The sequence below is a fragment of the Megascapheus bottae genome, chromosome 15, assembly GCF_031878675.1.
Source record: "Megascapheus bottae isolate mThoBot1 chromosome 15, mThoBot2.hap1, whole genome shotgun sequence".
In the NCBI taxonomy this organism is placed as follows: Eukaryota; Metazoa; Chordata; class Mammalia; order Rodentia; family Geomyidae; genus Megascapheus; species Megascapheus bottae.
The window spans coordinates 15412432-15700789 of record NC_143523.1 but is presented as its reverse complement, the minus strand read 5'-3'; the positions used below and the strand labels follow the sequence as shown (position 1 = coordinate 15700789).

Sequence of the window (288358 nt, the reverse complement as noted above, 5' to 3'; positions counted from 1 at the left end):
AGATATTATTCATCAGTCCTGTCCTTCCTGGAATCTAAGACGAACACAAAGTGACTGAGGAGAGAATAGCTTAGAGCAAAACACATGCAAAATGGACGCAGAGATGCCAAGCTTTTCCTTAATTCACAGGCTCAAGTAAGGAGTCAATACAGAGGCCTTACAGAGGCCTTGGTGCAAGTTCCTAACCATGGGAGGGAGGAGGGGGGTCTTTGTTGAGAGGCTAATCTTTGTTGAATGTCTGTGTAACCATGAGCTAGCCACTGTGGCTCTAAGTGGGTGAAAGATACCTCATCAGTTACCCAGCAAGTACTGTGTTGACTGTTAGTGTGACACAGGCATGGTCACAGAGGAGGGAATAATGAACACAGAATCTGGTCTCTTAAGACTCACAGTATTCATTCAGATTCTACTCAGTCCACTCCAGAAAAAAAAGGTGGGAGAGAGGCAGGATCAATTATTATGCCATAAAACCCTCTGTCTCAGACACCCTTCTCATTCTCCTAGTTCATTGGCTGGAAGCCTCAGTCTTGAAGAATGTGCATTGCAGCTTTCCATCTTGCCACCTATCCAGTGTCTAAGACTCTGACTTATGCCGTTGCCAGTCTTCTCCCTGGCTACCTCCTCAAGAGCCAGCTGCTATGCGTCTTAGCAAGGGCTGAATTCCATTCCACTGACACTGAAGGGCTCCTTTCCTGAGAGAGTGACGGGAGATAAGGCCAGAGTGTGGCCTGGAGCCTGTAGGCTAATGGCAAGATAGATAACACTCTGACTTCTCAAAGTTGCAGGAGCAAACAAGTAAAGGATTCCTATAAAAAGAAGTGAGGCTGGGAAGAAAGGGAAGGAAGGAATAAGATTATAGGTGGGTGATAGCCAACTGGTTAAAATGAGAACCTTTACATTCCAGTAAGGAATTTGGATTATCAGGTTGTGTGTAGGTGGTACTTTGAACAGAGCAAGTAGGTCCCCTACTCAGATCTCGGTTTAAGATCTTGTCAAAGAGATGAGAGATCAAAAAGGCCTGGAGACTGGAAATGTCAGTGTCAGTGGTAGGGGTAGATAATACAGCTCTTAACTCCAGCCATGGATAAAATCAGCTATATAATTTATGAGACAAAAATGCAAGGATCCTTCTACAAAAATTAAGAATCACCAGTATCCTGGCTTGAGTGCTGTTAGCTTTTTTTCACACAATGCTGGCACTCTACCGCTTGAGCCACAGCTCCACTTCCAGCTTTTGCTGGTTAATTGGAGATAAGAGAGTTTCTACCCAGGCTGGCTTCAAATTACTTATTTGGATATCAGCTTCCTGAGTAGCTTGGATTACTGGCCTGACCTTAATTTATTCTTGGAAGTTTCCTCCGCCTACCATCTCTAGGAGACCTTCCTTAGCACCATCCCCGCTTTCCCATTCATCCCGGGTGCTCATCTATGTGATCACAGAGTCTTAAAGAGGCTCCAGGATGGACCAGACCTCCCCTCTGGATTGAAGGAGGGCGACTGACAGCAACACCTGCTCACACTGGTGTAGCCAGCACCCAGCAACTCAACACTGAACATAGTCCATGGCATGCTTCTCAGGGGTGTGTGGCTCCAGGGTGAAAACAGTGCAATCAGACAAACAGGCCCCCAAAAGGGCAGGTTGTAGGGAAGGCTGGGACATATAAGGTCAAAACATCAAGATCCCCCTGGCAGTGTGAGGACAGAGGCTTTTAGGGAGGAGGTGTGGAGAACTAGTAGGGGCTGAACTGGAACTCTCAGTCCTATAGATGGGGGGTTGGATGGCGTTTACAGGTCAGTTGTGACCACAAGCAATCTGGGCTATCCCGATTGATTACATTTGATTTCATCATTTGATTTCTGCTTTCTTCTAAAAGTTGTAATCGAGCCTGTCTAGAAGTGGCAGCAGCTCCAGCCCAAGATTTAAAATGGCTAGTTCTGGGCAGAGATGTTTCCACCTTACATATCCCACAGCCAGCTTGTTGAACTGGCCCTCCACCAACCTTCCCCAGTAATGGGGACGGGAAACCCGGAGCTCCCACAGGAAATGGCAATGAACAAGACAGCCTGGGATTACATTTGATCCACAGATAATCCCCCCACCACCACACAAATCCAGAAGCCACCTGGACAGCATTTCACTGGACTGAGCTGCTTGTTCACATTCGCATTGATGCGCCTGCTGAATTCATCCAATTTTTCTGGGAACCAGAAGACAGCTCCTCCATTTATTGTTTCTTTCAGTCCTTCTGAGGGAAGGATCCACCCACCTCGACTCTCCATTTTTTATATTTAGCAGCTTTTTAGTATGGGACATTTTCAAATATACACACACACATATATGCACATTTGAAATTATATATGGAGAAGATGTTGTCATGAAGCGGCGTAGATTATCCTGCATTTTCCCACCCCGGTGGCAATCTCAGATAACAACTCTCTACCACTCAGACAAGGGCAGGAGCCTGTTTGGGCCTCATCCGGGATCTCTGCCTGGCGCCCGGCGGCGCCCCGGCGCTGCCCCCCACCAGCTTCTCCGCCCACGTCCATTCCACTAGAAGCCTTCTCATCGGTTTCCTCCCGTTCCCGCACAGCGTGGGTCACCGCGGGTTCGGTGGCGTTCCTGACAACCCACAGGCGGTCCCGGGTGATGCTCGAGTGAGTCCCGGCGCGAAGCCTCGGAGAGAATCAGCAGGCGCCTTCCACTTCCTCCTCTCTCTCTCTCTCTCTCTGACTAACGCACCCGCCTCGCGCCTCCCGCTCCGGGGGGTGGAGGCGGGAGTTGCGGCGCCCCGCCCCCAAGAGGGCGTGGCCGTGCGCGAAGGGGGCGTGTCCATACCCATATTTGGCCTTATATGGGCAGCCACGTCACAGCACGCGTACTCATTCACATAAAACGCCGGGCGGCTGGCGGAATCCCCGGCTTGTGGAGACAGCGAGTGGTTGAGGCCGGCTGCCGGGAGCGTGCGGCGCGGGAAAGAGCAATAGAGCGGCTCTCACCGGCGCCCCGCGAGTGGCCCTCCCGTTCCTCGCCCGCCGGCACCCTGGCCGTGGGCACTTGCGGAGCGCTTGGCGCGGGGCCGCTGGGCAGCAGCAGCAGCGGCGGCGGCGGCGGCGGCGGCATGAAGGTCACGTCGCTTGACGGACGCCAGCTGCGCAAGATGCTCCGCAAGGAGGCGGCGGCGCGCTGCGTGGTGCTGGACTGCCGGCCCTACCTGGCGTTCGCCGCCTCGAGCGTGCGCGGCTCCCTCAACGTCAACCTCAACTCGGTGGTGCTGCGGCGGGCCCGGGGTGGCGCGGTGTCGGCGCGCTACGTGCTGCCCGACGAGGCGGCGCGCGCGCGGCTGCTGCAGGAGGGCGGCGGCGGCGTGGCGGCCGTGGTGGTGCTGGACCAGGGCAGCCGCCACTGGCAGAAGCTTCGCGAAGAGAGCGCCGCGCGCGTGGTGCTCACCTCGCTGCTGGCCTGCCTGCCGGCCGGCCCACGAGTCTACTTCCTCAAAGGTGAGCGCCGGGGCCCGCTCGGGGTCCCCTCCCTGCGCGGGGCGTCCGGCCGCCGCCACCCCGGGTGTGTGTGTGGGGGGGTCCTGGAGAGCCACCCCGAGGCTTGGACGTGCGCCCGGGCGGGCTCGGCCACACGCCGGCGTCCCGAGTCTTTTCCCCCCTCCTCGCCCGCGTTCCTCGAAAGCATCCCGCGGCTCCAGGTGGGACCCGGCCTGCGCTACCCGGTGGGTCGGGGGCCGTGGGGCGGCCGCGGCGTGGTCGCCCTGTGCGCACCCGGGGTTGGCCCGCTGTCTCTGGTGGCAGAGCCCGGAGCCTTCCGTGTAGACGGCAGTCGTGCAGGACTTGGCGTCCTGGTGGCCCCATTCCTTCCCGCCTAAATCATGACAGTGCTGACTCCCGAGTCTTCACCTGCTCCTCTTGACCCTGGCGGGGCCTCTCCTCTTTCCATTTTATTCGACCGCTTTTTTTTTTTTTTAATATTGTTCTCCCGGCCTCCACTTCTCCCACCCTCCTAGACTCCTTTCTCAAGCCCAATTTGGAGCTGACAGGCTGCCCACCCCTCCCCGATCAGGATTATCCCCTAAGAGTACGGGCCTGCCCCGGCGTTGGGGGAGCAGGGGAAGGGGCCATGGCCCAGCCGGCCTGGATCTGGGAGACTCGGGGACTGTGTGGTGTGGAGAAGATCCAGCGGCCTTTGATTTGAAGCCTCCAGTTCACCTGCTGGGGAAGATAACTTCGGTTTCCGGTGTAGGTGGGCGATAACTGAAACTGTAGAGCATTGATTTCTGGGTTGCTTCCTGTGTGTGACTGCCTTTGTAGCCTCCAATGGATGGGAGTCCCTGCCTGGGTGCAGAGGTGAGAGTTAAACCCAGGTTAGGGCCCCAAGGCCTTGACACCCCTGTTATATTGGGCTGTGATGCCGATGGGCTTCGAACCTCAGGGACAGTGAGCTGAGAGAGTTAGGAAATACACATACTGAAGGCCAGGAGAATTCCAGACGTTGGTAGGCAGCTCCCCACCCATTAGCAACTCTTGCTAATCCCATTGGGAAGATAACGGAGGTGGGTGGAGGTGGGGACTCTCGAGTCCCCAGGGGGATGGTCTTCTCCAAGCTGGTTGCCGAGCTGTTCTCTCTCCCTGGAGTGTTTGTCTGTTGTACTTAGCAATGCATACAGGAAAAGCTTCTGCCTTTCCAGCTTCCCGGAAACTCTCCTAATCCTGCCTATGATTCCCCCACCCCAGGGTTCTGAGCACACAGGAAGTAGGCAGCTTTGGAAGCTAAGAAAAATTATGTTTTAAATGGTTTCGATTTTTTTTTTTAAAGGGAGAATGGCGTGTGTGTGTGTGTGTGTGTGTGTGTTGGTACTGGGAATTGAATTCAGACTTGACCTGAAATTTATTTTTAGAGGATACAAATCCAAATGAAACTTTGAATAGCACAAAAACTGTTTAGGTGTTTGTTATGTTGTGTGTATGTGTGCAAGTTGATACTGAAGCTTGAAATCAGGGAGAGCCTGGGCGCTGTCCTAGGCTCCAAGGTTGCATTGTATTATGTAAGTCACACTTCCACTTCTGGCTTCTTTCTTCTTCTTCCTCCTTCCTTCCTTCTTCCTCCTCCTCCCTCCTCTTTCTTCTTCCTACTTCTTCCTCTTCCTCTTCTTTTTTTCTCCTCCTCCTTCTCTGAAAAATAAATATTCTATACACCCTACAACTTAACTCCACTTCCCAGAGACAGCCACTATTTTATGCTCATCTTTAGATAATTCCCTTCAGGTATCTTTAAATAATAAATTGGTTATATTTATTTCCTGTTTTGGTCTGCCTTACCAACAATGCACATTTGAATTCCCTTGTGAAAACTTGCTCCATCCTTTCTTGTTTGAACTACCATGCTAGAAGATAGACTTGTCTCCATGTTCTTGCATGTAGACTATCTTATCAGTAAAAATCATGAGGATTTCTAGGTCAAAAGAAATTCTGTGCATTTGGAATTTCAGTAGGAATTGCTGCATTTATAATAACACTATTGCTCTTCAGAGTGTTCTCAGGAAAATTCCTTTCTCTCCTGACCTGACTCAGTCCTTACTCCTAAATTCAGATTATAACTTGGTGGCATTCTGATCTTGAAACAATGCCTTTCATATTTCCTAGAGACCCTCTAAAATGAGGTGATGGAGACTCTAGTTGCATGGCCCTTGAGCTTATTTGTATAGTGTCTATCGTTCACCCCTGTTCCCCTGCCTGTCTGTGAGTTGAAGTGACTGTAAGAATCACCATGGCTTTCCATGAGTGAGGCATCAGAGAAGAATGTTCTGTCTCCACACCTCTGAGGTATGTGGGTGGAAGACAGAGCCCATCTAATCTCCTGACCCCAGTTTGAAGAGGCTGGGCCCTGTTTATCAGTCCCTCACCTACAAGGAGATTGTTTGTCTGCCTGCCTTATTTTGTCAACAGGCAAGCTGGAGTAGATCCCTACACAGTCACTTCCATCTGCCCTCCTGACAGCCAGCTCTTTAGTGGTCTATTTAAAGCCAAGAGATGAGGTGGCATAAAGGCTTCTTGCAAACTTAATCCCAGGTTTGCCACCCAAAATCACTCATTTTAGCTCCTTCTACCCAAAATATGGCCTATGCCCAGGACACCTCCAAGAATGTGTGGATCCATGTGAGTTTGGCATTTTTTGCCTCCTAGAAGAAAGGGAGCTGGGATCATGGGTATAGAGAAGCTAACCCATCAACATCTCCACCTCTACCACCCTCCCCCCTTCCATCGTCTTCCGGCCAGGCCCCTTGTCATTATGACAGGGAACATTGTCACTGTGAAGCTGTTTGTCAAAGTGACCACAGGGGAGATTGGGTGTACTAAATGGGGGTGGGGAGAATAAGCCAGGGGAAGCAGTCACGGCGGGATGACTCATTCTAGGAATTGGCTGCAACCTCTGGGAGGGAGTTGGAGACTGAAATTCATTAACCATTTGCCTGCTGCAGGGCTTTTGGGTTTAAAAAACACACACACACACACACACACACACACACACACACACACACACACTGTGCCCATCACTGAGGAGCATCAGTACAGAAAAGGGAGGCTTTTTGTGAAAGAACATGTTCTCAAAACACATACTTAATTGATGATTTGACACCAAATGAATTCTCTAGGCCAGTAAAAGACAGAGGTGGGTTTTGTGGAGGCTCTCAGAAGCAAAGTTGCATACCTTTGGTCTTCTCAGGACCAGGGTTTCACTTGGTTCTTCAGCATGTTGTGTAATGGTTCTAACAAGGCTTATCTATATATGGATGAATTTCTGTGACTGTCATTTTTAACCTTCAGTGATCTGTCTGGAGGAGCAAAAACATAATGGTCGGATTCTTCCCCACCAGTACTGACATGTCAGTGGGACACAGGAGGAGAGGGGTTGGGAGGGAAGGATAATAACTGAGTCAGAAAATGTTGAGGGTCACAAGGAGCGAGCAGAGGCAGTTTTATAGAGACTGAGAAGTTCAAGATCCTCATTCTTCCCATTTTGTGGAGAGGTTAATTAACTTTGTGACTCTGAATTAGACCTACAGGAGGGACCATCAGTAATGTTTTTTTTTAGTACCTTGGGGATGAGAAAGGACCAGGGATTTTAGTGAGTTGGAGACCCGTTCCTTTATCAATGGAGGGGTGCCATCTGTATATGGTTCTGCGTTGCGCACAGTCCAGGGAAGAGCCAATTTAGAAGTGTTGTAATGAATGGTTTTGCATAGCCATATCTTCATTTTAGATACACAAGATAGAAAATAGCTTTGTTTTCTGGCAGGTTTTGGTTAATATTTGCCACATGCCAAGTAATTGCTTTCACGGTTTGTTAACTTTGGTAGGCACATAAAGTTAATCATTGCCTCTGAACTAGAGGCTTCTAGAAGTGATGGAGTGATGTGTGGGTGTGCGTGTGCACATGTGTATAGAGCCCATTTCTGTCCTAAAACTGCTTGATGGTTTTGATTGGTTTTATATCACTGGATTAGGTTAACAGTTTCTTTTTTCTTTAAACGAATGCACATTGTAGTACTGACTAATGGTGGCTCTTTTCGACAACCTCAGCAACCAATGGCTTTATCCGTCTCACTTTTTTCTTTACTTGCTTGTTCATTTTTTTCAGGAGGATATGAGACCTTCTACTCAGAATACCCTGAGTGTTGCGTGGATGTAAAACCCATCTCACAAGAGAAAATTGAGAGTGAAAGGGCCCTCATCAACCAGTGTGGAAAGCCAGTTCTCAGCCTCAGCTACCGGCCAGCTTATGACCAGGTATGTGGTTTCTAGCTCTGCCTCCTCCAATGTTCTGCCACCTGTGCCTGCTTACATTCACTCTAGCTCAGAGGCTTGCCAACCTGAGTTTCCATCCAAAGAAATAAACAGGCATCCTTCCAGTTCACAGACCAGCAAGAGCCAGCAAGCTACAGGATGCTGGGCAGCTTCTAAAGAAGTGGGGAAGTGAGTTAAAATGTCAGTGGATGGCTTGGATGGTTCAGAGAATCAGGGAAACCCTGGTTTAGGTTTCCCTGAAGTCGTGTCAGAGCTGCCGCTCAAGCTTTTTTGTTTTTGTAATTGTAAATAAGCCACAGTTTCTACACACCCAACTGTAGGTGTGTGTTGGTATTTTTATCTGAAATGGATGGATAGAGAAAGGTGGGTAGGATTCTCTGAGGTTGGTTTTTGCTTTGTCTTTTTTTTTTTTTTTGCCAGTACTGGGCTTGAGCTCAGAGCCTAAGCACCTGAGCACTGTCCTTAAACTTTCTCAAGGCTAGAGCTCTACCACTTGAGCCTCAGCACCACTTCTGGCTTTTTTTTTTTTTTCCCTATGTATGTGATACCAAGGAATCGAACCCTGGTCTTCATGCATGCTAGGCAAGCACTCTACCATAACTAGGCCAAACTCCTAGCCCTTGTTTTTTTTTTTAAAAAAAAAAGGGTCTCACTATGTAGTTACTCAGGTAAGCCCTGAATTCATGATCTGCTTACCTCAGTCTCCTGAGTGTTGGGATTACAGACATTGTACCACTCTGCCTAGCTCTCCCAGAGGGTTTCTGATGCCTAAAATTCTATAAATATACCAGAGCAGATCAAAAGGCATTAGGGAGTTTTGTGGTTCTATTAATGTGTGGGTTTCTTTTTCCTTCTAAAAGCTGGGTCTTGTGACAACTCCTTAAAGGTTAGAGAATTACCTGGCAAGAGGTAGGAAAATAAGGAAAAGGCAAATGAGAATCTGGAACTGGCAGAAACTAGAGCTCAGACCCCTACCATACCACTTCACACATGATGGAGGAATCATCAGGTGTCATGGGAACAACCACCTACAGTGAGATGGGTTCTATGTGAAGGCTCCTACAGCTTAGTGGCCTTGCACTCAGAACCCCTTCTTTTTTTTTTACCTCCCTGTTCTGGTTCTTCTAAGGACCTCTTGTTCTCCAGGTGCTCCTTCTTTGGCACCTGAGTTGGGGGAGCTTTTCAGACTCCTCTCCCACCTCCCAAAACAAGCACACAGCCTAAGGCAAGCTTTCTAGATGCCGCTATAAACACCAGTCTTTACTTTGGGCACAGCTCCATCCCAGGACAGACTTCCAAGAAAAACCAGATGGCCTTGTCCTGAATAGGATCCTTGGTCAGGAAGCCTGGTTAGCCTGGCTGGGTACCAGGGTTGTGATTGTGTTTATTTCTTGAAGAACCTCATCTTGCTATTGACCTTTGAATTGGAAGATCAGGCTGAGCTGGAGGTTTGTGTTGTTTAGGTTGTGCTTTGCCCATTTCTCAGAAAGTGAAAGAGAAATAAGAATTTGTGGTGGTTGCGGAAGCACAGCAGACTTTGGCCACCTGAGGGTGGGTGGAGAGCCCTGTGCCTCTTCAAGACTCATCTGGGAAATCCCTGAGTGCTACTTCTTAGAAACTCTTCTGTACTCATAGAGGGCAGCCCAGGCCACTGCTGCCCTTTGTGGTTTCTGAGGGTCATTGGTGTCTTCCTCTTGAGTCTAGAGAAGATTTAGAAACAGAAATATGCCAAGTGCAGTGGCTCATGCCTATAACCTTAGGCAAAAAGTGGAGTTGGAAATGTAACTAAGGTGGTAGGGTGCCTGCCACTGAGTGTAAAGCGTGTTTGAGTTAGAGTCTCATCTTAGAAGAGAAAAGAAGAAAAACCAGAGACCCCCCATCTTAGACAAGTACAGTGGGGCACAACTATTGGTAACTACGTGATGGGGATGATGGGAGCATTGCTGTCTGTTGGAGGCCAGCCCTAGCCCCAAATACAAACCTAGCTGGAAAATTACTAGAACAAAAAAAAGGGTGGAGCTCTAGCTCGGGTGGTAGAGCACCAGCCTAGCAAACTGAAGGCCCTGAGTTCAAACTCTAGTATTGCCAAAATAAGAAAGGGAAAGAAATTTAATTTCAGGAATATGTTAGACCAAGCTCTAGGGAAAGTTGGATGGAGATCCTAGGCCTGATCAGTCAGCACTTTCCAGGCTGCCAGGAGAGAGAGAGGTCTTATCGCTGTGTTTCCTGCCTCCTCGAGGAGGGGCTGTTGATGCTAGTTGGTGGAGACCCAGAGTCAGTGGGTGAGTGAAATTGGGCATGGATCTCTGACCCCCCCTTGCTGAAGAACTATCTGGTGTTTTCCTCCCAGCTAACCAGAGGGAAGCTGTGCCAGGGAAAAGAACTGCTGGGATTTACTAGATCCTTATCTGCCCTGTGTCTTCCCCAGGGTGAGCAGCTATGTCCGGTGTATTTATCTAGTCTTCAACGGCAGATGAAAATGGCAGCTTCATAACATGCCAGGTTTTCTGTATCCATTATCCTATTTCTGTCTTACCATTTATCCTGAAGGGATAATAAGTGCTATACCATTTATCCTGAAGGGATAATAAGTGCTATTGCTTGTACTTTATAGATGAAGGTTCAGGGGTCAGAGAACTGCCCAAGGTCATGTCAAGGAAGCAGGCCGGGCGCTGCACACCATACTGGGAGTGCGGCGCTGCTCGATGTGGGTGCGAGAGGGCTTCAGAGTGTTACGCCCTTAGCCATTGCCACCGTAGGTGCTACTGAAAATATTAGTGGTTATTATTATTAACCATATGTAAAATCCTCTGTAACTTTGTGTATATGTGTCCGTGAGTGCGTGCACACACTCACACTGCTACCGAGGCTTGAGTGCTTGGCCCTTTTGCTCAAGGCTGGTACTCTACCACTTGAGTAAACAGAGAATCTGCCTACTGCCAGTCTCTGGTCCCTTTCTCTGCCATGCATCTGAGTTTCCATCCTACTTTTATTCCAGGACAGGAAATGGATGTCGTGGGAAAGGCTCCCAGGGACTCAGCCACTGCCCCACTCCTCCCCAGCACAGTGTTTCCCCCTAAATCTCAAGGTTCCACTGGCTTTTTCTTTATTTTTTTTTTAATTTTAATTTTTTGCCAGTTGTGGGGCTTGAACTCATAGCCTGAGCACTATCCTTGGACTTTTCTCAGGTCTAGAGCCCTACCCACTTCCAACTTTTTTTTTTTTCTATGTATGTGGTATTGAGGAATCAAACCCGGGTCTTCGTGCATGCTAGGCAAGCACTCTACCACTAGGCCAAACTCCCAGCCTCCACTGGCTTTTTCTTGTCACCGCTGAGTCCTGTGAGTCCAGATTGCTGGAGGCTAACTAGTGTTCTTTCCCATTTCACCTGGAGTAGACAGGTTCTGGTGCTCCCTCCCAAGTTGAAGCCTCGCCGACCCTCGTGCCCTATGTGAAGTAGGTCAAAGGCTGGGGAACCCCTCTGCTTGTGGTCTAACTGCTTTTTTAGGCTACAGATTCTTGGCAGGTAGTGGTTATCCACTTCTAAGAAGTATACTTTTTTTGAGAAGTGGGGATGATGACACATTTTATCACCTCTAAATCTAGATTATTTTAGTCTTAACGGTGTCTTGGGGTTGAGGAAATAATACTATATAAAATGTCAAGGTTGGGCCCAGTATAGTGGTGACTCAGTGCCTATAGGAAGGCAAAAACCAGGAGGATACAGTTTAATTAAGGCTAGCCTAGGCAAAAAGTAAGACAGAATCTCAACCCAAAAGCTGGGCACAGTGGAATACACCTGTCATCCCATTATGATAGAAGTTTAATTACAAAAATAGTGGTCCAGTCCACCCCAGGAAAGGATATGAGATCCTCTCCAAAAACAAGTAAATTTGGGCCAGGAGCATAGCCTAGTGGTAGAGTCCTTGCCTATCATACACAAAGCCCTAGGTTTGATTCCTCAGTAGCACATACATAAAAAAAAGCCAGAAGTGGTGCTTTGGTTCAAGTGGTAGAGCTCTAGCCTTGAGAAAACCCAAGCACAGTGCCCAAGCCCTGAATTCAAACCCCAGGACTGGCAAAACAAAAAAAGTGGTGGTACCCAGATGGTGGTATTAGGTGGTACTCAATGGTAGAACACCTGCCTAGTAAGTGCAAAGCCCTGAGTTAGAATCCCAGTGCTGCAAAGCAAAAAACAAAAACAAACAAACAAACCATAGGTTATAAAGAGGGGAGCTCACCTTGTCAAACCCTTCTCCATTTTATCTGGAGAAACTGAAGGTTTTCTCTGATGGCAGTTTGAACTTGAGTGCTGGCCTTTCTATCACATCATATCACACCACTTCTCATCCTGGTTAGCACAGGAAGGCTGAGGACCTGTCTCCTCAGTACATAACCCCTCCTCCAAAGAAAGAAATTCTGTGCCATGTGGGTTTTGCTGTCTCTGAATCACAAGGCAGTCACGTAGGCTAGAGAGTGTGCCAGGATGAAGGTGCCACCCACTCAGGGCTCAACTACCCTGCTCTGAACTGTTTCTACTTGTAAACCAGAAAGAGAACCTCCCACCTGAAGAGACAAATAGATCAGGCTTTGTTTTTTGTTTGTTTGGGGGGGGGTAATGGATAAGGGGAAGGATGGGATTGAATTCAGGGCCTTATACTTGCTAGGGACTCTTAACACTTGAGCAGCCATGCCTCCAGACACTTATGCCTTGGTTGACCCACTTGTGCTTCCCCATGTCACTGGCATGACAGCCCTGTGCTACTTCACTCAGCCATTGTGCTTCCTCTACAGCTGGGGTAATAGGTGTATGCCTAGCCATTGGTTGAGATGAAGTCTCAAGAATCTTGATGCTGGGGCCCGGGAGCGTGGCCTAGTGGTAGAGTGCTTGCCCCGCATGCATGAAGCCCTGGGTTCAATTTCTCAGTACCACATACACAGAAAAAGCTGGAAGTAGTGCTGTGGCTCATTTGGTAAAGTGCTAACCTTGAGGAAAGCTCAAGGACAGTACTCAGGCCCTGAGTTCAAGCCCCACGACTTAAGTGGTAGAGTGCTTGCCTTGAGAATGCACAAGGACAGTGTCCAAGGCTTAAGTTCAAGCCCCAGGACTGGCAAAAAAAAAAAAAAAGAAAGAAGAACCTTTATGCCTCACCTGATCTTGAACCATAGTCCATGGATTCTCATCTCATAAGTAGCTAGGATCACAGTCTTGAGCCACCTGGCTAAACTTGGTTGTTTCTTTTCTTTTTGCTTCTTAAAAATGAACCTAGGTCAGCCCAGTGCAGTGGCTCACTCCTGTAATCCTCGCTACTCAAGAGGGTGAGATCTAAGGATTGCGGTTCAAAACCAGCCCTGGCGCTAAAGAACACGAGACCCTTACCTCTAATTAACCACTAGAAAACAGGAAATGGGGCTGTGGCTCAGGGGATAGAATGGTAGTAGCCTTGAGCTGAAGAGCTCAGGGACAGCACCAAGGCCCAGAGTTCAAGCCCAATGATCGACAGGGAACAAAAAAGAACCAACTCATCCATTATTTCTTGGATGTTCTTTGTCTCTGCTTCTAGGGTGGCCCTGTTGAAATCCTTCCCTTCCTCTATCTTGGAAGTGCCTACCATGCATCCAAGTGCGAGTTCCTCGCCAACCTGCACATCACAGCCCTGCTGAATGTCTCCCGCCGGACCTCTGAGGCCTGCACAACCCACCTACACTACAAATGGATCCCTGTGGAAGACAGTCACACGGCTGACATTAGCTCTCATTTTCAAGAAGCAATAGACTTCATTGGTAGGTTCAACCATCCTCTCTCTGAAACCCTTGTAGTTTGCATTCTTCTCTGAGTATCCTGATGGGGCCTACAGCTCAGAAAGAAGTGTCTTGCCCATGCGACCGCTCAGCATTGAGGCCAAGAACACACACAGCTACCAGAAAGGCAGAGTGGAGGATTTGCTATTAATAGGAGCTTTAATTTGTAAGAGAAATGAATTAATATAATTTTATGGCAATACTCACTGGCACTCTTGTTGTTTCTAGCTGGGCAGTAGCAGAGTGTCAGTACGTAATGCTCCACATGAGGAACGCAGGGGAAGAACTCCTTAGCTGTGCTTCTACGTAGGTTGGGATATTTTTAAAAGCAAACAGAAGGATGGAGCACTACTTACTCACGGAGCCTCGAGGGCCCCAGCAGCTTTCCACAGTTCTGGCAAACGGCTTTGGAGGCAATTTGTTTTGCATTTTCAGCTAATTTTGGATTAAAGATAGCACTTGACTCAAACTCCTTGCTTTGTGCACTAAAGAATTGGCATCTTTTGTATCCTGGCTGCCCTCCTGTGAAGCGGTTTACCATTTACTCATATGCAAGCCTGAACACTGAGGCCTTGGCCTCTGCAGCCCTCTGCCTTCACAGGCATTGATGTTGGGGTTTCCAGACACAAAGGGCTGCCTGGATTGTGCCCCATCCTTCCTACATCCATCTCCCTGGGGGACTGGCCTGGTTTCATATCTTTTTTGTTTCAGTGGTAAATGCTATCCTTTTCCTTAGGCCTCCTTTCTCTTTTTTTTTTTTTTTTTTTTTTTCCGCTTTACCTTTTTGGATCAGTCATGGGGCTTGGGCACTGAGCTCTTTTTGCTCAAGGCTAGCACTCTACCACTTGGAGCCACAGCACACATCCAATTTTCTGGTGGTTAATTGGAAATAAAGAGTCTCATGGACTTTTCTTCCTTGGCTATCTTTGAACTGTGATCCTCAAATCTCAGCCTCCTAAGTAGCAAGGATTACAGGCATGAGCCACTATCACCCAGCCTGCTTTCTATTTAACTAGCCTAGTTGTTGGAAATAAGATGAGAGACTTTTCTGTGTCTTGTTCTAAGAGAAGTTGGAGGGAGAAGGCAGGAAGGCACAGTGATAATTACTGAGTGCAGGAAGCAATTACAAGATCCCCTTCACCACACATGATTTATGCTTCACAGGAAACCCTGACAAGATACTCACCAGAGGCAAAAGACTAAGCCTATCCTGATCTCCCAAACCTTTGTGTTGATCCCTCTGGCACCTGAGTGCAACCAAAATGATGGGTTCTGGGTGGGAACCTTGACTTGTTCTCTCTGTGCCTGGGAAGGCCCTGCCCTTCTTTCTCAACCTGTTATTTAATTACCTAGATAGCTACTGAATGAAGTCACGAAGCCTGCCCCCATCCAGCTCTCAGAATCAGCTCTCCCACCCTTAGTGTGTTTTGTGTTGGTGTGATATGTTCTTGTATACTGCCACACAAAAACTTACAGTATTTTGAAAGCATAGGAGACTTGTCTTCCCAAGTGTCCTATCCTGCTGATAGAAGGAGGGACTGGACTTCCCCAGTGGCCTTGTACTGAGCCCTCCCACCAGAAGGTCCTGTGGGAGGCAGCTCCTGAGGTGGAGGGAAGGTCCAGAAGCAGAGGATTCCAGATCTTTTTCATTCCTGTTAAGCCCTGGAAGCCAGCAGGGGAGCCAAGGAAAATAAGAGTCACAGTGAATTCTATGATCCTCGGGACTTGGGTCTCCTCCTTTGAACTACATCACAGGAGCTTTTGTTACAGGTTTATTTGTTTCTTTTGAATTGATAGACTCAGTACCTCTAGCCAGCTGTCCTTTGAGGGGATGGTATTGTTTAGCATCTCTTCCTGACCCATCAGAAATTTTATGTTTTAGATATTGCATATTCATTAGCAGACTTCTTGAACACAGGGCCGGTAGGAATGAGGGGATTGGCTTTTTCCCTCACCACTGCTCTTTGCTTTTGTATACTGTGGCATTACATAGTATTGGCTGTATCTAACTTCCTGTAAGTTACAGAGTTTCTTATTTTGATTTGATAATGCACCTTCTTTTATCTCATCCCATTTTTAGCAGTGTAGTTCTGTTTGGCTAGGCCTGTAGAACAGGAAAGGAGGGGCTTTCTTCTGTCACTGAGCTTGAAAGTGCTAACTGATGATAGTTTTATAGCATTGCCTCCCAATCTGGAGCAAGCTGGAGTTTGCAAAAGCCATTTATATACTCCATCTAGTAAGCGTCACTTAGTAGGGTTATAATTAGTGGCCGTGCACTATTTATTGAGAACCCTGGGAGCTTAGCATAGCCACAAGAGTTCCCAGGATGGTGACTAGGTCATTGTTATTATCCAACCTAGGCCAGGCACTGGTGGCTCATGCCACCAGCATGAGATGGCTCGTGCCATCTCAGTTTCTCAGGAAGCTGAGATCTGAGAATGCTGATTTGAAGCCAGCTGAACAGACTCTTCTCTCCAGTTAACCAGCAAAAGCTCAAAGTGGAACTCTGTGCCTCCAATAGTACAGTCCATCCTTGAGTGAAAAAGCTAAGGAACAACACCCAGACCCTGAGTTCAGCCCGCAGTACCAGCACAAGAAATCCAACCCAGAGAGGCAAGAATTGCTTCTCCACACTAGTCCTGAAGTCTGGATGCTCTAAAATAAAAACATGTATAACCACTAAAAACCTGCATGTGATTCCAAGGATTTTTCCAATGTCCTTTTTGAACCTGATCAGTAAGAACCCAAGTTAAAATGACATCCCAGGGAGGGGGGAAGGGGAGGGAAAGTGGGAAAAAAAACAAACAAACATGAGAAGAAGTATGAATGTTCAAGACGTAATGTACCCACTACCTGACGAATATAACTGTAACCCTTCTATATGTTACCTTGACAACAAAATATATATTAAAAAAAAAAAAAGACATCCCAGAATCTCCTTCAGGTCTAGCACCTCTGGTGGCAGAAGCTGCAAGTGACCTGAGGTGCATTGATAAGAATTAGAAAGCCCTACATGAGGTTAGACATGTGGGACTCCATAGCTGTATCCTCGCCAGTGAGGGTTAAAGACCAGCAGAAGTCTAGTGAACTTCCATGAGCCTGTGAAAACTAGGTCACATCAGTGTTGAATTTTCCATTCTAGTTCCAACTCATTTATCAGTCTTTCTCTCTCTTTTTTTATTTTCCCCTTCCAGACTACGTCAGGGAAAAGGGTGGTAAAGTCCTGGTCCACTGTGAGGCTGGAGTCTCGAGGTCCCCTACCATCTGCATGGCTTACCTCATGAAGACCAAGCAGTTCCGCCTGAAGGAAGCCTTCGACTACATGAAGCAGAGGAGAAGTGTGATCTCCCCCAACTTTGGCTTCATGGGCCAGCTCCTGCAGTACGAATCTGAGATCCTGCCTTCCACGCCCAAGCCCCAGCCTCCTTCCTGCCAGGGAGAGGCCACAGACTCCTCGTTTAGAGACCATTTGCAGACACTGGGCCCTGACTTGCAGGGTACCTACTGCACATTCCCTACCTCAGTGCTGACACCTATGCCCCCCCACTCGGCCGTCACCGAGCTCCACAGGAGCCCAGCGGCCACAGCCACATCCTGCTGAGACTAGGAAAGGATAGGTGCCAGCCCAGCCTCAAGAGCAACTGTGATTTTGTTTTCTAGCCCTCGTGGACATTTCATACCTGTGCAATACTGAAGACCTTCTGTCCCACCAGCCCATTGAGCTAGTGAGGGTCACCAGGCTTGCAAACAAACTTCACACCGACCTCGAGGATGGATCCTTGGGACGGAAGGAAGGCCAAGCCATTAGGAGAGCACAGTGTGTGCTGACTACTGTACTTCCAGACCCCTGCCCTCAGGATCACCCAGTCCTCTCACTTCAGAGTTGGCCTTTTCATTTCAAACATAAGGCAATAAGTCCCTGCAGCACTGAGGGAGCCAGAAGCTGCCCAAAGCTGCCGGGCCAGGAGAAAAGGCAGTTGGGAAGCCGATCCATTTTGAAGAAAGCACAATTTCCATCTTTGTTGTTGTTGTTGTTGTTTGGAACTTTGCCAGTCTCAGTGTCTGTTTCTGTCGCTTCAGGACATAAGCTGGTCACCACTTAGAAAGGTCACCCTGCTGGGTTTCCAGGCATGTGATGGGCTGGCCAAGCTGAGCCCTGAAATGGTTTTGGAGATTCCTTTGTGGCTCTGATGGAGCCAGTCGGTGGAAGGAGCTAACTATTGACTCTTCCAGGTTTCTCTTCTGCTGCAGGTTCTTCTCTGACCTTGGACTTTGGCATGACTTATTCATACTTGAACCTGTCTTGTCTCCCTCAAAGTAGCTCTGGTGTCATTCAGAAAGACTTTCAAACCATAGCCAAGAAAATGATCCTTTTGAGGTGGTGGCCATGAGTGCCCCAGGAAAAGGACTCCTGCTGTGTCCTAACATACTGCTCCTCAGCTTGCTGTCCTGTGTGCTTGTCTCTTGTCTCTTGTGATACCTGTTTCCCTCGAGGCCCCTGGGGTTGTCATCAGGCTACTGACTTGCAGGATTTACAGATTTTGCAAAGTGGTACTGATTTTTCACCTGTAGGTTATTTCTCCAGGGGAAAAGGCAATAATTTCCTAAAACCCATGTGAATGTGAAGGAAAACAGTATGTTACTGGTTGTTGTTGTTTTTATAATATAAAATAAAAATAACAAAAGATAAAAGCCTTCTCTGTGTTATTCATGAACTGTGAAGGGGAGGCACACCTTTGGACAGATACCTAGCCTGTTCTACTGGGTTTTATTTCCAGTTGAACTGTAGGGTGAGGAAGGTAGATGTGAAGCGTAGGTGTGAGGCTGTCTGTCACAACTCAGTAATCATTTTTTTCTCCTCTGGGGCTCATACTCTTGAGCTCAGGGCTGTATACTTGTTGGGAAGGCATTGTGTTTGAGAAATACCTCTAGTCATTTCCTGCTTGTATCTGATTAGTTGGAGATAGAGTTCCATGGACTTTTAGGTTGCCTTTGATCTGTGATTCTCAGATCTCAGCTTTCTGAGAGTTATGGGGAAGAGCTACCAAATGCCCAGCTTGCTCTGGTTATTTCCAAAATAGTGTCTCACAGCCCAGCCTTGCCTGGACTGTAAACCTGTTTACTTTGCCTGAATGGCTGGGATAATGGGCAAGCCCCATCACACTCCTGCTTTTGTGATACAAGGTCTTGTGAACTTTTTGCTCAGGTTGTCCTTGAGTTGTTACATTCCTGATCTCTGTCTCCTCAGCTATGTACACCAAGTTATCAGTCACAGTCACTGTTTTTGTTTTCTTCCAGAAAGTTCCCTTGGGTGTTACCAGTAAATCTTGATGAGTGGGCTTACAATCCAATGTAGGCTTCACTAGAGCAAGTTCTACTGCATTGATGAAGAGGCAGTGAGAAGAGGCGGGATAGACTTTACACCTGGATGGTGCTGCCCTCACCCTGGGGAAACTGCAGTGTGTGGGGATTCTAGCCAAGCCTTCAGCACTCCCAGGATGTTCCTTGTTGGCAAATTGGCAAATAGAGAGGTAGTGGCAGGGTCTAGATGATTTTGCTGTCTGGACATCTTACCTCAAAGACTGTGGTGCAGATTTAACTCCCTGCATCCCTTTCCTTTCCCCCGAATCATCCTCCACAATTTCCCTGCAAAGCCCACAGATGATAACCAATGGCTACAGTGAGAAGTCCCCAGCTGGCCTCCACCTGCCTCTCCAGTATTTTGGAGTCAATCTCCCAATTTTTATGGATCAGACTTAGAGCCCAGTCTAGAATGTAGATGGAGAACATCTGGCCAGAGGGCTATAGAAGATTTGCAAAATCATTTTTTGATACATAATAGACAAGTAAATGCATTCCTTCTCTTTTTTCTTTTCTTTTTTGTTTTTTGTTTTTTTTGGTGGGGAATGGTTATGGAGCTTGAACTCAGAGGCGGGGCACCGTCTTTGAGCTCTTGCTCAAGGCTAGCACTCTACCATTTTGAGCCACAGTGCTACTTTCATTTTTTTGGAGCTTAATTAGAAATAAGAGTCTCATGAACTTTCCTATTTGGGCTGGCTTTGAACTGTGATCCTCAGATCTCAGGCTCCTGAGTAGTTAGGATTACAGGCATGAGCCTTCAGCAACCAGCCACATTTTCCTCTTCCTCCTTCTCCTCTTCTTCATCCCTTTTCTGCCAGTATTGGGGCTTAAAACTCAGGACCTAGGTGCTGTTTCAACTTAGCTAGCATTCTATCCCTTGAGCTACAACTCCCAGCTTTTGGTGATCAATTGAAGAAGAGTCTCATGGACTTTCATGCCTGGCTGGCTTCAAACCTCAGTTCTTAAAGATCAGCCATGAGCCACTGGTGCCCTGCTTTATGCTTCTCATTGGCCATCTGCCTTTGCTGATTATTTTGCATGGCTTATGAATGATATAATATCCAAAAAACCATTGCAAGGAATAGGTTCCCCTATCCAGGCCTGGAGTATGATCAGGAGCTTTCTAGGTGCTGAGGGGCTTGTGGGGGGCCTGGAGCAGGGATCGGGGGCAGGCAGGGTGATGTGCTAAGCTGCGTCCCACTTGCTGACATCTGCTTTATTGCATTAAAGTCTTTCTCTGAAGGGTGAGTAAGTGCTCAGAATCAGGCGCATGAGCATTATTCATATACCGGTGAGTCACTGGGGGTCACCCAAGTGAAGCTTCACAGCTGGGAAAGGTTCTGCAGCTCTCACTCCACTTCATTGCACCTCCATTTTGGGGAGGGGGGTGGCCTTCCAGTGCTGAGTGGAGAATTCAAGCTGGTGGTATTCAGTTCCTGCACCCAGTTTAAAGAGATCCCTCTTCTGGTTCCCAGCATCCTGTCAGGTACAGAATAGAGGTGTTCGCTCTCCCCTGTACTATTTTTCTAGCTGTGTCTGTACATCAGCCCTCTCAGTTTGGGTCAGAAGACATATGAGCCCCTTCAACCCAATATTCAGCATGCTGGGACCCCTATGCACCTGTGGGGTCTCCTTTGCCTGAGAATCCTGGGAAAATTCCCCAGCTTTAAACACCTTGAATGACTATATCTGTTACTAGATATTTGACTTCTGAACACTGTAAGATTCATAACCATTTTTGTTACTTCTTTGCTCAGGCCACTAGGCAACTCAGAGCTAAAATTTTCATCCATCTCTGGCAGTTTTATGAGTTTATAGCATGTATTTTAATTGCTGTTTTCATTTTTTTGGATAGAGTTGACCATGCATATATGGCTGCTCTTGAACTCATAAGGCTTCCCAAGGAGGGCTGGGATTAAGAAGTATGTCACTATGCCTGGTATATGGTATATACTTTTAATAACTCTACCTTGGTTTCATGAATGTTTCCCATCATATCTTTTTAAAAGGTATCTATTAGCATGGATTAATTGTATAAGTGTAGGAGGGTGCCATTGTGATATTTCATTAACTTCACCCCCTCTAATAGTTTTTGCTATTCTCACTTCTTCTTCTTAAAATTATTTTAACAGATTTCATTGGTGTACTTTCTTTTCCCTTTTTTCTTTTTGTTTTGTTGCCAGTACTTTGCCTTGAACTCAGGATCTCAAGCTCTTTCCTGATTTGTTCTTTTTTTTTTAAAAAAATTGTTGTTATTATAAAGGTGATGTGCAGAGGGATTACATCACTTTTTCTCTTAAGGTTGGTGATCTACCACTTGAGCCATACCTTCAATTGTGACTTTTTTGCTGGTTAATTGGAGCTGAGTCTTGGAGATCTGTCCATCCTGCCTGGCTTCAAACTTTGTTCCTTGGATCTCAGCCCCTTGAGTAGGTAGGATCACAGAACAACACCAAGGCTCGGCTAATTGTTTTATTTTCTATTCTCTTTTCTTTCTTTCTTTCTTTCTTTTTTTTCTGCCAGTCCTAGGGCTTGAACTCACTTCCTTGGGCTTTTTTTTTTGCCAGTGCTGGGCTTGAGCTCAGGGCCTGAGCACTGTCCTTGGACTTTCTCAAGGCTAGAGCTCCACCACTTGAGCTTCAGCACCACTTCCAGCTTTTTTCTATGTATGGTACCAAAGGAAACGAACCTGGGTCTTCGTGCATGCTAGGCAAGCACACTACCTCTAGGCCAAACTCCCGGTCCTCCTTGGGCTTTCTTAAAGCTAGCATTCTACCACTTGAGCCACAGGACCACTTCTGGCTTTTTCTGTATATATGCTACTGAGGAATCAAACCCAAGCTTCATGCATGCTAGGCAAGCACTTTATGACTCGGCCACACTCCCGGCCCCTCATTGTTCTATTTTCATATCATTTTTTTTCTGACTATATTCATACTTGTTCATCTTCTCCATTTACCTTTGTTTTTCTTACAGATATCCTCTCATATAGCATATTTTACTTTCTTGTCATATTTTTAGTGTATATATTAGATTGCACTAAGGAATTTTATCTTGGTATTTTATATGTGTATATACTATATTTTAACCAGAGTAATCTCTTCTATTTCTCCCCTATTCTTCCCATCCACTACAGATTAACAGCCTCAATGCTGTCATCACGCACAGACATAGTAAATGACATTCTTTATCCTCCATCTTTTGCTTTCCTTTCCCCCCTCTCCTTTTTAATGATGATGATGTTTTTACTTCTGTTTCCTTAGGTAATTAAAGGAAAAGCAACAGCAAACTATTACTATTATTATTATTATTATTATTATCATTATCATTATTTGGTTGTGGGGCTTGAACTCTGGACCTGGGCGCTGTCCCTGAGCTCTTCAGCTCCAGGCTACTGCCCTATGCCTTGAGCCACTGCGCCACTTCCGTTTTCTGGGGGTTAATTGGAGATAAGAGTCTCACAGACTTTCATGCCCTATATAGCTCTGAACAGTGATCTTCAGATCTCAGCCTCCTGAGTAACTAGGATTCAAAACATGAGCCACCAGCACCTGGCTGAGCCTTATTTGAAGATAAAATATAGCAGGCTATGTCTATGGAATGGAGAAGTATAACTATTTAGAAACCTGTGTGTTTTTAGTTTCCATTTTGCTCAGGGATTTGCTGCAGGGCTGAGTTCCTTTCACATCATGCATGGGCCAAGTTCTATATTTCTTCTGTAGCAGATTCTGTCCAGAGCCCTGTTCCATGGCTGAGACCCTGACTCCTTCCTCAGAGCCTCCAGCACCACTCTCTACTTTCACCTTGTGCTCCATGGCTCCTGCCCTCCATGGGACACCCTGGCATGGATGGACAGATTGCCCAAAGTTGCAACACAGCCCCTTCTGACTTTTGTTGACTGCACATGATGGATGCAATTCCTGTGTGCAGGTAAGTACCATCTTCCCACCACTGGCCCCTGAGCAAGTGCTGGAACTTGGGATTCAGGGAGGAATGCATCCATGGTTCTACCCTTGCAGATTCCTGATGGGCTCTGTGGCTGCTCCTGTGTCTCCAGACCACCCCCTCCCAGCCTCAGCTCCATGGTCACTTCAGAGGCCAGCCTACAGGTATGACTGTGTCAGCTATGCCAACACACCAGCCTCTCCTTGGTCAGTTCTTGGTTTTTCTTCATGTTCCTGAATTTTTTTATGAATTTTGAATTAGTCTTGCCATCATTTTCAACCCTCTTTGCAGTCCACAAAGAAGGATATTCTTTTTTTTTTTTTTTTTTTGCCAGTCCTGGGCTTGAGCTCTGGGCCTGAGCACTGTCCTTGGACTTTCTCAAGGCTAGAGCTCTACCACTTGAGCCTCAGCACCACTTCCAGCTTTTTTCTACGTATGTGGTACCAAGGAATTGAACCCGGGTCTTCGTGCATGCAAGGCAAGCACTTTAACCACTAGGCCAAACTCCCGGTCCCAAAGAAGGATATTCTTGCTGGGCATGGTGGCTCATGCCCAGCTACTCCGGAGGCTGAGATCTGAGGATCAAGGTTCAAAGCCAGCCCCAGGACAAAAGGACCTGAGACTCTTATCTCTAATTAACCTCTAGAAAATGAGAAGTAGGGCTTGGCTTAAGGGTAGGGTGGTAGCCTTGAGCTAGAAGAGCTCAGGGACAGCACCCAGGCCGAGTTCAAGCTCCATGACCCACACACACACAAAAAAAAGTTCTTACTGAGCCCTAGCCTCTTTGATACTGGTATGTGACTACTATTGAATGTAGGTTTATCATTTATTATGAGCCACAAGCCAGTAAGGCTTTTCTAAACCTTATCACAGCCCCAGATAGATGCTTTATCACCCCCATTTGTAGATATGCAAACAATCTCAAAGACATTAAGTAACTGACCCAAGGTTACACAGGATGAAGAGCTAAGATAAAGATACTTGACATTGCCTTTTTTTTTTTTTTTGCCAGTCCTGGGCTTGAGCTCAGGGCCTGAGCACTGTCCTTGGACTTTCTCAAGGCTAGAACTCTACCACTTGAGCCTCAGCACCACTTCCAGCTTTTTTCTATGTATGTGGTACCGAGGAATCGAACCCGGGTCTTCGTGCATGCTAGACAAGCACTTTAACCACTAGGCCAAATTCCCAGCCCCTTGGCATTGCCTTTTATTCTCCTTCTTTCTTGCTTCTTTCTTTTTTCTTGGGGCTTGAACTCAGAGCCAGACACTGTCCCTGAGCTCTTCTTCTCAAGGCTAGCATTCTACCACTTGAGCCACAGCTCCATTTCCAGTTTGTTTGTTTCTTTTCTAGTTGTTAATTGGAGATATGAATCTCATGGACTTTCTTACCCAGGCTGGCTTTGAACCTCAATCCTCAAACTTCAGCCTCCTTCCTTCCTTTCTGACAGCATCTGGATTTGAACTCAGGGCCTCACTTACCTTGCTTGTTCAGTAGATACTGTCATTTGAACTATGCTTCAATTCCGGCGTTTTGCTGTCTACTTTGGAATTGGAGTCTCTTGAATTTTTCTGCTCAGGCTGGTTTTGAACCAGCCTGAATCTCAGTGTTCTGAGTAGCTAGGTGTACAGGTGTGAGTCACTGGAGCCCAGCTACTTCACTGATTTTATACCACTCTGGACAATTGGGTTATATAATAGGTGCTTTTATCATTAGATTTTCATTTGCAGTGAAGAAAGCCTCCTTCCAGGCAGATGCAGAGGCATTAGATGACCAATTATATTCCATTCAAACTTGACTGACTTTCTGACAGTACCTTATTTCCTAATAGCTCAGGACCTTTACACATGCTGGTCTCTTTGAAATACTTTGTCCCTCTAAATTAATTCACCAGTTTCTATGGCCTATCACTTCTCAGCTCAATCTTCAACACCTCAAAGAAGCCCTCTCAGATTCCCAGACTAGGTCAGCTATCTCTGTTGGATCTCTCATAATTCCTGGGTTTTCTCACCCACATTTTGTCAAAGTTAAAATGATTCATAGGCTGAGAATGTGGCTTAGTGGTAGAGTACTTGCCTATGTCTCAAGTGGTAGAGTGCTTGTATAGCATGCATGAAGCCCTGGGTTCAATTCCTCTGTACCACATAAACAGAAAGCCAGAAGTGGCACTATGGCTCAAGTGATAGAGCACTAGCCTTGAGCAAAAGAAGCTCGGGGGACTGGGAGTTTTGCCTAGTGGTAGAGGGCTTTCCTAACATGTACAAAGACCTGGGTTCGATTCCTCGGCATCATATATACATAGAAAAAGCTAGAAATTTTGCTGTGGTAGAGCTCTAGCCTTGAGAAAGCCCAAGAACAGTGCTCAGGCCCTGAGTTCAAGCCCCAGAACTGGCCCAAAACAACAACAACAACAACAAAAGAAGCTCAGGGACAGTGCCCAGGCCCTGAGTTCAAGCCCCAGGACTGGAGAAAAAAAAACATAGGCATATGAATCTTTTTTTTTCCCCCCAGTCCTAGGGCTTGAACTCAGGGCCTGGGCACTTTCCCTGAGCTTCTTTTGCTCAAGGCTAGTGCTCTACCATCAGAGCCACAGCACCATGTCCAGCTTTTATGTGGTACTGAGGAATTGAATCCAGGACTTCATGCAAGGTAGGCAAATGCACTACTACTAAGCCACATTCCTAGTCCTGAGTCCCCAGCTGTCCACAGCTCTGCTCTGCTCTGCTCTCCTGATGACTGCCTTTCTAGTAGACAGAACTACAACAGATGAGCCTCCTTCTCAGTCTTCTTCCCACACCTGCCTAAGCCTTCTGGGTATATCTTCTCTTAATTCTCACTGCTGCCTAATGAGGAGGACATAGCTACTCTGCCCTTTTTACAACTGAGAAAATGAAATCAGGAAAATTGACATGAATTGTCCAAAGTCACACAGCAAGACTGATAGGTAGATGGGCACCAGTGGCTCACACCCGTTATCCCAACCACTCGGGAGACTGAGATCCGAGTATCACTGTTCCAAGCCTACCCAGGCAGCAAAAGCTGTGAAGTAAAGCCCAAAGTGGATCTATGACCCAACTGGTAGAATGCTAGCAAAGGAAGCTCAGAGACAGTACCCAGGCCCTAAGTTCAAGCCCTAGGTCAGTTAGACAGGCAGACAGACACACACAGACACAGAAACACACACACACACACACACACACACACACACACACACACACAAATTGATAGGAAATCTGGTTCTTACTGGCTTGACATTAGAACCAACTATTCACAACCTTTGTCAGGGATATTTTGCTGTCCTTTAACCCTCTTTCTCTTCTTCTATCCCTCCCTCCATCCCTGTCTGTCTGTCTGTCTCTGATATACTTCTCTGGGGGACCCACTAGGATTGAGCCTTATCTAGCCTGTTTCCATTCTGCATGTCACTGTGCATGATTGAGATATATACACAGTTGTTTAGTATGGTTTTTGTATGAGAGCCTAGCTTTGTGCTTTTTTAGTCACCTCTCTTTAGCAGTGTTATTTAATTCCCCTGGGCTTAAATTGTAGTGTTGCAATAGGAAGGCAAAGGGATTGAATTAAATAACCTCAAAGACACAGCCTGGGAGTCTATGACCTTGCTGATAGAGGACTAATAATTACTTAACCTGGCAGGACAGCTAAGTTTTATTTACTTTAATAACATTTATCAAAACCACAGGACTTAGCTACTCACTTTATGCTCATATATCTTTGCTGGTTTCCTGTTTATCCCAAAGGTTATCTTTCCAAACTGCCCTTTGGGTTTATAAAGTCTCCTTTGTGCTCACCATATGTTATTAAATAAATAACAGGCAGGCTACAAAACTGTGGATTCCAGTTTATTAACAACAAATGTGCTTAGACATATAGATATATGCGTTTTTATTATATATATCAGCATACATTAAATATTTTGATGTCAAAAAAATTCTTAAATTAGCATTTGTGTTAGATCTGAATGTATAATCTGAAAAGCTTGACAGCAGATGTCAGAATGGCCTTTTCTAAATGGTGAATTCACTGATTTCATTTTGCTTATTTGTTGTTTTACTTCTTTTATTTTATTTATTTATTTATTTATTTATTTATTTATTTATTTATTATGGCCATGGGGCTTGGACTCTGAGCCTGGGTGCTATCCCTGAGCTCTTCAGCTCAAGGCTACCACCCTATCTCTTGAGCCATAGTGCCATTTCTGGTTTTTCTAGTGGTTAACTGGAGATAAGAATCTCACAGTCTTTAGTGCCCAGGCTGGCTTTGAACCTTGATCTTCAGATCTCAACCTCCTGAGTAACTAGGATTACAGGTGTGAGCTACCATGCCCGGCTCTTTTATTTATTTTCAAATATGTTGTCTTGTTCTTTGTAAGACAGATCTTACAGTATTGCTCGGACTGGCCTCAGATTCATAAGCCCAATTCAGCCTCATGAGTTGGCTGCGATATTTTTTTCCTCCTCACCCTTCTCTTCCCCTCCCCTTATTTTATTTGATCATTTCCTTTTTAATTTTTGCCCAGGAGAATTTGCTTGTAGTTTTAGAAATTAGAAATAGTAAGGTGGTTAATCAAGAAATAAATCTCCTTTGGATTAAAATCTTGATTCCATTTAACTTAATGCTTGGCATCTTTTCCGATGTCTTTCTGTCATAAATAACAAAACAATGGTATGGGAAGGAATGCAGCAGAGGGAAGCATGCCCCCTGAACAGGACACTCTAATCTCTGGGGGAGTCTGTCTTCAGTGGCCCCAGCTTTCAACTACTCCCCATTTCCTCCTCCCCTTCCCCATTCATTTGTTTTCCTATCATTTTCTTCCCTTTTGGGTCACTCTGGACCAACAGTTCCTTAATTATTGTTTCCACTTTGGATATCTCCATCTGTTGTTAACTTGAGCACTACCAGCATTCATTCATTCATTCAGCATGAATCATTCACTAATCATAAAAATAATGGACTAAACATGGTGTTAGAGTTGAGAAATGGGTTGTAAGTACTGAATCCGCTCTAAATGACCAGGATGAGGCAGGGAAACCATAAAGACTGGATTGGTGGGGATTGTTCAGATCTAGGGCCTGGAGCCCAACTAGGGAGGGTGGGCAGGGGGGCTACCCAAGGAGTATGGAGTGAAGAGGTTAAATGCAAAGGGGAGGGCAGAGTGGAAAGCACAGGTATGGCCCTAGACTACAAACGAACAGACTTCAGAGAAGGAAAGATGAATCAGGTGACTCCATAGAGCTTGGACCCTGGGGACAGAAATAGTGGTGGCAGCACTCCAGTTATCAGTCCTTCCATCCATTTGTTCCCCAGACTCCCACCAAGTATCTGACACTGGCACAGGTGCAGAGATGTAACTATGAACAAAACAAGATAAGGATACCTACTCACCCCATTTGTTTCCCTTCTATGGAAGAGAGAGAAAATGAAATAAACAAGTAACTAAACAATCATTTCTAATTCCAAGAGTGGAAAGTGGCATGGGAAGAAAATAAAACTGGCCAGTGTGTCAGAGGGAGGTGACAGAGGTGCTGACAAGCCACAAGCTGAAATAGAAGTGAGGGGCTGGTTTGAGGAGGAAGGTGATGAATTCTCTGCCAGTGCTGCTGATTCAGAGATGCTAAGATGTACCTTCTGGTGAAATAGTTTGCCTTCCTCTCAGGCTTGACATCCTATCCTTCTCTGGCGCAGTACCTTTCAGTGCATTTCATGATCTTTGCATGTGTGTGTGTATGGGGTGGGATCTGATTTTTTTCCTTCCTTCTTTTCTTTCTTCCTTCCTTCCTTCCTTCTTTTTCTTTCTTTCTTTCTTCTTCCTCCTCCTCCTCTCCTCCTCCTCCTCCTCCTCCTCCTCCTCCTCCTCCTCCTTCTTCTTCTTCTTTTTTTGGTGCTGGTCCCAGAGATTTTACTCAGGGCCTTGCACTCTCACTTCACTATTATGCTTGTAGCTGGTGCTTTACTACTTGAGCCATGCATCCAGTCTGGATTTTTTGCTGGTTGCTTAGGAGATGGAGTCTCATCAACTTTTCTGCCTATGATATACTAGATCTTAGTCTCCTGAGAAGCTGGAAATCCCAGTGTGTGTGTGTGTGTGTGTGTATGAGAGAGAGAGAGAGAGAGAGAGAGAGAGAGAGAGAGAGAGAGAGAGAGAGAGAGAGAGAGAGAGAGAGAGAGAGAGAGAGAGAGAAGAGAGAGAGAGAGAGAGTAGAGAGATTGTACTGGGGCTTAAGCAGGTCCTAGGTACCATCCCTTTAGCATCTTTACTCAAGCCTGATGCTCTACTACTTAAGCCACAACTATACTTCTGGCTTTTATTTGCAGATTAATTAGAGATAAGAATACTGTGGACTGGCTTTGAACCATGATCCTCATCTCTCAGCCCCCTGAGTGGCTAGGATTATGGCGTGAGCTACTATGCCCAGCCTCATTCTTTACCTTGGTCTTCACAGTCTTGACCAGCCTGCCTGCCCCATCCTTGTGTGACCCTTCCATTTTGACTGTAGTGAGTTCAGCACTCTCAACACTTCTGCTGAGTCCCTGTCCCTTTGTACCTTCACTGGCTCCTAGGAAAGTCTCTTGAGCTCTCTAGTCCACCAAGACCCACTTTCTGTAGTTTTTTTCTCTGCTTGCCTGCCTGCCTGCCTGTCCTCTTGGGCTGTTTCAATATCTTAGAAGCAAGGTCAATCTCCCCATGGAGTCTGGTCTCTCTTTGAAGATGTGACTGGTACTTTCTAGATCCTCTCTCCATTGGATTTGTTCTTCACATGCTTTAAAGATCAACTGTTGTCTTATGGGGAAGGCAGAAGGGAAGACAAAATGAGAAGAATCTAGAAAAAAAACAAGGATTCTTGTGAAGCTGTAGTCAAAAGTATTCAGAAGTAATCAACAAAGGGCCAGGAGCTTGGCCTAGTGGTAGAGTGCTTGCTTTGCACGCACAAAGCACTGGGTTCGATACCTCAGTACCACATACACAGAAAAAGCTAGAAGTGGTGCTGTAGCTCAAGTGGTAGAGTGCTAGCCTTGAGAAAGTCAAGGACAGTGCTGAGGCTCTGAGTTCAAGCCCCAGGACTAGCAAAAAAAAAGAAAGTAAAGGAAGAAAGAAAAAAGAATCCCTCCAGTTTGCTGAAGGAATGAAAAATGAGGCTAGATTCCATCTGCTTTGAGTATATAGACATATTGCTGTCTGGCCCTGGCTTGGCCTGACCAGAACATTCTAGAATCCCTCCTATTTTCTCATTCCTAAAGAGAAACAGAATTATAGGATCTGGAATGGTGGTACAGATTGGCTCAGATGAATCTACCACTCTCTGGTCATGTCTCCACTCTCTGGTCATGTCTCCAGTTTCTGCTTTTAAGTAGAAGGAGAATGGAGCACCTTGGAGAAGAGAGATGACCTATTCCATGCCCATCTCTTCCCTTTTCCCCCTTCAGTTTAGTTTCCATCTTGAGACTCAGCACCCAGGCCAGGATGTCCAGGGCAGTGGGAGGTGGAGGGTAGGGGAGTGGGCACCACACGTGGTTGTCATGGCGGGTGTTGGGGATAAAAGTCAACACTGTAAACACACATTCATCATGACTCCCCTCCTACTGGCCTTTAATCTGGGCAATCTCAAAGCCCTGGATAAACGGTAATTAAATTTTCACAACAGCTTCCACGGGAGGATGGTGGCAGCCAAAGGCCAGGGGGCGGGGTATGTGGGGGGGGGGTAATCTCCCAGTATTCCTCCCCAATGTGTCCTGCTTACTACCAGCCCCAAGGGCACAATGCCAGGCCAGGTGGAAGCCTGGCACTCAGAGTCCTTTCCAGAATCTCTGTGCTCAAAAGGCCCAGGGCCAGAGGGCAAATGTCTCCCAACACTAGAGCCTCCTGCCCCTTCCCTGCTGTCCTATAGGGTGACTAAGTATGACCCAGGCAGGAGTGGGAGTATTTCCTGCTTCTACTGGAAGGCTGGGACCAAATAAAGAGTTCATTGACTCAGCAGCATCCATGGCTCCCAAAGATGGCTGCCCTCCCTCCCCACTTCCCCACCTTGGATTACCCTTGGATTTAGCCACCCGCCCCTCCCCCACCTCTCACCCCAAGGAGAGGAGATTGCAATAACTTTTAAATATCATTTTATTGCTAGTCTTAAGGTGTTGTACAGTGAAGTTACCATTTCATAAGGAAAGTCATGAATATATTTCATTTCTTTTTGTTGGTTGTGGGGCTTGAACTCAGGGCTTGGCAGCTGTCCCTGAGCTCATTTGCTCAAGGTTAGCATTCTATCACATGGAGCCACAACTCCACTTCCAGTTTTCTGGTGGTTAATTGGAGATAAGAGCCTTATGGATTTTCCTGCCCGGGAAAATCCATCAGAACCTCAATCCTCAGATCCAGGCCTCCTAAATAGATAGAATTACAGGTGTGATCCACCAGTGTCCAGCTGGGTATATTTCTGTTTTTAGACAATGCCAATCATTCCCTTCACTTTCTCCCAGTTTCCACTCCTGTCCCTGACCATTTTCCACTGGGGCTTTAACTCAGGGCCTAGATACTGCTCCTTACCTGTTTCACTCAAGGCTGGCCTTCTACCACATGAGCCACATCTCTACTTACCACTTTTTGGTGATTAACTGGAGATAAGAATCTCATACATTTTCCTGCCCATGCTGCCTTTGAACCATGATCCTCCGATTTCAGCCTCTTGACTAGCTTGGATTAGAGGCATTGATCCACCAGCTGCCGACAGCGTGTCCAGTTCTCATAACTGAAGAACTATATTCTTCATAAGAAAGCATAAAAATCTTTTTTAAAAGAGGCATTTTAATCATTCCATAATGTCACCATTTCCAGAAATGAGCACTGCTGAAATCTTATACTTGTGTATGTGTGTATATAGCTTTTTAACTTTGCTTTTGAGACAGAGTCTCACTGTGTGGCCTCAGCCTCCTAACTCTTCTGTACCACTACACCCAGGTGTTGGTTTAGTGGTTTTCCCTTAAGTATGAATATATGCTCATGGCAAGGCACAAGCATCCACACAGAAACAGAACAGAAGGCTGCTAAGTGAAGAGTCAATACGCACTCCAACTTTCTGCCATCAACCAGAAGAAAACCATTGTTGAGTTTCTTGTCACTTCTCCCAAACATTTTCTACTGCATGCACAAGCATGTATAGCTGTAGCTGAGGTCATACAATGCAAATAATTTAGTCTTTCTTCCATTTCATATGAACTACAGGAATATTTCCTACCTTCAAAAAAATCACCAGTAATACCTGCACATCTAGGCTTATTGCATCAGTCACAATAGCCAGGTTATGGAATCAGCCTAGGTTCTTATCACCAGATGAATAAATGGAGAAAAATGTACTATATATACATCATGCTATGTTATTCAGACATAAAAAATCAAATTATGTCATTTGCAGTAAAATGAAAGGAACTGAAGATCATCCTATTAAATGAAATAATTCAGACTCAGAATGACAAATACCACATATTTTCCCTCATTTGCAGAATCTAGATCCACAAACACTAGCATCTAACCACCAAAGAGTCAATAACCTAAATGGAGGATGATTTAGGGAGGAGAGACAGTAGTAAAGAGGAGAAACACGAGAGGTTTATGAGTGGGTAAATAAAATTGAAGCTAGATACCAAAGGCTCCCTCCTATAATTCTAAATACTCAGGAAGCTGAGATCTGTAGATCACAGTTCAAAGTCAGCCCAGGAAGTTCATATAATTCTTATCTTCAATTAGCCACTAAAAAGCCACTAAGAAATGGAAGTGTGGCTCAGGGAATAAAGCAACAACCTTGAATAAAAAAACTAAGGGATAGTACCAAGGCCCTCTAATCAGGGCCCAGTATTAGTACAAAAATAAAGTCCATTAGGCCTGGGAGTTTGGCCTAGTGGTAGAGTGCTTGCCTAGCATGCATGAAGACCCAGGTTCGATTCCTCAGTACCACATACATAGAAAAAAAAGCTGGAAGTGGTGCTGAGGCTCAAGTGGTAGAGTGCTAAGACTTGAGAAAGTCCAAGGACAGTGCTCAGGCCCTGAGCCCAAGCCTAGGACTGGAAAAATAAATAAAAAATAAAGTCCATTAGACATGTGTGGAAAAGTCCTAATGAAACCCATTATTTGTATAATATATTTTTTAAATTGTTGGTTAAAGTGGGCTTGGCAGCCTTTGTAATTCCAGAACTCAGAGGATGAAGCAAGGGGACAGCAAATTTGTGGTCAGCCTGGTATACATCACAAAAGATATGATTTTGAGAAGCAAATACAAAAAATTACTAAGCCATATTTATCAATTGACTAACCTTTTTATCTTATTGCTGTGCTGTAGTTTACGTAACCTTTTCCCTGTTGTTGGACTTTTACTGTGGTAAGGGATAGAGAGAAGAAATTGAGTCAGGCAGAAGCGTTGGGACAAGGATGCAAGGTTGATCTGAGCACCTACTGGGAGCCAAGAACTTTCACAGTTTCTCAAACATTTGGTATGAAAGTTAGGCACTACCCCACCCTCCTGATGAGGAAACTGAGGAATATTCAGGTTAAGGAGAATCAGAGTCTAAAGCTCTTGACCCCCAGCTTCATGTCTGGTCTATTTTGCTAAGATATTTTAGAAAAATGCCAGGGTGTCTGGTGGTATACTTCCTAGCTGGTCACGGAATCATTCATTTGTTCATTCATTCATTTTCTCACTCACTCTAAGAATATGTACGTGCTAGGCATCAGAGACTCAAGGTAAAAAAAGACTCAGTTCTTGTCTTCTAAAAATTCACAGTCATAGAGGCCGGGAGTTTGGCCTAGTAGTAGAGTGCTTGCCTAGCATGCATGTAGACCAGGGTTTGATTCCTCAGTACCACAGACATAGAAAAGACAGAAGTGACTCAACTGGCAGAGCCCAAAGATAGTGCTCAGGCCATGAGTTCAAGCCCCAGGACTGTCAAAAAAAATATCATAGTCACAGCTGGGCATTGTGGCTCACGTCTGTAATCCTAACTACTCAGGAGGCTGAGATCTGAGACGAGCAGTTCAAAGCCAGCCTAGGCACTAAAGACTGTGAGACTCTTATCTCCAAGTAACCACTAGAGAACTGGAAGTGGCGCTGTGGCTCCAGGGTAGGGTGGTAGCTTTGAGCTGAAGAGCTCAAGGACAGTGCCCAGGCCCAGAGTTCAAGTCCCACAACTGATAAAAATAAATAAATAAATAAATAAATAAGAAAAAGGAAAGAAAGAAAGAAAGAAGGAAAGAAAGAAAGAAAGAAAGAAAGAAAGAAAGAAAGAAAGACAGAAAGACAGAAAGAAAGAAATTCACAGTCACATTAGGGTAGCAGCTCGGGGGTGGGGGAGGGTAGACATGTAAACAAGCAATCACCACCCACTGTGGGAAAAAAACATGAAAAATACAATAAGCATCTAGCCAGTGCTTTCTCTCCCAGACTGCAAAGGTCAGGGAGGGCTTCCTAGAGGAGGAGGCCTGCCCTGAGTCAGGCCTCTGGCACCAGACAGGAAGTGCCAGGAAGGCTGAGACACCTCCACATCCTCTCTTCCCTGTGCAGCCTGTGCCCTGCTCTGCTCACTGGAGGCCCTACTTGGCTCTGGCTGGCCTGGGATTGCCCCTCACTTCCTGCCCTTTACAGAATGACTCCAGGTTCCCACAGCAATAGCATGGGTGGTGGGCCACTAGTTTCTGAGAATATTTTCAAGAAAAGATTTCCAGTTTATTTTCTAGAAATTCAGGGAATGTCCCTCAGCCTTTGGGTGGAAGAGTGGGTGGCAGGTGGGTAGGGGAGCTGGGTAAATGCCTGTGCTCTAGTGGACAGATTCACATGGGAGTTTTTCTTCCACCTGCTCTAGGACATTTGATAGGGAGTCAGGGGTCAGGGTGTCAAGCCACAGAAATGAACCCTGACAGTCTTAAGTAAAAATAGGGTCTATTGAATACTAAGTAAAATTGGAAGAGCTGCTGAGACAGGAACCCTTTGAGAAATGGGCGAGTGGGGGTGGGGAGGAAGCAGGGGAGGTGATATAGGTAACCACAAAGGCCCAGAACAGCCCAGGCATAACACCAACATCTAACCTGAAGAATGGAGTCTAGACAACATACCAGAAAGCACTGCTCACAGGATTGTAGCTCAAGGGAGCGCAGGCATCCAAAAGCTAGGCATTGGTTACTGCATTGGCTTTGGTCACTGCATGAGCTTTGGTCTGAGCCCATACCCACTGCAAGAAGCTGGGAGGGAATCAATCTGCCTTTGCCCCTGGGTGGGAGGGAAGGGGGTTCCATTTTCCCGCTTCCCTACCCCGACACTGGATGGGATGCCTTGAATCCCAGAAAGTGGTTACTTCAATCCCCAGGGCATGCCCTAACACCTAAAGGCCTTTGTAAAACAGAGACAGTAATAATGTAAATCTTACAGGATTGCTATGAGGATTGTGTGTGTGTGTGTGTGTGTGTGTGTGTGTGTGTGTGTGTGTGTGTGTATGTACGTGTGCGCACATGCACGCACATGCTTGTGTGCATATCCAGTACTGGGGATTGAACTCAGGACCTTACATTCTCAGTTTGTTGTTGTTGTTCAAGGTTGAGCCATACCTCCACTTTCAGCTTTTTGCTGATTAATTGGAAGAGTCTCTTGGGTTTGTCCGACCAGTTTGGTGTCCAACCTCCATCCTCAGATCTCAGCCTCCTGAGTAGCTGGGATTATGGGAATGAGCCACCAGTGCTCAGCTGAGGATTTTCTGAAAAGTAAGTCAAGTGCTTAGCACAGTACCAGGTACTCAGTAAAAATAACTTAACTCTGGTGTGGTTGTTACTACTAGAATAAAATACATAGTTTTCACTCTATAAGTAATAATGCTATATATAGAAAAGTTGAAAGAAGAAAAAGAAATCACCACCCACAGAAACTATTACTCACATTTGGTGTATTCTACCAGTCTAGTTGTTTCTCGTTTCTATGTATTGTTTGGAGTTTTGGTTCCTTCTTTCTTCCTCTCCCTCCTTTTTAAAATTTTCTTTTGCAAGTACTAGGACTTTCCCTCAGGGATTGGGTACTGTCCCTTAACTTCTGCTCAAGGCTAGCATCCTACCCTTTGAGCCACAGCTCAACTTCTGGGTTTTTTGTTTGTTTGTTTGTTTGTTTTTGTTTCTCTGGTGGTTCATTGGAGAAAAGAGTGAGATAAGAATGTCACAGACTTGGCTGGGAGTTTGGCCTAGTGGTAGAGTGCTTGCTTAGCATGCATGAAGACCTGGGTTTGATTCCTCAGTACCACACACATAGAAAAGCCAGACATGGTGCTATGGCTCAAGTGGTAGAGCACTAGCCTTGAGGAAAAAGCCCAAGGACAGTGCTCAGGCCCCAGGACTGACAAAAAAAAAAAAAAAGAATGTCACAGCCTTTCCTGCCTGGGTGGACTTTGATCTCAGGCTCCTGAGTAGTTAGGGTAACAGTCGTGAGCCTGTCATCTGGTTTTATTCCTCTTTTGAACATCTGTGATGGCCATTGTGTATTCTACCTTCTTGCTTATACATTTGCAAGACACAAAACATAAGCATGCCTTCTTAAAAACTTCCTAAGTATTACTTACCAGCTGCAAGGGATGTTAGGAGAGATGATACGTATTTGTAATTATGAGCATTTTTTCCAAATTCACAGTTTCTCTGAAATACCAATTGATGCTTCCCTGGCATTGAAGTCACCTACTTTGTTCCTAAGGATGCTCAGGAGGCTGTTTGCCTCAGTCCCCACCTTTCTGACACAGGGAGGGTTGTGGGGGGATAGCTGTGTAGCCTACCTGCCTGCCGGAGCCTAATTTTATGTCACCCAGAGAGAGCCACAGTCTGCAGTCTGTCAGTCATTCTGACACTACTAGTCTGCCCACTGGTTTCTCACGTTCCCAATCTGCTCAAGCACTGATTAGGTTGGGGTGGTTTTTCCTGTCTCTGAAATTACCTGCCATTAATAAGGGACCAAAGTGTCCCCGCTCAGCCTCTTGCTAGCTTGGGACTTGGGGAAGTTTTCTTCCATTTCTCAAACCTGTTTTATTGAATGAAGACTCGTCATCTATCTCCTAGGATTAGAGGGAGCCTGCTGGATGTGCAAGGTGGCAAGTTTTTTGCCTTTGGTTTCTTCAGGGCACTCTGACACACCCCTCCATCCCCACCCCCACTCCCAGGGCCAGCCTGGCATGTCTGGTCTCGTAGGTCACAGGCTGGGTCCAGCTCTGCCAACCAGACGCCACCCCGCCGCTGCCACCACCACCACGAGGGCACCAGGTGGCCGACTCCCCACAGGAGTGACTAAAATGCCAGAGAGGCTGATTATTTGCACTTCCTGGGCAGGGCCAAACAACCATAATTAATATTTTGTCAGGTGTGATTCCTATCACCCCACCAAGGCTTGGGGGGGGGAGGGTGTCCCCACCCTGGATCTCACCCTGAGCAGGGAGCCCCGTGGGAACTGCCTGGCCTTCAGCCCTCTCCACCACCCTGCTCTCCCTCAGCCTCTGGAAGATGAGGAGCTCAGGGGTCATAGGCCCATGCCCCTCATTTTGTGGAGATGGAGAACAGAGGAAGGAAATAGTCAAGATTTAGTGAGAATCTCAGGTTGCAGATTTGAATGGATTGATTACCTTCCCCTCTCTACCCCAAAGTTCTCTCACCCCCAACTTGAAGGTTTGCTGCTACTGAAAAGTTCAGCCTCTCCTGGCACCGACCCCTCTCACTGATTAGGAGTTTGAGTGGAGTGAGGGAGGAAGGAAGGAATGCACCAGGCCCCATGTGTTGGAGCTGTCAAGGGTACCCCCCCACAAATTTCAATTTTTTAAAGTTCAGGTGACAATGGAGGGAGGATGTGTTGTCATTCCTACTCAGCAGAGCAAAAAACAAGGCTGAGAGGTGTGAAGTAACTTGCCCCAAAGGACACATAGCTAGTTATACACATGCCACTTAGGGTTGAAGTCATGACGCTAACACTTGTGCTTGAATTTTCTACGTAGGTGCTCTACCACTTGAACCACACATGCAGCCCAGTTACAACTAGTCTTTAAAAAGTTATGACAGTAGGCTGGACTGTGGCCTAGTGGCAGAGTGCTTGCCTAGCATGCAAGAAGACCTGGATTTGATTCCTCAGTACCACGTACACAGAAAAAGCTGGAAGTGGTGCTGTGGCTCAAGGTAGAGCTCTAGCCTTGAGAAAGTCCAAGGACAGAGCTCAGGTCCTAAGTTCATGCCAGGTGTGGCAAAACAAAAAAAAAGTATGACAGCAGCCAGGCACTGGTGGCTCATGACTGTAATCCTAGCTACTCAGGAGGCTGAGCTCTGAGAACTGAAGTTCAGGGCCAGGTTGGGCAGAAAAGCCTCTTAGTGACTCTCATTACCAATCAATCACACACATACACACACAAAAAAGCAAAATCCTAGAAGTGGAGCTGTGGTTCAAAGTGGCAGAGCACTAACCTTGAGCAAAAGAGCTCAGGGAGAGCTCCCAGGCCCTAAGTTCAAGTTCTACAACTGGCAAAAAAAAAAAAGTAATTCCACCTTTAAGTTTTAAAGTACCTGATCTGAAGGATCCTTTTACATGTTTGAAGAATATGATCCTCTTTCCCACATGTTGGTAAAGTTGTGGGTAAATACACAGGAGGTCATTAGGAGGACATGATGTTCTTGGGAACGTGGAGGGGGGAACCAGTGGGGGAAGGGGTTAAGCAGGAGGATGTCAGGTCTCCTAATGCTGCCCGAGCTGCCTGTGAGCTTGAGGATCCCCCTGCTTCAGCCTCCTGAGTAGCCGGAATTACCGTATGAGCTACTATGTCCAACTGGAGACAGTTCTAAAGAACACGGAGAAGAATTCTGAATGATGTGTTATGGGAAAGTTGGGACTTCCTTCCTGCCTCCCTCCCTCTTTCTCTCTCTCTTCTCTTTTGTTTTCTTTCTTTCTTTCTTTCTTTCTTTCTCTCTCTCTCTCTCTCTCTCTCTCTCTTGTCCTAGGGTTTGGACTCAGGGCCTAGGCACTGTCCTTGAGCATCTTTTGCTCAAGGCTAGCACTCTACCACTTGAGTGACATTTCCAGCTTTTTCTGTTTATGTGGTACTAAGAAATCTAATCCAGGACTACATGCTTGGTAGGCAAGTACTCTACCACTAAGCCACATTCCTCTCTACCTAATGAGAATGAGTTGCTATTATATGCTTACACATGGTTTGTCCATAGCAAGGACCCAGAAAATAGCTGATGATGGGCAAAGCAGTGGAGAAAAAGAAAAGTGTTGAGAAATGGAGACTCTGGTCCAATTTACAGCTGTTCATCTGGTTAGCTAATGTGAGACCTTAGAGGTATCATACCATTCTCAATATTCTAGCTTTCTTTTCCTGAAAATAGATGATTTAGGCTATGGTTTCTACCTCTAAAAATCTCTGACTATGCTAATATAAAATAATTGCTGTCATTTATATTGCCATTAACCTTATATCTTCTAAGTAATGAATGTATAACATCTTTAAAAATATTTTTTACAGCTGGGCATAGTGCCTCACACCTGTAATCCTAGCTACTCAGGAGGCTGAGATCAGAGCATCAAGGTTCAAAGCCAGCCTGGCACAAAAGGACCTGAGACTCTTATCTCCAATTAACCTCTAGAAAATGGGAAGTGGGGCTTGGCTCAAGGATGGGGTGGTAGCCTTGAGCTGAAGAGCTCAGGGACAGTGCCTGTCCAGGCTAAGTTTAAGCCCCATGACCCCCCCCCCCAAAAGGGACTTTTTTACAGCTTTATTAATGAACTCCATTGTACTGATAAGAAATAAAAACCTGTCCAGATGGTGCCTCTATAAGTAGAGTCTTTTTTGGAGAAAAATAATAATTGGTTGTTTGATTGTGGCTCTGGGACTTGAACCCAGGGCACTGAGCATACAAGAATTCTATCACTAATGTAAATCTCCAGCCCAACCCAACAACCCCCCCCCCCCCCACACACACACTTCAGTTTGTCTTTGCCACTAGGGCTTGAATACAGGGGCTCACACTTTTCACTTGGCTTTTCTCCCACTTCTGGTTACCATTCTACTGCTTGAGCCACATCTCCACTTCCAGCTTTTTGTTCTTTGATTAGATATGAGTCTCACGGACTTTTCTATTTGGGTTGGTTGCAAACCATGATGCCCAGATCTCAGCCTCTCGAGTAGCTAGGATTACAGGTGTGAGCCACTGATGCCTGGCTTACACATAGAGTCTTTGGTTCAGGAAGCTGAGAGAGGGGCTGCCTCCTGGGATCCATCTCTCCCCATGTAGAAGCAATTGTGTCTGTGGCTGAGGCTGGCCCCTGTGGAGTGCAGCAGGAGGCTGTACTCTTTCCTGGGTTCACTGCCCAGTTTTCCCCCACCCACCCACCCACACCCCTGCCTCAGCACAGTGACTTTCCCCAATGGCTATGTCACTCTTGACAAATGAAACCCAGGGAAAGCTCTGTGGTTGAATCACAGTGACCACTTCCTGTTCTTTTGGGGGTGCCCTGCTCTCCAGAGCCCTTATTCTGCAACTTAGTAATAAGTGCCACAATGATGGTGGGCCCTGTATGGCTCTGAAGGCTTAGTCAGCTCCTCCAACCTCTCATCCGTGGGCCAGGATGGAGGTGCTGACTCAGCTTTGATGTCCTCTCATACCCCTGTTCCACAGGGCCTGCTGGGATACCCCGGTGGTTCTAGGAGGGAAAAGATGCTGACTGTCCCATTTCTGTCTCTCTAGATGGACGATCTAGGGACAAGAGGGCCGTGGAGTAAAGGAGGTAGCCATTCACCTACTTACTTCCAGGATCTTATCTCCATATCATGGACCAAGGGCAAAGACAAATGACAAGAGATGTTTGTGGAAAACTCCAATTCTCATCCCTTTGGTCAGAAAGGGTTTCTGCCCTCAAGTGTGAATTCCAGCTCCTTGAGGCCCATCCTGGGAGGAGACACCCCGTGGGTAAATGAAGGCAAGCAGAACTTAGGACCTCAGGGTTGCACGGAGGCACTGGAAGTCTAGAAGTTCTAAAGACCCCGACACTTCTTGCCTCACAGCCACCCTCCTGGGGAATACAAAATAAAATTAAATCCTAAAGACAAACACCATCACATTCTCATTTTCCCCATCTTGACCACTTCAGGGCTTCAAGATGCTGTCAGTCGTGGGCATCTTCTTCTTCTTCTTCTTTTGTTTTTTGGGGTTTTTTTTGATGCCCCACTTGCTGATGTTACTGAGTTGTCTGCTGAGACATCTGCAATGAGTAGTGAGTGGTTGTCACTGGCTCACCATGTCATCCCTCTACTCATCTTGCCTTCCCTTTCCATTGGGACGGCAAAGTTAACCCTATATTGGAGGCTACACACACACAGCGTGGCCTCCAGTTCTGGTTCTGTGTTAAGTCACCAGCTTCCCCATCCCTAATCAGGTCATGTGGGAACAGTTTATTCTAATCATTCATCAAGATCATGACTGTAATCTTAGCTACTCAGGAGGCTGAGGTTTGAGAATAGTAGTTCAAAGCAAGTCAGGGAAGGAAAGTCTAGGAGACTCTTATCTCCAAATAACCACCAGAAAAGCTGAAGTAGTGATGTGGTTCAAAGTGGTAGAGCAGTAACCTTGAGCAAAAAAGCTCAGGGACAGTGCCCAGGCCCTGAATTCAAGCCCCATGACCAAAAAAAAAAAAGAAAGAAAAAAAAAGAAAAGAATAGAGAATAGAGTGTGTGTGTGTGTGTGTGTGTGTGTGTGTGTGTGTGTGTGCACGCGCGTGCGTGCTGGTACTGAGGCTTAAACTCAGAGTATTTCATTTTATATTTTTTGTTTAAAGCAGGTATTCTACCATTTGAGCCATACCTTCACTTCTAGTCTTTTGTGGCTAATTAGAGATAAGAGTGTCACAGATTTTCCTGCCTGATCTGGGTTTGAAACATGATCCTCAGATCTCAGGCTACTGAGGAGCTAAGATTACAGGTATGAGCCACTGATGCCTGACTAGGTTGAGTTTTAGCTGAGGCTTATTAAAGATTCTTAATCCAGATTTTCATCCCTGACTCTGTATAGCCTCTAGCAGTCTCCACCAGCTGTGGAAGGAGGATAGCTTGTGTTCCTTCAGAATCAGAGCAAGATCTGGGAGATATGGGTTGAGCTTCTCAGTGTATGGGCCCCTCTTTCTTTCGATGTAAATAACACACTTTAGTGAAGTTCTAGTAGAATCAAAAGATGACATTGAATGGACAGTTGGCCAAGGCTTAGAGTTAGAGTCTAGTGTTGGCACCACCATGGCTTGACCATTTTTTTCTGATCTTATTGTCAAAGCAACCCAAGATTTCTTGCGGTTCTGCAGCTGTTTGTCTTTCTTCTTTGTCTTTCAACTATTTTAAGAAAACACCATAAGCTCATGCCTGTAATCCTAGCTACTCAGGAGGCTGAGATATGAGGATTGAGTTCAAAGCCAGCCTGGGCAGGAAAGTGCATGAGACTCTTATCGCCAATAAACTACTCAGAGAAAGAAGTAGTGCTGTGGCTTAAGTGGTAGTGCTAGCCTTGAGCACAGAGAGGCTCAGAGACAGAGCCCAGGCCCTGAGTTCAAACTCCAGAACTGGCAGAGAGAGACACAGAAAGACAGAGAGAGAGAGAGAGAGAGAGAGAGAGAGAGACAGACAGACAGACAGACAGACAGACAGACAGACAGACAGACAGACAGAGACAGAGAATGAATACCAGAGACACCAATTTGTGAATAATACAGGAGGAGATGCTGACTTGAGGCGTTTGAGGTCTCAACTAGCAAGAGCTATGTTCTATAAATAGCTTAAGGGCAAAGATACCTATTCCTTCATTGCTGTACCTGAGCAACTTACAAATTACCTGGACCATATGAGGTGCTTAGTAAATGCTGAATGACAACATGGATGAATGAATTGGTAAGTAGTGGCATGGGATATCTTCCACCTCCCTCCTCTGCCTTTTCTTTTCCTTCCTTCCTTCCTTCCTTCCTTCCTTCCTTCCTTCCATCCTTCCTTCTTTTCTTTCACCAGTCCTGGCCTTGAGCTCAGGGCCTGAGCACTGTCCTTGGACTTTCTCAAGGCTAGAGCTCTACGACTTGAGCCTCAGCGCCACTTCCAGCTTTCTTTTCTATGTATGTGGCACCGAGGAATTGAACCCAGGTCTTCGTGAAAGCTAGGCAAGCACTCAACCACTAGGCCAAACTCCTGGCCTCTCCTGCTTTTTCTTCTCTTCTTCCCTCCCCTCTTCTTCTACTGTCTCTTACACACATACACATGTGTATATGTGTATAACATCAAAATGTGCCATCTCAGCCATTTTACATGTGCATTTCATTAGTTTAAATATTATAGTGTTATATTATTGTGCAACCCAGAACTAATAGGACAAAGCCATCTTTAATTTTGTATTCATCTCATTTTTCACCTACTATCTTGGAGTTTTATCAATAGTAATTTGGTTTGGAACTCTTTATTGAGTCCTAATGTGGCAGAAGATAGCATTAATGCTCTATAAATATTCTCTGGGTATTTGATCTTGTTTTATTTTTGTTTTTTCCTACTCTCCAGTTTGTGTTTCAGCAATTCAGCTTTTATAGTATATCTCACTATTATAAGTGTTTTTCGACTGCCCTCTAGTGGGAATGATGAAAAGCAAAACTCAGAACAAATTTGTAAGTGCCAGGAGTTTGGCCTAGTGATAGAGTGCTTGCCTAGCATGCACGAAGATCCAGGTTCGATTCCTTGGCACCACATACATAGAAAAAGGCTGGAAGTAGTGCTGTGACTCAAGGGTAGAGCTCTAGCCTTGAGAAAGCCTAAGGATAGTGCTCAGGCCCTGAGTTCAAGCCCCACAACTGGCAAAAAAAAAAAAAGTGTGAGCCTTGAATTTTCCATATAAGACTTTTAACATGTTAATATAAATACTACCTTCTCTTTATATATAACCGAATACTTATATATGCGCAGCAGTGGGGTTTGAATTTAGGATCTTGAGTTTGTCAAGGGTGTGTAACCACCACTTGAGCCATACTGCAGCCATGGATCTTCTTTGGATGGAAATCAAATGATTTCCATCACATCTGTAGAGCCATGACATTTCTCAGACCTGCAACCAAGCTCATCAACTATTTCAATATGATGGTTGTCAGGTTATGGGATATTTTATAACTTATTCTTCCACATCTTCTTGCTTTTCCTTTTGCTCTCCAGTCTTTGAAACCCACCCTTTATTTTCTCCTTCTGTAGCAATATGAGGTCATTAAAACATCCCCTAAATATCTAGGTGCCAATGGCTCACGCCTGTAATACCAGCTACTCAGCAATCTGAGGATCGTTGTTCATAAGCCAGCCTGGACAGATAAAGTGAAACTCGTATCCTCCCCCATCTTTATTTTAAAAGAAGCGAATCCGCCTGTCTTAGGTTGAGTGGACCGCTAGCTCTGCATTACCCATTATAGGGAACTTCTTCAGATCAAGCTGAAGGCCCTGTCTTAGGTTGGTCAGAGCAGCAACCCCTCAAACCCGTCCCTGGCTGTGATTCCTCTCAGGGGAAACTCATTTTATCTGGAGCCTGATTTTATGGAGTTGATCTTCAAGATTTAGTAACGAATTTTGCAAGATCTCCACCACACAAGGTAGGCAAATAATCATAAGCAACATTCCCGGACCAACAAAGGCCATCAGCAAGGAAGGAACATAATGCTGAAACTGTTCAAACAGCTTTTTCACCGTCTGTGTTATAAATCTCCTAGGGCACATCAGGTCTTTCAATTGTTGTAAATCAAGATACCAGAAGTTTCATACCAGGGTCCAGACATATTCACAGGTAACATAATAAAAAGGTGGTTGTTTAACAATATTAATTGCAGAACAATTATCACATGTCACATTAAACTGTGTAGAATCAATGGATATGTTAAAAGATCCATGCATAATGGAAGAAGAGAAACACAGCTCATAATATTCTTTGGATAGGAGGAGCTGGGCCAGGTCACATTACCAAGGGCTGCCTCTGGATATCAAAGATAACACATGGCCTGGAAGGGGGGTGTCAACAATTACTATCAGACCTGGGCGAACAGCATTCTTTGGTTTGGAAGAGCATACAGCATGCCCTCCCAGTTCTGCACCCAAGAAAGCCCCCACCAATTAGGAAATATATATCCAAGCATAGCAACCCCTCAGCTGGGCACAAAGAGTAGTTCCACATCAGTTTAGGAGATTTTGAATGTAGCACCGATAGAATGTCCCACCATCAAGGGTTATTTCCAGTCCCCTCAGGATGCAGCTGCAGGGTGGGGGAATCAGGCAGGACAGGATGTGTAGAAGCAGCCTTATCTCTCAGTAGCTCCAAAGGAACTTCACACCTCCTGCTGAGTTGCCTGCAAATTTCTATGCAAGCTAGAACGTGGTAAGGGCCAAAATTACATCTGGATAAGGATCTGCTGTTCTTCTCCATGGGCCTTCTGGAAATTGCTTTAAAGAAACTTACAAGAGCAAGCTGAAATAGCAATTAAGCAATCATTTTTACCTAAACAGTTTAAAAAGAAGACAGGCAAGGTTTCTGATATTGATAAACAAATTCACATTTAAATTTCTGATACTTGTCTCCAAACTTTAACTCAAGGAAATAAATTCCAAATTCCCTAATGCCTCTGGGATAAACAGGATACAATGTTTACAATGTAAGCAGCTCTATGCATTACAATACCAGATTTTTAAAAATGCAGATTCAGAATCTTTAGAAAAATCATTTTAACCAGTTCTTCTTTAAAACAATGCAATAATCCTTTGAGACATTGGAAACATTCAAACCTAATAATTTTCTTGAAATTTAGACTTAGATTTACCCAATTGCCTTTGTGTTTCAAGTATAAATTCATCCATTGTTTTACGTAGCATGCTGACAATTTAACCTTGAATATACATCCATTCACACACACATTCATATTCAAAGATCTAAAAGTGCGCAAAATTAATATTGGCCATACATTTTCCGGAAGTTTTAATGTCAGGAGAGTTTTGCCAATCTTATTCTTGCAGGTGAGAACCAGGTTCAAAATAAAACTGTTTACAAGGCAACTTAGTTGAAGTTATGATTTGGTTCCAGCGCCAAATTTAGCCCACCTAGAGCATGACTCTAGTCATTTTCCCAATTTTGACTAGGCCATCTCAGATCTCACATATCAGTTTACGCCAGGGCCAAATTTAAACCTGGGGAACCAAGGCTGATTTCTATGTCCTGCCACCAAGTGTCTCCAGATTATCACTTCAGCCAGGTGATTAGCAAAAAGGAAACTAGACTAGGCTTGCAGCTTGACCTCTGCTTGCCTCAATTGCAGCTGAGTGGGAGGAGCCGTACCAGGCCTGAGACCTACCTGGGGCCAAAACTTTTACTCCCCAGAAATATTCAAGTAGATAACAAAGATACACACGCACGTGTGTACACACACACACACACACACACACACACACACACACACACACGGAAAATCATGTAACAAGAACAAGACAGAGAAGCAAAGACTTTTAAGTAACTCCCAAACTTCTGATGGCATGCCTAGCCTTAAACTATCAGAATGAGAGAAAGACCTTAGGGCCCCAAACTCAGGGGGCGACTCCCCTATGGAGATTTCCGTTCGTTCCCTGGTAGCCAGCCAGTGGAGGCCATCCTAACCTGCCTCAATCAAAAGGGAAAGCAAAACCAGACATTGACAATAATTAGATTTAGACATGTCTTGCTGGTGGAACTCAAACCTACATGTCCTCTCAGACGTGCCCTATTACCGACAAGAACCCCAGAAGGGCCTTAGAGCGCTTACTGCGTCCAGCTTTTCCTCTCTGTTTTAGGCCCACAGTGCATTTTCTAGAAGAGAAAAAAAAAAAAACAACACAGACATACAGGGGGGTCGACCAACTCCTACTTATCTCCGGAGGCCTTTTCTTTAGAGAACATAGAACATGTGGCTATTATCTTGTCTCATTATTTCTTACTCCCGACTATACACTCTCTCGCTCTCTCCCTTCCTTATCTGACACGCATCACTCACAGCGAGGTCCTCTACCTTTGTCCCAGGTTTTCAGGTCCCTGTTTGGGTGCCACTTACTGGAGCCAGCCGGCAGCAAGGCAGGATACCTGATTAGAGGGTGAGGGTGAGAAAAAAGGAAAAGACAAGTAATAGATGGGGTGGGGAGGGCTACAGCCAAGACTACAGCCTAAGGTCATAAACTTAAGACCGCAGCTCCCATTTATTTCCCATTCCAGTCTTATATAGTCTACAAAACAAGAACCTGTCAGGTGTTACGTTGATAATCAAGTCTCAGCAAAGAGTGATAAAGCAATAACACATTCGTATCCAATTGTAATCAAGTCTAGGAAGAAAGTGATTCACAATATCGACAATATAGCTCAAAGTTTGTAGGCATGGGGTCATACATGACAGCTCATTTCTTTGTGTGGTTATCTTACTCAGTGATACAGATCCATGGGCCAGCCTGACCCTGCACTCAGCTCCCAACAGTATCCAATTAGCCAATAATAGCTGGAAGTAGAGATGTGGTAGAGCAGTAAATTTTTGTGAAAAAAGCTAAGGGATGGCATTCAAGCTTTGAGTTCAAGCTCTAATACCAGCATGTGTGCGTGCGTGCACACACACACACACACACACACACACACACACACACACACACACAGTGTTGTGTTTAGTACTAGTTAAGCTGAAAAAAATTAATCTCTTCACTATAATTAAATCACCAAATTAATTCTCCTGTTATGAGTATATGAATATTTAACACCCTGTGAGGAAGAATGCTTTGTGGGCTAGGGTGTCATGCTACCACATGTATGAACTTCAAAAATATCATGCCGGCCCAGAGTTTGGCCTAGTGGTAGAGTGCTTGCCTAGCATGCACGAATACCTGGGTTCGATTTCTCGGTACCACATACATAGAAAAAAGCCGGAAGTGGTGCTGAGGCTTAAGTGGTAGAGCTCTAGCCTTGAGAAAGTCCAAGGACAGTGCTCAGGCCCTGAGCCCAAGCCCACGACTGGCAAAAAAAAAAAATATCATGCTAAGCGAAGTAAGCCAGACATAAAGGCCACATGGTATATGATTCTATCTGTACAAAAGGATAACAAGGTTTATTCAAACAATTCTTTTTCCAATGACTAGGTTTTTCACAATGGTTGCAATTTTCCCAATATGATGATTCTGTGGATAGATAATATTTGTATGTAACTTTTAATGTAACAACTTCATATTCACAATTGATTAGAATCTAGATAGTTTACAATTCTGTAAAATCTAAAGAAAGTGGATAGTATGAATTGCTTTTAACTGGTAGAAAAGATACCTTAAGATTTTAGTTTAGGGGCCGGGAGTTTGGCCTAGTGGTTAAAGTGCTTGCCTAGCATGCATGAAGACCCGGGTTTGATTCCTCGGTACCCCACATACATAGCTAAAAGCCAGAAGTGGTGCTGAGGCTCAAGTGGTAGAGCTCTAGCCTTGAGAAAGTCCAAGGACAGTGCTCAAGCCCTGAGCTCAAGCCCAGGACTGGCAAAAAAAAAAAAAAAAAAAAAAGATTTTAGTTTAGCTGGGTGCCAGTGGTTCATACCTGTAATCCTCGCTACTCAGGAGGCAGAGATTTGAATATCACCAGCCTGGGCAGGAAAGCTGGTGAGACTCTTTTCTCCAATGAACCACCAGAAAACCAGAAGTAGTACTGTAGCTCAAAGTTGTAGAGCTCTTGCCTTAGGCTAAAAAGCTCAGAAATAGCATCCAGGCCCTGAGTTCAAACACCATGACTGACCAAAATAAATAAAAATTAAAATTAAAAATTAAAAATAAACAAATAAAATTTGAGTTTATCACCCGATAGAATGTGTCCCAAGTATTCATTTAAGATAAGAAGATGATTTCAACATCCTTTCTTCCAATGGTTATATAAATTTCTGTATCAAATGGTTTATTTTCAAATCAGTTTTATCATTGTAATTTTTTTTCAAATCAAATTTTTTTTTTTTTGCCAGTCCTGGAATTTGAACTCTGGGCCTGGGCACTGTCCTTGGTTTTCTGAAGGCTAGCACTTTACCACTTGAGCCACAACACCACTTCCAGCCTTTTCTGTGTATGTGATACCAAAGAATTGAACCGAGTGATTTGTGCATGCTAGGCAAGCACTCTACCACTAGGCCACATTCCTGCCTTCATCCTTTTTGTGCAGTATTAGGGCTTGAACTCCAGACCTTGTGTTCTTGCTTGGCTTTTCCCCTTAATTCTGGTGCTTTACCACTTGAGCCACATGCCTACTTCTTGTTTTTTTTTCCTCATTAATAAAATGAACTTTGACATATGTTAATGTCAGATTTTTAAATTACATTTTTATTATCTTTTTTAAAATTTATTTATTTATTTTTTATTGTAATTAGTAAAAGGGTTACATGATATTTGCCAGATAGAAGGTGCATTAATTCACATACATTGATACCCTTTCACATGTCTTGGTACCCATTTCCCTCCTCTACCCCCCATTTTTATTATCTTTAAGTAGTTGTACAAAGAGGTTACAATTCAAAATGTCAGAATGTCAGAATATGAGTACATTGCATCGTGATCCATATGGACCCTTTTATCATTCAGTGCCACCTTTTTTTTTGCAGGAAGTACTGGAAAATAAACTTAAGGCCTTATGCAGGTGAAGGCAAGCACTCTTTCACTTGAGCTATGTAGCTATGTCTTAGGCCAAGAACTGAGGTTTTGGTTTCTTCCTTTCTTTTTTTTTTTTTTTTTTTTGTGGGTTCTGGTGCTGTCCCTGAGCTCTTCAGCTCAAGGCTGCCCTACCTTTGAGCCACAGCGCCACTTCTCATTTTCTAGTGATTAATTGGAGTCTCTCGGTCTTTGGTCTTTAGTGCCTGGGCTGGCTTTGAATGTGATCCGTAGATCTCAGCCTCCTGAGTAGCTAGGATTACAGGCGTGAGCCACTGCACCCGGCTTGTGTCTTTCTTTTCTAAGTCTCGTTTTCCCATGATGCTATGCTTTCACCCTATCAGGATGGGATGAACTGCCTAGACTTTTCTCTTGAAGGTGATTTGGGATTCAATCATTCTAAGCATCGCTACAACAAAGCTATGAATTCTGGCAAGTTATTTCCTTCTCTTGGGGACCATAAGAATTAAATAGGCACTGAGAAATAATGAGCTCTCTGCTTTATGATCACTGTATTAAGAAACTCTTAGAAAGCCTGTGTTATAATAGGAATGAAAATCATAGCAGGGCGGGGTTGGGTGGATAAAGTCGGCCTGTGTGATCTCTTTCTGAGCTGATAAAACACTTTTGTGAACTGAAAAATCTGCTTACAGCTGGAGTTTTAACATGGAACTTTAAGTAATAAAGGGACAATAAGGAGAGAGGAACCCTGACTTTTAGGGTCTTATTCTGTGTGCACTTGACCACGCACTTGGAGTCTTGGAGTTTTTTATTACTTCTGATAATGTAAACTATTTTGAACTGCCCTTAGACTAGGTCTATAGCCTTAGTGTATCTTGGAGTATGGTTAGAAGTCTGGGCACAGAATATTGGGCTGTCTGCTGGATCAAGGGGTTGCATGGAATGTTGCTCATTCTTTTGAGTCTCAGGGGCTCCTTCCAGCTTACTTTTGACAGTTGTAGGACATGGTAGGTTCCCTTCCTCCCTCCTCTTTCCTCTCCCTTCTTTGGTTGCCCAGAAGGTCTTGAGGTTCTGAGCTAAAGCTGCCCCCATGACCTGAAGGTCTCCCCCTTCTTAAAGGTTCTATAATTTCCTACTTGCACTGGTCAGAGGATCAAGGCTTTACTACATGGGCCTTTAGGGGACATTCCAGATGCAAATTACAGCAAGGAGAGAAAATTTCAGGCATTACTTGAGCTACACCTGGTGTCCTTTTGCTGTACAGGGTTTTATTCGGGAGACAACGGAGAAGCCATGTTTTGAGAGGTTGAGTTGGGAGGTTTTTTGTTTTGTTTTGTTTTGTTTTTTGCCAGTCCTGGGCTTGACCTCGGGGCCTGAGCACTGTCCTGGACTTTCTCAAGGCTGGAGCTCTACCACTTGAGCCTCAGTACCATTCCAGCTTTTTTTCTATGTATATGGCATATACATAGAACCCATGTCTTTGTGCATGCTAGGCAAGCACTCTACCACTAGGCTAAACTCCCGGTCACGAGTTGGGAGTCTTTATTGGAGAACCCGTAGATTCCTGTCTCTGAAGGGACCCCTTTCTTAGAATTCCTCCCCCACTTTACCCCCTTGGCCTACCAGGAAACTTCCTCCCTTTCCTTCCTCCTCAGAGCAGTGCACCAGAAGCCCACCCAGGTCAGTTCAAATAGCAAAGGTGTCAGTGGTTGCCCCAGCCATCACTCAAGTATGTTGGGATTCCATTGGCCACTTGTGTATGGCCAAGCCCAACCACATGGCTGGTGGCCTATAAAAGTAGCCTGTGACTCAAGTGGTAGAGCTCTAGCCTTGAGAAAGTCCAAGGACAGTGCTCAGGCCCTGAGCTCAAGCCCAGGACTGGCAAAAAAAAAAAAAAAAAAAGTAGCCTGTGAGATTAGACCGGGTCGCTCTCTCACTCACATCTTAGAGATGACACTGACCGGTCATTATGATTCTTGATGCTAGGCATGGAATAAAACTCTGTTTAACTTCTGCTTTTGTGTCAGACTCATTCCTTTGATCATGGACCCTAATACTGGGGGACTGGACCCTAACAGTCTCAAAGACTTAACAGCTGAAATTGAGCTTGAACAAAGCTTTTAAAGACAAAAACATGTTTGGGGTAGAGATTCAGATCCAGCAGAAACAGACCATCTAGGGAAATGCTCAGGTGCCAGCAGAATTTTCCATCTAGGGAAGTACCGAAGTACCTCAGGGGTCAGCTTAAACTTTCCATATTGGGGGGAGCGATACTCTCCTAAGGCTAAACAGCATGACATCAGCAATCCAGTGGCCTCTCTCACATCAAGGCTTTTCAGAGCTGGATGCAAAGCTCCCTCCGCCCAGCAAGGCACCTGGGGAGCTGAAAATAAGGCTATTGTTACTTAGATTCAGTCTCCTTATTTCACTTTAATGTGGCTACGAATAGAGGAGGGTGGAAAGAGAATATCAGAGAGGTTAAAGTAAGCGGAACTGTTCAAGACTTTGTGTGACTATTACCTGTAGCAATGAAAACTTTCAACATATAAAATAAACTTAAAATCTAATTTAAAATCAGGTAATTTTAGAACATTCCAGAGATCTAATTTCTGAGCAAGTCAGATAAATTCAAGGTGGCCACTAAGTACCTATTCTTTTCAGACTGTTTAAAAGCGAGGAAAAAGCAAATTTCTTTGTGGTGATGGCAGAGACAGGCCTTCCTAGTGGAAAAAACAAAACAAAAAGCCACCTCGCAGGATATCAGATCAGGTGATCAGAACAGATTTCCGGGCCTCGGCCAGTCCATCTCCGAGCCAGGAGGAGGCGCTCCAGACCAGTAAAAGTTCCTAGGGCCCGAGAGAACGGAGCCGAGGTTCGGCCCCGCGGACACCCGCATTCCACGGGTTAGAGACAGACAGTGTTCGCCCCGGTGGGCGCTTTGGAGCCGGCGGGGGCACCACGTGACCGCCAGCCTGCAACGCCACTGGCCCGCAGCCCACTCCGGGCTTTGGCGCCCAATTTGCCAGCCACCTTGTGGAAGGTACCATCGGCCCACACCATGGAGGGAGTGGGTCCCCACCTAGCTATCATCGCGGTCCCAAATGAGACTTCCACCTAGTTACCGGAACAACAACAAGCAACGAAGCTTATAATTGACCGCTGACCACCGTGCGGGGCGCTGTGACTCGGACTGTGCCGAAGGGAAAGAACAGGCTGGGGGTGGCCTCCCCTACGTTCTGCGGGGCTTTCGCGTGGTGTCGTCCCAGGGCCTGGCTCCGCCCCCCGGCGCGTCGCCATTTTGTTTGGCTGGGCGAGCGCGCGCGGTGCCTTGTGGGAGGGGTCTCTCGGGCGCTTCCCCCCACCCGGTCCGCGGGGCTGTTGCTGCGCGGCCTCCCAGCTCGGGGCGCGGAGCCATGTACATAAAGCAGGTGAGGCCTGGTCCGTGCGTCGCTCCCTTGCCGGGAGGGTGACGACGGGTCCGGGAGGCGGGGTGGGCCTGGGGCTCCTGGAGGAGCGGAGGGGTCTCCCCTGCCTGCGCGCACACGGGAGCTCTTCTGCAGCTCTGTCTCCCCGCGGGGCGCTCGCACAGGAGGCGGGGCCTCGGGGCGGGGTGGAGGGGCGCCCTGCGGGCGGGGGCCCGGCTTTCCCGGGCCGCAGGGGTGCGGGCGGGGGCCTGCGGTGTGTGTGGGGGGGGTTGCGGAGGGAGGGGTGGGAGGGGCGGCAGGTCGCTGGAGAGCAGGCGGGGGCCCGCAGTGTGTGTGGAGGGAGGGCCTGGGAGAGGGCTTGTGAGTGGGGCGGCGTGTGTGGAGGGACGGGGGGGTGGGAGGGGTGGCAGGCCGCAGGGGTGCGGGTGGGGAGGGAGGGGTGACAGGGTGGCAGGCCAGCAGGGATGCGGGCTGGGACCTGCAGTGGGGGGGGCGTGTGTGGAGGGAGGGGTGGGAGGGGACCTGCAGTGGGGGGGGCGTGTGTGGAGGGAGGGGTGCAGGTGGGGAGGGAGGGGTGACAGACCAGCAGGGATGCCGGCTGGGACCTGCAGTGGGGGGGGGCGTGTGTGGAGGGAGGGGAGGGAGGGGTGGCAGGCCGCAGGGGTGCAGGTGGGGAGGGATAACAGGCCAGCAGGGATGCGGGCTGGGACCTGCGGTGGGGGAGGTCGTGTGCTGAGAGGGGTGCGGGGGGGGGAAGGGGGGGACGGGCACCTGCGTGTGTCTGTCTGTGTTGGGGGAGTGCTGAGAAAGGAGGGGTGACCCGTGCAGAGTGAGGAGCTGGTGGAGTCTTCCTGCGGGCCTCTGCAAGAGCTGACTGCAAGAGTCTTCCTACGGGCCTCTGCAAGAGCTGACTGCAGACAAAAGCAAACCCAAGGAACTGTTTCTCTGGGCGTTTGAGGCGCTCCACATGCCTTTGCAAAGTGAACTGGCCGGTGTGTCTGCCTGTTTGGCCTTGCAGTCCCCCCCCCCCCAGACCTCCTTGGTACCCTAGTATTCGTCTCCACTTCACATTACACAGGGCTCTTCATCCTGAGAGCTTCTTAGCAGGTTGCTGTTGTGACTTGTAAAAGTCAGCGGCCTTGGCTGACTTCAGGGACAAAACGAGGGATTTCAGTGAATTGCTCATATTCACTTTCGAAAATGCAGTTTTCTTTTCTTCTGTTTTCTATCTTGCATTCAGTAAGAAACAAGAAGTGCCCCCCCAAAGAAAAAAAATGATAATTGACTTGGAAGGTTTTTCTTGTTGTGTGTGTTCTTATTTATTAGGTGATTATCCAGGGGTTTCGAAGTTACAGAGATCAAACAATTGTAGATCCCTTCAGTTCAAAGCATAATGTTATTGGTAAGTGTTCATAGTTTATTGGATCAGATTCATAATTTATATGGAGATGTACAATCTGCCCATCTGTACACAGGCTTAAGGAGACAACAATTTGTCATTGAATGTCTATAAATAGCTTTATATACATACGTTTTTATGAAATTGCTTTGCATGGATGAATTGCTTATTTTGCAAATGTAGACTGTTTGAGTGATTCAGTCATAAGCTACTCATTTGGGAGACTGGTGGTATAGCTCAGTAGTTGAAGTGCTTGCCTTGCATGTTCAAGCTCCTGGGTTCAGTTCCCTGGAAGGGAGAAGAGAGCTTATTCATTTTTAAGGAACACTTTGTAGTTTGAGGTATGTGTGTATACACGTGTGTGTATGCACACACGAGCACTGGTAGAAGGTTGGGCTTCAGCCTTGGACCTTATGCTGTTGCTAGGCTTTTTTTTTTTTTAACTCATGGCTGACAATACCATTTGGGTCACACCTCCACTTGCAGCTTTTTGCTGGTTAATTGGAGATGAGGGTAGTAAAATTCTTCTGAATTTAGCTATCCTTATTGACTCCTTGATTCTCAGATTGCAGCTTCCTGAGGTGCACCAGGCTGAGAGTATAGGTTTTGTTTTGTTTCTTTTCCAGTCCTGGGCCTTGAACTGAAGGACTGGGCACTGTCCATGAGCTGCTTTTGCTCTCTTGCTCAAAGCTAGTACTCTACCACTTGAGCCACAGCTCCACTTCAGCTTTTTCTGTTATTGAGGAATTGAACCCAGAGCTTCATGCATGCTAGGCAAGCATTTTACCACTAAGTCACATTCCCAGCCCTCATTTATGTTCTAATAGCTTTCACTTTGTAGTGAATGGGACTTAGCATTTAAACTTGGGATGCCAATCCTTATTTAAGATCATCTTCTTTATTCACAAATTAATAGCCAGATTTTGTTTTCCTTACTTGGTTGGAAAAGCATAAACCTTGGAGTATAACAGAATGTGGCCTGTGTTGGCCCTGGTTTCCTAGAAACCAACAGTCAGGCTTAGCTGCTAAAAATTTAGTGGGAAACATAGTTTGTGGCAAGAGTGGAGGCAATGCTTTATGAAGACAGCTGGTTTCTGGTCATGTTTGAATTTCCTGATGGACTTTTATGCCTTAGGGTAGATAGGAAAGGAATGGAGAGGGAGCCTGTCTTCATTGCTGAAAGTTTACTATATAGAATATTAATTCCTTCATGTTTGGAATTAGTTGCTCTGGGGACTAACTCCTGAAATACTCAGTGAGTTAAAGCTTCCTCTGGGGCTTTTCAAATCAGACTTGAATGCACCCTGGGAATAGACTGCAACACCAAACATTTTAGAGGCAGCAATGCCTGGATTGGGCAGGTGTATTTGGGACACATAAACAGGATACCCCAGTATTCTGCTAGTTGTCTTATATATCTGTATTACCTTATTAAATGAAAATTGAAACTGGGTGCTGGTGGCTCATGCCTGTAATTCTAGCTACTCAAGAGGCAGAGACCTGAGGATCTTGGTTCTTAGCAAACTAGCAAGAAAGTTGTGAGACTCTTACCTTGAATCAACTACCAAGAAGTCAGAAATGGAGCTGTGGTGCAAGTGGTTGAGTGCTAGCCTTAAACTCAGGGACAGGGGCTGGGAGTTTGGCCTAGTGGTTAAAGTGCTTGCCTAGCACTTCCTCGGTACCACATACATAGAAAAAAGCCAGAAGTGGTGCTGAGGCTCAAGTGGTAGAGCTCTAGCCTTGAGAAAGTCCAAGGACAGTGCTCAGGCCCTGAGCTCAAGCCCAGGACTGGCAAAAAAAAAAAAAAAAAAGAAAACCAGGGACAGCACCCAGGCCCTAAGTTTAAAGCTCCAGGACTGGCACAAAAAAAAAAGAAAAAATTGACAGTATGCTATTTTCCCCCTTCAGAATAAATGGAGTTTTTTTGTTGTTGTTTTTAATGGGTAGTGGGATTTGAACTCAGCCCAACCTGCTTGACTGGCTGGTGTCAGACTATTTAATTTACACCGTTAAGACATTTTGTTGACTACTATTGGAAATGGAGTGTTGCTGACTTTTCTACCTGGGCTGGCTTTGAACTACAATCTTTTGCAGATCTTAGCTTCCTAGGTAGCTAAGATTACAGGAATTGCATTTTTCTTCCTGTTGGGAAGATTGCATGAAAAGGTATAGATAATGTGGTTTCCATTAAATATTTAGCTATGATAGGTTCTTCAGCTGTAATCCCATTTTTATTGTTGGTGCTAGCAGAAATTTTTTCTGACATGCTACTAAATATTTAAAGGCTGGATGAAATAAATCCTATAAATGACAGGAAGGCAGTGTTACTCAATTATGCTGTCTTCTTTTCCAGGTATATTAGTTTCTAGGATAGCTATAATAAGGTAGATACTGAGGCTAGAAATCCATGATTAAAATACCAGCACAATTGAGCACTGATGTGAGGCTGGTAGTTCACAGCTGCTTCTTTTTTTTTGGTTGATCATGGGTTTTGAACTCTGGGCCTGGGCGCTGTCCCTGAGCTCTTCAGCTCAAGGCTACTGCCCTACCCCTGAAGTCACAGTGTCCGGTTTTCTAGTGGAAAATTGGAGATAAGAGTCTCTTGGTTTTTAGTGCCTAGGCTAGCTTTGAATGTGATCCTCTCAGCCTCAGAAGTAGCTAGGATTAGAGGTGTGAGCCACCGTACCTGGCCAGATTGCAGCTTCTTGAGTCACTAGGATTGTAAGCATGAGCCTCCACCTCTTGCTGGCCTCAAACTCAAGCCATTCCTGGGATATAGGCATGCAGACATACACTACACTACCATGTCTGGCTCAGAATAACATTTGAATGGCTTTCCATATTATTCAGTATCCTTTAACATTTCTAAATATTGTTCTACTTTATAGGAAATTAAAATATTTTTTTCAATTAGGATTGATTATGATTTAAATTATTCATTTAATGATATTTTTAGCTTTTATTTAGAAACAATTTCACCTTTACAGCAAATGTGTCCTGATCAGAACAGTACTGATGGGGCTGGGAGTGTGGCTTAGTGGTAATATGCCTAGCATGCACGAAGCCCTGGGTTTGATTCCTTGGTACCACAAATGCAGACAAAGCCGCAAGTGGTGCTGTGGCTCAAGTGGTAGAGTGCTAGCCTTGAGGAAACTCAAGGATAATGTCCAGTCCCTGAGTTCAAGCCCCATGACTGGCAAAAGAGAAAAAGAAGAAATAAGTAGCAGGGCACTGGGCTCCCACCTGTAATCTTAGCTACTCAGTTGTGAGATCTGAGGATCACGGTTCAAAAGGTTCAAAAGCCAGCCCCAGCAGAAAGTCCATGAAACTCTTATCTCCAATTAACCACCAGAAAACTGGAAGTGACAAGTGGTAGAGTGTTAGCGATGAGCTGAAGTACTCAGGGACAGTGCCCAGGACCAATTTCAAGCCCACGACAGACCCCCCCCCCCAAAAAAAAAAAATGACCCTCTTCACATCTTTCCTCTCTTTGGGCTGCCATCACAATGAAGGTTGAACTTGGCAGTTTTAGCAGGTACGGGGTCTACCCCAGGCATGAGCAGCACTATGCCAGGAATCATGGGAAGGTTTTCTAATTCCTTAATGCAAAATGTGAGTCAGCTTTATTTTCTGAGAGGAATCCTCAGATAGCTGGACTCTTGTCTACAGAAGAAAACAAAAAGGGATAATTAGAAGAAATTCAGAAGAAAAGAGCTCAGTGTGCTGTTAAATTCTAAGGACCATCACTGGTACATCTCTTGATATGATGGCCAAGAGGAATAAAAATCCAGAAGTTAGAAAGCTTCAGCGAGAACAAGAGAGAGACAGGGAAGCCAGTAAGGCCAGGAAGGCTAAGCAAGAGACAGCAATGGCTACTGCTAAGGCCCCACAAAGGCAGCACCTAAGCAAAAGATTGTGAAGCCTGAGAAAGCTTCTGCTACCTGATCTGGTGGAAAGTGCTAATGTGGCAGACTTTGAATAAAGATCTGTTTTAAAAGAAAAAGTTTGAGCTGGATGCTTAAGGCTCACATGCTCACATGTAATCCAAACTACTCAGGAGGCTGGCAATTAAAAGATGGAGGTTAGAAGCCAGCCCAAGCAGAAGAGGCCACTAGATTTTACCTCCAGAATTACCAGAAAAAGAAGTGATAGAGTTCTAGGAGAACAAGTGTGAGACCTTGAGTTCAAGCCCCATATAAGGGAAAAAATTAAGTTTGATTTAATATCTTTATGTATAAAATTACATGAATTCTAGTAAAAAAAAGATTCAAATTGTCTCCACTTTGGCTATTCCATGAATGTGTGTGACATACATTTGTGCAGGTATGTACACACATACACATTGATCATAAATAGTTTAATATGGGAAAGTTTAAAGTAGAATTTTATACCCATTATTTTTATTATAAATTATGTAGTTCCTGTTGATTTTAAACCATTGGCAAAGATCAAAATCAGTCATAAAGTGCCTTTAGATAAATGATTTGAAGTCTGCAGAAATGACACTCATTTGAAAATTATAGATGTTTATTGGTTTGTTTTTTACTGTTGGTTGTATTTACTTTCAAATACTAAGGTATTTTGTTAGGAAATTGCTGCTTATATTTTTGGGAATATCTCTAATAACTTTAATTTTATTGACTTTTGTACAAAAATAACTTGTGTTTTTTGAAATTTTATAGTGGGCAGAAATGGATCCGGAAAAAGTAACTTTTTTTATGGTAAGTATTATTATTTTGTGTTCCTCCTGGGCTTGTACTCAGGGCCTCAGTGGGGTCCCTGAGCTTTCCCACTCATGGTTAGGCCCCTGCCACCTGAGCCACAGCTCCACTTCTGGCTTTTTGGTAGTTAATTTAGGAATATCACAGACTTTCTTAGCTGTTTAATGTCCTAGCTGGCATTGAACTGCAATCCTCAAATCTCAGCCTCCTGAGTAGTTAGGATTATAGTTGTGAGCCACCTTTATCAGGTAATTTTTCTTTCTTAATTCTAAGACTTAGAAAACTTAAGGTAATTTGCTAAAGTCATTCATTTTCTGAGATTATGCCTGCATTAATATATCCAAGAAATACTTGATACAGGGTATGGTTTAGTATACAGAGGTTAGAATTTAAGGGCCTGCGAATCTATTTTAATGGGTAATTGTAAAAGGATATCCTTTTAAATTGCATATTTACAGTATAAAGATGGAAATGTTGAGTAATTGGGTTGTAAGAATCAAAGGAGATAATATGTATGAGGGAGCTTTTTTGTGTGGTGGTCCTGGGGCTGGACCATAGAGCCTGTTAGGAGCTCTGCTCCTGTGGGCACTGATGACAGATTTAACTGGTATAGGAGTGATATCATTGTACTTACTGAACCTATTTACCTTAGTACTTCCTGATTTCTTGTTACCTGCTTGATTCTGGGAATCCATCTTTTTGTTTATTTTTCCCTAACTCCCTTAAGCTAGCCTGGGGGCAGTCTACCTATCCCAAGTAGTGGGTGGAGAAGAGCTCTTCAGTTTTACCTGGTTTGTTAATTAACCCATTCATTACTCCTCTATGGTATTGGACTTACTTAGTATTAAATAATTAAATATGAGCTACCACTGCATGGACTTTTTTTTTTTTTTTTTTTTTTTTTTGTGGTTCTTGGGGCTTGAACTAAGCTTGGGCAATGTCCCGGAGCTCTTCAGCTCAAGGCCTTACCCTTGAGCCAAACTCCACTTAAATTTTCTTGGTGTTAATTGGAGATAAGAGTCTCAAGGTCCTTTTGTTCCCTGGCTGACTTTGAACCTTGATCCTCAGATCTCAGCCTCCTGAGTAGCTAGGATTACAGATGAGAGCCCGGCTTGCATGGCCATTTTTTTTATAGCGACATCCTAGAACCAGCAGCTTGGTCACTGTCCCTGGCTTTTTTTTTTCTTCTCAAGGCTAGTGCTCTACCATTTGAGCTATAGCTTCACTTATAACTTTTTCTTTTTCTTTTTTGATGGTTTATTGGGGATAAAAGTCTCAAGCTTACCCAGGCTGGTTTTGAACTGTGATCCTCAGATCTCAGCTTCCTCCTCTAGATTACAAGTATGAGTCACTAGTGCTCAACAGAGACTATGTTTCAGACTTGTAAGTGTGGTCTATAAGTATCATAAGTTCATACGTAAAACATGTAAATACAATAAGATTATTAATGTTGCGCCTGGGAGATGGCCTAGTGGGAATGTGCTTGCCTAGCATGCATGAAGACCTGGGTTCGATTCCTTGGTACTTCATAAATAGGAAAAAAGCTGGAAGTGGTGCTGTAGAGCTCTAGCCTTGAGAAAAGTCCAAGGACAGTGCTCAGGCCCTGAGCCACAACTGACAAAAAAAAAATATTAAAAAAAGATTATTAATGTTATAGTAAATGTTTCATCCTTCTGTTTTACCTTTTTTTTTTTTTTTTGTCCCTTGCCATGAACTCAAGACTTGAGCACTGTCCTTGGGCTTCCTCCATGTTAGAGCTGTACCACTGGAGCCATAGCACCATTTCCAGCTTTTTTCCTATCTATGTGGTACCAAGAAATCGACCTGGGTTTTTGTGCATGCTAGGCAAGCACTCTACCACTAGGCCAAATTCCGATTTTACCTTTTAAAGCACTTTTCTAGACCAGACTTTTTTTTTTGCCAGTGTTGGGGCTTGAGCTCAGAGCCTGAGCACTGTCCTTGGACTTTCTCAAGGCCAGAGCATTACCACTTGAGCCACAACATCACTTCCAGCTTTTTGCTGTGTATGTGGTACCAAGGAATTGAACCAGGGTCTTCATGCATTCTAGGCAAGCACTCTACCACTAGGCCAAATTCCCAGCGACCAGACATTTTTCTATTAAAAGCCTGAGATTCAACTAATATGGCCAGTTTGAAGGTAGTGAGCTTTGAAGGTTCTCTACAAAGATAAAAATAATTTAACTATGATAGGACTCTATGAAATCCTTTAGGGAGTGAAACATTTTACTTTTTTTTTTTTGGCCAGTCCTGGGGCTTGAACTCAGGACCTGAATACTGTCCTTGGACTCTTTTTGCTCAAGACTAGCACTCTGCCACTTGAGCCACAGAGCCACTTCGAGCTTTTTCTGTGTATGTGGTTCTGGGGAATCAAACCCAGGGCTTCGTGCATATTAGGTAAACATGCTACCACTGGGCCATGTTCCTGGACCCATGAAACATTTTAATAGAATTAGGTTGTCAAAAATGATCTGAACTTCATAGTTGAGTTGTGCTGTGAAAAGAGATATACAGTAAGAAAAAATGTTCTCTACTGTGCACACAGAAAGTTGCCTGGGTGTCCTGTGGTGGTTGCAGTTGGGTAATGACAAAAGAACAGGTTGAAGAGGAACTGTAGGTTTCAGACCCACAGAGGAGTAAGGACAGTTTGAGCCCCACTCCTCCCATTTGACTATAACAGACAAGTCAGTTTCCATCCCAAGCATAAACCTTAATGTGTAACAGCTTTCCCTTCCTCCACCATGCTCGCATGCTCCCACAGGTGTCATGTCTCTTGAGCCAACCTGGACCAAGAGAACCGAATAAAGAAGTCCTTTCTTATCATAGTGATCTGTCCTTCCATTTAGGTACCAGTGGAAGATAAGAATGTCTCCTCAGGGGCCGGGAGTTTGGCCTAGTGGTAGAGTGCTTGCCTAGCATGCAAGAAGACCCGGGTTTGATTCCTCAGTACCCCACATAAATAGCAAAAAGCTAGAAGTGGTGCTGAGGCTCAAGTGGTAGAGTGCTAGCCTTGAGAAAGTCCAAGGACAGTGCTCAAACCCAGAGCTGAAGCCCAGGACTGGCAAAAAAAAAAAAAAAAAAGTCTCCTTGCAGAAAGTGAGGTGATTCAGGCAGTATAACAGAAGTAGAATTGGCAACATTTCCCAGTATGTATTTCCTAAGCTTTGAGAAGTTGTGTCCCAGCCTTATATCAGCTGTGGTGTCAGAAGGATTGTTTTGAGTTCCATCATAACCTCATGGGACCACAGTCATATATATTTTCCTTGTCCTTGAATAGTATGAGTGTAGTGTTAGCTAGCCAGTGGATACTTTTATCAAGAGGAGGATTTAGGTCTTGTTGCTTGTTGTATGTACTTCAGTGTTTTCTATGAAAATATTTTGATGAAAACGTCTTAAAATTTTTGTATTATCATTTCCTACCCTAAGTGGAAGTTTTTCCTTCCATTTTTTTCACTAACAGATATGCAGTGTTTATTGTCTGATATACTGCATTCTATTCTAGAAGACCCGAAAATTGGTCATGAATCTTCTTTCTCAGTCTGAGCTAATTGTCACCTTCTTGTATTCTAGCAATCCAGTTTGTCCTCAGTGATGAGTTTAGTCATCTTCGTCCAGAACAGCGATTGGCTTTGTTGCACGTGAGTGAGACATAACTGATACATATATTTTTAAAACACATTGTCAACTTTTAAGTTTTAGATCCTTTGCTAACAGAATACAGTCTTAATTCTTCTCTTTTTTTTTTTTTTTTTTTTGCCCGTCCTGGTCTTGAGCTCAGGGCCTGAGCACTGTCCTTGGACTTTCTTAGGGCTAGAGCTCTATGACTTAAGCCTCAGCACCACTTCCAGCTTTTTTTCTATGTATGTGCTAGGCAAGTACTTTACCACTAGGCCAAACTCCCAGCCCCAGTCTTAATTAACTCTTAAAAAATTGTTATAAAGGTGATGAGCAGAGTGGTACAGTTACATAAATCTGGTAAAAAGTATGCTTCTTTTCATATGTTACTCTTTTCCTCATTGTCTTCTAGTTTTTGTCTCCTGTCCCCACCAGTGTTATCTCTTAACTGTGTGTATATTCTGCTAAGAAGTTTAACTCATTTATCAGTGCCAGTTAAAGGCCTAATTCTTGTATAATGGTTAGAAAGCGGTTGCAGGATTTACATATAGATGGATCTGTCTTTCGTATAAGCTGTTTTTGTTTTGAGATAAGGTCTTGATTTGCATTATAAGCTGGCTTAGAACTCTAACTCAGGCTGACCTTAAATTCAAGATCCTCTTGCTCCCTTCCTACTGCTGGCCAACAGGCATTAGCCACCACTGTCAGCTATATCTAAACTTTTTTTTTTGCTAGTCGTGGGGCTTGAACTTAGGGCCTAATACTATCCTTGGACTTTTCTCAAGGCTAGAGCTCTACCACTTGAGGCACAGCTCCATTTTCAGCTTTTTTCTATGTATGTGGTACCGAAGAATCGAACCTAGGTCTTTGTGCATGCTAGGCAAGCACTCTACCACTAGGCCAAACTTCTGGCCCCAGTTTTCCCTTGTGGGACCTGGTGTAGATTATATATCGTGCTGGGGATGTAGTTCAGTAGAAGAATGCCTGTCTGGCATGTGTGGAGTCCTTGTGTGCCATCCAAGACTACAAAACAAAACAACATAGTTCATTAGTAAAAAAAAATTAGAAAGGGCTATAGGAAACACTATAGCTTATCTTAACTTTGACACCTCTATGCAACTCTTGGGTTTATTTAGAATCAAAGATGTTTTGTTTTCCTGGTCTAATATTTTATATTTTGCCAGGAGAGGGATATATTCTAGGCTGATGAAAGTTTTTCTGCATTGAATTAGTCTTGTTACCATGAGGTAGACTTAAAAAAAAAGTGTTTGATGGGGTTGGGGGGAAGGGAAATGGGGACCAAGACATGAGAAAGGGTATCAATGTATGTGAATTAATACATCTTCTATCTGGCAAATATAATGTAACCCTTCTGTTAATTACAATAAAAAATACATGAAAAAAAGTGTTTGATATATGTAAAATGTAATGCTAATGACTGATTCCCCATTTTTTCCATATTTCAGGAGGGTACTGGTCCTCGTGTTATTTCTGCTTTTGTGGAAATTATTTTTGATAATTCAGACAACCGGTTACCAGTAAGTAACTTAGTTTTAGTAATAATTTTGAAATTTTTATTGATATAGATAATTTAAAAAATATAATTTTATTCTTACATTAAGTTATTGTATGGAGAAGGGTTACTGCATTTCTTTTTTTTTTTCCCGTCCTGAGGCTTGAACTCAGGGTGTGGCACTGTCCCTGAGCCACTTCGCACTCAAGGCTCGTGCTCTACCACTTTGAGCCACAGCACCACTTCTGGTTTTCTGGTGGTTAATTGAAGTTGAGAGTCTCACAGACTTAATTTCCTGCCTGGGATGGTTTTGAACCGCAATTCTCTCTCAGCTTCCTGAGTAGCTAGGATTACAGGTGTGAGCCACCAGCACCTGGCTTGATGAATGTATTTCTTTTTGGCAGTGTCACTCCTTCCTTCCCTTTCCTCTAGTTTAGTTCATTTTCCACATGTCTACTAAATACCATGCCTGTATTTGTTCATGTTTCCTTATTTGTATTTACTAGAATTGATTTTGATATAGTATTTATTACTTACTCCTTTGGGTTCTTCCCTTAAGACTGTCTTTAGTCTCACGGTGTGTATGTTGATGGCTATAGTCCTGTATAATTTGATCATGCCCCAGTGTATTCTTATTATTTATTTATTTATTTATTCTGTTAGTCGTGGGGCTTGGACTCTGGGCCTGGGCGCGGTCCCTGAGCTCTTCAGCTCAAGACTACTGCCCTACCCCTTGAGCCACAGTGATACTTTTGGTTTTCTAGTGGTTAATTGTAGACAAGAGTCTCTTGGTCTTTAGTGGCCAGGTTTGCTTTGAACCTTGATCCTCAGATCTCAGCCTCCTGAGTAGCTAGTTTTACAGGCTTGAGCCGCCACACCCAGCTTGATCCCAGTGTATTTTAGATGTATCTTCCACATATGAGGAAAAACATGTTTCATTTGTCTCTCTGAACTTAGCTTACTTTACTTAGCATGATTTGTTCTAGGTCAATCCATTTCTCCAGAAATGGCATAGTTTTATTCTTTTTAATGGATGAGGAAAATTCCATTGTGTATAAGTACCACATATTTTTGATCCACTCATGTATTGTAGAGTATCTCAGTCTTTTCATATTTTCATTAAGTTGGCTATTACAGCAATGAACATTGATTTGCAAATGTTTTTACAATATCCTGATTGTAATGTTCTGGGTAGATCTCAAGAGTAGTATAGCTAGGTTATATGGAAAATCTGCTTAGTTTTTTGAGGAACCTCCAAACTACATCCAGAATGGTTGTACTAGTTTATATTCTATATAAAAGTTGTCACTAATGAGCATTCTGGTGAACAGCACATAGGATTGTATAAGCTGGCATGAAAAAGTGTCCTGAGTATTTGTGTATCATCTTTGTTGAGATAATTGACATTTTAAATAGTCATGGTCAAAGGCTTTACAATGAAGTTTTTTTTGTCAGTCCTGGGGCTTGAATTCAGGGCCTGAGCAATACTGTCTTTGGGCTTTTCTCAAGGCAAGTACTCTACCACTTGAGCCATAGCACCACTTCTGGCGTTTTCTGTGTTATATGGTACTGAGGAATTGAACCCAGAGCTTCATACATGCTAGGCAAGCACTCTACCATGAGGCTACACTCCCGGCCAACAATGAATTCTCCTTTTTTTGAAAACTTTATTCATTTTATTTATTTATTTATTTTTGGCCAGCCCTGGTGCTTGAACTCAGGGCCTGGGCACTGTCCTTGGACTTTCTCAAGGTTAGAGCTCTACCACTTGAGCTTCATTCAGCACCGTTTCCGGCTTTTTTCTATGTATGTGGTACCGAGGAATTGAACCCGGGTCTTCGTGCATGCTAGGCAAGCACTCTACCACTAGGCCAAACTCCCGGCCCCCAACAATGAATTCTTATCTGAAAAATATTAAATTAACTTTAGGCTTTTATTTTTTTTTGCAGATTGATAAAGAGGAAGTTTCACTTCGAAGAGTTATTGGTGCCAAAAAGGATCAGTATTTCTTAGATAAGAAGATGGTCACGTAAGCATTTCTTTTTGTATTTATACGAAGCATGCTTGCTTCATATTCAACGAATCAGTATTTAGAATGTGAGTATGAGCACAGAGGCGCGTCTGATGACTAGCCTTTTTGGGGCCGGGTTGGGCAGGAGGCGCAGGTTGTGGGGTTTCACTTGAGGCCTGGGTGCAGTCCTGGAGCTCTTGTTCAAGGCTAGCACTGTACCACGTGGAGCCAAAGCTTCACTTCCAGTTTTCTGAGGGTTATTTGGAGGTAATAGTCTTACGGACTTTCCTACCTAGGCTGGTTTTGAATTGTCATCCTCAGATCTCAGCCCCCTGAGTAAGCTAGGATTATAGGCATGAGCCACCTTATGACTAGGCTTTATTTCCTAGTGGTGCTTAATTCAGAAGTAGGAATTTCAAATTATCTGAAAATTATTTCAATGTTTATCAACAGGAAAAATGATGTGATGAACCTCCTTGAAAGTGCTGGTTTTTCTCGAAGTAATCCTTACTATATTGTTAAACAAGGAAAGGTAAAACAATTGTATGTCCTTTTTTAATAGAATTTTTTTCTAATTATATACTTCCATTGAGTTTAGTTTATTGGTTCCAATAGTTAAGCCAGATTTGTTTTATCCTGAAATTAGTATTTTACATGGCCATAAAATACTAAGTAGATCTGTTGTATATTAGGCTACAAGTATTTCAGCAGTGCATTATTTAACAATAATATGTAAACCCTATAAAAATCACATTGGGAAAATAATTTTCTAAAATTAATATTGTTTACTACTCAGTTTATCTTAGAATTAAAACCTTAGAAAATTTATATTCCCAGAAGTATACCGTAATGCTTTGTATTATTTTCCCTTCCAGATACTTTTTAGCAGCTAAACTATAACCACTTGGGTAGTTATTCTGATTCCTTCCATGCCTGAATCTAAGATAATTTCTTCTTTCCAGGAGCTTATCTTTCAGTAGGTGTTCGTTTTTGTTTTGTTCTAGGGGCTCTTTGATGTGTAGAAGTTTGATAGAGCATAGTTTCTTAGCTCAGAACCAGTTCTCTTTATTTGAAAGTCAGGGAAATCTATGTGCCTGTACTGGGGCTTGAACTTATGGCCAAGAGTGATCCATTAGTATCTGGCTCTTTTTTTTTTTTTCTAGTCCTGGAGCTTAAACTCAAGGCCTGGTCACTGTCCTTGGACTTTCCTCAAAACTAGACTCTATCATTTGAGCCACTTGGCTTATTTTTTTCTATGTATGTGATACTGAGGATTCATCCTGTCAACCTCATCCCTTCTGTTTGCTCTCCTCTCTCTTTCAAGATAGTTCATTTGTAATTGCAGAGCAGTCTGCAGCTATTAAATGATGGTGTTGATGATTGCCAGTCCTGGGGACTTGAACTCAGGGCCTGGGTACTGTCCTCGAGCTTTCTTAAGATTAGTGTTCTGCCACGTTAGCCACAGCACCACTTCCAGCTTTTTCTGTGTATGTGGTAACAAGGAATTGAATCTAGGGCTTTGTGCATGCCAGGCAAGCACTCCACCACTAGGCCACACTCCCGGCCCTGCAATAATTATTTTTCTAAAAATTTTAGATCAACCAGATGGCAACAGCACCTGATTCTCAGAGACTTAAGCTATTAAGAGAAGTGGCTGGTACTAGGGTATATGATGAAAGAAAAGAAGAAAGCATCACCTTAATGAAAGAAACAGGTAAAATAATTATTATACTGCCCTTTTTGTTGCCCCCCCAGTCTGTTCTTAGAAATATGTTTTATGAGATTTTGTGTACTTAATGGAGGGAAAATTAGTATGAGGTAGTTTTAAGTTTTGAGATTTCCAGTCATTCATCTCTTTGGGGCTTTCGCAAGTCACCTAGCTTACTCATCATCAGGGCAACAAATTCGAGTGCGTTATTCTCTCTTCCAAACTAGACAGTTAGTTGGTATTAGGTTTTAAATTGTTTGGAAACAAATGGATGTGAAATTTTGAAATTGGAGTCTCAGCTAGGACATTGATTATGAAAATACTATTTTGCTCTGTTGTAGCATGGCTTAGATTGAAATAGTCCTAGGTTCATAATGTTGCTCATAAAACTGACATGAGCTCTTCAGCTCAAGGTTATGCCCTACCTCTTGAGCCACAACCCACTTCCTATTTACTAGTGATTAATTGGAGATTAGAGTCTCTTGGACTTTAGTGCCTGGGCTGGCTTTGAACCTTGAGCCTCAGATCTCAGCCTCCTGAGTAGCTAGAATTACAGGCCTGAGCCACCATGCCAGGCTGGGGGTTTGTTTTTAATGTGGCAGGGCACATTGACTTTGTTTTTTTTTTTTTTTTTTTGCCAGTCCTGGGGCTTGAACTCAGGGCCTGAGCTCTGTCCTTGGGCTTTTTCAAGGCTAGAGCTCTCTACCGCTTGAGCCTTAGCACCATTTCCAGCTTTTTTCTATGTATATGGTACCGAGGAATTGAACTCGGGTCTTCATGCATGCTAGGCAACTACTCTACCACTAGACCAAACTTCTGGACCACATTGACTTAAAAAGGAAGCTTAAAAGGAGGTCCTCAACACATAGTAATCAATGGTAATCAATAATACTATATGTAAATTAGTTCTCTCATATGTTATCTCTTAATTGCCATTGCAATATCTTGGATTTGGTTACCACATGATGCCAAAGATAGTGTAATTCTTTGTGTACATGTGTGTGATTGTGAGCAAGTTGTTACTGAGGCTTGAACTCAGTCAGGGGCTTTGCTTGTTTGGCCTTTTTTTTTTTTTTTGCCAGTCCTGGGCTTGAGCTCAGGGCCTGAGCACTGTCCTTGGACTTTCTCAAGGCTAGAGCTCTACCACTTGAGCCTCAGCACCACTCCTGGCTTTTTTCTATGTATGTGGTACTGAGGAATCGAACCTGGGTCTTCATGCATGCTAGGCAAGCACTTTACACTAGGCCAAACTCCCGGCCCCAGTTTTGTTTTCTTAATAAAGAATTTATTAACTTTGATTTTTACATCATATTTCAAAAGACATGTTTAGCAAACAAGTATTCAAGAAGGGAATCTCTGTATACAATCACTGGCACTTAGATTTTAGAACATAATTGAAATTAGGCTGAGGGTTTGTATGTCATAGATACATATTAATAAATATAATGTCTATAGAGTCATAAATTTTTATATCTGTGTAGTTGTGTTTATATTTCTAATACTATGTCCATAGCATTGGGTATGCAAATATTGAGTCATAGCTCTTGAACTGTTTGGGTCTAAGAGCCACATATTAAGGATACCATGGCCTCACTCAACATGATTCAATGCTCTAGTTTTTAAGAGTAATTTTAATTCATAATACATTTGAGAAGTGATCTTACATGAAAATTTCAATTCTTTTAACTCTTCACTGTTTTTGTTTTGTTTTTAAGAGGGCAAGCGGGAAAAAATCAATGAACTGTTAAAGTACATTGAAGAGAGATTGCATACTTTAGAGGAAGAAAAGGAAGAACTTGCTCAGTATCAGAAATGGGATAAAATGAGACGAGCCCTAGAATACACTATTTACAATCAGGAACTTAATGAAACCCGTGCTAAACTTGATGAGGTAATATACTTCAGTATATTGATTTCATTTTATGAATATGTTCAACTCATCCCTTTGCAGTGATTTTATTTTGAGTCACTATTTTACTGTGTAGTCTAGGCTGCCAGGATGGGCTAAAACTCAAGATCTTCTTGTCTCTGCCTCCACAGGGCTGTACCACCACTCCTGGCTAAAACTTAGTCAGCAGTTTTCTTCTGAAGAAAAATGCCTACAGCCGTATGGCCCTTGTTCTAATTGTATCTGCAGTATAGTGAGATGAAGGAAAACCAGTTGAGAGGACCAAGGAAACTCTCTTTAAGAGCTCTCTTTATGCGTTTTCTTAGAGGCATTTTAGAATATATTCTTTAAGTTAACATTGCTGACATTTTATATGAAAACTTGTTTTAGGAATTTTATGGGGCAATCTTGAGGTTTGCACTCAGGGCCATGATGTCCTTTCCAGGTACATGTTCTATCACAGCATAGATAATCCCCGAAGAATTTAAAGAAGACATCGGAATTTTTTTTTAAAGTTTTTATTTATTTATTTTTGCTAGTCCTGGAGCTTGAACTCAGGCCTTGAACACTGTCCGTGGGCTTCTTCAAGACTGGAGCTCTACCATTTGAGCTGTAGCCCCATTTCCAGCTTTTTCTGTGTATGTGGTACTAGGGAATTGAACCCAGGACTTTGCTCATGCTAGGCAAGCACTCTACCACTAGGCCATGCTCCAGACCCTTTTTTTGTTTGTTTGTTTTTTCTTTGGTTGTACCAGGATTTGACGCCTGGGCTGGCCTCAAAGTGTAATTTTCCTAGTTTCTACGTCGAGTAGTGAGAATTACAAGTGTGTACTGCTATGTCTGACGTTGTAGAGTACTTGGAAGTGAATGGTTACCATTGTTTGTTTTAGCTGGTATAGAAATTTTATTCAATATTGTTGAAAAAATAAAACCTGAATTTGAACTGATAGCTTTTTCCCCCCTCCACATCTAGCTTTCTGCTAAGAGAGAAACTAGTGGAGAAAAATCCAGACAATTAAGAGATGCCCAGCAGGATGCAAGAGATAAAATGGAGGTGAGACTGGAAACAAAGTTTGGGTTTATTTCCATTTTTAACCATAGTAAATGGTTTTGCAGTTGAATTATTATAAGAGGGAGTCAGTTTCAGAACTTGGAAGATAAAGTCATCCTAAAAACATAAATAAAAGAGAATTAATGGTGTCGTCACTGCTGTGGGACCTCTGATGGTGTGTGACTCATTTTCTGTTTGACCCTTTGTAAAATAGGACATTGAGCGCCAAGTTAGAGAATTGAAAACAAAAATTTCAGCTATGAAAGAAGAAAAGGAACAGCTCAGTGCTGAAAGACAAGAGCAGATTAAACAGAGGACTAAGTTGGAGCTTAAAGCCAAGGACTTACAAGATGAATTGGCAGGCAATAGTGAACAACGGGTAAGTTCAGATGCTGCAAGTGACGAAAGAAACAGTGTTCAAGTGAGTCAGAGCTGTAGAAGAGTCCTTTCTCTGACACAGTGCATGTGTATATTTCTTTATAAAAGCTTAGCCATGTTAATCTGTAGTGAAGTAGCAATTTAACCACATTATTTTATTGAACTTTTTTTTTTTTTTTTTTTTTTTTTGCCAGTTCTGGGCTTGAGCTCAGGGTCTGAGCACTGCTCTTGGGCTTTCTTGAGGGCAGAGCTCTACCACTTGAGCCACAGCGCCACTTCCGGTTTTTTTCTATGTATGTGGTACCAAGGAATCAAACCCGGGTCTTCATGAATGCTAGGCAAGCACTCTACTACTAGGCTAAACTCCGGCCCCACATTGTTTTATCTATCTATCTATCTATCTATCTGTCTATCTGTCTGTCTGTCTGTCTGTCTGTCTATCTGTCTATCTATCTATCTATCTATCTATCTATCTGTCTGGCATGGGACTTGAACTCTGGCCCTGGGTGCTGCCTTTGAGCTAGCTCTTCAGCTCAAGGCTACCACCCTAACCCATCACCTCTTTTTTTTTTACCTTTTAAGAAATTATTTTATGTTGTAGTGTTGTTTTTCTAATGGGTTATTATGAGAAAACTTTTTTTGCTATGCTGGATTCTTTTTTTCTTTTTTTTAAAATTGGTTGTAGGGATTGACTACCAAGCTTAGGTGCCGACCCTGAGCTTTTTTTTTTGCTATTTCCAAAATCATTTTTTTATTGTAATTAAAGGGTTACATTATTTTTGTCAGATAGAAAGTGCATTACTTAAAAATCATTGCTACCCACCTTTTGCTAGATGTATAAAGTAAGCAAAATGTTTAAGCAGATTGAATCTTTACTTATTTTGCTCTATTTGCAGAAACGTTTATTAAAAGAGAGGCAGAAGCTGCTTGAAAAAATAGAAGAAAAGCAGAAAGAACTGGCAGAAACAGAACCTAAATTCAACAGTGTAAAAGAAAAAGAAGAGCGAGGAATTGCTAGGTCTGGGAATTTTCACTATCATTATGTTTACAGTTGTAAAGTATCAGCATGGTAACTAAGGGCAAAAATTACACGCTGACTTAATAGCCAGTGTTCCCAAACTGCCATGAGTCAACCTTTTTTTTAAAACTTGATTTAATTGTCGTGGTGATATAGAAAGGGGTTACATTTGAGGTGTAGCGAATACATTATGTCTTGAACAGAGTCAACCTTTTTTAACCAGAGTTTTAACTGGAAGGGCCTCACATTTGTGCTTTTTCAGTTTGCTTTCTTATGTCTGGCCCTCTACCATTTGAGCATGCCTGCAGCCCCAAGTTTTTTTTTGTTGGTCTTTTTTGCCGGGGCTTGATCTGGAACTGGGCTCTGTCCCTGAGGCTCTAGGTGCTCAAGGCTACCACTCCACAACTTAAGCCACAGTGCCACTTCCAGCTTTTTCTGTTTATGTGGTACTGAGGAATAAAACCCAGGGTTTCATGCATGCTAGGCAAGCACTCTACCACTAAGCCATATTCCTAGCCTTCTAGCCCAGCTTTTTTTTTTCTGGTTATTTTGGGACAAATTCTCATGGACTTTCTTTTGCCCAGGGGCCCGGGCCTGATGGGGACTTGAACTCTGCCTAGGTACTGTCCCTGAGCTCTTCAGCTCAAGGCTACTGTCCTACCCTTGAGCTAAGACCCACTTCCCTTTTCTAGAGGTTAATTGGAGGTAAGAGTCTCAGGTCCTTTTATGCCCGGGCTGATTTGAACCTTGATCCTCAGATCTCAGCCTCCTGAGTAGGTAGGATTACAGATGTGAGCCACCATGCCTGCCTTCATGGACTTTCAATAAAGTCTGGGCGGGCTTTCAGCTGTGAGTCTTCAGCTGTCAGCTTCCTAAGTAATTTGGGTTATAAGCCTGAGCTTGATTGCTTGTTTGTTTGTTTTGATTTTTTTTTTTGTTTTAGTTTTTGAGCCAGGGTCTCACTATGTAGTTTAAGCTGGCCTGGAACTTGAAATCTTAGCTCATGAGTGCTGACATTACAGGTGTGTATTGTTGAGCTTTTCATGGTCATGTGCTTTTGCGCACTGCCTACAACGTATTACTAGAAAGCTCTTGACGTTTTATTTTATTTATTTGATTATTTTTGTGGGTCATGGGGCTTGTACTGGGCCTAGATGCTGTTCCTGCTCTTCAGCTCAAGGCTGTCTCCCTACCCTTGAGCCAAGCTCCATTTCCCTTTTCTAGAGGTTAATTGGAGATAAGAGTTTCAGGTCCTTTTGTGCCCGGGCTGGCTTTAAATCTTGGTCCTTAGATCTCGGCTTCCTGAGTAGCTAGAATTACAGGTGTGAGCCACTCTGCCTGCCTGGCTCTTGACCTTTTATTTTTATTAAAAAGAAAATTTTTTTCGCCAGTCTTGGGGCTCGAACTCAGGGCCTGAGCACTATCCTTGGGCTTTCTTAAGGCTAGTGCTCTACCACTTGAGCTACAGCACCACTTCCGTTTTTTTTTTTCTGTGTATGTGATACTGAGGAATTGAACCCAGGGCTTCGTGCATGCTAGGCAAGCTCTCTACCACTAGGCTATGCTCCCAGCCCCATTGACATTATTTTCACTTTAAATTCTAGACACTATAGAATTTGTATAGTTTGAACTTATCAGTGTTTGTTAGTTTCAACTTGGCCTAGGCACTGACCCTGAGCTCTTTTGCTCAAGGCTAACTAAAACTACTACTTGAGCCACAGCTCTACTTCCAGCTTTTTGGTGGTTTATTAGAGATGAGAGTCTCAGACTTTACTGTTCAGGCTGGCTTGAACCCAAGATCTTCGGATATCAACCCTTGAGTAGCTAGGATTACATTATGCTTTTTTTCCTTGCATGTTCAGTGAGTGCTTTGCCCTGAGCTACACTACCAACTATTGTGTGTTTTGACACTACATATGTTTCAGTGAATTTGCCTGTTTATATCTTCTTTGCCTATTTTTTTTCTCTGAAATTGTTCCCCCTTCACTATTCTACTGGAATATTTTTTATAATCTATAGACATTTATATAGTAGAGGTGTTTTATTTTGTATCTTTAGGATATATAGAGTATAGTTGGAACAGTTTTGAAGGTATTTTTGTAATGGTACATTTAAATGGTTTCTTTGTACAGTTGATATTGTTGTTTGTAATTGTTGTTTTTAAGCACATTTTTTTTTTTTTATCTACTATAGGTTGGCTCAGGCTACCCAGGAAAGAACAGACCTTTATGCAAAGCAGGGTCGAGGAAGCCAGTTTACATCAAAAGAAGAAAGGGATAAGTGGATAAAGAAGGAGCTCAAGTCTTTAGATCAGGCTATTAATGATAAGAAAAGACAGATTGCCGCTATACACAAGGATTTGGAAGATACTGAGGCAAATAAAGAGAAAAATCTGGAGCAGTATAATGTAAGAGCTTTTCTTTACTTATTTTTTGCCAGTCCTAGGGCTTGAACTCAGGGCCTGGGCATTGTCCTTGAGCTTTCTACCATTTGAGCCATAGCACCGCTTCTAGCTTTATCTGTCTATCTAACCCAGGGTTTCATGCATGCTTGGCAAGCATTCTACCACTAGACCACTCCCCTTCCCCCTGTTTAGACTTTCTATAATGGCTTGTGAAAATCTTTTAGAGAGATAAACATAGTTCTTTAATTTAAATTTTTTTTTTTTTTTTTTTTTTTTTCCATTTCTGGGATTGAACTCAGGGTCTGAGCACTGTCCTTAGGCTTTCCTCAGGGCCAGCGCTCTACAACTTAAGGCACAGCACCACTTTGGCGTTTCTATGTATGTGCTACTGAGGAAATGAACCCTAGGTATTCGTGCATGCTAGGCAAATACTCTGCCAGGAGGCCAAACTCCCAACCCTAGTTGTTTAATTTTATTATTATTTTTTAGCTAGTCCTGGGCCTTGAACTCAGGACTTGAGCACTACCCTTGGGTTTTCTCAAGGCTACAGGTCTACCACTTGAGCCACAGCACCACTTCCTGCTTTTTTTCTGTGTGTGTGGTACAGAGGAATCAAACCCAGGTGTTTGTGCATGCTAGGCAAGCACTCTACCACTAGGCCAAACTCTTGGTCCTATGTTGGCTTTTAAAATTTTTTTGGCCAGTCTCGGGCCTTGAACTCAGGGCATGAGCACTGTCCTTGGGATTTTTCATCAAGGCTAGAGCTCTACCACTTGAGCCCCAGCACCATTTCCGGCTTTTTTCTATGTATGTGGTACTGAGAAATCGAACCTGGGTCCTCGTGCATGCTAGGCAAGCACTCTACCACTAGGCCAAACTCCCAGCACTATATTGTTTTTTTTTAAATGATTGACTGCTGTTCTTTTTTTTTTATTTTTTGGCCAGTCCTGGGGCTTGAACTCAGGGGCTGGGCTCTGTCCCTGAGAACTGTACTTAAGGCTAGAGCTCTACTAATTGGGCCACAGTACCAATCTGTTTTTGAAAGAACTTCATGATAAAGCAAGAATTTTCTAGTGAGGTGCTTTACTCTCAAGCTTAGAGTTTATTGTTTTCCAGTATTGTAGCTACGTGTTTGATTATTAAAGTGACCATTTGTAAAGATGAAATGTACCATTTTTTTTTTCCTGGCTAAAGATGGTTTTTTTTTTTTTTTTTTTTTTTTTTTTGCCAGTCCTGGGCTTGAGCTCAGGGCCTGAGCACTGTCCTTGGACTTTCTCAAGGCTAGAGCTCTACCACTTGAGCCTCAGCACCACTTCCGGCTTTTTTCTATGTATGTGGTACCGAGGAATCGAACCCGGGTCTTCATGCATGCTAGGCAAGGACTTTAACCACTAGGCCAAACTCCCAGCCCCTAAAGATGGTTTTTATAGCACTGGTGGAATTATGTAAAAACAATTGTTTCTAGGTATAATCCTGAGTTAATTTCCACAGTATGTCTGTAACACCTGTAGAATGAAAAATGAAATGTCTAACTAAAGTTCAGATATTTCTTACTAAAATTAGTGATATGTTGTTCCTAGGAACTGCTGTAGAGAAGAAGCTGTTAGTTCCCACGTAAACTGTAGTGTAATAGTTCATGTATTATCCTAAGTGGGCTTTCTCTTCTAAAATTCCAGGATCTTATATTGCAGAAATTACTAGTTTTCTAGGGTAGTTCATTTTTTATTATCTTAAGTAAGTATTTTGTCTGCCTAAGTTCAAAAAATTGAAGTCAGATTTTTCATTAGTTCAATTGAGGTAAAAAAAGTTGGACAGGGCTGGGAGTTTGACCTAGTGGTAGAGTGCTTGCCTAGCATGCGTGAAGATCCAGGTTCAATTCCTCGGTACCACATACATAGAAAAAAAGAAATCGTGCTGTAGCTTAAGTGGTAGAGCGCTAGCCTTGAGAAAGTCCAAGGACAGTGCCCAGGCCCTGAGTTCAAGGCCCAGGATTGGCAAAATAAAAGGAGATTGGACATATTTATATTTAAAATATTATTTGATACATTTTGTCAAGTGTGTACATAAATCCATCACCACAATTAAGATAATAAAGGTGTTATTTATTCAGACATGTTTCCATATCACCTTCTCTTTCCTTCTGCCCCTCCCCCATTGTTGTTAGCCAGTGGCTTTCTTGCTTTAACATGGGTTGAGTTGGTGACATTGAATTTTCAATGGAAATGTTTTTATTTCCACAGAAACTGGATCAAGATCTGAATGAAGTCAAAGCTCGAGTAGAAGAACTGGACAGGAAATACTACGAAGTGAAAAATAAGAAAGATGAATTACAGAGTGAAAGAAAGTTAGTGACAGACTAAAGTACACATTGATTGGGTGGTTCTTAAGTTATAAATGAACTGTTCAAACTTGGTTTCAGTATTTTATTCTAAAGTACATCTTGTGTGCTTAAAATTAAAGGGCTTCTAATTTTTATTGGTTAGTTACTTGTGGAGAGAGGAGAATGCAGAACAACAAGCACTTGCTGCTAAAAGAGAAGACCTGGAGAAGAAGCAGCAGCTCCTCCGAGCAGCCACAGGAAAGGTGGGCAGCTTCTACTACTCCTTGAGTTATGGGATCAGTCATCATTGCCCAAGAATTCATTATTTCATGTTGTGTGGGCCATTAGTTGTGGGAATATGAGAGCAGAGTCCAAAGCACAAGTTTGAAATAGTTGGATTGTTTATCTCTAATACCACTTGTAGTATTTAGGTTTTTTTTGTTTTTTAAATTTTGTAAATTTGTTTTTTAAATTAATAAAAGGGTTACATGATATTTGCCAGATAGAAGGTGCATTAATTCACATACATTGATACCCTTTCACATGTCTTGGTACCCATTACCCTCCCCCCAACCCCCCACCTGTCTTGGTATTTAGGTTTTTTTTGTTGTTTTTTTTTTGTTTGGTACTGGTATTGAGGCTTGAACTCAAGACCTGGGCACTGTCCCTTAAGCTTTTTTGCTTGAGGCTGGCAATAATGCCTCTTGCCCTGTAGCTCCACCGCTGACTTTTTGATGGTTAATTGGACATAAGAGTCTCATGGACTTTATTGCCTGGATTGGCTTCAAACCTTGATCCTCAGATCTGTCTCTTGAGTGTTTAGGATTACAAGCATGAGCCACTAATATTATTGCTATTACTACGACTCCTATTTTTGATGTATGTTGTTTACTTTTGTGATACAGAGTCTCACTATGTAGCCCATGTTGTCCTGGATGAAACTCATAATCTTACTGCCTCAGCCTCCTCAGTGCTGGGTCTACCCCTGAGGCACTGCCACTCTTGCTTGCCACCCATGTTATTAAAAGAGAATACTTTGAATTTTCAGATGTATCTTTAACATTACATAGTGCTAGATGTAAGTGGCTTACTTCAATAGGTTGGTTGGTTTGTTGGAGAGGATATTTAAGACTCTGGCTTATATTTAAACATATGGCATAATGTGCTTTTTGTTTATATGAGACAAGGTCTTGTATAGCCAGGCTGGCCTGGCCTAGGGTTTTCAATTTTGTCTTTACCTCCCAAGTAGTAGTATTACAAGTATGAGGTGCCAAGCTCAGCAAATGCACTAATTCTTTAACCAGCTGGAGTGACCTTACTGTTCTTCACCAAACAATTTACAGGCCATCTTAAATGGAATAGACAGCATAAACAAAGTGTTAGACCACTTTCGTCGAAAAGGAATAAACCAGCATGTTCAGAATGGCTATCATGGCATTGTGATGAACAACTTTGAATGTGAGCCCGCTTTCTATACGTGTGTAGAGGTTACTGCTGGGAACAGGTGAGATACTTGCTTGATTACAGGGTTTTAAGGGGAAAAGGGGAGTAATAATAATCTTTTTTTTAAAAAATAACTTTTTTGTTTGTTTTTTGCCAGTCCTGGGGTTTGAACTTGGGGCCTGGGCACTGTACACTTTTTGCTCAAGGCTAGAGCTTTGCCACTTGAGCCACAGTGTCACTGCTGGCGTTTTCTGTGTATATGGTACTGAGGAATTGAACCCAGGGCTTTGTGCATGGTAGGCAAGCACTCTACCACTAGGCTACACTTCTTGCCCCCCAAACTACAACCTTTTGTAGTATAATACCATCTTTCAGTTCTGTATTTAATTTTTTTATTAAAGAATTAGATGCTAAGTATTACTAGTTGTAGAAAGTAGATGTTCTCTGTTTAGGGCTCTAACTCACCCAGTAGAATTTAGGTTTTTTGAGAGATGGACTAAACTCAAGGTTTAGAACTTGCCACATCACCTTTTTTTTTTTTTAAATCAGTTGTTTGACTTTGAATTCAAGGCCTGGGTGCTATCTCTGAACTTTTTTGTGCTCAAGGCTAGAGCTCTACCACTCGAACCACAGCTCCATTACTGGTGGTTAATTGGAGATATGGACTTTCCTGTCCTGCTGGCTTTGAACCATAGTCCTCAGGTCTCTTGGCCTTCTGTATAGCTAGGATTACAGGCATAAGTTACCAGTGCCCAGCTGATATTTTTGTTAGTCATGGGACTTAAACTCTGAGCTTGGGCATTGTTCAGCTCTTCATCTCAGGGCTACCATCTTACTGCTTGAGCCACAGTGCATCTTCTTTTTTCTGGTGTTTAATTGGAGATAAGGGTCTCATAGACTTTAGTGCCCAGGCTGGCTTTGAACCACGATTCTCAAATCTTAGCCTCCTGAGTAGCTAGGATAACCGGTGTAAGCCACCTTGCCTGGCTTTGATCTTGTTATTTTTGAGATGGAGTCTTAATTTTTGCCCATCTTGTTTGGGCCATGATCTTCTCGTCTATGTTTCTTGCCATATGCCATTGCACACAGCTATTAATTGAAATGGAATCTTGAGAACATTACCCAGGCTGTCTTAACAGTTACCTTTCTTCTAAATAGCTGGTATTACAGGTGTGCGTATGTGGTTAGAATAATAGATGTGAGTGACTAAGGATACTTAGTTGCTATTGCAATTTTCTGAGGTTTTTTTTTTTTTTTCATACAAATTGGAAATAAGTTTTCCTATACAAGTAGGAAAAACGTGAATTGTGTGAAGTTTATGAGTAATAAAGATGTTTTCTGTTTATTACATAGGTTATTTTATCACATTGTTGATTCAGATGAAGTCAGCACGAAGATTTTAATGGAGTTTAATAAGATGAATCTTCCTGGAGAGGTTACTTTTCTGCCTCTTAACAAGTTAGACGTCAGGGACACTGCTTATCCTGAAACCAATGTGAGTCAGTGTGTGTTGAGATCTCCCATTTTGAAGTTACTTCTTGTCATAGAATTTACTTAATTCATGCTAGTAGTGCCCAGGTACTATATATTGGAATTCACTGGCCTATAAGGTAAACATACTGTCTGCGTGGAATATAGCTTGCTGGGTAGAGTTGAAGATAATAGCCAACACATGAAACAAATCATTATAAGCATGCAATCTTTAGATGACAGAGGAGGTCATCTGGGGAAGAATTTATCAAAGTAGTTATCATTTAAAGGGTAAAGTGTCATGAAGTTTCCTGGATTTTTTTTTTTTTTCTGCCAATCCTGCTGCTTGAATTCAGGGCCTGCCTGGGTACTGTCCTTGGACACTTTTTGCTCAAGGCTAGCACTCTGCCACCTGAACCACAGTATCACTTCAGGTTTTTTCTGTGTATATGGTACTAAGGAATTGAACCCAGGGCTTTAGGAATGCTAGGCAAGCACTGTACCTCTAGGCTACATTCCCGGCCCATAGATAAGATTTTAAAATAGTTTATAAATTAATGTGAATCTGTTTGATGAAACTCCATTGCACAGTTGATGTAAGGTAATGTAAAAAGAAAGAAAGCATGCTGATAGTCTGCATGCAGGTTGCTTTTGTTAGTCTTTAGACACCGACCTTGAGAGACTGCTTTGAGGTCTTTAACTTCAAAATGTACAAGGTAGCAGCAACTCTTATCACTTCTAAGATAAGACTGAAACTGTCTTAGACTGATCAACAAAAACTTAATGTTGCTGGGTGCTCATACCACCACCACCTACCTACTCAGGAAGCTGAGATATGAGAATCACGGTTCAAAGCCAGCCCAGGCACGAAAGTCCATGAGACTCTTACCTCCAATTAACAACCAGAAAACTGGAAGTGGTGCTGTGGCTCAAGGAGTAAGGAGATAGCCTTGAGCTGAAGAGTTCAGGGATGGCGCCCAGGCCCAGAATTCAAGCCCCATTAATGGACATCTCTCCCCTCTAGTGCAAAAAAAAAATTAATGGTGCTTGAACTCAAGGTGCTGTCACTGAGCTTCTTTAGCTCAAAGTCACTTGCCCCACAGCTCTACTTGTGACTTTTTTGGTAATTAATTTGAGATAAAAAGTTTCACTGACTTTCCTGCCTGGGCTGGCTTGCAACCACTATCCTCAGATTTCAGCCTCCTGAGCCACTGGCGTGTGATAGATGAATGAACTAAGACAAAAAATGCATTCAGTGTGGTTGTACTTTAATATAACATTTAAAGCAAAAACAAAACAACCACAGCCATAGAAGACAGAAGTAGGAGGAAGTGATTAGCAGTCTTGATGATAGCCCCTCTCTTAGGTAGCCACTGTGGTGGCCGTTGCGTGAACAGGAGAGGGCCACTCAGGACTTCTATCAGTGTGATGTTCTGCATCATGTTCTATTGGTGTTCTCTTTATGATTCTAAATCTAAGCTAAACTTACATGTATAGCATCTTTGTATAGAGAATATATTTGAAAACTTTTAGGCACTTCTAAAAACCATGTCCTGGCAATTTAGGACTTGAAATGGAGATTTTTGTTGTTGTTTGAAAAAGTATTTTTCTGAATGTCTAATTTAGATGCATCTGATGTATAAAATTAAAATATTTTGAGGAAATGCCATTGGTTTTACATTTATTAAGTCCTCAGTGTTTTGCATGCATTAACTCAAAAAAACTTGGTATATAAGGGCATTTAAGTTTATTTGCATGTGATAAAGATGTAGAGCATAATTCTACATACAGTTTTTAATAAACTATATTGGAGTCTTTGTTAATGAAATCACTATTTTTAGGATGCTATTCCTATGATCAGTAAGCTGAGATACAATCCTCGATTTGACAAGGCTTTCAAACATGTGTTTGGAAAGACACTGATTTGTCGTAGCATGGAAGTTTCAACCCAACTGGCCCGTGCTTTCACCATGGATTGCATTACTTTGGAAGGTTTGTAATAATAATTCCTAGCTTTGAACAGTTCTAATAAAACATTAAGCATACGTTTTATGATATATCATTTGACCAATGTATGTGTCTGATAAACATAAGCTGTGTTAGAGTCACGGTTTTAATAATACGTGATTGACAAATTCACTTCCAGTTTATTTTATCAGATGTTTTTTTGTATATGTGTCTATTGTGAGACTTGAACTCTGGGCCTGGGTGCTGTCCTGGAGCTCTTCAGCTCAAGGCTACCACCCCACCCCTTGAGCCACAGTGCCACTTCTGGTTTTCTGGTGATTAATTGGAGATAAGAATCTCACGGACTTTTTAGTGCCTGGGCTGGCTTTGGACCATCGTCCTCAGATCTCAGCCTCCTGAGTAGCTAGGATTACAGGCGTGAGCCATTATTCAGTTGTGTTTTTGTTGTTGTTGTTGTTTTATTACCTGTCTTGGGGCTTCTACTGAGGACCTGAGCACTCTCCTGGAGCCTCTTTGTGCTCAAGGCTAGCAACCTATCTCTTGAGCCACAGTGCCACTTTTGGCCTTTTCTGAGTAGCTCATTGGACATAAGAGTCTTACCGACTTTCCTGTCCAGGTTGGGTTAGAACTGTGAACCTCAGATCTCGGCCTCTTGAGTAGTAAACATTACAAATGTGAGCCATCAGCAGCTTGCTATCAGTTTTAAATAGTTGTTTGTTCAAGTTAGGATTCTGAACAGATTGCATATTTCATATTTATTTGACATACACATCTGGTCTTTAGCAGGGATTCTTAATCTTTTTGTGTACTGTGGGCTTCATTGTTTGTTTGAAACCTATGGATCTTAAAGATTTTAGGATCATGAAGGAACCAGATATATTGGCATAATTTTAAAAAGTTTTCTCAGTGCCTGAGTTTGAACTCTGGTCCTTGCTTGATGGCTTGCTTACTCATACTTAATGCTCTATCATTTGAAGCACAACTTTTTGCCTTTTTTTTTTTTTTTGGTCGGTCGTGGGGCTTGAACTTTGGGCCTAGGCATTGTCCCTGAGCTTTTCAGCTTAGTGCTAGCACTCTACCACTGAGCCACAGCTCCACTTCCAGTTTTCTGGTGGCTACTTGGAGATCTTTTGTACCTGGGCTGGTTTTGCGCTTCCATGCTCAGATCTCAGCCTCCGGAGTAGCTAGGATTACAGGCATGAGCCACCAGTGCCTGGCTAACTTTTTCCTTTTTTAACTAGGAGTTTTGTGAACTTTTTTGCTTGTGCTGGCTTCGAACTGAGATCTTTCTACTCTTAGCTTCTTAAGTAGCTAACTGGCACCTGGCTGTGCTGTTGTTTTTTTAACATATATCTATCTATCCATCTATCTATCTATCTATCTATCTATCTATCTATCTATCTATCTATCTATTTATTTATTGGTCTTGATCCTGGGGCTTAAATCAGGGCCTGGGCCCTATCCTTGACCTTTCTGGCTTTTTCTATGTACAGTGGAACACTAGAGGCTTCCCAGGCTGGCTTCAAATGGTGATCCTCAGATTCTCAGCCTCCTGAGAAGCTAGGATTACAGGTGTGAGCCACTGGCACCTAACTCTGTGCTATTTTTTGATGCTTGGCTTTACTTAGATTCAGTTAGTGGTCATTCTAAGCTGGATCCTGTGTCATATTGCCATAGTGTGGTTTAAATTCTTAACTTTTAGTTTTCATCATTAAGCATAAGAATGTTGTACAAAATCCTACCTTTCTGTTTTGTTGATAGGTGACCAAGTCAGTCACCGAGGGGCTTTAACCGGAGGTTATTATGACACAAGAAAGTCTCGACTTGAATTACAGAAAGATGTTAGAAAAGCAGAAGAAGAACTGGGGGAACTTGAAGCAAAACTCAATGAAAACCTACGCCGAAATATTGAAAATATCTTTTTGTTTTGTGCCTGATACTGTAGAAAAAGAATAACATTTTAATTGCAGTATATAGAATCTTTTCCATGGTGTACATTTTTTCATACCAGTAATGGGCAAAAGTTCATGTGTTCATTCACTTTGGCTGTTATTTAACCACAGGAGCTTATGTGTGCCTATTTACCTTCTGAAGACTAAGGGATAAAAACTGAACCTACTCTTAATATTGATTCTTGGTTTAATTGCTAAGTCATGAGTCTGCTTTTTTATTTATTTATTTAGTGTAATTAATAGAGGGGTTACAGTTATGTTTGCCAGATAACGAGTCTATTTTTGAAGGAAAAGAACCTGAGGGACAGCGTAAGTTCAGGCAGTAACGCGGAGAGGAAACAGGCCTAGCTAGTGGCTTGTGGAGTAGTCTTGGGCAGTGTGCCAGGGAGGAGAGCAGGGACATTTACACATATCAAGTACACGAATCACTATCTTGCGGCCACTCAGCGCAGACTTGCTGTTAGTAGAGGAAATGGCCAACTAATACCCATCTGAGTCACTGGATTTCTTTGAGTCAGTGGTGTTACAGGCCATATGCTGGTACTTTATGTCATCCTGTAATCCTGCCTGTGTAAGGAGGCTGAGATCTCAGGATTGCAGTTCAAAGCCAGTGCAGAAAGGTCCATGACATTTTTATCTCCAAAGAATCATCAAAAAGCTGGAAGTGGAACTGTAACTCAAGTAGGAGAGCTCCAGCCTTGACTACAAAAGCTTAGGAACAGCACCCAGACCCTGAGTTCAAACTCTAGGACCAGGAAAAAACAAGTCCCCAAAATAGTGTTGCATGAAGCGTGGCCAGTTGACCTCATTGCTGAAACGGTTGTCCAGCGCATTTTTAAATAACTGGTGCTTTGGTAGAAGGCAGAAGTACTTGCTGTGTGCTTTCCATTTTGTCACATAATACAGTGCAGGTATTTGAGCATCAGGAATAAAATTAATTTGTACTTCTTTAAGGGTGATTTTTGTTTATCTCTTCTTTTTTTTTTGGGGGGGGGGTCAGTCCTGGGGCTTGAACTCAGTCCCTGGCACTGTCTTTGGACACATTTTGCTCAAGGCAAGCACTCTACCACTTGAGCCACAGCGCCACCTCCCGGCATTTTCTGTGTATGTGGTACCTAGGAATTGAGCCTAGGGCTTTGTGCATACTAGATGAGCACTCTTATCATGAGGCTATGCTCCTAGCCTGTTCATCTTTTTTTAAGCTACAACTTTATACCTTTTGTGTCATCAGTGTACACAACAACTCAGAAAAAAAAGCATAAGCATCTTAGCTTTTACCTTGAAAGAACCTGTACATGATGCCTATAATCCTAGCTACTCAGGAGGCTGAGATCTGAGGATCTGTTTCAAAGCCAGCCCATGTACTAAAGACTGAAAGACTCTTCTCTCCAGTTAATCAGTAGAAAATGAGAAGTGGGGATGTGGTAGCCTTGAGCTGAAGAGTGCAGGGACAGCACCCAGGCCCAGAGTTCAAGCCCCATGACCGACCAGAAAAAAACAAGTGCGCGCGCGTGTGTGTGTGTGTGTGTGTGTGTGTGTGTGTGTGTGTGTGTGTGTTGATAGATTTTGATTTAGTTCCTTTAGGAATTTCTGGGGGTTTCTTCTGGTTTGTTTGTTTTTGTTTTTATATAAGCTATTAGTAAAGTAAGTATTTAGGTCATTTGGAGGGTGGAATGTTATAGTTTGTAAATTTGGCGAAATAAACTTATTTTGTAGTGAAGTTGTAGAAAAATAAAACAAAGTGCTCATAAGAACTGAAGAGAATTTAGGACACAGGGTATTTCTATAACCTGGAGAGAATTTTCCTTAGCTTTGTATATGAATTAATAATGAAATTGATCAGTTGATGAACCAAATGCAGCAGATAGAGACTCAACAAAGAAAATTTAAAGCATCCAGAGACAGCATATTATCAGAAATGAAGATGCTTAAAGAGAAGAGGCAGCAGTCAGAGAAAACCTTCATGCCAAAGGTCCGTAAGTATGTGTTTGTTACAGGTTGGTTTTAAGTGAATGGAGTTGGAGTGTGCTTTGTGATTCATTGAAGTTCACAGGTTCTGTTTTTGTTTGGGCCTGTACCTCTGATGCATACTTAGTCTCCTGTTTGTTGTAGCTTGTATTCCACCTTCCGTGGATAAGAGGCATTTTGACAGAGCACTGTAGTATTATCTGACAGAGTTTATCAGTTCCATTTTTGTCTAGAAAGGATTACAGACTTATTTCAGTGTTGCATTTGATATGATTGTACCAAAATGAGTACAAATAGTTTATTATTGTTTGGTAAACTTGAGGCAGTTTTGATAAAAAGAATGATTAAGTAGATGAATGGTGTGGGGCGCTGGTGGCTCACCCTGTAATCCTAGCTATTCAGGAGGCTAAGATCTGAGGATTACAGTTCAAACTTGGGCAGAAAAGTTTATCTCTGATAAACTACTCAGGAAAGCTGAAAGTAATGCTTGTGCCTCAGTGATAGAGCAAAGTGGCACTGTGGCTCAAGTGGTAAAGTGCTAGCCTTGAGCACAGAAGCTCAGGTATAGCCCCAGGCCCCAAGTTCAAGCTCCAGGATTGACAAAACAAACTAATTTGCCCATATAATATAATCCTTATTCACCCGGCACTGGTGGCTCTTGCCTATAATTCTAGCTACTCTGGAGGCGTAGATCTGAGGATCGTGGTTTGAAGTCAACCTGGGCAGAAAAGTGCCTGTGAGACTCTTAGCTAAAATTCACCACTTAAAAACCTGAAGTGAGCCAGGCCCAGTGGCTCACACCGGTAATCATAGCTACTCAGGAAGCTGAGATCTGAGGGTCGTGGTTCAAAGCCAGCCCAGGCACTAAAATGTCCATGAGACTCTTATCTCCAGTTAACCACCAGAATACCAGAAATGACACTGTGGCTCAAGGGGTAGGGTGGTAGCCTTGAGCTGAAGAGCTCAGGACAGCATCCAGGTCCAGAGTTTTAAGTTCCACAACTGACAAAAAACAAACAGAAGGGGCACTGTGGCTTAAGTGGTAGAATGCTAGCCTCGAGTACAACGATGCTTGGGAACAGTACCCAGGCCCTGTGTTTAAGCCCCACAACTGACTCCCCCCCCCAAAAAAAAATGTGTGTGTGTATGTATTTGCTGAAACTTGAAAAAATTCAGTACAGATGCTCATCAGTTTACTGTGGGGTTATTTCCCAATAAATCCACCATAAATTGAGAATATCACAAGTTAAAAGTACATTTAATATATTAGCCTACTGAAAGTAGCTTTCCAAAACATTATATAGTATTTAATATTTAATTGAGTTATGTGGTTAGGTATCATATAGCTCATATCCAATTTATTATAAGCATTGTAGTTATGATGGCCTTTATTAATAAGTGGGAAATCAACTTGTCATGTAGCAACGAAGCTTACAGAGTTTGGAGGCGAGTTTGCATGCCATGGAGTCCACGAGAGAATCACTGAAGGCGGAGCTGGGAACTGATTTGCTTTCTCAACTTAGTCTGGAAGATCAGAAAAGGGTGGATGCACTGAATGATGAGATTCGGCAACTTCAGCAGGCAAGTACACCCAAGCGGGGGGAGGGGTAGATACTTGGTAATTGGCTGTTGTAGAAAGTCCCTTCTTTGCAATATTTAAGAATCTGAAAAAACTTAAAAATGAGACTTCAATTTTTTCTATCTGTAAGAGCATATAAGGATTTAATAAGTTTTTTTGTTTTGGATTATAAAAGAAATCTTCCGTTTTAATGTGTGTATTATTAATAATACACACACACACACACACACACTTTTTGCTGACCACACATATTTTTAGTAAAGCTTTGATTAATTTTAGTTCTTGATGATAGGCTTATTTGTTTTGGAGCCAGGGTCTTCCCCAGGCTGGCACTTAAGATCCTCGTCCTCACCGATGCTGACTTTTTAAAAAAAAAAATGTATATGTGTAAGCAACTAATACTGGATCCAAAACAAGAAAAGTAGGAAAAGGAAACACTTTTTGGCAACAAGCCTTAGAAAAAGAAGTAGGCACAAAAAACTAACCCTTTTTTTTTTCACTGAGTCGTGTAGATAGCCCTTGGATCCTCTTCCTCAGCCTCCTGAGTGCTGGTTTTACACATGTGTAAATCATTCTGTTGAGTCAAGAAGATAGCACCTTTTGAAAGGGCAGAAAACCTTTCTGCTGGGTGCTTGTGGCTCACACATGTCATCCTAGCTACTTAGAAGGCTGAGATCTGAGGATCATGACTCAAAGCCAGCCTAGGCAGGATGAGACCTATATCTACAATTAACCACCGAAAAGCTGGAAGTGGAGCTGTGACTAAATGGGCAGAATGCTAGTCTTGAGCAAAAGTTGAGGGCAAGTGCTCAGGCCCCAACGTCAAGCCTTACTCCCTCTTTCCCCCCAAGAAAATTAAATAAAACTACGTTTTTAGCTCATTAGAGTCCAAGTAATGGAAAGGACAGCAGATAAACATTTCTGAGAAAGTTCATGCTTATAGAGACAACTAATTTTTCTTTTCTTAATTATAGGAAAACAGACAGTTGCTAAATGAAAGAATTAAATTAGAAGGCATTATCACTCGAGTAGAAACTTATCTCAATGAGAATCTGAGAAAACGCTTGGACCAAGTAGAACAGGTATGTTCATTTGGGGGATTCCTTGGTGCCCATAACCTACTGAGAGTGTTGTATGAAGCACAGGCTCAAAGCCTGGGCTGTTGTGCCCAGACACACCAACCTTCGAGGATTAACCCTGCTGGAAACAGCACAGCATGATTGCTTCCTCAGGAGCAATGTCTGAAATGGAACTAAACGGCCTTTGAAAGTGACCTTGATTAAACACCAGGCATGCCTCTGGGGGTGGTAGAGACATCACACCAGCACCACCAGGGGTAGGAAGCTAGATGCCGTCTCCACTGCTTGGACCGGTCCCACAGCCAGTCCACCAGAGCCCCATCATCTATCCGAAGCATTTCTAGTCATGTGTGTGTATGTATGTATGACACAACAGGACCATGTACACAGTTTGCACTCCCAGACAAAGCAGAAAGCATTGGTCCTTGAAGTCCATGGGGCAGTTCTCTACAGCAAGGATACAAACAGACAAACAAAGCTTAGAAGGTGGGCAGAGATGCAAGTGAATCTGAAACATGAGTCCATCTTTCTCTGTCAGGAAAAATCACCCCCTGCACTTGCCACAGCCACCAAACCTCAGGCCATCAGAACTGAAGAGAACATCTGAAAAAGGCTGGTTTAATTGTAAACATTAACAAAATATTCTCTAAAGAAAAAAAAAAGAGTGGTTGTATGAGAGCTGAAAATTTGGACCAGCCATCTTGACTGCAGGCCTGCTTGAGTTCCAGTACTGCCACCTACTGTACAGTTTCCAGCATGTCTTTTAATACCTCTGGTCTCAGTTTCCTGCTGTAGAAAATAACACCATAGTTGTACCTGCTTTGACCCTTATTCTGGCACATTCTCAGTGCTCAGCAGATGCTGTTAATGCTTTCTCAAAAGTAGTGAGATGCTAAGAAAATGTCCAGTAATTTTATTAGTTTTTCATTAATCGTTGCTACTTTGATTATTTGAGGTTATATGAAGTATACATAATGTTGTTCTTCTGGATGTTCATATTTGACAACAGCTATGGAATTCTTGGCGGTCTTAACGTTTTGTGGCTTAGTGCTCATGGTCCTTTTGTGTTGCAGGAACTTAATGAATTAAGGGAGACGGAGGGAGGCACGGTACTGACTGCCACCACATCTGAACTTGAGGCCATCAACAAAAGGGTAAAAGACACCATGGCACGGTCTGAAGGTACATTTCCATGTGGTCAGATTCTTATTTCTTTTCAAGTCCTGGGTCTTGAACTCTGGGCCTGGGCACTGTCCCTGAACTCTTCTGCTCCAGCTGGGACTAGTGCTCTACCACTTGAGCCACAGTGCCACTTCAGTTTTCTGGCAGTTACTTAAAGATAAGAGTCTGGAGTCTCATAGACTTTTGTGCCTGGGTTGGCATTGAACTGTGATCCTCAGATCTTAGCCTCCTTAGTAGCTAGGATTACAGGTGTGAGCCACTGACGCCCAGTCTAATAATTTTTTGTGTTATTATCATAAGCTATAATAAATTGAGTTTAACAGGCTAATCATTGTTTCACTTTGCTGACATGTTTCTGACAACTTTATATTAGATGACTTTATAGCAGCTTTTTAACAAAGGATAAAATATTTCAGCTAGGTGATAATAACTCACACTTATACTACTAGCTGATCAGGAGGATGAGATCTGAGGAGCTAGTTAGTCCATGAGATTCTTTTTTCCAGTTAGCCATCCAAAAAAAAAAAAAAAAGCTGAAAGTAGAGCTGTGGTAAGAGTGATAGCCTTGAGAGAAAAAGGGGTATTGCCTAGGCCCTCTGTTCAACCTTTAATACTGTCATCCAAAAAAGGAAATATTTGGATCAAATTTTTTTGTATTTAGTTGTTGAGAAGAAAAACTTTTAGTTTTTTAAATCAAAACATGAACATTAAATAATGAAAAATATTTAATGGGCAGGCATTGTCAGGGTGACAGCTTATGTATACCCCAACAAATTTTGTTTGTGTTTGAGTGGTTTGTGAATTTTTATAGTAAAATCTACACACTGGAAAACCTAAACCCTTATTTTTGGATCTATGACAAGGCTTTGTTCTGTGACATATTCTCTATTCTGGCTATGAAGTAGGTCTTTATATATTATTTCTCTCCTCATCATAGATTTGGACAATTCCATTGATAAAACAGAGGCTGGAATTAAGGAGCTTCAAAAAAGTATGGAGCGCTGGAAAAATATGGAAAAAGAACACATGGATGCTATAAACCACGATACGAAAGAACTGGAAAAGATGACCAATCGGCAAGGCATGCTGTTAAAGAAAAAAGAAGAATGTATGAAGAAAATTCGAGAACTTGGATCACTTCCCCAGGAAGCATTTGAAAAGTACCAGACACTGAGCCTCAAGCAGGTAAGTCTTGTTTTACAATTGGAAACACGTACACAAATAGTCCATGCTTTCATTTATACTTTATTTTCTTTTCGTAGTTGTTTCGGAAACTTGAACAATGCAACACAGAACTAAAGAAGTATAGCCATGTAAACAAAAAGGCTTTAGATCAGTTTGTTAATTTCTCTGAGCAAAAGGAAAAGTTAATAAAGCGACAAGAAGAGTTGGATAGAGGATACAAATCCATTATGGAACTGATGAATGTACTTGAACTTCGGAAGTATGAAGCTATTCAGCTAACTTTTAAACAGGTATGTTTTTGTTTACAGTTAAAATAGGAGACAGGCTCAGTGTTTATGCTGTAAAGTGGATCTGAGATACATGAGCAAATCCAGCTCATAGATCACTGAACATAGTTATTTACCTAAATGTTGTACACATTTTTTTTAGATGAATCCAATGATAGTCTTTTTTAAGGGGGAGGAGGTCTGTGGAGCTGAGGGTTGAACCCAAGAGTCTTGCACCTTGCTTATCCACTGAGCTGCACCCTTATCTCTTTGCTTTTCTTTTTGGTCAGTCATGGGGCTTGAACTCTGGGCCTGGATGTTGCCTCTGAGCAATTTGGCCTACCACTTGACCCACAGCCCCACTTCCTGTTTTCTACTGATTAATTGGAGATATAAGATTCATGTTCTTTAGTGCCTGGGCTGGCTTTGAACTGTGATCCTCAGATCTTAGATCTTAACCTCCTGAGTAGCTAGGATTACAGGCATAAGCCGCCATTCCTGGCTTTGGCTCTTGGCTTTTTGACAGTCCTGGGGCTTGAACTCAGGGCCTGAGCACTGTCCTTGGGCTTTCTCAAGGCTAGAGCTCTACCACTTGAGCCATAGCACCACTTCCTGCCTTTTCTATGTATGTGGTACCAATGAATTGAACCCAGGTCTTCATGTATGCTAGACAAGTTCTCTTACCACTAGGCCAAACTGGCCCCTCCGCTCTTGGCTTTTTGAGAAGGTTTTGCTGTGCAGCTTGCACTGGTCTTGGACTTCATGTATCGCAGACTGACTTCAAGCTTCCAGTCTTTCTGTGTAAACTTCCCCAAGCTGAGATAATGGGTATGTGCCACCACACCTGGTGGTGGTAGCGGCTGCTGCTACTGCTTACAGTTGTTGTTACTCGTCAGTTCTGGTTTGGATTCAGCTTCATGTTTGCTCTGGTTATTGTGAGACAGGTTTTCACTTTTTGACAGCTTGCCTGGACTTGAGTCTTTGTATTCATGCTGCACATTGTAGCTGGGATGACAGCCATGTGTCAACACAGCCTCCTCTCCTCACCCCTCACCCCCACTGTTGTAATGGGGTCTTGTGAACTTTTTTGCTTGGGCTGGCCTTCCTGTTCTTCCTCATCTCACCCTCCTAATTAGCTAAGGTAACAGGCCTGGATCATGTGTCCAGAATACTAAAACATACTTGTGACTTCGTGAATTTAGCTCACTGGAAGAGCAGGGCTCTGAGTTCAGTCCTCAGCTTTGCAAACAAAAACAAAAAATACATATAAACCTAGTAATTACTTTAAAATTTGTTCTCGTTTCAAGCAGAAATACGTGTAATTCCACCTAAGCAAATTTGTAATGGAATTGATGCTTTCCTTGAAGGTATCAAAGAACTTCAGTGAAGTATTCCAGAAGCTCGTTCCTGGTGGCAAAGCTACTTTGGTGATGAAGAAAGGAGATGTGGAGGGCAGCCAGTCCCAGGATGAAGGCGAAGGGAGTGGAGAGAGCGAGAGGGGCTCGGGGTCTCAGAGCAGTGTCCCGTCGGTTGACCAGTTCACTGGAGTTGGCATTAGGGTAAAAAAGCGTCACTTCCGTCCTCACAGCATTGCCCTAGTACAGTTGGTAGACAAGATGCCATTCTGAGTTGCTACATTGTGTATATGCAGAGCAATTTTAAAAGTGACTCTGGAAGGATTGAGTCTACTCTAGGTACACTCAAAATCCACGTCCTCGTCATCCCCCATATAGCTAGTGTGTACGAATAGGAAGTTAGAGAGCAGTGGTGCCTGTTCTAACGTCACCTAATCCATGTGTTGTCTTAGGTGTCTTTCACAGGAAAGCAAGGAGAAATGAGGGAGATGCAGCAGCTTTCCGGAGGTCAGAAGTCCTTGGTGGCTCTTGCCCTGATTTTTGCCATTCAGAAGTGTGACCCAGCTCCGTTTTACTTGTTTGATGAGATTGACCAGGCTCTGGATGCACAGCACAGGAAGGCCGTATCAGGTGCGGCTTCAAGGTGGTAGCTTCCCTCTGTGGCAGGGTAGACACAGTCAATTATGCATACAAAGTACTAGCCCCTCTTTCCACTTGTAAAATTAGAATTAGTCTTTTTGTTTGTTTTGTTTTGGGAACTCAAAGCTTTGTGTTTATTTTTAAACACCGTTGCTGTCCAACTTGAACCATAGACTCTACCCTTGCTTTTTGCTGGTTACTTTGGAGATGGAGTCTAATGAGATTTTTCTGCCTTAGCCTGGCCTTGAATCATTTTATCTCAGCCTCCTGACTTCCTGAGTAGTTGAGATTATAGGCATGAAAATGCAAAATAAGCATGCTTGTTAACTTGTGTATATATGTAAACTTATTTTGTTCTGGCATTTTTACTACTATGTTAAAAAGTTTCCTCATATTAAAAACTATTCTGTAGCTTTATGATTAAGGTTCAAGATTTGTTCTTTCAAAAGTCAGGTTGGTGCTGGGCGCGGTGGCTCACACCTGTAATCCTAGCTACTTAGGAGGCTGAGATCTGAGGATCAAGGTTCAAGGCCAGCCCGGGCACAAAAGGACCTGAGACTCTGATCTCCAATTAACCCCTAGAAAACGGGAAGTGGAGCTTGGCTCAAGGGTAGGGCGGTAGCCTTGAGCTGAAGAACTCAGGGACAACACCCAGGCCAAGTTCAAGCTCCATGACCCACCAAAAAAAAAAGTCAGGTTGGTGACTTTTACATATTTGTAATTACACAGGTTTATGTTCAATACCGCTCTTAGTGTTTTGAACTTTTAAGTAAAAAAATAAAAAAGCCACTGTGAAACTTCTTTCAAACTTAAATTACTGCTCTTCACAGATATGATCATGGAACTTGCTGTACATGCTCAGTTCATAACAACTACTTTTCGGCCTGAACTGCTTGAGTCAGCTGACAAATTCTATGGTGTAAAATTCAGAAACAAGGTAATTTAATTTCACTTGGAGTTTATTTTCTTGTATTAAAGTCATTGAGTTTCTTGAATTTTTTTAAAATGCTACTTATTAAATAGTAAAAGGGCTTGGAAAGTCACTGTTTATCTGATGATATCTTTCTAAAGGAGAATTTTTTTTTTTTAGTACGTAGGTGGCTTAGCAATTTTTTTTTTTTTTTTTTTGCCAGCCCTAGGGCTTGAACTCAGGGACTGAGCACTGTCCTTGGGCTTTTTTCTCAAGGCTAGCACTCTGCCAATTGAGCCATAGCACCACTTCTGACTTTTCTGTGTATGTGGTACCGAGGAGTCAAACCAAAGTCTTCGTGTGGCTAGGCAAGCACTCTTACCACTAGCCCAAACTCCTGGCCCCAGCAATTGCTTTTATGTCATCTTAATTTCCTGGCAGTCTAGTCAGTGCCTTTTTTTTCTTTTGGCTGTAGTCCTAGGGCTTGAACTCGGGGCCCGGGTGCCGTCCCTGAGCTCTTTGGCTCTACCACTTGAACCACAGCTTTACCTCTGGTTTTTTTTTTTTTTTTTTTTTTTTGCCAGTCCTGGGCTTGGGCTGAGGACCTGAGCACTGTCCTTGGGTTTTCTCAAGGCTAACACTCTACCACTTGAGCCATAGCACCACTTCTGGCTTTTTTCTATGTATGTGGTTCTGAAGAATTGAACCTGGGTCATTGTGCATGCTTGCCCACCTCTGGTATTTTTGGTGCTTAACTAGAGATGAATTTCACAGCAGCTAGGCACCAATGGCTCACGCTTGTAATCCTAGCTATGCAGGAAGCTGAGATATGAGAATCATGGTTCAAAGTCAGCCCGGGCAGGAAAGTCTGTGAGACTTCTCCAATAAACTACTCAGAAAAGGCTAGAAGTAGCACTGTGGCTCAAGTGGTAGAGTGGTAAACCTTGAGCACAGAGGTTCAGGAACAGCTCCAGGCCCTGAGTTCAAGCCCCAGGACCAGCAAAAAAAAAAAAAAAAAAAGCCTCACAGACTTGACTGCCTGGACTGGCTTGGCCTCTGTTCCTCAGACCTCAGCTTCTTGAGTAGTTAGGATGCTGGGTGTGAGTCACTGATGCCTGGTTTCAGTGTTTCCTAAATGGTCTTCATCAGTTATATACAATTCTTGGCTGGACCACATACCTCTTGGTAACATCCAGCTAGAAGATCCTTGGATTAAATAGCAAAGTGGTATAAATTGCCCCCAAAGATGGTTCATGGGTCTAACCATAAGGCCTTCTGACACCTTCCAAGTGTCCCTACACTGAGGTGCTGCTCAAATAAAGCTTTTGCCTGTACTTCAGGCATTGTTTGATGTGCTAAGTAAAATGAGTAGTGATGGCTTCTCTGTCTGCAGTGCAGATGCTGGGATGTTGACTTGGGGCCTAACGGGTTTTGTGGCTTATACTTGTTCTTCAGGTCAGCCACATAGATGTGATCACAGCAGAGATGGCCAAGGACTTCGTAGAAGACGACACCACACATGGCTGAGCGGACGGACAGACGGATGGACGGACGGCTGGACAGCCGCGCACACACCGTGGGGATGTGTAGTCACGTGGCTCTCTCAAGCCAGGAGCTGTACATTTAAACCTAATATTTAGTCGTAATTACTCATTTTTAGATTTAGACTATACATAGTCCTTTTATATTTCTGTCTGTATTTTATAAAATACTCGGTAATGTGGCATTTTTACTTAGAGTTTGACTTTTATTCCCCTCACAGCGTTTTGTAAAGTATCATCCTCCTGTGTTAAATCTTGTGAAACATTCTAAATATTCTTTCCTAATTATTTTACCAACTATCTGCCTCTTTTTATAGCTTCAAATAAATAATTGGTTTTATGACTAATTTAGTGTTTTATGTATTTTTGCTCACTCACCTTTGGATGGGCAATCTAGCTCTTCTGCTGTCTTCCACCTTCAGATTCTTTGGTGAGATAAATGAATAGAAACACTTGTGCAAGGAAGAGTAAGAAATACAGTTCCACATTTGCTTCTTGCGATGGTTTTCAGTCCCTGCTTGAATTCCGGGTAGTTCTAAAGGTGTGACACTGCTGGCTTCTTCCTGGGTGTTGGCAGCCTAGTCTCTGCCACCACCCAGGCCCCAGAGATTCTGCGTGTCAGCGAGGACTTGAACTCAGTATAGCAGCCCTTTGAAAATTATTTTTAAGACAGCAGTGTATTTAATAGAATGTGGGGCTTGGGAAGGCTGTTTCTATAGTGTAATGAGTACAAGGGTGTAGATACCTCCTCCAATATTTTTATTTTCTTTTTCCCTAAGTAACTAGTTCTTGGTTACTCCTCTCTCCTTCTCCCCTATAAGTCTTTGGGGCTTTTTCTGTTTTTAAATGGTTTGAGATATAAATTCACATGCCATAAAATCCACGCACGTGCACCTGTACGATTCAGTATTGTTAGTATTCACATCACTGTGCATCCATTCCTGCAGTCTAATGTTAAACTAGTTTTTTTTAAAAAAAAATTTCCCTGTAGATTTTTTACTATAATTAATAGAAGGGTTACAGTTATATTCGCCAGATAGAAGGAGCATTACTTCACACACATTGATACCCCTTCTCATGTTTTTGTCCCCAATTTTTTATTTATTTGCCAGTCCTAGGGCTTGATCTCGGGGCATGAACACTGTCCTTGGGCTTTTTTCTCAAGGGTGGAGCTCTACTACTAGAGCCACAGCACCATTTCCAGCTTTGTCCATATACATGTGCTGAGGAATCGAACCTGTGTCTTTATGCATGCTAGGCAAGTACTCTTACCACTAGGCCAAACTCCTGGCCCCTACACTAATTTATCACCAACAAAATAAACTTTTACTTAGCAGTTGACTCACTTCTCAGCATCTGATGACACAAACTGACTTCCTTGATGCCATAGGTCTGTAGTTGTGGTTGTTTTGTGCAGTACATGCCACTTGGTGGTTTCTTCACTTAGCATCATGTTTTCAAGGTTCATCCATGCGGTAATTGGTCAGCATGATTCCTTTCTGCCTTACCTCGATTTCCCCAGTAGCCAAAGCTACAAGCATGGGTGAAATATGCCTTTTCTTCCATCTTTTAAATTCAGTCATTTTTCCTTTAGAAATAATATGCCTATGAATCCAATGAATTTAAAAATGTAAATTCAATTATTTTTCCTTCATTATTCTGGATCCCAAACAACACAAAGTTTCTCTATCAGCTGAGGCTGCTGTGTTAGGAAACCAGCTGATGCAGCTCCAGGTCTGGGCAGTGAAGGGTTAACCGACTTCCCCGTGCTATAAGCCAGTCTTTTTCTGCCTTAGGACTTTTTCTTTAGTTTTTTGCTTTGGGGTGGGGGGAAACAAGTCATTCTTTTTCCTCTGGGAAACTACCTGCCAGACACTGTTGGCTCACATCTATAATACTAGCTACTCACAAGGCAGAGATCTGAGGATCACTGTTCAAAACTAGCCCAGACAGGAAAGTCCAGGGGACCTACCACCAATTAACCACCAAAAGGCCAAAAGTAGAGCTTGGCTTAAGTGGTAGTGACAGCCTTGAGAAAAACCCCTGAAACCCTAAGAGATAGCTTCCAGGCCCTGAGTTCAAGCCTCAGTACCAGCACAAAAGAAAAAAAAAATACCAACAAAATCTTCATCTAACACATAGAAGTGTTAGGCCTTCAATTTGTTAGTATCTTTTCACCCTTATTGCCTTCATTAACATAATTGGCAAAATCCTACTGTGGGCTGAATTATGTCTAATTCTCACATTGACAGCCTGAACCCCTGGAGTGCTGTCCCCTAATTTGTCACTTTCATTCTTGATGGAATGAACACTTCTAGAAGGAATGGTCTGGCAGGAGTTCAGACCTGGCGGAGCATGTCCTCATAAAAGATGGCTTGTTTACACTTGGTCTAAGTTAAAAATAACAAGACCTTGTAGTTCGGATATATTTAGATCCAGAGATGAAAGTTTTGAAATTTCACTTGAATGCTTTTAATTTTTACAGATGAGAACAAATGAAGCCCAGGTCAGGGGCACATTTAGAAACTGACAGCCACAAACAAAACTTGCTCTCCTGCTTTGGTTGAGCAAACATTCTAAGTCATTGGCTTCTTGTTTCTCTTGTGTTAAGCTAAAAGCAGGGAAGTGGCCTCCACTTTGTGCAGTGTTGATAGGCTTACATATAATCCGTCATACAAGTCCCTATGTTCTCCCTACACCTATTTTCTTTTGATTTTACCTATTTAGGTACTCTGGGGACTGGGTTACTCCTGGCTGCTGGTCTCTTGCATGGAAGATGCCAGTGTGGCCCCATAAATCTTCTGTCATGTGGCATTTGGTCTCCTCTTCTTGGAGACTGAGTCTCCTGGGTGTAAGAGGCCTAGTGGCAGCCAGCAGTTAGTTGTACAGGGTTTGTTTTTTTTTAATAAGGCAGCGTGGAAATGACATTTGCAAAGAGAACATGGATATATTTACTCTCCCAAGTCATTACATTGTTTGCTAGAAGTCTGTCATAAAGAGACCTTAACAGTTGAATATTTTATGTCTTATGTAATTGAGTGGCTGGCAAGATGATTTATCAAATGTCAAAATGTGTAGTGATAGCAGGTTCTGCTTTGCCTAAAAGTATGCAGCCATTAAAAGTGGTCAATAAAGCCGAACACCAGTGGCTCACAGATGTCATCCTAGCTGCTCAGGGGCAGTGTCACTCCAATACAGCTGGAAATCCCTGAGATCCTTACCTCCAGTTAACCACTAAAGGAGTGGTGGTGTGGCTCAACTGGTAGAATGCTAGCCTACAGCAAAAAAATCTCAGGGACAGTACCCAGGCCCTGAGTTTGAACTCAGAACTGGCACAAAGAAGATTGGAAACATTAAAGTATGCATAGGTGAGAAGAAAAACCATAGATGATAGATTTTTGAAAGATTTGAGTTTAAGAACAATCATGCTACATCAGTTAGAAATGCCCATGGCTCATGCCTGTAACCCTCGCTAATGAGAAAGCTGAGACCTGTGGTTCAAAGCCAGCCTGGGCAGGAAAGACTATGTCTCCATCTCCAATTAGCAAAACGTTGGACTGGAACATGGGTTAGGTGGTAGAGTGCCAACTGAGAACGAAACTGATCGAGGTTGGTGGCCAGTGGATCATACCTATAATCTTAACTACTCAGGATGCTGAGAACTGGGGATTGCAGTTTGAAGCCAGCCCCTGCAGGAAAGTACCAGGACTCTGATCTTCAATTAATCACCAAGAAGCCAGAAGTGGAGCTGTGGCTCAAGTGGTAAGAATGCTAGCCTTGAGCACAAAAGCACAGTGCTCAGGCCCTGGGTTCAAACTCCAGGAACAGTACAGGAAAAAAAGAAAGAAAAAAAGAAAAGCTAATTAAGGATGTGAGATCCCATGTTCAAGCCCCAGGACAGGCACAAGTGAATTAAAAAATAAGAATTAGTGGGCTTGGAAGATGGCTTAGTGGTACAGAGCTTGCCTAGCATGCCTGAAGTCCTGGGTTCTATTCCTCAGTACCACATAACCAGAAAAAGCTGGAAGTGGTGCTGTGGCTCAAATGGTAGAGTGCTATAACTTTGAGCAAAAGAAGCCCAGAGACAACAGTGCTCGGGCCCTGAGTTCAAGCCCCAGGACTGGCACAAAGAAAGAAAAGAACTGCTAGTTGCAAACAGAGGTGGATAAAGTGAAGAGTTTCTTCAGCTGTTTCCGGGCTCCTTTTCCTCCCAGGATCCCAAACCCCGAGGCCATTTTGCACCATAACCACGAGAGGGGGCCCTCGGCACGTGCTAACCGCTCTGCTAGGTTCCAGTCTCGTTTCTCGAACCAGCGCCTCCACGGAGCGGCGGCCGCAGGGAGAAGATGGAGGTGGGAACTGTGCAGGGTTCCTGCTCCTGCGGCGGATGAGCTAAGTGTTAACTGCCCGCAGCTCCGCCAGAAATCCGATGCTTTTAGTCCAAGGCAGCTCGTGCTTGCAGCAGGTTGTCTGACCAGGGCGGAAAGCCACGCAGCAGCGGCTCGGCGCGCGCAGTTATCCCCACGGCCGCCCGGACAACAGCCCTGCTGGCTCTGCCGGAGCGTCCCGAGCTCGGGTCTACCCCAGAAGGGATCGTCCCGACCTCCCTCCCTTCTCATCCGGAGCGCCTTCCCCTGCTCACTCTCCTTCGCCTTGCGCACTTAGCGGCCTCCGGTGGCTTCATTTCCTCTCCGGACCTGCCGCTTTGGAGAAGGCTTTCTTACCTTCTCTTGCCGTTCCATAAGTCCAGCTTCGCTGCTGCTTATGCACCGGGCCTCCGAGTCCCCACGGCGCTCAGGGGCGGACCCGCGTCCCCCGGGGTGCGCGGGCGCTCCACGGCCCGGCTGCGCGCGCTGGCCCGGGGCACCGGGAGGTAAGAGCGCCCGCCGAGGAGCCCCGCGAGGGGACGTAGCTGGGCGGGGAGACCCGGTGTGGTTGGTCTTGTGGACGCCTGCGCTCTGCCCTTGGCTGGGGCGGGTGAAGGAGACGTTTGATCCCCAGGGACGTCTTGATCTCTTGGGGGCGGGAACCGGAGGACGAGGGTCTTTCAGGGCCGCCTCTTGGGGGCGCAGGGCCGAGCTGATCTGGGTTCGCTTTCCTCCTCTGCCCGCTCCCGCTCCACGTGCGTCTCGGGCGGGCCGGGCCGGGCGTGGGGGGCCTCCCCTCGCCTTCCACCTGATCTTGGGGTGTGAAGGTCCAGAGGGCCCAGGGGAACCCCCTTTCCCTGGGTCTGGGAACAGGGGTTTCTTGGCTGGGGCCAGGCTTCCTCAACCCCTCACCACCCCTGGCCTTCTCTGTGTCGGTGGTACTAAGGAATCGAACCCAGGGCTTCGTGCAGGCTAGGCGGGCACTCCCCCCGCTGGGCCACGCTCCCGGCCCACGGTGAAGTCTTTCCACTGCCTCGAAAGGTGACCTGTGGTTCTTCTCACTTTCGAAAGGAAGGAATTGAACCGCAAAGTGGTTATTACCCCGAAGCTCCAACGGTAAAAAGCCAGAGGCTGGCGCACACCCTGCCCACCGCTGAGGCGCACGGAATGGACGCCGCCGCCTCCTCCCAGAGAAGGAGCCTTGGTCCCTGGGTGACGCTCCTGGATCACCCCTGTCCTTTTCTCCCGGCACCTCCTCCTGCCAGCCTCCTGTGGCTCTCTTCAACTAGGTCCTGCGCCTAGAGCAATGGGGAACCGGTGTGGGAAAGGCACACGCGGCCACCTGGCGCCAGGGACGCGCCAGTTCCCTGGAAGAGCGAAGCCAGAACTCTGTCCAGAAATGGAGGCAGGACTCCATTCCCGCCGCCACTAGCATCGTGGTCCTTCCCTCATCAGAGAATCGCCTGTCATGATGGTGAAGTGTCCTTTCTCCAGCCTCTTCCCCCAGAGCACCGGGTTGGGAGGGCAGGGGAGGCCTGTGAACCAGGAGGCTCTCCTGGCCTTTAAGAGTGGGGTCTGACGGGCCGAGCACTGGTGAATCATGCTTGTGATCCCAGCTACTGAGAAGGCTGAGATCTGAGGATTGTGGCTTGAAGCTGGCTGGGCAAGAAGGTCCATGAGACTCTTATATCCAATTAACCACCAGAAACCTGGAAGTGAGGCAGTGACTCACATGGTAGAGGACTGGACTTGAGCAAAAATGCCCAGAGGCCAAAACCCAAGCCCGGCACACACACACACACACACACACACACACGAAAGCAAAACCCGTAATTCACTGGCAACCATAGGGAACATGTGTCAGGGATTCCTTTCCCTCAGCGAGGGAAGCAGCAGGATGACAAATGTTCTGTAGGACTCTGGGAGTTATTTCTTACCGACAAGAATCAATTTTAATTGACTGATCCTCTGTTCCTCTTTAAGTTCCCATCTCATTTTCCAGAGTCAAAAAAAGAGTGGGCTCAATAGTTGCCAGCCAGCGCTCCCACAGCCCGCAGGAGCCTGCAGCCAGTATTGGGTTGGAGGGCTGACTACGCAGTGTTGGAAATGTTTTTTAAACTCTGGTTCCTGGTCCCTCAGGGTGAGCAGAGAGAGCTGGGGTACACAGCCCCTCTAGGTGTCTTCCCAGTAAGTGTGGGATGGGGAGGAGAGTGTCAGAAGGGGGCAGCACAGGAATGGAGTGTTTGTGGAGGGAGCTGTTCTGCATTCAGTCAATTGCCATTTATCAAGGCTCTGGGATATAAATCTCATCCTTTGAATTAGGCAGTATGGTTAACACAAGGTAAGTGTAAGCAGTATGGTTGACACAAAGTGTGTGTGTGTGTGTGTGTGTGTGTGTGTGTGTGTGTGTGTGTGTGTTGGTCCTGGGGCTGGCACTGAAGGCTGGCATTCTACTACTTGAGCCACAACTCGACTTCCAGCTTTTCTGAAGGTTAATTGAAACTAAGAGTCTCACAGACTTTCCTGCCCAGGCTGGCTTTGAACTATGATCCTCAGAGTCTCCTGAGGAGCTAGGATTACTGGCCTGAGCCACTGGCATCCAGCTATGAACCAAGTTTTCAGATAAGACAATCAAAGCTTACTGATAGACTGAGTCACCAAAGTAACTTGTGAAGCTTGGAATTAGTCCAAGCCTGTGTCTCCTGAGCGAAATGTGTGTGAGGTCTGACAGAGAAAAGGGGTGTGTGACACTGTGTGCAGGGAGTGTGTATGTGTAAAGTTGGAGGTAGCACGATGAGAGTGCACACATTGGGTAGGAGGCAATGATTCGTGTGTGCACGTGCATGCGCACTGGGTCGGAAGTAGGAGGAGACTTCTCGAGCAGCAGGTGCAGAGCCCGGGCCTGCTGTGTGGCATTATTCATCTACACAAAGCCAACTGCAGGATTCCACACATGCTGGCTGCAGAGGCCTCATTCCTGTCCTTCGGCACCAACTACCTTAGACCCCAGGGAATGAGATCTGAGAGGGTGGGCACCGTGATGTTGGCAGCTGGCAGACAGAGTTCAGCTTTGTCAGCTTCAGAGCGGTTCTCAGGAAGCAGAGTCCCTGTCCCCTGCAGACTGGGAGGAGGAGGCAGAGGCAGCCAGGACTCTGGATCTGTAATTGGATCAGAGACCCTGATGGAGACAGCTGCGGCAGGGGCTGGAGGATAAGGTTTGAATGGGGGAGGGAGAGAGTCTGGGCTGACATTTGTCCTCATTTGTCTTCCTGGAGGTCTTTTCCTGGGACACTGGCACCCTCACTTTAGCATCCATCCCAGAGCCTCTGCTGTCACCCATGTAGCCTGTCCTGTGTTGAGTCACAGGCAGTGAGGTCCTTCTGTGATGCTTCAGTGCTGTGGTTAAGCCAACCTTAATGACCCTCATCTCTGGCTCCTCTCTGGGAAAACAGACATGGCAGGAAATTATCTCCAAAGGTGATTTGGGAATTAGACCCAAGTGCCTCGCCTGAGAGCTTGCTCTGTAGGAATTTAGCACATTTTTTAAAAAAATGGAATGGCAGGGCTGAGTAGGGGTGAGTGGCAGTGCGTGTATGGAAATAAGAAAAGTGGAACCAGTTGATAGTGAATTAAAATTTTTTTAATTGAAGGCAAGAAGGTCACTTAAGCTCAAGATCTCAAGACCAGCCAGGGTGACATTGCAAAATCTCCATCTCAAAATAAAAAAATGAATGAATGATCCATGCTTAGAAAGTGTTTAAAACTCCGGGAGGGGAGCGCTGGTGTCTCATACCTATCATCCTAGCTGCTCAGGAGGCTGAGATCTGGATTTCGGTTCAGAGCCAGCCCAGGCAGGAAGGCCCATGAGACTCTGATCTCCAGTTAGCCACCAGAAAACCAGAAGTGGTGCTGTGGCTCAGAGTGGTAGAGCGCTGGCCTCTCCACTCTCCTCCCTTTCTCTTCTCTCACTGGAGGAAGATGCAGGTGTTTGGAAATCAATTCACATCAGGGCTTGAAATAGCCAGCTTTCCTGGAGCTCAAGCTCAGGAATGGGTACACAGGGACAAGAATTCCCATCTGTTTCTTGGGAATACTGAGGCTTAAGCCTCCTTGCTCTGTGAACTTCAGTGGGAAAGGGACTTGGGATTTGAACCCCTGCCTAAGCCAAGGCCAAGGGGTGGAATTCCTGGCCATGCATCCCCCACTCCCCCGTTGTAGAGCAGATTCTTCTGAGCAGTCCCCAGAGCGGGCAAACTATCCAGAAGGGGTCTCTAGAAATCCCTGCAGACCACCAAGCTCCATCAAGACCACCCAGAGTCTCTGTTCTCTGGGCATCCCTGGGCCAGGCTATCCTGGGGAGGGAGGGAGGGAGGCAGCCAGGCTCTGGCCACCAGTGGAGAAAGTAGGGGAGCGTGAGCAAGGATGATTCTGGCTGAGAGCCAAGCTGTGGGATTTACAGCCGCCCTGGGGCCTGTAAATACCTCAAGCAGCTTTTTTATTTTGAGGCCATGAGTAATTGAGCCAACTGTGGACTGTATCCCACTGCTGGGTTCTGCCTCCCCCTCTCCCCCACACTCACACTCATTCACACCTGCTGCACACACACACACACCTGCACCACAGTCAGGCCCTGCCTCTTCCAGTACACACACACACACACACACACACACACACACCTGCACCACAGCTGGGTCCTGCCTCTTCCAGTACACACACACACACACACACACACACACACACCTGCACCACAGCTGGGTCCTGCCTCTTCCAACACACACTCTCTCTCTCACATACATACACACAAACACACACACACTCTTTTATACCTGTTGTACACATGACACACACACACACCTGCATACTGATCACCTTGATAATGTACAGGAACTTTTAATACACTATCTTATTTAGCTGATAAGAACTCTTGAATGTGGGTCCCACTGTCCCTATGTTGTAGGATAAATAAGGATAAGTGAGGATAAGTAATCAACCTGCCCAAAGACACACAGCCAAAGAGAAGCAGAGAATGAGAAGCTGAGTTCCTGCTCCCTTCCACTAGTCCAGGCCCTTCCATAGGCTCAGTACAACACAGTGGGACTTTGCTCATGTCATCTTTTGTTTATTTATTTTTTAAGAACATAACACAGACTTAAAAAATGATTGTTAGCCAAGTACAAGTAACTCACACCTGTAATCCTAGCTACTCAGGAGGCTGAGACCTGAGGACTGTTGTTTGAAGCCAGCCAGGGCAGGAAAAAAAATCTATGAGACTCTTATCTCCAATTAACTTCCAGAAGCCAGAAGTGATGCTGTCGCTCAAGTAGTAGAGTACTATCCTTGAGCAAAATTGCTGGGGACAGAGCCCAGGCCCTATGAACAAGACCCAGAACTAGCACACTCGCGCGCTTGCACGCGCGCGCACACACACACACACACACACACACACACACACACACAGACATGAAGATCATTCTCAGAAAAAGAAATTCAAATGAATGGGGGAGAGTTTGGCCTAGTGGTAGAGTGCTTGCCTAGCACGCACAAAGACCTGGATTGGATTCTTTGGTACCACATATGTAGAAAAAGCTAAAAAATGTTGCTGTGGCTCAAGTAGTAGAGCTACTAGCCTTGAGATAGCCCAAAGACAGTGCTCAGGCTCTGAGTTCAAGCCCCAGGACTATTAAAAAAATACAAATGAACAGGAAGCAAAAGAAAATAATGTCCAATCTCACTTATAAAACCAGTACCAACTTTAGCTGTCAGTCTAATCAGAAAAATACAGACAACCCAATTTTAGTTTTTAGATATATGATGGGCTTGAACAGATACATCACAAAGACCAATACACATAACACATTTTTGGAGAATGTAGAAGAAAATACAGTCCAAGGAAGAAGAATACAGTCCAAAAAGACAAGTAGAGACAGTACTCTTACGCTGTCCATCATCTATTCTCCTATTGGCAATTGTTCCATTACTATTAGTTCTTCATGTCCATCTCTTACTTTACCTAACGTATAAACCAAACTTTCTTGTAGTCTTGTATGTGCATATATGGTGTATGTGTATACATGGCATGTCTAGAGATCAGCACTCCTGAGGTTTCAGCATCCCTGGGTTCATGGATACGGGAGGTTGCTGTGTGCGGGGTCTGACAAGGGCATCAGCATGTGGTGGAGCTGTGTGCAGCACCTAACCAAGAGGTCAGGGGATCAGGAAGGGGAGCCAGCCAGAGCTTCAGACCTGAGCGTCATCCTCTGGCTGAGCAGGCTGCCCTTACATTGCCTCCAGTAGAAGTTCTTAATGAATACCCTCTAAAACGTAATCGGATCATTTTTTTAGGGTCCTCAAAGGAAGCTAGCTAGATCCTCCGATCTCAGCCTCCTGAGGAGCTAGAATTATAGATGTGAGCTATGGGTACATGACTCACAGACCAACTTTGTACCTTCAGTGTCCCATGCCAGCTCCTCAACAGGTCAGTTTCCTGATTTGGAATCCTAGCCCATATTGTGATTTTGCTAAGGTTTATTTTGGGTAGCACTGTGGAAACTGGTACTGAAATTAAGGCCTTGTGTATGTTGTGTTGCTCAGCTGGCACTATACCACTTGAGCCACACTTCGGGCTTTTTTGCTGGTTATTTTGGAGATGAGATCTTATAGACATTCCTGCCTGGCTTTGAACTGTAGTCCTTTAGATCTCAGTCTCCTGAGAAGATGATAGGGATCCGCTCCTGGTGCCTGCTTCCATACACCAACTTTTTGAACTTCTTTGAGACTCATCTCTCTCCTCTCCCAAACGAACTTAACGCTAACAGGATAGAGTTTGTGCAAGGATGGTGTGAAAGTGGCTGGCAGGCTTCTCAAGTGCTGTTGACTTTGTAATCGAAACGGATGGGTTGGTTCATGCAGCTAGGAACACGGGGGTGGGGAGTGGGGGGGTGGGGGGGGAGTTGATACTCTGCCAACAGGTGCAAAGCAGGCTGCTGGACTTTGAAAACAAATGGATTCCGAGTATCTACAAGTGTTTACATTTAGCTAGCGAGTGGTCCCTTAATCCAGCCCTGTCTGTGTTCTCAGAGGGAGTGGGCAGAGCACAGAGGCAGGAATGTGTGTTATTTCTGGAGCCATAACTGACAAGGCCAGCAGCAGGGGAATCTTCCTGGTATTGACCAGTTGTGAGTTTAAAAAAAGGGGGGGACAGAAATCAATGAGGCAAGGCCTATGTATGTGTCACGTGGTAGAGATTCTGATTCAGACAGCCAGGGGCAATCACTGTGTAGGGTGTGTTACACATTGGGCCCTGGATGTGAGCACTTGCCTCAGGATCAATGGATGCTTCTTCCGGCATTTTAAAGAGGCTAGGGTCTTGCTGTTGTTTTGACATCCTGCACTTCCAAATCTAGCATGGTGACTCTGTCTCCAACTCCTACTCATTTCTGGATTCTTTCTGAGTGCATCCACAGGGCTGGCTGGCCTGACTCTGTGTTACCCGTCTTAGGCCTGCGTAACAGATGTGCACAGTAGTTCCTTTCCCCAGGTTTTCTTTTGACTTTACTTATGGTTGCTTTATTATATGTCGTGAACTTTGACTAAGCTTTTTGTTGCATCTGGATTTTGAGTCCACATTAGAAAGTTTCCTTGCATTAAAATGATCTTTAATTTTTTCCCTATTTTTTTCTAATGTCTCTGATTTTATTTCTTGACTGCATGAAGATAGAGGCTCCACTTGGAGTTGACTGTGGCATGAGGCAGCAGTTCTGGTCCCATTTTATCTTTCTCCAAATGGCCATCCAGTTGTCCTGACGCTGCTTATTAAAAGGATCAACTTCGCTTTCAAAGACTGAGAGGCCAGCATCCCAGGCTGGATTTCCATGTATACTTGGGTCTAATTCTGGACTTTCCATTTTATTCTAATAGACTGTTGATTTACTAGTTTTAATTATAAACTCTTTTTTTTTTTAGTTTTTTTTTTTTTTTTGCCAGTCATGGGCTTGAGCTCAGGGCATGAGCACTGTCCTTGGACTTTCTCAAGGCTAGAGCTCTACCACTTGAGCCTCAGCACCATTTCTGGCTTTTTTCTATGTATGTGGTACTGAGGAATTGAACCTGGGTCTTTGTGCATGCTAGGCAAGCACTCTACCACTAGGCCAAACTCCTGGCCCCTAATTATAAACTCTTTATAAAATAATTTATTATCTGACAAGCCTACCTTCTCATAGCTCTGTTCTAGGATTATGCTGTAGCTATGCTTGCATATTTTTTCCATAGAAGCCCCAGTCAGCTTCTCTAAAAAATACATATATGATTATATAAATTCTTTTGCATAGTTATATTACACAAGAAACTATACATTACATGCTATATATGTATATGATTACATAATATATAATATATTCTTTTTTTTTTTTTTTTGCTAGTTGCAGGGCTTGAACTCAGGGTCTGAGCACTGTCCTTGGACTTTTTTTTTTTCCTCAAGGTTAGCACTCTGCCACTTGAGCCACTTCACCACTTCCAGCTTTTTCTATGTTTGTGGTACCGAGGAATCGAACCCGGGTGCATGCTAGGCAAGCACTCTACCACTAGGCCAAACTCCCGGCCCTATAATATATTCTTAATACCAATATTTTCCTAAAATGATCCAGCTATTAAAAATGCTCAATAAAGACAAGCACCTGTGGCTCACACATATAATCCTAGCTACTCAAGAGGCAGAGAAGGTTACAGATCAAAGCCAGTCCTGGCAGGAAAGTCCCTGAGACTCTTACCTCCAGTTAACCACAAGAGAAGTGGAGGTGTGACTCAAGTGGTAGAATGCTAGCCTTGAGCAAAGAATCTGAGACAGTACCCAGGTCCTGAGTTCAAGCTGAGAACAAATAAATAAATAAAATTTAAAATTAATTATTTTTTAAAAAGTAGGATAGAGAGAATTATGAACAAATGCAACATGTACACTGTGTATCTCTGATCTAGGCAAAATAAAAGGGTAAAGAGCATTAGCTAATTAGCAGAAAATGATTCATTATTAATCGATGTTAAAATGATATATTACATAATCGATGTTAAATGTGTGGTGTTTGGCTATGGAGGAAAGCCTTTGGTTATTTAAAGATGAGCCATGAGCTATCTGCAACTTTATTTTCAAGTAGCTCAGAAAGTCAACCTGTTTACTTCCATGCTTGAAGCTTAGCCTAGAGCACCCATTTTCACAGGCTGTTTCACTGATGAGCTTCCTCTGCTTAGAAGTCTAACCCCAAAGTGTTGGTGCTGGAGAGGGCAACACTGCACCATTGTGAATACCACGCTTGTCAAAATGGTTCTGTGGGCAAGAAACACCTAGCAATGAAAACTGGAAGCTGTCCAAGATTAAAGACAGAAAGAAACAATTAGAACACGAGGAAAGAATTTGCACTCATTATGCACGCTCAGGCCATGTGAGATTTATTTTATCTTTTTTATTCTTTAACCTGGAAGGGATTTTCTTTGTATTAAATTATAATATACATGCAGGAAAAAATTGTGTGTGTGTGTGTGTGTGTGTGTGTGTGTGTGTGTGTGTTAGACATAGCCTGATGAATCTCCACAGAGTGAACACAAATCTCTGAAACGACCTTTGAGTTCTATAGGCAAAACATTGCAGCGGTCTGAAGCCTCTCCAGGCTTAAAATGCCATCTGAGTCTGGAACCAGTGGCTCACATCTGTAATCTTAGCTCCTCAAGGAATCTGAGATCTCGAGATCCAGGTGTGAAGTCGTCTGGGACAGGAAAGTCTGTGAAGCCCTTTTTGTTTTCTCCAGTCCTGGGGCTTGAACTCAGGGTCTGGGCTCTGTCCCTGAGCTTCTTTTGCTCAAGGAAAGCACTCTACCACTTGAGCCACTGCACCACCTCTGGCTTTAACTCTTTATGTGGTACTGAGGAATTGAACTCTTGGCTTCATGCATGCTAGGCAAGCACTCAACCACTAAGCCACATTCCCAGCCCTTGTGAGACTCTTTATCTTCCATAAACTATTCAGAAAAAGCTGGAAGTGGAGCTGTGGCTCAAGTGGTAGAGTGCTAGCCTTGAGCACAAACAGGCTCAGGGACAGTGCCCAAACCCTGAGTTCAAGCCCCAGGAACAGCAGGGAGGAGAAGGGATGGGGGAGAGGAGATCAAACAAACAAAACTCTGGGGAAGGGATTATATTGATCAGGAGCCGCTGTACTCATAAATTGACATGTTGAATTGAAATTCTGCGCAACTACTTCTTAGTCAGAAGATCAGTGCATACCATTTCCCTTTTCTGTGCACTTGGTTTACTTAAATTCTTTTTCTCTCTCTCTCCCTTTGTTTTTTGCCAGTCCCAGGGCTTAAGCTCAGGGCCTGAGCACTGTCCTTGGGCTTTCTGAAGGCTTCTTCTATGTATGTGGTACTGAGAAATCAACCCAGGTCTTCATGCATGCCAGGCAAGCACTCTACCACTAGGCCAAACTCCTGCCCCCCCACCCTTTTTTGTGGGTCATGAGGCTTGAACTCTGGGTCTTGGCGCTGTCCCTGAGCTTTTCAGCTGAAGGCTACTGCTCTACCCCTTGAGCCATAGCGCCACTTCTGGTTTTCTAGTGGTTAATTAGAGATAACCGTCTTACAGTCTTTTGTGTCTGGGCTGGCTTTGAACCACGATCCTCAGATCTCATCCTCCTGAGTAGCTAGGATAACAGGTGTGAGCCACTGATACCTGGCTTTTTGTTTTTTCTTTTTGCTGTAGGGCTTGAACTAAAGGCCTGGACACTATCCCTGAGCCTCTTTGTGCTCAAGGCTAGCACTTTATCACATGAGCCACAGCACTGCTTCTAGCTTTTGAGTGGTTAATTGGAGATAAGGGTTTCACAATGGCTTAGAATTGTGATCCTCTGATCTCAGCCTCCCGAGTAGCTAGGATTACAGGTGTGAATCACTGGCACCTGGCAAACCAGGGGTCATGAAACAGCAGAAGTTTATCATTTCACCCTTCTGAAGGCTGGAAGTTAGAAGCCAAGCTGTCACTGAGCCATGGTGCTTCACAGAGAGGGAGAATCCCTCCTGGCCTCTTCCTAGCTTGAGGTGGTGGTCACTGATTACTGGCATTTCTTTACTAGTCGCTGCTCTCTCCTGTGTGTTTCTGTGTCTAAATGTCCTCTTCTCATAAGATACCAGGCATGAAGAAGTCGATTTGTGACTCTCCCTGCTTCCCCTGCCCTTTGGCCAATGATAAACCTCCCTTCACTGCTAACATAGTAAGTTAAAGAAGAAGATAGCCATTATAATAGATCAGGGCCATCTTAACTTGGTTATATCTGCTATGGACCTGTTTCCAAATAAGAGCACATTTGCGCGTGCTAGGGTTTAGGGTTCCAGTGGACTCCCTCAGACAGTAAGACATGCTTGTTTTACTGCATGTCTTACTGAGCAGGGTGAAGCAGACACAGCAGACACAGAGCATCCCAATCCTACCACGTTTTCCTTAGCATTCTCTACACTGCCAGAAACCAAGTTCGTAAGGAAAACAGTCCAAGGAGCAGGCAGTCAGTCCCTCAATGCTACCGAATCCTCGGGAGAAACCAAAGGAAACACAGTTGTCTCAGGCAGGTGCGCATGGACACGCATGCGTACACATGTGTACATGAATGCACGCGCACTCACATCCCCTTGGAGCATCCTGCTCTCACCAGATTCAGCTTTTCTACACTTGCTGGTGTCCTACCATGGGGACAGTCATCACCACACTGGAGGAGAAAACTTGAGTGCCAAGCATTTGTGCAACATGCTCACAGCACTGGGTTGGTCAGGGGCAGAATGAGACCGGAACCCAGACCTGTCTTTCTCCCCCTTAGCCCCTGACAGGACTTGAACTTGGTATCCAATGTCTTTGCTCATTGGCTGGCAATCTACCATCAGAGCCACGTCTCCAACCCCCAGACCTGTTTCTCCTCCCCCATCAACTGGGACTCCAACTTGAGACCCCAGGCATTCTCTCACCTGAGCCAACCCCTAAACCTGTTTCTCTCTCTCCCTCTTTCTCTCCCACTCTTTCTCCCCCCAACCCCTCTGCCAGTCTTGGGCTTGGGCTCAGGACCTGAGCACTGTCCTTGAGTTTTCTCAAAGCTAGAGCTCTACCACTTGAGCCACAGCACCATTTCTGGCTTTTTTCTATGTATATGGAATCGAACCTGGGTCTTCATGCATGCTAGGCAAGTACTCTACTACTAGGGCAAACTCCCAGCCCTAAACCTATTTCTTAATTGCAGTGTTCCTCTGATAACACCTTCTATTTATCTATACTTTGTTGTTGTTGTTGGTCATGGTTGAAATCTGGGCCTGGGCGTGCTGTCCCTGAACTCTTTAGCTCAAGGCTATTGCTCTACCCCTGGAGCCTCAGTGCCACTTCCAGTTTTCTGGTTGTTAATTGGAGATAAGAGTCTCACAGACTTTAGTACCCAGGCTGGCTTTGAACTGAGATCCTCCAATCTCAGCCTCCTGAGTAGCTAGAATTACAGATGTGAGCTACCTTGTCTTCCTTTTCTTTTTTACAGGGGAAGGAGGAAGTACTAGGGCTTGAATTTAGGGACAAGTGCTTGAACTCAGGGCCTGGGCACTGTCCCTTCTCAAATTTGGCTCTCTACCACTTGAGCCAGAGTTCCACTTCCAGCTACTTTCTGGGTAATTGGAGATAAGAGTCTCATGGACTTTCCTGCCTGGGCTGGTTTTGAACCATGATTCTCAGATCTCAGCTTCCTGAGTAGCTGAAATTACAGTTGTGAGCTACTGTGCCCAGTAGTCTTTGTCTTCAGTAGAAGACTGAACTGTGATTACCATTCTGCTCTCATGGGAAGTCTGAGAATCACAATAAGACCCAGTGCAGTCATATGCCACATGACACTGGCCTGAGTGATTTACATTTAGTCCTGGCAGTTTTTTTTTTTTAATTCCCATTTTTCAGAAGGGGATACAGAGACTCAGAGGTAACTACAGCAAGTGTGACACACACACAGACACACACACACAGACATACACACACATCCCACAGGGGTTGAGTCTGGGCTGAGAGGGAGCTAGCTGGGCAGGGTGTTGGGTGCATGCCAGGTGGCCCAGGGATGATCAAAGAGGCCACAGCAGGGAGTGTCCCTTGCTCTGTGCCAGCTGCATGGGTGCCCGCTGTGTGAAGTCAGCACATCCCAGGCTCTCAGTGTTCCTGGCGTCACACTGGCAGGTGAAAGCCACCCATTGTAGCCTTCCATAGTGGGTGACGTGATCCTGGAGCTGATGGGCACACCACCAGAGATGTTTATGCTCTGACTGGCCTGAGGGAGAGATGGGATGGTGATGGGGCCGGTGGGGGAGGGCTAGATAAAGGAACCTCTCTTTCCTCTCTCCCTGTCTCTAAGAAATGCTGCTTTGCTGAGCTGGGGCGGGAGTCAAACCTCGGAGCCTTTGAATGACAGTGACATTCCCCAGGGATTAAGCCTGTAGTGTGGAAGCTGGGTCTCCACAGGGGTGCGAGCCCCATGGAATGTAAACCATGCAATTAGCCACGGCTAACGTTTCTTCCACATTCGTGTCATACCTCCATGACTTCCTAGCCCCCTTCAAAGAAATTCAGTTGCACCTGCTTCCCCCCATCGACACACACCCAATATCCATAAGACCCATTTTGTATTTGATGTTCTTGTAAACAGCAAATGAGACAAAAGTCACTCTTTGGCTCATCCGAGCATTGCTCTGAACTCAACTTTTCCACCAGGAAGCCAGGCTCAGGTGACCCTTTCCTCTGTCTCCGTGAGCCACTGGGATCCTGGAATCTTTCTGCCTTTGATTTGTTGCCAGATCCTGAGCAAGTGGTGGAAATATAACACCATTGTCCCCTGTGGTGCAGGATGCTGCTGTCTATGGAGAAGGTAGTTACTGATGTCATTTCTGATCTGGGATAACCGTTCCTCTGTTTGGGGACATTGAATCACCCAGTGGTGTGGTCTAGAAGCTGGATTTCCTGACTCCCAACCAATGGCTACTTTGGCCATAATACAGTATCTTCATAGTTTATCATAGGACAAAGGGCCTGGTTGATAAAATTTCTGACCAAAGAGATGGAGGCTCAGCTTTTTCCGACAGCCAATAGGAGAAGACCTCTGAGTTGTTAGGCAGAACATGTCCTCACTTTTCCTCAGCTAAAGTTCCCTGACTGTCTCCTTCAAATTCAAATGTGCATCCAGTTCCATGAGTAACCACATTATTTTTAAACAGCATCTTTCAGCCACTGTTTCTCCTGGGTTTTCTGGGAGAGAGGTGCTTCTTTGTGAAGCTAGGATGGATTTTATTTTCTGGTTGTTTTCAAATATTTGCAGGGATTGTATGGTGCTCCATGAGAAGGTTATATTCTTGTTTTGAAAGAGTAATGGGTGAATGGATAAAACTCAGAATAGATAAAGCTCACCTCAGGTGGAAAAGGAAAGGGGAAGAGGGGACAGATAGGTGGGAAACTCAAGGATGAGAAAGTTGCAAATAGCAGATCGAGCCAGAGCTTGGGGATTTAGAGAGTGGTGTCTAGTCGTGGAAGCCCATTTCTCCAAAACAGACCAAACAGTTGGAAGCTCAACCATCTAGACTGGGGCTGGATGCATTGCTGTCCACTCACAAGCTGCCTGGCCTCAGTGAGTCTTAGTTTCCTTATTTGTGAATGGAAGTAGTCAACTTCCTAATAGGACTGTGAGAATGAAGGGAGATATGGTGTGTGCTCCAGATAGACAGAGTGACACTCAAGAAATAATAACTACCGGGTACTGGTGGCTCCTAGCAACTCGGGAAACTAAGATCTGAGAATTAAGGTTCAAAGGCAAATCCAAGACTCTTATCCCCAATTAACCAGCAAAATGGTAGAAGGATAAGTATGGCTCAAGTGGTAGAGCACCAGCCTTGAGCCAAAAAAACCAAGGAACCCCCAGGCATGCAGATAGCTGTCAATATGTCAAGACTAACATTGTAGTTGTCTTACTATGTATTCTTAATTCTCAAACTATTAGAGTACCAAGAGGACTGAAGCCACATTAATTTAATGATTTAATTATTCATCTGTCTGCGGGGGTCTTAGGACATCTAAAGGGTAGGAGTTAAGTCTAGATAATACATTGTCTAGTGTCAGTCCTTCATTCCTTTAAATGAATTTCTACTTTAAAAAAATAAACATCATGTTATCCAGGTGGTTCAAAGGCTGAGATCTGAGGATAGCCAACCTTGGGCAGCAAACTCTTGAGAGATTTTTTTTAAATCTCTAATACCAAAAAAGCTGGAAATAGAACTATAGTTCATGTGGTAGAGAGCAAAAGAAGCTCAGGGGCAGTGCCCAGTCCCTGAGATTAAGCTCTAGAATCAGCATAATAAACAAACAAACAAACAAATAAATAAAGTTCCTATTTTTATGCTTTTTTCCCCTTTTTTTGGCCAGCCCTGGGCTTGAGCTCAGGGTCTGAGCACTGTCTTTGGGCTTTCTCAAGGCTAGAGCTCTACCACTTGAGCCACAGCACCATTTCCAGCCTTTTCTATGTTTGTGGTACCGAGGAATTGTGAAATTGTACCTGAGTCTTCGTGCATGCTAGGCAAGTACTCTACCACTAGGCCAAACTCCTGGCTGCACTAATTGTTAATAATTATGAGTTGAAAGTGAATCATTAAGTTTTACTGACACTAGTTAATAAAAAAATTCAATAGCAGGTACTTTAATACATTTTATCTCAAATGTGTAAATATAAAAGGACAAGTTTCTTAACCTCTCCCAATTTCTAGAAGCACTTAGTATTAAAATTAATTAGTTGCATCATTTTTTAAAATTTAATTTTATTGTCAGGATAATGTGGGGTTACAGGTACATTTGTCAGGTAGTAGGTACATTATTTCTCATAGTTGCATCATTTTTATGTTAATTACTTGCATAAAGTTTCCAGGAACTGTCTGCATTCTTTGTTTTTATGCAAATTTAGTTAAGGCATCTGCACTTTCTCTAGATATATTTATATCTGTAGGAAACCTCTTCAGTACAGTCTACTTCTTCCATTTTGAGGGTAAAGTTGTATTCCTTTGTAAGTTGGGACTACCTTTATGCAAACAATTTCTCACAGCATTATTATATAAGTAATTTTAGCCATTATCAACTCCTTTACATGAGCAGCTTTGATTACTGCTGCAGGTAAGCCCAGAGGATTGATTCCTAGAAGAGTAACTGCCAAGCAAGTTTCCATAGTGGCAATTTATTTATTTATTTTTGTCAGTACTGAGGTTTCAACTACGGCCTTGTACTTCTTCAGTTTGCTTGCTTGTTTGGTAATCTACCATATGAATCCCTTCTCTACCTCTGTTTTTTGTTGGTTATTTTGGAGACAAAATCTTGAGGACTTTTCTGCCCAGGCTGGCCTTGAAACACAGTCCTTTGATCTCAACCTTCAGAGAAGCTAGGATTACAGGCATGAGCCCACTGGCCTAGGCTCCTTGTTGCAATTTTAATAGACAATTCCACTTCACTTCCAAAATGGTTCCAGCAACGATATGAGGTCTGTCTCACGGTCTCAGGAGTTCGGGGATCCTCCAGCTTTGTAGTCTGTTAGCATGCATCATGGAAGAGCATGGGGCCTGAGATGGTCTCACTCATTTGTACCAGGATGCTCACAGTTATTCTGAAAGGTAGAAGACTGTAGTAGTGACTCAGAACAGAGACTAAACCTTCATTCTTCTGCTTACACACCCAGTGAACTTGGATGAGTTCTTCAAGTTTCTCTGTCTGCAGCGTGGTGGTATTGAGTGAAATAAAGCACACTGGCATGCACACACACACACACACACACACACACACACACACACACACACACTAAAAACAATAATACCACTAGAACCGGCTCCTAGAGTCCAGCAAACATTTATTAATGTTATAAAACAGAGTCAGAGTCCCAGCAAGTTTGAGGATGACCCTAGAATAATAGAGTCGTGGGTCCTCTTTCCTGTTCTTTCCTACCATCTCCCTGCAGGATGCTGCATTTCTGCATACTTTCTTATTGCAGTTTAGATGTCCTCTACTGACCTGTGTGGATGTGAACGGCAAAGCTGAATCACAGTGCAGGTGGCATTTTTTAATTAAAGAATTTATTATTAACATTGATTTTTACATCATATTTCAAATGATGGGTTTAACAAACATATTCAAGAAGGGAATCTCTATATGCAATCACTGGCAATGGTGGCATTTTTATGGTCACTGGAAGGTACAATATGCATCACAACCAAGAGGCAGGTGAGATCCTGGCTCCAGTGGTCACTGAAGCCATAGAGAGAAGGGTGAGGTGAGCTTTGGGAGACTATCCTACATTAAGCCTTGGGTCTGCCCTTTAAAATCAAGGTGAGCTTGAATAAATCCTTATGGTTGTCTGAGACTCAGTTTCCTCAATTAGAAAGCACAGAAATGATAGCTACTCCATGGGCTTATTATGTTCATAGTACTTAGTATCTAGCACTTAGCTATGGACTCTTATTAACTGTAGTAAAGGTGAAGAGCCTAGGCTCCAGTCACTGCAGGGTGCTTCCGCAAAGTGGAACAAGTAGATTAGAGCAGCCCTTCCTTGCAGCCACACGTACACTTCTCTTCATCCCGGCATTGTGAAGAATAAATACCCTTCCAAGACTGGACAGGTCAGAACAGACAAAAGCAGGGACTGCAACCTGCTCCTGGTGTTTTTATGCTTCTTCATGGTTCTCCTAGGAGAGAAGTGAGAAAAGATTTAACACCCCCTCCACACACCCCAGTACTGTTTCACACTTAATTTTGGATTTGTGAACTAGAAATATTTGTTATCTGTCATCCTGAAACCCATGTGGAGATCTGAGATTGGGTATGTGCTCACTTCAGGTTTTTGCTGCAATGTCATCCTCTCACCTTCAAATCGACTCCAATTCACATCTCACAAGAAGTGCAAATATTAAGCTGCAGTTATGGAAATGGGATTGCTGAAAATCACTTTGGGGATCATTCATTTTTCTCTAATCTTGTTTTTAAAACTTCAGATTCACAGAAAGAATAAATGAAAAGTCTGGTGAAGACCTCCATTACCTCCTTGGTTTTTATTTGATCATGTAAGCTAGTACCTATACCAATATTTTTCTTTTCTGATGCAGAAAGCTGTATTTACATATTATTCTGGAATTTGTAATCCCTGTTCTCTTTGGCTTCTAGAATATAAACAATCAAACAACGATGCTCACAACTGTCACAACAGACATTTGTTGTACCCAATATACAAGATACAAATATCCCTCATCCTCAGGTTGCAAACCAGGCTTAGCTGTCCCAGTGGATATAAAATCTGGTGACTGCAGAGTCCGAATGCGTCCTCAGGTCTGTGTTTATGATTACAAAGCCCTTCCCACAGGGGTTTTGGAGAATCTCAGAGAGAGATTTCCACCAGAAAGGTTTTAATCTTGCAATGTGATTCAGGTGATTTCTTTTCATCAAGAAAGTCTGGGGTGGGAGTAGGTTTTAAGGAAATGCAGAAAGGAATTTAGGCACAGAAACTAATGATGATAGATACTCTAACCAGACTGACTCTTCTTGTCTGGAGCCTCTAAATTCGTCATGTAGTCTAGACAATCTAAATTTCTATGTGTTTGTGAGATTCAGTTTTGTGAACTATAATGATTCGGTCTTTATGCATACAAGGGAATAGTATATTTTCTGTGAAAGGAAAAAGAAAAAAGTGAGGGAAGGAGGAAGTAGAGAAAGGGAGCCAGAGATTCAGTGAGATCTCCACGCAGATTCCCAGGTAGGACATCAGAAATAAAAGGAGGCATAGGCGGGCATAGAGAAGTGAAAGACAACCCCTGGAGAGAAGAAATCCACTGTTTAGAGAACTGAGTTACCAGATCTCAAACCATCTCCAGAATTTTCTTTCGGGTGGCTGTGAGAAGAAGATAGGGACTGTGCCAGACCCTTTAAGAAACTTCAGGCAGAGCTTGGCATGCTCCCAGGTTCACACACACACACACACACACACACACACACACACACACGCACGCACACGCGCGCGCATACACACACACACACAGAGCACACTTTGCTTGGCTTTTTTGGGCTGCAGGCGCCAGGATTCAAAGCTGGAAGCTTTGGAAGGAGAGAGGAGCTCCTGGGCGGCCACGCCCTCATCTTTGCCCAGCTGTTAGACATTTCGGATGATGCGTCTTCAACTCCTCACCCCCACCCCGCCCCCACCCCGCCCCCTGGCGAGCCGGAACATTGAGCTGCACCTGCGGGCTCTCATCGACCTTCAAAGGCGCACTAAGTGAGAGCTAGGAACCGGGTGAGCGGGTAGACAGGCGCTCCAGGATGGGCGCACGTGGCTCTTGGGGCAATTAACAGCCGCGATGGCGAAGGCGTCAAGTGGGCGAACGCTGTCTCCCCCACCCCTTATATTTCCAATGACCCCCCAATACAGCGTTTGCTTAGTGTGGAGTTTGAGCTCGCAATGAAGGAAAAAAAGATAATAACCCACGGCGACTCCACTCGCCGCTTCTGGGGACCTCTGAAGTAAGCGGCTGGAGCTGCCACTTTGGAGAGCCCTGGGGCCTGCTCAGCGGAGACTTGAAGTTCCAAGTCTCGCCGCCCTGGAGCGCGATCGGAGCCCCACTTTTCCATTTTGGAGTCGGGTCCTTCCAGTGCCAGTGGCGCTGGCCGGACTCCAGCCGCCGGAAGATGCCAGGGCCGACGCACTTCGCACCGGCGGTGGCACGGACGCCCTGGGTGCCTGCATTCCGCCCAGCTCGGCTGGATCTGCTCGGGGACAGGGACAGGCTGGCGGCCTCCGGGCTCGGGGAGAAGCGAGGCGGTGGTGACCGGCCGCTGGCCGGCGCGCGTTTCGCCTGCTCACGCATTGCGCAGAGCGCTTGGGCTCGGGACCCCGAGGGCGCCCGGCGGCGGGGGGCGTACGCTGTCATCCTCCCAGCCTACTGTGCCAGGAATCGGCAGGCAGAGCGTCCGGGGCCACCCCAGTGCCCCGCCGCCCCAGGCCACAGAGCAGCTCCGGCGGGCCGGGAGACGCCCCCTGTCCCCGGTCCCCCGCCCCCGCCCGGCCTGGCCGGACGGCGCGCGCCGCTGGAGGCGGAGGAGGCGGCGCCGCCAGGACGGCCTCCACCCCGCCCCTCGCGTCTCCTCCCCGAGCCACCGAGAAGGACAAGGGGACTGGGCACGGGGACCCCGGCCAGTGAGCGCCCCTCCCGCGCGCGGTCTCGCCGCGAGCTCAGGCCGATCTTGCCCGCATGGTGCTGGCAGCAGCCATGAGCCAGGACGCGGACCCCAGCGGTCCCGAGCAACCCGACAGAGATGCCTGCGTGGTCGCCGGTATCCCGGCGCCCCCGGCGTCCCAGGGCCCACGGGGGATGCAGCAGCCCCCGCCCCCGCCGCAAGCCGGCCTTCCCCAGATCATCCAAAAGTAAGAGGAGGGGGGAGGGAGCGGGAAGCTGGGGGGGGGCTTGGGGTACACCCCAGACACCCCGTTCGTAGCCTCGTCTTCAATCTCCGCAGAACTTCACTCGCCCCCTTGCGTTTAAAGCTTCCTTGACCTCTCTCTAGACAGAGCTGGTGTCACTGCCTGTTTGGAGAGTTTGGGGAGAACGGATTTGGGAGAAATCGTTTTGGGGTTCCTTATGCGGATTTTTATCCTCTTCAAGGATGTGACTAGTCAGGTTGACCCCCAATCGGGGAGAAAATGGCCCAGGGACTTTGTATTTTCATCTTTCTGGTCCCCAAAGGCGGCTGGAACCTTTGGAGTGAGTGTCCGCGCGTGTGAGGGTGTGTAAGTGAAAGGCGGTCAGGGGCCAGGAAACCACCTTTCCCGGGGCCCTGGACCAGGGACTTCGGGTGAAGGGAGGAAGACTGCGGCTGGTAAACAGGACGTTTTGCTTTGCTCTCGAGGATAGCAGACTGGTCCGCAGGGCCTCTGCCGAGGGTTCTCAGCCGCTCCACCGGCGTGGTGTGCGTTCTCATTACCATCTTGGGGCTCTGGGTGAAGAATTTGACTTGGATTGTGAGTTTTTGTTGTGTTTCCAGTGCAAGGTAGGGCGAGCTGCTCAATCGGTGCCAAAGGCTCTTCCAGCTGGGTTTTTTTTTTTTTTTTGAGATTATCAAGGAGAAATAGTGGTTTTGCTTGCACAGTTTGGACAGTTTAAAGGCCTAGGCTACAGGTTTGTTTGAAGGGTCTTTATTTTCCATGAGGTTTGATCAACTTGTGATAAAATCCAAAGAAATCAACGGGTGTAAGAATTGCAGTAAAGGTAATAAGGGATGGCGCGACACTTACAGAAACCACAGCCGGATCTGTGCCCGGCTCAGCGGCACTGATTGACGCCGGATTTATGTAAACGTGTTGAAATGTAGCAAGAGGAATCGTCAGTGGGAGAGGAGGGTGTACGCAGAAACGAATTGCAGTTCAATATTTTGGGTTGTTTTTTTTTTTGCAGACGGAATTATATAATAGGGAAAGAATAGAGAAAGAGTTTGGTATCAATCAGGCTGGTTTCATATTTCAGAACAAAATGGTTCCCTATGTATTGGCTTGGCAGAATAAGAAAGCTCTATGTTTTCTAAAGGTTTTTACTTTAAAAATGTGATATTTTACATAACTTTCAACTACTTACCAGTATCCAACTATTTGGAAATGAAAATGCTTTATATTGTCATTTTTTTTTCCTGTTGTGCGAATTATTTCAGCTGATACCAAACGTGACTGACAGTTTATGGAATGAATTAGAAGTCCTCTTAAGTGCTTAACATAAACATAAATCAACAGAGAAAAAACCATTTTAGTGCAAAGCTTATTTATGAGGAAATCATATCTAAACAATTACTAATTTTGAAATGTCTGCTGTGCTCTCGAAGCTGTTCATTGATAGATATTACTGTAGTATGGTAATCACTCTGTACTCTCATTTGGTTTTAAGCAGAAAAAACTAGTAGCTTTATCTTTACAGCAAAATCATTGTAGATGGGTGTTTGGCCATAAATATTGCTGTTTGGAAAATAAATACCATTTTGTAATCAATCATTTGAAATGTGTTTTAATTGCTTCATATATTAAACAGTATCCCCTCTGAATATATCTCCTGTTTTGAAAACTTCTCCCTTGAGATATATTATTTAAATTAAAACGGAACCTTTCAAAGATGGCCTCTTCTGCTTACAGGCCAGGATGGAAAGCTCAAGAAGCGCCTGATGGCCTTGTTTTGTGTTGGTGACAGATCCTGTTCAGGGACCAGATCCAAGGCCGCTGAATGTGCCCGTGGGATTTGACGTCCAAGCGCTTAGGTTTCAGAGTCTTCTTCATAAGGATGATGTGGGGTTTGGGCTCCCCGAGTCTCTACTGAAATTCTGCTGGAACCAGGCACAACATGGCAGGTCCATCGTTAATGGGCTGAAACTTGAGCAGGTTATTTTGGAACTGTGTTTGCATAATTTAATCTGAGCAACCATTTTTATGTAGTTATGAGGTGCTGTTTGTATTTAACTATCTTTGAAAGCATGTAGCAGGGAGCCCCCCTCCTTGGCCATAAGCTCTGTTGTCTATCTTTGGTTAGGAGACTTTCCTGAGCTAAACCTGAAGATGAAATTCTTTTGTCAAGAAACATATGTCAATAGTATTACTCTTTGCTCGCTATTCCGGTGAGGTCATTATATAGTTTGGAAGAAGAGAAGAGCTCTTTCAAAATGATGGAACGGGTCTGAACATGGCATAGAGCCATAAGAAGGACACTCCTCCTGTGTGTCCAGGTCTAGATGTACTGATTTTTGTTAGTAATGGTTTTCGTTTTGAGTGATGTCAATGACTTTGATAAAACCATGGTAACAATCGTAATAAAACCTGACTCTTATTCAGGAACTTTATACCCTGGGTCTAAGATGACTGCCACATGCTCCATTTCAGTAGCTCAACACATGAGGTGTGCTGGTGAAGAGTGAGGTTGATTTGCCTCTGTTTGTTTTTCCAGGGTTTCTGTACATCGCATTTTAAGTTAATGTCTGTGGAGTACTTTTGTTCTATTCAAGTAGATAGTTTTCTTGTCATTGTGCTCTTTGTGTGAGTTAAGGATCACAAATAATCTTTTCTGCTCTTGTCTAGCCCCACCAGTATTAGCATTATGTGGAAAGATTATTAACCAGATCAGAGCTAATACCTTGAAAGTTTTTTTTTTGTTTGTTTGAAATGTGCATTCCAGCTGGCTGATTTAGACTTCTTCCTGTATAAAGTATCACTTGCATTGCTTGGGTAATAAGAAATATAAACAGCATCTTTAGAGAAAAATTTGGATGGATTTAGGAAACTCAGAGTAATTTGAGGATTAAAAAAAGGAAAAAAATGTATATATGTTTTTCATGTTAGCGGAAGGCAGAAAACATTGGTGTTTGTTGGTGCATATTTCGTAAGGATTCCTTTCCTTAGACATTTGTGTTATCTTACTGATTTTTTTGTTTGCATTGTATACCTTAGACTCAAACACAACCTTTGATTATAAGAAGTTATTTAATAGCTTTGATGAACATCAGATATTCAAATTTTAGATGACAGATTTAAAAATGCTCATCAGATTGGAAAAAGAATCACTCAATTCTGTGTGACATGTTAACAGTGTGGTGAAAATTAACCAAACGAATCACATCAGACACTTTCCTGGATAATTTTATTTGTAGCGAGCTGTTCCTGATGAATTCATGACATCATATGGTATCTTCAACTTGAGATGATTTATCTTTTCCATTGCAGATTATTTTTTTTATATAAAAACCCCAGAAATTTTGGTTTAGTATTTGATTGCCAGAGTAATGGGTCTGTAAGTTTTGGTTGTATGTGAAGTCATAAACTCAGCTTTGATTTCTCATTTCCAATGTTTTGCCATCATAACATTAAACTGCTGGCTATCTATCTGTAGAGCTGAGCAGTTTCCTGATGTAGAACAGGAAACAAAACATGACAAGTAGCAACTGTGATTGCAGGTGATTTTATAGACATCTTGCACTTGGAAGGATTTTCATGGAGCTCTCTGGGTGATAAATGTGCAGGTAAGTTCTTCGTGGTATCTAGCAACTTTGGACATGCACACAGATGTATCCAGAATTAAGAAGAAGGAAATAAGACTTTTCTGGAAATAAGGAGGAAGGGGACATTACTGCCCAGTCATATTTGGTCCTTTTCTGGAAAGAAAATGGAATTTCTAATTTTCTGCTCTGGTTTTTAACATCACTTCAAACCCGCCTTGTTGAAATAGGAATACACTTGTAGAAAGAATGTTGAACTTTTTTTTTTTTTTGCCAGTCCTGGGCTTGGGCTCAGGGCCTGAGCACTGTCCTTGGACTTTCTCAAGGCTTAGCACTCTACCACTTGAGCCACAGCACCACTTCCAGCTTTTTTCAATGTATGTGGTACCGAGGAATCGAACCCGGGTCTTTGTGCATGCTAGGCAAGCACTCTACCACTAGGCCAACTCCCGGCCCCAGAATGTTGAACATTTTAAACACCGTCTTAAACTGCACATAAAGCAAGCATTCAGCAAGGAAAAATATCTGAGAGGATTAATTGTTACTGGGAGAAGGGGCAAGATTTTTTTTTTTAGAATTCTATAAAGTTTTTTTCTTAAGCTTTTTCAAAGTATTTCATTCTTGAAAGAAATTGTGCTGGAGCAATGAATATTTTTAGGTAGTCTGTATAAGTATCTCAAATTGCCCAGGAGATTAGCATTATAAAATGTAGTACATTATTCCTATTCGTCACAGTAAGTGACTGTGCATATGGTGAGTAGAGAGTCATTCTGAGACTGGTGCAAGAGAGAGGGGTGAAAAAAAGTAAACAAATTTTGTCACCCCTTTTGTTTCTTCTAGCCCCATCATCTTCTGACCACTCCTTAGCCATTTATCAAATTGACAATTTTAAAAGCCCGAATTTGTTCCTTGGTATGTGTTCTCCTCTGTCTGTCACCAGAGGAGAAAACCCCAACTAGGACTGCCTCACTGTGAAATGACCCTGAGCTTACCAGTTTCTTTCTCCCCCTCAGCCCCAAATTATTTCTCATGGCTAGGGATTTCTCAACTCTATTTTTTTTTTTTTGCCAGTCCTGGGCTTGGGCTCAGGGCCTGAGCACTGTCCTTGGACTTTCTCAAGGCTAGAGCTCTACCATTTGAGCCTCAGCACCACTTCTGTCTTTTTTCTGTGTATGTGGTACCGAGGAATTGAACCCGGGTCTTCGTGCATGCTAGGCAAGCACTCTACCACTAGGCCAAACTCCCGGCCCCTCGACTCTAATTTAAAGTAAATTTTCTTCCCAGCTCCCCAAGAGCATCAACTTTTAAAGTAAACAAACCAATGTAGTTCCCTTCTCAGCTTTGCTTAACAAAAATACAAGGTCGGGGTAACCAAGAGACAGAAATGAAAATGGAACTCAAGTAAGGAGAGAAGTGAAGAATGGAGGAGTGTGTGCTAGTAAAGTTGAAAGTCCAAGGAGAAATGAGGAAAGCAGGATTTCTCTTTTCTCCATCAACCCTGTCCCTGCCAGCCAAAGCCTCAAAGTTTTTGCTGAGTATCCTGTGCCACAGAATACCACTTAATCTGACTTTCATTTAATAATGTAGTTTGGGCTGATCTAATTGGGTACTGACTTGTGTATTTTAGCAATCAAGGCTGTCCATGGATCTCCAGTGGGTGTAACGGACTAGGAGTTGTTTGTGGTAGAATAGCTTGTGTTGAAAAGTTTTGCAGGAAGTAAAATGATCTGTGTTCCGCGCATTCCAGTGAAGATGAGAATGAGTGTGTAGGAAGCGGTTTGTAGGACAGAACACATAGCGATTCCTTCTCTGGTTAAGAAACCTGGCTGATCTCTGTAATATCTGTTATACTAAATGCTGTATGTCGTCTTTTTCCTCCCTCATCCCTAAGGTATTTCTTTTGGGGAGGGGTGTCAGTTGTGGGGTTTGAACTCGGGGCCTGACACTGTCCTGAACTCTTTTACTCAAAGCTGGTACTCTACCACTTTGAGCTACAGTACCACTTTGGTTTTCTGGTGGTTAGTTAATTGAAGATAAAAGTCTCACTGACTTTCATGCCCAGGCTGGGGCTTTGAGCTACGATCCTCAGATCTTAGCCTCCTGAGTAAGGATTACAAGTGCCTGGGTAGAAGGCATATTTTAAAATCGGGATTGTGAGTTAGGTTTCCAACCCCACTAGCAGGCTGAGCTTGAGTAGCTCAGTGGGTGGTCACTACTTCAATTTTCCCATTTGAGGAGCCATAGGAGACAAGTCTAGGGACAAGTCATCTCTGCTGGCTATTTGAAGAGGTGATGGAAGGGAAGAACCTTGGACTTGTGTTTTAGATACGTTGCAGATGTCCATCAAATATGATAAAAGTCTTCACAGTACAGGAAGTTACAGTAGAGTCAATTGACCTCCTCTGTCCTGCTGTGGGGTTTTATAAGATAAGTCCCCTGATGCTTTACAAGGCAACTTTTCCCACTTGCTGACAGCCAGTCTGTGGGGGACGATGGCACATATTGATGGGATTGCATATCTGTCGGTAAAAGAGTGAGCAGAGAAGTCGCTTGCCAGGGTTGGGTGTAGGTTAGCTTGTAGAATAAATCTTCCCATGTGTTCTAAGACAAATGGCTGGGGTCATGCCTGTGCTTGTGGGGGAGGAGGCTCTCATGTCAGGAAGATAGTTTTCATGTCTTGATTGTGGGTCTTTCCTTTGAGGATATACCAGGGCCATTTGCTTCTGCCTGCTCCCTGCACCTTTCTCTCCATCACCCTAATGACCCATCAACCATGAGGCTCCACCTTCTGCTCTGGCTCAAACCTAGAGAACCCCACTGCAGACTGCCTGGACTTCCTAAGTAAGCTTCAGTTTTACAACTGGTCTGCAGACTTTTCCTCCATATTTTTGCCCCATTTTTGAATTTGGTTTGATCCACTCTTTAACCTGACTTCCAACAATATATATATATTATTAGAAAATATTCCCTTTGCTTATGTTTATGTGTTTTTGGGTTATTTTGGTAACAATAGAGCCTTTAGATTTGTCACTGGGTTTCTGATGAGGAAGGGGAGAGAGGGTGTCCCAGACAAGCAAATTAACCTTTCTCATCCAGTTTCCTTAGAGACTGGAATTGATAGATAGTAGCTTCTTCTGGGATTCAGATTAATTGATCCTCCAGGGCATTTAACTGAGTGACCGTTGAGTCCACACTGATCCTGCACACTCCACTGGCATCTAATGGAGACCAGGTCCCAGATGAGCTAAATATGAGATACACCTATGTGATCACTGAGAAATCAGCACCCAGGGAACTAAATGCTTTCCCCAGCATTTGTGAAGAATGCCTGGGGCAGCGATGTCATTAAGTCAGAAGCATGATGTCAATGTGAAAAGCAGGAGGTGCTACATTGCTTGCTAATTAATATTGTAGGGGGAGGAGGAGTTACAAACATAATTATTTTGGAAAATTCAAATAAATTCTTGAGTCTACAAAAAATAAATACTATTTTCAAGTCAGTTGACCAATCTAATAACTTTCACGTGTTGACGCTGAACGGGTTACACACAGGCAGGTGGAAAGGTGTTTGGTGATGGTGTTGGCTTTAGAGTTGAGAAGCAGAAATGTAGGACCTGGAAAACACTTGTTAGGAGCCTTCAGACCCTGGTTCCTGAAGCAGTGTCAGACATGGGTTTGTCATGTGAGCTGCAGACCTGCCGGAAGCTCACGGCTGTGAAAACTCCTTTCTGACATGCAGAAATCATGGGTGTGCTAGTGGCAGGGCAGGCCTCAGCTTTCTGTCTAACTTTGCTGAATCCAGATACCGAAGGAATGTTTGCAGGGTTTCTAAAGGGCACTTTGGTCATGGCTTTGTGCATGTGGGGAACAGGGGGCAGTGCTGCGGGGAAACAATAGGATATTTGAAAAAAGTATGTACATAAATATAGGTATGTGTGTGTGTGTGTGTGTGTGTGTGTGTGTGTGTGTGTGTGTGTGTGTGTGTCCTGCTGCTTGAACTTGGCCTGGGCCCTATCTCTAAGCTAATTCTCTCCCCCACTCCTGCCCCCAAGGCTAGCATTCTACCACTTGAGCCACCACTCCACATCTGGCTTTTTTTTTTTTTTGCCAGTCCTGGGCTTGAGCTCAGGGCCTGAGCACTGTCCTTGGACTTTCTCAAGGCTAGAGCTCTACCACTTGAGCCTCAGCACCACTTCTGGCTTTTTTCTATGTATGTGGTACCAAGGAATTGAACCCTGGTCTTTGTGCATGCTAGGCAAGCACTCTACCACTAGGCCAAACTCCCGGCCCCACATCTGGCTTTTTTGTTTGTTGGTTTGTCAGTCATAGGCCTGGGCACTGTCCCTGAGCTCTTCAGCTCAATGCTACTGCCCTGCCCCTTGAGCCACAGCCTCACTTCCCGTTTTCTAGAGATTAATTGGAGATGAGAGTCTTACAGCTTTGTAGTGCCCTGACTGGCTTTGAAGCGAGATCCTCTGATCTTAGCCTCCTGTATCAGATTTTTAATAAGGAAAAATGTAACTTTGGCATACTTGTCTACTCAGAAACTGCCTTTTGGCCCTTAGAGCTAGCCTGTAAAGATGAAGCTTTTCAGATCTAAACGCACAGCAGTGTTTTTGTTTAAAGTTCAAATGAAAGGAGTGTCGAATGTTGGATCACAGCTGTATGAAGCAAGTGAAGTCTTTGGTATCTACAGGACAGACATTTAAGCTTCTTGCCTGCCTGTGCTGATAATTTTTTAAGGCACTGGAATGATGTTATAAATACCCAAATGGCCTTTGGCAGAAAAAAGATTCCCCAGCCTGGATTGACTTCTCACTCCTAAGTCAATGACAGCAATGCTTCTTATTTCTTCCTCTCAACTTCTCATCCTGCTTCACATTTGTTTCAAGCAAGGATATGATTTTGACTTTACTGAACATGTACTTTGTGCGTTTGATGTTCTTGCTTGGTGCGGCATTCTTTCTCTTTCATCGATTTGTCTTTGAACTATTTGAAAGTAAGTTGACCATACCTTGTTATTACATCTAGAGAAATTTGTCTTAATTTTTTTTGTTGCTGTTGTTGGTTGTGGGGCATGAACTCTGGGCTTGGGTGCTAACCCTGAGCTCTTCAGCTCAAGGCTACTGCCCTACTCCTTGAGCTACAGTGCCACTTTTCTAGTGGCTAATTGGAGATAAGAGACTCTGGTCATTAGTGCCTGGGCTGGCTTCGAACTGTAATCCTCAGATCTCAGCCTCTTCTAGGATTATAGGTGTGAGCCACTGCACCCAGCTTAATTTTTTTTATTCCTTAAAAAGCACTAGATTTTTAGGAAAAAAATTTCTGTAGTTTTCATGAAAATGAAGTCTCTTTCAGCGGGTGTTAAAATCCCTTGGTTGTGTTTACAAGTGTATTTGCTTATGAGGTCTCTCTCCTTTTTTAAAATCAGGTGTACTGCCAACTTTTTTTCCCCCATTCTTCCTTTTTTTCTTTTCTTTTTCCTTTTTATGCTGAGAGTAGGACTTGAGCTCTTGCCTGACTTTTTTGCCCGAAGCTGATGTTCTACCATTTGAGCCATATCTTCCTTCTGGCCTTTTGCTGATTGATTGGAGGCCTAGTGGTAGAGTACTCACCTAGCATGCATGAAGCCCTAGGTTTTATTTCCCAGTACCATATACACAGCAAAAAAGCTGGAAGTGGCATTGTGGCTCAAGTGGTAGAGTGCTATCCTTGAGCAAAAAGAAGCTCAGGGACAATGCCAGGTCCTGGGCTCGAACCCCAGGACTGGCAAAAAAAAATCTCAACGATTTGTTGGCTTTGATTAGCTAGGATTACAGGCATAAGCTGCCCATGTTTGGCTTTCTGATTATTTTATTTCTCTTATTTTTTCTTGGTGCCCAACCTGGGGTCTGAACTCATTTGAGCCACAGCTCCACTTTTTTGGTGCTTAATTGGGCATAGAAATCTCATGGAATTTCCTGGTTGGCTGGCTTCAAATTGTGATGGTCAGATCTCAGCCTCCTGAATATCTAGGATTACAGGCATGAGCCACCATTGCCTGCTATGCTGTGAGGCCCTGGAATATCTTGTTTCTCAACAAACTTTCATCCAACAGTATTTTTCTTTTCATTTGACCAAATTAAAAACAAAACAGTGCCTGATACCAGTGGTTCATATCTGTAATCCTAGCTACTGAGGAGGCTGAGATCTGAGGATTGATCATGGTTCAAAGCCAGTCCAGGAAGGAAAGTCTCTTGTCTTATCTTAATTACACCCCTCCCCCCGAAGAAGAAGAAGAAGAAGAAGAAGAAGAAGAAGAAGAAGAAGAAGAAGAAGAAGAAGAAGAAGAAGAGAAGGAGGAGGAGGAGGAGGAGGAGGAGGAGAAGGAGGAGGAGGAGGAGGAGGAGGAGGAGGGAGAGGAAGAAGAAGAGGGAGGGGAGGGGAAGGAGGGGGAGGAGGAGGAAGAAGCAAGTGGAACTGTAGTTCAATTGGTAGAGTACTAGTTGTCACAAAAACTCAGGGACAGCACCCAGGCTCTGAGTTCAAGCCCCAGGGCTGGCACTGGTTCTGGGCCTGATGGGAAGATTTTTTTTCTGGCATCATCTGGAAACAGTGTAGACATCTCTCCCTCTTCAAATTTACACATGAAGCAGACTTTTAAATCCCCTGGTAAAGCCCAGTGCCTGTGGCTCACAACTGTAATCTTAGTTACTCAGGAGGCTGAGGTCTGAAGTTTGAGGTTCAAAGCCAGCCCAGGCATGAAAGTCTGTGAGACTCTTATCTCCAGTTAACCACCAGAGAACTGGAAGTGGCGCTGTGGCTCAAGTGATAGAGCGCTAGCCTCGAGCTGAAGAACTCAGAGACAATACCCAGACCCTGAGTTCAAGTCCCATGACTGACAAAAACCAATGAACTAAACAAACAAAAAACCCTAATAAGTTGACTCACAGGCGTGCCTGTTGCTCTGCTGGTCGGTGACGTCTATCCTGTTGAAGCTTTTCTCATTTAAGTCACACGTCTGTCTATTTTTGCCTGTTCCTTTTTAGCACTCTTGATTTATGCACAAAATATGTATGGGTGGGGAGCTGTGGAAGAAGGGCAGTGCTGTGTGTGGCTCTTTGCTCCACCAACCCCAGCCTCTGATTCTCATCTGAGAAAGTGAACAGAAATAAAGGGGATCATACACACCTTTATTGAATTCTTCCTGCCTGCCTGCTCTTATTCCTAGCACTCTGGATTTTTTTTTAAATCCACTTGATTATTTAACCCAACAATAATTCTAGAATGCTAGTGTTACATTCTGCCTATTTCACAGCTCAGATAAGGAAACAGACACATCCTTCCCTCCACCCCAAAAAAAATACTCAGGAAAGAAAATAGTATGTATGGAAGGAGGGAAGGGGAGCTGGAAATAGAGAATGAAGAGGTTGTGAATTTAAGTGCTGTATCTGGTGTATATACAGGCATATATACAGGCTCATGCCTGTAATCCTAGCTACTCAGGATGCTGAGATATGAGGATCATGATTCAAAGCCAGCCCAGGCACTAAAGAACAAGAGACTCTTATTTCCAATTAACCACTAGTAAAACAGGAAGTGGTGCTGTGGCTCAAGGGGTAGGGTGGTAGCCTTGAGCTGAAGAGCTCAGGGACAACACCTAGGCCCAGAGTTCAAGTCCCACAACTGACAACAACAACAACAACAAAAAGATTTGTAGAGACCTTATCATTTAGGAAGATGTAGGAAAAACATTTCTGAAATCAGTTTCAAAGTAGGTTAAATTTTATTAGCAACAATGAAGTGAACAATCCAGATAAAAATCCTCCCTGCTGTTTCCCTTTTTCTTTTTGTAGTTTTTTTTTTTTTTTTTTTGCCAGTCCTGGGCTTGAGCTCAGGGCCTGAGCACTGTCCTTGGACTTTCTCAAGGCTAGAGCTCTTCCACTTGAGCCTTAGCACCACTTCTGGCTTTTCTTTTTCTATATATGTGGTACCAAGGAATCGAACCCGGGTCCTCGTGCATGCTAGGCAAGCACTTTAGCCACTAGGCCAAACTCTCAGCCCTCTTTTTGTAGTTTTTTAAGTGCACCTTTTGGTTTAAAGTGAAATCCGTATCCCAATTTAAATTGCAGGAGCAAATCCCATGCTGGCAAGGAAGACTGCCTTGCCTCTGAGGCTCCCAGGGACAAAGTAAACACTTAGAATTCTCTCAGCAGGTGCTAAAATAATAACAGACAGGATGGTTGATTTGCAGCAAAGCGAGAGCCTCTGCCAAGTTCTGCCAGGGCATTTTCAAGCCAATTCAGCAAAAGTAGGATTCAGTCCTGATTAAAGTATCTCAGGCTCCTATTAATAGCAGAAGGAATTCCTGATGTGAGACCTGGCCCCACAGAGCTTGCTTAGTCTCTGCCAGACAAGGCTCTTGAATGCCTGGAGACATTGTTACACATATTCTTGTGCTGCCAGAAACTATGATAAGTAAAGATCACTTGGTAAACAGAAGTAATACATCAGGAAAGATGGTTTGCTTCTGACCTGCAAAAGGATTTTAAAGAAGGGATCATCAGAACAGTGACCCTTCATGTATTTCAATTAGCAATGAAAAAAATTCTTTGATTCAAACATGCGGTGATAATTTACCAAACTCCTATTAATCCATTTTTTTTTTGTGGGTCATGGGACTTGAACTCTGGGCCTGGGTGCTGTCCCTGAGCTCTTCAGCTCAAGGCTGTCTCCCTACCCCGTGAACCAAGCACCACTTCCCATTTTCTAGAGTTTATTTGGAGGTTAGAGTCTCAGGTCCTTTTGTGCCCAGGCTGGCTTTAAACCTTGATCCTCAGATCTAGCCTCCTGAGTAGCCAGGATTATAGGCCTGAGCCACCGTGCTTGCTTATTTACCCAATTTTATAGAGGTGTAATTGAAGTACATATTTAAGCTGCCCGATATAATAGTAAATATCACCTTAAAAGTAAAATCACCTTGAAAGTTTTTTTGCATGAGCACGTGTGTGTGTGTGTGTGTGTGTGTGTGTGTGTGTGTGTGTGTGTGTGCCCATCATGTGGTTTGATTTCTGGGCCTGCGCTCTGTCATTGAGCTCTTCAGCTCAAGGCTAGCACTCTACTACTTTGAGTCACAGAGCCACTTCCGATTTTCTGGTGGTTAATTGGAGATAAGAGTCTCACAGGTTTTCTTGCCATGCTGGCTTTGAACTGTGATCCTCAGATCTCAGCCTTCTGAGTAGCTAGGATTACAGGCATGAGCTATGCCCCCATTTGCTTTCTGTCACCAGAGATTACTTTGCATTTTCTAGCATTTTATGCAAATTGAATCAAGCTTCTTCTACTCAGCGTTTTCTTTGAAACTAAAGTTTAAGCAATTATGGTGAAGTACAGTAATACAATGTTTCTGTAGTGTTTTGTTTCTGGCTTGGTGCTTTATTAGCTCAATTCTAGAGGCTGAAAACACAGATCAGGGAAAGAGGAAATTCTGGATTGGCCTGTTGTGGATAGTTTATATAAATGTAAATGAAGAAGTAATATTTGATTTTGGGGGCTGGACTTGTTTCATATAGCCAGGTTCAACAAGATTGTACCATACTTCATTTTTAAAAAAAATTACTAGTTTTTATTTGTACAGAGGGAACATTTTTATGCATTTATCCATTGGTGAGCATTTGTTGTTTCCATTTATGACTGTTATGAATACTGCTGCTGTAAAACATTTGTGTATAAGTTGTTATTTGAACATCATTTTCATTTTTTGAGTATATTTTGGGGCAGAATTTCTGGACCACATGGTAATTCAATGTCTGATTTATTTATTTATTTATTTATTTATTTATTTATTTATTGCCAGTCCTGGGCTTGAGCTCAGGGCCTGAGCACTGTCCTTGGACTTTCTCAAGGCTAGAGCTCTACCACTTGAGCCTCAGCACCACTTCTGGCTTTTTCCTATGTATGTGGTACCGAGGAATCGAACCCAGGTCTTCATGCATGCTAGGCAAGCACTCAACCACTAGGCCAAACTCCTGGCCCTCAATGTCTGATTTATTGAGGACTCTTCTAGCAACTTCCCAAAGTTTGGCACCATCTTACATTCCTTCTAGTGATAGAGAGGATTCCATTTTTTCACATCCAGGCCAACCCACCCTCCCTCTTTCCTTCCCTCCCTCCCTTCCCTCTCTCTCCCTCCCTCCTTCTCCCCCTTTCCTTCCTTCTCTCCCTTTCCCTCCCTCCCTCCCCCTTTCCTTCCTTCTCTCCCTCTCCCTCCCTCCCCCTCCCTTCCTGCCTCTCCCTCCCTCCCTCCCTGCCTTCCTCCCTCCCTGCCTCCCTGCCTCCCTTCCTGCCTCTCCCTCCCTCCCTCCCTCCCTCCCTCCCTCCTTCCCTGCCTCCCTGCCTCCCTTCCTGCCTCTCCCTCCCTCCCTCCCTCCCTCCCTCCCTCCTTCCCTGCCTCCCTGCCTCCCTTCCTGCCTCTCCCTCCCTTCCTCCCTCCCTCCCTCCCTTCCTTCTTTCCTCTAACTTCTCCTTTATTATTATTATTTTTATTTTTTGAATCAGAGTCTCACTATACAATTCAGGCTGACCTGATGTCACTATGTAGCCAGGCCGGCTTGATCTTGAGATTCTCTTGCTTTAACCTCCTGCATGTTTGGATTACAGGGGTGCACTACCACACCCTTCCTCATAACTATCAAGTGCTAGTCACTGTGGTTTTGACTTATATTTCACTAATGACTAATGGTGTTGAGCTTCATCTCATGTGCCTTTTATCTTTTGTTTATCTATTTTAAACAAATAGACATTTATCTATTTTGGATCAACAGACATTTGTCATTTTTATTTTTCAGTGTAGAAGATTGAATCTAGGTCTGTATGCATGTAAGGCAAGTGTTTTACCACTGAGCTACACCCCAGCTCTTTGTCATCCATTTTAAAATCAAATTTGTTTATATTTTGTGGTGCGCTTATAAGAGTTCTTTATAAATTCTGGGTACTAGACCTTTACATAAGCTAATCCATGAGTTTTCCTTTAGCATGATGATTTTGAGTTTCAACAGTGCTGTTGCTTGTATCAAAGTTTGAGGCCTTTTTATTGCTAATATTTGATTTTGTACATGTACCACAAATTGTTAATGTATTCATTCTGTGGTGGACATTGAGGTTGCATCCATTGAGGCTGTTACACATAAATTGTACTAACATCCCTTTGCAATTATTTATCTTAGATAAATATCCACACCAATATTATTTTAACCCTTTTGGAGCATAAATGTTATACTTAAGAATTAGATTTTAGGGCCAGGAGTTTGGCCTAGTGGTTAAAGTGCTTGCCTAGCATGCATGAAGACCCAGGTTCGATTCCTCGGTACCATATACATAGAAAAAAGCCAGAAGTGGTGCTGAGGCTCAAGTGGTAGAGCTCTAGCCTTGAGAAAAAACCCAAGGACAGTGCTCAGGCCCTGAGCTCAAGCCCAGGACTGGCAAAAAAAAAAAAAAAAAAGAATTAGATTTTAGCTGGGGATGGTGGCTCATGCCTGTAATCCTAGCTACTCAGGAGGCTGAGATTTGAAGATTGTGGTTCAAAGCCATCCCAGGCACTGAAGTCCATGAGACTCTTATCTCCAATTAAGCACCAGAAAACTGGAAGTGGTGCTGTGGCTCAAAGGGTAGGGCAGTAGCCTTAAGCTGAAGAGCTTAGGGACAGCACTCAGGCCCAGAGTTCAAGCTCCATGACCGACCAAAAAAAAAAAAAAAAAAAGCATTTTTTGTCTGGGTGCTGGTGGCTCATGTCTTTAATCCTAGCTACTCAGGAGGCTGAGATCTGAGGTTCAAGATTCAAAACCAGTCTGAGCACAAAAGTCCATAAGTCTCTCATCTCCAATTAAACTCCAGAAAGCTGGAAGTAGCACTGTGGCTCATGTGGTAGAGTGGTAGCCTTGAACTGACAAGTTCAGGAACAATGCCCAGTCCCAGAGTTCAAGCCCCATGACTGACAACAAACAAACAAACAAAAAACCCCCAAACAGTCTGGGATTTGAGGCTCAAAGTTCAAAGCCAATGCCAGCTCAGGCAGGAAAGTCTGGGAGACCCTTATTTCCAGTTAGCCTCCAAAAACCAGAAGTAGAGCACTATTACAGAAGTGGTAGAGCACTAGCCTTGAGCAGAAGAGCTCAGGGATAACATTGAGTTCATGCTCCTTGCCTGGAAAAATGAAAAAGAAAGTTGTTTGTTGTTTTGTTTTCCATGAAACCTCCTTGAGAGAAATTCAAAAAAGACTAGAACAATAGCATGTCCAACTAAAGAGGATTAGCAAATAATTTTGGCCAAGTGGCCTGTGGCTCACACTTGTAATTTTAGCTTTTCAGGAGGCTGAGATCTGAGGATGGGAATGTGAAGCCAGCTGGGGCAGCAAACTGTGGGACTCATATCTTCAATTAACCAACAAAAAAAATGGGAGGTGGAACTGAGGCTTACGTGGTAGAGCACTAGCCGTGGTCCAAAAACACCTGAGGGACAGCATGCACTGCCTGAGTTCAATCCCCAGGACTATCCTCAACAAAACAGAAATTTTGGCCACATCCTCCCAATAGAGGCAGACCATTCTTGTGCATGACTTGGGAGGAACTGCGAGACTATCTTAAGGGGTAGGAAGAAGATAAACAGTAGGCGATCTCACCTATGTGAAAACAGAGTAAAGAAAGATGGGTGCATTTTCCTCGTCCCTTCTGCAGCCAGAGGGGCCAGCTCTGAGAGGCACTGGAAGTAGCGCTGAGCAGGAAGAACTGGAGGAGGCATGGGGAAAGGGAAGCTGGGAAGATGATCTTCAGTGGTGTGGTGTGGACAGGAGCCAGCACTTGGCTGTGGTGCCACTAAATTCCAAATCAAATCTGTGTTTTGTTAGAAAGGATGTAAGGGGATTAGGAATGGAGAAAGCCCTGAGAAACCCCTCCCAGGCCAGGGACCTTTCATTCTCTAGTTCAGGGAACTATTCGTAGTTCTCAAAGACCCAAGCTAACCTATAGTATTTTCCGGTAAAAGATTTAATTCTGAACCTGACTTCTCTGGGCACAGAAGTGGATCCTTGGGCTTCTCCAGCTCTTTCTGTAAAGAAAAGTCTTTTGTCCAAAATGTAGAGTACTGCCACCTTACATTGCTTTAATTAACCCCCATGAGGATATTTAATTAAGTTTGTATTAGTTCATAAATGTTTAAAAAAACTGCGTGAAAACTACTTGTGTTGTGGAGGGCGTGGGGAGAAGGAGGTATGGTGGTACTGGGACTCAAACTCAGAGCCTCTAGCTCTTCTTAGCTTTTTCCACTCCAGGCTGACACACTACCACGTGAGCCAAAGCTCACACTGGCTTTTTGCTGCTTAATTACCGCTAAGGGTTTCACAGACTTTTTCTTCCCAGGTTGCCTGCAAACTATAATCCTTAGATCTCAGCCTCCTGAGCAGCTAGGATTACAGGTATGAGCCACCGACACCCAGCTCAGGGAATACTGTGTGTCACGGTGGGAGTGTGAAATGATATAACCTCTGTGGAGAGAAGTTGTCAATGGCTAGCAAGATCACCTGTGTCAACTTTTGATAGTCTATATTACATATAGGATATACCCCAAGATACACACACACACACACACACACTCACAAACACAGAGCTCTCTATTATGATACTGGTTATAAAAATAAAAGACTGGATATAACCCCAAATGCCCTTCAATCAGTAGGATGTTGCTTGAGTCAGCAGAAAGCTGCCCGCAGGGCGCAGTGCTTCAGGATGTGGTGCACGTGGGCTTATCTCCAGGACAGAGGGCAAAAACTTGGATAGCGTGCTGTCTTTTATTATAATGAAAATAACTGGAAGAATCTGGATGCCAGTGGCTCATGCCAATAATCTTAACTATTCAGGAGGCTGAGATCTGAGGATTTCAGTTTGAAGCCAACCCAGGCAGGACGGTCTATGAGACTCTAACCTCCAATTGACCACTAAAAAGCTAGAGATGGAACTAGATGTCATGCGATAGAGCATTATCCTTGAGAGAGAGAAAAGACAAAACTAAGGGAAGCACTCAGGCCTGAGTTCCATTCCCAGGACTGGTACATGTGTGTGCATACATACACACACACACACACACACACACACAATAGACAAACAAAAAAGAAGGGGTGCTGTGGCTCAAAGTGTTAGAGCACTAGCCTTGAGCAAAAATCTCCGGGACAGCACCCAGGCTCCAAGTTCAAGCTCCACAATCAATGTAAATGAATGGAAAAAGAGGAAATGGATGAGTAAATTGAAGTAGAATGGTAGAGTTCTGAAAGCATTCTGCTTTGTAGATTTGACTTTGGAGCCCCACAGATACTTTTCTTTTAGATAGTATTGGGATTTGAATCCAGGGCCTTGTGCATGTTACACAGGCACTCAAATATCAAGCCATTTGAATATTTAAAAAAATCAGTGAAATGACATACCTCAAATATGCAAAATTTATCAGTTAAAAATTCAGTAGTTTTCAATGTAGGGTACTGGGAACCAATGTATGATTCTAAACACTACCCGAGAAAGGAAAAGAATAAGGTATTTGCTCTAACCCTGTTTGTTGATTACATTAGGGTATCTCATGTTGAAGAACATTCAGTTAGTGGCAGAGAGGAGAGTGGTGATGGGTGGGTCAGGCCAGGCTGACAGCATTCAAACTCATCCATGAGCCTCAGTGTCAGGTGAAGGACGACTCGGCTTCTGGGCCCCTCATGGCTGCTAAAGTGATGCTTAAACCCAGCTTCAGATCTAGCTGCCAGTTTTTCAAAAATTCAAGGGACAGAAGAACAGGTCAGAATGTTCCTAGGAAGATAAAAATCTTCAGGCCAGAGGATCTTGTGTCATTAACAAATACAATGCAATAATAACGTTAGCAGGTGGATGGAGTTATCTTTATCAAAAGCAACCTAAAGTACTTACCAGTGTCACACAGTCTATAATTTGTTTTCCCTGCCAGTCCTTGAGCTTAACCTCAGGGCCTGAGCACCATCCTTCCTTGGGCTTTCTCAAAGCGAGAGCTCTACCATGTGAGCCACAACACCCAGCTTTTTCTATGTATGTGGTACTGTGGAATTGAACCTAGGTCTTCGTGCATGCTAGGCAAGCACTGTACCACTAGGCCAAATTCCCAGCCTCAAATCTATAATTCTTATTGGGACCTTAGCTCACACACACACACACACACACACACACACACACACACACACACACACCTATATAGTAAGCTAGGAAAATTGAATAGACTGTATTTTAGGGCCAAGCTACTGTGCATGCCTTAAAAAAAACTAATTGGAATACTGTTGTAACTGTGTTAAAATTGTTATATTCTCAAGCAGTACACTGAAGTAAGTGTAGATGAGTGATATGGCTGGTGTTTACTTCAGGATAGTAGGAATGGGTGTGGAAGCTGTGTGTGGGGAGGCACAATTGTAGCACTTACTTAAAAGTTAAAATATCAGCTGAGTCAGTGTTCAGTTCTGTCTTCAGATGTCCCTGAGTCTGAGGCTGGACTAAGGCCTTCTCATGCAGCCTGCTAATGGAAGGGCTGGGATCCTAAATCAGTACACTCCAAAGCTCCGGGCTTTTTTCTATGCAGAATATGCAATTTCTTAAGGCTTAGAGTATCGTTCCAATCGAGAGCGTATAGGGTTTTAACAAAACAGCTGCAATCATCAATAAAGGGAAATAGATGCAGGACAGTTGGCCATTCTTTGAGAGATGGAAATTTGACCTTGTCAATCTGTCCTGTAATTCCCACCTTGACCTCGCGGGAACTTTTCCGTTGCCAGCAGTGTGAGCTTTGGCTTGAGAGATTTGGGTTATTAGGCAGTGGCTGGACTGTCTGCACCTCCATTTCTTGCGTGAGATTGTCCATACTCAGCTTAACCCAGTGCCTGGCAAGGGTTAGATGTTCATTTAGAAACGAAAGGAGAAGTGCGGTTTACAGAATCTCCAGAGTCTCAAAACTGGTGGAGATTGTGTGTTTGGAATGCAAGTACCTTGTGTCTTGGTACACAGGTCTCAGCACTTTCTTGGGCTCCTGGGGTAGTGGAATCTTCATTTTGCCTGGGCCCTGAAGGATTGATCTCCCTCCACCTTATTTCCCCAGGTCAAGCAAAACAGCAGGCGCTTGCCTGTGGATGTGCTTGACTGCAGGCAGGTCATTCTGACCTAGGCCTGGCAGAAAGTTCCCTCGCCCCAGGTGGAACATTCCATTCTGGGCCTAACCTCAAGTACCTGCCCTCAGTCCCCAAGAAGACCACACCTGTTTTTGTTTGTTTTTAAAAATTTGCTTCCTGGTTAAGACCAGTATAAGCCTGACCCCAACTCTACCTCGTCGCACAACCTCCAATCCTGAGGGAAGGTTGCAGCCCCACACTGTGCCTTAATAAACAGACCAAGTCTGGTCTGTTCTTTCTCCTCCAGTTTCCTAGCAGGCACTGGCACAGAGGCCCAATGCTCCAGGGGTGGGTTTAAAACATTTTTTTTTTTTTAAAACCTGGTCACCTTTTGTTTCTCTGTGTGTCTCATGAGGCACCAACAGCTGGAGAAGGGCCTTGTGAGGTGGTGAAATAAGGAGATGGGGTCTAAGGGGTATCATCTTGGCCACATAGTGGATAGGGAATTGGGTTTCAAGGACGCCATCTTGTCTTCCCTGTGGAGGAAGGTGAAGTCTACCTCCCAGGTGATGGGCATGCCTGGACTTGGTCAATGGGTTACCAGACCTGCCAATGCCGGGTCATGAACTTGGAAGCTCTCTGTGACCTTGTCCCCTGACCTGACCCGATTTTGGCCCAGACCAGCTCAGGCGCCATTTTGCCATGCCTCGTGGCTGTGTGTCCTGTCTCCTGGCTTTCCTCTGTTCACGTGATGTCCCACTTCACTCTCCATTGGATTTGAACTGATTGGTTAGTATTGATTTTCTGCCTTTTCCTTGCTTTACTACTGCCATGACTCAGTTTTCTAACAGAGTTAATTACATTTGAGGGGCTGCAGGCCTTTGTGACAAGAGTCCACCCCAGCTATTGACTTTCTAATAAAGACTCACGATGCAGCCTCTCAAAATGTGCTCCTCCATTTCTCCTGACAAAGTTACCATACAACAATTGGAAGATGGAAAGGGAAATAGCTGGAGGGCTGGAATTGACTATGACTTTGCCACCTTAAGAAGGCAGCCAACTGGGAGCCCTTTCTAGAGCGAGCACCACAGTTCCCTCCTTTCTGCCTCCTTTTCCCCTTATAGCTATAACCCAGCTCCATTTTGTCACTGAATCTAAAGCTACAGGGCACTGTCCTGGCAGTGGGAATTGTGCCCTTTAAGAGTCACTGGCAGATGTACTTGGTTGAGTCATCTGGTCACCTGATCACAGGTGCCTCCCTGTGAACTGGGAACACAGAATGATCACATGTGGCCTTTGATCTCTGGGCCATTTCTCCTCCAAGATGCATGTGATCCGCCTGGGGCTTGGGTGTGAGGGAAAGGCTGGCCCCGACAGGTGAAGGCAGAAGGATCTCTGAGTTAGGAACCCTCTAGATTTAACTGAAGCTACAGCACTTTTATTAATAGAACATGCTGCATTTCCTTTTTATAAAAATATGAAGATCACTGCACTCAGGAAAATGCCTGGTGACTTTCTGTCTTTAGGGCAGGCTCATCACCCGGCTAAAATTAAAAGTGAAGTCAGGCCCTACTCAGTCTATTTTTAACCGAGTTTAGCATATGAATATGAATGTGAAGTCTTTCTTTAGATCTCACTTAACTCAATTACTTACTTACGCCAAGCATCCCAGTGTAGAATTGCAGAGCAGCCATCTACCTTGAGTGAGTGGCCCCTTAGGGAAGGTAGGGAAACCTAGCCTGCCCCCTGCTCTCTGAGTTTGTGCCTTCCTACCTCCCCTTGGTGTATATCCAAGCCAGTCATTATAATGGAGGAAAAGAGGGAGAAATAGAACTTACGGCTATACAGTAACATTTGGCTATAAAGTAGCCCATTGGAATATATGTTTCCAGAGGGCTTTAAGAAGCAGACACTTGGGTTGAAGGGAAGACATTGGGTCCCAGGGGAGACCTTGTCATTCAAGCAGAAAGCCCTGGCATGCTAAGGGAGGCTGGGGTGACAGGTGGAGGGAGGGAGAGAACGAACCTAGCAAGTGGCATTCCTATAAGAGCATTTGTGATGAGTGATGAAATGGGCAGGCGTGCTGGGGAGGGAGGCTCACTTCTGGAGGTTTTATTCCCATCTGCTCTTCGAGGCCTGGGGGAAGAGAGGGGAGAGGTCAGAGTTCACCCTAACTCTGGAGATTCTTCGTCCTAAAGTTTCCCTTGAAGGCCAGGATGACAAGATGGCTCTGTGAATTCCTCCCCACGGTTCCCAGGGACATTTTCCCACAGAACACAGAAACTAGGAAAATCTGCTAAATCTGCTCTTGCTTGCTTTCTCTCTCTCTTTCCCTCTGTTTTGAAAAATGATTTTTTGAAGGGTGACTTTTGTCCAAAGTAGTGAGTTGTGCTGTTACTTTTTTTGTGCATTTATATGAATGCATATTCTTATATTGTCCCAAACCCTTATAAGATTTTTTTTTTTGCACATGTATTTGCCCCTACTGGAATCTGAACACTCAGGACTTAGCGCTCTTCGGTCTCTCTCTCTCTCTCTCTCTCTCTCTCTCTCTCTCTATCTCTATCTCTATCTCTATCTCTATCTCTCGTTTTTTGGTTTTTTTTTTGGTTCTGGGGATGTAACCCAGAATGTGAACTTGCTAAGCAAATTCTTTTTTTTTTTTTTGCCAGTCCTGTGCTTGAGCTCAGGGCCTGAGCACTGTCCTTGGACTTTCTCAAGGCTAGAGCTCTTCCACTTGAGCCTCAGCACCACTTCCGGCTTTTTTCTATGTATGTGGTACCGAGGAATCGAACCCGGGTCTTCATGCATGCTAGGCAAGCACTTTAACCACTAGGCCAAACTCCCGGCCCAGCAAATTCTTTTTCACTGAGCTACATCCCAGCCCTTGCTTGGCACTCTCATCTGGCTTTTTTACTCAAAACTGGCACCCTACCACTTGAGCCACAGCTCCACTTCTAGCATTTTGCTGGTGAACTGGAGAATCTCACAGACTTTTTTTTGCCTGTGTTGGCTTTGAAGTATAACCCTCAGCTCTCAGTCTCCTGAGTTTCTAGGTACAGGCATGAGCCCTCAGCACCTGGAAGATGTTACGTTTATAACTGTAGGGGAAAAACAAACTTCCTCCCATGTTTTCTGTATAGTTAGTAAAGCCATCATGGAGGATAAGCAGGTTAATTTAAAATGCCAGTTACTTTTGCTATTTTGATGGCAATGTTACCAGATCCAGGGGAAGGTTTGTGAAGTTTCCCTCTAAAAGTAGGGTTTCTTTACTTAGGGTCCTTGGCTTGGATGGTAGAATAAGAATTTCTGAGCCATGTGCTGGTGGCTCACACCTGTAATCCTAGCTACTCAGGAGGCTGAGATCTGAGGATTGTGGTGCAAAGCCAGCCCAGGCACTAAATTCAGTGAGACTCTTATCTCCAATTAACCACCAGAAAACTGGAAGTGACACTGTGGCTCAAGTGGTAATGATAATCTTGAGCAATAGGCTTGAGCTGAAGAGCTCAGAGACAGCACCAGAGTTCAAGTCCCATGACTGACATTTTTTTTTTTTTCTGGACAAGTCATAATGGTAAGAAAAGTTGGGAAAGCTTTACTGAGTAAGGCAAGCAGACAAAAAGCAGACAGACAAGCAGAAAGAAAGGGGTACACTCTTAACAGGTTGAGTGCAAGTGCTCTCAAGGAGAGACAGAGACACACACGCAGCTCTTTGTTAAGGGTGTTTATATGGTAAATGGAGGGGGTCTGACTTTAAAATTATGCAGAGATAAGGTTTTTTTTTCTGGGCCTGGACGCTGTCCCTGAGCTCTTTAGTTCAAAGCTATTGCCCTATCCCTTGAGCCACACCACCACTTCTGGTTTTCTAGTGATTAATTGGAGATGAGTCTCATGGACTTTAGTGCCTTGACTGGCTTTGAACTGAGATCCTCAGATCTCAGCTTCCTGAGTAGCTAGGATTACAGGCATGAGCCACTGCACCAGGCTAAAGGTAAGGGTTTTATCGTTGCTCTAATTACTTCTGGTTTTATACTTTCTGAGTTCCTGGAGGTTTTGGGCATTTCTTCTGGGTATGTGCATCCTGCCATTAAACAGATGTTTGCTTTTTATTTTTTTTGAGAAGTAAAGATAGTGCTATGTTTTTAAATACCTAGTTTCTGAATTGCCTTCACCAGGCTTTGTTTTCCCTAATTTATCCTGCCTCACTAAGGCTGTTTATTAGAAAAGTATGAAAAATGTTTCTAGATACAGAAGTGAGTTTTGGGAAGGAAGACGGGGCGGGGGGGAGAGCAGAAATGCTGCAAGTACTTCTATGAGTAAGAATAATTATTAAACAGTCAGCCTTTTCCATATATTATTTACATTTTCTGTTAAAAGCACTCAAAAGTGAAGCACAATGTGTTGAAAGGCAACCACCATCTGTCTGAAAAGTCTCTTTGGGGGTTTTGTGTGTCATTCAACAAACCACTTACTTACATGCTTTCATGTTTCTTTCTCAAAACCTTTGGATTGAATTACAGCACAGCACATGTGGGCTCTGCAGATTGCTTTCCAATCTGCCAAGTTTATACCCTGTTGGTGGCAGTGCCTTGTAAGGGTCAGGCAAATTTTCTCAGTCAATCCTGCAGTTGGGGGTTTGTCCAGTTAGGAAAAGGAAGGGGTGGGGGTGTGCTGGCAGCCTGGTTCACACAATGCACAATGCCCTGCTGGCTTCTGGAAGGTCTTGAAGCTGCATAGTCAAGAGACAAACTCCTGATAAGAGTTGCTAAAAGGAAAATACCTTGCCATTTCTTTGGAACCATTCCATTCTATTCTGTTTAGCTAGTCTAGGATTTTTTGCCTTTTCTAAACTTTATTTTTTTTACCATGACTCAATTTTATTTAGGAAGTATAATGATTTGTCTTATTTATTTGTTTGTTTATTTATTTACAGCCAGTACTATTTTTACTCAAGGCTGGTATTCTACCACTGAGCCACATCCTTACTTTCAGCTTTTAGCTGGCTAACGAGAGAAGAACCTCGCAGACTTTTTTTGCCCAGGCTGACTTTGAATTCCAATCCTCAGATTCCCATTTTGTTGGTAAAATAAGGATTATTTTACCAGAGCAGTGGGTGCTGAGATGGTGGGCCTAGGCCTTGAGACGGTACTAGTGACTAATGGGCAGGCAGCACACAGCATGCATACCTGGACGAGGGAAGAGTAACTTTCCAGGCAGGACAGAGATCTTACCATGCTACACAGCACAGAAAACAATTCAAAACGTATGGCTTATTATTTCTGGAATTTTCCATGTGGTATTTTCAGACCATGGCTGACTGCGGGCCATGGAAGTTACAGAAAGCAAATGGGCAGATCAGGGAACCCGTGATGGAGAGTTAACTCTAGAGCTGGCTTTCTTGTTTAACCGCATATGCGATCTGTATGGCCATTGCATTTGCATCTGCTCTGTAATTTAATGTCCCATGAGTGCTTGGCAGTGAGTTGAGCTGATCTGTGCAGATGGATCTACTTACTCATCTACCACCGATGGACACCATGGCCCCAGCCTCGTACTCTTGTCAGAACAGTCATGGAAATCCTTGAGGAAGTTTGGAATATTGCCCAGGAGTGGATTACTAGAACAAAGAGAATGCCTCTTTTTATTGCCCTTGATACACTTTCCATATTGCTTTATAGTGAATTGTACCAGCCTAAGAAGTCCGCTGAAATACTTGAGGGTGTTACTTTCACCAGAGTTCAGTGGTCTCCACAGTCACCACGCTCAGGTGTGAATTGAACTTGCTGCTTCCCAGCCATGTGATCCTGCTCTCGTTACTGAAACTCTTCATGCCCCGGTCACATGGGGGCCCTGTGGTTTGGATGTGGTTTTAATTCATCTCCCCAAATTTCCTATGCTAGAAGCTTTGTTTCCAGTGAAGGGGTGTAAAGATGAGGAGGTAGGTGGTAACTTATTGAGAGCACAGTCCTTGGAAGGGATTAATGTAGTTCTCAGAGGTTGTTATAAAGAGGAGGCCTGCCCCTGAATCCCTCTGGCATTTTGTGTTGTCATGTGATCTCTCCTCCCTCATTCAGTGGTGGTATTTATTTATTTATTTATTGTGGGTCATGGGACTTGAACTAGCCTGGGCACTGTCCCTGAGCTCTTTAGCTCAAGGCTACCGCACTACCTTTGAGCCACAGCTCCACTTCCCGTTTTCTAGAGGTTAATTGGAGATAAGAGCCTTAGGTTATTTTGTGCCTGGGCTGGCTTTGAACCTTGATCCTCAGATCTCAGTCTCCTAAATAGCTAGGATTACAGGTGTGAGCCACCACACCCGGCTCAGTGGTAGTATTTGTGTGTGTATATCCATATGAGGGCTTGAACTCAGGGCCTGGGTGCTATCCCTTAGCTTTTTGGCTCAAGGCTGGCCGTCAGTCTACTACTGGGATCACAGCTCCACTTCTGGCAAGTTTGGTGGTTAACTGGAAATAAGAGTCTTACAAGAGGGGTGCTAGTGGCTCATGTCTGAATCCTAGCTACTTAAGGAAGCTGAGACTCTTATCTCTAATAAACTACTCAAAAAAAGCTGGAAGTGGTGCTGTGGCTCAGGTGGTAAAGTGCTAGCCTTGGGCACAAAGGCCTTGAATTCAAGCCCCGAGACTGGCAAAAGAAAGTTTTACAGAAGTTCCTGCTTGGGCTGATTTCAAACGGAACTGTGATCCCCATATCTTCCAGTTTTCTGGTGGTTCCTTGCCTGGGCTGGCTTTGAACTGGGATCCTCAGATCTCAGTCTCCAGAGTAAGAAGTAATCCAGGCATGGATAGTCATCTCTGAAAAGCAGGAGTGCTGTGTTTGCCTGTGACTCTCTATTCCAGTGACTTGTGATTTAAACAAGTACTGAGCGACTTCTTACAGTCACTCTCAATTCCCAGTCTGTTTCCTGATGATTAGATCTGAATTATATAATCTGTAGTTGGACATTTTTTGTAATGACCACACAAGCTCCATTCTCCCAGCTCTTTGTGGATCATTTTGAAGCTTACTGGATTAATGCTGTTGAATATATTTAAGCCAAATAATTTAATTTTGCATTAAGAAAACTGCATATTAACAAGCTGACAAGAAATACAAGCATTAAGACTGATCATTGCTTAAGTCTTGGAGATCAGATATAGTGGCTGATGTTTCTGAGCTGTGGCTGAATTATATTATTGAGATTTGTTTTTGTTATTGGTTGTGGGGCTTGAACTTTGGGTCTGGGCATTGTTCCTGAGCTCTTCAGCTCAAGGCTACTGCCCTACCCCTAGAGCCATAGCCCCACTTCTGGTTTTCTAGTGGTTAATTTGAACTGTATCCTCAGATCTCAGCCTCCTGAGTAGCTAGGATTATAAGTGTGAGCCACCACACCTGGCTGAGATTCTTTTTAAGCCAATAATTTTAGGATTCTTCTACCAGAGACTGATTTATTTAGGTGTGTGTGTGTGTGTGTGTACATATGTGTGTACACGTGTGCAAGTGTACATGTGTAACCTAGGTCTGAATCATTGCCTGGTGGAAGGGGTAGATAAATTGTCCACTAATGACGAGGTGCAAGTGGCTCACACCTGTAATCCTAGCTACTCAGGAGGCTGAGATCTGAGGAGTGTTGTGTAGCCAACCCAGGAAGGAAAATCTATGACTCTTATCTACAATTAACTACCAGAAAAAGCTGGCTATGGAGCTGTGGCTCAAGTGGTAAAGCGCTAGCCTTGAGCAGAAAAGCTCAGGGACAGCACCCAGTCCCCGAGTTCAGGCTCCAGGACTTGCCACACACACGCCAAAAAACAAAAAGCACAAAAGCAACAGCAAAACACAAACTTCACTGGGAGTTTGAACCAAGTGGTGTGGACAAGGCAAACAAAGCTGAAATATTTTATGAATATTTTAAGGCAGGATATCATTCTATATTCAGTGTAAGCTGTTGACCTCATCAGGGGGTAGGATTTAAAGGAGCTGTGAAGGACTGAGCAGGTCATGGATAGGGAGGTTACTGAAGTCTGATGGAGAGGCAGGCATAATGGGAATGGGGAGAAGTCTATTTTGGAGATTACCACTTGTTATAGAATTGTGCTGAGCAGAGAGTTAAATAGGATGATGGGTGGGTTTGCTAAGATCCGCCAAGGCCAGAGCAAAGGCCTTTGCTTGGAGCTACCACCCCTTCCCCATCCTACCCACCCACATCATGCAACATGGCTGTTGTCAGCCCACTTGTATCCTGTGCTCACAGGGTGTTTAATTCTTAATGCTTTATTTAATCCTCAAACAACCTTATGTAATGGGCGATGGCTAGGTCCACTTTGGTAGTAGAGAAACTTGAAAATAAAGAAGTCAAGTAACTTCCAACTCATATGTGGCAGGGCACCCATGTGTCCTGACACTTTTGGACATGCCTGTAAAGCACACAACTTGTTTCTAGAATCTGTCCTTCACCACTGTGATACTATTTCTTGGAGATCACTGAGGATGCCTCTTGAGATTAACCTGGTCCCCCTCTGGGCTCTGGGGAATGAGGTTTTATTTATTTATTTATTTATTTATTTATTTATTTTCGTTTTTTTGTTTTTTTGCCAGTCCTGGGGCTTGAACTCAGGGCTTGGGCACTGTCCTTGGGCTTTCCAAGGCTAGAGCTCTACCACTTGAGCCACAGCACCACTACTTCTGGCTTTTTCTGTGTATGTGGTACCAAGGAATTGAACCCAGGGCTTTGTGCATGCTAGGCAAGCACTCTACCTCTAGGCCACACTCCCAGCCCGGGAATGAGGTTTTATATAAAATGACTCAGTAGGCAGGAATAGCTGCTTATATTTCTCATGTACCTGTGAGGCTCTAATTAGGCCCTGAGGATGTAAGGGATGTAAGGTAGAATTTGTTTGCTAAACAGCTACAGTAATCATTAAGCAATGCAGATACTTAGTTCTGGATTATTTCTGGTATCCCAGGAATGGACTGTAAATTCCAGATGTGGCTCTGTGCTACTCAGAAAACTGAATGTATTTCTCTTTGTCTTCCAAAGTTTGGAGGGTAAACCCAGGACACTGCAAATAGACTGAATTCGGGCCCTGAGGTCTTGTGGCAGTTGTGCAGTGCACAATCAGGGAACAGGGATCAGCTAAAGTGACCATTATTCACTTTCTGGTGCGGACCATAGATGAGGGTATCTCATGGAAAGAAGGGACATTTGAAAGCAGTATACTAAATTGTCTATAAAGTTAATGTGTGAAATGATTATTCCCAAGACAGAGATATTTAAACAAAATGGAAGGGAAGAGAAACTGAAATGCTAAGTAGAAATGACACTCTCATCTGGGCACCAATGGCTCACACCTATAATCCTAGCTATTCAGGAGGCTGAGATCTAAGATCACAGTTTGAAGCATGCCTAGGCAGGAAAATCTGTGAGATTCTTATCTCCACTAAAGGGTGTGTGTGTATATGTATACTAGCCCCCCGCCCCCATATGCCAGAAGTGGAGCTGTGTCTCAAATGGTTGCGTGCTAGCCTTGAGTACAAGTCCCAGGACCAGAAAAAGAAAGAAAGAAAGAAAAAACAACAACAAAAAAAGTCACTCTCAGAATTTCAGGAGCTAGGACACTTCAAGTCCTTGCACTTTTCCAATTGTTTGTATGGATATGACATTCAGTGATTTTAGGGTTCATGTGACTTTGTCCAAGAATTTTAAAATTCATAGCCAAAATATCTATAAGGAAGAATAATTTCTTTTTCTTTGTGGTTCCAATCTCCTCAGTTGTGATACATCTGTTTGTTTTTTTTCTCCATATCCTTGACATAATCAAATAATCAAACTGGCTTCATTGAAGCCACCAAATAAATGCTGTTTTATTTTTTCCCTTTCGCTAATTCATTAGGTCTATATCTATATCTATATATGTGTTGCTTTATTTTTTTGACAGTCCTGGAGCTTGGACTGAGGGTTTGAGCACTGTCCTTGGGCTTTCTCAAGGCTAACACTCTACCACTTGAGCCACAGCCCCACTTCTTCCTTTTTCTGTGTATGTGGTACCAGGGAATCCACCCTGGGTCATTGTACATGCTAGGGAAACACTCTACCACTAGGCCATGCTCTTTGCTCATCAATCTTAGTTTTAGAATTTGGAGAAGTAAGAGGTATAAACAAAAATAAAAGTTAAAAATAAGTAGTTTTTCTGAAAATTTTATTAAAAGCTCAGAATTGCTGCAAAATTTCTAAGTTTTCAAATGAGGTTAAAAATCATGGGCCAGGAGTTTGGCCTAGTGGTAGAGTGCTTGCCTAGCACGCATAAAGACCCCGGTTTGATTCCTTGGTACCACATACATAGAAAAAAGCCAGAAGTGGTGCTGTGGCTAAAGTGGTAAAGCTCTAGCCTTGAGAAAGCCCAAGGACAGTGCTCAGGCCCTGAGCTAAAGGCTCAAAACTGGCAAAAAAAAAAAAAAATCAAATTGGTCCATTTTCATAAATATTTAATGCTAAATGGTACTTTGGGAAATAAGAGAGTTACATTGTTTGACCTTTCACATTTCCTAATAGGTGTCTTAACTAATTTTTGGCAGTACTGGGGTTTGAACTCAGGGCTTCACACTTGTTAGGCGGTTGGTTCTCTTATCACTTGAGTCCTAATGGGCACTTTTGAAAATGAGATCTTAAACACATCCCTCGTGGTTTAGGGCATCTCATGTGGTGTCTCTTCACATAACAAATGCCCGGTGAAACAATGATTTTCAAAATCATTTTATTTGAAATAAAGGGGCTTCTTATCTTTACTCCTTCCAATCCTGGCCTGCAGTGCGCCGCTGGCTCATTTCTTCTTACTGCTAAGCTTCAAAGCTTCTGTTTGTTCATCAGCACGCAGGGGTGCCTGCCTCCGAGCACAGTTGGGAAGGTCAAGTGTGATCGAGAAGTCATGCAGGAGGATGTGGTTCATGGAAGCAGAGCACTAGTGCTCTATGACCAAGACACCTGTCTGTGAACTTCCTATGGAGGTGGAGAGGCCAGGCCCAGCGTGCACACTGGTTCAGGACCCACCTACAAGGGACTTTTATCACAGGCCATGCCCTCTGACGCCGGACTACTAGAGGTTGGTTTCATCTTCACACCAGGCCTGCCACTTTTAGTCTCTTTTTTCAAAGTTTTAGGGAAGGACAAAGTAGGGCAACATTTTTTAGATGACTTGAAAAACAACAATTATTTAGGCTAATTAGAAGCCAATAAAATCTGGAACCCCCAAGCCCCTGATGTTAGAGCCAGCACCTGTTGTCACAAAGGCTGGCTGGGTGGGTCGGGGGAGCAATTAGTTGGTTTGGCAGAACCACTGGAATGTCTTCCCCGGGGCGGAAGCTGGGGAGTGGGTGGTGGGTTTGTTTTTATGGGTGTGTTGCTTCCTTTGGAGCAGATGGGCTGAAGGAATTTCCCGAGTGGGGAGGGATCCAAATGGCCCATTCATAAAAAACGCCTCCTCTTCCTTCTCCAGATGGCATCGGCCACTGCCTGGTCTGTCCCCTCCTCGGGGCCTGATTCTTTCAATGGGGGGAGGAGGAGCCAGGTCAGCAAACGGGGCCAGAAGGCTCCTTCTCCAAACCTCCTGGGCTCTGTTTGATAGATGGCCTGGGCCTCTCTGGACAGCGTGCTCTGTGTGAGCCAGGATCTGCCCAGGCAGTCTGGCCAGACTCCTGCAGGGAGCCAGCCTGGGCTAGGCTGGGTCTGTGATGGAAGCTCCCACCCATTCCTCCGGCTGGAGTGGTGGGGATATCCCCCTTGGCCCAGCTCTGCCGCCCCCCCCAGTGAGGGAGAGCTGCACCCACACCTGCCCTTCCCGACCCTCCTCTGCTCCCCTCCCTCCCTCCCTGCCCCAGGACTCTTCGACTCTCTCAGCTTTCTCCTTCTCTCTTGCAGTGCCCCCTGACGCCAGTCTGTGTCTGTCGTAATTCTACATGTGATTTGTTAGCGTGCATGGGAAGTCTTGAGTCCGAATGGCACATTTCTGTCGCTGATCATGCGGGGTCAGCCTTTAAGCAGAGGAAGAGGGGACACATCTGCTGAGGGCATTTCACTCCCTTGCCAAGGCTGCTTGTGGCGCTTTAAGAGACCCGATAAGCTCTCTGGACGCACTGTCTCCCTCTACCGTCAGGCTCTCTCCTCTGCCATGGGGTCTGCACCCCATCTCTCCCTAAAATCTTCATATGCACCTATCTTTCATTTAGCTTTTGAGAAATTTCAACATCTATGTTTACCCTCTTGTTTAGAACTTTCCACCTAAATACAGGGATTCCCAACTTCTCTGTGTTTATACAAGACAGCCTGGGTGGTATCGGCCAGGGAGATTCTCTGCCACCTGGGTACTGTCCTGAAGGGGTGATGACACATTGGAATTATTTTTACAGTTGCTTTTAAGACTCATAAAGACCAATCTTGGAAGGTTGGGTAACCTAAAGATATCAGCTGCAGCTGGATCCCCTCGAGCTCAGATCAGGCTGAACATTTCACCATCATTATTTTTAACTTTTTATTTTGAAACAATTTTAGGGCTGCTGTTGTGACCCCAGTGGTAGACAACTTGCTTGTAGTCATGAACTTCTGGATCAGCATGGTGCTACCTGCCTGTAATCCCAACTACTGGAGAGGTGGAAATAGGAGGATCGAAATTCAAGGTCATCCTTGGAAAAAAGTTCATAAGACTCCCTCCAAAATAATGGTGAGGCTTTCCTATAAAACCTAGGTAGCCAGGAGGTGGAAGTAGGAAGATCAAGAACATAGACAAAATTAGGAGCCCTGTATGAAAAACAAACTAAAAGCAAAAGAGCTGGAGGTCAAGTGGTAGAGCTTTTTATCTAGAAAGTGCAAGGTTCTGAGTTCAATCTTTGTTTATCCCAAAGAAGAAACAAAAACACATGCACCAAAAACCAAACCAAAAGCCAAAACCCTAACCCTTCCCCCCACCAAAAAACAAAACACCCACACAAAACCAGGTTGTGCTTTTCTCAGTGTATCGCTTGCTTAAGGAAGTGTTAACTCTAAAGTTCAAAGTGCTGGGGTTTTTTTTTTCAGTTAAGAGTATTTCTGGAGAGAGACTGTATGATTATGCAAAAAGTCCTGTTTCTCTTCAAATCTGCTCACATTGTTGTCCATCCTCCCATTTTGCCTTTACCCTCCCTTACCTAACTGGTGGCAGTTTTCTGTTCTACTTATTTCTCTTCCTTCCTTCCTTCCTTCCTTCCTTCCTTCCTTCCTTCCTTCCTTCCTTCCTTCCTTCCTTCCTTCCCTCCCTCCCTCCCTCCCTCCCTCCCTCTCTCTCCTTTTCTTATTTCATGTCAGTTCTAGGGCTTGAACTCAGGGCCTGGGTACTATCCCTGAACTTTTGTGCTTTAGTCTAGCACTTCATCACTTGAGCTACTTCCAACTTTTTTGATGATTAACTGGAAATATGAATCTCATGGACTTTTTTGCCCTGCTGGCTTTGAACCACGATCCTCAAATCTTAGCCTCCTGAAAAGCGAGGATTACAAGCATGAGCCACCAGTACCAGCTACCAGCTTCCTTCCTTCTTTCTTCCTTTTCTTCCTTCCTTCCTTCCTTCCTTCCTTCCTTCCTTCCTTCCTTCCTTCCTTCCTTCCTTCCTTCCTTCCTCCTTTCCTCTTTCTCTCTTTCTTCTTCGTTTGTTCGTTCCTCTCTCTCTCTCTCTCTCTCTCTCTCTCTCTCTCTCTCTCTCTCTCTCTCTCTCTCTCTCTCTCTCTCTTTCTTGTTGATCATGGGGCTTGAATCGAGGGCCTAGGTGCTGTCCTTGAGCTCTTTTACTCAAGTCTTGCACTCTATCATCCTGGGCCACAGTTCTGCTTCCATTTTTCTTTCTGGTGGTTTATTGTGGATAAAGAATTAAACAGGGCCTTTCCTGCCTGAGTTGGCTTCAAACCTCAGATCTCAGATTACAGATGTGAGCCACCAGTGCCTGGCCCCAGTTGTCTTTTTGATTGATTTGGGAAGTCATTTTGTAAGTATTAGCTGTTCTCCTGGGGGTTTGTGATCACTGGAGGCTCAGCACTTTTGTCCACAACCTTATGGATTCGTTATCATCTGTCCTCAGTGGGCCTGTGGAAAAGAAGTTATTTTGAAAGCATATCACTGACTGTCCAGTTCATCCCGTCAAGCGCTCTGTGTTTCTCCTAACTGCCGAGGCCACTGAGATAAGGGTGGAAGAGTGTCCTGTGCCCTTCTGAGTGGTGGGTGATCTATTTTTGACTTGGAGACTGGTGACCAAGCTGTCTTCTGTCAGGCCAGACTCTCTGGGGCTTTCTGGTGCTCTGCTCTGTTGTTGACAGCTGCATCTGTGTTCAGGATGGTCATGGGGTGGCTGGAAGATAGCACTGGCATTCGAGCACCTAGATAGCAGCTAGGAACAGTGCAGTGGAATGTGTTTTTCTTTGCTATTTTGGTCGTCCAGAGTAAAGGAATGCAGGAAAGGATGCCTGCCTTCAGGATTAGAAGATGCAGAAGGAAAGACTTCCATTATGGAGGACTTTTAGTAGCTAGAGTGGAAGATGAAAATAAAGGATTTAACGTAAGCCACAGCTAATGATACCAAGGACAAAACATTCTTTTCTTTCTTTTTTTTTTTTTTTGCCAGTCCTGGGCTTGAGCTCAGGGCCTGAGCACTGTTCTTGGGCTTTCTCAAGGCTAGAGCTCTACCACTTGAGCCTCAGCACCACTTCCAGCTTTTCTCTGTATATGGTATCGAGGAATCGAACCCAGGTCTTTGTGCATGCTAGGCACACACTCTACCACTACACCAAACTCCTGGCCCTCAAAATATTTTTTTGCATGCTTAAAATATTAGCTATCACAAAAGAACCCTATAAATGAAAATCCATGTATTGAACATTATGTCTCTATAATTTTTTCGTTTTCCTGATGGTTAATTGGAGATAAGAGTCTCACAGGTGGATTTTTCTGCCCAGGCTGGCTTCAGAGGTGATCCTCAGATCTCAGCCTCCCGAGTAGAAAGGATTGCAGGTGTGAGTTACCAATGGCTGGCTTTCTATAATGTTTTAACACAATGTGGTGTGTGTGTGTGTGTGTGTGTGTGTGTGTGTGTGTGTGTGTGTGTGTGTGTGTGTGTGTGTGTGTTTCCCCCAGTAGTGGAGCTTGAACTCTGGGCCTGGGTGCTGTTACTGAGCTCTTCAGCTCAAGGTTACTTCCCTACTCCTTGAACCACAGCATCACTTCTGGTTTTCTGGTGGTTAATTGGAGATAAGACTCTCACGGACTTTAGTGCCCAGGCTGAATCGTGATCCTCAGATCTCAGCCTCCTGAGTAGCTAGGATGACAGGTGTGAGGCATGTCTTTGTTTTCAAAAGCATAACGGTGCAGGGTAGACTGGATGGAGGAACTTGGGAAAGAACCCAGAGGTCCTCTCAGGACCTCCTGTAATGCTGCCTGTAGTGCTGGCAGTGGCAGGTGTAAATGTAGCCTGCTTTCCCAGCTTTGTGCGCCCATGTTTCATAGCTGCAGAGCTTTGGCTTGTTCTTTAATGTCATGAGCATTACTGTCTCATCTGCAAAATATTTATTCACAGTACTAGTGATTCTTTGTTTTACTCTTTCTCTACTGAAGGTTATGATTCTCTTTGATAGTCTGATGAAACTATGGACCTCCTTTACACACACACACACACACACACACACACACACACACACACACACACATATGCAAGCACACAGAAAAACAGAAGTTCTTACATGGGCTTGTGTGTGTGTGTCTGTGTGTGTGTGTGTGTGTGTGTGTGTTACCAGGGCTTAAACTCAGATTGCAGTCCCTTAGCTTTCTCACTCAAGGCTGTCATTTGAACTACAAGTTTACTTCCAGTTTTTTTTTTTTTACTTGTTGTTGGTTAATTGCAGCTAAGTCTAATGGACTTTCCTGTTCAGGCTTCAAAGCATGATCATCCCAGGTAGCTAGAATTATAGGCATGAGCTGCAGGCACTTGGCTAAGAACCTTGGATTTTTTTTTTTGGTTGATTGTGGGACTTGAACCCTTGGCTTGTGTGTTGTCCCTGAGCTCTTCAGCTTAAGGTTAGCAGTCTACCACTTGAACTACAGCACCACTTCTGGTTTTCTGGTAGTTAATTGGAGATAAGAGACTCACGGACTTTTTGTGCCTGGGCTGGCTTTGAATCGAGATCCTTAGATCTTAGCCTCCAGAGTAGCTACGGTTACAGGCGTGAACCACCAGTGCCCAGCCAGAACCTTACATTTTAATGTGCTTTTAAGTACACTCATGAAATATAATAGTAGTTGGTTTTGAACTCAGGGCCTTGTGTTTGCTAGGCAAGTACTCTACCACTTGGGTCATGCTTCCAGACCTTTATTTATTTATTTTTTTAAAGATATAATGTTTTGCTCTCTGCCTGGGTTGACCTCCAACTTTTATCCTCTTGATTTGTTAGTATGACAGGCCTGAGTCTGGACTCCTGACTGGAAATTACAACTTTACCTGATAAAGCTAGATTTTTGCATTGGAATTCTGTTTGTGTGCCTCTCTTTTTGATCACTTGCTGTAGTGGGAGGAGAAATCATCAAACTATGATCTCAGTGTAAGCCCTGAATTCTTCTTCCCACTCACGGGCCCACATGTCCATTTCCCAAGGGAAAGCTGTCAAAAACAAGGTTGTAATCTAAACAAAAGCAAAAATCTGAGTCGTCAAACTGGAAAAGCAGTAAGATATTAAAAGCACATAAATAAAAGGAGCCCAAACCCTGTCTCCCTTTCCATCTTGAACATATCCTACATAACCAGAGGATTTATATATTTTTAGTGATGAGCCCAATCTATGTGAGGCAACTCAGCCATGATGTATTTCTAGCACAATGATTAAGTTGGATGATATGACAAAACACTGAAATCGTATTTATGGTCATTGATGGTTTTACGCATTATTAGAGAGAAGTATAGTTACACCAAATCAAATGGAGATATCTGATCCAGACATCAGTGCAGTAATTTCATGGGAAAATATATCCAAATAAGCAAAAAATGTTTTAGTATTAACTCCAATGTGATGGCATTACAAGTTTTCCCAGTTAATTAGTAACACATGTCACAGAACACATGTTTGAAACAGAAATATCATGTTTTTGAATAACAGGTGAGAAGTTAAGCTGAGAGGCCCTGGTCTTCTCAGTATTGCTCATGACCTTGGGCAGGTCCCCTCACCACGTTGAGGCTGGGAAATTCGGGCTGCCATTGTATATCTTCAGGGAAAGATTTCTTGTCATGTTTGCATTATGGGCCTTTACATTAATTATGTGATGGCTATTTTTGAAATGTATTTTACCTACAAGTAGAAAAATGCACCAATTACACATAAATAGCTTATTGAATGCTTACACTTCTAACCAGTACTAGGATTAAAAACATGAAACATTTGCAGAATGACAAATAATGTATGTTCGAACTTGTTAGGAAACCCGTGGGGAAGTTGTTAATTTAGAAGAAATAGAGAGTTGAAGAATTCACTAAAGGCTAGGAGGGGGGTTGGGAGTTTGGCCTAGTGGTAGAGTGCTTGCCTAGCATGCATGAAGACCCGGATTCGGTTCCTCGGTACCATATAGATAGAAAAAAAGCCAGGAGTGGTGCTGAGGCTCAAGTAGTAGAGTTCTAGCCTTGAGAAAGTCCAAGGACAGTGCCCAGGCCCTGAGCTTAAGCCCAGGACTGGCAAAAAAATAAAAATAAATAAATAAAATAAAGGCTAGGAGGGGATAAAGAGGAGAAATAAAAAAAGTTTGGGAAATAGATATGAAAGTTAGGTCAGGCACTTAGTTCTATAGCATAGCCGGGCAATAATAGCTCACTACAATTTATTGTACATTTCAGAAGAATTTCAGAAGAGCTTAGAAATTTCCAACACAACAAATTTATGGTATTTGAGGAGATAGGCATTCTAGTTACTGATTTGATTATTGCTGAGGTTATTCAAGAAGTACATAGTTGTTTGTGCATATATATAGTTGTTTATATATATGAAGAAATATCTTCCTCATATGTTTTGTCTACTTTTGAGTTTGCTATTTATTGTGTAGTTGTTGATTTAATTTATATATTATAGATATTAATATGGACTGTGAATATATAAATTATATTGTTGAGAAAATTGCGTATGATTTTATATGTTGGTTTTGTATCCTGCAACCTATTATTTAAATTGTGTGTGTGTGTGTGTGTGTGTGTGTGTGTGTGTGTGAAAGAGGAAAGTACAATTTGAACACTTTTTTCTTACCTAATTGCTCTGGTCAAATTCTCTAGTCCTATGTTAAACAAAGTAGAGAAAACAGTTTTTCTCATTCCTAATCCTAGGAGTAAAGCTTCCAGCCTTTTACAATTAAGTATAAAGCTAGCCTTGGGGTCTAAACTCAGAGCTTCATGCTTGTTTACTTGGCTAGTACATTACTACTTGAGCCATACCTCCAGCTGTGCTTTTTGCTGGTTATTTTGGAAATGTAGTCTAATGAACTTTTCTGCTTGAGCTAGTTTCCAACGGCTCCTTCCGGTCTTAGCCTCCTGAGTGGCTAGGATTGCATGTATGAACCACCAGTGATTGGCCTCAGTCTTGCATTTCATACACGATTTTTGTCATGCTGAGAAAGTTCTCTTCTACTCTGTGGATAATGAAAAAGTGTTGAATTTTGTTAAATTCTTTTTCGCTTTAATTAGATGACCATGTGTTTTTCTCATTTTTATAATAGTGATAGGTTGCTTTTAGCAATTTATGTTGAACTATCCTTGCATTCTTGGGTAAACCCAACTTTGTCATGGTGTATAATGCTTTAAATATGTTGCTGAATCTAATTTTACATGTACTTTGATGATGATTTTGGCATCTTATTCATAAGGTGTCTTCTATAGTTTTCTTGTGTCATCTTTGTCTGTCTTTAATTTCAGGATTGTGTTGGCCTCATAATATTTGAAGAAAATGTTCCATCTTCAACATTTTGAAACAGCTCAAGAAGGATTTGTGCTAATTAAAAGTATTTGGTAGGATTTATTAATGAAATCATCTAATAAAGGGTTAGGAAGTTTCTGATTATGGGTTCAATTGCTTTGGTTATTGTCTGTATTTTATACTTCTTCATGGGTTCATTTTTGGTAGATTATGTGTTTTTAGGCATCTGTACATTTCTCCTATACCTTCTCTCTCCTGCACCCATTCTTTCTTCCATTCTCTTTCTCCCCACCTCCTATTTCTTTCTCTTTCTTTTCTGAAAAAAAGGAGAGTTGAACCCAGGGCTTTTCTCATGCTTGGCAAGTGTTGTACTACTTAGATATATCTCCAGTCCCAATCAGAACACTTAAAAATGAGCTGTTTAGGTAAATTAGGATCTTTCTCTTTTATTTAATTGCTTTCCTGTCTATGAATGAAACTCATTTTAAATGGTGTGTTACTGTTATTTCTTGACTAAGTAAAGTACCAAGGAACACCAGAGTTTTGCTTGTATACGTTGGTGTTAATATGGATTGTGGTCTTGCCAACTAGTAAAAGTATTTTACTGTGTGTCTTGTGATTCATTAAACATGAGGAAGCATATATAAGATTAGAAGCTACATAAAGGTGATTTCAACATGCCAGTGACATAGCTTGGACTATAGAGCCTCTGTGGAATTTCTGTTAAAGTGTCATCTGCTGATAATTATCCTCACTGTTGGTAAACTGACTTTGTTTTTATATGGTCTTTAACCCAGTTAATTTGTTCAACAGAATGAACTAGTGATATATTTGGCTCAAGTTTAAATTTCTCAAGTTTCTTTTCAGTAACTGGGTCAGACAGCTAGGAGAAGCAATGGCATCTGTGTGGTATGAGAGCTTTTTGATTTTCTGGTAGAGTCATTCATTGACAAATATTCACAAAATCAAGCAGCCTGAAGCCATACAGAGCCCCATGAAGCAAATCACAAGCACACAAAACTAGCATTTCCCTCTGCATTGGGAGAACTGAGAAGTAAACCAAACCCGCAAAGCAAAAATGTGCGTGGCATTTCAGTTTTGTTCCCCTTAATGAAATGAATCCATTCTCAGATGCTGTCATCTGACTGGGGCAATGTTGGTCCTTAGATTGGGATTCTGAGTAGCTGTCTTTAACGGGCACACAAATATGATGAAGCAGGTAAATTTGTGCAGGGCTTTGAGAACTTTCTAGAATTGTAAGTGAAAGCTGATATTCCCTCCAGAGAAGAAAACAGGGCAAAATGAGAATCTAACCATCGCATCACAATAAGACTGAAGTTAATGCCGGGTGAGGTGGCTCAAGCCTGTAATCCTGTTATTCAGGAGGCTGAGATCTGAGGATTGAGGTTCAAAGCTAGCCCAGGCACAAAAGAACTTGAGACCCTTGTCTCCAATTAACCTCTAGACAATCAGGAGTGGTGCTGTGGCTCAAGGGGTAGGGGGCAGCCTTGAGGTGAAGAGCTCAAGGACAACGCCCAGGCTGAGAGTTCAAACCCCATGATTGAAAAAAAATTGACTTGGGCTGGGAGTTTGGCTTAGTGGTAGAGTGCCTGCCTAGCAAGCACAAAGACCCCGGTTCAATTCCTCGGTATCATAGACATAGAAAAAGCCAGAAATGGTGCAGTGGCTCAGGGTAGAATTCTAGCCTTGAGGAAAGCCCAAGGACAGTGCTCAGGCCCTGAGCTCAAGCCCAGTACTGGCAAAAACAAACAAACAAACAAAAATGACTGAAGTTAATAATGAAGGGAAGGACGGGAGGAGAGGAAAGACAGGAGGAGAGGATAGACAGATGAAGAGGTGAGGTTTGAATTTTGCTGATGATGGTTTAAGTTTAAATAATAATTTCCAGAGTTGACATCAGTGAGTTTTACTGTAAGAAGGTGTATAGTTGTGGGAGAGTTTCTCTTAGTATTTCAGATGCTACCATGACATTTGCCTAGGAAGTACTAACTGTTGTGAGATCTCTCCTTGAATTTGGGAAGGGGTCTGAATGAGGGACCAGTAGCTGCCAACATCATAGTGAATCATATGTGAGTGTGGAAGGATGCGCTAGCTGAGGATGGAGCCTGTGGTCTGAGCTGAGCCCCTCTTCTTGACATTTTTATCATGAGCCTCCAGTTTTCACCTGTGGTCCCTTCAAAGGGTTCTTGACAACAAGCTCTTATACGCACAGTTGCATTTTCATAGGATATCCTTAGACTGTGCCTGAGATGACACCCTAGCTGCCAAAGTCCTAAAGTTTTCCTGCCCCTGCTGAGTGGTGACCCAAAGTTCCCTGCGGTTTAACTGAGGTGCTTTATTACTTTGCAGACTGGATGCCCGGGATTGGAAACTTAACACGAAATAAATAATTAAATCTCAGCTTCCACAGGTGCAGAGGGCATAAATAATCCACTGCACTCTGCCCAGGCATTCCATATCATGGGCCATTTAGATTTAATGCCCAGGCACTCACTCGTAACTGAATACATCAGAACGAGCCTTCTGCCCAGGACACGGGAGGCTGCTGTTTCAGAGCAGTGTGCTCAATCGCCTGTCTGTCTGCTGGAACGCTGCCTCCACCCCCAGAGTCTGCTGAGACCCTTTCCCAGCTTGGCACTCTGTGAAAGTTCATCTGCCTGACCTCCAAAGATGAAAACTAGAACAGACTTCTCGGCTGGTTGAATGAAGAGACCATCTGTCATAGGCAGACTTGGTTCAGTGGCTCATTTAAATAGGAGACATTTGGGGAAACTGATGAGTGGATAAGAGTGGACTTTGAAAACTTTATTCTCCCGGTCATGAATTTGAACCTGAGAGCATGTGAGCCTTGGGGAGTGGCTGGAACTGGGTGTCATTTTCTGCTCCTGCAGCAAATCTTGTGAAGGGCAGCAATTCATTTTCTGGTGACCAAGGGTGAGGGCACAACTATTGGTTCTAATTATGTCTGCATCTTTCACATGACTTTGCAGACAGCATGGGTCTAATAAAAGTTAGTTAAGTGAGGGAATAGAAAAATACCGATGCACCACTACAATGCTTGGTACTTCCTGGGAGTGGTCCTGTCCTGCGAGTGCCACCAGCAGGAGGTCCCTGGGCCAGCCACACCTGTTTCCCATGGGAAATACTTAGCAATGTAGACTGTCTATGTCTCTTCCCAGACCTCCTTACTGAATTTCCAGGGTTAGGCCTGGTCGGGGTGGGGGGTTGTTATTGTTGTTTGTTTTTGCCTATACTGGGGCTTAAACTCAGGGTCGTGGACTCTGATTTGGATTTTTTACTCAAGGCTGAAGCTCTATCATTTGAGCCACAGCTCAACATCTGGCTTTTTGCTGGCTAGTTGGAGATAAGAATTTCATGGATTTGTCAGCTCAGGTTGTTTGTAAATCCTGATCATCCATCAGATCTCACCCTCCTGAGTAGCTAGGATCAGAGGTGTGAGCCTGTGGCATGATCAGGTAGGAATCCCTTTGTTGTTGTTGTTGACAGTTGTGGGGCTTGAACTCTGGGCCTGGTACTGTCCCTGAGCTCTTCAGCTCAAGGCTAGTGTTGTACCATTTGAGCCACAGTACCACTTCTGGTTTTCTGGAGGTTAATTGGAGATAAGAGTCTCACGGACTTTAGTGCCCCCGAATTGACTTTGAACCTCAATCCTCACATCTCAGCCTCCTGAGTAGGTAGGATTATAGGTGTGAGCCAGTGGTGCCCAGCAGGGATCCATTGTTTTTTTTTGGGGGGGTGGGGGTGTCCCTGGGGCTTGGACTCAGGGCTTGGGCTCCATCCTTGAGCTTTCTCAAGGCTAATACTCTACCACTTGAGCCATGGCACCATTTCTGGCTTTCGTGTGTATATGTGGTACCAAAGAATTCAACCCAGGGCTTCATGCATGCTAGGTGAGCACTCTACCACTAGGCCACACTCTAGGCCCAGGAATCCATTTTTTTTAAAGTTGTGCGACTTGAACTCTGGGCCTGGGTGCTGTCCCTGAGCTCTTCAGCTCAAGGCTACCACCCTACCCCTTGAACCACAATGCCACTTCTGGTTTTCTGGGGATTAATTGGAGATTAGAGTCTCACAGACCTTTTAGTGCCTGGGCTGGCTTTGAACTGTGGCCAGGAATCCATTTTTAAACAAACCCACTGATGCCTGCTACAGTTTGGTCACCACTGGCCTCAAGTTTCTTGGGCCAGAGGAGATGATTTAAGAATGGTTTCTACACACTCATTTCCTCCCCTCCATGGGAAATGTTCGCAGCTGGTTGCAGGAAGATCCCATTTTTAGTCCTCAGATGTACACCGCCCCTTCCCTGGTCCTCAGCAAGGACACCCTGGGCGTCTTTTCCCCTGCAGAGCTCATTTCTAGATGGTCTGCTCAGTTGCTTCTAAGGATGTAGCAGTGACTTCTATTTGCTATTTGCTAGAGGAGGCTGCTCTGTCCTGTCAGACCTGTGCTTTTCCTAATGCATGCTAGGCCTGGGCTGCAGAATGTTCAGCCTGTCTCAGGAACCAAGGAATGCTGAGGAAGGTGGACAAAGAGGGCCAGTTACCTTGTTGGCTGCCAGAACTGGGGTGGCACTCATGGATTTTTATCTGGAAGATGGGCCGAGGCCACACCTGGGCTAGGACCGATGGTGTTGAGAGGCTTCTGGAGGAAGCGCTGCCTGGCTGCAGCTTCTAAGGTGCCCCAGGGAGACCGAAAGGGATTATGGGCTGAAGGGACAGTGTTAGTGGAAGCATGCTATAGAAAGATTTATTCAACTATTGATACCTCTTGCCATTTGTTGCTTACCTTTTCATGTTTAAATTGAGTTTTAAGCTACAAATAGTAGAAGTGTGCAATTCTTAACTTCAGAGCTCGATGGACTTTTAAGTGTGTCTTCCTTCACCCCTGTAACCAACACTCTGGTCAAAACGGGGGCCCTGGCAAGTCTCCCAGGAGGCTCCCCGATACATATCTGGCCCATAATTCTACCTGTTTTAAGTGCCCCTCATCATAGATAAGTTTTCTTTTTTCTTTTTTCTTTTTTTGCCAGTCTGGGCTTGAGTTCAGGGCCTGAGCACTGTCCTTGGACTTTTTCAAGGCTAGAGCTCTACCACTTGAGCCTCAGCACCACTTCCAGCTTTTCTCTATGTATGTGGTACCAAAGAATCAAACCTGGGTCTTGGTGCACGCTAGGCAAGCACTCTACCATGAGGCCAAACTCCCGGCCCCTAGATTAGTTTTCTTGGGGAATATTTTCAGGGTATTAATTTCTTTTTTTTTTTTTTGCCAGTCCTGGGCTTGAGCTCAGGGCCTGAGCACTGCCCTTGGACTTTCTCAAGGCTAGAGCTCTACCACTTGAGCCTCAGCACCACTTCTGGCTTTTTTTTTCTATGTATGTGGTACCGAGGAATTGAACCCGGGTCTTCATGCATGCTAGGCAAGCACTTTAACCACTAAGCCAAACTCCCGGCCCCGTGGGTATTAATTTCTTAAACCAAAAAAATTTATCCTGTAGGGCTGAAGATAGCTAACAGACTAAGTAAGGCTTCATTATGTGGTGTGTTCGTTTGGTCCACATAGTAATTCTTCTTTTTTTTTTTTTCTGTCAGTACTGGGGTTTCAGATCAGGGCCTGGGCACTGCCCTGAACTTTGTCTTTGCTCAAGGCTAGTGCTGTACCACATGAGCCACATCTCTACTTTGAACTTGTTGCTGGCTAATTGGAGATAAGAGTCTTGCAGCCTTTTCTGCCTAGACTGGCTTTGAAGCACAGTTGGTCGGATGTGAGCCTTCTGGGATGGGATTACAGATGTGAGCCACCAGTAGCAGTAAGTTTTTGTTTTTATTTTTAAAGCTTATTGCCAACATTTAAAAACTTGGAGGGCTGCAGATAACAGGAGGCGTCGTGCCCCTTGATAGCGGTGCTGGGCTGTGCTCAGTTGTCCCCTGAGCTAATGTCCCCTCCCCTTGCTGCCAACCATGGCCTGCACCCAGTTTACATTTCAGCTTCGTTTGGATGCAGATACACACTCTTTTTCTTTTTTGCTGGTATATAGGGATTTGAACTTAGAGTGTTATGCTTATAAGTCAGGCTTCCTGTTTTGATCCTCTGAAATGCTATTTGTTTTTAAGGGGGGTGGTAGGGAGAGGTGCTCTCCTGGGGCTTGAACTCAGCGTCTGTCCCTGAACTTTTTTTTTTTTTTGCTTGGGGCTAGCACTTTACCACTTGAGCCACAGCTCCACTTCCAGACATAAGAGTCTTGTGGACTTGCCTGACTGAGCTGGCTTGAACCTTGATCCTCAGATCTCAGCCTTCTGAGTAGCTAGGATTACAGGCATCAGCCACTATACGTGGCTTCTCTGATCTCTTATGTGCATATTATCCCAACGTGCAGTCAGTTCCCAGTCATTCATTCCCTCACAGTAAAGATGATCGTGTTTCTTAAACCAGAGATACCCTCTGGGCAGACATCAGCCCGTACTTCTTGACTTTGCTCTGTGATGGCCCAGTGGGTTCTGAGCAGGCAGTGGACACCCAGCAAAAATACAGGTGATGGGGTGAAGCGAGCCCTGAATGAGGAGGGGCAGGGAGGACCTCCCCGTGGAAGCCTGCCTGCCTGCCCTTGAGGCTCGGGCATCCTCCTGAGAGTGTTGATTCCCTATGAGGAAGGAGGCTGCCACACCACAGGCATGCCCCACAGACGGTGTCATGTGAGGTGGCGCTCAAGTTCTCCCCTTACAGCCTGACAGAATGTCTCTTAGGGAGGCCATAGAAGGCTCACGGAAGACAGCTTGGAGCTGGTGATGGAGGTGTCATTTTGATGGCCATTCCTTTGCTTCTGCCATGCTCCTTCCAGAGCTTCGGGCACCCCTCTCAGCCCTACTTTTAGCTCCTGACGCAGTGAGCTCAGGACTAAAGGCAACTCAGTTACTTTGAAACATGGTTTCCTCCACAGGGGCCTTTGGTGCTGGCCAAGGATGGTGACCTTTCCTTGGTAGACTTCTGTCCTCACCCAGACAGCCAGAGACGACTGCCACGTGGGTAGGAGGAGGAGGGGGCGCCTTCACCTTGGGGGCGCTTGGCGAAGCGCCGCTTCATTTGCTAGGGTTCTGTTATATGTCATTTGGCACGCAGGGTTCCAAGAATGACTTGGCCTTTTGACAGGGAACATGATAGAATGTCAGGACCTAAGCTAATGTAAAATATGTCTTGCCCAGCCAAGTCACGCACAGGCCAAGCAAGAAGCCATCGGTCATTCACACGTCTGTTCCCTGTGGCCTTCCCACAGCTCTGTCATGACCGAGGCTTCGTAACAAGGAATGTGCTGATTTGGAAAAGCCCAAGTGTTTCTCTTAAAATCAAACAAAACGCCGAATTCTTTTTTTGGGGGGGATGAGATGGGGTGATATTGGGGTTTAAGGTTTACTTGCTCACTCAGCTGGTGTTGTAACACTTGAGCCACAGCTCCAACTTTTTTTTTTTTGCCAGTTGTGGGGCTTGAACTCAGGGCCTGAGCACTGTCCTACTGACCTTGGGCTTTCTCAAGGCTAGAGATCTACCTGTTGAGCCATAGCACCACTTCTAACTTTTTCTAAGTATGTGGTACCGAGGAATTGAACCTGGGTCTTTGTGCATGCTAGGCAAGCACGCTACCAGTAGGCCAACTCCCAGCCTGTAGCTCTGTTTTTTTTTTTTTTTTTTTGATGGTTATTCTAGGAATAGAGTCTAATAGATGTTTTTTCTTTCTTTCTTTCCTTTTTCCTGTCTGGTTTGCCCTTGGTCTGTGATCTTCTGGTCTAAGCCTCCTAAGTAGCTAGGATTGCAAATATGAGCCACTGGTACCCAGCCTCGAAGCACAACATTTTAAAATTGGTTTTTTGTTTAACCCTGTGTCCTTGTATTGTTTCCTCTCTGTTTTGTCCTCTCTCTTACCTTTCACCCTCATTTTGGTGTTTTTGTGTTTATTTGTTATGTCTTTGACATCAACACCAACCAACCAGATGTCAGGCTTGGCTAGGTTTATAATAGGTGTCACATATATTTTTTCTTACTTGAGAGCTTCAGATTTAGATAATAGGATAAAAGAATGCAGGCTTTTACCCAGGGTCAGCTTTGGTCTAGTTAGGGAGACAGGTGACTATAATATGATCCTTGGGCATGATCATGGTTTGGGGAGGAGCAGATGCAAGCAGTATGGAGTAAGAAATGTTTGCTTTTGAGCAGAAAACCTGAATGAACAGTGGCTTCAACCAGAGGAATACGCAGCATCTACTCTGAAGAAAGATGACCCAGGCTTGGTTTGGTGGCCCCAAAGGGCCTTTAGTAATCCAGGGTCTCTCATTACTCACCCCCCACCCTTGTCTCTGTCTGTCTTTCTCTCATATATGCATTCCAGGATGCTTTTGTTTTCATGCTTCTTGCTTCCCTTTTGTAGATGGTGACACAGGTCCCAGGAACATTTGTGTGCCAAAATCTAAAGCAGGAAGTTTAAAGGTGGGGGGTTGGACAATTTTGGAATCATGACCAGGGTCCTGAGTCTTCTGAGCTGTGACAGAGTGAACTGAGTCTCTATTTTCCACATGATCCCTGTGCATTTTCAACTACATGGAGAGAGATTTAGCTCCTGCTATTTCATGCTAGTTTTCTGTTTAATTTTCATTAACTTACTGGGCAAGTTGATTCAATTAAAAATCCCTAAGATGCCTGCCTTAGAAACCACTGAAGGCAACAGTAGTTGTATTCTTGTGTCTATGTTTGTTTGTTTCTTTCTTTCTTTCTTTTCTTTTCTTTCTTTCATGGATGTGGGGCTGGAAGACACATGGGTGCTTTCCCTAAGCTCTTCAGCTGAAGGCTACCACCCTACCCTCGAGCCAAGCCCCACTCCCCCATTTTCTAGTTTTCTAGAGGTCAATTGGAGATAAGAGTCTCAAGTCCTTTTGTGTCCAGGCTGGCTTTGAACCTTGATCCTCAGATCTCAGCCTCCTGAGTAGCTAGGGTTACAGGCGTCAGCTACCGCCCTGCCTGTTTATTGTTCTTAACTTACTGGGTGAAATTCTTTTCCCTCATTCTCTCTCTTGTTTTTTTTTTTTATTGTTGTCATTTTTGTTTTGTTTTTTTCTCTCCTTATGGTTTATCTCATGTTGTTAATGTATCTGATTTTGGTACCTGGTATATTGTATATACGTTTATTTGTTTATTTGAAATAGGGAAGGGAAGGGGGAAATCAAGATGATTGGTAGGGGAGGGGGGAGGGAAATTGGGAGAAAAACATGGGAAGGGGCATCAATGTTCAAGAAATACCTGATGAATGTAACTGTAACCCCTCTATACATCACTCCAGCAATAAAATACAATTGTAAAAGCAAAAAAAAAAAAGCAAAACAAAACAAAGAAACCACTGAGGACTGGCTCCTGTTCTTTCCCAAATGATGTATTGCATCAGCCTGGACGATGGATAGGAGACACATCATTTACCCAGTAGTGGGCGTGCCAGCCGAACTTGTCTTTTGGGAAATCTGTGCCTACTACTCCTTTGCCCTGTCTTGGGCAGCTACAGTGCTTTGGGATGTATGTGTGCACACACGCACGTGCGCGCGCGCACACACACACACACACGCACACATGCACGCACGCACACCTTTCCCCCAACGCATTCGCATCCACACATAGTCATGCTGCATGCCACGCCACCGGGAAACGGAGACTGATTTCATGGTGGCTGTCTCTTTGATGAATGTCCTTGTGTCTACCCCTAGAGGCCGTGACATTCCTGCTTTCCCTACTTGATAATCTGAAAATCTCCTGAGCCTGACTGCTTTGCTATAGGCCTGCTCTGGAATGCCATGAGGCTCTGCCTCTCAATCCCGAGGGCCCGTGGAAGCAAGCATTTGTAAGAGCCCAAGAAGCTTGAAGTGGATAGGGCAGAGAGCTGGTGGAGGGCTGTTCTCAGTGCCAGGAGAGATTCAGCCCTTGGTGATAGGGCAGCAGGTGACATGGCTGTGGAGCTGGGACAATTGCGTGTGAGGCATGATGCGATTACACGGTCTTGTTTCAGCCAGTCTCAGCCTTGCCCTTTTATCCATTCCCAGATGCCTTGCTTTTTATGGCTCCACACTCTTTCCCTGTGAAATGTGTCCCCCAAAGTGCCCGGCTCTTCTCTTTCTTCTCCGGCCTTTGTTGGCGACAAGTGGAGAGTTGCTCTCAAGTGTTCAAAGTATTTGTCCTCCCACAGGGTGGGAAGACAGTCACTTGCTTTACTTCCTTCAGCATTGGCCTTCCAAAGGGAAGAGCTTGTCATGCTTTCGTCTGAATTTGGGGAACCCAGAGGAACTGCTGAGGGGATATGGAGTCCCTTCACTTGTCTACATCAGGTGAAATGTGGCCATCTCAGAGGGAGAAGTCTAGATGCCTACTTCCTTCCCTGATGGTCAGAACCATCCCTTATCCTACTCACTGCGCCATTTTGGACAAGTTAGTTCACATCTCTGTATCCCAGGCTCTTCATGTGGACAAATAGGAATCCTAACAGTTCAGACCGGGTCTGGTTTAGTAGGAGTCCAAGAGTTATCATTGTAGTACTTAAAATGGTCCTCAACTATTGGCAAGCACATCTTAAGATGTGTCATAGACACATCTTAAGAGTTAAGGTATTTTTGTGATTTTCATTGGCTTACTATTTGGGTTCTGAGGGGATGTTTGCTGAGATGGTTGAGCGGATGTTTTACTGAGATGGTTGTTAGTTCAGATTCAGTTGTAGAAGTAATGGAGAGCCCACACGTATATACACGGGTCCACTTTCCCCAATGCTGTCATTCTGCAAAACTGGTAACGGGGATCCGAATACCTACATTACTCAGATCGCCCACTGTCCCTCTGACTCACTTGTGTAGTACCTGCATGCTCTGTCCTGTACAATTTTATCTCCTGGGTAGATTCATGTTTCTTCCACTACCAACAAACCTATTCCCACTAAGATTCCACTGTTGCTATATTCAGGTTTGAACTTGAATTCGAGGCAATGTACTTGCTATGTAGGAAGTTGCTCCACCTCCTGAGTCAAGCACCCAGTCCTTTATGCTTTGGTTATTCTTTTCTTTATTTCTGGTACCAGGACTTGAACTTAGGGCCTGGGGGGAATGCTGCAGGGACTGGAGATGCAAACCCTATCCAGGGAGGAATCAAGATTCTGAGCTATTATTAATTTATTTTTCAAATTCACTGGCTGAAATGCTGAAAGTTCTGGAAATAACTTGTATGGAAAGACTATGCTCATGAAAACAGGCATGAAAGATGCTCACTTGAAGCATGCATTTATTATTCAGGGTGAATAATAACTCTGATAATTGTATGGTGCCTAAGACAACAAATTTTTTTTGTTCTTTTTAAACTTTCAGAAATGAGTGTGCATTAGTTTTACATAGGGGGGTTCATTGTGATATTTCATGCATTCATAGAATGTATCCCAACCCCCTCCCTTATACTACTCCCCTCTTTGGAGTCTATTTCAGCAGGTTTTATTCTTCCATACACAGAAAAAAAGTTCAGATTTTGTATTGTTCTCATATATGCTGATAATCTACTTCAATCGTACTCATTCTCATTCGCCTTCCATTTACCCTTTCCTCATGCTGATATCTGCTTCCCCCTCTAGCCCTTCCTTCCCTCCCCCATTTCCTCTCTCCTTTCCTTTTCCTTGCTGCCTTCCTTCCTCTCTTCTTTTCCTTACTTGCTTTTTCAGTGTGTATTGAATGTACTAAGGTGTTTTCATCATGGTATTTCAGCCATACTTCTATTATATTTTAAATACTTGTTTTTTAATTTTTGTTCAGAACTGCTGATGCTTAAAAAATGAAAGCACAGTTTTTAGTGGTTTTATTACCATTTAAAATTTTTTTCGAGCTATTACCCTGCCTGATTGCTTGCACTGGGTTCCGCCACTAAGGTAGTGCAAAGACCAGGGGCTTGGGAAGGAGGGGTTGGGGCTCAGTTAACCTAAACTTGGAAGTTCACCCCATCAGTTTATAACTGTGTGCCTTTGAGTTGCAATACTGGAATAGCTATATTTGGCTCCCTGTCTATAAAATAGTAACATAAAATGTACACAAAGTCCCTGGACTAGACTCTGGCAGGCAGAAGGTTCTTAAAAGATGTGAATGCCATTCCTTTTTCATCTACTATGAATGTTAACATTGACTGACCACATCGTTCCCCTGAGAAAAGGTATACTAACTCCATTGTTCTGGAATGTGTCCATCCATTCAAATTCAGGATAGAGAGACTGTTCTGGTATCTCCTGGGCAGGAAGGGTGGAGAATTCCAAGCCAGTGTTTTGGGCAAATCCCCCAAATACAGAGGATTTTCTTGGCTGCTTGTGCTGGAGTTGGCAGCTGTTTTCTCCTAATCGAAGAGGTTTGATGGTGCTTAAGGAGGCTGTTTATAGATAGACTGCTTTTGGTGAAGGGCCAATTATAGACCACTTTTCCTTCTTTTGCTATCCTGCCCTGGCCTCCTTCTCACACTGATAATTTCCAAGGAATTTAGACTAGGACTTTTGGTGGCCTTTATGAGCCTTTTATAGCAGTTGAGAAGGAATTCTGGGTATTCTTAACATGTTTAAAAGACCAAGCTATTCTTACGTCCAAGGCAGATCTTATTGACTAACTATACTTAAAAGCCTCTAAGAGGATGAGATATGTGTTGTGACATGAAAGGGGCAAAAGAACATTCTTGATTTGGGACAGATTTTTAAGAAGTCAAGTGATAAGATTTTATTTTCCCATTTTAAGGGAAGTCTGTTAAGTGATGATGTTCTTGTTGGAAGTAACAGGAAAGAAGTACTTCTTTTTTCTTAATTAAAAATTGGAAAGCACGATATGAGTCTATACTGGAAAAGGACCTTGTGTTGCAAATAATCTCAGGTGTGTATTGTTGGACAAAAAATGGAATTTAATGGGGGGAAACAAGATGATTGGGAGGAGGTGGTGGAGAGAAATGGGGACAAAAACATGAGAAGGGGTATCAGTGTGTGAGAAATAATGTAACTGTAACCTCTCTATACATTACCCCGACAATAAAAAATAAAAGAAAAAAGAAAAAAAATCAACATAATTACAGAAAGCAATCCTTAAAGAAAAATAACTTAAGATTTTATTTCTGCTAACTTGAAATTCTAGAATGTTTTACGTTACTATAGTATTAGCTGCATGTCCAATTCATTTCACCTTGAAAATATGTCACTATAAATATAACTATATCAAGGTCAAGTGAAAGCACTGTTTTAAAAGTTTTATTTTGTTTTCTTTTCCTGGCCTTGTTAACATTCTGCCAATTTATTCCCTAGAAGAAATAGCTGAAAACTGAAAAGTTGAATATTTTTAGAAAATAGAATAAGGACTTTTAAAGGCAAAGACAATAGATTTGAAGCTTTAAAAATATAAACATTTAGGGCTGGGAGTTTGGCCAAGTGGTTAAAGTGCTTGCCTATCATGCATGAAGACCCGGGTTCGATTTCTCGGTACCACATACATAGATAAAAGCCAGAAGTGGTGCTGAGGCTCAAGTGGTAGAGCTCTAGCCTTGCGAAAGTCCAAGGACAGTGCTCAGGCCCTGAGCTCAAGCCCAGGACTGGCAAAAAAAAAAAAAATAAACATTTAGTTGGTGTTTCACTGGCAGGCAAGCTAGAGTGTCTTAATTGAGTTTAGTTTTAGGGGGTGGTCCTAAGAGCTGGTAAATGAAAGGAAGTCACATTAAAGTTTGTGAAGTGTAGGAAAGACTTCAAGTGAGCTGGAGGGTCTCTGAAGGCAGAGGAGATGGGACTACAGGTGGCAGAAACAACAGTGAGTGTTTGTAAATTTAAGGATAATATGGACCCCGTATCCATATTATACATGAGGCATTGGTGGAATTTTATTTCATCTGAAGTCCATGGCTATCAATAGCTGTTTACTTAGTTTTTCTTTTCTTCTTCTTCTTCTTCTTGGTTTTTGGATGCTTTTCTTTACATTTCAACCCCAGGCCAAAAATGTACTGTTGTCAGCTCATGTAGCAAGTCACCTTTGAACCAGCACAAGGCCAGGGTCAGGTTCAATGTGAGATAAACAGCTTGAGATTTTAAACCCTTGTTGACATCTCATCCCAGCTGGGCAATGTGGCACCACTAATGCCCTCCTGCTGCTTGTGAATCGGCCAGGCTTTAACCGCTGGGACCAAGAGTCAGAGAACCAGGCGATGACCCTGGCAATTTGATACTGAATGTCTATCTCCCACAGGGCCACCCAGCCATGGACCTCTAGAGTGAGAGGTCCCCACGTCTGGTGGGGCCACTGGGGGGAGGGCAGCAGAGCTGCTGCTGGGATTTACAGTCTCATTCACTTGTCTGTGGGTCTGTGCATTTATAGGCATTGCTTGGGAAATCCTTTTTTTTTTTTTTTTTTTTTGTGCCAGTCCTGGGCTTGAGCTCAGGGCCTGAGCACTGTCCTTGGACTTTCTCAAGGCTAGAGCTCTACCACTTGAGCCTCAGTACCACTTCTGGCTTTTTTTTCCCCTTCTATGTATGTGGTACTGAGGAATTGAACCAGGGTCTTTGTGCATGCTAGGCAAGCACTCTACTACTAGGCCAAATTCCCGGCCCTGCTTGGGAAATCTTAAACATGGTTTTAAAAGATGAAGAATGAGGGGCTTGGAGTTTGGCCTAGTGGTAAAGTGCTTTCCTAGCATGCACGATGACCTGGGTTTGATTCCTTGGTCCCACATTCATAGAAAAAAGCTGGACTAAATTACCACTAGAAGGCTGGGAATGTGCCTTTGTGGTCTTAGAATGCATGCATGCATGCATGCATGCATGCATGAAGCGCTAGATTTGATTCCTTAGTACCACATAAACAAAAATAAATAAATAAAATTGGTTAAAAAAATTACAACCATGGGCCGGGAGTTTGGCCTAGTGATAGAGTGCTTGCCTAACATGCACGAAGACCTGGGTTTGATTCCTCAGTACCACATACATAGAAAAAAGCTGGAAGTGGTGCTGAGGCTCAAGTGGTAGAGCTCTAGACTTGAGAAAGTCCAAGGACAGTGCTTAGGCCCTGAGCTCAATCAAGCCCAGGACTGGCAAAAAAAAAAAAATTACAACCAGAGCCGGGTGGTGGTGGCTCACACCTGTAATCCTAGCTACTCAGGAGACTGAGACCTGAGGATTGTGATTCAGAGCCAGCCTGGGCAAGAAACTCTGCAAGATTCTTATGTCCAATGAATCAGTGGAAAACTGGAAGTGGCACTATGGCTCAAAGTAGTAGAGGACTATCCTTGAGCAAAACCTCAGGCATAAGCACCTAAGCCTGGAGTTCAAGCTCCACAACTGACAAAAACAAAGAAAGAATCAAAACCCCCCAGAATGCAGCGCTGCTCTTAGCGGGGTACTGTTCTGTGTGCTATGTGCCTTCACTCAGTTCAGCCTTACCGCCCCATGAGAATGGCATTCTTACTGTCCGCAGATGATGGGGACAGGTGGCTATCAGGTGTGCCCTGTTGTGCCTGCCATGATAGCCATTGTCCCATCTCCAGTTCTCTGGCCTCCCCCCAGTTAACCCCAACCCCCGCCCCCAACCCCAGTCCTTCTCTGCTATGGGTGGACTGAGGAACTTACCTTTTGGAGAGGGCAGTTTTCTCAGACAGAGGCTCATCCCTTTTCTTCCCTTTGTGGATAGAAAAGTGAGGCTTCCAAAATCCCTCCTGGAGACCACTTCCTCAGCATTTGAGGTGTCCTGGCAATTAAGGGGCATTATTTCTGTGCCAGCCTCTTGCACTCCATGCAGGCTGTCTTGTCAGGCTGGCTAGTAATGGAAACATGTCCTCACGAAGAGGGACACTGTGGAAGATGCACAAGGCTCAAGATTTCCCCTCCTTCCCCACTTACCCCACCAAGCCCAGAAGTGATTGGGATTCAACTCCCCTCCATCTAACCTCTATCTATGTAACCTCTATCTACCCAGAGGATTTGGTTCAGCAGGCCTGGGCTGGAGTCTTCTCCTGACCCCCTCAGATCCTACTCAGGGAGAAGCGGTGAGAAGACGAGCTGTGGCATATTTGGAACTGAAGAATGACAAGAGCTCCTCTCTAGGGAAAGAAGTATTCTGCAATTCAAGAGGGGCAGGGCCTGTGCAAGGCAACTAGAATCTAACCAGTCTTCCACAGACAAGAACAGATTTTGCTATGCAGTAGTCCTTTGCCAGATGATCCCTACTGGTGACATAGAATGCCTTGGGTTAGTAGTGCCCTGCCTGTCTGAAGCTGTGTTTTGCCGGCGTGGCATTCACCCAAGCCATATGGCCACCCAGGGCCTCAGAACCTGCGAGATGCCAATGTGAGGCACCCTGGCAGGTCCCATTCCTTCAGAGCAGGAACTTGGGTCCCCAGGGCTTGTTGAGAGGCCTACTTTTGGGAGCAGCTGCTGGCAGCTGTCTGGGGGAGCTGTGGCCCCCAGAAAGCAGGAACAGAGACAGGGGTCTGTGGGTGGCCCAGGCCAATGGGAAGTCCCCAGACCAAGAGGCTACTGAAGCAGGGCCCCACGGCCCAGCTCCTGACACACTTCTTATCACGTGACCTGGACAACTCCCGGCTGGTACTCTGGCTGGCTTGCTTGGGACCACTCGGGTTTCTGGTGGAAAGTGTTGTAAGGATCTTCCTTAATGAATCTGAAGAAATTATCAGCCATCTAGTAGGTTTTTTTTTTTTAATGTGGTGTGCCTGATTTTTCTCAATATACTGTATGAGGTTTTAAAATGGTTTTAGATCTGGTTGATTTTGAGATTATTTTGCCAGTACTGCGGCTTGAACTCAGGATCTGAGCCCTGTCCTCAAGACTAGAACTGTAGGTGGTACCTAGTGTATGCTAGACAAGCACTGTAACACTAGGCCAAACTCCCAGCCTGTCCAAGTTAGGATTTTTTAAAAACTTCATTTTTTAATTTATAGCAAAAGTCTACAGCTTGATTTTCTTTTTTAAAAAGAAAGTCAAGAAAGGTATGGTGTTAATATTTCCTTGTTCCATTGTGTTTCACTGACTAGCTCCCAAATGGAACTGTCTATACCATCTATACAGCACCTTTATTTATTTTTTTTGGCGGTATTGGAGTTTGAATTTGGCCTTATATTTACCAGGCAGGCACTCTACCATTTGAGCCATACCTCCAGCCCTCTTTTTTTCTTTATTTTTCCCCTCCTTACTCCTCCAGACAGCTGTGACCACAGATTCGTCCTGGTGTGTTCAGTTTGCTGGTTGAAATGAATGGTGGGGAGGAGCCTGGTCTTAAAGTGTCGTGTTCCTGATCTCTGCCTCTGGGAGAGCTGGGATTACAGACAAGTGCTACCACTGCACCACTGCAGCACCTTTTTTTTTTTTTTGGTCAGCCATTCATACACTACATCACCAGGCATTGGTGGAATACCCGTGGTGAGTCAGAGTTACTTCCTTGTGCACACATCTTAGCCATGACACTAAGCTTTCCCATGGAATCATGATTCATTAGGCTTCTGCTCCAGCCACAAAAGCTCAGAGGCTTCATCTGATAAGAAATGATTTCTCCTTTGTTCACATTCCTCCATGGACAGATGAGGTGAATGTGATAGCAGCTGCTGCATGCAGTTCCTTGGGGACTCAGGAGGTGGCTACGTTCACGTGGTCCTTTCATACTGTGAGATGGGGAGAAGGGCACCGAGGGAGTCTCTCAGCAACAGCTACATGTTACAGCCCAGAGGTGGCACCACCTCTCTTCACCTTGCACTGACTAGAACCAGCGCCAGGCACCCCTTACCCAAGAGGGGCAAGACCCAATTCTCCTGTGTGCCTAGGAGAGAAAAGCTTTGCTTAGATACATGCAGTCACTGCCTTTACCTTTCTGCATCACCAGTGTTGCTGCAGGAAGTTGATGTGTGTGTTTTCTGGCATGAGTAAGGAGACAATGGTCACAGATGAGTGGAGCCTTCTACTAGAATGGCTGAACCATGTGACACATATCAAAAAACCTACTGTAGATTCTGCCAAGTGGTCTTCTTGCTCTGATTTGTACTTCTATCCACCAAGCATTTGTTTTCCCACACCTTCGCCTGCACTGAAGGCGAATCCACTCCTGTTCTAATCCCAAAGAGGGCTCCTCTGACTCTGTGGGTTCCTCTAATTGGAAACCTGTGGACGTCCTTCTTTGGGGCCTCCAGCTTTTCTGTTCCCTCTTTTGTGAATTCATATTCATTATCTTTTCAAAAATATGTTGAGGGAAGGGAGCTCTCTGGTGTCTCTTTTGTAAGGGCGCAGACTCATCACGTGGTCACCTCCCAAAGGCTCTACTCCCTGACAGAGGTTAGGATGTAAATATTCAGATTACAATAGCCTCCTACATTCCCACTCATGGTGTGGACAAGCCTGTTTTGTTCATAGAGACCCTCGCAATTCTTTCTCTTTCCACATTTTGTTTTGTGTCATGTTTGGGTGGGTTCGTTGGTACTAGAGTTTGAACTCAGGGCTTTGCCCTTGGTGGGCTGCTACTGTGAGGCTTGGGCCAGACCCTGCAGCTCTTTCTCTGATGCTGAGCATGGGCATTGGGTTTGAGAATCCCACATCTACCCTGCACTCATCAGGTGCACTGCAGCCTGAGGGCGCTCAAGACTTCACACACCCCCACCCCATCATCTTCTTACCCTCTTTCAAGGTCTGACCCACACTCTGTAGCAAACTGTGGAACTTGCCTATATAGTCACGGGCCCTAAACCTGCTGTCACTTCTGCCAGGCAGCTAGAGTAACTTTTCCAAACTACAGGTCCAACTGTTCTCTCATGTGCCTGGGAGCTGTCTCTGAGCAGTTTTGTTCAAGGTTAATGCTCTACCAGTTTGAGCCACAGTGCCATTTTGGGTTTTCTAGTGGTTAATTGGAGATAAGAGACTGATGGATTTTTTTTCTGTCCAGGCTGGCTTTGAACCGCAATCCTCTGATCTTCATCTCCTAAGTAGGTAGGATTACAGACGTGAGCCATTGGCTCCTGGCTTCTCATGGGGTCTTACTGCTCTGGACCCTCTTACATTACTCAGACAGAATCCAGAGCTGTTGCCATGGCCTGTGATGTTCTCCATTGCCTTGTCCCTGGGTCCCACCTTCTCACTGGGCAATTCCCTTCCTCAAGTACTCCAGGGCCTTTATTCCTGTCATGGGGAACCCACTCTTTCCTGGGGCCTGGAGGCCTTCACGGGCTCTGTCTCCGATAGTCCTCCTGTCCAGGGGACTTTGTGGTCCCCTGTCCCTCTTCAGATTTTGTCTTAGCTCTTGCCATTGCCTGGCCCATTATACAATTACATTTGTTTCCCTGATTCCTGTGAGAAAGGCTATTGCTTTGATAGCTGCCAAATATCTTCCAGCTCTTAGAGCAATGGCTGACATCTAGAAGCCCCCCCTCTTGTTTGTTGAATGAGTATGGAAATGTCACACCTGATCCTGTTCTGATGAAGGCTCTTCCTGGCATTTGAATCTCTGCCACTTGCACATGGATCAGTGGCAGAGAGAAAGCAGGGATGCCTGCTTTTATGAAAGCTGTTTTCTTTGGGCCAGACACATTGGGGTGTACAGCTGTCTGTCTGAGTTTGGTCTGTCCAGGCAATGTCCACCAAGCTGTCAATCACCCCTGGGCAGATCAGCAAGGGCAAATCAGCAAGCTTTTCAGGAGTGTCCCTAATCTGTGTCATCTTCAAAAACAACCCATGGCTTCCAACTCTGGTTTTGCTTGGGAAAGCGTCTCTCTGCTGCTCAAGAAACATCTTAATGTAGCCTGGCATTTGAAACTCCCCACGTCTTCTCATTTCACCAACCCATAAAATGGACACCTAAAAATAGGTGTGATGAGCAGAGTATGTGCTCCACTCCTTGCTCACCTGCCACCCCGAGCCCAGGAGCAGAGAGCAGGCTCAGGGCAATGAATCTCAGATCCTCAGATGTAGGGAATAGTCCTATACAGGGAGAAGGTGGGACTGATTAGGTCTTGCCTCTGCCCAACATGAAAATGTGTGTGTGTGTGTGTGTGTGTGTGTGGTTATGATTTAGAGAAATTAAGTCACTTGTGTCAGGAATAACTTTCATTTGATGACAGTGTTTCCTTCTCTTCCTTCGCTGCCGCCTCCTTCTCCTCTTCCTCCTCTTCCTCCTTCTCTTCCTTCTTTTCTTCTCTTCTTCTTGCCAGTCCTGGGGCTTGAACTCAGGGCTTGGGCACTATCCTTGAGCTTTCCCAAGGCTAATACTCTGACACTTGCGCCTTTTTCTGTGTATGTGGTACTGAGCAATTGAACCCAGGGCTTCATGCATGCTAGGCAAGCGCTCTACCACTAGGTGATGCTCCTAGCCATCAACTCTGGTATTGTGTGTATCTTTCCAGTTGTCACCCCAAGACCAGTGTGACAATACTAATTCTAACACGAGTACTATTGACAAAGAAGCTCTAGCGCTGACCGGGGCAGGATCCAGGCACATGGATCCTTATGCTTACAGCAACCTATACTATACAAGGAAGGAAGGTATCAGTTTGTTAACAACAGCTTTCTTGAGATATAAATCACAGATTACAAAATGTATCTTTTTTTTGTCAGTTGTGGGACTTGAACTCTGGGCCTGGGTGCTGTCCCAGAGCTCTTCAACTCAAGGCTACTGCCCTATCCTTGAACCAAGTCCCTCTTCTAGAGGTTAATTGGAGATAAGAGTCTCGTGAACTTTTGTACCTGGGCTGGCTTTAAACCATGATCCTCAGATCTCCACCCCCTGAGTAGCTAGGATTACAGGCATGAGCCAATGGCGCCCAGCTACAAAATGTATCTTTTAATAGCATTTGTGCAGGCTGGGATGTAGCTCAGTGGCAAAGCACTTGCCTAGTAAGTGCAATGTCCTGGGTTCAATCCCCAGTACCAAAAAAGAAAAGACAAAAAAAAAAGTAGTTAAATAAAAAAAAAAAAAAACCCCAAACAACAGCAACAACAAAAAAGCATATATGCAAGCTGGGTGGTTTGTGCTTGTAATCCTAGCTACTCTGCAGGCTGAGAACTGAGGATTGAGGTTTAAAGCCAGCCCAGGCAAGAAAGTCCACAAGACTCTTATCTCTAATGAACTACCAGAAAACAAAGCGGCATTGCGGCTCAAAGTCAAAGAGTACTAGCTAGCTTTGAGCAAAAGAGTTCAGGGACAGTGTCCAGGCCCTGGGTTCAAGGCCTACAATCGATGAAATAACAAGTGTCTATACACTAGAGAATTGTACATACATCATCACTATCTAATTCCTGATCATTCGCGTCCATGAATATGGCCCTCTTTCCCCCGCCCTTCCCGTGTTTCCCGGTAAGCACAGATCTCTCTCTAGGGTTTTGCTTGATGTGGATATTTCATTTGATTTATGCCGCTCTGAACACTCATATACAAGTTGTTTCGCGAACATACATGTTTGGTTCTCTTGGATGTATTCCTAGGAATGAAGTTGCCAGCCACAGGGGAGCTGTACGTTTTGAGGAGCAGCGAAACCGTTCTCCAAGGTGGCTGTTTCCTCATTTGGGTGCCATTAGCAAAGGGAAGATTCCAGTTTTTTTATTCCGGCAGTGATCTCTTTTCTTTTCTTTTTTTTGCCAGTCCTGGGCTTGAACTCAGGGCTTGGTCACTGTCCCTGAGCCTCTCTGTGCTCAAGGATAGCACTCTACCACATGAGTTACAGCACCATTTCCAGCTTTTTCTGTCTTTTATGGTACCGAGGAATCAAACCCAGGGCTTTGTGGATGCTAGGCAAGCACTCAATCACTAGACCATGCTTCCAGCTCCTGCAGTGACCTCTTGTTCTCTTTCTTCTGCTCTTTTCCCTCTTCTACACCCCCCCCCGCCCCATTCTTATATGAAGGAGAATTTCAGCACAGTTTAATTTGTATTCCCTAATGACTAATGATGGATGCTGAGCATCATTTTTGGGCTTATTGGTCATTCGTATATCTTCTTTGAAGAAATGTACATTTATTGGCTTCGTGTACTTTTAACTTGGATTTCTAGTGAGTTTGTCACCTTATTGTATAAATGCTGAGTCTTTCGGTCTTTCCTCTGAGCTGGGAATCAAGAAAGATATGTTCCTCTGATGTTTTTCAGGTATTGGGACTGAGTTTCGATTGTAGTCTTATCTCCTCTTCAATGTCTAAATATTAACTCACCAGGGATTTGCATCTGGTAAGTGCTAGACATACAGTCTTTTAAACAACTGCAGAATGTGAGGCTGAGAAAGTTGCATATCTAGGCCAAAGTTATACAGGGAAGGTGCAAGCCACATCTACTAACTTCTCTCTGTGTTTTTGCCCCAGATATGGTGCTATCAGGCAGGCAGGCACACAGGCAGACATACAGACAGAGAGACAATCAGACAGACAGATTGATCAATTGATTGATCGATCTTTTCTGGTGTTGGTGCGGAGTCCCTTTGTTCCTGTGGCAGTGGTCAAAAGCTGAAGTCACCAGCTAGGCCTTGTTAAAAACATTAGCTCCCACAGGGCTCAGGCTCAAGTTGAAGTTGTTTGTTGCCGGGAGCTCTAAAAACCAAGTGGCTTCACAGTGAAACTCCTGGATTGGTGAAGAAGGGAGCTTGAAGGTGTTTCCAGAGTCTCATTTTTATTAGCTGCTGCTCTGCTGGAAGTTCTATTGGGATCTTTTCCATTCTGTTTCTGGAGGCAGAGGAGGGATCATAGAACTACTGGATCATCAAATCCTTTTAGAGCTGTGAGGGAAAGAAAAGGTATTCAAATTGCCCAGTATCAGAAGAAGGCATGTGGTCATACTTGTAATCCCTGCTTTAGGGGAGGCAGTTAGGGATTGTAGTTGGAGGTCAACCCAGGCAAAAGTTAGAGAGACCCTTTATCAAAAAGTAAGCAGAACCCCCAAGTTCAAAACCCAGTACACACACACACACACACACACACACACACACACACACACACACACACTCACATTGCCCAGTGTTCTTCCTTTAAATATTTGGCTTCTCTTCTCACATAACTACCTTCAAGTGCGCAGCAGTGCCCCTGCAGACCTGGGTGTGCTGAACCATATTGTTGTCTTGCCAGCGGTCTGGCACTTGAAGACTTAGCGAGGATACATTCTTTCTTTGTAACCAAAGCAGATATTTTTGCTGTGTGTGAATCATCTGAGGAGTGAGAATAGCAGGCACAGACAGCAGGATCATCATTATCACCAAAAAGCATTTGTCGAGCACCTACCTAAGTGTACCAGGTTTACCAGGTTAGGGGCCCACCACCTTGGCTGTCTGCGTTCTCCTTGGGAACTTGGCTTCACAGCCCTGATGGTATTTCTAGTGTGTGCTGGGGGATGGTGGGGAGAATGACTGGGAATTAGGCCCAGACTCTGTCCTCCATACATTTAAATTCTGTGGACTGAGAAACACATGTGGAACAACATGCCAAGTGGACCTGTGACAAACCCAACTGTGAGTCTCGTTGCAGGAACCCATAGATTCTTAATACTGGCTTCAGGGCTTATTTCCTGAAGAGGGCCAGATGAAATCATATTACTATTAACTCACATGATTATTAATGTTCAGAATACTATGCTATTTTGTTCTCAGTTATTTTGATGTTAAAAAAGCTTTCTCTTAAAAAAATCTCTGTCCTTCTAGATATGAGGCTAAGATGCACAGAGCCAGTTTGAAGCTAGTTCCATAGAAAAGTCATGAGACATAACCAGCAAGAAGTCAAGCTGGAGGTGTGGCTCAAGTGGTAGTGCATCAGTCAGACAAACAAGCTAAGAGTTAGAGACCCCAAGTTCAAACCCTGCTACTACCAATAATAACAATGACAATAACAATAACCACTATTACTACAGAAAAAAAGGGCTGGGGTTAGCTCAAGGGGTTAAGTTCCTACCTCCCCAAAACAGACCCTGAGTTCAAATCCCAGTAGTACCAGAAAAAACCTCACAAAACAGTTATCTAGGGGTCAGGAGTTTGGCCTAGTGGTAGAGTGCTTGCCTAGCATGCATGAAGCCCTGGGTGTGATTCCTTGGTACCACATATGCAGAAAAACCTGGAAGTGGTGCTGTGGCTCGGGTGGTAGAACACTTGAACAAGCCCAAGGACAGTGCTCAGGCCCTGAATTCAAATCCCAGGACTGGAAAAAAATAAAAATATTAAAAATAAACCAGTTACATAGAAGCAGACTAATGTTTTTTAAAAAAATAAAAGCAATCAAAGCACATAGACATGGATTTTAGGTGCAGTCCCTTTGCTGGCTCTATAATTGGGAGCTGTGAGTCCACAGAGCCAGTGGCAGGGGTGGGGAGGGGGGTGTTAAATCCTTTAATTTTCTGGCACTGGGCTGGGGTGGCATGTGTGGGGGAGGCTCCTGGGGACTGGGGACTGGGATTGACAGCCACAGCTTGGTTGGGGAGCTGGAGTGGAATCTGCTGCGTGTGCTGCCTGCTTCCTGCCCCGGCCTGGCAGGTGGTGGCACTGGGCAGACAGACACCATCCTGGCCTCGGGGGCAGATGTGGGTTGGCTGCTCTTCCTCCCTCCCCCTGCCTCATGGCCGCACCTCTGCAGGCCTTTCTCTTAGTGGAATGTCCTGTCCCAGGGGTATTGCATCACTGCTGTCTGGATCCTGCTCCCAAGGGCTGGTTTGGCTCTGCCCATGAAAGGCCTGAGGTTTGGATTTGGGCGTTGTCCTAGGTGGCCACTCATGAACAGGATGTCACGTCCACCTATACACATCCTGCTTTTCCCGCTTGGGTACTCTCCATCTCCCCTGGCCTCCCCTGGCCGGAGTCCAAGTGGAAGTAGGCCTCTGCTCCTGCCTCTGCTGCTCTCAGGGTAGACTGAGTCACCTGGCAGATGAGGCCAGGGCCACTGAGTGGCAACTTGAGTGACGGTGCCCCCAGGGCCACAGGTTGGCGCTGAGTACAGGATCCTGGTCTAGTAAAGGCTTCTTTCAGCTCTGCGGTCTTCCCCAAGTTACTCTACTCCAGCACCAACTCCCAGCCACCCTCAGGTATATAACTTATTAGAAAGATAGACCGAATTCAGGTTTGACAGTGGAGCCAGATGCAGTAGCACAATCTTATTGCCCTAGTTGGAAAGCAGAGATCAATGGATCGCAGTTTGAGGCTGGCCAAGGCAAAAAGTTCTCAAGACCTAATCTCTTTTGTTACACAGAAATTCAATTGCAAGATATAGAGAAGCCACATTTTAAGAGGTCAAATTGGCAATCTTTATTAGAAAGCCAGTCACAGAAAACTTGTGACCTCAAATATACTTAGCACTGTTAGAAAAGTGAGCCATGAGGGTAGTGAAGCAAAGAAAAAGCTGGAAAACAATCTCAACAAATGAGATCAACTCCAGTGGATGCCGTGAAATGGGACGCCATGGTGACCTGAGATGCCAGGCATGGTACAAAATGGTGGCTGAGCTGGTGTATGTATGGGAGGGTGGATAAATAGGGTCAAGGTCAGGGGTCAAGGTCATGGCACAGTCCCTGCCCCTGGCTCTAGGAATTCCAGCATGCACATTATCTGGGGATGGGACTTTACCTCTATCCACCAAGAAGACAAGATGATACCAGTTAAACTCAGTTCCCTACCATTCTACCATGTTGCCAAGATGGTGCCAGTTAGATCCAATATTCTTATTTCAGTTTTGTTCCACTCATGAGGGAAATACCAGTATGAAGCTTTTGATTGCGCTGGGTGTAGAGCGAGACCCTACCTCAAAAATAACCTAGGTTGGGGCCGGGAGTGTGGCCTAGTGGTAGAGTGCTTCCCTACCATGCATTTAGCGCTGGGTTTGATTCTTTGGTATCATATACACAAAAAAAGGCAGAAGTGGTACTGTGGCTCAAGTAACAGAGTGCTAGCAAAAGTGCTCAAGGACAGCCCCCAGGCCCTGAAAACAAAACAATACCAAAAACCCCAGGGGCACGGGAGTGGGGGGGACTGGTAGAGTGCTTGCCTTGCATGCATGAAGCCCCGGGTGCCATTCCTCAGTACCACATACATAGAAAAAAGCCAGAAGTGGTGCTGTGACTCAAGTGGTAGAGCTCTAACCTTGAGAAATCCCAAGGACAGTGCTCAGGCCCTGAGCTCAAGCCCAGGACTGGAAAAAGCAAAAAACAAAAAAAACCTCAGGTAGGAAATGGCACTGTGTCTCAAAATAGTAGAGTGCTAACCTTGAGCGAAAGAGCTCAGAGACAGTGCCCGGGCCCAGAGTTCAAGCCCCATAACCACCACCACCAACAAACCAGCTCAATGCTGCTGCCCTCCTCTCAGCTCTTACTGGTGATCTTCAATCCTTGGATTGTGAGTGCTCCCTTCCCCTGGCTTATCTCAGGCAAGGGTCTCCGTCTGGGTGAGCTGAGATGCTTCCCCTCACAGGACAATGCTTTCTTAAACATCTGCTGTGAGGTAGACAGCAGGATTTCCTGCCCTGATGGAGGGAGTGGCTTCTGTGTTTTCTTTCTTCCTCTCTGTACTTTAAAAGACAGCCTGTGCCTTAAGAAGACAGCGTCATCAATCACATTACCTGGTTGAAGCTAATATTAGGGCGCTTTGGCCAGATATATGGGTATCATTAAGCTGTCAGGCTCACACAGGCTTGCCTGAACCTCATAAAGTCAAGTATTATCATCCCCGTTTACCAGTGAGACTGGCAATGCCATAGAACACTGGTTGAGTCACCAGGGCAGGGATTGACACTGTCCTGGGCATCTCCTCTTCTCTCCTTTTCCTTCTCCTGCTCCTCTTTTTCCTTCTTCTCTTCTTCTATCTCCTTTTCTTCTCTTCTGCATTCTTCCTCCTCCTCTTCCTTCTCATCCTACTTTTCCTCTTCCTGTTCTCCCTAGTCCTCCCGCTCTTCCTCCTTCTGCTGCTGACCTTAGTGCAACTGTTGATGTGGTCAGTCTTGAACTTGCTGGACCCTGCTCCGGTCAGTGTGGTTCCCTGCCACGCTCAGGCTGCTGATGGGGGCGGATCCTTTCCCCATCCTGCTCTCCAGTAGGCCTGCCTGTTGTCAGACATCCCTGAGATCAAACTGGGTGTGATACTGAAGATGCACACCCAGGTCCAGATTAAGGCTCCTCCTTAATGTGACGTAGGTTCATTCCTGCAGGGCATCCCCCCTGGTAACCTTTTCAGGCAACTTTGATCTGTAAAATGGGATGAATCGTTATGACCTGAAGAACTGAACTGTGAAAACAGACTGAGATCAAGGAGATGGAGCTCTGGCCTGAGTTCTGTGTGGCTGTCATAGCAGTTGCAGCCCAAGGATCCCCTGTGCCTGGATGAATCTGCAGTGTAACCCACTGGGCTGGGTCTCTCGTCCAGCTGGGCATTCCCAGTCCCGGCTGTGCTGTCTCCCCTCCAGCCTTTGCCAGCACCCTGACCCACTTCCAGTCTTCCCTGATCCTCCGCAATGCAGACTTGTCTGGGAACTTGGACACTGAGGTGGCTTGGCATTTCCGGGGCAACTGCTGAGCTGAAACAAGTTCACTGGCGAGGCCAGAGCCCAGAAAGGAAGTCTACACCGTGACTCTCCCCAGTGCTCTGGACAGGAGGCTGCTGAGGGTTTTGCACAAATCCGTGGCATGGGAATAGATGGAATGGCCTTGGCTGTGGGATGGAGTAGAGTGTGTTGATTGTGGAACATGAGGATGCTTTTGTTTCTGGTGGGACTGTGGCCTGCAGATAATGACACGTACGTGTGTGTGTGTGTGTGTTAGAGAGAAAACAAATCCCCACTCCCCCACTCAGGTTTTTGCTGTTGTTGTTTTTCAGATCAGGCAAACTCAATATTATAGTTGGGCATATTGGGTGACTCAGTTAGTACCAGCTTGGTCGTACGATCTTCTGGTCCAGCTGAGATCTGGGAAGAGAAAGCTGGCCAAGTTCCAAAGGAGAAAAGGGATAAGGGGAGCTAGTGGAAGCCCTTTCCACTGAGCCGGGCTATAGATTCCAAAGATCTGTAAATGCCAATTTACATTCTTTGAAATATAAAGTAGACACACCCATTCCTCCATATCTACTCCCTTACTATCACTCAAGCATCGCTCTCAGAGCAGCGGGAGCTGGGGAAGGTTCTGTGAACCTCATGGCTTAGCCACAGCTCTGACAAGCTCACACAAAGCGTGTTTTCCAAAGTATTTTTTGGGGGGTTTTTGTTTTTGTTTTGTGGGTCATGGGGCTTGAACTTAGCCTGGGCCCTGTCCCTGAGCTCTTCAGCTCAAGGCTACCTCCCTTTCCTTGAGCCAAGCTCCACTTGCCATTTTCTTGAGGAGGTTGATTAGAGATAAGAGTTCTTTTGTGCCCAGGCTGACTTTGAACCTTGATCCTCAGATCTCAGCCTCCTGAGTAGCTAGGATTACAGGCGTAAGCCACCGGTGCCTGGAGAGGAATTCAGGTTCTTAGATATTACTGCAGATTTGTTCAATGGCAACTCAGGGATGCTGCAGTTTCATGGTGACTCTGGGTCCTGCTGAAGTTTGTGGACCATGCCTTAAACGAAACAAAACCAAGTAGCAATTCTGATTTCATTTCAAATTACAGATGTACATGTAGCTATTGTAGAAGAAATCCAGATACATGCACTTGTATCAAGAATAGAACAGACAAGCCCCTCTGGTATGGAGGTACAGTTAGGTCTCTAAAAAGAGCAATTTGTTGACTTTCATGTTGTAAGCAGTTGCTGAAATGGAGTCTTCAGCCTTCAGCATTTTTTTTTTTCCTTCCAGGACAAGGCCAAATAGACTACAAAACACATCAAAAAAAGTTCCTCACCCAATTTAGCCAAATACCCCCATCTAGTGGCAACTGAGCTGTCTGAGCTCATGGGAGCTGTTCTGTAAGGGAATCAGCATCAGGAACGAATCCTTCCTTCCTTCCTTCCTTCCTTCCTTCCTTCCTTCCTTCCTTCCTTCCTTCCTTCCTTCCTTCCTTCCACTTGTGCTGATACCAGGGCTTGAACTCAGGGCCCAAGTGCTCTCATTCACCTCTGTCATTCATGGTTGATTCTCTATCACTGAAATAATGACTCCACTTCTAGTTTTTGGGGGTTTTTTTGAGATAAGGGTTTTTGGGATTTGAACTGCCATTCTCAGATCTCAGCCTCCTCAGGAGCTACAATTATCAGTACCCTGTTCCCCCCCCCCCCCAGGCCACACACACTTTGGTGCCTTCTTTCCCCCACCCCTCCCTCTCTTGAAAATCTCTGTCTTTTTTCTTTTCAACCTATTTGAGACATTTCCAGATTCTCCCGAGGGAGATCTTGTTGAGATCAGACAGGCTTGTGCCAGCTCTTGTAGGCCTGGTTCAGATGGCGTCTGAGTAGCATGAGGTGATCTGGGCAGCGAGAAGAGTCTCAGCTGACTGTGAAGTGGCTGAGCAAATCCCTAACCACTTACCATCGGCGCTGGAACTTAAAGCCTTACATGCCCTCAAATTCCAACACATCTCCAGTGACATTAGCAGTTGGTGATGTGTGAAACATTTTCATTTCCAGACTTATTCCTTGAAGTATGAAAATAGTAACAGTGGCTACTTTTTATTGGGGTTCCTTGTGTTCTAGCTATGCCACTGGTTCTCACACTTCAAGTATAGGCGTCCTTAGCGGCTGTTCGCACTCATGTGACTGGGCTCACCCAGAGTTTTAGATGCTTTAAGTTTGGCAAGAGGCCCATGGTTCTGGTTCTATGAAGCTGCTAGGTGGTTCTATTACTCTGAGTCCTGGGACCACCTTGCAAACCATGGCCTTAATCACCTCGCAGAGATTCCAGGGATTGTGTAACTTACATCATGCTGTAGATGAGGCTTGGTTACCTCCCTTTGACAGACGAAGAAACAAACACTGCAGGCAAGGGCATTGTGATGAATAGCGCTGTCCTTGGAGTTTCTCGAGACTAGAGCTCTACCACTTGAGCCTCAGCACCACTTCAGGCATTTTTCTATATATGTGGTATCGAGGAATCAAACCCGGGTCTTCATGCATGCTAGGCAAGCACTAGGCCAAACTCTCAGCCTCGTGCTTGAGTTTTCGCAAGGCTAGCACTCTACCACTTGAGCCACAGTCCACTTCCAGCTTTTTCTGTCTATGTGAGACCAAGGAATCGAATCCAGGACTTTGCGCATGCTCGGTGAGCACTCTACCACTGGCCACGCTCCTGGCCCCATCACTTGCAGCTTTTTTTTTTTTTTTTGAACTCAGGGCCTGGGCACTGTCCTTGGACACTTTTTTCTCAAGGTTAGCACTCTGCAAGTATGTGATACCAAGGAATCGAACCCAGGGCTTTGTGCATGCTAGAAGAGCACTTTACCACTAGGCCATGCGCTCGGCCATGTGAAGCTTTTTAAAAATACATTTGAGGCCAGGAGTTTAGCCTAGTGGTAGAGTGCTTGCCTAGCATGCACAAAGACCCAGGTTCGATTCCTCCGTATCATATGCATAGAAAAAAGCCGGAAGTGAAAACTAATCTCCAAAGAAACAACCATCTCACGGGGCCGGGAGTTTGGCCTAGTGGTAGAATGCTTGCCTAGCATGCACGAAGACCCAGGTTCGATTCCTCGGTGTACCACATACATAGAAAAAAGCCGGAAGTGGTGCTGAGGCTCAAGTAGAGCTCTAGCCTTGAGAAAGTCCAAGGACAGTGCTCAGGCCCTGAGCCCAAGCCCAAGACTGGTAACAACAACAACAAAAATAAATAAATTAATTAAAAAAAAAAAGAAACAACCATCCCATTAAAAGATGGGCCAAAGACATTTACCCAACCATCCAGAAGCAAGGGCATACTAAATCCACTAGCACAATGATGTTCATTGCAGCACTATTTACCACAGCAAAGATATGGAACCAACCCAGATGTCCCTAAGTTGATGAGTGTATCGACAAGATTGGGTATTTGTACACAATGGAATTCTATGCTGCTGTCAGAAAGAATGACATTGCCCCATTTGTGAGAAAATGGAAAGACTTAGAAAAAATCATATTAAGTGAAGTAAGCCAGACTCAAAGGAACATAGGCCCAATAGTCTCCCTCATTTGTCATAATCAGTAGAAACCTTGGGCTCTCCTAGCAGAGAACAAAGTCTAGAGACATAAGGCCAAATAGTATGACACTAAATGTAAGGACCTCCAGGATAAGGAAACAAAAGCCATATAATGAGTGACTGTTATCCTTAATGTACTATGTTATTGCTCATCTCTTTTGCCATCCCTTGGTTATCTCATATTGTTACAATTTTTCACCTTGTTATCTGATATATTTTATATGTGCTTAATTGGTTATTTGAAATTGGGTCGGGAAGGGGGGAAATCAAGATAAGCAGGGGGAGGGTGGGAGGGAAATGGGGACCATGTCATGAGAAAGGGTATCAATGTTTATGAAGTTACGTACCTTCTATCTGGTGAATATAATGTAACCCTTCTATTAATCACAATAAAAAATAATTTAAAAAAAAGATGGGCCAAAGACTTAAAGAGAGTCTTCATTGAAGAAGAAATAAGAATGGCCTATAGACACATGAAGAAATGTTCGACATCTTTGGCCATAAAAGAAATGCAAATCAAAACAACTCTAAGATTCCACCTCATTCCAGTTAGAATGGCCAGGATCAGAAATCTAATAACAACAGATGTTGGAGGGGATGTGGCCAGGAGGGATCATTACTACACAGTTGGTAGGAGTGCAAACTTGTTCAACCACTGTGGAAGCAGTATGGCAGTTCCTCAAAAGACTAAACATAGAACTCCCCTTTACCTAGCAATTCTACTACTTGGCATTTACCCAATCAGCCAGAAACAAGGACATACTAAAGCCACTAGCACAATGATGTTCATTGCAGCACTGTTTACCACAGCAAAGATATGGAACCAACCTAGATGTCCCTCTGTTGATGAGTGGATCAACAAGATGTGGTATTTATACACAATGGAATTCTATGCTACTGTCAGAAAGAACGACATTGCCCCATTTGTAATGAAATGGAAAGACTTAGAAAAAATCATATTAAGTGAAGTAAGCCAGACTCAAAGGAACATAGGCTCAATGGTTTCCCTCATTTGTCATAACCAGTAGAAACCCTGGGTTCTCCTAACAGAGATTAACAATAGAACAAACCCTAGATACATAAGGCCATATAGTATGATGCTAAATGAAAGGACCTCCAGGATATAGAAACAAAGGCCATATAACTAGTGATTGTTGTCCTTAATGTACAATGTTATCTCTCATCTCTTTTTGCTGTCCCTTGGTTATCTCATATTGTTACACTATTTCACCTGGTTATCTGATATATTTTATATAGGCTTATTTGGTTATTTGAAGTCAGATAGGGAAGGGAAGAAAACAAGATGAGGGGTGGGGGTGCGGGAGGGAAATGAGGACCAAGACATGAGAAAGGGTATCAATGTTTGTGAAGTAATGCACCCTCTATCTGGTGAATATAATGTAACCCTTCTATTAATCACACTAAAAAATATATGGAAAAAAAAGAAAAAAGAAAAAAGCCGTAAGGGATGCTGAGGCTCAAGTGGTAGAGCTCTAGACTTGAGAAAGCCCAAAGACAGTGCTCAAGCCCTGAGCTCAAGTCCAGGACTGGCAAATAAAAATGAAAATACAGGGCTGAGAGTTTGGCTTAGTGGTAAAGTGTTTGCCTAGCATGCATGAAGACCCAGGTTCGATTCCTCGGTACCACATATACATAGAAAAAGCCAGAAATGGTGCTGAGGCTCAAGTGATAGAGCTCTAGCCTTGAGAAAGTCCAAGGACAGTGCTCAGGCCCTGAGTTCATGGCCCAGGACTGGCAAAAAAAAAAAAATGAAAATACATTTGAGGGTGTCTGTGAGCTGACAATTGCTAAATTACAAGCCACACCACAACTCCACTGCTCAGTGACTTAAAACAACAGTTTATTATATCTCATGATTTTGTGAGTTAGTTTTTTTGCACATGTGCATGCTTTCTCTCTCCCTCCTTCTCTCTCTCTCTCTCTCTTGCTCTCTCACTCTCTCGCTGTCTTTTGCCCTCTCTCATTCTCTTTCGCTCTCTTGCTCACCAGGACCTCCAAGGCCTTTGGCGTAGAAATTGCCCTGCACACTTCCTGGGCTGTTTCACAGCCAAGCAGGTGCCCCGCCCAGGTCCACAGGATGGAGCTGTGCAGGAGCTCTTCATGGGAGGAACTGTTAGCTCTATCTAATCTACCAGGAAGCTGTTTTCACTCCAAAACATTCTTTGTTACAACCTTTAGTCCAGGCCTGCTGAAGTATAGCCTCCTGGAGTAGATTTTAAAGGAAACGAAGCACTCCGGCACAGCCGCTGCCCCCCTCCCCCAACAGCAGCCCATTGTCCCAGCTTTCTTTAGTTCTTGCTCTGACCACCAGATGGTGGCATTGCTCAGTGTACATAGAGTAGCTCAGGGCCAGCCCCAAAGTTCTACCAGAAAATGTCCTGAAAACCAGTTGGGACCAGTGGTTTTATTTCAACTGTCATCCCATCACAGTGGGAGGGGACAGGCATGGAGAAATACTAAGGAGGATCAAGTCTGGGGAAGTGGGGCACAGGCAGATACCATGTCTAGCAGGAAGAACCCTTGAAACAGCCCAAGAAGCAGCCACAGAGATGAGGAAAAGGAGGAGGCCATGGAGAGGATGAGGATAAAAAGAGCTAAGAAGAGGAACCCTAGACACTTGAGCAGTTAAAAGCAGAAGGACGTGGGGGGTGGGCTGGGGGTGGTGTCCTGGACACAGGAAGAATTTTTCAAATCATGAAAAAATGAGCTATAACTTGTGCCATAGATGGTGATGATTTTTGATTCCACTCCCATTTAACATCTGGATTCTAGGTCATAGCACTTTCTCCCACTTACAGCCAAAATTAGGTCATCCAGGGTTCTGTTGTACATTGGAAAAGAAACTTTAGTTAAAAAAGAAAATAAAAGGGAAAGCCTAGAGTGGTCCATTGTATGTAGTCTGCAAAGCATTCTCCTCCTCAGCAATGACTCTCAAGTAAAGGTAAACCAGAATCTGCCACTCTGAATTCTGTATCAACTCAAATCAAGCTAACTCTTTGTGAAAAAGGAGAAGGAGGAAGGACCAGGAAAAAGGAAGAGAAAGGAAGAAAAGAACTACTGGATGCAACAAATAATGTTGCTTTACTTGTGATCAATAATGACTAGAAATAACAATTATTGAAGGCACTGTAATGAAACAATTATTGAAGGCACTGTAATGAAACAATTATTGAAGGCACTGTAATGAAACAATTCGACTTCACTATCGTTATGATTTGGGGATGCTATTAAATCAAATGAGTTATGTGAACAGCGCACTGCTTCCGTTGTTGATCTGCTAAAGAAGACTGCTGCTAGGGGGTCTAACAGGCAGGTGTGGCACAGAGTGTACTTATGTTGGCCAAAGGCTGATTTCCATTCTGGCAGGACAGAGTAGGATGCCTGAGACATCACTGTATCCCTCAGAATGATGCAGTCTTCAATTTGTGGATTATTTATTTCTGGTATGTCCAATTTAATATCTTCAGATCACACGTGACCACAGGTAACCAAAATTATGGGACATAAAATTGCAGAAGAGAATCCTACTGAGTGTAAGGGTCAGGGAAAGCTGGGCGATAAGGATATAGCAATTTCTTGTGAGCCTGTAATTATTTTGGAATAGTAAGCAAAAAACAAATCCTACATAAAGTGCCCTCAACAATACCATCCAGCCAGTTGTATAATGTTAGTATTTGTGCTATCAGTTGGAAGATGAGAGTTGAACCTTGGATTAAAGTAATTCCCCCCCCTCCCCCCTGGTTCTTCTGGCTGGCTGGCACTGTTTTCTCACCCTCTTCAGATCCTCTAGACCCAGAGCAACTGCGGGGTCAGCTGATCCACTGTGGGGCAGAGGCCTGGTGCCCAGGAGTGGAGGCGCTTGGGCACCACTGCCCTTCCTTCTCTATTCCAAGCCCTCCTGCTCTTCCCCTTCATTACCCCTTACTGTAAGTCTGGGAGGAAGGAATTTCATTCCCATGTGTAGGTAGGAAAATGGTTCCAGATGGCAGGATCCAAGGCTGTGAGGCAGGACTTGATTTTTCTTTTCGGGGGAGGGGGTTGGAATTCAGGTCCTGGGCACTGTCCTTGAGCTCTTTTACTCAAGGTTAGTGCTCTACCACTTTTTTTTGGTCGGTTGTAGAGCTTGAACTCTGGGCCTGGGCACTATATCTGAGCTCTTCAGCTCAAGGCTACCATCCTACCCCAAGGCCTGGGCGCTGTCCCTGAGCTCTTCATCTCAAGGCTACCTACTTCCCCTTAAGCCACCTTGCCACTTCCAGTTTTCTGGTGGTTAATTGGAGATAAGAGTCTCATGGACTTTAGTGCCTGGGCTGGCTTTGAGACATGATCCTCAGTTCTCACCCTCCTGAGTAGCTAGGATTATAGGCATGAGCCACCAGCGCCTGGCTAGGACTTGATTCTTAAACAGGCTAACAGGAGAAACACTCCTTTTCAACTGAAGGACATTTCAATTTTTCATGTCCTTTAACCTTTAATTTTATGTGTCTGTGTTTACTGACTTGCTATATTAAAATGCGGCTTGTAACACCTTTCAATGTCCATGCACTATTTGAAGGGGAAAAATGAAACATTCTGTTATGAATGCATGAGGAAAGTGCTGGTCACTATTTTTATTTTATTTTATTATTTTGTTGTTTTAATGAGAATACAATAGGTAGCAGTAGGTTTAGTTGTTCTCTGGTAAAAAGACACTTCCTGAGATTGAGTCACTAGAAAATGCAGATACTGTTATGATTTCTTGACCTGAAAATGATGAGAATGCTTCAACTAATGCACAACTGAAAACCATGAGAAGCATGGACAGGCTTCAGTGTGATTTTCAGGTTCCATACACAGTAAGCCTGGAGGGAGAGAAAGTCTGGTCTGACAGCACAGCTAGAGGCAGAGTTAAAACCAGCCATACCAAGTAGGAACAGAATGATATGGCATTTTATGGCAGGATGTGCACCATGGATGTTTCTAGAAAAGGAGAGCTATGAGGCCTGGATCACTCAAAGGTGGTATCAGGAAGAATCTGCTGCACTTAGGCCTGATGTAGAAGTGGAGGATAGTGCTCTATGGATTCTTAAATCTCTAGAGAAAATATGTATTATCATATTTATAGTGTTCTACATCAGTGTTTTTGGCTCTCATTCTGGATCTTACTAATTGTCACACATCCTTCGACTCATGCAAGACTGAGTTTAGGACTGTAATAGCCATTCTCGATTGACAGATGAGGTATTTAGAGAGTGAAGCGTTGCTTATGATTATAAGGAAATCAAGGGCAGATCTGAGGCTTGTGCTCAGGTCTTCTGACTTCAAGAGGGGTATGTGCTTCTTTGTGCCATGTGCCTCTGCCTGACCTTTGCACTCTGTGCTGTTGAGGGTTGGGTCACTGCTTCCACTGGTTTAGATTTTACCCCTAAAATATTGTATTGCCCCTGTATTTGCCTAGACAAGGCTGAGGAGAGTTTCATGTGGGAATCAGAGTGCCTCAGAGACTTGACACCCCCCCAGTCACCTGTCCAATGTTTACCTCAGTCAAGTGTACCCCAAACTGGCCAGTTACATGATTCCCAGCTCAGCCAATGCCTTGGGGCCTATGATGGGAGCAGGAGCTGTCATGGGGAGGGCTTGAGCATGAGGGGGAAGCCAGCACTGGAGTCTTGCTTTTGCTTCCCCTCCTCACTGGCACTTTGTCACCAGTATTGAGTAGAGTTCCTAGTGGGTATACGTGCGTAGCCTTGAGGGGATTGTGTTGGCCTCATTCCCAGGAATTGCATTCTGTGGGAGAGGCAGAAGGTGAGGTATATGGCACCCTTCCAGGCGGGCTCTGCTAGCAGCCACCTCCTACTTCTGGAGCCACTGTTCTGCACGAATGAGTCTCTCGTTTTGTAGCTGAAACAATCTAGTGAGTCTCCAGGGCAAAGTTAAATCCCAAATCCTTGAAAGCATTCACTTTTTGAAAAGCTAGAATCGTTCTGTTTTCTTCTGAAATCCAGAGCTGGCTAAACTATTATCTCTATAAAATTAAGTATGTACACATAATGTACATACACACAACACTCACATACATACACATACACCCAGAGGGGTTTAAAGGTCACTTGTCTGCCCACATGTTGCCCTAGAGTCTTAGCCACATTTGGTGAGCTCAGAAAAGCCTGAAATGTCAGTGAATACAGACAAAATGCTTTGTGCACATGTGTAAAAACAGAACAAAGCAACATGATGGGACTGGTTTGGGAAAGGAGAGGTGTTGAAAAGAGAATGGTAGGAAGGTGACTGTGGTCAGAATACATTGTATATACAAATGGATTTGGTAAAAGGAACCCTCCCCCTGATGCAACTAGTGGATGCCAATTAAAAAAATCACACAACCATGTAAAATTTAAAAAATATAGTATGTATATTTCTCTTAGAAAAGGATAGAAAAACTCAGAAGTGACAAGATTGGTAAAACAAAGTTAAAGTATTATTTTGGATGCAGCCTATAAGATCACAATCCAGAGACATTTACTGTGGAAGAGGAGAAGGAAGGACAAGGCAGGGATGCAAATGCTAGAAATGCCATCTGTAATACTAGCAATGGCAAAAACATTAACACTGGCTAATTCTGGATAAACATGAATTTCAATTTTCATTCAGTCATTATTTTTGTAATTCTGGGGATCATTCCCAAGTATTTGCACATGCTAGCAAATGCTCTACAAGTAAGTCACATCCCTGACCTTAAATATCTTTGTATTTAAAATTCTTTTCCTTTCTTCCTTTTCCTTTCCTTTCCTTTTTCTTTTTTTGCCAGTCTTGGGGCTTGAACTCAGGGCCTGGGCTCTGTCCTTGAGTTTTCTCAAGACTACCACTCTACTGCTTGAACCACAGCATCACTTCTGGCTTTTTCTGCATATGTGGCACTGAGGAATCAAACCCAGGGCTTCATAAATGCTAGGTAAGCATGCTACCACTAGGCCACACTCGTGGCCATTTCAAATTATTTTCAAGGAAACATAAGCGAATCCCTACCATCAGCGTGCACCATGGCCCATGCAGTTACGTCAAGGGAGATGGCTACAACTTCAAGTTCAGGTACTTTTCCCTGTGTGGTTTTGTTTCCTTCTCCCTCTGTGGCAGAGGTACAATGGCTAGATCTGCAGAGGAGGAAGGATGCATAGGAAAGGACACTTTTTCAAGCTTAAGTTCCCAAGCCCATGATGGTGATGATAGCACTGAAGACTTAACCTGCCACCTTCATCCACTGGCCCAGTCTGACCTCGCTTAATCCTTAATCCCCAGACCTTGTTTCCCTGCCCCCCAGATAGATCTGGGCATTTTTGTAGTGATATGGATGCTTATAATCCTTCCGTAGAGATTTTAAATTTACTCGGGACTATATCTGGTGACAGAGCCACTTAACTCTTGTCCTTTATTGCTGTGGTAATCCCGAGGCCTGACAAGGAGTCAAGAAATACACAGGTTCTGTGGTTATGTCCCTGCATCAACACTGAAAAAATATGCAGGCGATTTTGTGATACATGAAGGATGGTGGAGGGATGGGCAAAAAATCAAATCTGCTCTTTTTGAAGGATCAATAGGGAAGGTATTCTCAATGAACTGTCTAGAGGAAGTCATTGTGGCCCGAGGTCAATCACTAAACTTCATTAGAGTTCAGCTGTGTTACCTTCAAACTGAACAGAGTCATAACACACTTGTCTGTAGAGTAATGATGTGTTCATCACTAGAGAATTGTATGGGAGATAACCATTGCTCTAACATGAAGCAGTCCCCAGTGAGCTTTTCTGAGCATTTCTGCTTTTGTTTAAATGGAAACAGGGTTTATGGGGTAGAAGTGTTAAAGCTGCAAAGTGAAGTTGAGACATTATTGATATTGAACTCTAGAAAGAAAATTGGGGGAGAGAATATGCCGGTGTTCTCGCACAGTAAGCTTTTTTTCTTTTTTCTTTTAAACAAAGAAACTTAAAGATTATTTTTTTAATGGGTCATGGGACTTGAACTCAGCCTGGGTGCTGTCCCTGAGCTCTTCAGCTCAAGGCTAATGCTCTACCCTTGAGCCAAGCCCCTCTTCCCACTGTTCTAGAGGTTAGTTGGAGGTAAGAGCCTCAGGTCCTTTTGTGCCGGGGCTGACTTTGAACCTTGATCCTCAAATCTCAGCCTCCTGAGTAGCTAGGATTACAGGCATGAGCCACTGTGCCTGGCAAAGCTATTCTTTTTAAAGTATCTTTAGGTTCATAGCAAAATTGCAGAGGTAGAGAGCTTCCTTATTCACCTCTGGATTCGCAATGTGTGGCCTCCTCCACCATCAACCTTCCCGGGCCAGAGTAGCACATTTATTTATCAAAATTGGTGAGCCTTCACTGACATATCACCATTACCGTCCAAAGTCCAGGTTTATTTCAGCGTTCACTCTTTGGTTTTGAGTATGATTATCAATAGATAATCCTATAGAATATATCCATTGCTCTAAAACCCTGTATCTTAACATAGTGCTCAGGGCTCGCACCTACCCAGGAAGCTGAGATCTGAGGATCATAGTTTGAAGTCAGCCCTGGCAGACAAATCCATGAGACTCTTACTTAATCACCTAAGAGCCTGTAGTGAAACTGTGGTTCAAGTGGTAAAGTGCTAACCTTGAGCCAAAAAAAAAAGCCCAACAAGAATATGAGGCCCTGAGTTCAAGCCCCAGTACTGGCACAAAATTCAAACTAAAATAAAATAATCTGTGTACAACCTACTTATCCTTTTTTCCTGCCAGTCCCTGGCAAGCACCCATCATTTCAGCTCCTCACTGAGTTGTCTTTTCCAACATGTCACACAGAGTTGCAACCCTAAACTATGTGGCTCCTTCCACTTGGTAATGTGCGTTTAAAATCCTTCCATATGTTTTCATCATGTGATAACTCCTTTCTACTATGTTTTTATTCATTTTTAAGAATTTATTTTGCTTTTTTGGTGGTACTGGGGCTTGAATTTAGAGCATTATACTTACCATACGCAGGTGCTCTACCACTTAAGCCAAACTTCTAGCCCATTGTGATCTGATTATTTTTGAGATAGGGCCTTGCTTTCCCTGGGCCAGACTGAACTTTAATCCTCCTCTTTAGATATACCACAGAACTGGGATGACAGGTGCACTATTCATACCACCATAAACAGCCTTTTGTGTTTCTGTTGAGATGTCTCTCTGCCTCCCAGAGAAATGACAGGGTACACCACTGTACCTACCTGTGGGTTGCATCAAGGTCTTGCAAACTTTTCTCCAGGCTATCTTTGAACTACCAACTTCCTGTTCTCTGCCTCCCAAGTAGGAGCCGTGAGACCCAGCATTCAGGCAGCTCTTTTAATTTTGGAAGTGAATATCAGCCCTTGGGTTGGATATATCCATTCACTTCCTGACAGACATTTGAGTTGCTCACAAGTTTTAGCAATGGTGAATCACGCTGCCATCAACATCCTCACCTAGGTTTTTGTATGGACAAGTGTATATATGTCCAGACTCCTACAGACATAGAATTTGAAAAGGATGAGTAAGTGCTCAGCTTTTCAAAAATGATTTTTCATTGTAAAGTATCTATGTAAGAACACATAGATATGCATTGTTTAACAAATAAAGCAAGCACCTAGGCAGGGGCTCTGGGTGTCTGTGAATGGGGAGTGCCCATGCCCTCAGAGTCTCTCACTGCACTTCCCAGACTCCCTCCCCACCCATCCTTAGCAGGGTTTTATGTCCCGTGGACATTTGCAAGTTCATTCTTTACTTTTTCATACAGTTAACACATATAAACCTTGTTAAGTCTGCCTTTCATTGTTTCCCCTGGCTCTCACTCATTTTGTCTTATTTCCTTTATGGCTGATGATTCCTTATTCTGCTAGTCACTGGCCTTGTGGAATTGTTTGTGGAGATCCCCCAAGGCTTAGAGTATGGGTATTCTTCTTTTTCTGGTGGCTTTAAAAAAAAAACCACTGCAAACCAATTTCACTGCCCATGTGTGCTGTGTATGTGTGGCCTGTGGCACGCATTCCAGGAGGAGTGTTTTCCTTCCTTTCTTTTGCTTCTCTTTATTTACTCCAATGTCTCCTTGGACCTGGGACTGGGGAGGGGCTGGAAGTGACAGATGAATTCTTTTTCTTTCTAGCCTCAAGAGGTAGCTCTTTGGGTCCAGCTTAATGTCACACTTGTCCCCTGTGTGAGTCTGTACATTGGATGTGCTCTGGGCCTCAGCAACGTCTGTCATCCTCACCTCTCCAATGTCTCCAAGGCAAAAATAGCTTTGGCATCAACTACTCTTCTAGACTCATTAGGTTTTTCACTTCACCTGCAAACTGGTCTGGTAGGGATTGTGCTGTCATTTTGAGTCTAAAGTGGTTTTCTTTTGGGCGTCACTGGGGATTGATCATGGATCTTTGTGTGTGCAGGGCAAGTGTTTGGTCTCTGAGCTATGTGTCCTCAGCTCTTCAGGGTGGTTTTCAGTAGGAAGAGAGATCCAACTAACTCAATCTGGCTAACCAGCCCTTTAACGGAAAAGATGATTACATATTTACTAAATAAATTTATGCGCATATGCTTAACTGTGTTTGTCCTTAGGAGGTCCCGCAACTGAAAGGAAAGAGTGATCAAGGGAATGTAGAACCCCAAGTCATTGTGTGGTGTAGACTTGGGTGGGAAAAGACCTGAGACTGTTGCTGTTTACCATTCACATGAATTGGAAAAGTCCATTTCTTTTGAGGCTGCCCATTCTTTCTTTAAGGAGTAGCTAATTAGTTAGGTGATAAATTTCATCTTTGCCTCAAAAAATAACCCTCAAAGGAAAATTACCTCATGCTGGCTTCCCAGCCACCTTGCCTGGTCCTGAGCCTTTCTGAAGTGGCCAAGGTCCAGCCTGCTGTAGTCTAGGGTGTCTCTGAGGGCGGCTGGCTCAGACTCAGGCTGCAGCCACAGCATTAGTCAGCAGTCTCCTCTCCTGCTCAGATCCTTAACACTGCAACGTGTGTCTGTGACAATGACAGCGATTCAACTCTGCCCATGGCTTTAGATATGTCCGTGAATAAGCCTGGTCCACTCCTGGGTTTGTGAGTCTAGTCTTTGGCCTACCCAGAATATCACGCTTTGACCAGCTGGTACTGGGTTTAGATTTTAAAACTTTAAATCCCAAATGTCAAGAACATCTCCTCTCCTCTCCCCTCCCCTCCCCTCCCCTCCCCTCCTCTCCCTTCCTCTCCTCTCCTCCCCCCTTCTCTCTCCCCTCCTCTCCTCTCCTCTCCTCTCCCTTCCCCTCCCCTCCCCTCCTCTCCTGTCCCCTCCCCTCCCCTCCTCTCCTCTCCCCTCCTCTCCCCTCCTCTCCTCTCCCCTTCTCTCTCCTCTCCTCTCCCTTCCCTCTCCTTTCTTCTCCTCCCCTCCCCTCCGCTCCCCTCCGCTCCCCTCCCCTCCCCTCCTCTCCTCTCCTCTCCTCTCCCTTCCCTCTCCTTTCTTCTCCTTCCCTCCCCTCTCTCTCTCCTCCTCTCTCTTCTCCTGCCATCCCCAACCCCCCTTTTTTCTCATCCCCTCCACCTTCCTCCTTTTCTCCCCTCTCCCTTCTACCACTATCCCCTTCCCACCCTTCTGTCTCTTCTCTTCTCCCTTCCCCTCTTCCCTTCTCCCTTCCCCTCTTCCCCCTTTTCTCCCCCTCCTCTTCTTCCACCCCCACTCCCTTTTTACCCCTCTTCCTCTCTCTCTTTCTTTCTTTCTTCTCCTCTCCCTTCCCTTCCCATTCCTTCCCTCACACTTTCTTTTCTTTCTCCTTCCCTCCTCTCTCAAGCAGTGGGGCTTGAACTCAGAGCCTTATGCTCAATCTTAGCTTTTTCTGCCCAGGGCTGAAGTTCTACCATTGGATCCATACCTCAACTTCTGGCTTGTTGCTGGCTAAATTTGTATGACTGGGCTGGCTTTGACCCATGATCTTTACATCTCAGCCTCCTAAGTAGCTAGGATTAGAGGTGTGAGTCACCAGGGAGGGTCCTGTACCCCCAATTGAGAAGAAAAAGTCTAAAATGATCAGCAGCACTGTAAATCATTTGTTGGTCCAGAAAGCCTTCAGAAACTCAAGGGTGGAAAGCACCATGGTGGGGACTGTGGTGCTTTGAATGCTTGATCTTGCCCTGTGCTAGGAACTCAAGGACAGTCACCTAGGAGACAACAGAGTGAGAGGAGCACTGGGGATGGCTGTGCGTGTGACCCGCATGTGATACCATTCCACCGCTGGTCAGGACAGCTGGTGACTTCTCTCCTCAGACCTTGGAGCTCATCTCTCCATCTGAGCCCCTGCCCCCAGGGTAAGCTCTCCTCCACAGGAGGAGTAATCATTTGGTCAGAATGGAGATAACTGTGCTTCTCTGCCCCTACCGAGCTGATCACAAGATGCTCTAGAAAGAGCCTGGCAGAGGGAACCAATGCTGCTACCAGCACCCACATTTTGTCTGACCTCATGATTCATTGAAGAGGAATGCATCACAGCAGACCCCATTTCCTAGAAATTGTTTCAAGAAGGATATTGGAATTTGAGTTAACAAAGCTTTGGCATGAAAGACCAATCTCCTTGCCAGTTCTCTCAAGACTTATTGTTCTTCAGTGCTTGTATGCAAATGAGGTCTGGACATCTATTAATTTAATTAATATCACTACAAGATCAGTTAAGGCCTCAGCAAACAATTGCTAAGGCCTCTTTAAGTGAACATAGCTTGGAGTCAGATTTGTTTCCTCGGTAAGAATTATAGGGTATACTGTCAAAGCTTCTTCAAGCTTCCCCCTCTCACTTTTCTTGACAAGTAAGAAGGCTGTTCACTTCCAGCTCACAAGTTCCCTATAAAAATTCCTGTCTGGATTGGTTCATAGCACAGATTCTGCTTCTCCCTCTTCCTCTCCTTTCCTCTCTTTCTCCTCTCCAAGTATACCCTCTTTTCTAGTTCTCTCATTATGAGGCTGAATATTTTGTTCCCAACCAAAGGTAACTTTTAGACTCAGCCTGTCATGAGAGATAAGCAGTAGGTGACACTTGGAATATGTTTATGCGCTGGTGTTTGGCCACGAGGGTTTATCCAAATGTCATACTCCTGCCATTCAAATTTCCACTGCAGTAAGTAGGGCCTCTTATTGGAGTAGGTCCTCATCTTCATCTCCTAGGCCTGAGGACATCAGAACACACTCCCAGAATGTGCAAAGTACTAAAACAGCAGCACCTTACTGTCACTTGTTCTTGTGCACCGGATGGAGGAAAGCTGACTCCTGAGTACTACTATGGAGGCTGACATCTTGGTTTTTGCAGAATCAAGAAAGGCAGATCACCAGAATGCTGGGTACTGCATTGATGGCTGATGGGTAGAGGGTGTGAAAGGTGTGCAGTCTCCCTGGGTGCTATGAAAGCCCATGTCCTTGGCCTGTGTGCAGATAAGCTGTAGTTGTTTGCTATGGCAAGCATTTTGTAGCCCCAGAGAAATGAGATAGCCTCTCTTAGGAATCATTTATTTGGCAATATTGTTCCATCCCTCCCTGTGACTAGGTTTTGTTTATACAGGGAGAGGAAGATTAGAGTGGTTATGTATCCTATCGTAGCTTCCTAGGTTCAGGGTGGCCGCCAAGGAGTGGAAGCGGAGGTTGAAGATTGGACTTAGGTTTCTCTAAAAGCTGAAAACATCTTCTGTGCTGTCCAGTATGGTAGCCACAAATCACATGTGGCTCTGGAACATTTCCGTGTGAATCCTGAGTTTTCAGTTTTGCTCATTTAAATTGAAGTTACTACACCTGGCGAATAACTATCCTATTGGGGAGTGCAGTGCAAGTAAAGAGAGTAGCTTGTGCTCCTGAGGAGATAGCCATGCTGTAGACCCACTGTGAGAGAGATGTTTGAGAACTTCAATGATGTTTCCTGCTTCTGTTTTGTGTTCCTGGGAGAACCCACAGAGCACGAACACTTAGCCAGATGAGAATGAAATGCCCTGCTCAACAAAGAACCCGTTTCCTTTCCTAGGATGCCCACATTGTCTGACTCACTACTCCAGACTAGTTTCCTCCCCTTGCTGGTTATGGCTGGCCTTTGTCTATGCAGGATACAGCCTTTTATTCTGGCAATAATTCCTGCCTTTGTTCTTAACTTGCATTTTCTTGGACCATGGTAGAGGCAAATTTCAAGTTACTTGGTGCCCCTTTCAGTGCCTCCCATCCATCTCAGGGCCTGAGAGCTCATCTTTCCTCATTTTTCCTCCTGTTGGTAAAGAGGACGTAGTTACCAGGAAAACTGAGGGGAGCAGGTGGAGTTGGAATGGATGGGAGAGAAAGCTGAAAGGGGTGACACTGATCAAGATGCAGCGTAGGTGTAAACTGATTTGTTGGATGGTAACTCCTTTGAACAATTACTGAAAGATGATAGCTCTATAATGAAACGAAAATGGGCATCACTCCCAATAAGACGACATAGCTGACCCTGGTTTTGAAGAGAAACAGATGTTTAAAGAGAGTTATCCCTTGAACTGAAAAGCAGAGAGGAAAGAGAGAAAGGCCCCAGGGTCGCGTGCAGCCCTTTCTTTATATGCCACGCATGCATTGAGCAGCTTCTGTATTCCGTAGCCAAGGACTGGATTACTTCAGGCGGCCACTGGCCACTGGGGAAAGAAAGCCATAGCCTGGACCGGCCTTGCCATCCAGCATGGAAGATTCCCAGGAGAAAACAAGGCTGAGGTTCAGTGTTCTGGGGATTAGAGGAGTGTTCTCAGAGTTCTGGGGATTAGAGGAGACCCAGCTACAGAGCCTCTAATCCCGGACTGGCCTGGTTTCATCTTTGGTTGCTATTCGCATTGTACTTACGTACTCAAAAGAAAAAAAAAACACCGCAGTTACCCAGCATTGCCCTAAAAGTTACATAAAACTAAGGGCAGAGGAACGATCACAGGGCTAAGCCTGCCTTCGTGGGCTGTGTGGTTAACCTGACTTCCCCCTTGGCACTAGCTGATGGTTGCAGTTAATTCAGGCCAGTGGTGATATGAAGAAGGGGGACAAGAGGAAAGGGCAGCCAGGGCTGGTGGCTCACACCTATAATCCTAGCTACTCAAGAAGCTGAGATCCTAGGATTGAGGTTCAAAGCCAAGCCAGGAAGAAAAGTCTATGAGACTCTTAACTTCAATTAACCAGCCAAAAGCAGGAGTGGAAGTGTGGGCCAAGTGGTAGAGTACCAGCCTTGAGCAAAAAAAGCTAAGTAAAAGCTAGAGGCCCTGATTTCAAACCTACTTCAGGCCCCCCCCCCCAAAAGACAGACAGATAGTCAAAAAGAAAGGAAGGAAGGGAGGGAAGGAGGAGGAGGAAGGGAGGGACAGAGGGAGAGAGGGAAAAGGAAGAAAAGGGAAGGAAGGAAGGATGATGGACAGATGGATGCCCATGGCTCACACTTGTAATCCTAGCTACTCAGGAGACTGAGATCTGAGAATCCCAGTTCAAAGCCAGCCTAGGCAGGAAAGTCCATGAGACTCTTTTATCTCCAATTAATCACCAGAAAACTAGAAGTGGCGCTGTGGCTCAAAGTGGGAGAGCGTGCTAGTCTTGGGCAAAACAGTTCAGGGACAGCACTCAGGCTGAGTTCAAGCTCCACAAAGGGGTGGGGGTGGGGTGGGGGGGAGGAGGAAAGGAGGAGAGGGAGAGAGAAAGAAAAAAAGGCAAGCAAGCAAGTAGAGAGGGTAGATGTCTTGCTGTAGCAGGACTAATGACATGACTTTGATCTGTCTGGTAAAGAAGTGAGGTAATAAAATGAACCTCTGGTCTCTAAGCAATGTGATGTTTCTGGTCCTTTCATTGAAGTCTTCTTGGAGCCTAAGTGTGAAGCTTATCTGTTCATTTTTCGTCGTGGTGGTTGTTGGTCATGGGGCTTGAACTCTGGGCCTGGGCTCTGGCTAGTGTTCTACTACTTGAGCCATAGCACTACTTCCTGCTTTTTCTGAGGTGAGAGGCTTATGGAATTTCTTATAAAAGATCTCGGCCTTCTGAGTAGCAAGGATTACAGGCATGCATGAGCTACCATGCTTTTTGTTTTTGTTTCTATTTCTCTTTCATTTGCATGTCCTGAGGATTGAAGTCTGGGCCTAGGTAACTATCTCCGAGCTTTGTGTTCAAGGCTAGAATTCTACCACTTGAGCCAGCTCCACCTCCAGCTTTCTGTGGTTAATTGGAGATAAGTGTCTCATGGACTTTTCCTGACCAAGCTGGCTTCAAACCATGATCTTCAGATCTCAGCCTCCTGAGTAGCTATTATAGGCATGGCCATTAGTGCCCAACTTCTGTTCGCTTAAAAAAATGCTGTCTAAAAATGTTTTCTCCGGGGCCGGGAGTTTGGCCTAGTGGTTAAAGTGCTTGCCTAGCATGCATGAAGACCCGGGTTCGATTCCTCAGTACCACATACATAGAAAAAAGCCAGAAGTGGTGCTGAGGCTCAAGTGGTAGAGTTCTAGCCTTGAGAAAGCCCAAGGACAGTGCTCAGGCCCTGAGCTCAAGCCCAGGACTGGCAAAAAAAAAAAAATGTTTTCTCCATACCAATCGGTTATTTTGCCTTTGATAGGACTGCAGTATGTACATATATACACATACATGTGACACACACAGGGGTATGTACATGTTTAGATTGTGTTCACTATGTTAGTTTAACTGGAATAGTAGGAGGATGGAGGCATCACTCTTGTGTTGGCACAGTGTGTCTTTGAGTTCTGTGGACTTAGCACCTTGGGTGCCTCAAGCAGTAGGTGTTGAAGAACACTCGGTGGGAGTGGTAAAGCCAGTCAGATCCATGGCTCGTATCCCAGGGAACATCCAGTATCCGTACTAGTTCTCAACCCTTCTTTGCCATTGACCCCTTATACGTGGCCTCAACACCCCGTCATGTTTGTGTGTGTCTGAGCCAGTGCTACGGCTTGCACTCAAGGCCTCATGCTCCTGCTCAGCTTTTTTTCTTTTTTTTTTTTCTGCTTATGGCTGGTGCTCCATACCTTGAGCCATGCCTCTACTTCCAGTTTTTTTATTTTTGCTGGTTAAATGAGGGATCCAAGTCTGGATTTGTCTGCCTGTGTTGACTTTGAACTTCAATTCTCAGATTACAAGTGTGAACCACTGGTACCTGGCACCCGTGTCATATCTATCCCTTTTGATTTTGGTGCATTTAACATCCTCTACCATTTCCACTGAAGATCATTTCACAAGCTACTGAAGAACCTGTACCCAGGCTGAAGGCCAAGCGATCTCCTTTCTTTGTGTCATGCCATTGTAGTAAATGGTAGTAGTCATTATTGCAAGATGTACCTTTTTCTCCCAACCCAAGCTGCAGCTAGTGCCCTCGTGTTAGCACTGGAACAGGTGAGAGAGAACTTGCCAAAGGAAATAGCTGACAGCCTCGGGGCTTCAGTGCTCTCTTAACTGTTGGGATAGGTAGGCAATCTGATCCCTTCAGCCTGGCTCTATTCTTCCCTTTCGTTCAGGTCTGGTCTAAGCATGCAGTGTTATTCCAGGAGTCACACTTGTGAGGGCCCGGTGCTTGACTGGTTTTATGCTCTGCTGTAGTCATCTTGGATTCTCAGAAGGTTTTACATAAGCCCTGCATTGTCATTTTACACTGGGCTTGACTAGCAACTGGGCTTACTTTCATTACACTTTTTGAGCACCTCTTGACGTGCAGCCGTTATTTCATGTTGCTGTAAGTGCATTGTTTATATTTATGACTCACCTTGTATACTGGGAGGTGTTTCAGTGAAAAGACAAAGTCTTTGGAATCTGACAAACCTTGTTTCAAATGCTCCACCCCCTAACTTTGATTCCTTAGAGCCTCTATGGACAGTGCAGGGAGTGGTTTTGTTTTAGTTCTTGTTGGTCATGTACCGGGGTGCTGTCCCTAAGCTTTTTTGCTCACGATAGCTCTCTTCCACCTTGAGCCACAGTACCACTTCTGGTTTGGGTGGTAAATTGGAGATCAGTCTCATGGATTTTCTTGTTATCTTTCTCTATGCATGCTGCAGCCATACCTCCAGTCTCCCCGTTTAGGGAAACCACATCCAGCATTTCCCATTGTGCAGTCCACAGTCACAGAAACTTGCAAGTACTGACTACCAGCTGAGTTGGACACAATTTTTGCCAGAACACTGGAGCTGAGCCTAGTCCTGATCTTCCTCTCCTGTGGCTGGCTGTGGGTGACTGGCCCCACAGCACTGCACAGGGTGGCTTTTCCTTTAGGGAAGAGGAGAGCAGAACCTTTGACTGTGGACTAGGTAGATCTGTGGTAAACTGCTTTACAGTGAACACATCCTAAGGAAGACCTGGCCATAAAACAAGAAACAGGGCTGTAATGTAGTTCGGTGGCGAGGTGCTCACTTAGCAAGTGCAACATCTTAACATCTTAGGTTCTGTCTCCAGTGAAATCCTCAATTAAAAAAAAAAAGCCCCCCCCCCAAAAGACTAAGAAATGGTAAAACATACCATCAATTCATAGAGCGAGCTTGTGTTTTTCTCTGAGAAGTCTGGTAGGTCAGGGAGGTACCCAAGTCCTAGGCAGAAATGCAGCTGCGGCCAGCTTGGCTGGGTCACCTAGGTTGGGATCTGACACTGGCGCCTTTAGGTGTCTGGGGCTGGGGTGGCGGCTGAGAGCCAGGGGAGCTTGGGGCAGCCTGTGTGTTGTGACTAAATTAGGAAGAAGAGCCCTCGGGCTCTCCTGGGAGCTCGCTGAGGCAGGTGGGTTGTGGCAGGGGCTCTGGTGGGCAGCTGGAAGCAGGCAGTTCAGGTACAGCTGATGAGCTTTAGCTTCATCTTTTCAGATGGTTACAGAAATGTCACACACTGAATCCAGTTCCAGCAGGAGGGAACCCTGTATGTGGGGACACATGGGAAGTGAGGTGGGGGGGAGGAAGGCCTGTACTTACTGTATCTTTAAGAGAGAGAGCTGTGGGGGTTCTTATCACTAAGCTTTGTAGAGTCCCTTTGGAGTGGAGCTTATAGAAAATGCACTCTATTGGCCACCCAGGAAGGAGTTATGATGAATGCCAGCTGTAGACAATGCACATCAGACTGGTGCAGATGATGAGACAAACTGGGATGCTAAATTTGCCTTACACAACCTGGCAATACACTATGTGACAGTGTATTTTGATTAGAATATCACATGAAAATTTAATTTAGCTTAATGGATTAAGTATAAAACTTGGAAAGGGGGGGGGAAGAATTGGCAAGAGAATAGTGGCTCTTAGGAAGCAAATAAGGTTTGTACGTAATTCAATCATAAAAAAAAGAGTAAATCTACATCTGAAGTCCAGGAAAGTCTCCTAGGTAGGGGGTTGCATTTTCTGCAAGACTGGCTGAAATCTAAGCCTTCAAGTGTGTCATGGCACTGTTATAGTCTCTGCTCATTAGATTCCAGTTGTCACCCCCTGCATCCCTAGCCTCCCTCCCCCTCAGATCTGACAAAATGTCTGTAGCATTCTCTAGGGAGCAATATCACTCTAGGCACAATGTAGGAGCAAAGGAGAATCCATTTTTTCCCCACTGAAAGTTTAATCCTGGGCAGACAAGGGAGGGAACCTGTCCCCCTGCCGCCTGGTCCACAAGAGCCAGCAAGGAAAGAGTCAGGGGTACAAGGAAGTTTGCTGGCTGAGAGTCAGTGAATGTGTTTACATTGCTAAAGATTCTTTGTGTGTGTGTGTGTGTGTGTGTGTGTGTGTGTACATGTGTATGTATCATGTACTGGTGCTTGAATGCACAGCCTTGTGCTCTCACTTAGTTTCTTTGCTCAAGGCTGATACTCTACCACTTGAGCCATACCTCCTCTTGCAGGTTTTTGCTGTTTAGTTAGAGATCAGAGTCTCATAGACATTTCTACCTGGCTTTGAACTGCCATCTTCAGGTCTCAGACTCCTGATATAGCTAGAATTACAGGCCTGAGCGGGCAGTACCCAGCCACTCATAGTTCTTGTGGGTCACCCGTGAAATTCAGAGTAAAAAGCCCCTGCGGCAAGTAAAATATCAATTACCACCTCCAGTCACGTTGGGGTGAGGGTGGGGGGAATAGAAAAGGGAAGCAGGCTAGGAGGCTTTGGGACTTTCTTAAAAATGACTGGCAACATTAGCCTAAGACTGCCTCCTTCAGAAGTGTTCTCAAGAGACCTCTCCGTGCAGAGCTGGCCTGGGTGTTGATACGTGAAGAGGCTGAGAACATGTGGCATAAACATCCACTGATATTGTTTGCCATTTACACTCAGCATGTGTAATGCAGCAGGAATGGCCCGAGGCGCCATGTGACTTCCAGACCCGTATGCCATGGCCGGGACGCTCTTTCTCTTTCGCTTACCCCCTCCTTGCTTTCATCTCCCCCACCCCACCCCTTCCCAGACTCCAGAGTTTAAGTGGAGGCTTGTCATGATTGGCATGCAGGAAGCTGGTAGAATGTTGTTGGAATTTTCTAGGAGGGCACATGCGCAACACCCAAAATGACTCCCGGCTCCGGTGCCCGTAGGTCAGCGCTTCATGCCAGGTGCCCTGGTTGGTTTCAAAAAGGTAAGGTTGCATGACATCACCCACCTTTCCTCAGCTGAGGGGGGACAGCCCTGGGGGCTTCTAGTCCAGGCAGCAACTCTGACCACCACTTCTCTTCTTGGCGCTAGGTGGTTGTGCATGAGTATGCGATTTGTCAGTATCTCCACCCCCCACCCCCGTTTAAAATAACGTCAATACATGATTCCCAAGGGCACTTTAACATGTGACCTAAAGTACTACCTCCTGACCTCCATGAAATCAGTGTCAGGAAGTGTAGACGGCGCTTTTTATGCCGGCAACTAAGTTCCTTTGTGAAGAAGAGTGGAGTCGCTAGCTACTGGAAACAGGGTGGCCTTGCCACCCGACCGAGTGCCTGCAAGAAGCCGCTTTCGGAATCCCAAACCTTATGAACGATGGGGTCTCTTACGGTCGAGGTGCTTGGGGCTATAATTGATGGGATTTACCAAGGGTGAAAAATGAATGTAATGTGTTTGAAACGTCTCGGGTCTCCTTCCGAGCGGGGAGGGGAGTGCTGTGGGGTAGATTCACTGGCAGGAATATTTCACCAACGGACCACGCTTCTGAGTTGCTTCTAAGCACCTCTGGGGTTGGCATGATGTGGATTTTTGGCAACCTTTAGGGACCTCTAAGGAAGGCGATTATTATTGTTATTATTATTTTAATAAAGCAAGTTTAATAGTCCCCAAGGAGATAAGTAAAGATATAAACTAGAGTAGTGTGAGATTCAAACACATACTTTATTAGACTGATCTCCTAATGACCAAACATGACTCACCTCACTGTTTAATCAGATGTAAATCAAAGTGGATTTGACATCTTAGTAGAAGAATAGGGGCGTTCTGCCTGTGAGTGTGTAAACAGAAGCCTCTGCTCATAAAATGGCCTTTACCATGTGTCATGTACCATGAGAATTTTTTTTAGAGAGCTATTATATAGCTTTTGCTATTGGTTGTCTGCCTTGTATACATTAGAATCCTTTCTTTCTTTTCCCTTCTTCCTTTGAGCAGATTTTGTGCACTTTTTTTTTGCAAAGATGTCAGAAAACTGAAGGAAAGAGAATTGATATTTTCACACACCCGCCTCTCCCCACCATGTATTCACCAACAGCTGCCATGTATGACTTTTTTTGGGTGGAATTTGATAGTTTGAACAAAATGACTTCCTTACTTTCCATAGTAATAGAATAATCAATTTTACCATAGAGGACTGTGTACATGTCAAGGCTCGGCTGCTCCTAATTAGCAATGCATGGAGTAGCAAGGGAAAGCCTTCTAGAACAGTTTTAAGTGAAAAAAAAATCAGCCTTCAAGATTTAACCATGCTGGCCTTAGCCAAGGCAGTTCTCAGTGGGCTTGGATGTTAACCACAGGTTCATTTTGTGGTATCCTGAGAAAATATCTCAAATGGCACGTGCAACTGTAACTGAGCTGCGCCTGTCCCTCTAACGGTTGCTGCTTTTTTCCCCCTGCTTTTAATCTATTCTGCAGTCATTGTCATAGAACCAAAGCTTTGTAGAGGTAAAGCCATAACCAACCTATGTGAAATCTTCTGTGCCCTCGATTTAGTTTGGGCAGAATTCAGAAAAGTATGTGTCTCAAGGTACCAGAATCTTCTGTTCACTTTGGGAAATGGACATCTTCTCAATAATTCAAATGGTTTATAAATAAGCCTTGTAATTTAGTATAAGTAAAGTTCCAACCTCAATGCTGTTCGAATTTAATCTTCAGAATGTAAAGAATTTAAACTGCACACAATTCCCAGTGCAGCAAAATGTAGACCTGGTCCTTCTCTCCATGAAACAGCATTCTGCTGAGTTTTGTGTTTCTCATTGCAGAGAGACAGTCATGTGTTCAAGTTCATTGATGGACTTGAACCTGAACTTCCCAAGTGTCCAGCTGGGTCAATGCTGGGCAAATTGAAAGATATTAGGACAAGAAGGAGGGCCTTAAGGTGCTTAGAATTCAGAAGGCCAAAACAAACCTGACCTGGTTTTTTGCAGCAGAAAGCAGATATGTGCTCTGGGAATGGATTGCCACCAGAAAAAGAAAATCTTACAAAATTTTCCTGAATTTCTTGAAGTGTGCATTGATATGAACATGAAATGTTACATCAATGTTATATTACTCTGTGATACTCTTGCAAACTTATAAAAATTTCAATGTTTAGGGCTGGGAGTTTGGCCTAGTGGTAGAGTGCTTGCCTAGCATGCACAAAGACCCGGGTTCGATTCCTCGGTACCGCATACATAGAAAAAAGCTGGAAGTGGTGCTGAGGCTCAAGTGGTAGAGTGCTAGCCTTGAGAAAGTCGAAGGACAGTGCTCAGGCCCTGAGCCCAAGCCCAGGACTGGCAAAAAAAAAATAAATTTCAATGTTTATTCTTAAGGATAAGTTAAGACAAATGGCTGTGCCATATAGAGTGAAAAAAAAATAAATTTCAATGTTTATTCTTAAGGATAAGTTAAGACAAATGGCTGTGCCATATAGAGTGACAAAAATGGCTTGTGAGATCAAAAATAAAAAACCCAAGCTGGGCACCAGTGACTCATGCCTGTAACTTCAGATACTCAGGAGGCTAAGATCTCAGAATTATGGTTCAAAGCTTCCTGGGCAGCAAAGTACGTGAGAGTTTTATTTTCAGTTAACCAGCTTTTAGCCACTGTGAGTTATGGCTTAAGTGGTAGAGCACAAATCCTGAGCAAAACAACTAAGGGATAGAACACAAGTCCTGAGATCAAGCCCCAGTACTGGCACAAACAACACTCCCCACCCGATCCCACCCCACCCCCCAAAACACCCCAGATTGATTCTGTTCTTTTATGGATGGGTGATTCTCAGCCTTTGCTTCACATTAGTTCTCCTAGGAGCTTTTCCAGTGATCATGTTGGATCAGAATGTTTGTATTGGGATCCAAACTTTAAGATTTTCTTTCCTTCCTTCCTTCCTTCCTTCCTTCCTTCCTTCCTTCCTTCCTTCCTTCCTTCCTTCCTTCCTTCCTTCCTTTTCTTTGTCCAATATTAGGACTAGAACTCAGTTTCAGACACTTGCTTTTGCTCATGGGCTGGAACTGTCTACAATCTGAGCCATGCTTTCAGCTCCAATATCCACGATTTTTAAAAAAACTACAAAGTCGAGCCGGGAGTTGGCCTAGTGGTAGAGTGCTTGCCTAGCATGCACGAAGACCCGGGTTCGATTCCTCGGTACCACATACATAGAAAAAAGCTGGAAGTGGTGCTGAGGCTCAAGTGGTAGAGCTATAGCCTTGAGAAAGGCCAAAGACAGTGCTCAGGCCCTGAGCTCAAGCCCAGGACTGGCAAAAACAAAAACAAAAAAAACTCCAAAGTCATTCCAAAGTGCCACCAAGTTTGAGATTTGGTGATACTGATGGCTCTAAAAACCACACAGAAACAACCTTTTTGTTTGCTTTGTGTCCTAGTCCTTGCAGGATGACTATGGGCCTTGACGTTTCATCATGGAGGAGTTGCTCAAGCATAGGCCCTTTGGCCTCTGGAGGATGGCCTCTGCTGTCTGCCAGAGTGGACACGGTCACCAACAAAGCTGATCAAGTGATGCTGAGCCAGTGAATCAGCCAAGTTACCTAAGGGCTTCTGAACCTTTAGTGTTTCTATTCCAGCCCATGTTGAAGATGTTGACTACATCTCATAAAGGAATATGGTTATGCATCCCTTGAGCTTATTCTTGTAGAGTCTGAAACCCCTAAGGAAAGAGAACCCCCTTTTGGTGTCTAGGGTGGCTAATAGGTAGAAGGTTCTCAATAAAAACCTTGCTGGGTATGCCTGTAAACCTATCTACTCAGGAGACAAAAATCAGGCATATTGCCATTTGGAACAAAGAAGTTCACAAGATCCTATTTTAACCAAAGGAAAAAAAATGGGCAAGGTGGTATGTACTCACTATCCCAGCTATCTCAGTAAGCATGCATATAAGAATATCAGTCCAGGTCAACCTGGGCAAAGGAAAAAAAACAAACAAGTATTACCATATTCCTCCCAACTCATCTTGAAGACTTAGAGTCATAAAGTGCTCTCAAGATGTTCTGGTCCAGCAGTTCTCAAAGTACAGCCTCAGCATCATCTGGACCTGTTGGAAATGCTGATTCCCAAGCCCCAACCTAGGCATGGGCCTAGTCTAGGAGGGTCTGCAGTCTAGGATGGTCTCCTGGTGCCCTCCACAATTTGAAAAATCATAGCTGTCTTGCTTCCTTTTGTCCATATACAATAGATCTTCTATGTGGACGTAGAGTGCTTTTCTCCCTAAAGTCACCCAGCTCCCAGACTCTCAGACCTTTCTGTCCTGAAATCTAGTTCTGTACCAAATCATTCAGACATTTTCAGGGGTCCTAAATAACTGCTTGAAGAAAATGCTCAACATTCTGGAATGATAAGGCCTAAAGAAACCTTAGGTGTTGTCTCATCTGACCCCCTCATTTTACAGATGAGAAGATTAAGACTTAGCAAGGTTGAGGGGGACTCTAGAAGATACATAAACAGCTCTGCTGGGGGAGGACCCCCTTGATTGTCCTGTCCAGCCTCTTCCGTATTATGACTTCTCCCTAGTATTTATTTGGCCTCATTCACGTCAGCTAAAAAGCCCAGAGAAGCTGGGCACCAGTGACCCATGCTTGTAATCCTTAACCTACTGAGGAGGCTGAAATCTGAGGATTGTAGTTTGAAGCCAGCCCCAGCAAGAAAATCCGTGAGACTCTTCAATGAAATACCCAGAAAATGTGGAACTGGCACCTTGGGTCAAATTGTAAGAGCGATAGCCGTCAATACAAAGAAGCTCAGGGACAGTGCCCAAGCCCTGAATTCAAGCCCCAGGACTGACCATAACAAAACAACCAAAACAGGTTAGCAGGCACCTTGAGGAAAAGAGCAGCCAGCTTGAAAATTTGATTTTCAAATCATCATTTTCTTTGCATTGAAGTTAGTGTGGATTTTATAACCATCCTTGTGCATTTACTGTAGAAATGTCCAGTGGTGTGTGTGTAGGGTATTCTAGGAACACAAGGGCTCTTGTGGAGCACATGTTTCTTCTCAGAATCATGTAGATTGGTCACGTCTCCAGAGATCATACATTCAAGTGGCATCTCCCTCAAGATTTAGTTAAAAGGAAAAATGTGACAAGTCTGTTGAATGTTTGAAAATTTTCTACTTGATGTGGTTGGTACTACCACATAATTTTGACAGTGTTCAAAGACCACATCTAATTCAAGTTCTCCTCAGAGCTTTACCTTTCAAAGCTTTGTGGCAACACACACACACATGAACTATTTAGCTTGGAAAACAAATTGAGAATGTGACACAAGGCTCATATTTGCATGCACACATGTGGAATAGGGCGTCTGTAACAGCAGTGCTTACTGGGTCTAAGGATCAACAGATATACAATCAAATGATCATGGAAAAGGGAGAATTCAGACAATTAAGTAGCTAATTATGTGAGAAGGTACTGTTTGGAGGGTGGAGTTGAGACTGGCAGAATAGCAGCACATTCGGAACTCATAAAGGGAGGGCACCTGTTCCCATTGGGTGAACAGGATTCAGAGAAGGCTGCCTTTTGCAGGCCAGTGGTGATGTAGGGGAATGTTGTGTGAGGAGAGATGCTCACATTTGTGTGTTTATCATCTTCTAGTGCAAGAACAGTCTTGATCCATAAACTTATAATTCAGTTATATGTTTAAAACATTAGCAATAGGGGGGCTGGGAGTTTGGCCTAGTGGTAGAATGCTTGCCTCGCATGCACAAAGATACGGGTTCAATTCCTCAATACCCCACATACATAGCAAAAAGCTGGAAGTGGTGCTGAGGCTCAAGTAGTAGAGTGGTAGCCTTGAGAAAGTCCAAGGACAGTGCTCAAACCCTGAGCCCAAGCCCAGGACTGGCAAAAAACAACAACAACAAAAAACCCCATTAGCAATTGGACTTCCTAAAGAATTTTGTGGGGCATTTTATTTATTTATTTATTTATTTATTTATTTATTTATTTATGTATTGATTGATTATTTTTGCCAGTCCCTAGGCTTAACTCAGGGCCTGCGCATTGTCCTTGGGTCTTCTGCCACTTGAGTCACAGCACTTTCTTTTGTTTTTTCTATGTATGTGGTACCCAGGAATCAAACCCAGGTCTTCATACATTCTTACCACTAGGCCAAAACTCCTGGCCCTGTGTAACATTTTTAAAAGACAACATTTCACAATGCTCCCTCTTTCCCATTTCATAAAATTCAAATGTTCCTCAGAAAGTTTTTGTAGCTAAGTCATCAAATCTTACGTTACTAGGAAAAGGGGCGGGGGACTCCCCCTAACCCCAGAGAGGAAAACAGCTCTCTCCCTTTTAACCTGCACACACCCAGTGAAATTCTCACCAGCAGGGGTATTTTGAAGATCTTGGTTTCAGACAAACCAACTTCAGCCCTGGATGGATTCCACCTCATTTCACTCTGAGGCCACGGGCTTATCTGGACATATCTTTCTAGAGGAAAATATTTTACAACAAGATGTGTTGGTGGTTCACACACTAAATCTTCATGGATACCATTGTAGTCCTTGTGCGGAACTGCCTGCCCAGGACAACAGGAGTGGAAAAAATTAATTGCTTTCTTCTGGCTAACCTGCACCATAACATTTGAACTAAGCCCTCCCCACCTCAATACACATAAAACAATAGTTTCTTTAAAAGTATCCCCCAAAGCTTAAAATAGCTTGATTTGTAATAATAATAATAGCAACAATACTAACAACAGTTGTTATTGTGAACATGCTTTGAAAAGCACCTGTGCACGGCCTTTGATCATTGCTCCTGTACTGGTAGCGTGCAGAGCGGACATCACTATTTTCATTTGACTGACACTGAGGAAAGGGAACCTTACCATCATCAGATTTCAAAGGTAGAAGGTACCTCAGAGAGCCTTTCATCCAACTTTCTCATTTAAAAAAAACCCAGTACACTGAGATCCAAGGGAAGAGAACTGACCTGCAGTCCCATGGAGAATAAAATCATGGCTGTTGGGCCAGCACTAGTCTCATTTTGTGCAGCAACTTTTTATTTCATCAATACTGCCTCTCACCTTTTGTCCTGGGGTGAGCTGAAAGGCACTCAGGAGAACAAGCCTTTGTCTATTCAAGAGAAACTTTGTTGAAAGTAGTCCCATGTGCTGTTTCATGGATACACCTGAGAGAAAAAGTCTCTTGCTTTTATACTTTTCATCTATGTGGCTTAGATACACACACACACACACACACACACACACACACACACACACACACACACACGACTGTCTCTGGAGAACTAAGGGTAGAAGTTGGCTGAATCTTAAAGGAGACTCTATAATTATGTATAGGTATATATATATGCATATGTGTATGTGTATTTGAGAGATAAAAGGGGAGGGAAAGGAGGAGAGAGGTAATACTGGAGTTAAAAATGACCATAGTTGCATTTGTTCTTGGGGCAATAAGTTTATAGATATTTGTTATACTTGTGCTATTTCTATATTCTTCAATTTCATAATAAGCATAACTAAAAATAAATTTAAACCTTAGAACCATTATTTTAGAAAATAAATAATTTTTTTAAAAGAAAAATGGATAGTGGCATACACCTATAGTCCTAGCTACTCAGGAGGCAGAAGCAGGAGGATCATGGGTTTGAGGCCAGCTTAAGCAAAATTAGTGAGATTCTGTGTCATTAAAAAAAAATTAAGGAGGGGCTGGGAGTTTGGCCTAGTGGTAGAGTGTTTGCCTAGCGTGCACGAAGACCCAGGTTCAATTCCTCAGTACCACATACATGGAAAAGAAAAAGCCGGAAGTGGTGCTGAGACTCAAGTGGTAGAGCTCTAGCCTTGAGAAAGTCCAAGGACAGTGCTCTGGTCCTGAGCTCAAGCCCAGGACTGGCAAAAAAACAAAAATTAAGGAACCGTAGGAGTGGTTTCTGTGGTAGAGTGTTTGAGCTAGCAAGTGCAAGTCTCTGAGTTCAAGACCTACTAACACCAAGATAGATAGATAGGAAGGGAGAGAAAGTAGATAGGTAGAGAAGGGAAAGAGGGAGGGAGGGAAAGGATGAGATTTTTTTTTTAAAAGGACTGAGGGCGGGGTTCAGGTGATAGAGTGCCTGCCTACCATTTATGAGGCCCTGGGTTCTATCCTTAGCATTGAAAAAAAATAAGGAAAAAAGGAAAAGTAAAGAAAAACATCATAGAAAAATGGAAAACGAAAGAAAATGAGTGTAGGGTCCTTGATCTTGATGCAAAAGTTGGTAATTTCAGTGTCTCAATATGGTAGGCAAGCACTTTTGTACCTGAGCCATACTTCCAGTCCTTACAGAAAGATCTGTCTGTCTGTCTTTCTGTTTTGGTGTTACTGGGTCTTGAACTCAGAGTCTGGCATGGTGGGATATATGCTATCTTTCTGCATTTGCAGTATTTTTGGTTCTCTTTTGCACATTCCGAGCCCTTCTAACAACTCCAGTAGGAAAAGCAAGTTGCCACTTGTCAGTTATAAAACCACTGGCTGTCCCTTTGTCCCTTTCAGTCCCATTAATCAAACCCTGCCTGGTAGGTGTGGTACAGTGTGCAAAGCAATGAGAGTCTACAGATGCCATGCCACACTCCTATCTATGGGAAGCAAGGCCAGGAACGTGGTTTGCGAAGTTCCTTTGAGCAAATGTATAACCAGAGGCAAGATTATTGGGCCCACAGTTAAAAGACCTTTATGAAGGCCTTTGTTCATGGCATGACCTCAGGTCATGCCTCCCACCTGTCTCTGTTTCAGTTGTGGTGATATAAATTAGAAGACCTCACTACCTATGTTGTTGTTGGTCTGGAGACAGGGAAGCTAGGTAATAAGGTAAAACACTTAATAATCTACACCTTCAAAAATATGAAACAAAAGAGAGATGGCAGGATTATCATTGCCATAATGAATCATTGCGAGAGCTGTCACAGCAATATGAATCATTCTATGGTAATGTCATGGCGAAGGCCCAACACAGTTAGCGGCATTGACCCAGTAATCTTGAGATTAATCACAGAGGCCTAGCCAGTGGTGACCCAGCGGCACAACTGTCCCCCAGAAAGAGAGCAGTTACACTTTCTGCCTCCAAGGAGAGGAGTCCCCTGGTATGTGTTGGTGCCATGTCCCACCACTGCTGTTGCATCAGCTCTGAGGAGCTGGGAGACCCAGGTTTGAAGCTTAGGTCTCTTCTATCTGGGTGGGGGTTGATCTACCTTTTTGCCCAGCTTTCTCTTTTTTTCTTCTGTAGAATGATCAGGTCAGATGATCTGTAAGACTCCTTGCTCTTGAAATCTGTGATAATCAGCTGGTTTGAGCTTCGGCCCCTATATGGCAGTACTGTTATCATTGGCATCTTTGTAACCTGACCCAAGAATTGCCCCTGAGCTTTGTATCCTGACCTATCTTCTAAGGGTGTTATGGTAAAGTTGAGATAATTTTTTCCCCGTTAGTTAAGACACAATAATTGTTCTGTTTTGTGAAGTACAGTATAATAATCCAGTACATGTGCACAATGTGAACTGATCAACTTGTGGTTATTATTTCTGTTACCTTATGTTTGTAATATTCAAGTTTCTCTCTTCTAGTTCTTAAATATATACTAAATAATTGTAGCCAGCTATCAGAGGCTCATGCTGGTCATTTTAGCTACTCAAGAGGCAAAGATCTAAGGATCAAGGTCCAAAAACAGCCTGGGCAGACAAATCTTAAAGCCTCTTATCTCAAATTAACTAGCAAAAAGCCAGAAATGAAAGTGTGGCTCAAGTGGTAGAGAAACAGTTTGGAGCGAAAAAGCCAAGCAAGAGCACAAGGTCCTGAGTCCAAGCCCCCTTATGGAAAAAAACAGAACTATAATCTCCCCGCTGCCAAACAAAAATATGAAACACTTCAAGAATGTGTATGTTTTTGCATAGGGCTCTTGCTAAACTCAGTTTCATTCCAATGTTTGTATATAAGCTATCAAATGATGCAGAGTTGAGAAATTATGATCTAGTTAGTCAGCTCTCTGAGCAGGACCCAGCAAAGACCCGACCCTGAGCGTTGTACATTATTTGGTTTGGCCACAATATACAGATGTAACCCCATCTGAAAAACATTCTCCTGCCTGGACCTGGGTCCTCTTGCTTGCATTGAATTTTATTTCTTTGTACAAAAGAAGAAATGGCACAGTCATGTCTCAGCCTGGAAAGTGAACTGACTTGAACTGGGAGTAGGTTTAAATTCCTGAATTGGTCATCTTGGAAGCCATTAATGGCTATTGTGAATGTGTTGGGTTGGGTTAGGTTAGATATTCCCATGCTCTGGGCTCAGGTTCCTGGCTTCTGCTTCTGAATGACTGAAGATTGCCAGGGAAAAAGCCTGTGGCTGAGTTTGCACGTGTTCATTCTGTGGCCCTTTATCCTTGTTGTTAGGTCTGTATTGATTCAACTGGTTCACTCATGAGCTACTGTCACTCTGTCTGCTTCCCTTTAGCCCCACTCCACCCCTGCTCCCTCCTCTGAGCTATTGTCCACCTCTCACCTATTTCTTCTCTCTTCCTGCTTACATTTCTGTTTCCTGTCTTTCTCTATCTCTATCTGGAAGAGAGCTTCTTCTGCCTTGGCTGCGCTCCCTGCAGCCCACACTGAGGATGACAGTGATGCAGATGATGTAATGGCAATGAGCACGCCATGGTAACAGTAATGGTAGGCATGGCTGCTTCCTGTGTGCTGGGAACTGTGCTGAATAATCTATGCACTCTCTCAACTCTTGGGATGAGTCTAGACCTTGGATCGAGTCGCCCTACCTTTCTTCATGAGGACCCCGAGGCCTAGAGAGGGTGAGGATGGGCTCACAGCCATTGGCTTATAAGTGGTCAAACTGGAATTTGTGAGCACGGTTGGCACTAACTCAACACTGCCTCTGGGCAGTCCTCCGCCCACAGAGCTCAGCACAGGAGTGCCATCACATCGATCCCATCACTGTATGGGTGCTCTGCTGGCGTGACTGAGCTGATGTGCATGCATTGTGCATTCTATTCTGAATCTTGCTGGCAATGAGATTATCTCCAAAAGCCACTTCCTGTGGAGAGGACTTTTTTTTTTTTCTAAAAGGAGGGTGCTTGTTCAGATCACACAGAAAATGTCCCCTTTTTGATGACAATGTGCAAAATGCACCTTATAATTTACAGAGCATTTTGATGGCTCTTCTGTGACCCTCATACACTGAGACTTCTTTTTAGAAATAGATCCACAGCAGGCGGGGGTGGGGGGGAGGGAAATGGGGACCAAGACATGAGAAAGGGTATCAATGTTTGTAAAGTAATGCACCTTCTATCTGGTGAATATAATGTAACCTTTCTATTAATTATAATAAAAATATATGAAAAAAGTAAAAAAAAAGAAAAAATAGATCCACAGAGGCTCAGATAGGCAAAGTCTCTTACCCACTGTCACACAGCTGACAAGCAGCAGGTTGAGACCACAACCCAGGAAGCCTGGTTCCCCCCCTCCATTCAGATAGGACAGCACAAGCCCATAGGTAGTCACTCCATGCCCCTCTCCCTCCCCGGCTGAGAAGGTGAAGGAACATTTGCAGTTTTAATCAAGATCTCTTTTTCCTAGAAGGAATAATCCGTGGACCTGTCAGGTGTATGGGGGGCCGCGGGGGAAGGGTATTGCAGTTGGTTGGAAATTGCATCTCTAAGGACCTAAATGCTGATTCACCTGTTTGTAGGAGCTCTGGCTTAGCCAGAGCTGGATCCCTGAACCAGCAAATGGGTTTCCCCAGTCCATACCCTGTGTCCATACCCATGTGCAGCCTGGCTTTGGGACCTTAGTGTGATGATCTTATCCACTGGCTGGAGGAGCACTGTTTCCTGAATCTTCAGGAAGCAGGTTTCTCCCACAGTGACCCCCTTTGTAGTAACCATCAGTGCTTGCAGTGAGTTCAAGCTTCAGAGGGGGCGGGAAGAGACCAGGGAACCGAGGAGCTGTGGAACTTAGATTGCAGATGGCTTAAGTAGGTCACCCTTCTTTTAGCATTATTATTTTTGCTAAGCAAATAAAGGAAACACACTGGTTTGTGTGCAGAAGAGAGAAATTGGCACAGGGAACTCCCACTAAATACTCAGGAACAGCCTGCATCCCTCTCTCCAGGCCAGTGTCTTCTGGCTGGTTTTATTCTCAAGTAGCCTCTCATTAAGTGGTGACTTAACAACTTGTTTAGCATCTGGACATGATAGAATATCTGTCCTGATGGCACCAACAGAATGCCAAGAATGTCCAGCCAATTACTAGTAGTGATCATGCCTGAGACACGTTGCCTGGATATTTGTTATTTCTCTGTGTGTGTGTGTGTGTGTGTGTGTGTGTGTGTACACATATGTATGCCACACCTGGGGCTTGAACTCAGGCCTGGACTCTATCCTTTCGTTTTTTTCACCCAAGGCTGGCACTCTATCACTTGAGCCACACTTCTCTTCTGGCTTTTGGATGGTTAATTGTAGATAAGAAGCTCAAGGAACATTCCTGCTCTGCTGACTGAGATCTGAGGATCTCATGAGCAGCTAAGTTTACAGGCATGTAAGCTGGTACTCAGATACCATTTTCATTTTGCAGATAAAAATTCTATGAGCATTTTAGGAAGCTTTCCTGTCCCACCTCACACATATCCAGTAAGAGGCACATGGAAGCCCAGATGCCTGACAGCAGTTCAGCCTTTAACTACCTGCTACCCACTGCTGAGCTGTTTGTACATTTGCTGCTGGGTTAAGAAGCCCAGAGGACCGGGGAAACCCCATGATTGGTCTTTTCTGTCATTTGTCACATTCCTTGAGCACGTCTGTAATGTGAACTCGCTGTTGCCGCCATCAGAACACACAGCACCATGGGCTTTTGACTACCAGTAATTCCCTCCCCCACCCCTCCCCATCCTGGGTCCCTACCACCTAGCACTTTGCATGGCGTAGGGCAGATGCTCAATCCATATGGCTGAATAGACAAAGTCCTGAGCATCCATTTGGCCCTCCTTGATGCAGGGCGGTCTCTGTGGCAGAGAAGGGGTCCACACAGATCATTCTCCCTTAGGGACAGGATGATTTTTGCTTTTCCAGCATCCCCAACTGAATGAGAGCCACTTTGTGTCCCTCCTTAGAGCCAAATACTCATGAATCATTGCACCCCATGAGTCATGTGAGCAGCCATGAGCACTAGGAAGCTGGGGCAGCTGTCCTGCTCTCTGGGGGACAATGGGCCCCTCATCCTCCACACACAATGGCATGAAACAATTAGACACTTTTTTTTTTCACCTGTGGCTCTTAAATCTCTCAACATTGTAAAGACAGTCAGTTCTCCTTAGTGTTGTAGATTGGGTTTTTAAAACTCCTGAGATCAAATACTACCTTCATTTTTTTTCTTTAAAGAAACTTACTAAGCAAGTGGATAACCAGTCTGTAATCTAATCATAGTCTGAACTGTTTGTTACAATCAAGGCTCAGAAATGAGAGCTGAGACCTGAGGCAGGGAACCTTCCAGATACCTAGGCAAATCAATCAGCACTGGCCGAGCGCGGTGTTCCTTCTGCAGACCTTTGTGGTTCCTCGGGGTGGAACATTCTCCCTCTGTGCTGGGCTCCCAGCTGTGTGACACACTGCATTATTCTTCCTTCCACAGCTGGGGCTGTGGGGAGTAGCCCCATCCAGCTCCTGTCCCCTCCCTATAGAAGGGGACATCTCTGCTGTTATCACCACTCAAGTGGGATGCAACGATTCGTGAATATTCAGCCATAAGGAATGAAACAAAGTGGCTTTCATTCAATTGGGCTTGCTAGAAATCCAATAATCATTCTGTCCCTAGAAGAAAACTTAGGGGATTCTAGAAAAGACCATAACCTTTGTGTTTCCCTAGAGTTCCATGAGTGCCTCACGTATTGAACATATTTCCTACCTCTCTGAATGGAAGGGTGAACCACCATCAATATGATCATTGAATGGTGAGATAAATAGGCTTTTGGGTGGCAAGATAGTTTTCTCAGGTACTGGAAGCTGGATTGGATGACGTGGATTCTCCTTTTGCTACCACCAAACTTTGTAGCTTGGCATGAATCATTTTCTGTCTGTGTTGATGCGAGGTGGGAGGGTGAGGGTGGATGAGTTGATTTGTCAAGAGTCTGAGATTCTAAACTCCTCCAGGTAGATAAACAAAGCTGATTCTCAAAGGACTGTTTCCTGGGTGTGTAGGAAATGCGGTCCCTGGCTGCTTTCCTGGGGGCTCTCCTGATGTCCTCTCAGGTGGTTTGCGCTCCCTAGAGCTCCTGCAGGCTGATGGGTTCCTATCACAAAACCCGGTCAGGCCGTAGTCATCACTGCCTTTCTGGATGGAAACAACTTATGCACCTAAGCTTCCTGAGGATTTGATTTGTTTCCTGTTGCTCCTAGAACAGGAAACAAAGTTTAGTGCCTTGTGTCAACACAGATTTATTCCTTTACAGTCCCAAACCAGTCTCACTTGACTAAAGTGAGCGGTTTTTCTAAAAGCTCTATGGAAAGATCCATTTCTTGCTGTGCCTTGGCTCGGCTACCCGCTTCCTCCATCTCTGAGCTAGCATCTCTGGAAACTACTTCCATCCCTGCATCTTCTCTCTATGGCTACAATTACATAGGGACTGCTCAGATACATTTCAGGATAACCTCACAGCAAAGTCTTTCATCATATCTGTAAAGTCCCCATTGCCATGTTAGCACTTACAGACTGCAGAGTAGAACTCAGACATCTTTGGCAGCTCAATTATCTCTTTAATTCTAAATCCTAGTCCTAGAAGAAGAAATTGAAACTGCTCCACAGGAGTGGGGCATTACAGATGGTACCATAGTTACCTTAGGAAGGTAACTGTACCTGCCTGTGTGTCTAGCTATATAACAGCAAAACCTATTTGCTCTCTGGATGTATTTCGAGACTCCATTTAGAATTGTTCGAGGGACTTTTTCTGTAGAAGTGTGTATCCATGAAAGAGTTGTCCACATTTCACAGTTACTGGATTCTGAAAAGCCATTAATTTCCTTCTTTATTCCATTCATGACACTTAACTGAGTGTCCCTCAAGTGCCGCTTAAGTGAGAGGCAGGCAGTAGAAAAATACAAGTTCACTAAGACATACTGCCTTCCTACTTTCATGGAGCTTGACTTTTCATGCCAACAGGAAGAGTAGCAAATCCATTTTGATTTGGCTCTGAAATGTGTTTTGTACTTGGATTTGAGTGTGGGTGTGCTTGGAGTGTGGGAACTCACTTCTAACAAAACAGGAAAATTGCCCCTGACTATGTACTATGTGGTCACCATCTATAGCTGAATGAACTCTTAAAGGCTAAGGATTTGAGAATCTGCTTTTTTGCTGTCATTTCTTTCATAGGTTACTGGGCCTTTTTGCCCTTGTTATTTTGGTTTGCAAGAGCTACTCAACTTTGATGATTCATGTGCAATTACTTCTGCTTGGGCTTGAATTAAGTTGAGGCACTAAGGATTTGCTCAGCAAAGTAGAAGTCAGGTAGAAAATCGGGGTGTTCATCTTATTTCATGCTGGCTCAGAATAAGTAAAACTTCCATCACCTGGCCATACCCTGTGAAGCACTTGATTTCCATGACAGACCTATGAAGACCCAGTGCGATTGACGTTTCCTGGCTAGAGAGATGGCCCTGCATGGGCTTCAAAAGCTGAAGGAGAACCTCCAGCTGCAGCTTTCTCCAGCCCAGAAGGCAAGGAGAGAAGCTACAGCTGACTTCTCTGGGGAAAACAAAACTGACTTTGTCTTACTCTGGTCATGGACACCAAATTGGCACCTCATTATCGCCTTGTTAGTAAGGACAGTCTGCTCAGTGGACAAACCTGGTGGAAGGGTTGGCCTGTGTGGGCAGGGTTTTGAGTTAAGCTTAATTGCCCTTCTAAAGCTCAGCTACTTAATACTACCCAAGTTGAAATCTATTACCAGATGGGACTGTCCTCCCCTTCCTTTTGTATTCTGGCTGTATAGTCAGTGCCTCCTCCCTCTGCTGGCCTGCAGCCACACTAAGGACCTCAAGCCTTGGCTACAATCACAATCCTCCAGAGGAGGACATGTCTGCAGTATCTTTACCCTTTGACTCTCTTCCTTCCCAGTACCTTACAATTCAGCCAGCTTACTCTGTTGGCTGTCTCTTCCATGACTGCCACAAAGTTTTTGATTTTTTCCATATATTTTTATTGTAATTAATAGAAGGGTTACATTATATTTGCCAGATAGAAGGTACATTAATTCACATACATTGATACCCTTTCTCATGTCTTGGTCCCCATTTCCCTCCCCCCCAAAGTTTTTGATTTTTCACACAAATGGAAAAGAGTAAGAACATTATTCTTAAACAAAAAAATTACTGTTATTATAAAGGTGATATACAGAGGGGTTACCATTTCATAAGTCAGGTAGTGAGTACATTTCTTTTTGGACAGTCACCCCTTCCCTCATTCTCTCCCAGTTTTTTTCCCTCCCGTCCCCAACTACAAGTTGTATAGTTCATTTTCCACATAGTATCTAATGAATACCATTGCTGCATTTGTTCGTCTCTTCTCCCTCCATTTCTGTGCCTTCCTAAAGACAAACACACAAGATGAAAAGAAAAGAAAAACAACAAAGAAAAGACTTCTTGTTTCCGTTTTCTGGGGTTTATTTTGATGAATGCTATTTTATATGATCAGAGGCACATAGGAGAATGAATTTGCTCTCATAGCCCATGGCTTCTCCTCTTTTCAAAGCCTGGGTGGGTTTAGATCTCCTGTGCTTACCACCCTGTATACATCAACTGCAAACTTTCATTAAGCCAGTCTCTGAGCTGTAGGTTCTTGTCCTGGTGAAATTGACTTCAATGAGGCCAACAGACACCAAGTGAGACAACACAACCTAAGCGAGCCCTTGCTCCGTGAGACGCATTGCAGCAATGCATGTGAGCAGACACACATGGGCAGTCTGTCTGCTCCCTTTGGTAGCTAAGCCTCCACCACGCCTCCCCCATTGCACACCTTGGCAGAAGCAGTCTTTCCCCCAAACAGCTCCAAAGTGGAGCAGGTGTGACATACTTTCACACACTTTCCCCAACTTTCTCTCCTTCTCATCCAAGCTTCCCTCCCATCTGTCATTTGCTTCATTTTTGTTGGACTTTTACTGCTCGGTGCTTATGACAGCAGAGAGCAAAGGGTCCCAGCTGTGCTTTTCCTCCTTTATTCCTCCGCCTCTCAGCCAGGGATACACACTGGATGGTGCATGGCACACCCAATTTCAAATTTCACAGTTCCAATCTTCCCATTCAAACACTCACTGTAGCTCTTCAATGTGCCATACACATTTCCTGATTATACCCACTTCCCCCAAGAGGAACTTAAGACCCAGAAAATAGGGTCTTACCCAAAGGCCTCAACTGGTAACCACATACCCTCAACTCTCTGGGAAAGTCTGTCCCACTTCCAGACCAGGTGCTCTCATTTGGTTGAAAAAGTACCATAACCAACCAGCATAAGGCATGTGACAGGCCCATCAGATTCCGGGAGAGCTGATCATTTTTAGATTTTTTTTCCCATTTGTAATTGTTTGAATTATTCCTTACACTGCTTGCCTGAGCTGTTTTTTTTTCTTGATGTAAAATGAGAACATGGACAAAAATGTGTATGGTATAAATATACATACAACTGGTTCAGTGTGCAGTTTTGAAATGTGCTTTTTTTAAAGCCTAACTTTGAAGCAGATGGATTATTTCATCTTGTAATTCCCTTTTTGTTTTGTTTGTTTGCTTATTTGTTTTGCTTTTATAATCAAGACTTGGGGCCAGGTGGTAAGAGCAGAGACCAGGGGGAAATTTGGCATGATGGGATTTTTGGTCTTAGATTTGGTGTTGGGCACACTTTTAGTGAATGTCTAAAATGTTACATAATGAAGCAAACATTTAAGCATTGATAGTAAATGGCTACTTGATGATACATTCATTCATTTCATTTACTCATTATACTTCATTTACTCAGAGCAAGCCCTGGCTCCCCATTCTTGGATATTTTCATCTTTGGACTCCTAGATAATGTAGTATTAAACATCTTCAGGTATCATGTTTTGTCTTAATATAGATTTGCAGAATTGAATTATTGAGTCAAAGAATCTTGAATGCAATGAATGCCCATTGCTGAACTGCCTAGATGAATATTATCTACTACCTCTACCTCACGCTAACTAGTGTGTCTTTTTTTTTTTTGCCAGTCCTGGGCTTGAGAACAGGGCTTGAGCACTGTCCTTGGACTTTCTCAAGGCTGCCACTTGAGCCTCAGCACCACTCTGGCTTTTTTTTATTTTTATTTTTTTGTACGTACCTGGGTCTTGGTGCATGTTAGGCAAGCACTCTACCACTAGGCCAAACTCCCGGCCTGGATATATATTTTTTAAATATGGAAGCACAACGGCTTACAGAATGAGTCACTTGACTACAGAATCACGTAGGAGGGTCTTGTGTAGGAGAGAGGGCCACAGGTAAACAAAGATAGTCCCTTACCCCCTCAGTAAAAACCAGCTGTGCATTTAGGCCTCTTGTCTTCCCGCAGTGCCGCCAAGCTCTTGGACAAGAACCCCTTCTCCATCAGTAACCCGAACCCTCTGCTCCCTTCGCCTGCCAGCCTCCAGCTGGCCCAACTGCAGGCCCAGCTCACTCTCCACCGGCTGAAGCTGGCACAGACGGCGGTCACCAACAACACTGCGGCTGCCACAGTTCTGAACCAGGTCCTCTCCAAAGTGGCCATGTCCCAGCCTCTCTTCAACCAGTTGAGGCATCCATCTGTGCTCAGCAGCCCCCACAGCCACACTGGGGTACCCCAACATGCTGCCACCATCCCCAGTGCTCGGTTTTCCTCCAATGCAATTGCTTTTTCACCCCCCAGCCAGCCACGAGGCACTGGACCCTCTGTGAGCCTCCCTAGCCAGCCCCCCAATGCCATGGTGGTACATCCTTTCAGCGGGGTGATGCCTCAGACCCCTGCCCAGCCAGCTGTCATCCTGGGCATGGGCAAGGCTGGGTCAGCTCCGCCTACTTCGGGATTCTATGAGTATGGCAAAGCTAACACTAGCCAGGCCTATGGCTCTGAAACAGACGGCCAGCCCAGCTTCCTGCCAGCCTCAGCCTCTGCCTCAGGCAGCGTGGCCTATGAAGGGCCCTATAGCCACCCAGGGCAGGATAGCCAAGCTGCCTTCTCCAAAGACTTCTACGCACCCAATGCTCAAGGGGCCCACCTGGCAGGTGGTTTCCCAGGGGAGCAGACGACGGGCTTGAAAGGTGAGGTAGGAGCGCTGCTACAGGGTGCGAACAGCCAATGGGAGAGCACCTCCGGATTCTCTGGTTCCAACAAGCCTGATCTCACAGCAGGTCCCAACCTGTGGCCTCCAGCCTCCAGCCAGCCCTATGAACTATATGACCCCGAGGAGCCCACTTCAGACAGGACCCCTCCCTCCTTCGGAGGTCGGCTTAACAGCAGCAAGCAAGGCTTCAGTGGCAGCCGGCGGAGGGCCAAGGAAGAGCAGGCCCTGCTGTCCCTGCGGCCCCTGCAGGTTCAAGAGCTGAACGACTTCCATGGCGTGGCCCCGCCCCACCTGCCACACATCTGCAGCATCTGCGACAAGAAGGTGTTCGACCTGAACGTGAGTCACCCTGTCATCCTGGGCAGCAGGCTGAGAGCTGGCGGGCCTCCCTCTCAAACAATGCTTGCTGCTGTGGCAAGACACATGGAGGGGGTGGAGGGGGGTGGAGCAGAACTTGGCCATGGGACTCTCTGATTTCCATCCTAAGTATACCGACACGGTTGAAGGTATGGCATTTGAGAAATGTGTTGGGGTTCATCTGCAGAGAAGTCAGCTCAGGAACCTCTCTCCTGCCTTCTGTGGAAGGCTTTGTCCGGGCTATAGGCCTGGGAGAGACTGTTTTTCCGACACATATGTTACACTTTTATTTATTTATCTTTCATTTTATTTTATTTTTTGCCAGTCCTGTGGCTTGAGCTCAGGGCCTGAGCATTGTCCTTGGGCTTTCTCAAGGCTAGCACTCTGCCACTTGAGTCACAGCACCACTTTTGGCTTTTTCTATGTATGTGGGGTGCTGAGGAATTGAACCCGGGTCTTCGTGCATGCTAGGCAAGCACTCTTACCACTAGGCCAAACTCCCAGCCCATGTTACACTTTTAAATGTGGGTGGGGGTAGATGGGGTTGTGGGTCAAGGCCAGGACATGGGACCTCTAGAAAGAGGCTTCATCACAGGGTCTGAAGTTTGGAGGGACAGCCTCAGGGCACTTCCAAAAGGCTGTAAAGTGCTTCCCAAGCTACAAACACAAGTCCAATCGAGTATAACATTACCCCTGGGAATGTATTAATGACCATTTATATATTCCAAGGCAATTATCCTTTTAATAGCTAACAGTAACTCACAGTATCTCTATGAGGGAAGGTGCTGTTTCTATCCTCATATAAAGATGAGAAAACTAAGGTCCAAACACATACAATGACTTGGTCTGGGGCCACCTAGGAAATGACAGAGTAGAGATTTGGACATGGTTCTGTTCCTCTTTGGAGGGATGCCTGCCTTCCCTCTCACTTGACTCCGGAGCCATAGGAAAGCTGCTTCGTCCTGGAAGCCATACCACGGGTGTTTGTGACCTTGCCTGGGTCACATCTTCAGGTGCATGGTGGGGTGTGGCTGGAAGTAGGAGGTATCTCACCAGCCTTTGCTAAGGTTCTATAATCATTTGAGTCCACCAGCCAGAACCTGCCAACTGGATACAGAAATGGGCAGAACATGGTGAGGAGGGTGGGAGGCAGGAGGGTGGAGGTGGAAGGAAGGACTCTGAAGTCTGGGCAACTGGCAAAGACAGTAGAGGGTGTATAGGTGATGGGTGGGTGGAATGAATGGGAGGGTGGGGGAAGGAGGAGGAGGAGGAGGAGGAAGAGGAGGAGGAGGAAGAGGGAAAAGGGGATGTGGGAGTGGGATGGGCAGAGGCAGGCCTTTGGTGCTCTGTGCTCCCTGGCTACCTGCCCTCATCCTCGGCCTCTCCATGGACTCCATCCTCCTTTGGTTCCTTTTCTGTCCTTCTGACCTAGGACTGGGAGCTGCATGTGAAAGGAAAGCTGCACACTCAGAAATGCCTGCTCTTCTCTGAAAAGTAAGTGCTGTGCGGGAACACAGGCCCACACTAGCGCTCAACCAGTTTCACCAAGCTGCAGAGGCATGACCCATGGGTGCTATGCTGGCAGTGGGAAGCATAGGGAACCACACAAGCAGAGTCCCAGAGCTCACACTCCACACGGTAGACAGATATCATACACACACACACACACACACACAGAATAAACTAGACAGAAGCAGAAAGCCATACTGGGACAAGGATAGGAAGTACAGGTGTGAATGAATGCACTCAGGGCTGGTCCTCTTGTTTTAAGTAGGGCAGCTTCGAGAGGCTGTTTGGGGAGGCACAGTCTTGGCAGATAGAATAGGATTTGAACTCGACATAGCTTGGTAGATCTGGAATGCCAGACAACATCCAGTGTGAGCAGGGCAGGGAGATAAGGGAGTGGAGCTCCAGCAGTACCAGGGCCCGAACCCTCTACTGTCGTGAAGACTTAACATTTTGCTCTGAGTGGGACTGGAGCCACTGGGGGCTTGAACAAAGGAACCATCTGTTGAGGTCCCATGGAACAGGACTCCGATGCAGGGGGCAAAGACAAGGCTCAGAGACCAGTGAGGAGGTGGAGAAGAGGATGTCTAGTGAGAATGGGCTTAATGCCCCTGGACTGTGTACTGTGGTGAAGATGGTAAACTTCGTTTCATTTGTAGTTTACCACAATTTAAAAAAACATTTTTTTTTTACAAAGGCTTCTTCTTCCACCCTTTTTGGCAAAATTCACTTAAGACTCATCATTTCAACCATTTGATAAAGTTTGCAGTTCATTAGCGTGTAGCACAGGCTGTACAGGTTGTACAAATATTATCACTGTCTACTTCTAGAACGTCCTTATCACTGCCAAAGGAGACCCCATCCTTACTGAGCAGCATCTTCACACTCCCCTCCCAACCCCCGAGAATCAGTCTGCCTTTTTGTTTATAGATTTGCCTTTCCTGTACATGTCCTATAACTGGGATCGTATAATATGGGCTCTTTTGTGACCTAACTATTTTTTTATGATTCATTTAAAGGTTTTTTTATCTACAGTGTAGCATGAGTAACCTTTCTTTTCATATATATATATATATATTTTTTTTTTTTTGCCAGTCCTGGGGCTTGAACTCAAGGCTTGAGCACTGTCCTTGGACTTTCTCAAGGCTAGCGCTCTACCACTTGAGCCACAGCACCATTTCTGGCTTTTTTCTATGTATGTGGTACTGAGGAATTGAACCCCGGTCTTCATGCATGCTAAGCAGGCACGCTACCACTAGGCCGAACACTCAGCCCCTTTTCATATATTTTTATTGTAATTAGTAGAGGGGTTACAATTATATTCGCCAGACAGAAGGAGCAGCATGGGTAACCTTTTTATGGCTGAATAGTATTCCGCCATTTCTATATAATGCATTTTGCTTATCTCGTCATCTTTTGACGGGCTTTCTACCATTCGCCATAATGAATATTGTGGTGATCAGAGTCACGCACAAGCTTTTGGTCGAACGTTTGTCTTCAACTAATTTGAGCCCAGAACTTGGGAGTGAAACGTTTGACTCCTGTAGTCATTGGGTTTCTGTTTGTTTGTTTAACTTCTTGGGACATTGGGTTCCACTTCTCGCCCCTCTCCAGTGCTGGCATCCGGTGTGTGTTCACTTCAGCTGAGGGGGCACTGTGCAGCTCCCCCAACAGCACAGCTGTGTATAGCCCCGCCGGGAATGAAGGTGAGTGGCAGAGCCCTTCATTCGGTCTGGGCATGCGCGGCCTGGCTCTGTGCTGTCCAGTTTTCCCAAACCACGACCTCTGTGACCTTGCCCCTCCCAGGCCCTCCTAGGGCCCAAAGCCCCAAGGTACTGAAGGGTTGGCCGTCTAAGACGTGTTAGCCATACAGTGTTTCTCATCACAGTGTGCCCCAAGGTAGAATCATCTCAGTCACTCAGCTCTCTTTTTCCCAGTCCTCAAGATGAGCTGTGAAGGAAAAGCTCAGGACTGGCGTCTCACCTGGCTCATGTTACTTATCCCTCAGATTATGCCTCGAATCTTGGGACATCGTATGCGGCCATTCCAGCCAGGGCCTTTGCTCAGTCGAATCCCACATTTCCTTCAGCTTCCTCCGGGACAAATGTGAGTATGGATGTATGTCCTCCATTGTCCTATCATCTCTAAAGCCTTTGGATCACCTGGAATGTCCATGCTGAGAAGGGCTGAGGAGATGGGGGCAAAATTCCAGCTTTGGGTCATTTGGAAAATGCTAAGAGCCATTTTAGAGCTAGGTGAAGTGGCTCATGCCTGTAATCCTAGCTGCTCAGGAGGCTGAGACCTGAAGGACGAAGACTCAAAACCACTCCAGGCAGGAAAGTCTGTGAGACTCCATCTCTAATTAATAAGCAAAGTGCCAGACTGGAGGCCCAGTGAGAGCATGCAGTCCCTTCGGTTCCAGCCTGCGTGAGAACTGACATAAGTTCCGGAAATTGAAGACACTCACTGATTTCCTGATCTTTGGCTCTGGTTAAGAAAAAAATTGAACTTTTACTTTGAAAAAATAATTTTGGGGGCTGGGAGTTCAATTCCTCAGTAGCACCTATATAGAAAAAAGCCAGAAGTGGTGCTGTGGCTCAAGTGGTAGAGCTCTAGCCTTGAGAAAGCCCAAGGACAGTGCTCAGACCCTGAGCACAAGCCCAGGACTGGACAAAAAAATAATTTTTGGTATTTTGTTGAAATGGACTGCTTTTCATTGCATATTGTTTTTACTGGTAGCACTGGGGCTTGAACTCAGAGTCTTGGTGTTGGCTAGACAGGTACTTGCTCTACTCCAGAACTGTAATAGACCTAGCCCTTCTACTTTTATTTGTTCTTCAAATAGGCTCTTAGGGTTTTGGTTTTTGTTTTTTGTTTTGTTGTTTGGGGCCTGGGCTGGCCTAGAAACGTGATCCTCTCAATGTCTGCTCGTCAGTGGCTGGGATCACAGGCGTGCACCGACACACCTGGTGAAGTGGAGCTCTGTTTCTGAGAGGGTAATTTTGAAGCTGGAGCCAGAAGATGAACCAAAGTACAATTGCCAAAAAAGAGGTTGCTGGGTTTTGTGAGGAAATGGCTGCTGCTTTTTAGTCAGCATTGGCTTTTGTTTTTCATTTTGTTCTTTCCTCTCTCTAGAATATACTTTGGCCCCAAAGCTTCATCCCTCTCATTTGACACCAGTTGTCCTGACTCGCTTTCTCTCTCCAGTTTTCAATGTCTATTGATTTCCTGCTTCCAGCAGCCCCCACCCTGTAGGCATGAGGAAGGCAGGTGTGTGGGCACAAGGCAGCCTGGTTATGTTGGATCTGCACGTGGCTGGTATTTCTGCCTCTGCCTGTGTTCCCCCCATGCGTGCTGAGCTCAGCTGCAGCCTCCTTCTCCCTTCTTGCAGATAGATGACCACGTGTGTTCTCTCCCTGTGCTTGGGACACTGGTACCTGGAGAGGAGGAGCAGGCTGGGAAGCACAGCTTCTAGGCTCTGGGGAGGAGGAGGCAGGGAAAGAAGAAGTCTGGGTTTCTACTTCCTGTCTGTTCACACTGACACTGTGTAGAAATGCTAGGAGGGAAGGAAAGAGGGAGGAAGGGAAGGAAGAGGGAGAGAGAGAGAGGGAGAGAGAGAGAGAGAGAGAGAGAGAGAGAGAGAGAGAGAGAGAGAGAGAGAGAGAGAGAGAGACAGAGAGACAGAGAGACAGAGAGAGAGAGAGAGACAGAGAGACAGAGAGAGAGAGACAGAGAGACAGAGACAGAGACAGACAGAGACAGACAGAGATAGAGACAGACAGAAAAAGACAGAGACAGAGAGACAGAGACAGAGACAGAGAGAAACAGAGAGACAGAGAGAGACAGAGACAGAGACAGAGAGACAGAGAGAGACAGAGACAGAGAGACAGAGATAGAGACAGAGACAGAGGCAGCATGCCTGTCTAGGAACCCCCATGTTGGGGGTTCCTCTGCATTTCCACCACTCAGAGCTGTGGTCAGGGCCATGACAGGTCCTGGGTCCATTCTGAGAGAGGGAGGGAGGGAGGGAAAGAGAGGGAGAGAGAGACAAAGAGAGAGAGGAGAAAGGGAGGGAAGAGGAGGGAGGGGGAGAAAAGGGGAGGCCAGGGGGGAGTCATTGGGGAGGGGGAGAGGGACAGAGGGAGAGAGGAGAGAGAAGAAAGCAATGTCTGACCTTTGTTTTTAAGATTAGAATCCCTAGTGACATGATCTGGTGTCCTGCCTTTCATCTCCTGGCACAGTGCCCTCCCCTGTGTCTCCAGGCACTTTGGGCCCTAGAAGCACCTTTGTTCCATATCTTGGTGGTGGTGGGGGGGAGAAGGGACATTTAAGCCCTAATGGGAAGGGGGCTATGAGCAAAATAAGGGAGACTTGGCATATGCGTGTTATGTGACACATGGCCCCAGGCAGAGCTCGTGCAGACTCTGTCCTGGGGTCTCAACATCTTGGCATCAACTGAGCCCCCTGGATGGGGCAGGGGCAGGGGCAGGTGAGGAGACAGGTGGGTGACTCTGGAATCTGTCCCAGACAGCACCCCTCCCTCCAGTGCAGACCATGGAGTCAGAGGCCCTCTGCTATGGACTTGGAGTAGAGAGATGTAAGTTCGAGTCCTAGTTCTGGAGCCTGTATGCTGAGTGGCCTCAGGCTAGCCACGTTACCTCTCTGAGGCTCTGTTCCTTAACCAGGGAGAATAACCTCGGATACTGACTTTGGGAAAATAAATGACTGGGTCTTTACCCAGTTTGTGTAACTTACCTTCTTGATTAAGTTTTCAAATTCAGAGCATGCTGTGAGGTCTTCTGGCATAGTCTTCTGATTCAATGGCCAGTATCGGAGGCTGAGAGTAAGGCTCAGGATGAACCAGAGACGTCTTACCCCTCTGTGGATCAAATGGACAACGTGAATAACAACGATTTATAAATAGTCTCCTTACAAAGGAAGTTACAGGGGCTGTTACTGAGTCATGAACCTTTTAGACATTTTAGCTGCAAGGAGTACTGGGGAAATCTATTCTAGCCAAAGATGTATTCACCAGATAGTCATATGTCTCTGGCTTTGCCTCAGTGTCAGCGCTGCCCTCGTGTGTGAATCTATTAGTTTCTATAGTTGCATCAGAGTTCCTGGGAAAGTACTTTGAACTATGTATGTTCCAGATAAGCACAAGCTGTTTGATGATCCGGGGTATTGATATTCACGACAATTCATAATGATACCCTAACGCTCTGAGCATTACTTCCAAATGGCCAGAAGAGGCGGATTTAATTAAGACATTGTTAAAACTTTCTGCTTTGTACACAGGGAGCTAGCAAACACGACAGAATGATAATAATAGCTAGGATGTCTTCTGCATCTAATATATTCTTAGCATGTTTGTTTCCTATTAGCTCACTAAATCAACCCTAGGAGGTGGATAATATTCTCATGACACAGTTGGAAAATGGAGGTCTAGGGAGATGTAATTTATTCCTAAGGTCACAAAGCTGGTGCATGGAGATCTGAACCCAGGCATCCAGGCTAGGGGAGTTTTTACTGAACCATGCGACCCCGCCTTGAGAACTTCTGGGATCTCTTCCTTGATGTGCTGCTTCTCCTTAGCAAGTTCTGGACTGTTCTGAGCCTTTGTTGGGAGCACCAGGGACTTTCCTCACCTTTGCCAGCCATGGAGCAAGTGGCAAAGGCCAGTCACACAGGCATGGGCAATCTTCTGCAGTATAGTCTCCCTCAAAATGAATTCAGCCTTTGAAGGCACTTTCCCCGGATTCTGTGAAACAGAAGTGGACCATTTGACTGGTCTGATCATTACAAGTTCTGTCAAGTCTTTCTTAACATGTGAACCTCCGTGCCCTAGAATACCTGTGGGTTAAAGACAAAGCCTCGAGTCTTCTACCATGAGATCAACAGTTGCTCATTCCTGCCTTACCAGTTCCCAGATTCCTGTTCATTCACTTCTCCCTCTCAGATTTTGGTGCTCTGTTCACCATGTCTAACGAATGGAGTTGAAGGCAATCTCTCCTCTGGAAAACCTGAAATGCAAGGTTTTGTTTTATTTTTCGTGCCAGTACTGGGGTTTGAACTCATCCTGGTCCTTGCTCCTTATTTTGCTCAAAGCTAGAGACCTACCACTTGAGCCCCAGCTCCATTTCCAGCTTTTGGGGAATCAATTGGAGCTGAGTCTCACAGACTTTTCTACCTGGGCTAGCTTTGAAACTTCAGATCGCCTCAGTAGCTAGGATTATAGATGTGAACCACTCATACCTGGAAAACATTTGAAGTTCTTCAAGACCAAGAAATAAAGAACTTATTAATGTTCTACTAACAAGTAACTAGCCCTTCCTTATAAGCAGCGAAGAGGCCCACAGAGACATTTTATGATTCCCCCCCACTCCCTTGTACCTCCAAGCTGCAGTCTTATCAACCAAAGGCTGGCTACTTACCAAAGGAGAGTAGCCAGGTGCCAAGGTGTGCTTTGATGCCCTTTGTTTATGTAGCATACATTTGCCTGCTTATTGTGAAATTTTGAATAGAAAAGAGATCCGAAAGGAGAAGAATGCTTTGCTGTGTGTCTTCACAAGTGTGCTCTGGTCTCCTGCCAGGGCCTTTTCTGCCTGATTCCATTTACAAACATCTCTCCAGGGGCACGTTTCTGTGGAGTAAAACCAGATTCGGTCAGGCCTGGGCCACTGTGAGATCCATCATTGTGGTCTGTGGAGCTGTGGCTGCTGCTGAAAGCTCTGTGTTTTGAAGCAGGAGAATCTAGCATCACAGAGCTCAGGAACTGAGACTGTGGAACCCCCAACCCCCAGCGACCACCAAACCTGAAATGACCACAAAGCCATCCGCCACCACCACAAGCCCCTTCTGGCCATGGCTGTGCCTCAGCTCTGCTGGAGTCCAAGCATTTCCTCTCCATGTTTGTTTTTCCCCTACAGAGATGGGATGGTGGATGACTGTTGTGGGCTGTGTTTGCTAGCCTGGTGTGGGTCCCCAGACCCTCCCACTCACCCCATCCAGGGTCCCTAGGGATGGGTGTTCCCTTTCACTTAAGCTGCTGTCATCAGCCAGGGTCCAGACAGTTTTTCCTTGGCGGCCTGATTTGTCATAAACAGAGTGGTCAGGTTTCTAGAAGGGCCCCTAGGGACCTTCTCAGGCCAAAAATAGTTTCCTTGTGCCTGACTAAGGTGCAAACATTGCCTGTGACTGTCCCCGTAAAAACCGTCTTGCTGTTTCATAGCCTTTGTGGAGTTTATTGAGTCCCAGTGCCATGGCAAGAGCTTGTTTGGCCTGACTATACACATCATTTTGTGGTGGTTTTCTTTGTGGGGGGAGGGCAGTCCTGAGGCTTGAACTCAGAGACTGGGTACTACTGTCTCTTAGCTGATAAGATCAAGGCTGGTACCGTACCCCTTGAGTTACAGCTCTACGTATAGCTTTTTGATGGTTAATTGGAGATAAGAATCTCATAGATTTTCCTGTCCAAGGCTGGCTTTGAAGCACAATCCTCAGATTTCAACCTTCTGAGTAGCTCAGATTGCATGCGCGAGCCACTAGCGTCGGCTTATTCATTTTTTGTTTTTATTTGTTTGTTTTTGCCAATTCCAGGCTTGAGCTCAGGGCTTGAGCACTGTCCTTGGACTTTCTCAAGGCTAGAGTTCTACCACTTGAGCCACAGCACCACTTCTGCCTTTTTCTATGTATGTGGTACCAAGGAATCAAAACTGGGTCTTCGTGCATGCCAGGCAAGCACTCTACCACTAGGCCAAACTCCCTGTCCCTTATTGATTGTTTTTTCTTATTCCCCAGCACAGTCCTGTACCCACAGGGACTTGGATAAATAAGGAAACAGAGTCTCGGGGAAACAGAAATGGTTATGGAAGCCAAAGACTGAAGTCATAGGTTTCCCTTCAAATGGCTAGCTGTTTCTAGAGCATCTGTCTTTGTGACCTGGCGTTCAGACTCTATGGCTCAAAGGAGGTTGGCCTCCTGGTGTCTTTGATGTGCTGTATGTTGTCTGTTCCGTCTCTGCTCCAAAGTTCCACTTCTGTCATTGCTGATGCCCTTGAGAGGAAACTGCTTTTGAAGTTTCAAAGAGAGAAAAAGGGAGAGACAGGACATCTGGATGGCTTTTATTTTCTGACGTTTGTATTTTCCTTCTTTTACAACTGTTTATTCTTGTCTTCCTTGCTGTAAAAGCAATGCACACACAATATAAACTATTCTAACTGTAACAAATACAAAAACTAGGAAATTTCTACCTTGCAGAGAAAACTGAATTTATTTACTAGACATTTGCTATATGTACATATATGTGTACACATATGCATATGTATATATGTAAAAATCAGATGCCACTTAATCTGTTGTGGAATTTAGTGTTTTTACTTAATACAAGGTCTCTCAGTACAGACTTTGTGTTTTGAGTAAAGGTCTTTTCAGGGAGCCCAGAAGAGCCTGGAACTTGAGATCGTTTTGCCTCAGCATCCCGAGTGCTAGGATTAGAAGTGTGAAAAGCATGCCTCGCTTTCTCTGTTTACATTTTGATGAGTTTTCAGATAACTTCCCGCATCACAACATAAAGCTCTCTCTCGATTTGCAACATCACCAGGTGTTTTCCTTAATCTACCAAGTCTGTGATAGACTTTTTTTTCATTGAGACCAGAGTTTTAATCATAAATTGACCACAAATTCTTCTTTATCTTCCTCCCAGACTTCTGTGTCTTTAGACATAGTGATGAATGAGTGTGTACCCAAGAGCTCCCATTTTAACATTCTATGAGGGACAAAGTTTACAGAGATAAAATTGCTCAGCATTGAGCCACGGAGCTTCCATCTGCAGACAAGTTGGACACAAGTCAGACTTGACTTTGTTTTTGTTTTTCATTTAGTTTTATTGTTGGGGTGATGTACAGAGGGGTTACAGTTACATTCATTGGGTAGTGGGTACATTACTTCTTGAACATTGTTATCCTTTCCTATGTTTTTCTCCCACTTTCCCTCCCTCCACCAGCAGACATGACTCTTCCGGTCAAGCCAATAGGCTCTATCAATTACTTGAGAATGGCCACAAGGACCTCTGTGGCTACCCTCTAAGTCAGTCGATCCAAGGTTGCGTTGGAATCTGCATACATTTGCTATCTACATATTATTGTTTAGGATCAACATCATCAGAAGTAGACCTTTGCCTTTCCTTAGATGTGTCTATTTTACAGCCAGCAGAGGCTCACAGACTCTCCCAGGTGAAATTAGGTCACCCAAGGACGTCAGGCTGGAGCACAGAAATTGTGCACTGAAGATGGAATCTCCCCTCTGTAGCTGAGGCCTCTTTTACCCACAGCCCTGAGCCACTTCCTTACTGTAACTCTTGAGTTATTGGCCTTGGCCTCTTCTTTGAAGTCATGTACAAAGCTGGCCCCAAAGGACATTGGAAGGTCTGAAAATCTTCATAGACAAGTTTGTTTGTTCCTTTCATATTTCCACCCAGCTATAAAAGACCTGTGGGTGAGTTGCGAGCTCTGGGATCCGGCCAGATGAACCATTAGGAGAAGCGTCTGGTTCTAAGGGAGCAGTCTAGGCCTCCGATCTCCCACGAGGGGGCATTCGAGGGCAGTGCTGGCCTGCAGGCAGGCTGTAGCCTCTCCCCCCAGCTGGGAAAGAATGTTCCTTTTAGGTTGGTAATTAAGGCTTTGGTTACAAACCTGACACCTTAGCTCTTTTAGTGATGTGACCTTGGGCTGGAAAGTCTCAAGTACACTTGTCACATTTGTGCCTCCTGGGAGCTCTAAGCCCAGCAAGCTCTGAGGGCTAGCTAGTAGATGTGGACTGACCTTACAATCAGCACCTCTTGTCAAAATTCAGGCTAGTGAGATCTTACTATGCTCCTTAAATCCATCCCAGAGCACATCTTTTAAAGTTATTTTTGAGGGGCTGGGAGTCTGGCCTAGTGGTAAAGTGCTTGCCTCGCATGCACAAAGACCCGGGTTCGATTCCGCGGTACCACATACATAGAAAAAAGCTGAAAGTGGTGCTGAGGCTCAAGTGGTAGAGCTCTAGCCTTGAAAAGGCCCAAGGACAGTGCTCAGGTCCTGCATTCAAGCCCAGGACTGGCAAAAAAAAAGTTTGTTTTTGATGTCATTTAACATACTTATAGAAAAAGTTACCAAAACAAAAAACAAAACCAAAAAAAGGAACAAGAAACTGCTATGTGGCTTTTGGTAACTACCTGTTCTTTTGTATTTATTTTCTATTTATTTTATCATTCTCTTGAGGTGTCTCCTGTTTAATCTATCCACCTATCTATCTACCTATCCATCTATCTAATCAGTTGTGCATTCTGAATTAGTTGTGCATTTCCCGAATCATTATTTTGGAATAGGTTGAAGATATTATATGTTTTCCCCCTCTGTTTCCTAAGATGGACTTAGGAACTTAAATAATCACTGTTTTTCCCAGTCCAGAGTCCCCACAGAATGTCCTTTAATTGTTCAGGAAAGAAAGATAAACATTTATGTATAGGAATCTCTGGAATGCCAGACATGGTACCAGAGTGCTGACCTGACAATATGACATCTCATCTTCTCAGATTTTGTTCTTCTGGTCTTACTGAGAAGCAAACTCAGGCTTGGAGAAACTGAACATCTGACACACAGTTAGCTAATGGGGAGCAGAGGTACAGAGCTGTATCTGTCTGGTTCTGCCATGGCCTTGACTTTGGACCCTGTAGTGTGGATGTGAGTCTGTCCTCCAAGAGGCACCAGGCCTGTATGTCATCAGTTCATCTCAGTGTGTCTGCCATCTCTTCTGGCAGCAGAGTCAATCAGAGAGCAGTGGGGCTCATAAATCTAGTGCTCACTTTGGCATTTATCTTAGCATTGTAAAGATAAGATCACCACCTAAACTCTGAAGGGTGAATGTGCTTGTGAAGGTACAGGGGGTAGCAGATGATCACAGAGGGAGGGTAAACAGAACTCACTGGGTCAAGGGTGGGAAGACATAGACTTCCTGTTTATGCCTAGTGAGCTGAGCACCATTGGAGAATGAGATGATTATTCCCATATCTTAGGGTTTAGCTTGGCAAGGCCTCTGAGAAGAGTGGAATTTTAGAGCTTAAAGTCATGTAAGGACAGATACTCTATTATCCATAAAAAAACTTTTGCCATATAGGCTACCTCCTCCTATAGTCAGAAAGAGAAACTATTTATGTACCTAATCAGTGACTGGGTTGGGATTTGAACTCAGGTCCTGTGACTTATATGCTCGGGTTCTTCCCGCTACATCAGGAAGCTGTAAGCTTTTATAGGCCAAATTCTTCTCTATTATTTTCCCTACCTTCAGAATCCACTGTCCAGCATTCAAAGTTTGAAAGATTTGATCTTCCAACGTATTCCTATTAATGAGTTATTAAGAAGTTACCCATGTTTACTAGTTGAAGACACAGGCATATCCATCAGATAATATGGTCCATCATAGATAGCTAAGCAACATAGTCGGATTGGTTCTAGCTGTGGCCTTGACCTGGGTCTCATCAGCGGTCTGCCTATAATGAATGGAAAACCACAGCCATTCCGTAGGAAAGTATACTCCTAAGTTAGGCTTTCCATTAGTTTACACATTGAAGTGTAAGAATTTAAATTATGGAAGCATCCTTAGGCTGTGTTTATTGTCGCTTGACCCCATATATAGAGTGAAGTATAATATCACCTCAACTCTTTGAATAGCAAAAACATTATTCAGTCTGCCCAGTACAGTACAGCAGTCTCCTCTCTGATTTATATCCTTGTGCACTTTTAGACCAACTGAGGTCTGAAAATTTCTATAGGGAAAATGATAGAAACTAACAATGGATATGCTCTAAATAATGTTTACTGCGGATTTAGTGTTGTAAATATTCCATCTTATGACTAGTTATTATTAATCCCTTATTGCCCCTGATTCTTTTTTCCATATATTTTATTGTAATTAATAGAAGGGTTACATTATATATATATATATATATTCACCAGATAAAAGGTGTATTACTTCACAAACATTGATACCCTTTCTCATGTTTTGGTCACCATTTCCCTCCCCCCACTCCCCACCCCCACCCCTCATCTTGTTTTCCTCCCTTCCCTATCCTATTTCAAGTAAACAAATAAACGTATACAAGGGAAAATACTGTAACAAGATGAGATAACCAAGGGACAGCAAAAGAGATGAGAGGTAACATAGGACATTAAGGACAACAATCACTTATTATATTTGCTCCTGATTCTTTTTTTCATATATTTTTATTGTAATTAATAGAAGGGTTACATGATATTTGCCAGATAGAAGGTACATTTATTCACATACATTGATACCCTTTCACATGTTTTGGTCCCCATTTCCCTCCTCCCACCCACCCCCATCTTGTTTTCCCCCCTTCCCTAACCAATTTCAAATAACCAAATACAGATATATCCAATATATCAGGTAACAAAGTGAGATACTGTTACAATATGAGATAACCAAGGGACAGCAAAAGAGATGAGAGATAACATAGTACATTAAGGACAACAATAATTCATTATATGGCTTATGTTTCTATATCCTAGAGGTCCTTTCATTTAGCATCATACTATATGTCCTTATGTATCAAGGTTTTGCTCTATTGCAAATCTCTGCTAGGAGAGCTGAAGATTTCTACTGATTATGACAAATGAGGGAAACCATTGAGCCTAAATTCCTTTGAGTCTGGCTTATTTCACTTAATATGATTTTTTCTAAGTCTTTCCATTTCCTAACAAATGGGGCAATATCGTTCTTTCTGACAGCAGCATAGAATTCCATTGTGTACAAATACCACATCTTGTTGATCCATTCATCAACTGTTGCTCCTGATTCTTAAATGGAACTTTTTCCTGAGTAGGTTTGCACATAAGAAAGCATAGCATGTATAGGGCTTGGAACTACCTGAGGTTTCAGGCATTCACTGGAGGCTTGGAACATATTCCTTACAGATAGGAAGGACTTATTTTATTATTAACTTCAGAGACCTTTTAGGGTTTGTTAGAGAGTGTAGGCGCTCTCTCTGTGACTTGAGTCACTCCCTTTACCCCTCCAGCCCTCAGGCTGGACACTACTGTACGCTGTTGTAGTCTTGCCCTCATCATACTGATTTCTCAAAAGCACTCAGGGGTTGTCAGGACCTTGAGAACAGATTTTACTTTAGGTATACCATCAAGAGCCCACATTCTCTTCTTCTTGCCCTCCTTCTTGCCTTCCGGAATGAGGATGGAGAGAACTCCCTCATTCAGAATCCATAGAATAATAGGCACAGAACACAGGTAGAGAGCATAAGGAAACTGTTTCTAGAACCCAGTGATAATACCTATTACACTGCATCTTTTGTGAATCAAGCATGATTTTGAACATCGATTGATTCAACAACAAAAGGATATATATGTATATATTTACATTTTTATTTTATTTTATCATTTTTCCAGTCCTGGGGCTTGAACTCAGGGCACTCACTACTTGAGCTACAGTACCACTTCTGGCTCTTTCTGTTGATGTGGTACTGAGGAATCAAACCCAGGGCTTCATGTATGCTAGGCAAACACTGTACCACAAAGCTATATTCCCAGCCCAACAAAAGGCTATTTTAAGAGCAATGATGGAAAAGAACTTAGGTTGACAGGACAATGCCTAGCATGCACCAAGACCCGGGTTCAATTCCTTGGTACCACATATATATATATAAAAAGCCAGAAATGGTGCTGAGGCTCAAGTGTTCAAGCTCTAGCCTTGAGAAAGTCCAAGGACAGTGCTCAGAGCCTGAGCTCAAACCCAGGACTGGCAATAAAAAAAAAGAACTTAGGTTAAATGTCTCCATATAAAAACACTGGCAAAAGAATTGAACACATTAAAAAAAAATACTTCTCTTTCAAATGACATAGGATTTAGCACATGCCCTGAAGCAAGACCTAACACAAAGAAAACCATTAACACAGTGATTCTTATGATTTGTCATTCCCCAGATTTTTATTTTTATGCCTCACTTAGAAAATGACCCACCAGAGAAGCTGCTTGTGGGCCTGGAGGTTCTTGGCCCCCCAGTGTCAAGGAATCTGTATCATGGCATATCTAAAATCCAACTACAATTCACCAGTTAGGAAGCTCCAAACTAAGATAACGAAGTTGGAGAATACTAACGTTCTCATAGTTACCCTCATAAATGGGGAGAAGGGAATCAATCTGACTAGAATCTGGGGAATGGGGAGCTAGATGCTCAGGAAATATATCTTTAAAATCTGAGCAAAAACCTTGATTGGGACCCGTTCATTTGAAGTTCCTTGGGTACCAAAGTCTACTGAATGAATAAATTCCTTCTCTGGTGTGTGTTTATTCTGCTGTGCCCAGATAAAGGCTGGAGGTGACAATGAGAGGAACACTAGACCTCATGCCTGGTACTGAGGTAACTAGACAGACCAGGAGAGGGATCAGCTCAGAACTGCCCTGATTGTTCTGTTGTCTAAGCACACGTTACCCAGACCAACCACCCCAACGTCACATGGGACAGAAACGTGTCACACTAAGAGGAGACCAGGCAGAGTGCCAGTCTCAGCATGCCTGGTGATCTTCACAGAGACTAGCTGCCTTGCCCTGCTTTCCATAGTTCAGCTGTGTGTGTTTTTATGTCCACAGCTCACCCTCATGGGAGAGAGGAATCCTGCCTCTAAACGGCACTCTTCTCATCCCTGCAGAAGGATTCTGCCTTCCCTACACACATTCAGACTTCAAGTCTCTCCACTTGTGGAGGGTCCAGTTGCATGCAGGCTCTGCCCGAGCCACACTGGATCTAGGTTTACTTTCCAGAAAGTATTTGATACCTGAAAAGGGCTCCAGGATTTCTCCAATTCAGAGCTGAATCATAGACACAAACTCTTATTGACGCTCATTGTTCTCAGGCAGGTGAGACAAATGAGGGCTTTTCATGGTAGTTACCCAAATACCAGCCCTTGTTAGAGAGGAGACCTCAGACAGCCTCCCTCTATCATAGCAGAATCAGACCCACATCAGCCATAATTAGATGTTGTAGTCACTTTGGGTAGAAAACAGTGAGTGTGCAAAAGTAGGTTGTGTTATTAGAATGAGTTTCAGGTTTAGAAAATTACATCTTTCTTTCCCACATTGAGTTGGCTACTAATTCTTGAACTGACTCAACATTCCATGCCCATTTGGCCAGACCTAGTAGCCATACTTTCTTCTTCTATCTCTGGAATTAGACCCTTGCCTTGGCTTCCAAGTTGTGTTCTTTAGAAGTCACTTCAAGCTGTCCTGTGAGGATGGCATCTGGATATGGCCCCAAAGTTTGATCAGAGAAGCTTCTTTTTTATTTGTTGAATATGCTAGATTTATAAAAGAGTTCTAAGGATAAGAAAGTTGCAAAGCCATATCCCTAAACTATAGGTTTTGGGTGTGAATATCTATGTGTATATATTAGGTTTCCACAAACTTGTCTGTGCTCTTTTTTTCTTTATTGGAATTTTTAAAAAATAAGTCAAACTATACAACATATATACAAAAAGGATTCAGTGTGTCTCTTTTTGCTCCCTTTCATCCCGTGAGATTAGCCATCCCTGACAGATTAAAAACTATGGCTTCCAGGTGTCAGTAGCTCATGCCTGTAATCCTAGCTACTCAGGAGACTGAGGTCTGAGGATCACAGTTCTAAGCCAGCCCCGGTGGGAAAGTCCATGAGACTCTTACCTACATTTAACCACTCAAAAAGAAGAAGTGGGGGCTGGGAGTAATGTATAGAGGGGTTACAGTTACATTCATCAGTTATTGGGTGCATTACTTCTTGAACCTTGATACCCCTTCTCATGTTTTTGTCCCCTTTTCCCTTTCCCCACCCCCTCCCAGTCATCTTGTTTTTCCCCCTTCCCTATTTCAAATAAATAAGTGTATATACAATATATCAGGTAATTTTTCATTACTAAAACAAAAAATGGAATCACACAAAACTATAGAAGCAAATAATTAACCCTTAGGTACCTGCCACCCACCTCCACTAAGGTCAAAATTTCTATAATGCTTGGTTTATCTCTCTTTCTCATTGATATTATAGTTTGAGAACTACTTAGCTACATGATTTTTATTGAGTAATCTATCTTAAATATTCTCCCCAATCAGCACAAGCACATTTGTTTCCTTCTTTTAATGCTTTTTTTGTTTGTTTTGGTAATAGGACTTAAAATCAGGGCATGGGCACTATCCTTTAGCTTTTTTTTTTTTTTCTTGCTCATTGCTGGATTTGCTCACTGATAGAGTTCTACCATATGAGCCACACCTCTATTTCTGGTTTTTCAGTGGAGATAGAAGTCTCACATACTTGCCCAGCCCAGGCTGGCTTCGAACCTCAGTCTTCAGATCTCAGCTTCCACAGTAGCTAGGATTTCAGACATGAGCCATAGGCATCCGGCTTTAATACTTCTTTTAATGAAGCTTTGCATTGTATGCTTGAGCCATTGTTTATTCAAGGGCTCCATTATTGTTAGAAACACAGGCTATTTCCAGAACGCTGGGGAAGTACTATACTAATGGTCTTTGTACACAAGTCTTTACGTACTGGTGTTATGTTTATTTCTGTAGGAGATTTCCAAATGTATAATGGTGGGATCATGGATTGTGCATGTCTTAATCTGTATTCAGTATTGAGACAGTACATTATCAGGAGGTGATAGAGAGAGCTCTTCAGTAGCAACTTATTGATAGGCTGTTTTCATCAGATCCTCTCCAGCCCTGAATGTCATTGCTTCCTAGAAATGGGAATTCTTTTCATAAAAGATGGCACAATATGATCTTTTCTAAGTCTTTCCATTTCCTAACAAATGGGGCAATGTCATTCTTTCTGACAGCAGCATAGAATTCCATTGTGTACAAATACCACATCTTGTTGATCCACTCATCAACTGAGGGACATCTAGGTTGGTTCCATATCTTTGCTATGGTAAATAGTGCTGCAATGAACATTGTTGTGCTGGTGGATTTAGTATGTCTTTGTTTCTGGGTGATTGGGTAAATGCCAAGTAGTGGAATTGCTGGGTCATAGGAGAGCTCTATGTTTAGCCTTTTGAGGCACTGCCATACTGCTTTCCATAGTGGTTGAATGAGTTTGCACTCCCACCAACAGTGCAGTAGTGATTCCTCCTGGCCACATCCCCTCCAGCATCTGTTGTTATTAGTTTTCTTGATCCTGGCCATTCTAACTGGAGTGAGGTGGAATCTTAGAGTTGTTTTGATTTGCATTTCTTTTATGACTAGAGATGTTGAGCATTTCTTCATGTGTCTATAGGCCACTTTCGTTTCTTCTTCGGAGAAGACTCTCTTTAAGTCTTTGGCCCATCTTTTAATGGGATGGTTGTTACTTTGGAGATTAGTTTTGGATTGATTCAATTTTTTGAGCTGTTGATATATTTTAGATATGAGGCCTTTGTCTGTTGTATGGTTGGTGAAGATCTTCTCCCACTCTGTAGGCTTCCTAATTAGTTTACTAGCTATGTCCTTTGCCATACAAAAGCGCTGCAGTTTAATGCAGTCCCACTTATCCAGCCTTTCTCTGACTTGTTGTGATTCTTGGTCCTTATTAAGAAAGTTTCGACCTGTGCCAAGGAGGTCTAGTGTGTCTCCTATTCCTTCTTGTAAAGTTTTCAGAGTGTTGGCTTTTACCTCCAGGTCTTTGATCCATTTGGAGTTAATTCTAGTACAGGGTGACAAAGAAGGATCCAACTTTAGTTTTCTGCAGGTGCTTATCCAGTTCTGCCAGCACCACTTGTTGAAGAGGCTGTCTTTCTTCCATTCTATTGTTTTGGCTCTCTTGTCAAAGATTAGGTGGCCATAGGTCTGTGGTTTAATATCTGGGTCCTCAGTTCTATTCCATTGGTCTTCAGGCCTGTTCTTGTGCCAGTACCAAGTTGTTTTGATAATTATAGCTCTGTAATAGAGTCTAAAGTTTGGTATTGAAATTCCTCCAGCGCTGTTCTTTCTGCTAAGAAGTGTTTTTGCTATACGGGGTCTTTTATTATTCCATATGAAATTTTGGATTGCCTCTTCTATTTCTTTGAAGAATGACATAGATCATATTAAGTGAAGTAAGCCAGACTCAAAGAACTTAGGCTCAATGGTTTCCCTCATTTGTCATAATCAGTAGAAATCTTCGGCTCTCCTAGCAGAGATTTGCAATAAAGCAAAACCTTGATACAAAAGGCCATATAGTAGGACACTAAATGAAAGGATCTCTAGGATATAGAAACATAAGCCATATAATGAATAATTGTTGTTTTTAAGGTACTATGTTATCTTTCATTTCTTTTGCTGTCCCTTGGTTATCTCATATTGTTACAGTATCTCACTTTGTTACCTGATATATTGGATATATTTGTATTTGGTTATTTGAAATTGGATAGGAAAGGGGGGGAAACAAGATGAGGAGTGGGGGTGGGGTGGAGGGAAATGGGTACCAAGACATTTGAAAGGGTATCAATGTATGTGAATTAATACACCATCTATCTGGCAAATATCATGTAACCCTTCTATTAATTACAATTAAAAATATATGAAAAAAAGATGGCATAAACTTGATGCTTTGTGGTGCCTAAGAATGGGTTTCCTGTGTTGATTGTACGTGTGGTGATTTTGCATTCCTTATTAACCTGCCACTGTCCCGTGTCCTGCCAGTTTGCACAGCGGAAAGGTGCAGGGCGCGTGGTCCACATTTGCAACCTCCCAGAAGGGAGCTGCACGGAGAATGACGTTATTAACCTGGGGCTGCCCTTCGGAAAGGTCACGAATTACATCCTCATGAAGTCAACTAATCAGGTCAGTCTGGGGTCTTTCAGCGAGGGTGTAGAGGTCCAATCACCCACAGACTTTTGTTGGCCCAGCAAACCGCTCTTTCCTCTTGTTTCATTCTGCCCTCTGTCAGATGGGCACAGATCTAGTGAATGGCCTAGAGGGGAGCGGGTTGCTTTGATATGAGTATTTATTAATATAAAGAAGTGAATTAACGCAAACAGAGCCCCATGGATCAGGGGTCTTTGCTGTCATGTGTACCTCCTGAACTTGCTGTGGTCTCATCTTCTAAGCTGATCACATCTGATGGCTTTCAGTTGGAGCTAGCCAGGAACTATCTGGGAACTGTTTTGGTGGTGGTGGTGGAATGGGGGTTTGAACTCAGGATGTAACTACTGTCCCTGAGCTTTTTTCTTTTTTGGCTCAAGACTAGCACTCTTACCACTTGAGCCAGCTGCATTTCTAGTTTTGTGGTGGTTATTGGAGATAAGAGTCTCAGAGACTTTCCTGCCTGGCTTTGTTTGAAATCTCAATGTTCAGATCTCAGCCTCTTGGGTAGCTCCCACTCTAAAGAATATTGACTTCTAGCAGGGCGCTGGTGGCTCACACCTCTAATCCTAGATACTTAGAAGACTGAAATCTAAGGATTGTGCTTTAAAGCCTGCCTGGGCATGAATGTGTGTGAGACTATTATCTCCAAATAACCACCAGAAAACCAGAAGTGGCACTGTGGCTCAAGTGGTAGAGCACTAGCCTTGAGCTAAAGAGGTCAGGGACAGCACCCAGGCCCAAAGGCCAAGCCCCTTGACTGATAATAATAATAACAATATTACTTTTTAGTTGTACACATCACATGAGTGTGACCATGGGAAGAAAAACCATGCAATAGAAATTAACCGAAAATGAGAGGAGAGAAGGGGATAGAGAGCTTTGTCCATTCAGTTTAAGAAAAGGGAAGAATTAAGAGCTCACACTGGGAGCTTTTCTGCCCCAGGTCACTTTTGCCTCTCCACACAGAGGGACCAGTATCAGTACACATCAGTATGGTGCAAGCCAAACAAATCTAAGGAAATAGGAGCTGCTGGAACTTCACCACTACCACTTCTGGGGAAAACCAACAGGTGTTTCAAAATGGTCTATTTAGAAACTCCTTTAGACATGGATGGAGTAGAAAAGTCTATATTGGTGTGTTTTTTTTTTCCAGAACTGATAAAAAAAAAAAGAGGACAAATGATGGGGAAAGAGGAAGAGGAAAAATGTAGGGGGTTTCCTTTCTCTAGTTCCCCGCAGCCTAGCATCCTTTAAACCTAATGGTTTTTCCTTTTTTCATAAGACAAGTGAGAGCTCAAATAACTATGGCGTATGCTTGTGTCTCTCACCATCACCACTACCAAAGAGCAGCCCAAGGCTACATGTGCAAGATCCCCCACCCCCACTCCCACCCCTGGGAACTGTGAGTTAATGGACCCTCCCATCCCAGAGGAGTTTGCATGGCTTGATGTAGTCCAGGATGGTCATATATAATTAAGAATAATGTTTGGTAACCATGGAGACCAGAGAGGGGCCATCCTATAATGAGCTCTTTTGGCAAAGTTAATAAAAAGGTCTCTTTGAACAGATGAGATCAAAGAGAGCTGTTCCTTGCACTGATTGTTTTTATGGAGTTATAAACCAGATACTCTCAAAAACATAAAATACACAAGTCTTCAGTATATAACTCCATCCATTAATTTTTTTTACAAATATACACCCATATAATTAACAGCCAGGTCAAGATACAGGACATTTTCTTAAGAGCAGAATGTTTCCTTATGCCACTGCATACTCTAGCCCTTGAAGGCAGCTCAATTTCTGTTACCATCAGTTACTTTTGCCTACTCTTGAACTCTGAGAGTCCATCCATGTGGAATTATGACTGTACTGAATTTTGTTAAAGACCATTAATGCCATGGTACACGTATGTCCTTTCTCTTTTTCCTAGGCCTTTTTAGAGATGGCTTACACCGAAGCTGCCCAGGCCATGGTCCAGTATTACCAAGAAAAATCTGCTGTGATCAATGGTGAGAAACTGCTCATTCGGATGTCCAAGAGATACAAGGAATTGCAGCTGAAGGTAAAGCAAACAAGTATTCATTCAGCAGTCATTTAGCAGGCATCCATTGAGGTCTCCTTCTTACCAGCCACTGACTTAAGTGCTGTTGGGAAGAGAGAAGAAATGTCTTAAGAAATCTCTGCCTTTGGGGGAGGGAGAGAAAACAATTTTTAAGACATTTCTGCCTTTGAGTGTGTCACTTAGAAAGGCAAATTATTACACCATGACAAGAAATTACCTCATTTGGGTGAATGAAAAATGCAGAGATACTCAGGAAGCTTTTACAGGAGATGATAGTCACCAGGGAAATTTTGAAGGAAGAAGTGAAAAGAGAAAGGTGGCTGCTTTTTGTGAGAAGAGTTCAAAGCACAAACTTTTCTACCCATTCAAGCCTTCAATGAATGTTTTCTTCCTCCATTACCTTCCCTTGTTATCTCCTGTTCACTCCTCCCACCTCCAACTTATCTCTTCAGCCACATTCAAGTCCTTCTAAGGAGCATTTGACTAACTTGTGCACTCAGATCATTAAAACTCAACTTTGGTTTTGGTTTAGCCCGCCCTTCCTTCCTTCTTTCTTTCCTTCCTTCCTTCTTTCCTTCCTTCCTTCCTTCCTTCCTTCCTTCCTTCCTTCCTTCCTTCCTTCCTTCCTCCCTCCCTTCCTTCCTTCCTTCCTCCCTTCCTCCCTTCCTCCCTTCCTTCCTTCCTCCCTCCCTCCCTCCCTCCCTCCCTCCCTCCCTCCCTTCCTCCCTTCTTCACTCTCTCCTCTCCCTCTCTCTTTCTCTTTCCCTTCTCTTCTCTCTCTTTTCTATTTTATTGAGAAAGTATAGTATACAATGGAACAGTAGCTGGTACTTATACAAAAGTTGTCACAAACTTGCGTTCTTCCTGGATTTTGTTATGGTCTGCACCCTTTGCTAACTTGATCTTGGGGCATTTAAATGATTTATCATGGCTTTATTTTTCATTCTCAAGTTGCTTAGGTTGAACACTTTTTCATACATTTATTGCTTACTCCATTAGGATCTTCATAGTGAGAAGTTTTCAAGTCATCTGCCTATGCTTTTCTTTCACATTGCCTTGTTTTGATTTGCAGGAGTGTGTGCTGAGTCCCTTTGGATTTATAGTAATTAATATAGTATTTGTGCTTAAATCTACTGCCTGCTTTAATCAGACTCTTTCCAGCCCATTTCAGCTCATGCCATGTTTACTTTGGCCCATTTTGTTCGCAATGTACAGCCCTTAATCTACCCTTTATCTTCAAGGTTGAGTGAGGAAACAGAAGCACAGTGATTGTTTCTTGTTAGGACTAGCCTTCCAACATGTCTTGATGAGTAGATAAGTAATAAGTCAACCAGTTGCCCAAGTCCTGATTCTGCTTTGCTTGCACTATGGCCTCTTAAGTTCCTTTGCCAATAATTGTGCTTCAGGCAGGCCTGGTATTTCTTTTCTCCTTTTCCTCTTTCTTTCTGTCTTTCTCTCTCTCTCTCTCTCTCTCTCTCTCTCTCTCTCTCTCTCTCTCTCTCTCTCTCTCTCTCTCTCTCTCTCTCTCTCTCTCTCTCTCTCATATTTTTGTAACAAAAGTCCATGACTTTTTTTCATCCTAATGAAGATCCCACCCTGTTATATACCCAGCCAATTCCTGTTCTCCTGGATTCTCCCTGGGGCTGGAATGACATTTCTTCATGAGTTCCCAGTGGAGCTTTGGTCTCTAAATGTGATGTTGTCTTAAGACTATAATTAGGATTAAAAGCAGTAATCAGTTTCTAAAGCACCAAGACATATTAATGCCTTACGATGGAGATAGCTTGGGATGGCATAAAACTGTGGGTTGAAGAGGTCAAATGGTCAAGGTTTGCATTCAGCAGATATTCACTGAGTGCCTTGTGCTGTGGGTGGGACATGGAGTAGATTTCAGGGACAAAAAAGGGGCAAGCTTGTGAGAAGCTCAATCTGGTGAGAGGAGAGACACATCAACAACTGTGTGACTTCTACCAGATTGGAAAATGGTGATGGCAGCCCAAGCTCTCCCCCTTTCTGTGGAAGAGCTTAGTTGCTTAACCACTCACTGTGAACTTCAGCATACAAATCAGTTAAAGACTATCACTCCAGTTCTTCAGCAACTTAAGCAATGTTTCTTTTGGACTCAAAAGGTGTGTAGGGTGATAATGACAGTAATTATGAAAGTACAAGAATAATTGGTACCTTTAATTGAGTCCCTGGTACTGAGACAAGTAATGTCTCAAGCACTTTGCATACATTATCTATCTTAATCTTGACGTCAGTGCAGTCTGACAGGTATTATTTATTATCTCAGTTTTACAGGTGAGGGTAGAGAGGCTAATAGAAGTTCAGTAACTTGCCCAAGGTCCTAGTTATTAGAAGAGACTAGATTAAAATCTGTGACTATGTTGGGTTTTGCCCTATATCTACCTCATTATACTTTGTTGTTAGAATCTCTTTGACCACATTAAAAAAAGGAGAGGGGGGAGGGAGGGAAAAATGAGATAATTGGCTTGTATCCAGGCAGGAAGTTGCACAGATAGTATTCTAACCAAGCTTCTCAAATATCAGTGTGCATGTATATCACCTGAGGCTCTTGTCAAAACATATTTTCTGATTCAGCAGCTCTGGAGCAGAACTATGATTCTACATTTCTAACAAGCTCCAGGAAAATGCTGATGGTTCTGGTTCTTAGAGCACACTTAGAATAGCAAGGGTCTAGAACACATTGTTTTCTGTTCTTTAGTAAATATGGAGATTCCTGCACCCCAGGTTCTCAAACTGTCTCTCAGTGTGTAATTGTGACCTTCAGTTTGTGTTAGTTACATAGACAGGTATCCTTTATGCTCCCCTATTGACTATGAATGGGAGAGAACTCTTTCTCCAAGTAAGAGAATTTTGTCTCAAGCCTATTGACTTAGACAAAAGGAAATATATTGGTGCATATAAGTGAGAAATCTGGAGTAGTTCTGGCTGTAGTTATGGCTGGATTTGGGACACAAATGGGATCATTAAGACTTAGTTTCCTCTCTTGGCTATTTTTTAGGGGGGGGGGTTAGAATCCTGGGATGGTCCATAGCAGCCCCAAACTCTTTTGTATAAATGACGTGGTGTCTTCACTTTCTTCAGCTTTTCTGGCATCTCATGTCTCCATCTCCTACAACAAGAGAGAGCCAAGATTTTTCCTAGTAGCTCTCATAGAATCTCTGAAAGATTATTCTGATTGGACTAGCTTAGCGTACATGCCCATCCCTGAGCCAATCTTTGTAGCTAGGGGGAGGTTTGCTTTGCTTGCATTACCTGCTCCATCCTCAGAGGTAGAGGCCGTGAATCAGCCACACCTCTGGAGTGAGATGGAGAGGAGGTACTGCTACTAGAAGAAGAGTGAATGGCTACTGAAGAGACAAAAATAGCTACTGAAGATGTAGAAGGCAAAACACTACAATCCATATGTGTCCCTGGACCAAATGGGCTGCCACATGGTCTCCTAGTAGAGTAGACAGAAATGGACAGAAGTTGGAGCATCTCTCTTCCCTAACCTTACTAGGAAAAATTCAGATTGAGGGTAGATTGTAATGTAGTTTTTCATCTTTTTTATTGTTATTCTTGAGACCACATCTTATTTCCCATTAGACTTAATGTCAGGGATTCTGTTCCTCAGAGTACTTGGGGAAGAACTGTTCACATCATCGGTATCCAATAAATGATTGAGGAAAAGAACTCTGAGGGAACAATAAAAATGATTGTCTCCCTTCCTGCAGAGCTGGACAGGAAGACTGGACTATTTGCTGAGTGGTTTTATAGAGACATCTCCGACATATATGGAACTGTAATGTCTTTAATATAGAGTTTAAAACCACTGGATCAGAGAATTGTCAGAACTATGTTCCTGGTTCTTTTGCTCAGAGACTTGCAAGCATTAAGTGTGAGGATTGAGGGGTAGGACTTGGCTTCTGAGGCACGGCACTGGCCAGCCTCCTAGCTACAGAGGGTGCCTCCGGTCCTGGGGAGCAATCACGTGAGCAGCCCATGATGCTCTCAGCTGGAGAGATTAAGCAGCAAATTGATGACGGCTGCTCTTCTACTGTGTACCTTGAGGTATCAGTGTTGTGCTGAATATGACAAATGCTTCCTACCTGGAAAGAGTCTCCTATCTAATGGAAAGACAAGCTACAAAATTATGGAAGATTGGGCCAGGAGTTTGGTCTAGTGGTAGAGTGTTTGCCTAGCATGCACGAAGACTCGGGTTCAATTCCTCAGTACCACATACATAGAAAAAAACAGCCAGAAGTGGTGCTGCAGCTCAAGTGGTTCAGCTCTAGCCTTGAGAAAGTCCAAGGACAGTGCTCGGGCCCTGAGCTCAGGACTGGCAAAAAAAAAATATGGAAGACTTAAACATGATTGTGTCAGTATGGGAGCTACTAGAAGTTCAGTGGTTCAGACTGTTACTTAGTAGTGTCAAGGGCAGAGAAGTCTCTGGGTAGGGCCTAAGGGGAGGGGGAGAACTAGCTTCACAGAGAAGGTATTGCCAGGAAGCCATCAGATGGGAGGAGATGTAGAGGCCTGGAACCCCAGGAATGGCAGAAGTAACTGGGCATGCCTCAATAGCACCCAGCTCTAATGAGTTCTGGGCTCATCTGGAAAGTTTCAGCACCTTTTCAAGGCTCTAGAGGTATGTACAGCAGCTGCAGAGCTGTCACAGGCCAGGAAATTCCCCAGCAGCTCTTTTTATGTCAGCCAAGCACTCTTCGGCTTTCAGCTATATAGCCTACCATGTCCCCAGGCATGCCAGATGGGCTTCATTATCCCACTTTTAAGTGGAGAAAGTGAGTCTCCCACAGGCAACAGGCCTTGACCTGCCAGTTGTGGAGCTGCTCTTTCTAGGCTGAGCTTCTAGCTCAAGGTACCTCCCTCTCCTAGGACACCAAGCTACTTAGAGTCACACCCTGTCTTAGGCTCAGCAGGAGCTATTGGCAGTGAATGCTAGGCTGGTCCTGTATGGTTGTTGAGCAGCATCTGTGTCACTACATAAAATGAGTGAAAAGATATGACCTCTGGGATTTGCCTGGAAATAGTCTTGGGGGTGGGGAAAGAAGACAGAGGTACAGATACAAGAAGGTGGGGAAGAACTGTTGAAGATTGGTCGAAGGATTTATAGAACTTCACTTTTGTATGACTAAAGGCGCCCCAAATTTTATCACAGATCCAATCTAGATTCTGAGCTAATGCTAAATATCTGACTGCTTGATTTATATCTGTGTAACAACAGGACGCAGAGGCCAGCCTCACAGAAACATTAATATTATAGGATTGGCATTAGTTATAAACATTAACATTAGAGGACTTTTCCTTGGACCTTGAGAAGCCAGTTCTGCTTCTTGAAAAAATCTTTGGGAACTTTTGTCCCTGTCTTTAGATGGCAACTAGCAGAGTGTTTGGTCCATAGAGCGTCACATCATTTGCAATGATCACTGAAAAGAGAAGCTTGACCCTCTGAACTAGATAAAGTGTTTGAACCCACCAGCTCCAAGAGGTCATACTCGCAGGCTTCCTGCAGATTAATTTCAGCCATTCATTTTAGAACTGGTTTGGTTCCATGCAAGGCTCCATGCAGGTGCTACAGTAGGTGAAATTCAATGTGCCAGGGCCATCTCACTGGCCACCTGGGATCTGAACAGAAGTAACTCACATGGCACCGGGTGGGAAGTGGCCCCAGGAGGAGGCTGTGTGTTGAGGAAAAAGGAACAAGAGATGTTTAAGCCAAGCAATGGCTCTTCTGGCCCCAAAGTCCTCTAAATGCATTGCTGTAAAGTTTGCAGGTCACTAGAAGATGTTTTCATTTGTGGTAGTTGGTGACAATTTGCTTTACCCCACTCCCAAATATCCCAAAAGGGGTAGGCCTTGAAGAGACATCTGTGATGGCACGTGTTCTTGCATGCATACCTTTGGCCCCCTCATTGGCTTTGCTGGGTGATCTGCAAATCCTTGTCTGTCCCATCCAACCCTGACAAGTCACCTTCTTCCTCTTACCCTAGGTTTTCCTGGGTTTGGTGTAGAGGAAACTGTCAGCCAGGCCATCAGGGATTTTTTTTTGCCAGTCCTGGGGCTTGAACTCAGGGCCTGGGCACTGTCCCTGAGCTTCTTTTGCTCAAGGTTAGCATGCTACCACTTGAGCCACTGTGTCACTTCTGGCTTTTTTGTGTGTATGTGGTACTGAGGAATTGAACCCGGGACTTCATGCATGGTAGAAAGGCATTTACCACGAAACCACATTCCCAGCCTAGCATACTGTGAAAGTTTGTGGTATGGATTTAACCTAGGATCAAGGTATGTTCTTCAGTCTTTGTTGTCCTAGCTATGCGGCCCAGGTCTCCTGAGTGATGTAAATTTCATCAAATGGATTGGATGGCTCTTAAGGTGTTGGTTAATTTGTAAACTGAGTGGAAAAAAAAACAAGGATAAAAAAAATGCAGTTGATTAAATTTCTTGTGTCTGCCTCCCTTTCCTTCCTTCCTTTTTCTTCCCTTCCCTCTGTCACTCTCACCCTCCATCCCCTGCCTCATATCTCTCTTTTTCTCTTGTCGTGAAGCTTGAACTCATAGCAACCACACTAACAACAGAAAAAAAGCAAAAACAAATAGTACTTTCACCACTAACAATAACAACAAAAAACAGCTCACAAAATTTTTTTGGTCAGTTATGGGGCTTGAACTCAGGGCCCCAGTAAACACTGTCACTGAGCTCTTTCGTGGAAAGCTAGCACTTTAAGCCACAGATCTGCTTCTGGTTTTCTGGTGGCTAACTGGAGATAAATGTCTCATGGACTTTCCTGCTCCCGCTTTCTTTGAACCACAATCCTCAGATCTCAGGCTCCTGAGTAGCTAGGATTACAGGTGTGAGCCACTAGCACCTGGCTTGTTATATTTTTGAACTAGGATCTTGCTAACTTTACCCAGCATTCTTCTTGAACTCTCCACCTTCTTGTCTTTTGCTAGGATTGTAAACATACCCTACTGCCCTTGGCTTCCAGGAATCTCTCTTTCACTATTTCTATGACATTGGATCCAGTGCTACTTCAGGATTCTCCATCTGCAGGACCACATTCTGGCTGGCATTACACAGGGCAGAATCTCTGCCTCAGCCTCGCTGAGTCTGTTTATACACCTGTGGAAGGAGAAGATCAAATCCAATGCCCTTCAAGTCTCTTTCCAAGTCTATAAAGCCATTGCTTTCCCTCCTTCCCTGTCTTCTTTTTATGGTTTAAATGTTTTATCTGTTTATTTTTAATTTGGGAGGGATTAATTCCCTCTTCATCCTCAGCACACGGTAGACCCAGCTCTCTGTGTACCTCTCCCTAGATCCTCAGGCTTCTCCATTATCCCACATTATGTCCACAGTTATCGTCCTTTCCATTAGACTTTTTCCCTTTGGTGGATGGGACAATGGACAACTCATATCACAGCAGCTTCCCTCTGATGTTTGCAAAGCTGTCTTTGGTCTGATGATGGTCTCTCTGACTTTGCCTAGAAACCTGGGAAAACTGTGGCTGCCATCATCCAGGACATCCATTCCCAGAGGGAGAGGGACATGTTCCGGGAAGCGGACAGGTGAGGCTTTAGGGCCCAGAGCAGTGCGAGGCAGTTTGAACACTGGCTGATTTCTTACCCTCAGAGAGGCCCTTACTTCTGCCCCCCATTCTGCCTTAATGAGCCCCATCTATCTAGTTTCCCAGTGGGACACCATCCAGTCCAGAGGTGTTATGAGCTTAACCTTAGGAAGAGGTGAGACACTGTTCCTTGAGCACAGAAAGGTATACAGCAAAGATTTGATTATTGTTTGGCCAGTTGGGGCAAGTCTACCTAAATTGGTGTGTGTGTGTGCGTGTGTGCGTGCGTGTGTGTGCGTGTGTGTGTGTGTGTGTGTGTGTGTGTGTGTTTCTGGCTGGTTTCTGTTTAGAGCCAGTTCTTCAGTTTTCATAAGCTGAATGTAAATATAGGATGAATGGTTTAGAAAAAGACACAGGTTATTCCAACGCTTACCCTAAACACTGAATTATGTAATTTTTCAGTTTCTTCCAACTGAAGTTTGTGACCCAGCAGAGCTGGGCTGCAGATGGACCAGAGTCTCTGCCCTACCAAGCTAAGATGGAAAGAGCAGAATGGGCTGCTGGCCCCAGACTGTGGCTCTTCCCCAGGGCTGCCACAGAGGGCGCCCTAACCTTACTATAGAGAGGAGAGCCCAGACTGGTGGTGAAGGTAGCTCTGTCTCCTAGCCCTGAGGGCTACATGTTTTTTCTGTGATTAAGGCCCAAGCACAAATGCCCATCATTTTAGGAAATCAATTTGACTTAAGATATCAGTTGATCTACTTAAGAACTATCCTTCTGGGAGGGGGGGATGTGGAGGGGGGAGGGAGGGAGAAGGGAGAGAAAGGGAGGGAAAGGGAGAAAGGGAGTCCAAGGGTCTGGAACTGGGATTTGGGGATCTTTGTGTTTTGTTATGTAAAATCATGGTTGGTTGGGAGTTTAAGTGGCATGTGTCAGTCCACACAGTACTGTGGCAATACTGAGGGGAAATGAGAGAATCCTGCTTTGAACTTAAGACAGATCAGGATTCTCTGGGCTTGTTTCTTCATCTTTAACATAAGTAGGTCAGATTTCTAAGGTCTTTTCCAACACTTAAATGTCTTCCTAAATTCATTGTTTGGGGGACTCTTTGACTTTGAGCCTGTTCACCTGCCCCTCCCACTTCCCGGGGCCCAGGATCTAGACAGATTAAGATCAGAAGCAGATGAGAAAAATGGAGAGCAAACCCTCCTCTATATTCTCACAGGGACCAGGCCTCAAGTCTTAGAAGTAAGGAGCTTAAAGTTGGACCCTAGGATTAGATAGCCTAACCAGGCCACCCCCTCCCGTCCCACCCCCACCCCAGGAGGAGAATCCTAGCCAGCATGCTTTCCTCCAGGAAGAGCAGCAAGACCACGATCTTTCAATCATTCTCCCTGGTATCTTGAAGCAGAGTGAGAAACCTCCTCCTGATCAGAGCCAGGAGTTAATCCAAGACAGGGCGGGCTGGCCACTGGCTTGACTCTCTCTGTGTGTTCTGGGTGGTTGTGATGGCAGTGTCTGGTCCCAAATATCTGTAAGAGAGACTGGGAATGTCATTGTGGGGGTGACACGCCCTGGGGTACACATTCTAAACCTGCTCCTTTCCTCTGCTCCCCGGCAGATACGGCCCAGAGCGACCACGTTCTCGCAGTCCAGTGAGCAGGCCCCTGTCCCCGAGGTCCCACACCCCAAGCTTCACTTCCTGCAGCTCCTCCCACAGCCCTCCAGGCCCCTGCAGGACCGACTGGGGCAATGGACGGGACTCATGGGAGCACTCTCCTTATGCCAGGAGGGAGGACGAGCGGGACCCTGCCTCTTGGAGGGAGAATGGGGAGGACAAGAGGGACAGGATGGACGCGTGGGTGCATGATCGGAAGCACTACCCCCGACAGATAGACAAAGCTGAGTTGGACGAGAGGCTTGATGGAGGGAGAGGCCACAGGGAAAAGTACCTGAGGCCTGGGTCGCCCAGCCCGCTTCACTCTGCGTCTGGCTACAAAAGCCGGGAAGATGGTTACTACCGGAAAGAGCCCAAAGCCAAGTTGGACAAGTACCTAAAGCAGCAGCAAGATGTACCTGGGAGGTCCAGGAGGAAGGATGAAGCCAGGCTGCGGGAAAGCAGGCATCCTTACCCAGATGACTCAGGCAAAGAAGAGGAGCTGCAGCCCAAGGTCGCTAAGACCCCTGAGGGCACGAAGTCCAAGCAGAGTGAGAAAAGTAAAGCCAAGAGACCCGACAGAGACCAAGAAGGAGTGGATGATAGAAAAGAAAGCAAAGTGGCAGAGAATGAGGTAAGGAGCCAGTTACCTCCCCTGGGAAGGTAGGAGTGGGTCCCAGGTGGTGAATAGTTGCTGAACAGTTGTTGCAAGTTTGCTATGTCACAAGTGCACAGTGAGTCCCTGAAATCTCCATAGCACCCCCAGATTCTCCATGGCTGGCACTGCTATTGCAGCAGATGAGGAAACTGAGGCACAGAGCTTTTATTCAAGGACACTTGTTCAGGAAATGACATCCTCAAATCCCAAGGCACCTTGTTGCTTTAACTAAAAGTTTGGGAAGAACATGATGGAAAGGTCTTCCCTGGCTCTGTTTGTCTAAGGTCGAGTGGCCCTGAGGCATGGCGCCCACAGAGTCGGCCAGGGGAGTTTAGACCTGAGGGCCACTCAGCCCTCCCTCCTGTGAAAGCACCCATCAGTCTCAGAGCTCCCGTGAGAAGCAGGAAAGCAGAAAGGCCCCCACCCCTTAGATTACATGGGATGCCCAGAACATGATGTGTTTCTCTAGACAATGCCCACAGGTTTTCGTTCCATTATAATAATAACACATGGAAGCCAGCTGGTACTTGCATGCAGGTGTCTAAAAGGACGCATGGCCTGTGGTATTTCACATGGGGGTCACAAAGAAGATTCTGGTATCAGGCTGGTATTCTAACTTGGCTTGACTTCCTTCTTGCCAAAGCCTTTATGTTTAACTAAGGAGGGGCTAGTAAATGTTTAAAGGGAAGTCTAAATAAGGAATTAATTTTTTTAAGTGTGCTATACATATCCTCTAGTAGTCTGACCCAGGTGTTGGTAACAGTGATGAAGTTCAAAGAAGTAGCAGAACTCTCCATTCCATAAGCATGGAAAAGTCACAGTCTGGGCTACTACTTTGTCCTTCATACTCACAGGTGTGGCTGGAGTACCAATTGAGAGTGAATGGTTTACTAGGCCCATGGAAAACCAAGATAAGTGTGACACAGTCCATGTTACAGCATAGACCAAGAACTAAAGGGATACGTGTGGGGATTGGCAGAGGATGAGCCTCTCCAGAGGCGTGGATTCTGCACAGAGAGAGGAGACCACTGCTGGCAGCAGGAAAGGGGGGCATTTGAATTGAGTATTGAATGGGGACAAAGAATAGTTGGAGTTCTTGGTAGAAGCAGTAGCAAGGGCCAAAGCAAAAACCAGAAGACTCAAGAATCTAGAGATACTCAACAAGGCTGTATCTTTGGGGCTTATTAAAAGATAATTTGCTTTTGGTTTTATGTTTTTGTGTCAGTCCTGGGGCTTGAACTCAGGACCTGGGTACTATCTGAGCTTCTTTTGCTCAAGGCTAGTGCTTTGTCAGTTGAGCCACAGCTCTAATTCTTGTTTTTCTTTTTTTTTTTTTTCTGATGGGGTCAGGGGAGCTAAGAGTCTGACAGACTCTCCTGCTCCAGCTGGCTTCAAACTGAGATCCTCAGATCTCAGCCTCCTTGAGTAGCTAGTGTTACATGAGTGAGCCACCATGGCTGGCTAAAGGATAAGGTTTTAAAAAGTAAAATTGCAACTGGTATAAACACAGTGAAGACATGTTAAGGATTTTATTCAACTCATTAATTCCATCTTGTTACTATAAGATGTAATTATGGTTAAAAAAAAAAAAAGAAGAAGAGAGAACTCAAAGACTCCAAAGAGCAGACAAGCTGCATGAGCAGCCAAGAATACTGAAATAAATTTGATGATGTAGAACTGGCCTTTCCCCCAGATGCCCCAGGAAAACCATTGCATTTCCAACAAATAATAATAATTTACTTTATGAGCAGCGAGTTTTCTATAGCTTTTAACAGAGTTGAGAAAAAGCTCAGTTCAGAAAGTTGTAAATGCCTATGGAATCAGATAGACTAGAGAACAAATGCCTGGCTGTAAAAAAATATTTTTATTGTATTTTATTGTCAGGATAATGTATCGAGGGGCACAGTTACATTCATCAAGTAATGAGTCCATTACTTCTCAAACCTTGATAGTCCTCATGTTTTTGTCCCCCTTTCCTTCCCCCCCCACAGTCATCTTGTTTTCCCCCTTCACTCGCTTATTTCAAACAAACCAATAAGCATATATACAATATACCAGGTAATGAAGTCAGATACAGTAACCACGAGATTAACCATAAGTAGGGAAAAAATAGAAAAATAACTTCACATAGTACATTAAGAACAATGATCACAATGATAAACCTCTTGTTTCCATAACCTAGAGTTCATTTCGTGTAATTACTTTCTGTGTGACCATATGTGCATAGCTTTTGAAGTATTGTGATTCTCTACTAGGAGAATCCTAGATGTGCACTAATTATTCCAAATGAGGGAAACCATGGAGCCTAGGCTCCAAATGCCTATCTTTTTATGAAAAGAATGCCCAGGCATCTTTGACCCATTTTGCTACTGGTTTTGCTGACTGGCCTGGCAGGGGAGTCTCAGGAGATGAGATTCAGAAGTGGGTCTGGGATGTGCCTGAAGGACCTGTGGGTCTTGCTAAAGACTTAAATGTGTTCCTGAGGATACGATGAATCACTAGATTGTTTCTCCCCCTGATATGAGGGCCCGAAGTCAGGGTCATGCAGTCTCACTCAGCTTTTTCACTTATGGCTGGCTGGCCCTTTGCCACTTGAGCTAGGCCTCCACTTCCAGCTTGTTTGCTGGTTACTTGAAATTTTGTGGGTATATCTGCCAGGGCTGGCTCTGAACTGTGATTCTCAGATCTCAGCCTCCTGAAGTAGCTAAGATTATATGAGCCATCAGCACCCAGCTTGCAGTAGCTTGTTTTTCAAGTCCTGGACCTTGAACTCTGTACCTGGGAGCTGTACTTGAGCTTTTGTGTTCAAGGCTAGTGCGCTACCACTTTAAGCCACAGCTCCACTTACAGCTTTTTGTGATTCATTGGAGGTAAGAGTCTCACAGACTTTCCTGTCCTGGCTGGCTTTGAACTGTGATCCTCAGATCTCACCTTCCTGAGTAGCTAGGATTATAGCTGTGAGTCACTGGTGCCTGGCCCAGTTGATGTGTTTCAGGAAGCATGTGTTCATGGATGAAGTCATTCATACCCTTGGATTCCACTTGTATAGAGCCAACTCATTATGGATTGAAAATATTTGGGAAAAAAATTACATCTGTAGTGGACATGTACAGATTTTTCTTGTTGCCTTCCCTAGGGGGAATACACAGTATAATGACTTATACAACATCTCCATGGTACTGGGTATTGTAAGTCGTCTGTGTATGATCTAAAATATTTGAGGTTATATATGATACCATGCCATGTTTAACAAGAGACTTGAGCAGCTGGAGATCCCTGTGGATCCTGAAACATCCATGGTGCCCAAGAAAAGCTCAGGGAGGTGCAGGGATCCTGCTGGCTGCCAGGGCAAACCCTCTGCCCCTGAGAGGCCTGGCTTGGAGAATCGTATCACTCTTGTTCTCTGCCTCCGTGTTTTTGTTTGTGAAATGGATGTGGCCATCAGGATACCCTGGCACTTCAGTGAACTTGTGCTTGTTAGGGACCCTCTGAGATCTCAGGAGAAAGGTGCAAAAGCCCTTTCAGGAGGCTCATCCAGGAGGCCCAACCCTGACCACAGCACCCTGGGAAGTAGGAAGGAAATGAGGTCATGGCATAAAGAAGACATGGGGAAGAAGTATCCCTGCATCTTGCCCCAAGAAGGGAGAGAGAAGATGAAGGGGAATGCATGCCCCCTGCTGTCAGTTACCCCCTCCTCCTACAGCAAGTTCCCAGACCTGTATGGTGTCTGTATGGTGTCTCACCTGCCTTAGAGACTGGACCAAACTGCCTCTGTGGGTTCTATATAGCCCAGGGGCCAACTCAGTGCAGCCCCTCGTATAAACAACCCATAAGAGGAAGAAATAGAAAAATGAAAACAAAAACACAACTTGCATACGCAGTTCCAAGCCCAAAGTTCCCAAATGCTAGAGACAGGTGCAAGCCCCATCCCCTTCGATAAATTCCATTTTGTTGACCAATATCCACGTAGCAACTAGCTCTAGTTGTGGGTAAGCCTTTATAGTGAAAAGACATGCTAATCAAGTCATTCCTCAATAGAGTGCATCAATATGCACTAGAGAGGGAGGGCATGTGTCTTTGTTAGTGCCAGTCACGGGTGAGATTTGAAGGAAGCTTACCTGTTTACTGGGTGGAAAGGAGGGAGATCAGACGGCAGGAACAGCATATGCAAAGGCCCTATGTGTGGCTAGAAGCCAGAGTAGCTGAAGCAGATAGAAAGAGCCAGGATCCCATGTTGGAAGGTGAGGCTGATTTGTCAGCAGGTGTTACATCAAGCAGGATCTAGGAAGGTTCAAGACCTTCCTGCCTTTATCTCAGGTACAAGGGGAAGCAAAGGAAATGTTTCAGCAAAAAAGCACAGTAAGCATAGGATTGTTTGTTCCATTGGGAATGATCATTTTTGATCACCTTGGAAAGAAAAGATGTGTGGGGATGGGAGAGACCAGTTAGGAGGAGGTTTTGCTGTGGCCAAGCCCTACTTGAAGCAGTCTGTGAGCTGAGTATATTGTTGCATTTGTCTGTTACATTTTGTTCCTTTGCTTACAGTGAGGGAAAAAAAAGTTCTACCTTGTTAGGGAGCTTGCAGCCAGATCCCCAAATTGTCTTTGCCTCTCCCAGCTTGAACAATAGGGGACATTTTCATTACGTTCACCTAGGCATGTGTTTGCAAGAATTGCTTGTGACAGGTACGTGGGTGCACCTGGCCTAGTACTGGGACTTGAACTCAGGGGCTGGGTGCTGCCCCTTAGGTTTTCTTGATCAAGGTTGGCACTCTAAGTCTTGAGCTGTATGGCAAATGCCTGGCTTTTTGGGTGGTTAATTGGAGATAAAAACCTCACAGACTTTCTTGCCCAGGCTGGCTTTGACCTGCAGTCCTTGAATGTCAGCCTCCTAAACAGCTAAGATTACAGGCATCAGCCACCAGTATCTGGTGCATGTGGATTATTTCAACAAAAGAGGGCAGTGATCGTTTGTTCAAGAAGATTAAAAACAGAGCAAAGTGAATGGCTGCTTGGTATGGGCTAAAGTGTTCTGTTTCAGTGCAATCTAGAAACTTCCAATTCTGGAAAAATTTGTACTATCTATCTCTGTCCAGTGCTAACAAGTTAAACCAGTTAACTCTGGATTTCTTCCTACTGCAGCTGGTTTCTTGTCTGTTCAAGAGGTGTGTCTGCTCATAGGTCATTAGAACAAGTGTCCTTTACTTCAAACCAAGCTCAGCCAAAAACGTTAAGAAATTGCAACTTGCCCCAAGGAAACCTGTGAGGCATTGGTTTGCTGACCAGAGTTTAAGTCATGGGAGCATACATTCCAGAAACTTCTAACGCAGGGACTTGCAAACCTTTTCTACAAAGGATTGGATGAGAAATACCTTAATCTATGTGAGGGAAGAGGTAAAGTTGAGCATTTGAGGTCAGTTCTTATATAAACATTTCAGCTGTAACTGTTCAAAATTATAGAATTGTACTCTTAGCTCACAGACTACAAAAACAGTCCTGAGGAAGGTTTGAACTGTAGACTGTAAGATGGTTCGCCCCGTTTTCAAGACTGGTGAGCAGTTCTGGGTCTCAAACCAAATACCTGCTGCCAGGCGCTCAGCTCCTCAGCCTTGAGCACTATCCTGGGGGCCTTCACTGGTAGAAGAATAGGAGGAAGGTGAGAAGAAACAAAGTACTAGCTAGGCTGGCATTTTAGGATGGGGCTGGGCAAGAGAGAGAGTGACAAGACACTGACTGTGTCACAATTATTTCCCTTCCTACCCATAAGGAGCCAGAATGCTAATTCCCCCCGCCAGTGACATGGCCAGTTTCACTGTCCTCACTCTTGGCATCCACTACTTACCCTCACTGCAAAATATACCTGATTGCCAGGGATTTCTAAAGACATCAAGCCAGTTTCCCAGACATTCTTAGGCCTTCATCGGTGTGCAACCTTGAGTGCCTTCCTGAACCTTCCGACCCCCAGGTTCCCCATTTGTAAATTCAGGATGACAAGAGCAGCTGCCACTCTCAGAGATCCTGGGATGCAAACGGAAATGATGTTTGCAAAATACATTTGATACTGCCATTCTTTTTCACAATGTGCCCTCTTTGCCTCTTTGCTCACCCTTGATTTTGTTCTTCCTTTGGTAAGGCTGGAAAAGAAGAACAGGAAGGCATAGAAGAAAGTCCCCAAGCCATAGGCAGTGAGGAGAAAGAGACAGAGTCCTCACATCATCCAGAAAACACAAGGACACAGAAGGTAAATTTGTTCCATACCCTAGCAGTGCTGTCTAACTCAGGCATCAGGGGAACACAGTTACAGGAGCCCTCTTCCTGCCTGGCTCTGACCCACTGTGTAGAAGTTGTGCACTGATGGTTCTATGAATGGCCGTTCCCCCCCCCCACACACACACACCCCAGTACGTCCTTGCCTGGGATCTGTGGACAGTCCCCGTTGGGTAGATTGTGATCCACATGTCTGAGCTCTGCCTCACTCTCCAGCAACTTGGCTGTGCTCCTAAGACAAAAACATGTGCCCCCAGAAAAACCCTTAGGCCTCAGAGCCAGGCTCCCAAAATAGGCCAGTCCCTGAGGGGGAAGGGTGCAGTGTTTCGGGTCCTCCAGCTGGGGCTCTGATCAGCAAGCTCAGACCCTAGGATTAACACGTTATGTACTCTGTTTATAAAGATTACCTTACCTAATTAAAAAGAAAAATGAAGTTACCATTCTCCAAGGCTGGACTTCTACAGAAAAAAGAAATGTCCTTGGAACATGGCCAGCTTCATGCCTTTCCGGTCAGGAGAAGCTGATCTAGATGTGTCCACCGAGCGGAAGGGCTGCCTGGAACACCCAGAATCTGGGGGGTGGGGGGAAGAGGAAGGGGAGAAGTGGGGAGGGATAGTTTTAGGAGGGATCAGGTATGGGGATGGAAGCTGCACCCTTGCAGCAGAGGGTGCTTGGAGGTATTTCGTGAGGGATTTTTCCATTGTGACCTTTAGTGAGGCCTTCACATGCAAGGAAATAGCTCCAGCAAGTAAACATTTTGCAGTGTAATCATTCATTCACTCAAAAACTACTTATTGAACACCTATTCTGTCTCAGGGGTTTAAAACACTTTGTGCCACTTTCAACATGGTGGGTTAAGCATCAAGGGATTATTCTAAACCCTGTGCCATTTTGGAGCCTCCTGTGGACAATGAATTGATCATGTGGGACTTGGGTACTTCAAATCTCCTTATTTTATATTTCATTCATTGATTGATTTTTATTATTTTTTGCTGATATTCTAACCATTTGAGCCACTCTGTCCTACTTCTCTCCTGTCCTGCCCAGACAGGTTTTGAGCCGTAATCCTCAGATCTCACTCACCCGAGTAGCTAGGATTAGAGGCATGAGCCACTGGTAGTGGGCTGCTTCAAGCTTTTCATTACCCATTGAACCAGATAGAGAGGAAACAGTCCATACCCATCTGCTTTGAGAGAGGCTGTGTGGGTGGGGTTTGTGTCTCTGATGGAATGCACTGGGCCACCCTCTTACCTCCACTCGCCTTCCTATGCAGGAACGAGACTGGGAAAGTGAAAGTGAGGCAGAAGGGGAGAGTTGGTACCCCACAAACATGGAGGAGCTGGTCACAGTGGATGAGGTGGGAGAAGAAGAAGATTTTATCATGGAACCAGATATCCCAGAGCTGGAAGAAATTATGCCCATTAGCCAGAAAGACAAAGTCTGCCCTGAAATATGTCCCTGTGTGATGAGCAGCTTAGACCTGGATTTGCCTAAGGATTTCAGTGAGGAGAGAGAGGCCATAGGGAATGGGACTGCAGACATCAGCCTCAAGCTGCCCAGACAACCGCCTTCTGTTTCCACGCGCTGTCCCAGTGACACGGACGTGGAGATGCCTGGCCTAAATCTGGATGCTGAGCGGAAGCCAGCTGAATGCGAGACAGGCCTTTCACTGGAGGACTCAGATTGCTACGAGAAGGAGGCAAAGGGAGCAGAGGACTCAGCTGTGCGACTGGCCCCTGCAGCCCAGCAAATGTCTTCCCCCCAGCCAGCAGAGGAGAGGGCCCAGCAGCCCAGCCCATTTCTCGATGACAGCAAGGCCAGAGGGTCTCCTGAAGATGAGGCTTGTGAAGGCAGCACCCAGGAGGAGAATTCCGGCCCCCACACTGAAAGCAACCTCCGAAGCCAGGCTTGCCAAGGCGTGTTGACCGAGGGTAACTACCCCCCCCCATTCCTCAGGGGTGGCTGGGTGGATCGGACCACTGCTTCCAGGAAGACGTATGGGCATGTGCAGACTAGCACAGGCATGCACAAGCTTTCTACTGGTGTTAAAGCCCATGCAGAAAGTCCTGCAGTTCATGGAAGTCAGCCTCTGAAGGTCTGGCTAAGCTCTTGATGCTTTCAGGGAATGGCAAGAAGGAAATCAGATAGGATTTGGAGAAGCAACCTGAGATAAGGGTAGACTTCTCTGAGTTACCAGGAGTCCGAGGGTCTCAGACATCTATGATTAGCTTTTTGTTTCCACCAAAAGAACTTGGGATCAGACAGTGACACTGGCCTGGGAAGCAGAGAAGCTATAGGGTCTCTCTGGGGGAGAATGGTGTGCTCCCTTATCTACTACCCCAGTCCCATTTTTCTCCAGGGTTTGATAGTGACATGGGACTTGTCTTGGGAGCCACTCCACTTCTACCGGAGGTGATGTTGTGGCTATGCTCATCCCTGTGACATCATGAACTAGAGAGTTTAAAATAGGCTAAGCCCTGGGTTCTCTGCCAAGTGGAACCTGAGATCCATCAAGGACTCAGGGTAGGAATAGGAGAGGATAGCCCTGGTGATTCTCACAGTGGAAAGAACTAGAGATTCATTTTATAGAACACTTGTGGCATAAACTGAAGTTGGAGTAAAGGTCCTGAGGCATAATGTCTAGAGAAAAGGCTGATGGGGGCGGGGGTGAGGGGAACATCTCAGCCTAGAGCCTTGTGAGTAGCCAAGCTGGTGGTAACCTGGAGGCTTGGGATTTCCTCCATGTCAAGCTGACCTGAGTTGTTGTTCCCTTGCCTGGACCCGAATCTCCATGGCAACTGCCATGGAGTAGGGCAGCTGTGTCGGACCAAGACAAGAAGAAAGGATCACTGCCATCTTCACCTTAATCTCATGGAACCCCTTTTATTTTGCAGTATAGGTCCTGACATGTGCTAGTGTGAGTGGTTTATTAGCTTACCCAGTGTTTGGAGTTCATATTTAATAACCCTGCTTCACAGGCCTGGGGTGAGAATGGCCTGGTCTTCTATGCCAGCCTTAGTGGATGTCAGCACAAATTTTGCCCTTCAACAATCTCTGTGCCTGCAGAGATGGAGTGATGCTGATTTGGGAGAGTGGGGGTAGATCATCTCATCTGAAGGCATTAGCTGTCCAACCCCCCTGGGCCAAGGGCAAAGATGAGCCAAGTTTTATTGTGTGTGGCATTTTTTTGGCAGTGGAAAATGCTCTTAATTATAGGGCTTTAGTTCTAATTAGCAGTCGTATCCCCAGCCTCATGATTAAGCAGTCTAAGGGACAAGTCCCAGTCACACAGTGCAGAGAATAGAATTACAGGGACTCTGAGACATGCTGTGCCTCATTCTACTTCTCTCTCTTCTTTTTTGTTTTCTTTTTGGCTTGGGCTCATGTTTTGCAGAAAGCTCCAGGTACATGGAAATGAAATCTCTGGGTGTGAGATCACCAGAATACACCGAAGTGGAGCTAAAAGAACCCCTTTCTTTGCCTTCCTGGGAACCAGAGGATGTGTTCAGTGAGCTTAGCATTCCTCTAGGTAGGTAAAATATATAGCCCTTCCTGAAATCCAGCTCCATGTTAAATTATATGTCTCTAGCAACTTCTCAGTGTATGAGAGAGTTTTCTGTCATTCTGTTGTCTTCATTGTTTTTAATGTTGTCATTTTGCAAGAGGCTACTTTTAACGTTTGTCATTTTAGTTTCCCAGGTAGACCAGATACTTCAAGGAACCAAGCCTTGAACAGCACTAGGACTCTGGGCAAACAAAGGCTGGTCACTTTCCAAGGCCTTATTACTGACCACACAGACTTTAAGTCCAGCCCTGATCCCAGTAGGCTTAGCAGTCTCTGTTTCCAAGGCAGCAGTGCACACACAGATCTGGGACTTTGTCCTTGTTCCATATGTGATGACCGTGTGTCCTCAGACAAATTGTTATACCTTCCTGAGCCATCGTCTTCTCAGCTGTAACACAGAATTAGACCCAATAAGTGGTTTTTCAAGGTTTTCAGGAGAGTGAAGCAGAGTCTCAGCACAGCACAGGAAGGAACTTTCAAGGAAGTCTTCGGGGTGGTGTGAACACCACCACCACTCACTATTCTGGCTAGTGACTCTCTCGTCCAGTTGACACCATCTTTTGATATCTGTGTTGATTCTGAAAGGTTAGAAAGAAACAAGATAAAGAGAGTGGAAGCTGCTCCCAGGGAGAGCTTCAGAAAACGTCACAGGAAGTGTGAGAAGCCAAGCCTACAGCCACGTTCCCCCAGGGCCTCCACTCACAGAGCTAATCGGGGTGAGGCTTGCCCTTCCCACCACATTTCTCTTTTCTTTTTCTTCTCCTTTAAAAACAACAATAAAACCTATACTGTTTCTTTCCTCCGAGGGTATGATATTCGTAGAGTCAGATTTAGAGAGCTGCAATTCTTTTTCTTTTTTTTTTTCTGTCTTTTTTTTTTCCCAGTCCTGGGACTTGAACTCAGGACTGAGCACTGTCCTTGGGCTTTCCCCAAGGCTAGTGCTCTACCACTGGAGCCATAATGCCACTTCCAGCTTTCCTATATATATGGTACCAAGGAATCAAACCTGGGTTTTTGTGCATGCTAGGCAAGTACTCTACCACTAGGCCAAACTCCCGGCCTCTGTATTACAACTTTTAAGAAAAAAAGAAAAAAGAAAAACTTGAAAAAGGGAAAAATGACAGATAGACTTTGGAATGAACAGTTATGTGTCTATAGGCACCACTCCTCCTCCTCCTCCTTCTTCTCCTCCTCCTTCTTCTCTCTACCACTTAAGCCACAGCACCGTTTCCAGTCAGGTGGTTAAGAGGAGATAGAATCTCACAGATTTCTGTACCTGGGCTGGCATTGAACCACAATCCTCAGATCTCAACTTCCTGAGTAGCTAGGGTTACAGGCGTAAGCCACTGGCTCCAGCTTTCTATAGACATTTGGAAACCAAAAGTACAAAGCCAGGAGCCAGGGAGGGCCTGCCTGTCACAATCAGGCACAGAAATCTATGAGATCTATCTCCACTTAACCACCTGACTGGAAACGGTGCTGTGGCTCAAGTGGTAGAGCAAAGAAGGAGGGGGAGGAGGAGGGTTCGTTATTGCATTTGACTGGTCATTGAGCATTTACTGATTCCCATGGCAATGAGCTAGGCATTCTGGGAGAAATGGGAATATAGTAACACAAATGTCAGCCATCTAAAACCCTGGAATCTAATCAACAGAGCAGAAATTAAGAGTGAACGCTGCTTCTTTGTAATTTGTGAGTTTTTATTATTGTGTTCCATTACAGAATGTGTTAAAGATTACTATAAGAAATCTTTAAAAAAGTAAGAATCCTATAAAGTCCATATTAAAGGTATTGTTGCCAGATACTAGTGACTCACACCTGTAATCCTAGCTACTCAGACCACTGAGGTCTGAGGATCACATTTTGAGTTAAGCCCCAGTATAGGCAAAAATAAAAATGAAAACTCAGTAGAGGTCTACCTCTCCGGCCTCTCCCCTGCTAGGCATCGAGGTGGCTATTGTGTCATGTCATGTCATGTCATGTCAGAGTGCTTCTTTCCCACAAAAAAATAGGATCACATTGTGAATAATGTGATGCACTTTTTTCTTTTGTTAATTTTTAATTTTCTTTAAGTACGTCTTTCTTAACAGCTAGTCTTAAGAGCTTAAGTCCATAGAGCACACATTCTCTTTCAACTACTACAAATATTCCATGGTAAACACTGTACCCAAACCATATCCTCCTGGTGAGGATTTAGATTATTAGCTTGATTTTTCTTATCCATTATGAAAATGCTGTGCCAGATGAACTTACATTTACTATCACTCAGCACTAGGTAGCTTTTCAGAGTAGAAATCTGAGCTGCAGAGTCACAAAGCAATGATTGCCAAAGCCTAGAGTCTGAGTTTTAATTCTAGCAATCAGTTCTCACCCTCTGCACCCTGGCTGCCTTCCCCAGGTGCTTATCTAACAAGTTACCTTTGTGTGTTGGTGAGACAGGACGCGAGCCAGGTGTGTGTGGCGGGGGGGGGGTGAGAATTGCAGGACTGTCTATATTTGCATTTTTAATTTTTATAATTGCTACTAAATTGCGCTCCAAAATGACATTACCAGTCTTTACTACCACTTTGAGGGGAAATTCCCATTCCTCACCTCCTTGCCAACTTGGGATATCGGTTTTTCATCTTTGCCAACCTGTTAGGAGGAAAATGGCCTCCCATGTCGGCTTTTCAAGCAGTTGCACCAAGGATGGCTGTCTGATGATGAAGTGCAGGTATTTGAAAGGGACCATTTGTTCAGTGAACCTTGCTCATTGCCCCTCTCCCCTGAATTTCCTCAGAGTCCTTTCCTCACACCATTCCCCACACTCCAGATAGCACTGATCTGTTTTCTGTCATTAACTATTCTATTGCATTTTGTAGTGTCTTATACTCAAGGGAATCCGATAGTGCTGGTCTTACCTGACTTGTACTTAGCACTCACTGAGCTGCAGCCCATGTAACTGGTGTCCATGGTTCAATTCCTTTACTGTTAGTATGGTTAGCACATTCTGTCATCTTCCTGTGGAGGGACATGTAGGTGGCATAGAACGATTGGCTCACTGGTCCCTTTTTTGAAAGGCCTGTGCTCTGTGCTGCTCCATCCTGTGTTTTCCAGGTGAGAAAATTCAAGCCCAGAGACATTCTCAAGATCACTGTCAAATTTAACAAGTTAGGTCTCTGAGCACTCTGCCCTCTGTCCTCCAATTCAGACAGAGGCATAGTGCTGAAGTGAAGAGCACAGGCTGTGGCCTCTAAGTCTGTGGGTTCGGATCTCATCTCTGCTAGGCAGGGATAGTAACAGAATCCTACCCAGGAGAGTTATTTTGAGGATGGAACAAAGGTGTATGGCTGAGGTCATGGCGACTTCCAGCCAGAGGTACTTACTGAGGGTTGTCTGTTGTTACTTATCATTCTTGGAGTCTTCACTGAGGACTGCTATGCTTCCTGTCGCCATGGCTATAGACCTCTCAGTTACTACTGACAGATTTCAGAGAGACAGAGACATATCCAGACTTTGTCTCTGTGAAGAATAGGGAGGTAAAATCAGGGGTTCTAAAGATTGGGCCTCTCACTGGGAGAAAAGGGACAGCGGTCTTGTTGTCAGATACTTAGGAATGGGCTTGGCCAAGGAAGGGCACTGCCCATGTGACTCAGGCCAGCTCTGTGTGACCCTAGCCAGCATGAGCCTGCCAAGGCCTGCTCCTACCAGCCTTGCTGGCAAAAAGGGAGGACTCCCCCCCCTCCTTTTCAACCCAGGCTTTACTAGGATGACAGAGTCATAATTACCCAGGCCAGGAGCTATTATTAGTAGGCAAATGCAGCTTTAATGATTGCACTTACTACAAGCTGGGAAACAGAAGTGCCTATGGCCGCATTAAGAACGTATTCTAAGGCATCTCAAAAGTCCTCTTGTGAGCATAGCTGCCTTAAAGTAAACCCAAGGTATTCTGGTATGGGTTATGAGCCAGCCACTTGCACATTTCCTTGCTCCTGCTTCTCTTTCCCTAAAGGTTTTAATTTCTGGTACTAACCCAACCCAATTGGGTGGGACCTGGCAGGGGCCGGGGAGCAGGAGTGTGTGGGGGGGAAGGGGCGTGGGGTGGCCGGTTGGAGAGGAAGGGAATTGCAACCAAACATTAGGGCCAGTTCTCTGGGGCAGTCTTGGAGAGAGATAGACACTTGGCTTCTGTCAAGGCATATTAAACCTGGGTTTCCAAACGAAAATTTTTTGAACACACACACACACACACACACACACACACACACACACACACGACAAATACAAGAGGTGCTTCCTCAGAAAGCTGCTTCTGTGACATTATCATTTCTATTTTATAACCGAGGAAACTAATCTCAGAGAGGGTATGTGATATCCTGAAGCCGTGCAGCCTATAAAAATGTAAGCACTAGGTGTATCTGAGCCTAGTTTTCTCTATATGCCATGGCTTCCTTTTTTTCAGAGCCTGGTCATTGTCCCTGCGCTCTTTGTGCTCAAGGCTAGTATTCTACTACTTTGAGCTACAGCTCCATGTCCAGTTTTCTGGTGGTTAATTGGAGATAAGAGTCTCATGGACTTTTCTTTCTGGGGCTAGCTTTGAACCAGGACCCTCAAATAACCATGATCCCCAAATCTCAGCTTGTAGCTAGGATTACAGGCTTGAGTCACCACTGCCTAACTTCCCAAGCTTTTGTTTCTGGCAACAGAAATCTTTGCTTATGTAAAACCTCACCAATGGGAACTAAACTGCTCTAATCTAAAAGAGCCACACTCCAATCTCAGCCCTTGCTTCCTATACTATGGAAGCCTCCTGAGGCAGTTGTGTCCGGTGGGGGGGTTGGGAAGTCCCAGGACAGGGATCAAGAGGCCTTGTCTGGAGGTGGGGGGTGGTGGTGGTGGAAACACCAGGGCTTTGTTCCTGGGGTCACCAGTTGGCTGACTCTACAGGTCTGGTATAGGAGGGAGGATGTGGCTCTAGTCAAATCCATTTAATTTTGGTTGTAGGACTTGAACTCAGGGCCTGGGCACTGTCCCTGAGATCTTTTGCTCAAGGGTAGTGTTCTTACCACTTTGAGCCACAGTGCCACTTCTGGTTTTCTGGGGATTAATTGGAGACATGAGTCTCATGGGCTTTCCTGCCCAGGCTGGCTTTCAACCTCAGATCTCAGCCTCCTGAGTAGCTAGGATTACAGGTGTGAGCCACCTGTGCCTGGCTAGTAATGGTACTTTTGGAATTAAATAAAAGAAAGAAAGGAAAAGAATCCAACCTTTAATTACAAGTTCAGCCTCCTTCCTGTGACAGGGTTTCCTAGGCAGGAAGCTCAAAGCAAGAAAGGTGACAGGACTTGAGTCCAAGGCTAGCTCAGGACTGTCCCTCTGTGGAAGAGTCCCTTGAGGAGTTCCCATGCCCCTGCTGTTCCAGGAGAGGGGAGCAGCCCTTCCCAGCCAAGGGGTTCCCAAGGGTAGACCCATGCAGGGCATGCCCCCAACTGGCAAGAGGGGCCTAGACACCCACACCTTACTCCCCTGGTTTAGTTCCAGGGCAACCCTGCTTTCACAGCCCTTATCCCCTCCTCTCTCATCACTACCAGCAACCTTGTCTGCAGGGAACTTGTTCCTTGTACCTCCATTTTCACGTGAGAAAACTACTGGGCAGGTGGGGGGAGGGATTGGAGGGTTGGGGAGCAACTCAACTAATTCACCCCCAAGTCACATAGGTTCTTAGCTTCTGACCTATACCCTCTCAGGCCTGGACCCTTTCCTAGGCTGACCTTCCAAACACCTTGGTAGAGGCTGGCCTTGACACTATGGCCTCACTTATGAATTCTCCTCTCCTTTGAGCCCCACTGTCACTTCCCCATGACTGAAAGACCTTTTTTCTTCTTCCTGGAATCAGAATGGCCTCCCAGAAGTCTGACTTAGCATTTAGTAAGATCACAAGTGAAATGCTACAAAGTGATGGGCCAGAGATAAAGGGACAGGACAATGAGGAAATGTGTATACTACAGCCTTATGTGGAAAAGAAAGGATGCAGAGTAGCATTTAGGGTCTAGATAAACTGACAAGAAATAGGGGGAGACCCAAGATAGTCCATTGAAGGAAGTGTTTGGATTACAGTGAGTGATTTTCTTCCTCTTCAATTTTATTTATTTTCAAGTTTAGTTTTACTAAAAGATATTGTAAAATAAACAAAGAGAATCCTTCCAGAATCTTAACTACAGCAACAGCAGAAAAGGGTATGATGTGGAGAAATGGAACCCAAAGGCAGGTTACAGAAATCCTTTTCCTTTTCACCTTTCCTGGGAAGTTGAGGTTGAAGTAGAAGAGCCTGTACCTGCGTTCCCAAACAAGATTCTAATTGTTCTCTGAAGGCAGAACATCTAATTATGAAGTGTTCACCGCCCTGCTTAGAGCATGGTCTTTACTTTCCCCTGATCTCTCTGACTGTTATGTAAATGAAGAGACTGAGGTAAGGCTTGGAGAAGCTAGCTACTAGCCAAAGTCAACAGCCAGGGAGGGGTGGAACTCTTCTCATTTTGTCTGCTAGCTGGTTGGACCACACGAGCCTCCCACTGCCTTTGTAAAGCGGTTGGTTCATCCCTCCTCCCATCCCAGGTGTGGAGTTCGTGGTTCCCAGGACTGGGTTTTATTGCAAGCTCTGTGGGCTGTTCTACACCAGTGAGGAGGCGGCGAAGGTGAGCCATTGTCGCAGTGCTGTCCACTACAGGAACTTACAGGTAACTGTCAGCCTTCTTTACTCAGGGCTGGACTTAACCCTTCTGACCCTGTGTGACTCCCCAGCCATGTATTCAGAGTCTGACATCTTACTTGACTGTGACTCTAGCTTCCATGCCGGTATAGGAGATGATCAATAAAATCATTCAGTAGCATGGTATATTTAAAAATCACACATAAAAATATGTTGTTGTCAGGTGCCAATGGCTCATACCTGTAATCCTTGCTACTCAGGAGGCTGAGATCTCGGGATCATGATTAGAAGGTAGCCCACAGAGAAAAGTCCCCAAGACTCTTAACAACTACTCAGAAGAAGTTGGAAATGGCACTGTGGCTTAATTGGTTGGGTGTTAGCTTTCAGCACGAAGAGGCTTAGGGACAGTTCCCAGGCCCTGAGGTCAGTGCTCTAGGATCAGGAAAAAAAAAATGTTGTATACCATATTCATCCAATCTGTGTTACCAGCATTTATAAATGGTCATTCATTTTTGTTCATGTTTGTCATGATGGGGATTAAACTCAAGCCTACCAAATATATACATTCTCCCGCTGATCCTTATCACCAACCTATGACACCATTTTTTTTTTAAAATAACAAATTCTAAGCAGTCGGCTTCATCAATTGTAAAACATATGTTAGAATGTGGTTTTCATGATTAACTTGTGGTACAGGCTACTTAATAGATACAAGTAGACCAGATGCCCAGGGGTAAACCTCTTGGGGTAAGAATCAAATCAGAAGTTTGATCCATAGGATCAACTCAAGTCCCTATTGTGTCTGTGCCCCAATTGCAGGCCAGGCACTGATGTTACAAGTAAATTGTTAGAGTGGTTGTTCTTAACCAGAGATGTGAACAAGAAATACTTATTTAGCATTCTAGAAGTGCATGTACCATGTCAGATATCTAGTAGAGTGAGGTAAGAACATGCAATTGGAAAAGTTTTCTACATGATTACAATGTGTACCTCTAGTTGAGAAACTCAGACATGAGATTACTCTATTTTTTTCTTAAAAAATCATCTTTAGTTGGACAAAGTGGCTTCAGTTTGATGTATTACTTAATAAACTCTAGTTTTATATCTGAAAGCTGAGGCTTGGAGAAGAGCAGTGTGAACAGTCAAAGGCCCAGGCAAATAGTAAGTTACTGGGCCTAGCATCAGATCACCTGATTCTTAATCACTAGTCTCTTTTTACTCCACTAAGCTGGTCTTAGAAACTGAGACTCATAATGGCCTGGGTCACCATTTGTAAGAGACTGTCACTGTCTACTTCCAAACTCAGGTCATTTAAGCCTCTGGATTTCCCTCTAGAGAGCAGCTGTTCTGTGACCCGGGCAACCACAGGCCCTGTGGGCGGGGTGGAGGGGGATGAAGGTCTGACTTGGCCAAAACAAGGGGTTCAAACAGAGATCTTACAGAGCCAGCTGAGGACAACTGTTTGGCTTGAAGACATCATCGCCTATAGAAGAACAAGCTGGAAGGAATCCTAAATAATCACTGGCTTTGTCCCAGCAGCTTTGAAAAAGAAAAACAAAAACAAGTAACTACAGAAACAGCTTCCTAGACACAACTTCCCTCCTCCCCACTCCACAAATCCATCTACAAACTTAGTCTCTCTAGACAGGGCCCAAGAACTTGTATTGTAAACAAGTTCTCATGCTTCCATAAGAAAATCGCTTCTGTTTCTCAGCATTCTTAGTCAAACTGTGCAACTCCCAAGAAGACCAAGGTCATTGCCACTCCACTGGTCAGGAAGAGTTCTGACTTACCAGAGCTATCTGTTTTCCAGGGCCGTGTCCTGCACTGTGCTCTGTCCTCTGAACCAAATCCCAGACCAAGTGCCCTCCTTGCCAACACCGAGCACCCAACACCACTCCTGTGATCCCCAGACACATCGGGTGTAGACATTGCCTAAGCCCCTCACACTGGCCAGCCCTAGGTCAAGTTTCCCTCGCGCACCTGTTGGGGAGTCAGGAGGCTCCACCCCAGATTCCCAGATAGAGTTTCTGTCAGTGGCCTTGACAGAACATCTCTGTTCCCACAGCTTCACTCATCCTACTCCACACTGTGTGTGTGAAAAGTGAAGAATTCAGACCCAAGCAACAGGTGCTGGCTGACTCCACAGTCAGGCAACTTGTAAAGTTAGCACCCACCAGGAGGCCTTGAGGTGGGAGTGTGGACACCCTGGCAGGCAGGACAGCCCCTTCAGACTCTCCAAGCAACCCCTGCTGTGCCTCACTGCTCATGGCCGAGGTGCTGAGAGCCCACCCAGGGTGATTCAGAAGAGCAGGTGCAAGCAGAGCTAGATAGGAAAGTAGACTCTTCCTTGATAGGTTGTGGAGAGGAAATGCCCAAAGGCGGTGTGCTCATCCACTGGCTCTCCCCACCTGCTTGAGCAGGGAGGCAGAGATGACACTGGGCTCTCTTGGGCAACCTTACCCACAGGCATTCTGATGGCCCCTCTCCCAGTATGCTGTTCCCACCTGAAAGCTTCCCATGCCCCATCTGAGAAGGGGTGAGAAAGACGTCCTTGCTCCCATTGAACAAATTAGAAACTTGAGAAGTTGGGAGGCTTCCACCAACTGCCCATGGCTGGCACCACTCATGACAGAGACCCACCTTCCTGAGTGTTTGTTCTGTGCTAAGGTCTGTGCTCAAGGTTTTGAGTGGCTCTCTGTCAATTTTTCAGCCATACTCTGCAGGGTTCCATTGGCACCTTCTTGCAGAGGTGGCAGGATTATTCAGTCACTTGTTGCTGGAATTCAAACCCAGGTCAGCTGCTGGCAGAGCTTGTACACTTAACAACTGGAGGGGACTTAACCATTCTGACTCCTGCGCACACACAGTCCTTGCTGCCCTGACAGTCAGAGGACCCCAGTTAGGGCCCCAGGCCTCCCCAATCCTTTCTCACTGTGATGACTCCAGATATCCCAAGGGTAAGAGCATCTGGCTAGGCATGGCCCACAGCCAGTCTGAGCCACAAATGTGTTGCGAGTTATAGAAGCAGCTTCCTGTTCTTAGGAGATGGGGCCCATTTTTAATTCCTGGAGGAACATGGAGGATCCCATTCCCATAGACCATGCCAGCAGAACACAGGTTGTCAGAAGCCTCTGCTGTCATCCTGGGCTGGTCCTGGCCATCTGCCTTTTGCTCTCCAGCCTCTCTCCTGTGCCTTACACATGGACAGGCTGCCTAGAGACCACACTCTTTCTGAAACATAGGTAGAGTTGTCATGAAGATTGGATTTATCTAAGTCAGGCACTTAGGAAGAGCTTTGTGCCAAATAAGGGTGGGAAGTAGTTGTTATTGTGAGCCTTCTGTACATGATTTATTTTTTTTTACATGAGACCCATATTATATGTAAACTAATTTAATGGTGTCCTGCAGCCCCAGGACTGTAGAGAGTGGCTCACCCACTGGCACTGCCACAGGCACTAGGAGAGGGAGCTCAGGCATATCCCTTGCCTCGCCTTACCCACACAGTCAGCAATGACATCTCTCTGCTTTCTTTATTCCTCTCTCCATTACAGAAATACTTGTCCCAGCTAGCTGAGGAGGGCCTGAAGGAGTCCGAGGGGGCTAGCAGCCCAAGGCCTGAGGACAGTGGAATTGTGCCACATTTTGAAAGGAAAAAGCTGTGATGCTGCTGTCCCTTCTCCCCATGCTGTGCCTGCTGTCACTGAAGGTAGAGAAGAAGCCAACTGGGGAGGAGGCCCACCCAGCCCCAGCAACAGAACTAGAAAAGCCAGGCAGGTCACATTGCTTGGGTTTGCTCCCAGACACTTTAAAAAACACCCCCGAAGTATCTCTAAGAGTCAAGTCACCCTGGCACGTCCAGCCGAACAAAGGTCCTCAACTGTAGTTCCCCTCAACTTTTTTTTCCTCCTATAATCTTTGAATTTGTTCTCTTCTTGTTCTGTCTCTCCTCTCCTGCCTTCTGTGCCATAGAGCATTTTCATTTCATAAAATACAATTTCTCAGGGATTTTTCACAGAGTCTAAATTCTTGATAGGATGCAGCAGGTCAGGCCAGGCTGAGGCATATAAAGAAATGTTTGATGGAAATGCCTAGGTATGGAGGGCTACCCAGGAAATAGGAAGCAGCCTGGTGTCTGCATGTCCCCTGGATGTCATACATAGGGCAGCTGAGCCAAATCCTGCAGTCCTGAGCAGAGCCAGCAGAGAGAATAATCTGGCAGAGGCAGGAATAGTCTTAATAGTCTCCTCCAGTGGTACCCTACCTCTTACTCTTCTCCTTTCTGTCCTCTTTCAATATTTTCTTTCTGTTCCTTTTTTTTTTCTTTGCCAATCCTGGGGCTTGAATTCAGGGCCTAAGCACTGTCCTTGGGCTTTCTCAAGGCTAGAGCTCTACCACGTGAGCCAAGCACCACTTCTGGCTTTTTTTTTTTTTTAATGGGTCATGGGGCTTCAACTCTGGGTCTGGGAGCTGTCCCTGAGCTCTTCAGCTCATGGCTTCCACCCTACCCCTTGAGCCATAGCCCCACTTCCTGTTTTTCATAGCCCTACTTCCTGTTATTTAGTGATTAATTGAAGGTAATAGTCTCACATTCTTTAGTGCTCAGGCTGGCTTTGAACCAAGATCCTCATATCTCATCCTCTTGAGTAGCTAGGATTACAGGCGTGAGCCACTGCACCCGGCTTCCACGTCCAGCTTTTTCTTTGTACGTGATACCAAGGAATTAAACCTGGGTCTTCATGCATGCTAGGCAAGCACTCTACTACTAGGCCAAACTCCTGGCCCTATTTTTTTCTCTTCTGATAGTGCTAATCATTGAACCTAGGTCCCTGCACAAACTACCATACAGCCCATCACTGAGCCATATTCTTAGCCTAAAAGCCCCTGTTTTAAAATAACTCCTTTATCCTTTCAATTATCTAGATTTCTGCCTTAAAGTAAAATCAAATTGTTTTTTTGTGGAGGGGGAAAAAAGGAAAGAATATTTCATTGCAGAAGTTCTGATAGATGCTTTTCAAATGTTCTTCCTTCCTCTTGATTTCAGGAGGTGTCAGGATTTGGTCTATTCAGGTCGATGATTTTGGTATATTCACTTTACATAAAAATTGAGAACAGCAGTGACTTCTCTCTCTCAAGCCAGAACAGATACTGGTGTAGGTTGAGGACAAATGCACAGACAAATGGCCCCAGACATCAGCCACAAGAAAGTGTAATCACATCTGCCTTACCCTTGGTGTCCCTACCTTGAGGTCCACTAGAACTCACCATGGGATGGTATCCGATGATCTCTCTCAGTGGGAGGGAGAGAAGCTAGGCGAAGAGAAGGAAGGCTGTAGAGCTGGAAGAAGTGGCATTTGAGGTCTTGTGGTTTCTGGAGGTTGGCATTTCCAAACATACAGAGGATGGAGGGCTGCCCTCACTGACCATATATGCAGACATGAACGCCAAATGGTTTAAAGAACAGAGCCCTTATTCCACACGAGGCAGGTGCCTTCAGACCCCCCACAGGCTCCAGGAGCCTAAGTTCCATATTCTACTGGATGGGTTTGGGACAAAGGTGCCAGAAGACCTAGGCTCTGGTGAAGTCATGAAGTGGGCCCAGGAAGGTGAGAAGGGAGCTGAGCTACTTCCCTGAAAGTAACCATGACAGCCTGTGGGAACTAAACTGAGGGAGGTGGATAGCTCTCCCCTGCAAGCTACCTGTTGTTTCTCTTCCTGAGCATTGCTGGGCAGGAACAGTGTGGGGTTTTCTTTCCCCTCCTCATACTGCACTTCTTGTCCTCTTCACTAATGGAAAAAAAGGCAGATAGACTGTCTAGATCAACACTGATGTTTTTTCAATGAGGAAACTGAGGTACAGAAGGAAAAGCTCAAGGTCTATGAACCCCAGCAAGGAGGAGAGAACTGACAAGAACCTGCAAGACAGAAGAATGAAAGCAAGTGCTGGACAAGAAGACAGGCCAGTTTGTTCATGTCTCAAAGAAAAGTTGGGAAAAGAAATACACTTGAGCCCATAGTCAGACAGTAAGAGGGCATCAGTAAGGCTGTATCTTAAAGAGAAGACTCCGAAGGTCATGACTCAGCCCAGGGCGTTTCCCACCCCCCAGACTCTCTAAGTTTTAACCCAGCATTCTGGTCACCAGCTAGGCCTCCTTTCTTCTATTGCTCAGAAAAACCTTTGACTCTGGTGTCTTTATACCCATTGGAGAGAATTCTGGAAATGGCAGTTGGGCCTCCTCATTTGGTGTTGTTGGGAAAATCCTGTCCTCTCCATGAGATGCTGAAATTGTGCATTATGGCCAGAAGCTTTAATCTGTAGCAAAGTGGGGAACAGACCATATCATCTCTCCACTGCCCCCAACCCAGCAATGTCTCCATGGAAACCAGACAGCCTAGTTCCCAGGCAAAGTAATGGCTCCCTTACTGATAGCCTGACCTTTGACTGGACAGCCAGAGCAGAGACAGCCCCTCAAGGGGGGAGATAGAAAGGTTGCATTCAACCAGAGCCTCCATTTAAAAGTCATCTGAGATTCTATCCTGTGTGTATATGTGTACATATATATATTTACATTTATTTATTTTTATATAATTCCATTGGCATGACCTTTTACCAACTTTACGATTTGCTCTTTGTATTCCTATGTGTGTCACTGACAGTATAGTATTAAACACAGCCCAGAAAATATTGGTTTCTTTTGTAATGCATTTCTTCAGTGTTTTGTCAGCCACTTCAAAGCATCTCCCCTAAAAGGTTGTTAAAGAGCAGTTGGTACTTTTCACAGTAAATTCATTTGTACCCAGAATTACTCTTAACAGGAGGCTTGTGTCATTTCCTTTTCATTTTAAACACCTGGATTAAAATCTATCCAGTCTGTACTCCAAAGAATTTCGTAAACTTGACATTGGTGTGAACAGCAGCCATTAGTATCAGGGTTTCCATTCTTGGACAGTCCGAGGCAGGGATCTGTTAGATTATACTTGAACTGGACCAGAAATTTTTTTTTGTAAGTTTATGAGAAAAGCAAAAAAAATACTAGTTAAGTTTGAACTTGTAAAGTGTTGGAATTTGTCATAAACTGCCACCATTTTTCCTGACCTGTATAACTGACTGCAAAGTGTTTTTACAAAAGGAAAAAAAAGATTTTTAATAAAGATAATCATCTGAAAGCTTGTGAGTGAGTGGCTGTGTGTCAAACATGGGTCTTTCAACATCTGGCCAGGGGTTGTCACAGAGTTCAAATGCTAAGACTCAATCCATCTCTGAATCTTGAGAGTGCGGAACCTTTGTTTGTTCCAAGGGCTATTTAGCTATTTACAACATTTGTGGGCCTTACAAAATGATCAATACAGGCAGACAGGCTGTGGGAAGCCATTGAGAAGCAGATGACGTGTCTGGCTCATTATGTACTAAATTATATCTCAGACTCCAGGGCTGAATATTCCCCACCCCCTATAGGGGTACTCAGAGACAACTAAAAAGTTTCCATTGAGAACTCTGGTTGGAAAAACCAGAGAAAAATCAGAGCTTCTCTAGGTGTACCTGTGGGAAGACATTAAAGAAGTGAGGGCTGCTGCCCCTACGGGACTCTCAGGGCTTCCTAGAACCCCTAAACTTTGCTTCCTAGAACTCTCTGGTCTTCAAGTGACTGACCTCAGTTGTCAGTCTATCTTCGTTGGTGACCATGAAGAACAAGCATAGGCTGATGCTGTGCTGGGCACAGTAGATCTGAGCAGAGGCCAGCCCTGGCCTGTTAGCTCCTTACTGTCCTCAGGCCTGCTTCCCTGGGCATAAAAAATGAGCTGTGATATTCATCACCTGTGGAGTTAACTGCTGCCGAGTGCACTTGGCACTCTGCAAAACACCAGCTCTGTTTGTTTTTGCAAACTGTGCTCTGTGCCAAAGTCTTCCAAATTTCAGGAGTCTCCTGGACTCAGCTGGCCAGTTCTTTGAATGCCCAGGAAGCTTCTTCTGGCCCTTCCCTCTTGTTGGCAGTGCTTCCAAGCCAGCAAGGAGGGGCTGAGCAGCCTGGACCCAGAGGGCAGAGTTGGACTGCCTATAATTACTGGAAACAGATTATAGATCTAAAGAAAGTTCCTGTTGAGCCTGTTACCACTCCCCCATCTCCACCCCATGGTGGCTATCCTGGGGTTGAGCTCAGGTCTCCAGTTCCCATCCAAGAGGATGAGAAACATCCTTTCCCACAGCTGCTGCTTGCATTCTGGATGTATGCTACACCCCCACCCCCTGTCCCAGCAACAGGTTGGTCTACTCAGCATAACCCTGGAAAATACCACCCGTAGGACAAGCTGGCAGCCCCTGTGGCTGTGCAGTGGAGAGGGCCTGCCTGGGATTCCCCTGAGATATAGTTGTTTCCCCTCTCCTGAGTGTTGCTGTTTGTTTTCTGATGAATGGCCTTGTGGGCCCTACAGCCTAGCTCTGAGTCATTCCTCTGGGTTGGAACTCTGACCTTCAGATGCCCTCCCTGGACCCAGGCAACTGTCTCTCTAGGGGACAGCTCAAGACTGCCCCTGTGTGACTGTCATGGCCGACACAGGGGATGCTCCTCATGGTACCCTTATCAGGTCAGACCACCTGGACATTGACCTTGACTCCACTCCATTGACCATGATCCAAGATTATATGGGCAGGGTGATCCCAGAGCCCTCCAAGTCTTAGTCCTTCATTTTTGCAGACAAGCTGTTACTTTGTTCCCCAGGCTGGCCTTGGGCTTCTAAGCTCAAGCTTATGCTTTTGTCTCAACTTCTTGAGTTCTGGAACTACAGGCTTATGGTTCTTCCTTTTGCAAGAGAAAAAAATAGAGAAGAGAAGCGACTTGCCTAAGAAATCCAGTTTATTATCCTACGCCTTCTGGGCAGTAGCCCAGGGCCATGTGAGGAGTTTTTTCAATTAGTTTAGGATCAAGACCAGTCATTGCTCTTCCTGCACAGAGAACTTGCTAGAAGTGCAAATACCTGACATCCATCTGTGGAGAGGCTGGGCCTGAGGAGAGCCTGAGGATCT

General features: G+C 44.6%; 3 protein-coding genes and 1 pseudogene across 4 annotated transcripts; all 4 read left to right on the top strand.

Annotated features, from left to right (window-relative positions):
* Positions 1-2945: 2945 nt before the first annotated feature.
* Dusp5 (dual specificity phosphatase 5) lies at positions 2946-18306 on the top strand. The gene is made up of 4 exons (XM_090345907.1): positions 2946-3498; positions 7646-7794; positions 13377-13596; positions 16809-18306. Exons 1-4 carry the CDS (start codon positions 3120-3122, stop codon positions 17213-17215), a joined length of 1155 nt encoding a protein of 384 aa, XP_090202033.1. The 5' UTR covers positions 2946-3119; the 3' UTR covers positions 17216-18306.
* A 34615-nt stretch (positions 18307-52921) lies between these two features.
* On the top strand, positions 52922-95943 carry Smc3 (structural maintenance of chromosomes 3). The gene is made up of 29 exons (XM_090345891.1): positions 52922-53018; positions 54342-54417; positions 59097-59135; positions 62724-62791; positions 64235-64306; positions 66231-66310; positions 66746-66824; positions 67889-68006; positions 69716-69891; positions 70862-70942; positions 71154-71318; positions 72214-72335; positions 74529-74742; positions 76980-77083; positions 77223-77322; positions 78403-78563; positions 79856-79997; positions 81814-81964; positions 83702-83854; positions 85713-85864; positions 87283-87441; positions 88414-88521; positions 89592-89700; positions 90638-90885; positions 90963-91175; positions 92519-92710; positions 92959-93136; positions 93976-94082; positions 95511-95943. Exons 1-29 carry the CDS (start codon positions 53004-53006, stop codon positions 95580-95582), a joined length of 3654 nt encoding a protein of 1217 aa, XP_090202017.1. The 5' UTR covers positions 52922-53003; the 3' UTR covers positions 95583-95943.
* Positions 57491-58362, top strand: LOC150053841 (large ribosomal subunit protein eL24 pseudogene; annotated as a pseudogene).
* Positions 95944-120257: 24314 nt separating the features above from the next.
* Rbm20 (RNA binding motif protein 20) lies at positions 120258-283213 on the top strand. Of its 2 annotated transcripts, none has more exons than XM_090345893.1 (14): positions 120258-120430; positions 229384-230470; positions 231921-231982; positions 233609-233700; positions 234003-234100; positions 250691-250831; positions 252786-252917; positions 260424-260503; positions 262124-262793; positions 268950-269057; positions 270357-270999; positions 272478-272612; positions 279243-279364; positions 282891-283213. In XM_090345893.1, exons 1-14 carry the CDS (start codon positions 120258-120260, stop codon positions 282999-283001), a joined length of 3654 nt encoding a protein of 1217 aa, XP_090202019.1. In that variant the 3' UTR covers positions 283002-283213. The 2 variants fall into 2 exon arrangements, with proteins under 2 accessions (XP_090202019.1, XP_090202018.1); XM_090345892.1 differs by having other exon boundaries at positions 270357-271014.
* The last annotated feature ends 5145 nt before the right edge of the window (positions 283214-288358 follow it).

Bases quoted from the DNA above. Each gene is read 5' to 3' on its own strand.
- Smc3 (XM_090345891.1), top strand. The intron at 59,136-62,723 runs GTAAGTATTATT...CTTGTATTCTAG, and splicing joins AAAAAGTAACTTTTTTTATG to CAATCCAGTTTGTCCTCAGT. The intron at 71,319-72,213 runs GTAAGTTCAGAT...CTCTATTTGCAG, and splicing joins CAGGCAATAGTGAACAACGG to AAACGTTTATTAAAAGAGAG.
- Rbm20 (XM_090345892.1), top strand. From the start codon at position 120,258: ATGGTGCTGGCAGCAGCCATGAGCCAGGACGCGGACCCCAGCGGTCCC. The intron at 260,504-262,123 runs GTGAGGCTTTAG...GCTCCCCGGCAG, and splicing joins ATGTTCCGGGAAGCGGACAG to ATACGGCCCAGAGCGACCAC. The intron at 262,794-268,949 runs GTAAGGAGCCAG...TCCTTTGGTAAG, and splicing joins GCAAAGTGGCAGAGAATGAG to GCTGGAAAAGAAGAACAGGA.
- Dusp5 (XM_090345907.1), top strand. From the start codon at position 3,120: ATGAAGGTCACGTCGCTTGACGGACGCCAGCTGCGCAAGATGCTCCGC. The intron at 3,499-7,645 runs GTGAGCGCCGGG...CATTTTTTTCAG, and splicing joins ACGAGTCTACTTCCTCAAAG to GAGGATATGAGACCTTCTAC. The intron at 13,597-16,808 runs GTAGGTTCAACC...TTCCCCTTCCAG, and splicing joins AGAAGCAATAGACTTCATTG to ACTACGTCAGGGAAAAGGGT.